General features: G+C 37.8%; 30 protein-coding genes, 1 non-coding gene and 2 pseudogenes across 43 annotated transcripts; 23 read left to right on the forward strand and 10 right to left on the reverse strand.

Annotated features, from left to right (window-relative positions):
• The first annotated feature begins 1,729 nt into the window (after nt 1-1,729).
• Nucleotides 1,730-3,617, forward strand: LOC148931695 (uncharacterized). Its single transcript, XM_089063669.1, has 2 exons — nt 1,730-3,044; nt 3,580-3,617. The coding sequence occupies exons 1-2, from the start codon at nt 1,865-1,867 to the stop codon at nt 3,615-3,617; spliced, it is 1,218 nt and encodes a 405-aa protein (XP_088919795.1). The 5' UTR covers nt 1,730-1,864.
• A 6,252-nt stretch (nt 3,618-9,869) lies between these two features.
• LOC125188010 (peroxidase 42 pseudogene) lies at nt 9,870-10,347 on the forward strand (annotated as a pseudogene).
• Nucleotides 10,348-13,883: 3,536 nt separating this feature from the next.
• LOC148931696 (peroxidase 42-like) lies at nt 13,884-14,647 on the forward strand. Its single transcript, XM_089064625.1, has 2 exons — nt 13,884-14,141; nt 14,226-14,647. Exons 1-2 carry the CDS (start codon nt 13,917-13,919, stop codon nt 14,460-14,462), a joined length of 462 nt encoding a protein of 153 aa, XP_088920751.1. The 5' UTR covers nt 13,884-13,916; the 3' UTR covers nt 14,463-14,647.
• Nucleotides 14,648-19,329: 4,682 nt separating this feature from the next.
• On the forward strand, nt 19,330-20,965 carry PRXR1 (Peroxidase superfamily protein). Its single transcript, XM_048099675.2, has 3 exons — nt 19,330-19,707; nt 19,799-19,987; nt 20,147-20,965. The coding sequence occupies exons 1-3, from the start codon at nt 19,345-19,347 to the stop codon at nt 20,720-20,722; spliced, it is 1,128 nt and encodes a 375-aa protein (XP_047955632.2). The 5' UTR covers nt 19,330-19,344; the 3' UTR covers nt 20,723-20,965.
• Nucleotides 20,966-21,200: 235 nt separating this feature from the next.
• Nucleotides 21,201-25,108, reverse strand: LOC125201521 (calcium-dependent protein kinase 2-like). Of its 2 annotated transcripts, XM_048099673.2 has the most exons (8): nt 24,204-25,105; nt 23,182-23,325; nt 22,948-23,100; nt 22,371-22,480; nt 22,049-22,216; nt 21,836-21,963; nt 21,614-21,713; nt 21,201-21,529 (listed from the first exon to the last, which is right to left on the reverse strand). In XM_048099673.2, exons 1-8 carry the CDS (start codon nt 24,943-24,945, stop codon nt 21,455-21,457), a joined length of 1,620 nt encoding a protein of 539 aa, XP_047955630.2. In that variant the 5' UTR covers nt 24,946-25,105; the 3' UTR covers nt 21,201-21,454. The 2 variants fall into 2 exon arrangements, with proteins under 2 accessions (XP_047955630.2, XP_047955629.2); XM_048099672.2 differs by having other exon boundaries at nt 22,948-23,325; nt 24,204-25,108.
• A 1,168-nt stretch (nt 25,109-26,276) lies between these two features.
• Nucleotides 26,277-28,929, forward strand: LOC125206594 (uncharacterized). Its single transcript, XM_048105840.2, has 12 exons — nt 26,277-26,446; nt 26,523-26,573; nt 26,656-26,829; nt 26,945-27,076; nt 27,147-27,286; nt 27,510-27,596; nt 27,714-27,839; nt 27,937-28,089; nt 28,155-28,256; nt 28,341-28,511; nt 28,596-28,663; nt 28,751-28,929. The coding sequence occupies exons 1-12, from the start codon at nt 26,425-26,427 to the stop codon at nt 28,821-28,823; spliced, it is 1,299 nt and encodes a 432-aa protein (XP_047961797.2). The 5' UTR covers nt 26,277-26,424; the 3' UTR covers nt 28,824-28,929.
• A 989-nt stretch (nt 28,930-29,918) lies between these two features.
• Nucleotides 29,919-32,596, forward strand: LOC148931697 (uncharacterized). Its single transcript, XM_089064293.1, has 12 exons — nt 29,919-30,065; nt 30,196-30,246; nt 30,308-30,481; nt 30,579-30,716; nt 30,784-30,923; nt 31,102-31,188; nt 31,334-31,459; nt 31,590-31,742; nt 31,816-31,917; nt 32,000-32,176; nt 32,262-32,329; nt 32,422-32,596. The coding sequence occupies exons 1-12, from the start codon at nt 30,044-30,046 to the stop codon at nt 32,492-32,494; spliced, it is 1,311 nt and encodes a 436-aa protein (XP_088920419.1). The 5' UTR covers nt 29,919-30,043; the 3' UTR covers nt 32,495-32,596.
• Nucleotides 32,597-37,091: 4,495 nt separating this feature from the next.
• Nucleotides 37,092-39,905, forward strand: LOC148931698 (uncharacterized). Of its 6 annotated transcripts, none has more exons than XM_089064061.1 (12): nt 37,092-37,208; nt 37,305-37,355; nt 37,417-37,617; nt 37,688-37,819; nt 37,942-38,033; nt 38,289-38,375; nt 38,522-38,647; nt 38,797-38,949; nt 39,043-39,144; nt 39,227-39,403; nt 39,492-39,559; nt 39,644-39,905. In XM_089064061.1, exons 1-12 carry the CDS (start codon nt 37,187-37,189, stop codon nt 39,714-39,716), a joined length of 1,284 nt encoding a protein of 427 aa, XP_088920187.1. In that variant the 5' UTR covers nt 37,092-37,186; the 3' UTR covers nt 39,717-39,905. The 6 variants fall into 6 exon arrangements, with proteins under 6 accessions (XP_088920187.1, XP_088920186.1, XP_088920183.1 ...); XM_089064060.1 differs by having other exon boundaries at nt 37,093-37,208; nt 37,894-38,033; nt 38,552-38,647; XM_089064057.1 differs by having other exon boundaries at nt 37,094-37,208; nt 37,894-38,033.
• Nucleotides 39,906-63,858: 23,953 nt separating this feature from the next.
• On the forward strand, nt 63,859-63,965 carry LOC148931699 (small nucleolar RNA R71). Its single transcript, XR_016136077.1, has one exon. It is a non-coding gene; the product is annotated as a small nucleolar RNA R71 (small nucleolar RNA).
• A 32,168-nt stretch (nt 63,966-96,133) lies between these two features.
• LOC148931700 (uncharacterized) lies at nt 96,134-98,551 on the forward strand. Of its 4 annotated transcripts, none has more exons than XM_089063980.1 (10): nt 96,134-96,431; nt 96,533-96,664; nt 96,739-96,843; nt 97,073-97,159; nt 97,305-97,429; nt 97,546-97,698; nt 97,772-97,873; nt 97,956-98,132; nt 98,221-98,288; nt 98,380-98,551. In XM_089063980.1, exons 6-10 carry the CDS (start codon nt 97,576-97,578, stop codon nt 98,453-98,455), a joined length of 546 nt encoding a protein of 181 aa, XP_088920106.1. In that variant the 5' UTR covers nt 96,134-96,431; nt 96,533-96,664; nt 96,739-96,843; nt 97,073-97,159; nt 97,305-97,429; nt 97,546-97,575; the 3' UTR covers nt 98,456-98,551. The 4 variants fall into 4 exon arrangements, with proteins under 4 accessions (XP_088920106.1, XP_088920107.1, XP_088920105.1 ...); XM_089063981.1 differs by having other exon boundaries at nt 97,305-97,387; XM_089063979.1 differs by having other exon boundaries at nt 97,305-97,698.
• Nucleotides 98,552-98,989: 438 nt separating this feature from the next.
• On the forward strand, nt 98,990-101,878 carry LOC125202712 (uncharacterized). Its single transcript, XM_089063978.1, has 12 exons — nt 98,990-99,105; nt 99,180-99,230; nt 99,301-99,474; nt 99,576-99,707; nt 99,778-99,917; nt 100,119-100,205; nt 100,428-100,553; nt 100,657-100,809; nt 100,895-100,996; nt 101,079-101,255; nt 101,341-101,408; nt 101,501-101,878. Exons 1-12 carry the CDS (start codon nt 99,084-99,086, stop codon nt 101,583-101,585), a joined length of 1,317 nt encoding a protein of 438 aa, XP_088920104.1. The 5' UTR covers nt 98,990-99,083; the 3' UTR covers nt 101,586-101,878.
• Nucleotides 101,879-108,788: 6,910 nt separating this feature from the next.
• LOC125202154 (uncharacterized) lies at nt 108,789-111,611 on the forward strand. The gene is made up of 12 exons (XM_089064299.1): nt 108,789-108,998; nt 109,077-109,127; nt 109,198-109,371; nt 109,473-109,604; nt 109,679-109,818; nt 110,020-110,106; nt 110,330-110,455; nt 110,559-110,711; nt 110,797-110,898; nt 110,981-111,157; nt 111,243-111,310; nt 111,401-111,611. Exons 1-12 carry the CDS (start codon nt 108,977-108,979, stop codon nt 111,486-111,488), a joined length of 1,320 nt encoding a protein of 439 aa, XP_088920425.1. The 5' UTR covers nt 108,789-108,976; the 3' UTR covers nt 111,489-111,611.
• Nucleotides 111,612-114,764: 3,153 nt separating this feature from the next.
• LOC125207174 (uncharacterized) lies at nt 114,765-116,350 on the forward strand. The gene is made up of 2 exons (XM_048106405.2): nt 114,765-115,080; nt 115,361-116,350. The coding sequence occupies exons 1-2, from the start codon at nt 114,934-114,936 to the stop codon at nt 116,204-116,206; spliced, it is 993 nt and encodes a 330-aa protein (XP_047962362.1). The 5' UTR covers nt 114,765-114,933; the 3' UTR covers nt 116,207-116,350.
• A 6,154-nt stretch (nt 116,351-122,504) lies between these two features.
• On the forward strand, nt 122,505-123,648 carry LOC125201800 (protein S40-6 pseudogene; annotated as a pseudogene).
• A 3,785-nt stretch (nt 123,649-127,433) lies between these two features.
• On the forward strand, nt 127,434-131,566 carry LOC125202861 (putative GPI-anchored protein At1g61900). Of its 2 annotated transcripts, none has more exons than XM_048101338.2 (8): nt 127,434-127,694; nt 128,981-129,163; nt 129,256-129,858; nt 129,942-130,187; nt 130,307-130,318; nt 130,689-130,832; nt 130,916-130,960; nt 131,195-131,566. In XM_048101338.2, exons 1-8 carry the CDS (start codon nt 127,652-127,654, stop codon nt 131,263-131,265), a joined length of 1,347 nt encoding a protein of 448 aa, XP_047957295.2. In that variant the 5' UTR covers nt 127,434-127,651; the 3' UTR covers nt 131,266-131,566. The 2 variants fall into 2 exon arrangements, with proteins under 2 accessions (XP_047957295.2, XP_047957294.2); XM_048101337.2 differs by lacking the exon at nt 127,434-127,694 and adding an exon at nt 127,701-128,032.
• Nucleotides 131,567-134,885: 3,319 nt separating this feature from the next.
• LOC125201448 (protein DETOXIFICATION 40-like) lies at nt 134,886-139,013 on the forward strand. Of its 2 annotated transcripts, XM_048099572.2 has the most exons (10): nt 134,886-135,007; nt 135,090-135,397; nt 135,471-135,695; nt 135,899-136,240; nt 136,315-136,379; nt 137,639-137,695; nt 138,046-138,284; nt 138,419-138,537; nt 138,613-138,699; nt 138,770-139,013. In XM_048099572.2, exons 2-10 carry the CDS (start codon nt 135,128-135,130, stop codon nt 138,839-138,841), a joined length of 1,476 nt encoding a protein of 491 aa, XP_047955529.1. In that variant the 5' UTR covers nt 134,886-135,007; nt 135,090-135,127; the 3' UTR covers nt 138,842-139,013. The 2 variants fall into 2 exon arrangements, with proteins under 2 accessions (XP_047955529.1, XP_047955520.1); XM_048099563.2 differs by lacking the exon at nt 134,886-135,007 and having other exon boundaries at nt 135,040-135,397.
• Nucleotides 139,014-146,223: 7,210 nt separating this feature from the next.
• Nucleotides 146,224-148,635, reverse strand: ABCI8 (ATP binding cassette protein 1). The gene is made up of 2 exons (XM_048097358.2): nt 147,122-148,635; nt 146,224-146,619 (listed from the first exon to the last, which is right to left on the reverse strand). The coding sequence occupies exons 1-2, from the start codon at nt 148,541-148,543 to the stop codon at nt 146,401-146,403; spliced, it is 1,641 nt and encodes a 546-aa protein (XP_047953315.1). The 5' UTR covers nt 148,544-148,635; the 3' UTR covers nt 146,224-146,400.
• Nucleotides 148,636-153,175: 4,540 nt separating this feature from the next.
• LOC125187946 (uncharacterized) lies at nt 153,176-155,294 on the forward strand. The gene is made up of 3 exons (XM_048084667.2): nt 153,176-153,435; nt 153,663-153,740; nt 154,076-155,294. Exon 3 carries the CDS (start codon nt 154,114-154,116, stop codon nt 155,167-155,169), a length of 1,056 nt encoding a protein of 351 aa, XP_047940624.2. The 5' UTR covers nt 153,176-153,435; nt 153,663-153,740; nt 154,076-154,113; the 3' UTR covers nt 155,170-155,294.
• A 2,819-nt stretch (nt 155,295-158,113) lies between these two features.
• Nucleotides 158,114-159,579, forward strand: MED21 (mediator 21). Its single transcript, XM_048114146.2, has 4 exons — nt 158,114-158,469; nt 158,724-158,801; nt 158,889-158,940; nt 159,205-159,579. The coding sequence occupies exons 1-4, from the start codon at nt 158,260-158,262 to the stop codon at nt 159,279-159,281; spliced, it is 417 nt and encodes a 138-aa protein (XP_047970103.1). The 5' UTR covers nt 158,114-158,259; the 3' UTR covers nt 159,282-159,579.
• A 276-nt stretch (nt 159,580-159,855) lies between these two features.
• Nucleotides 159,856-164,075, reverse strand: LOC125219943 (polyadenylate-binding protein RBP45-like). Of its 2 annotated transcripts, none has more exons than XM_048122041.2 (7): nt 163,634-164,075; nt 162,850-163,318; nt 161,080-161,135; nt 160,863-160,993; nt 160,672-160,768; nt 160,398-160,589; nt 159,856-160,112 (listed from the first exon to the last, which is right to left on the reverse strand). In XM_048122041.2, exons 1-7 carry the CDS (start codon nt 163,973-163,975, stop codon nt 160,110-160,112), a joined length of 1,290 nt encoding a protein of 429 aa, XP_047977998.1. In that variant the 5' UTR covers nt 163,976-164,075; the 3' UTR covers nt 159,856-160,109. The 2 variants fall into 2 exon arrangements, with proteins under 2 accessions (XP_047977998.1, XP_047978008.1); XM_048122051.2 differs by having other exon boundaries at nt 160,398-160,583; nt 163,634-164,074.
• An 862-nt stretch (nt 164,076-164,937) lies between these two features.
• LOC125210494 (binding / calmodulin binding protein) lies at nt 164,938-173,155 on the reverse strand. The gene is made up of 20 exons (XM_048110046.2): nt 172,413-173,155; nt 171,508-171,976; nt 171,309-171,394; nt 171,074-171,187; nt 170,795-170,983; nt 170,546-170,608; nt 170,305-170,355; nt 169,763-169,885; nt 169,578-169,694; nt 169,293-169,400; nt 169,125-169,212; nt 168,583-168,687; nt 168,007-168,189; nt 167,027-167,922; nt 166,538-166,715; nt 166,263-166,453; nt 165,842-166,031; nt 165,524-165,749; nt 165,264-165,419; nt 164,938-165,191 (listed from the first exon to the last, which is right to left on the reverse strand). The coding sequence occupies exons 1-20, from the start codon at nt 173,088-173,090 to the stop codon at nt 165,095-165,097; spliced, it is 4,308 nt and encodes a 1,435-aa protein (XP_047966003.2). The 5' UTR covers nt 173,091-173,155; the 3' UTR covers nt 164,938-165,094.
• An 813-nt stretch (nt 173,156-173,968) lies between these two features.
• On the reverse strand, nt 173,969-176,544 carry LOC125202297 (uncharacterized). The gene is made up of 3 exons (XM_048100675.2): nt 176,268-176,544; nt 175,169-175,986; nt 173,969-175,091 (listed from the first exon to the last, which is right to left on the reverse strand). Exon 3 carries the CDS (start codon nt 174,887-174,889, stop codon nt 173,969-173,971), a length of 921 nt encoding a protein of 306 aa, XP_047956632.2. The 5' UTR covers nt 174,890-175,091; nt 175,169-175,986; nt 176,268-176,544.
• Nucleotides 176,545-177,538: 994 nt separating this feature from the next.
• LOC125201682 (uncharacterized) lies at nt 177,539-182,028 on the reverse strand. Its single transcript, XM_048099897.2, has 3 exons — nt 181,786-182,028; nt 178,358-180,763; nt 177,539-178,287 (listed from the first exon to the last, which is right to left on the reverse strand). Exon 2 carries the CDS (start codon nt 180,584-180,586, stop codon nt 178,379-178,381), a length of 2,208 nt encoding a protein of 735 aa, XP_047955854.1. The 5' UTR covers nt 180,587-180,763; nt 181,786-182,028; the 3' UTR covers nt 177,539-178,287; nt 178,358-178,378.
• Nucleotides 182,029-184,860: 2,832 nt separating this feature from the next.
• On the forward strand, nt 184,861-185,565 carry LOC148931701 (uncharacterized). The gene is made up of 2 exons (XM_089064861.1): nt 184,861-185,098; nt 185,189-185,565. Exons 1-2 carry the CDS (start codon nt 184,861-184,863, stop codon nt 185,563-185,565), a joined length of 615 nt encoding a protein of 204 aa, XP_088920987.1.
• A 414-nt stretch (nt 185,566-185,979) lies between these two features.
• On the reverse strand, nt 185,980-187,098 carry LOC125187257 (uncharacterized). Its single transcript, XM_048083845.2, has 2 exons — nt 186,685-187,098; nt 185,980-186,598 (listed from the first exon to the last, which is right to left on the reverse strand). The coding sequence occupies exons 1-2, from the start codon at nt 187,018-187,020 to the stop codon at nt 186,221-186,223; spliced, it is 714 nt and encodes a 237-aa protein (XP_047939802.2). The 5' UTR covers nt 187,021-187,098; the 3' UTR covers nt 185,980-186,220.
• A 1,105-nt stretch (nt 187,099-188,203) lies between these two features.
• On the forward strand, nt 188,204-188,907 carry LOC125188021 (B3 domain-containing protein REM20-like). Its single transcript, XM_048084754.2, has 3 exons — nt 188,204-188,287; nt 188,383-188,647; nt 188,750-188,907. Exons 1-3 carry the CDS (start codon nt 188,204-188,206, stop codon nt 188,905-188,907), a joined length of 507 nt encoding a protein of 168 aa, XP_047940711.2.
• Nucleotides 188,908-192,301: 3,394 nt separating this feature from the next.
• On the forward strand, nt 192,302-195,259 carry LOC125200847 (derlin-2.2-like). The gene is made up of 6 exons (XM_089064285.1): nt 192,302-192,661; nt 192,882-192,981; nt 193,575-193,788; nt 193,877-193,961; nt 194,410-194,463; nt 194,838-195,259. The coding sequence occupies exons 1-6, from the start codon at nt 192,563-192,565 to the stop codon at nt 195,018-195,020; spliced, it is 735 nt and encodes a 244-aa protein (XP_088920411.1). The 5' UTR covers nt 192,302-192,562; the 3' UTR covers nt 195,021-195,259.
• Nucleotides 195,260-195,435: 176 nt separating this feature from the next.
• LOC125200848 (tobamovirus multiplication protein 1-like) lies at nt 195,436-200,268 on the reverse strand. Its single transcript, XM_089064284.1, has 11 exons — nt 200,045-200,268; nt 198,577-198,667; nt 198,449-198,501; nt 197,781-197,873; nt 197,529-197,600; nt 197,241-197,313; nt 197,064-197,109; nt 196,871-196,934; nt 196,347-196,400; nt 195,812-195,889; nt 195,436-195,726 (listed from the first exon to the last, which is right to left on the reverse strand). The coding sequence occupies exons 1-11, from the start codon at nt 200,198-200,200 to the stop codon at nt 195,631-195,633; spliced, it is 876 nt and encodes a 291-aa protein (XP_088920410.1). The 5' UTR covers nt 200,201-200,268; the 3' UTR covers nt 195,436-195,630.
• Nucleotides 200,269-202,196: 1,928 nt separating this feature from the next.
• LOC125201019 (uncharacterized) lies at nt 202,197-203,671 on the forward strand. Its single transcript, XM_048098889.2, has one exon. It carries the CDS (start codon nt 202,372-202,374, stop codon nt 203,578-203,580), a length of 1,209 nt encoding a protein of 402 aa, XP_047954846.2. The 5' UTR covers nt 202,197-202,371; the 3' UTR covers nt 203,581-203,671.
• On the reverse strand, nt 203,534-206,311 carry LOC125201020 (cardiolipin synthase (CMP-forming)). The gene is made up of 8 exons (XM_048098891.2): nt 205,736-206,311; nt 205,355-205,421; nt 205,169-205,243; nt 204,971-205,022; nt 204,251-204,336; nt 204,093-204,167; nt 203,910-204,004; nt 203,534-203,826 (listed from the first exon to the last, which is right to left on the reverse strand). The coding sequence occupies exons 1-8, from the start codon at nt 206,218-206,220 to the stop codon at nt 203,739-203,741; spliced, it is 1,023 nt and encodes a 340-aa protein (XP_047954848.1). The 5' UTR covers nt 206,221-206,311; the 3' UTR covers nt 203,534-203,738.
• Nucleotides 206,312-207,369: 1,058 nt separating this feature from the next.
• Nucleotides 207,370-209,279, forward strand: LOC125223041 (putative serine/threonine-protein kinase PBL23). Its single transcript, XM_048126001.2, has 4 exons — nt 207,370-207,862; nt 208,044-208,233; nt 208,313-208,704; nt 208,888-209,279. Exons 1-4 carry the CDS (start codon nt 207,542-207,544, stop codon nt 209,113-209,115), a joined length of 1,131 nt encoding a protein of 376 aa, XP_047981958.1. The 5' UTR covers nt 207,370-207,541; the 3' UTR covers nt 209,116-209,279.
• A 3,329-nt stretch (nt 209,280-212,608) lies between these two features.
• Nucleotides 212,609-214,148, forward strand: LOC125223049 (vacuolar protein sorting-associated protein 28 homolog 2). Its single transcript, XM_048126011.2, has 2 exons — nt 212,609-212,747; nt 213,186-214,148. The coding sequence occupies exon 2, from the start codon at nt 213,273-213,275 to the stop codon at nt 213,900-213,902; it is 630 nt and encodes a 209-aa protein (XP_047981968.2). The 5' UTR covers nt 212,609-212,747; nt 213,186-213,272; the 3' UTR covers nt 213,903-214,148.
• LOC148931702 (tryptophan synthase beta chain 1-like) lies at nt 213,860-216,384 on the reverse strand. Its single transcript, XM_089066198.1, has 5 exons — nt 216,007-216,384; nt 215,529-215,885; nt 215,017-215,450; nt 214,834-214,928; nt 213,860-214,743 (listed from the first exon to the last, which is right to left on the reverse strand). The coding sequence occupies exons 1-5, from the start codon at nt 216,352-216,354 to the stop codon at nt 214,514-214,516; spliced, it is 1,464 nt and encodes a 487-aa protein (XP_088922324.1). The 5' UTR covers nt 216,355-216,384; the 3' UTR covers nt 213,860-214,513.
• Between the last annotated feature and the right edge of the window lie 15,102 nt (nt 216,385-231,486).

Below are 231,486 nucleotides of genomic sequence, written 5' to 3' on the forward strand. Positions count from 1 at the left end.
AAGAAAAAACAAATTGTACGTGAAGTGGCGCTAGCCTGTGATCCAGTTATCCTCATCTAAATTAATACGATATTTTATGAATAATGTAGAGTATAATTTATTAAGAAAACTATACCTTGATCTTCCGGTCCGTTCAAATCATAAACGTCCTTCTAAAATATTTTAATTTTATTAATTTTTTTACTTTACCAAAATGACATACTAAATCATTTGAATTTCATCTTAAAATTTGATTGCCATATCACAGTTAATTTGGAGAAACTTCCAATTTCAATAAAAATCGAACAAATCGAAAGTCTTCGTAGTTATATATATATAAATGATCATGTGCAAAACGTTCTTAAAAATGATCATAAAAAAACGTTATTGAAAATTATCAATGGTGTAAATTAGTTTTCAGCTATTGAGGAAAAATATTTCTACATGATCTGATACATATGTAAAACATATAAATATAGATTAGTAGTAGTAATATTTAGAGAATCATGCATTCACTCTTCGAGTTGCTTATGTAAAATAATACTATATGCTTTATTAATATAGCAATTTTTGTCACTCTCCATTTTGAAAATGCATGTCTCATGTACAAAAAAATAGTTAGATATGTGGTAATATTTTTTACCATTGTTCATAGCATTAAAATTGAGGAATCAAAGGTTTACATTGTACTACTAGATAAAGATAATTAAATTCTTAAAAAGTATAAGAAACATATAGAAAATTGTTATAAGATGGAGAAATAAATACTAGTAGTATTATTTAAAAAAAAACAGATTTAGACTTAGGGTTCTCTCGGTATTTAAAGAAGCAGTGCAGAGAGCATAATGCCTTGAGTTTGTAGGGTGAATTAAACACAATAATGTCTTCCATTAATAGAGCTCTCTTCTTCTTTACAGTGCTCTACTTTATCTCACTATTCGCTTTCGCAGAAAGCGAAGCAGCTGAGTTTTCTTACGGCTACCAAACAAGCACTTGCTCTTACGCTGAAGACATCATCAGAGAGCAACTCCAGCTTCTCCACATGCGACACAATACCACTTCCTTCTCCTGGCTCAGACACATCATCAATGAGTGCTTTGTTGAGGTATATACATGTAATTAATCCTCAACCCTAGAAATTATATATCTATTGATTTGATTTGATGATGGATTGTTTGTTATTGTTGTGTTTGATCCTAGTCGTCATGTGATGCATCGTTGTTGCTGGACTCAACGAGGAGGGTGATGGCCGAGAAGGAAGCAGACGGGAGCTCTGAGATGAGGAGTTTTAGGTACGTTGAGAACGTTATCAGGGAAGCTCTAGGGGGAGCTTGTCCCGAGCTACGCCCGTGAGGAACGACCGAGAGCTTGTTTGGATGGTTTGGCAAGAGTGAATTATGGGTACAATAAGGATGTTGGCATGTTTGATTTTGTGTGATGTGTGTAGTACAAGTCCATGTGGTTTCATTGTGAGACGACCGATGTGGGATATTTGTTTGTTTTATTTGCCAATTGTGTATGTACGGAATTGGTGGAGATGGTGTGTGATGAATGATTGTTTGTTGCTAGTCATATTGTTGGAAAGAAATCATAGCATTAATGTGATTTATTCTAATTGATCATTCTCCGTAAATAGAATAGGATCTCCTTGATTGTATTACCATATGTAAATTGGTTTTTTGCCTATAAAAGGCTGTAGACTCTGTAATTACAAAGTAAGCAATAATATTACAACAATTGATTCCCCAAATTCAATTCTTCATGGTGTCAGAGCAAGAGAAATTCTGGCTCAGAAATCTTTCATCATAGCCCCTGTTTTCATACCCAATTCTCGGCCAGCAAACTAAACCAAACAAAGTATCAATCCCAACCCTTATACTCAAAGATGTCAGACTCAGAGGAGGAGAAGGCAACAACCGAACCAACATCCAGACTAAGAACAACCAGGAACGTTACTGTGGCGTTCAAATTGAACGGGAAGAACTACCCGTTGTGGTCGCGACTGATGAAGGTCGCGATAGGGAGTAGAAGGGGATACTCCCATATCACCGACGAACCACCCGAACCAGATAGCAAGGGATACCGCGAGTGGGAGGAGACCGATCTCGTGGTATTCTCATGGATCGTCGACAATATCGAAACCGATATTCTCGCTGATTTTGCCCATCACCAGACGTCCAAAGCGTTGTGGGACAACTTACAGATCACCTTCGAGAGCAAGGCTGATTCGTACCTCATATATGACCTGGAAGACAAGGTAATCTCAATTAGACAAGGGGATATGGATCTCGAAACGTACTACCGTCGAATCCACGGTTTGTGGGTAAGTGTCGACAGAACCCAACAATCGCCGGTGACGTGCTGTGATAAAGGAGTTAGGCAGTTCCGGCAATTTTCGAGTGAAAAGCGATTGATAAAATTTCTCACTAGACTGAATGAGGAATTCGACGGGATCCGGCGGGACATACTCAAACTAGAACCATACCCCTTAGTCGAAGAAGCCTACGGGTATGTGAAGAGGGAGGCGGCTCGACGGAAGATCATGCCACCGACATCCTCTTCACTCACCGGAGACCCCTCTAGCGCGGGAAGCGCCGATGCATCATCGGGGGAGATAGGCTACGGATTTGGAGCACAAAAAGACCGGCTGAATAACCGGAATGGACCGCGACCGCCACCTGCCGGAGGAGCCAGCCACCACACCGGAGCAAAACCAGACAAGAGTAAACTATGGTGCTCCCACTGTGGGAAGAACAAACACACAAGGGAGAATTGCTTCCTACGGGTGGGATACCCGGAATGGTGGGACGAGAGGCAGAGGGCGCGGGCTCAGGCGAAGTTCGCCGCCGCCAACATCGCAGAAACGGGACAGCGGCAGAACGCCCAAATCGCACAGCGAGAAGGGTCAATTGGCGACGGGAACAACACTCATCCCGAAATTAACGCCGGTGGTGGCGGCGGTAACAGCGGCGGCGGCGGAGGCGGTGGAATCCGGGTCGGAAATTTTGTGGAGAGAGCCGGAGCAGAGGAGGCGAAGAAATGGGGAGGCGGCGGTTTCTCAGGAGGTAACGGGTTTGGCTACCCACCAAGCCCTATTAATCCCTTCAAATTGCAATTTAGTCCTCCAAGTTTGCATAAATTCCATCAGAAACCCCATGTTAGATTTAAGCCCCCAGATTTATTGAAATATGATAAAACACCCACAAAAGTTGATAACTCTAGTCTGGCCCCAAAAAATGAGATTATTGTTACCCAAAATCGTTTTGCACCCTTGATAAATTTTCCGCTGCATTTAATGTGCAAAATGGTGATAGAATAAATAGGAAGGGTTGGATCTTTGATTGTGGGGCTACAGATACTATGACTCCGGAGAGAGCTGATTTTATTGACTTTGGTGAAATTACTAAAACTTTTATTCGGACTGCGAATGGGGAACTAATTACAGTGGCTGGGACTGGAACTATAGAGATTTCTCCAAATCTTCGATTGTCAAATTGCTTATTTGTTCCGAGTTTATCTCAGAGATTGATGTCTGTGAGTCATGTGACTAGAGAGTTGAATTGTACACTCCTAATGCATCCAAGTTTTTGTATTTTACAGGATATTCGGACGAGGAAGATCGTTGGGCGTGGCACTGAGAACCAAGGACTCTACTACGTGGATGGGGTAGCTCAACATGGTAGTGCGATGCTGGCTCACGGATCCACGAAAGAAGAGGCTTGGCTGTGGCACAGAAGACTAGGACATCCTTCCCCTGGTTATTTTAAGCTTTTGTTTCCTGATTTTACACTTCCTAAAAATTTTTGTTGTGAGACATGTGTTTTGGCCAAGAGCCACAGACAATCTTTTAAACCTTCAGATACTCGTGTGAAATTTATGTTTGATCTAGTGCATGCTGATGTTTGGGGTCCTGCACCTGTTATTGGGGGGAATAGTTACAAATATTTTGTTACCTTTATCGATGATTGCACTAGGATGACTTGGATTTATTTTTTAAAACACAAATCAGAGGTGACCGATAAATTTATCTTTTTCTTCAATATGATTCAAACCCAGTTCCAAACCACCATAAAAATCCTTCGGTCTGATAACGGGAGGGAATTTGTCAACAACACCATGTCTGCATTTTTTAGAGAAAACGGTCTTATTCATCAAACCTCATGTGCTTATACACACAAACAAAATGGAGTGGCTGAGAGGAAAAACCGAACCATCTTAGAAGTTTCCCGTGCCCTTATGATTGAATCCAAAGTCCCATCCTTTCTTTGGCCTGAAGCTATAGCAACCTCGGTCTACCTTATCAACAGATTGCCCACAAAAATCCTGAACAAGAAAACTCCTCTCGATATTCTCTCCACACAAGCCAAAATACCTGAATCCCTTAGCATGACACCAAAAGTTTTTGGGTGTACAGTCTACGTCCACATTCCTAAACACGAGAGAACCAAATTCTCCCCTTGTGCAACCAAATGTGTTTTTGTTGGGTATGGAATAAACCAGAAAGGGTACCGATGCTTTGATCCATCCACTAAGAAAATTGTCACCACCATAAACTGCAATTTTTTGGAAACCGAGTTCTTTTACCCACACCACCTTAGCAGTCAGGGGGAGCAAAATCCTAAAATTAATCACGGGGACTGTCTAAGTTGGTTTGTGCTAACTCCAAGTCCTTTGATTGGGAATCAAACAGAGGCAGTTGTCACTACCGCCGAGCAAGCCTCCCCGCAAGAGTCTCCTCAACCATTGCCTCCCGATCCTTCTCCAAGAATATCCGAGGTAAATCTTAAACCTGAGACTGAGAAGATTACTACAGTTGTTACTAACAGTGCAGAGAATGAGGATAACACTGTGGATAGTGACACTGGGAGATACATCCTTCCATATAGAAGCACTCGAGGCATTCCCCCGAAGAGATACTCTCCCGAGAAAATTGGTGCAAAGAGCCGATATGGAGTAGCAAACTTTGTGCAAGGAAATCTGACCAAGATGGCTCGAGCCTTTGAAGCAGCACTATATGAGGAAGAGGAAATCCCACAAACCGCAGAAGAGGCAATGGAGCATAGGCAATGGAGGGAAGCCATGTTCACTGAAATGAAAGCATTAATGAAGAATAATACCTGGGTAAAGGGAGAGCTACCAAAAGGAGTCAAAGCCGTTGGATGTAGATGGGTGTTCACAATCAAACGGAGACCGGATGGCTCGATCGAAAGGTACAAGGCACGACTTGTGGCAAAAGGGTATACTCAGACATATGGAGTTGACTATGCAGAGACTTTTTCGCTAGTGGCAAAGATCAATACAGTGAGAGTTCTCTTCTCAATTGCGGCGAACAGGGATTGGCCCCTCCACCAATTTGATGTGACAAATGTGTTTCTGCATGGTGAGTTACCAAAGCCGGTATTCATGGTTCCCCCCCCCCGGGATTCACTGAGGAGTTCCAGCCCGGGGAAGTATGTCAACTCAAAAAGACATTGTATGGATTGAAGCAGTCTCCGAGAGCGTGGTTTGGTAGGTTCACCGAAGTGATGAAGAAATATGACTACAAACAGAGCAACTCAGACCATACATTGTTCATCAAGAAGAAGAATGGGAAGATCACATGTCTTATCATCTACGTTGACGACATGATCATCACAGGGGATGATGAAGAAGAAATCGGCGAACTAAGGAAGAACTTATTCAAGAAGTTCGAAATGAAGGACCTTGGCCTCCTGAAATATTTTTTGGGAATTGAAGTTTTAAGATCAGATCGGGGAATCTTCATCAACCAAAGGAAGTACATTCTTGATCTTCTAGCTGAAGTTGGGATGATAGATTGCAAGCCAGCCGACACTCCAATGATACAGAATCATGGATTACAGATTCTCGAAGGAGCAAGACTCACCGACAGGGGGAGATACCAGAGACTAGTTGGGAAGCTTATCTATCTCTCCCATACTAGGCCAGATATAGCATATGCCGTGGGAGTAGTAAGTCAGTTTATGCACTCACCACAGGAAGATCATTGGGAAGCTGCACTGCTGATCGTTCGATACTTAAAGGGCACTGCCAAACATGGGGTATTGTTTGAGAAACATGGGCATTTGGAGATTAATGGCTTTACTGATGCAGACTGGGTAGGAAACCCGAATGACAGAAAATCCACTGCCGGATACTTCACTTTTGTTGGAGGCAACCTTGTCACTTGGAGAAGCAAGAAGCAGAAGGTAGTTGCCCTCTCAAGTGCCGAAGCAGAATTCCGAGGAATCAGGAGTGGTCTCACTGAAATACTTTGGCTAAAGAGACTCATGACAGAACTTGATCTTGACATACCCAAGCCTTGCAAGCTTTTTTGTGATAATAAGGCTGCTATCAGCATCTCAGAGAACCCCGTCCAGCATGACAGAACAAAGCATGTGGAGGTGGATAGGCATTTCATCAAGGAGAAAATTGAAGCTAAGATTGTTGAGTTGCCGTTTGTTAAGTCAGAAGATCAGCTGGCGGATATTCTGACTAAAGCAGTGAACTCCAAATCATTTAGAGAAGTATTGGGCAAGTTAAGTATTGGGAATCCCATCGCTTAACTTGAGGGGGAGTGTTGGAAAGAAATCATAGCATTAATGTGATTTATTCTAATTGATCATTCTCCGTAAATAGAATAGGATCTCCTTGATTGTATTACCATATGTAAATTGGTTTTTTGCCTATAAAAGACTGTAGACTCTGTAATACAAAGTAAGCAACAACATATCTAATTAATTAAACACATAGTGAGATACTATTACATCAAGCTAGAAAAAAAAGAGAAGTACTATTGACAATATTCTATAAAATAAATTCTAGGAGGGGGTGATGTGGACAACGATGAAACCGACTCGACCCCGTGGCTCTCGATGGGTCCGCCGTGGCACAACCATCCATCATGTGCCGGGGCACAATATCGCAATACCAAAGAGATAATGTCATTAAATTAATGTAATTAATGAGTCAAATATCATCATAAGTTTTTTTTAGGGTTTTCTTCGTCAAATTTTTCTATAATGTCTCGAATTTTTTAAAATTAGAAATATTTTTTATTTGAATTATCAAAATTAGAGAATATGATAAAGAACATCACGTTTACATTGGCTGGGCCATTTTTAATTTATATATGTAGTAGCTTCTATTTGGCTAAGTTGTGAAAGAAATGAAGAATGAATGTGGAATAATGGAGAGAAAATGGGATTAGAAGAAAAGAGAACAACAAAGGTTCTTTTAGAAAACACCAGTCTCGGGATCGAAGGTGCTCATATTATTCGACCGTCCTAAAATTTTAACTGAAGGTAAAAGACCCGTCAAGCTTCGTTCAAATAAAAAAGATCAAATTTGGAGAGTTAGATTTTCAGTTATTAATATTTTTATATGTTACTATGTGTTGAGGTTTTACTATCCTTTGAAACTCTATTGATTTTCTGGTGTCTTTATTATTGTGTTGCTAAGGACCACATATTATTTGTAAATTCGTATGTTGTATTCTTTCTCTTTGACATGGTTTGCTTTATATATACAAATTTGGAAAATATCGAATTTTATAATTTTCCATTTCATTCTTACAACCACAGCCACAACTACAACTACTAACTCCAATATTATGATATTAGATTTAATGTCTCAATTTTTTTTACCGAGTATGTTTTGCCCCAAAATTAATTATAAGTAATATACGGTTATTATAAAAATAAACATTGTTTTATTATAATATTACATTGTAATTAATACTAGTATTTATTTGAAAAAAAAAAAAGAATTTGGAAATACTATAAACCTCCGACCACAAAAAACAGTCACATACTTAAAGAATAAATTACATTTTTTTTCATTTTCGATATCTTATATTTTACCAAATTCGCATTAAAACTCATATTCTTGTTTTTTTGGTGATGGAGTGAATATATACTTTAGAATTCTCGACTTTTATCTAATAAAAGTGACAATAATTTCGGAAGAAAAATTAATTATATGTCATAATTCAATGCAATGATCTATTGATGTACAAAATTCGACTAAATCATACAAATTTTAAATTAAAAATATCCAAAAAATAACCACTAAATCTCATTTGCAATTTTCACATTATCTTAATTTTGAAATGCACAAAAAATATGCTCATATGACATGGTATTCCAATAAAATATTTAAAAAAAGTGAATTTGGAATTTGAATATTTACCGTCTCCAGAAAATATATCATATTTTTGGCCATTTTACAATTTTTTTACGATTTTCGGATCAAATTGTCTCCCAACTACTTAAGGGAATTTTGAACTTTAAAAATATCTCTTCCTCCATGGCATTGCATTTATCCAATCTCAATTATTCATGACCATTTCAAAAAAATGGTATAATTTTTAAAATTCAAATTGTACTTTTTACAAGTAACGACCTACAATAATACAATGACACAGTTGCTCATCATCTAGCGCATTGTTCCATTGTTCCATTGTTGAACGAGTGACTAAAATTCTTTAATATTAATGTAACAAAGCAAACCAATTGAATTCTTAAACTAATTATTAGTTAATCATATTCGGGATCCATGGGAAACAGGGAAATAAAAAATATAATGTGTATATTTTCAAAAAGTAAATAAATAGATAAACATAACCACATGGCTTCTTCTCTACAAAATAAATTAATAAAATAAAGTTTCAAGTTGACATTTAATTTGTTCGTGTGAGCAAGTAATTAGGAAAAAATAAATAAAATCACACGTTTATATAAAATTGGAATTTTGATTCTTCCGTGGATTATGTTTTTTCTCACATTATATAGAGTTTGTTAGAAAAATTGGGTTAAGATTTAGCAAACTATCTGATAAAGGACTAATCAGCAAGGAAGGAAAGTCTAATTAGGAGTCCATAATTAGACAGACAATCTCCAATTGGCAAATTTTTATATTTTCCTATTTTATAATTTTTCTTTTCTACTTTTTGTATTTTTTTTGCATTTAGGGTTTAATTTTCTTAGGAGTATAAATAGGCAGCAGACATAGACACTTTTAACGGATTTTGAACTTTATTTTCTTGGAATTTTTATCATACTTTTCTGTTGGATTCCGATTGTGTGTTTCCGATTGTGTGTTTGGAGGTTTAATTCGTAGAAATTATTCCTCGTTATGTTTCTGTTCTGCGTTACTACCATTGTTATAATCGAATGGAAAATTAAATTAAGAATTAAATAAAATAACCAAATGAAATTAAAACTAATTAACTATTCTAATTTTAAATTTTTTATAAATACTCTTCAATAATTGAGACTAGCAAGGGGCAATTAAAATGCAACCTCATTCTTGCCCTTCCAAATTCCGATATTAAGATAGCCATTTAAAACTAGCTAGCTAAACTCACATTGATTTTGTATAAAATAAAATGATAGTCTTCAACAATAAAATGATTATTTTATATAATACATGAAAAAATAAACAAATTGTGAAGTGGCTCTAGCCTGTCCAGTTATCCTTATCTCTTAATACAATATTTATAAATAATTTAGACTATATTAATTTTATCAAGAAACTCTATCTGGATATTTCGTTCAAATCATAATTCATAAACGTCTTACTAAACTGTTACTTACAACTTAATTTTTAAAAAGTTTGCAATATATAAATGACGTACATCATTTAAATTTTACCTAAAATTCAATTGCCACACCACAGTTAATTTGGAGAAAATTCCATATTATTTTTTTTTTTTACCTTTATTCATTGCATTAAAATGGAGCAACTTAAAGTCTACAAAAATAAATTTGACATAATTTCTTAATTAAATTCTAAAACAATAAAAGAAACAAATAATTAGGGTAGTCTCTCTCTTTCTCTATTTAAGAGGACCAAGGAAGAGAGCATAATGCAGGCAATCCCTTAACACAATAATGGCTTCCATTTGCAGAGCCCTCTTCTTCCTCACAATGCTCTTCTTTTCCTCACTATCCGCTTTCGCAGAAACTGAAGAAGCTTCTTCTTCCGCCCTTTCTTTCGATTACTACAAAGGCTTTTGCCGTCTAGCTGAAGACATCATGAAAGAGCAAGTCCAGCTTCTCCACAAGCGCCACAACAACACTCAATTCTCCTGGCTCATAAACATCTTCCACGACTGCTTTGTCGAGGTAACGTAACTTTCTACACCTTCAACGCTACAATCAATTGTGTATCTTTGATGATCTGTGTTGGTGGCAGTCATGTGATGCATCTCTCCTGCTTGAATCGACGAGGAGGGTGATGTCCGAGAAGGGAGCCGACATGAACTCTGAGATGAGGAAGTTTAGGTACATCGAGAACATATTCAGAGAAGCTCTGGAGAAAAAATGTCCTGGCGACCCGGACCTAAGAAGGCCGGGAACGCTGGCATAGATTAGGGTTATTTTAATGTAATGAGTCGAGCAATATAATAAGTTCCGGGTTTTCTTTGTCGGTTCTTTCCTGGATCACTAAAGAGAGTCGAACCGCATAGGGTCCTTAGAATCAATAAATATGTAATCATCTTTAGATTTTAATAAAAATGAATTGTTTGTCAAATCCTCTCTTCCTTTGTATTCTCTCGAAACCCTAACCCCTTCACCGTCGAACAAGAGGATCGTCAAACCCTATTTCAAGAAGTTAGCATGTTTTGGCAAGAGTGGGTAACAAAATTAATAAGAAATCAAGTAATTAAGATAACTAAGATATCAAGTACTTAAGATAACTAGCGCTAGTTATCTTAATCACTTGATTTCTTATTTATCTTTTATTATTTGAGTCATTTAATTAATGTGATGAGTCGAGCGTTATCATAAGCTTCCTTTTGGATTTTTTTTTGTTGAATATTTTGTAAACACCCTGAATTTTAAAAAATTAGATATATTATGAATTCGAATACAAAAGTTGTAAATAAATTAGATTAATTGAAGTAATATGAGTTAACTATATAAGAAGTTATATGTTAGAAAAAAAAAATAACACTGTTATGTTCTTGTCAGATTAGAGAAATTTAAAACTTTACGAATAAAACATGGAATGCTGATTATATCAGTTGTGATGTTTTTAAGTGTCATAATGCGTGTTACCAAGAATAAAATTCTCAACGAAGAGATTCAAAGAAAAACTCATAACACATCGTCGCAAATCGAGGTCTTGGTTACAAAGTAGAGAGTGAGAAATCAACAGATCAATAGAGGAAATAGCATTAGCAAGTCTAGATCGTCCACATACAAAAATTTTGGGTGTCAATATCGTCACAAGTCAGGTCACACTAAGAAGAATTGTTGATCGTTGAAGAATAAAAACAATGGAAATAGTAAAAATTGGAGATATTTGAAGAAAGTATATCGATTATGTTATTACTACTACAAATATTGATCTTGTCAATATTTCTAATGATCATAATATTAATTTGATCTCTTCTCATAAAGTTGGGTTGGTGACTTTGGCGCCTGCAACCCATCCATGCTACTTCCATAAAAATTAAAAAGAGTTTTTCAACACTTACCAACCTATCCATGCTAATTGAGGGAGACTTTAGTTTGAATTCAATTTCTTCCCGATTTTGCAAAAGATATTTGGTCCTTTTGCAAGTCTACCAAAACTAGGCAGCTCTTTAAAAGGATTTCATCTATAGGGTATGGGATTGTGTTTTCCTAGAAGCTAGAGGGGTTTGGCTTAGATTTTCTAGTGTTTCGGGGCTCAACTGTATTATACTAGAAACTGACATACTTAAAAATAATTAAGTAGAATCTCGAGGATTTTTTTAAAGTGATGGAAATATAGATGGACTAAATAACAAAAGAAATGCGCCGCTCGATTTTTATTTTTCACCCTTCTTGGCCGGTTTCTTCCTTCCTCCGGCGATGCAACCACCGTGTCTCCGCCCTCTCTTCTTTAGACTCACACTTCTCCTTGTCATTGTATCCTTTAATGAGAAGCTTTTTCATTCCTAATTGTTCAGAATTCACCTAAAGCATAGTAGTAATAATTTTTAAATTACAAAATTTTTTATTGTAATAATTTACATTTTTTTACGATTTTCGGATCAAATTGCATTAATTAATCCAATCTCAATTATTTGTGACCAATTTAAAAAAAGAAATATGTATTAATTTGAAAAATTGAATTGTGCTTTTTACAAGACACGAATTGAACAATAAAAAACAGAGTCGATCGCTGTGTGACTTAACTAGTTTAATATTAATACAACAAAGCAAACCAATTGAATTCTTAAACTAATTAATTAATTAGTTATTCATATTCGGGATCAATGGGAAACAGAAATATAAAAAAAATATTATGTCTATATTTTCAAAAGTGATTAAATTAAATAGATAAACAGAAAGATCACATGGCTTCAGGCTTCTTCTCAACTAAATAAATTAATAAAATAAAGTTCCAAGTTGACACTTAATTGTTTCGTGTGTGCAAGTACTTAGGAAAAATAAAATAAAATCACAGACGGAGATTTCATATCTTACACGTTAGTATATAAAATTGGAATTTTGATTCTTTCATGGATTATGCTTTCTCACAATATTTTCTAAATAAAATTACAACTAATTATTAAAATATTTTACTCCTCCGCTCTCATAAAAATATGTGCATTCTCTTTTTAAAATATATCAATTTAATAATGTAGGTTCCACTACCCACTAACACTATTTTAATTATCACTCTCTTCCTCTATATTACTTTATCATACCATTCTTGTATTATTTTTAAATTTATTAATTTTATCTTAATTCTTATGTCATATTCATTGTCTATATTTTTACTGGATGAAGTGAATATTAGTTTAAAAGAACTATTCAATAGTTGAGGGGCAATTTGATCTAAAAAGAAGTGCAAAATGCCAAAAAATTCAAAATCCAATATCCATGGGTGCATTCAAAGAATACTTCACTCAATTAAAAATCAACCTAAGTTCGCGCTTTCGATATTAATAGCATTTAATACTAGCGATACTCACGTAATCACGTTGATTTTGTATAAAATAAAATGATAGTCTTCGTCAATAAAATGATTATTTTATAAAATACCTGAAATAAAAAAAAACAAGTTGTGAAGTGGCGCTAGCCTGTGATCGAGTTGCTTATGTAAAATAATACTACTATATGCTTTATTAATATAGGAGAGTATAATTTTTTTTAAACTCTCCATTTTGAATATGCATGTCTCATGTAAAAAAAATCCTACCTACATCTCACAATAGGAGTCACATTTAGTGTGTGCACGTATTTTAAGAAAGGTAAAGAATAGTGGGTTGGAAAAGTTAGTGGAAGATGATGTCCATTTTTGTATATTAATATTGGTTTTATATTAGAATGTGAGTAAAGTGATTTAGTGAAATATGAGACCTACTTACCATTTATGGTAAAAATGAAAAATGTGACTTTTATTGAAATAGCAAAATGTAACTCTTATCGTGGGACGGAGGTAGTAGTTAGATATTTGGTAATTTTTTTTACCTTTATTCATAGCATTAAAATTGTGGAATCAAAAGTTTACATTGCAGTAGATAATTTGTTACGGACGTTCTCCGTGATGAGGCCGGTTGACTAATTTCTCAGAGTGATAAGGTGATCGAACCTTCGACAAGCTCGAAGGAAAGGTCACGATTTGTTGTTTCACGGACGTTTTCCGATCAGCAACAAAGACAGCGCGCAAATATTCTTATTGCACACGTTAGGTTTCGGGAAAATAATATATTCATTGATTGATTAAAATGATAAAAATCTCTTCTATTTATAATACTCTAATACTACTACCCTATATTATTAAGCAAGAAACAAATATCGAAACAATAATTTGTAGATCCTAAAATATGGGATCGTATCATAATGATACTAATTAAATTGACACAATTTAACTTAGGGTTGACTCTGTATTTAAAGAAGCAGTGCAGAGAGCATAATGCAAGCAAGTCCTTCAAATTGTAGGGTGAATTAAGCACAATAATGGCTTCCATTAGCAGAGCTCTCTTCTTCCTCACAGTGCTCTACTTTTCGTCTCTATCTGCTTTGGCAGAAAGCGAAGCAGCTGAGTTTTCTTTCGGCTACCAAACAAGCACTTGCTCTTACGCTGAAGACATCATCAGAGAGCAACTCCAGCTTCTCCACATGCGACACAATACCACTTCCTTCTCCTGGCTCAGAATCATCTTCGATGAGTGCTTTGTCGAGGTATAGTTAATCCTATCTCAACCCTAGAATTAGATTTAATTAATTTGATGATGGATTGTTTTTAATTTGTTGTGTTGATCCCAGTCGTCGTGTGATGCACCGTTGTTGCTGGACTCAACGAGGAGGGTGATGGCTGAGAAGGAAGCAAACGGGGGCTCTGAGATGAGGAGTTTTAGGTTCATTGAGAGCCTTATCAAGGAAGCTCTAGAGGACGCTTGTCAGTTGTCCCGAGCTAAGCCAGTGAGGAACGAGAGCTTGTTTGGATGGTTTGGCAAGGGTACAATAAGGATGTTATCTGGCATGTTTGATTTTGTGTACTAATACAAGTCTATGTGGTTTCATTGTGAGACGATATATCGATGCTGTCTATTTACATCGATGTGGGATATTTGTTTGTTCTATTTGCCAATAGTGTATGTGCAGAATCGGTGGGGATGGTGTGTGATGAACGGTTGTTTGTTGCTAGTGATATGCTTGTTCAATATTAATCAAGATTCATATATACATATACCTATTAGAATTTTGGTTTTCAGTGGTGACAACAACATATCTAATTGAAAAAAAACCATATCTAATTAATTAAACACATATAGTGAGATACTAGCTATCAAGCTAGTAAAAAGAGAAGTACTATTGACAAATTTTTTTTAAAAATATTCTAGGAGGGGGGTGACGCGGACAACGATGATACGGACTCGACCCCGTGGCTCTCGATGGGTCCGACGTGCCACAACCATCCATCATGCGCTGAGGCGCAATATCGCAATGCCAGGAGTAAGTCATTAAATTAATGTAATGAGTCAAATATTATCATAAGTTCTTTTTGAGTTTTCTTTGTCCAATTTTTCTATAACAATTCGAATTTTGAAAATTAGAAATATTTTGAATAATAATAATAATAATAATAATAATAATAATAATAATAATAATAATAATAATAATAATAGTAGAAATGTAATTGTGGAATTAAATTCAGAATAACTGAAGTAATTTAAGTTTGTATTTTCTTAAAATTAGAAATAATAATTGTTGGGTAAATTATAGTTTTGTAGTGTGTTAAATAATAATAAGAACTTTTGTGTTACTAATTATAAAAAAGAAAGAAATGAAAACTATCATTTTGTTACGAGACTAGAGAATTAAATGTAATCCAAAAGTTATAAGCTATTGAATTTAAAATTATAAGAGTAAAATGTGGAAATTTAAATAATAAATGTTCTCAGTGTTATTATACGTGCGACTATTCTTTTAATTGGGTGAAATCATCAAAATTAGAGAATATGATTGAGAACATCACGTTTACATTGCTGGGCCATTTTTAATTCATGTAGCTTCTATTGGGCTAAGTTGTGAAAGAAATAAAGAATGAGTGGAATATTGGAGAGAAAATGGGATTAGAAGAAAAGAGAACAACAAAGGTTCTTTCATGAAACACCAGTCTCGGTTTTCATCGGGATCGAAGGTGCACATATTATTCGACCGTCCTGAAATTTTTACTAAAGGTAGAAAACTCGTCAAACTTCATTCAAATGACAAGATTAAACCAAATGGAGAATGAACTTTTGAGCATGAACAAGTTCGTGGTTATATTAAAAATGTGGATGGATGACAATATTCGTACTTATAGCATGTGTGTGTAGGCCAAACAGTAGATTAGTTAATACTCGGACCAAAAGTCACAAGTTTGTATCCACCGAGACACGATCTTTAATAAATTATGTTTATTTGCCAATAAAAAAAGAATTTTTCAGCACTTACACTGTAAATGATTTTGATCATTGGAGGATGACAACAACGGCTCTTCTATAATTATCAAGAAGGTAGAGGGGTTTGACCGATATTTTCTAGTGTTTCGGGCTCAACTGAATTATACTAGAATGTGACGTACTTAAAAAATTAAGTAGAACCTCGAGGTTTTTTAAAGTGATGGATATATAGATGGACTAAATAGCAAAAACAAGTTTTGACCTCAAGTCCTAGAATGAGTGACAATGCGCCGCTCCCATTTTTATTTTTCACCCTTCTTGGCCGGTTTCTTCCTTCCTCCGGCGATGCAACCACCGTGTCTCCGCCCTCTCTTCTTTAGACTCACACTTCTCCCTTGTCTTTGTATCCATTAATAGAAGCTTTTTCATTCTATATTAAAGCATGCACTTGAACAAAAATATACTCTCGATATAATGATTCTGTGACATTCATTTATTGCAATGGTTGCGAATGCACAAAATTTGAGGTGTGTTTGTCTAGCGTTGTTGCGATTAATGCTCTAGGTTTTCATCAAATTCAACTCTCTTTTTTTTCCCCCTCTTTCGTTTAGATTACGTTTCACTCTTAAAAAAATTCAAGTATTTTGAGTTGTGGAGAAAGGAACCAAACTGAAAAATGGATTCTTTGTTTTTGCTAAATTTTTTTTATATGGCGTAATTGATAGAGTATATAACTTTATATATTCTCTTTTTGAACACCCGACCTTATTAATCCGTTACTTTAAATATTATGGATGAATAGTCTCTTTCTGTAGTTGGATTCCTTTGTCATTCATTTATTCCCTTGCTTTTACGACTTACCAGATCCATAATAGAGAATCTCTTTAACGGTGAGATTCATTCATACTATTAGTCTCATTAATTTAAGGGCCCATATATTATTTATATTATAGTTAAATTAAAGGAGCGATAAGTGCTTATATGATTGTACGAATTATAATTAAATACTAGTAGTAATAAATTGACTGGTGACAAACAAAATCGTCGGTGGAGTAAAATTAATCAATTTCGGGCCACCACCATTTTTATCTTGTTCCGTTTAAAATTCAAATGTTGTTATTTCAAATTTACACTCCTCTAATTAAAAAATTAAATAATAAAAAAATTTCCTTCTAATATTCAATATAGTAGTATTTAGGAAATTTAATTTCTGCTTGAAGGTTTTGGAAATTTAATTTCCATCTCTTACTACATACACATATACATAATAAATGATGGTGGGGCCCATCACTCATGTATGTGTGTATGTATTAGGAGATGAATTAAGAGTTGCCGTAGGTGATTCTTACCGATCTTATTGATACATCAATTTCATCTGATCGAAGTATTTAAAGAAAATATTATTATTATTATTATTATTATTATTATTTTGTTGCTATTATTATAATTATTATATTTGAATAAGGGGGCAAGTGCAGTAATATGGAGTAGCATATACGCTAGTGCACGAGATGTTTGCAAATGAATAGTGCATATTTTTTGTCAATCAAATAATTCGAATATAATAATTTTGTTTTTAGAATGTGATTATGCCGACATCTTCCCTTTCACTGTGTATAATTATTTTATTTAGTTCACGAAGCTATTGATAGCGCCATTAATATTGGATAAGAAGTAGTACTATAAATTTGCTCTATATACAAATTTGGAAAATATCTATCTTCTTTTAGTTTTCCATTTCATTCTAACGAGTAACGACCACCACCAATATCACTTACAAAAAGATATTCGATGTCTCACCTTTTATGTCTCATCATGCTCCACTCCCAAAATTAATTATTTTAGTGGCATTTATATTAAAAAAAAAAACTCTATTATAGTAATACATGTGTTTAAAGAAATTTGAATTCAAAAATATTACTAACTCCATCCCATAATAATTGTCACACTTCATTTTTACCATATATGGTGAGCAGATCCCACATTCCACTAACTCACTTCACTCACATTTTATTCTAAAATCAATATAAAAAAGTGGGTCTTGCATTCCACTAACTTTTTTAACCAACTTTTCCTTATAATAAGAGTGACAATTATTGTGGGACAGAGGGAGTATATTACTATATCTTACTTTTGAAATACTTAACCCTAGTAGTAATATTTTTTATCTATAAAAATGACAATAAAATCTGAAAAAATATTTATATATCTTAATTTTATGGCATAAAAAAAACATTTAAAGAATTATATTTGGCCAGTGGTTCAGAGGTCTTAGTCGTATATATTATACCGTTGATTGTGATGTGAGGTTAGCCCCTGATGGTGGTGGTATCCCCAATCCGGCAATCCCCATAATACTTGATTAATTTATCTTTTACAGTTATTTATAAACAATCTATACTAAATTTCTTCTTTCTTATAATTCTTAATGACCAAAATGACATTATATCAATTTCGTCTTAATTTGATTGCCGTGTCAGATTTAATTTGGAGAAATTTTCAATTTTCGTAAAATTCGAACACATCAAAGTCCGGAGACCATTTAGTCAATACTCATGCATGGTGTGTAAATTACTTTTAGTTACATTGAGGGCTCGTTCGCTTCAAACTAATTTAAAAATAGTCACATCTTAAATACACTAATTTGAATCAATAATATTTATTGAATTTGTTAATCTAGACTAGCATTTATGTTGCAATTTTGTAATCAGTTAAATAAAAAAGTATAATACTAGTTTATTAAAACTATATAGTTATGGTATATCCAAAAATTACACCATCTTTTCATAATCAAATGCATATCTTTCTCGTGCTATTATGGACATTTGATAAAATGCAAACTTATATATTGTACAAACTCAAAACTCATCAACACAGCTTTAACACAGTTTCAATATAATATCAACACAGTGTAAAATTTCAAGATTTTAATGTCAACACAATACGACTCAATATCAACACAACATCAACACAGTACTACTCAATATCAACACAACATCAATCATTGACTAGCGTTGAAATTCTGTTAACATTTTTCTGTTGATGCTTTTTTTGTGATCTGTTTACATTTTTCAATAGTCCAGATCATAGATTTGAGTTTGTACAATATTTAGAGTTATCATTTGATTACATCATTCTATAATAATACTCATACGTGACATGTACAATATTGTTACCGATATACTGTATTTTTTAGGATAGATAATTCAAAAATTTCTTATAATTATCTTTGTTATTTATCAATATAGATATGTCAAATGATATGTTATACAAGTGTTAGAACATTAATATACCATGTGCAAAGATGAATTGAAGTGTATGAATATTAACACAACGTTCATTGAATATGAGTAAAACACTCCACACGCCAACCTATGAACATGCAAAAGCAAAACCTATAAATATTGTTATACACCCCTCCATCAAAAAGTGCCCATATTCAGGCTATAGTGGCACGTAATAATATCTTCAACAAAATCAGTCACAATTTACTACAAATGTCAAAACAGAGCATAAGCCAACAAAGAAAAGTCCAACTCTATCTATCTTTATCACACCACTTGCTCTCAGTGACTCACACTCTCACTCTCCCTCCCTTTATTAAAGAAGCAACACACAGAAGCATAATGCAAGCAACCATAATGCCTTCCATCACCAGAGCTCTCTTCATCCTCACACTCCTCTCCCTCTCCTCACTCTCCGCCTCCGCCCAAAATGAAGGCCTCTCCATGAACTTCTACAGAGACTCCTGCCCTCAAGCCGAAGAAATCATCAAGGAGCAAGTCCAGCTCCTCTACAAGCGCCACAAAAACACCGCCTTCTCCTGGCTCAGGAACATCTTCCATGACTGCTTCGTCGAGGTAATTAATTTTGCAACTTCAATTTCTACACTAGAATTGTACAAATTGAATCAATTGATGATTTTTTATTTTTTATTTTTGATTTTCACAGTCGTGTGATGCGTCGCTGCTGCTGGACTCAACGAGGAGGGTGATGTCGGAGAAGGAAGCAGACAGGAGCTTCGGGATGAGGAATTTCAGGTACATCGAGAACATCAAAGAAGCTCTCGAGAGAGAGTGCCCTGGCGTCGTCTCCTGCGCTGATATTCTCGTGCTTTCCGCCAGAGATGGCATCGTCTCTGTGAGTTCTCTGTTTTTCCAATCCTGTGCCCTAATTTTGAAAAAAACTTGTCTTTTCCCCCAAATCCAGAATTTGCTTTTTTTTAGTACACAGTAGTTAAATTGTGACATTTTCCCGCAATTGTGTTGTTGGTGATGCTCAAAACGACGTCGTTTTCAGGTGGGAGGGCCCCACATTCCGTTGAAGACAGGAAGAAGAGATGGGAGAAGGAGCAGGGCGGACATACTAGAGCAGCATCTTCCCGACCACAACGAGAGCATGAGCGTCGTCCTCGACCGGTTCGCCAACATCGGGATCGACACGGCCGGGGTGGTGGCGCTGCTCGGGTCCCACAGCGTGGGGCGCACGCACTGCGTGAAGCTCGTGCACCGCCTCTACCCGGAGGTGGACCCGGCGCTCAACCCGGGGCACGTGGAGCACATGCTGTACAAGTGCCCGGACGCGATCCCGGACCCCAAGGCCGTGCAGTATGTGAGGAACGACCGGGGGACGCCCATGAAGCTCGACAACAACTACTACAGGAACATCCTCGACAACAAGGGCCTGCTCATCGTCGACCACCAGCTCGCGACCGACAAGAGGACCAAGCCCTACGTCAAGAAGATGGCGAAGAGCCAGGAATATTTCTTCCGGGAGTTCGCCAGAGCCATCACCATTCTCTCCGAGAACAACCCGCTCACCGGGACCAAGGGCGAGATCCGCAAGCAGTGCAATCTTGCAAACAAGCTTCACTGACTAATCTAAATCTGTGTGTGTGATCAGATGTTTGGCAAGAATAAGGATGGTGGCATGGCATGTTTGATTTTGTGTGTGTATGATGGAAGTAGTCATTGTGAGATGATGTTCGGTTCTCTCTTTGCACCGATGTGGGGACATTTGTATGTTTCGTTTGCCAGCAGTGTATGTAAGGGATCAGAGGCGATGGTGTATGATGGTGTTTATCAAGTTATATGCTAGCTTGTTCAATAGTAGTATTAATCAAGATTCATACATAAACATCTAATTAATTAAATATAGTGAGGCATAAAAAGAAAAGTACTATTGAGAAAAATCCAAAGCCATAAGAAGAAAATTCAAAGAGGGGACCCCTCTAAAAAATGGATTATATAGCTTGTTGCTTTGTGAGGGATTGTGACATAAATTAATGGTGGTAGGGTAATAACATCATCAAAAAAGTTCAAAACTTGTGTAAGAATGTAGAAGGCATGGACCATGATAAAGCCATCACAATGATGTTTTACTTTATTTTTTCCTTTTTTCAGTGTAATTACATAGTAAAACCATAAGCAAATTCCTAACTTTGCTCATGTCCCTTGTTACAAAATTACAACATAAAAAAACTTATGCAACAGGCTAGAGATGAAGAAAACAAGGCTTCACAAATATTCCCAAGTGAATAATAATACCTCGCGGCAGAGCTCAACCGCGAACATCTGGCGAAAAAGCACTGAGTTGTGACTTGATCCTCTAAAAGAGCTTTCCCGGTTGTTGTGTTCCGCTTCTCATCATTACACAGAACTCCTCATAGTTGATCCTCCCATCCTAACAAATGCAGCCTCGTAAGTTCCCGTGTCCATTCACAAACGCAACAAAACACGGTTAATGTCCAAGTTCAGATCAACTTACATTATCTGTATCCACCTCTGAAATTATTTCCTTGATGCTTCCCTCATCCCCCATACCATACTCCTTCATAGCAGTTTCCAGTTCATCTCTTGTGATATAACTGCAATCAATTCAAGTAATGCATTACATGGTCTCCTTTCCCTTTCAGTCACATGCAGAGATGGGCAATCAAGTATTCTCGGTAAAAATGCTCTATCCAGACAATACAGATACGGGGCTTACCCGCTGCCATCCCTATCAAAGTACTGAAATGCGCTGAAAAGATGCTCATCCCTCTCCAGCTTATGTCTGTGCATTGTAGCAGTTATAAATTCTTCATAGTCGATGGTCCCGTTTCCATCTACATCAGCCTGTATTGAGATAAGATTAGTTTCAGGTGGTGGCAAAGCTAATAAAGCTGACTCAGCTTTCCCCACATGAAAGTGTGATACTCACAGCTTCCATGAGTTGTTTTACTTCGAACTCTGACAATTTTGATCCAAGCCGCGCCAATCCAGATTTCAATTCTTCGTAAGTGATTGAGCCGCTATTGTCAGTGTCTATATTCTTGAAAGTAGCTTTAAGACCTTTGATTTCTTCTGTGGATAAACTTTGTGCTATGACCTGCAAAAGTTTAAAATGCATCAATATAGTGATTGGTAATAGAATTTCTCGCGTAAGAAATTTTTATCGTTCCCCTAATTATAATGTGCTCAAAGTTCTTGTCACTCCGTACTGCTATGTTTATATCAAAATGAACATACAATGAAAGGGTGACCTTTAATGCAAGTTTCTTGAGCTTATTCATTGCCCTGAACTGCTTCATTCTGGAGAGAACTGCACTATCGATCCGCTTGTCTGATGCTTGTCCCTTAATCCACGGGTGCTCTTTAAGAAACAAGAATAAAATATTGTCAAGCTTAGTTACAAAATAATAAGAATACACTTGCACAACTAGGAGTTCGTTGCTAAGAATAGAAAAACTGATTGGTCACTACGCGTCTATGCCCTCAATGGCTGAGTATAAAATATTCTGAAATGGAGAATATGAAAACTGATCTACCAAGAACTTATTAAAATATCTAGTGCTCTGTATTTCATATAGTTCTTGATGTCCACCTGCCTATTTCTCGAGTTTCTCACCCAACAACTACAGAAACCATTTTCTTCAACATGTTTTTTCCCTCAAAGGAAATAACAGAAACAGAAATTCCAGTTGCAATATTGCAGATTGTAATCATTGTCTTTATCCAGACAATTGTGAAATAACACAAAATAAAAAGGCAATAAGTAGATAAGATGTAAGTATAGAGACACAAACTGCAGCTATGGAAGGAAACAAGAGAGCATATTACCTAGAACTTCTGATGAAGTGATTCTCTTTTTCGGATCCTTTGTTAGCATTTTATGAACAAGGTCTTTCCCGCTGTTTGATATGGAAGGCCATGGCTGGCTGACAAAATCAACTTCTTCTTTCAATATTGCGTCAAATATGCCCTTTTCAGTTTCTACACAAAATTTCGATAAATCACTTAGGAAATTTGGTATCAGAAACATTGTCACCTTGCAACAAAAGAGGTTGGTCTTACCAGCCCAAAAAGGAGGCACGCCACTGAGGAGGATGTACAAAATAACACCTGCACTCCATACATCCATTTCCTTTCCATAACTTCGCTTCAACACTTCAGGAGCGACGTAGTATGCACTACCAACTATATCCCGATACACCTTTCCTGAAATAAATTGATGGAATGAAGTCAATTACTGATTCACAGTACCAAATAAAGACTTTCAGGATGAAAGTCCAGAAGGACTTCAACAGAGAATTATGCATTCTGATTCCCATGTCTGCAAGACAGTGGCATCACACTAAGCAGAAGAACTGGTAATGAACTTCTAATAATTATAGCTATGATGCTTCCTTCACAACGAAAACTCAAAGCCATTCAAGAGACTGGCATATAGTAATTGGCTAATATGCTAAACAACAACCAGGGCGACATAAATATTGAAAAGAAACAACCACATCCAAGAGGAAGGATTTATTTTCCCACAACAAAAATGTGGAACGAAAGGATAGAGGCCTGAAAGATGGCACCTTACTTCTGTAAAATACCTCCTCTCCCCGTACAACCCTCCCACCACATTTTTAGGAACCCTGATTACAGATACTGTTCAAATTTCTAATGAAACGGTACAAGTGTATCCCATTAACTTAAACTGGGAAATTAAAGAACTGTTTAAGCCTTGCCAAAAGAATGTAAACTAGACCGCTCGTTTCTATAAAAATCTTGAAGAGCATACGCACAGTATGGTGCCCTATAGTGTTCTATCAATCTTGAAATCCTAGAGAGCAAAGGCATGGTAGGACCAAAAAGTCCCAGTCTTCCAGAATGACAGATTATCACTCAATCAAACAAGTCAAATGACAAGCTGCAAGGTAAAATAATTCCTTTCTATACACTTGGAGAGAGCACAGGCAATTAGCATAGCAAGTTTAAATCTCCCCTCAAGGAACGAGCACAGCAATTAATAGAGACAGTTGCCAAACTACCAAAATTGATTCCTAAGCAGAAATAGCAGAAGGAAAAGAGCATGACTAATAACTAACCTTCTTCAATGAAGACAGAGAGGCCAAAATCAGTAGCTTTGAGCATAGCCTTCTCCTCCTTACTCGAAAGCAAGAAATTCTCGGGCTTGAGATCCCTATGCATCACCCCCATAAAATGGCAGTGGTCCACCACATTCACAATCTGGCGGCAGAGATCAGAGGCATCCTTCTCCGAGTAATGCCCCTTGGCAATGATCCTGTCGAAGAGCTCCCCGCCGCCGCAGAGCTCCATGACGAGATGCACCGAGTGGCGATCCTCGTAGGCGCCCCTGAACTCCACAATGTTGGGCTGGCCGCTCAAATGCTGCATGATGTGGACCTCCCTCTTCATATCCTCCCTGTCGCTCCTGCTCACCAGCTTCCTCTTCAGGATCGACTTGCACGCGTACTGCCGCCCCGTCGCCGCGTCCGTGCACGCGTAGGTCACCCCGAATTGGCCCCTCCCCAATTCCTTCCCGATCGAGTACTTCGACTTCACGTCCTCGAACGGCTTCCCAAGTATGTTATTCGGCTCCAATCTCTGATTCGGAGTGTGGGGAGCTGGAATTGGCGGCGGCGGTTGCGGTTGCGGTTGCTGAGCTTGCGGCGGCGGTGGGTGGTGGCGCCGCCTCTCGGGGATGGCACGGTTTTCGAATTGGGCGGGGAAATCGGTTGGTGGTTTTTGGTAATTGGCAGCTTTTTCTGGTGTGTAGCTTTTCAAATCTCGGCTGTGGTGCTCTTTCTTGCTAAAACAGCCGCCCATTTTTGTCAATTTCTCTCCAAATTATGAACACAAAATCATTTAAAAAGATTGAATCTTGGAGGTGAAAAGAGGTTGTTCCGTGAAATCGCGAGTGAGGATGGGTGTGATTTGAAAGAGAAAGGGAGCATGCAATTGAGTGAGAACACTGAGAATGATGTGAAGCAGAAGAAGATCAGTGGCTGCTGATTTATGGTCAGCGAAATAAACGTGTTTACTTTGACTGATTTTCACACGTTTTTACTTTTCTGTTTTAAGAGTTCTATTAGAGGACTGGATTTAGTTTTCAATTGTTATTGGATTTCGTTGCAATAATTGGGGGATGATGCGCTTAGTCTTGATTGGATTTTAATTAGAAACTGAACACATCCTTACTTAGTAGGAGTATAATAGAGCACTAAAGTGATGAAGGTATTTATTTCAAGAAAAGCCTAATAACACTAGAAGGAAAATATGAATACAAATTTAGAATGGGGTTGGGTTTGGAATTCTTGTTTTATATGCGTACACATTTTTCCTGTATATGGATCAGTTAGTCCACTAACCAATCTAATCGAATCTTGATTACTAGTCCTGTCCACCTAGGCATCCTAACCTCAGTGATTAAAGTGTATCCTTTTTTACTCGACAGAGGTCTGTGTATATATCCTATTAAAAATGAAATATTTTTCTTATTAGATTATCTAATTAAAAATAAAATATTTTTTAAAATAAAAATAACTACTCCCTGTGTCTCGGATAATTCAGGTCATTTTAACCGGGCACGGGTTTTAAGAATTGTAATGAAAAGTGGATTGAAAAAGTTAGTGAAATGTAGGTCTTACCTTTATATATTAGTTTTATAATAAAATGTGAGTAGGAATGAGTTAGTGGAATATGAGATCCACTACCAAAAATGGTAAAAGCGAAGTCGAGACAAATTATGTGTGACGGACCGAAATGGAAAACTAGGACGAATTATCCGGAACGGAGGGAGTATATCTCTACTTTTTCTTCTCTCTTACTTTACTCTAGCTCAAAGCTTAATCAAAACTTATAAACAAACATTCTATATTACATCTGCAACACGTTTAATGCATGCCTAAAAATAAAAATGCATAAATTACAAGAACATAAATATTATTATTGGCATCATTAATTTTAAAATTATTTTAAAATCCAAGATCAATTTCTTATAGTATTTTTTAGGAATGCCAAAATCAAAATTTTATAGTTACATCACTTTAATTGGTGGGCAAAAATAATTCAAGAAATAGAGGAAATTAAAATAAAGTGTTGAATAATGTTTGGGATCCTCAATGTTAGTGATCATACGATAACGAAGCCTAAACTATTATTCTAAATTATGTAAATTCTTAAAATCAAAATTCTCGAGAGATAAAATCATGAAACGACAAAAAATAAAATGTTGAGAAGGTGAAGTAACAATGGCGTTCATATTTCTGGCGGCAAAATCGATTCAACCCAAGTGTCTCTAACGCCATGGATTCTACTTCTGAAATTGGTAATTTGATCAGAAAACCTTTTCTTTTCACTTTTTCGGGAATTCAGTTTACAATTGATAAAAATTAAAATTGCAGGTGCATCGATTATCGAGGCTGGTGCCAGTGGAAACCTCAACCAGCTTAAGGGTAAATCCATTTTTCTTGTCATTTCTTCCCCCTTTTCTTGATTTTTTAGAATGTCTGATTTTGATACTTTGTGGGGTCGTAGCAATTAGAAAAAAAGTTCGCTATGACTGGGAATTCAACAAAATATGCTATCAATATACTGACTTCTCCACTGGCTGGAGTGTCTTGCATCACGCAGTTGGAATTGGGCATTTTGAGATGTGCAAATTCTTGATCAAGAACGTCAAAGTTTTTACTGATCCTTTAACTTACAAGAGTATTCTCTCTCTCTCTCTCTCTCTCTCTCTCTCTCTTTTCTTCTTGCAATATTTATGTTATTTTCAACAAATTTGGGAGTGCCTATGTGGTTGTTGATGAATTGTTTGCATCAGTTGATACTCCTATAGCAATAGCTGCCAAAACGGGACATGTCAAAATTGTGGAGTTTCTCATCCGAAATGGTGCTAGTTTTGATCTTCAAAATATCGAGGGATTCACTCCCTTGCACTATGCAATTCTGAATGGTTAGTGGTTATGTAGTTGTAATGAATGCTGTGAATTTAAGACTTTGCTAATTGACTGGTTTTGTTTCAGGTAATATGGAGCTTTTGGATTTGTTGCTGAACAACCATGTTTGGTTACACCCGGATTCTGTAAACGGAACGCCTTTACAAATCGCTGCTTATCTTGGAAATGCTGAGGCTGTCAAGTCTCTCTTGTCTTGTGGCACAGATGTGGGCAAGCTCAACCTTCTGTTGCACTGTTTGTTGATGATAGTCTTGTTTAAGTCATTGCTTGTTTTGCCATGGCGTTATTTGTACAGTTAGTTTTCGTTTCTTGTTGTAACTCTGACTGATTTCATAAGAGTTTGATTTGTTTAGCATGTCAACTTTGGTACTTATTAACTTATGATATAATGTAGTGAGATTAATCCCTTTGCTGCTTTCCATTTTGCAGCCAAATCTTTTTTGTACAGTTGGGAAATCCCCACTTTTACTCGCAGTCAAGTCTCGCTCGTTTGAATGCCTGAAATTGCTGCTTGAAGTAAGTTTGGTGAAATGGAAATACCTGTGTTGTCTAATGGAAATCTCTCATGTTTCTTTAGCTATGTTTCTCACTTGTATGTATCTGATCATGGTTTTAAGTTCTTTCTCCTTGCAGGCTAATGCGAACCCAAATCTGTATTTCAACATGTCAACTCCTTTGTCAGCTGCTGCAGTAGATCGCGACACAAAATTTCTTAAGTCCTTGCTTGCAGCTAAAGCAGATCCGAATTTATTGGAAGAAGTTAATTTATATGTTTCCCTTTCTTTACTGAGCCATTCTTCATCTTGTAGAATATAACTTTGCTGCATTTGTTTCCTTATGTTTCAATCTGTTTCAGGATATCTTTAAACCTATCGAGGAGGCTGCTATGGTGCGTAATCGTGCAGCTGTGGAGATTTTGTTACCAGTGACTAAACGGCTTGCACATTATCCAAATTGGACTGTCGATGGCATAATCGAACACATTAAGTCTGAAGAATTTATAGCAATGGTCTGAAACTTTGATCTTCAATTAAATTTACAACCTTCCTCTCTCTCTCATCACATATCTTGCAGGGCAGGGAGAAAATTCAATGGCTCTTGGCTGCACTTGACCACAGAGGGATGCAACTCGCGAGCAATAAGGATTTTCACTCTGCAATCGCACAATATAGAACGGTAAACTTTTTTCTTCATATCAGTGATCGATAATCTCGTCCTTGGCCATGTGTATTAAGTAGTACTAATATGTGCGATGCGTAGGTTTCTAATCTTTCTCCATCTAACACGACATGGATATCAAAGATAAGTATGTTGGATGCACGGTTGGATGCACGCTTTCATGCTATGCTAGGTGCTCAGAGATGCCTTAGGCTCATGCCAGAACTCCCCGTCCGAAGAGAGATTGATGCTGCAGCTAATGTGATATTCAAGGTAGTGTTAAATTGAAGTGGTGATTATCTAACTCCCATTTGAATTCATCATCTAACAATTGATGATTGTGTTTTTTTTGTGAAGAAATTCCTAATGGCAAGCCTTGCCTTCTCCTTGGATCCTTACAACAACGATAAAGACCATTTATTTAGGTAACTACACATATTCTAATACTTGTTTTACCTTTTTTGTTAGTACTACAATTTTTGTAACTTGGTGTTTTTGGTTTTTGGTGGCAGAGTTGCTTTGTTTAATTACTTTGTTTGGTTGAGTCAGATGAGCAGTTCAGATGAGATTTTGAGTTTGAGCTGATGTTTTAACAGAGAGAGAATATTGAATTGATCAAACCACACTATACCATTTTCATCTCAATTTTCAATGAAATCATATCAATTCATCTGATGATGAAGCTTTCTCCTTTCTCCATTCTCCATTCTTTATATCATTTGTAGGCCAAGTCAGAGACTCAAGATATTGTGGACTTGAAAAATTGCAATATACTAGTACCCTCTTTAATAAATAGGTGATTTTTGAAAAAAATAAAATAGAATGTGAAATGTGAGAATTATGTTTATGAGAGTAATAAATTTTGCCATTAAGCTTAAATATGACCATAGCCGATAAAGTGTGACCCAATGTACAAAACTGAAAACTAATAAGTACTCCCTCCCTTCGTCTTCAATTAATTGATTTGGTTTGATACAACTCGAATTTCAAGAAATATAATGGAAAGTGAGTGAAAAAGATTATATAGTATGAGTTCTATAATAAAATGTGAATGAGATAAAATTAGTGGAATATGGGGTCTATCACAATGTAGTACTTTATCTTATTAAATATGAAACATTTGGTTTACGACACGAGATTTTATGTCGTATTTTTGTAAGGTAAATGGAGAGAGAATAAAGTACTCTATCCGTCCCAGATAATTTGACTCAGTATTCCATTTCGGTCCATCCCAAATAATTTGACCCATTTCACTTTTACTATTTTTGGTTGTGGACCTCATATTCCACTAACTCATTCCTACTCACATTTTATTATAAAACTAATACTTTAAAAGTATGATCCACATGCCACCAACTTTTTCAACTCACTTTCCATTATATTTCTTAAAACCCGTGCCCGGTCAAATTGTCCTAAATTATCTTGAAGACTGGGAGGGAGGGAGTAAGAGACAGAAAATATAGAAGTGTTATTTCTACTTTAATAAATGTAATTATTTTAATTGGGAAAAAAACTCATTACCAGACTTGTGTCCGCTTTGATATGGAGTCTTGATCACTATTTAGTCAATTTGGAAGAAGAAGACATTTCAATAACTATCACTATTTATTCTAAAAAAATTAAAAATTAAAAATTAAAATAAAGTTTTGGAAAAAATGGATTGGATCCTCCGTTATCACATTTATCCTACAATGCAAATAACATTTCCGGAATAACATTTCAATCTTGAGAAGTAACAATGCCGTGTGGCAATCTGAATATAAGGTAAAATCGAATCAAGCGTCTCTAACAACAACTCCAACGCCATGGCTTCTACTTCTGAAATTGGTATGTTGATCACTGATTAGAAAACCTTTTTTGTTTCAAACTCTTGGCCCATATGTCTTAGTTGCATGCTCGGTTGCAGCTATGTGTGTGTGGCTTCAAGATTTCATTTTTAAGTTTGTAATAATGGCAGGTGCATCGATTATCGAGGCTGCTGCTAGTGGAGACCTCAACCAGCTTAAGGGTGAAGTCTTTTTTCTTAACCCTTTTCTTGATTTCTGATTCTGATACTTGTATTTTGCCAGCAATTAAAAAAAAGGTTGGTGATGAGTGGGAATTCCGCAAAATATGCGATCAATATAGTGACTTCTCCACTGGCTGGACTGTCATGCATCACGCGGCTGAAATCGGACATTTTGAGATGTGCAAATTCTTGATCAAGAACGTCCAAGTTTCTGTTGATCCCTTCACTTACAAGAGTTATTTCTCGTTTCTTCTTGCATTATGTATGTTATTTTCAACAAATTTGGGAGTGCCTATGTGATTCTTGATGAATTGTTTGCAAAACTGCATCAGGGGATACTCCAATAGCACAAGCTGCCAAAGGGGAACATGTCCAAATTGTGGAGTTTCTCATCGAACATGATGCTATAATTAGTCTTCCAAATGTCGAGGGATTCACTGCTTGCACTATGCACTTCTTACAGGTTAGTGGTTTTGTAGCTGTGAAAGATTTTGCTAATAGTATGTTGTATGCCCTGATTGACTGGTTTTGTTTCAGGTAATATGGAGATTATGGAATTGTTGCTGAGCAACCGTGCTTTTGTAGATGCACAGTGTGTAGATGGAACGCCATTACAAATTGCTGTTTCTCGTGGAAATGTTGAAGCTGTCAAGTCTCTCTTGTCTCATGGTGCAAATGTGGGCAAGCACAACCTTCTGTTGCACTGTTTGTCAATGATAGTCTTGTTTAAATCATCGTTTGTTTTGGCATTGCGTTGTTAGGACATTTTTGTCAATGATAGTCTTGTGATTTGCTGTATTAACTTTATGATATAATCTTATGAAATTAATCCCTTTGTTTCTTTCCATTTTGCAGCCACATATGTTTTTTGCAGTTGCAGACTCCCCACTTGTAATCGCAATCAAGTCTCGCTCATTTGAATGCCTGAAATTGCTACTTGGGGTATGTTTGGTGAAATAGAAATACCTCCATTCTCTAATTTTCGGTTAGAGATTGAGGAATGTATCTTCAACATCCGTTATCATGATAATGACTGTTTGCAAGTATCTGAATTGCTTTTCATGGTTTAAGTACTCTATCCTTGCAGGCTAATGCACGCCCGGATATGTATTTCCAGGGGTTGAGTCCTTTGTCAGCTGCAGCAAGAGATCGCGACACAAAATTTCTTAAGTCTTTGCTTGCAGCTAAAGCAAATCCAAATTTATACGAAGAAGTTAATTTCTGTGTTTCCCTTTATTTACTATGCTACTTGTAGAATATAGCTTTGGTGCATTTGTTTCCTTACGTTTTGCTTTGTTTGTTATCAACTGGAAACTTAATGTGTTGATAGTGACGACTTTCAGGATATCTTTAAACCTATTGAGGAGGCTGCTATGGTGCGTAACCGTGCAGCTATGGAGATTTTGTTTCCAATGACTAAACGGCTTGCACATTATCCAGATTGGACTATCGATGGCATAATCAAGTGCATTCATTCTGAAGAAATTAAAGCAATGGTCTGAAACTTTACATTAAATTTGTACATCTCAGTATCACTTTGATCTTCAATTCTCATCACATATCTTGCAGGGTGAGGAGAAAATGCGAAACGTCTTGAATAAACTAGACATCAAAGGGATGTATTTCGCCTACAATAACGATTATAAATCTGCAGTCATACAATATAGAAAGGTAAAACTTTTTCTTCTTTCCAGTGAGTCGATCATCTTGTCCTTGGCCATGTGTATTAATTTGTAATATATGGGATGCGTAGGCTACTAATCTTCGTCCAGGTAACACGACATTTATATCAAAGCTAGGCATGTGCGTAGCACGCTTGAGTCTACGGATCTATGCTCTGTTAGCTGCTCGAAAATGCATTGGACTCATGCCAGAACTGCCTGTCCTCTTCCGAGGAGAAATTGATGCTTCGGCTAATGTGATATTCAAGGTAGTGTTAAATTAAAGTGATGATTATCTAACTCCCATTTGAATTCATCATCTAACAATTGATGATTGTTTTTTTTTGTGTGTAGAAATTCCTCATGGCAGCCCTTGCCTTCTCCTTGGATCCTTACAACAAGGATGCTGGTCATTTATTTAGGTAACTATACAAATTCTAATATTTTTCACCTGTTTTTTTGTTATCAAAATATACAATTTATGTAAGTTAAGTGTTTTGGTTTTTGGTGGCAGAGTTGCTTTGTTTGATTACTTTGTTTGGTTGACTCAGATGAGCAGTTCAGATGAGATTTTGAGTTTGAGCTGATGTTTTAACAGAGAGAGAATATTGGACTGAATCAAACCACACTATACCATTTTCATCTCAATTTTCAATGCAATTATATCAATTCATGTGATGTTGAAGTTTTCTCCTTTCTCCTTTCTCCTTTCTTTATATCATTTGTAGGCTAAGTCAGAGACTCGAGATATTGTGGACTTGAGCAATTGCAATATACTATTACCCTTTTTAATAAATAGGTGATTTTAAAAAAAGTAAAATAAAATAAAATATGAAATTGTGAGAATTATGTTTATGAATATGAAAATTGACTATTAATAAATTTTGTCCATTAAACTTAAATATGACCATAGTCGATAAAGTGTGACCCAATTTACAAAACTGAAAACTAATAACGCCATCCGCATCCATGTCTCTTATCCGTCTCTTAACCGTCTCATCTCTTCATTATTTATGGACTTCACTGTACTTTTTACCCTATCTTTTAACTAAGAGACAACACATGCATCCCTCCATCTCTTAACCATCTCATCTTTTAACTATTCATTCAATTTCATTTTTTATTTTTATTTTCAACAAATTCAATTAATAAAAACACACTTGATTAAATAAAATAAAATTACAATTTAAAATCCAAAAAAGATAAAAAAAAAATACATAATTTAAATTCTAAAATAAAAATAAAAATACATAATTTAAAATACTCTAAATTAAATTTTAAAAACTATTACGCCGGCGAATCATCCTCCGAAGTCGGTGGCGGTGCACCCAAGTTAGATCGAGGCCGAATACCAAGTTAACTTCTCAGATGCTCAATGCCGTCAAGATGGGCTTCATATTGGGGAGGCGTCATGCGGGAAATGTCAGCCATCGTGGCGAGCAGGTACATGGACATTAGGGTGTTCGAGCCCGAGCCCGCCTGGCTTGATTCGTCTCGGCTCCTCCCCCTCCCTCTAACCGCCTTCGCCGCCTTGGTCACTTGCGGCCGACGTCGTGAACCGGAGGAACCCCCCTGCATCGGTGGCTGTGCCCTAAACCTCTTGTGAGGTGTTGCCTGACCCGCCCACACTAGAAGAGTATTGGCCAGCCGTCGTGTGCTTCGTGCGTTTGGAGCACGAGCCCGAGCTGGACAGAACACTGCCAGCCCATCTTTCAAGGTCTTTGACCGATGCCCAAACATCGACATGTTTGAAATCTTTTTTGACGTCGTCTTTAAAGACTCGCAAAGCCGCTCTCAGGATGTCGGCACCACTGGCTCCGCTTTGGTAATTCGCCGCTTTAGTCCTGTAGATCGCGCAAAATTTTTTAACATCTTTGTCGCATCTGTCACACTCCAACCCCTCCGACGTATATTCTTTTAAAATAAATAAATCCCAGAAATTTTAAAGCTATTAAACATGTCAAACAAAACACTCATATAAGATATATTCAAACAATCAACATCTATTTATATCAATGATATCTATGAGCCACAATCCAATGTATATAAATTTCACCTATAGTTTCATATTACCATTATCAAACCTATTATCCAACCCATACATATAATCATAAGCATTAATAAGCATAAACAATTTCACATCCATATGCATATGCATCTCTATCCATTTTATTATTCTGTGACAAATCAAGTTCACTATCTATCCTGGATTTTCAATATGCCAATATGATTTGACCTGTAGGTCCCACTATAATTTGACCCGTAGGTCCCAATATGATTGACCCGAAGGTCCCACTATAATTTGACCCGTAGGTCCCAAATATGATTGACCCGAAGGTCCCATTGTGATTGACCCGAAGGTCCCAATTTGTTCCAATAAAATTCATAAAAATAGATGCAACACCATTTCTACTTTTTCCTTTATCTTGCTGCTTTACTCACTTTTCATTTACTCACAAAACAACGTATATTATTATACACAATATAAAACACATATCATAAATATTAAATATCATAAACAACTCCATATACATATGCATATGTCCCTCTATTTCTTTTTATTATTCTATGATGGATCAAGCCTGGTATCTGTCCGGGATTCCTCTATTACCCAAAGGTTCCTCCGTAATTGGACTCATAGGTCCCTCTGTATTTGACCCGAAGGTCCCTCTGTAATTGGACTCATAGGTCCCTCTATGACCCGAAGGTCCCTCTGTAATTGGACTCATAGGTCCCTCTATATTGGACTCATAGGTCCCTCTGTAATTCCAGATCCAGGGCAAGACCGTCACAGATCCTCTTTAATCATATGATTCATGTACTTTCAATACCATATGAAAAACATATCCATTGTACTAATCTCATATTCATATCATATTCCATCAAATAATTCCAATAAAATATATAAATATATCTGTTGCAGCAACCATATACACATATCATATTATACCACCACTATCAATTAATATACTCCCTCCGTCCCATTGAAGATGACCAACTTTCCTTTTTAGTTTGTCCCAATCAAGATGACCCATTACTTAAAATTAAAATGGAAACACTTTTATCTCTACTTTATTCTCTCTCTTACTTTACTTTTTTCTCTCAACACAAAAAATAAAGTTGCATAAAATCCTGTGCCACCCAAGTAAGAGATCATCTTCCTTGGGACGGAGGGAGTATATAACTATATCATATTCGCATCATATTTTCTTAATATTCACTCTAAATCAATACTATAAAATTTAGAATAAGATTTGTACAAACCTTAAGTAGAATAAATAATTGAACCGAACACAAGTTCCTGCTAGACTCTGATTCTGAAAAACACCGACTAGCTAATTTAAATAATTTAATAACATATCCTATGATGAGCTTAGTCATTCGCACGTTAATCAATATTCATCCACATGTTTGCGTTTTGCTTCCTATAAGCTATTGTCGAAAATACAGTCATCATATACGTAAATATTTAACTATTAATATATGTGTATTAAATAATCTTGTATGCTCCAATGCAATAACACGTTACAATTTTATTCCGCATGTACTATTTACTTATTTAACTAAACTTAATAATTATCACAATTGTAATATATACGTATATAATATTATTATGCATAAATATTTAACCATTATTACCATATATTAAAATATTATTCTCTATGATATTCACTTAACGTATTTATTTTACAAAGCTTATACACACCTACATAAAATAAAGTATTATATGATTTAATTGAGTTTGGGATGTTACAACATCAGTCAAAATGACTGCGGAGCATCTTCAACTTGCGGCGGCGGGCCCCCTTCGGCTTTGTCGATTTGTAAGCTTCGGTGACCTTTTACCAAAAACACAAGCAGGTTTGTTGATTCCCGACGATGGGATCGTACGAGACGCTGATCCAAGTGTCGTACAGAGCTTGGTCTCCTTGCGGCTGTATGGATAACGACCTAGATCCTCCTCCTCCTCGGCATCGACGTCGCGACTGGCGGAGCCTCCACCGCCTCCTCCTATCGGAAAGTTTTCCGGAGTGTGTTCGTCTGGAAAATTCTCCCTAATTTGGGATAATCCCTGCATTTGCCCGTACCTCTTGGGGGAGGGACGATAGTGTGCATCCACATCAAAATGTGGTATTTGGTACGCCGCCGGCATCGACGAGCCTTGGATGCCAGCGACAAACCGGAACCGGTAGCACCCAAAATGTTGTACATGCCCCCCCAGTCGCCAAACGCGTTCAAGTCGAACCCGCCGGAGCCGCCGGAGTTTCCGTCACTGGACATTTTTTCAAAAATTGGAGAGGAAAGAGAGATGGTTTGAGAGAATAATAGATGTGTGTTTGTGTATAGAATGAAGAATGAAAGAGGAGTGAATAATGAAAGAGGAGTAGAGAATGAAAGAAGAGTATTTATAGGATAAAAAAGAAAAAAATTGACCGTTGAACGGTAATATTACCGTTTAACATTAAAAATTTTTTTTTTCCGGAAAATCGAATTAAAAAAAATGTAATTATGACGTCTTAAATACGACGCCCACTCGCGGGCCGGCGAGTGGGCGTCACGCCTAGCGCCAGCGAGCGCCACGTGGCGCGCTGGCTCGCCAGTGTGTTCTTCAGCGCGAGACGCGCGACGGGCTGGAGACGATCCCGAGACGAGATGGCTTCCCGCATCGAGACGCGATGCGGATGCCCTACTCCCTCCGTCTTCAATTAATTGGCTTGGTTTGATAAGCTCGAATTTCAAGAAATATAATGGAAAGTGAGTGGAAAAAATTAATAAAATGTAAGTTCTACTATTATATAGTATGGGTTTTGTAATAAAATGTGAGTGAAAGATAAATTAGTGGAATATGTGATCTATTATAATGCAGTACTCCCTTTTATTTCACTAAATATGAAGCATTTGCTTTACGAGACGAAATTTATACCATATTTTTGTGAGTTAAATGAAGAGAGAATAAAGTAATAGAGAAAATAAAGATGTATTATTTCTATTTTAGGAAATATATTATTTTTATTGGGACAAATAATTCATTACCGAGTTGTGTTCACTTTAATACGCAGTCTTGACTCTTGACCACTATTAAGTCAATTTGGAAAAAGAAGATGTTTCAAAAACTATCACCATTTATCATACAATGCAGAATATTTTACTATTTATTTCAAATAAATTAAAATTTAAAATAAAGTTTTGAAAAAAATGGATTGGACACCCAAAATTTTCTCCTTTGTTACGAATATAAGGAAACCTTATAACTTCTACTTCTGAATAACTCAAACGCCATGGCTTCTACTTCTGAAATTGGTATGTTGGTTACTGAATAGAAAACCTTTTCTTTTTCACTTTCTTGGCCATACGTGTGGCTTCAAGAATTCATTTTTCAGTTGCTAAAAATGGCAGGTGCATTAATAATCCAGGCTGGTGCTAGTGGAAACCTCAGCCAGCTTAAAGGTGAAGTCTTTTTTCTTAACCCTTTTCTTGATTTCTGATTCTGATAGTTTGATTTTGGCAGCAATTAGAAAAAAGGTTGGTGATGAGTGGGAATTCCGCAAAATATGCGATCAGTATAGTGACTTCTCCACTGGCTGGAATGTCTTGCATCACGCGGTTGAAATTGGACATTTTGAGATTTGCAAATTCTTGATCAAGAACGTCCAAGTTTCTGTTGATCCCTTCACTTACAAGAGTTATTTCTCGTTTCTTCTTGCATTATGTATGTTATTTTCAACAAATTTGGGAGTGCCTATGTGATTCTTGATGAATTGTTTGCAAAACTGCATCAGGGGATACTCCAATAGCACAAGCTGCCAAAGGGGAACATGTCCAAATTGTGGAGTTTCTCATCGAACATGATGCTACAATTAGTCTTCCAAATATCGAGGGATTCACTGCCTTGCACTATGCACTTCTTAAAGGTTAGTGGTTTTGTAGCTGTGAAAGATTTTGCTAATAGTGTGTTGTATGCCCTGATTGACTGCTTTTGTTCCAGATAATATGAAGATTTTGGAATTGTTGCTGAGCAACTGTGCTTTTGTAGACGCACAGTCGGTAGCTGGAACGCCTTTACAAATTGCTGTTTCTCGTGGAAATGTTGAAGCTGTCAAGTCTCTCTTGTCTCATGGTGCAAAAGTGGGCAAGCACAACCTTCTGTTGCACTGTTTGTCAATGATAGTCTTGTTTAAATCATCGTTTGTTTTGCCATGGCGTTGTTAGGACATTTTTGTTTCTTGTAGTAACTTTGTCTGATTTCATACGCGTTTGGTTTGTTTAGCATGTCAAGTTTGGTACTTTAGCCAATCACACTGCTATGATCTTGTGATTTGCTGTATTAACTAATGATATAATCTTATGAAATTAATCCCTTTGCTTCTTTCCATTTTGCAGCCAGATATGTTTTATGCAGTTGCGGACCCCCCACTTGTAATCGCAGTCAAGTCTCGCTCATTTGAATGCCTGAAATTGCTGCTTGGGGTATGTTTGGGGAAATGGAAATACCTCCATTGTCTAATTTTCGGTTAGAGATTGAGGAATGTATCTTTAACATCCCTTATCGTGATAATGACTGTTTGCAAGTATCTGAATTACTTTTTCATGGTTTAAGTACTCTATCATTACAGGCTAATGCATGCCCAGATACGTATTTCCAGGGGTTAAGTCCTTTGTCAGTTGCAGCAAGAGATCGCGACACAAAATTTCTTAAGTCTTTGCTTGCAGCTAAAGCAGATCCAAATTTATATGCAGAAGTTAATTTCTTTACTATGCTACTCCTTATTCATCCTGCTTTAATTTTTTTGCCACTTGTAGAATATAGCTTTGGTGCATTTGTTTCCTTACGTTTTGCTTTGTTTGTTATCAACTGGAAACTTAATGTGTTGATAACGACGACTTTCAGGATATCGTTAAACCTATTGAGGAGGCTGCTATGGTGCGTAACCGTGCAGCTATGGAGATTTTGTTTCCAGTGACTAAACGGCTAGCACATTATCGAGATTGGACTATCGATGGCATAATCAAGGGCATTCATTCTGAAAAATTTAAAGCAATGGTCTGAAACTTTACATTAAATTTGTACATCTCAGCATCACTTTGATCTTCAATTGAATGTACAACCTCCTCTTTCTCATCATGTATCTTGCAGGTTGCGAAGAAAATGCTAAATGTCTTGACTAAACTAGACATCAAAGCGATGTATTTCGCGTACAATAACGATTTCAAATCTGCAGTCATACGATATAGAAAGGTAAAACTTTTTCTTCTTTCCGGTGAGTCGATCATCTTGTCCTTGGCCATGCGTATTAAGTAGTAATATATGGGACGTGTAGGCTACTAATCTTGGTCCAGATAACACGGCATTGATATCAAAGCTAAGCATGTGCGAAGCACGCTTAGGTCTACGGATCTATGCTCTGTTAGCTGCTCGAAAATGCATTGGACTCATGCCAGAACAGCCTGTCCTCGTCCAAGGAGAAATTGATGCTGCAGCTAATGTGATATTCAAGGTAGTGTTAAATTAAAGTGATGATTTAACTGATGATTCTCTTATGAATTCATCATCTAACAGTTGATGATTGTATTTTTTTTGTGAAGAAATTCCTTATGGCAAGCCTTGCCTTCTCCTTGGATCCTTACAACAACGATAAAGGACATTTATTTAGGTAATTACACAAATCTAATACTTGTTTTACCTTTTTTGTTACTACAATTTTTATAACTTTGTGTTTTTTGGTTTTTGGTGGCAGAGTTGCTTTGTTTGATTACTTTGTTTGGTTGACTCAGATGAGCAGTTCAGATGAGATTTTGAGTTTGAGCTGATGTTTTAACAGAGAGAGAATATTGGACTGAATCAAACCACACTATACCATTTTCATCTCAACTTTCAATGCAATCATATCAATTCATGTGATGTTGAAGTTGTCTCCTTTCTCCTTGTAGGCTAAGTCAGAGACTCAAGATATTGTGGACTTGAACAATTGCAATATACTAGTACCCTTTTTTACTAAATAGGTAATTTTTTGAAAAAATAAAATAAAATGTGAAATGTGAGAATAATGTTTATGAATATGAAAATTGACTATTAATAAATTTTGTCCATTAAACTTAAATATGACCATAGCCGATAAAGTGTGACCCAATTTACAAAACTGAAAACTAATAAGTACTCTCCCGTCTTCAATTAATTGGTTTGGTTTGATACAGCTCGAATTTCAAGAAATACTAATGGAAATGGTTTGGTTTGATACAGCTCGAATTTCAAGAAATATAATGGTAAGTGAGTGGAAAAGATTATATAGTATGAGTTTTATAATAAAATGTGAGTGAGATAAAATTAGTGAAATATGTGGTCTATTACAATGTAGAATATGAAATATTTGCTTTATGAGATGAGATTTATGCCCAATTTTTGTGAGTTAATGAAAAGAGGATAAAGTAAGAGATAAAATAGATATGTATTATTTCTTTTTTAAGAAATATATTATTTTAATTGGGATAAAAAACTCATTACCGACTTGTGTCTGCTTTAATACGGAGTGTTGATCACTCTTTAGTCAATTTGGAACAAGAAGATGTTCAATAACTATCACCATTTATCCTACAATGAAGAATATTTTAACTACTATTTATTCTAAATAAATTAAAAATTAAAATAAAGTTTAGAAAAAAATGGATTGGACACCCAAAATTTTCTCTTTTGTTCCGGACTAACATTACAATATTGAGAAGTAACAATGCCGTGTTCCAATCTGAATATAAGATAGAATCGAATTAAGCGTCTAACAAATGGCTTCTACTTCTGAAATTGGTATGTTGATTAGAAAACCTTTTCTGTTTCACTTTCTTGGCCCATATGTGTGGCTTCAAGAAATCATATCAATTCATGTGATGATGAAGTTGTCTCCTTTCTCCTTTCTTTATATCATTTGTAGGCCAAGTCAGAGTGAGAGTCAAGATATTATGGACTTGAAGAATTGCAATGTAATAGTACCCTTTTTAATATATAGGTGATTTTTGAAAAAAATAAAATAAAATGTGAAATGTGAGAATGATGCTTATGAATGTGAAAATTGAGTAATAATTTTGTGGGACGTGTTAAAATGAGAACACCATTTAATCTAACACCATACCACAATTAAGGGCCCTAGGATCTGGAAATCGGACGGTTGCTAAGCTGACATGTGGCAACTCATTTTATTTTTTTTTAATCAAATTAAAAGGCTGAAGGGCATAATAAGAATTCTCTCTTCTAATTCATCTTCACACCATTCACGTCAATTTCCTTATCATTCTCAACCCAAAATCACGCTAGATGCTGGAAATCACCCAACCAATCTCGATTTTGATTCTTGATTCTGCAATATCCAGCTCCAAATTACACGCGACATGTTCAATCCAGTTTGAATTCATCTCAATTCGAGCTATCAATCACACGATTGGTTCAATTAATTTCAATTTGATTCCTCCAGAATAGCAAGCGATTTCTCTACAATCGCACCACCCGTCCAATTGCTTTTTGTGCTCTCTGCAATTCACTGCACAAATTCGTTCAAATATGGATGAATCGGTTATCAACTTTAATTTGGATGTTTTTCCAGAACGTTAGTGATAAGGCTAATTTCATGCATCGGTTATGTGGTGAAAAATACTATATTTTACTGGGTCTAACACAGTTTTTAAGCCAGATGTGTGGCAGAATCGCTAGATCCAGGAAAAGCCGGAGGAAACGGACAAGCGAAGGAAATGAAGGAAAAATGAGCAGAAGTGAAGGGAAAAATGGCTAGAAGAAGAGAGTCAATAGCTGAGGGCAACAAAGACTATCTATAAATAAAGGAGCATGCACCACACGAAATAAAGGAGCATGCACCACACGAAAAAAAATGGATTTTGCTCTTAGCTCACACACAAAACACACACTTGGGAAATGAGAGTTTTGGGGTAGTTTAGGGTTCTAAGGGTCTCATCTTCCGAGAAAGTTAGTCGTAACACCGTCCTCGCGAAGGGCGAAGAAACAATCTACTTACATTCTGTTTTTGCACTCTATTACGTTGATTCTGTTTGTTTGAAGTTTTATTTCGGCAGTTGCATGTTAATCTCTGTTTTGGTCAATCTTGTGCTTGATCTGGGGAATTCGGCTGTAGATCTGTGGTGTTGTTGTTGATCGGAGGTTGTTTGGTGATTTTGTAGTTATGGTATGTTTTTGGCCGGAGTTTGTGTCGGATGCTTGGATCCGGAGTGGATTTAGCATTCGAGGTTGGATCTGAACAGGGGATTCAAGTTGTGCATGAATTTTGAGTTTTCTATTTCCTTTCTGTTTTACTTCGTCTAGTAGCCGTAGATCTATTTAGTTCCTAATTGTTCTTCGTTAAATTGCTTAAATCCAGTTTGCTTTGTTTTCCGATTACGCTTCATACCTGTTTCTACTGAGTTTTGATGCAATTTGATTTGAAGAAGATGATGTCGCTGTTAGTTAGTACTTTAGTTAGTTGTTTTTCCAGCTTTTCGTCCGTACTCTGCTTATTCAGCCATGGTCCCCACCGTCAGTTTATTTCCCAAGTCTAGGTAATTTAGAATAGTTTCTTAGATCTAGTGATTGTCTCGATTTCCAGTTTACATGCATGATTTCTTTCTTTTTGCCTAGACCTAGCTGTTAGCGTAACAGATTTAAATTCCAAGTTTAGTCTAATTTCCTCAACCCAAAAATGCGTGGCAGCAGCCAACCCAAAAATAATTTCCAAGTCCATGAGCATGTTCATTACGCATCCATCTCTGTGGGATCGATCCCTACTTCCCAATGCTAAATTTTAGTATACGTGGTTGAGGGTTTTTTTGAAGTGGTATTCTGTGTGTCCGACGATCGAGATCTTCCAACAATCCGTGAGTTCCTAGACCTTGTCATCTAGTGGATTCACTGGACCTAGGAGTCTTGTTATTCCCTACTGTGCACGCAGTCTAAACAAAACCTAAAAAGGAAAAAGGTGGCTTCAAATGGCGCCGTTTCCGGGGATGGATGACGTTTATTGTTATTGCGTTTGAGGATTTGGTGTAAATAGTTAATTTTTGTTATTTTGTTTTTCTTGACAGTTTATGAACACGGGCTTCCATTCTGGAAGTTGGGCTAGTTCATCTGGGTCAGGGAGCGGCCGATACAAGTGGCAAGTCAAAGAGTCTACATCCACTATCACCACCAGATCAGGTTTAAGGACGGTGGACCCATTTCCGTTCGAATCAGAAAGTGAGAAGGAGTGGAATTCGTCAGGAGAAGAAGACCCGAAGTCGTCAACAAAAACAGAGCGTTCCGAGACTGAGGAGGAGGAAGACCCAAACATGGATCATTTAGTAGATCCCGATCCGGAGATAGGGTCACTCACCGCACATCTCGACGGTGAACCCGCCCATGCAATCGTCTCAAACCCGCGCCGGTGGTCTATTGATATCAAGACAAATGTGCTCGGAGTTTTACCCACATTCTCTGGACGAAGGAACGAATGTCCTTACGAATTCTTGAACGAGTTTAGTAAGCTGTGTAGTATTCAAAAGCGCCCTAACGAGGCGACTGAGGAGGACTACCGTTTACGTGCGGTTCCGTTTGCCCTCAAGGGGGAGGCTAATACTTGGCTGCTGAGGCTCCCACCAGACTCGATTAACACATGGAAGGATTTCAAGCTGGAGTTTTTGGATTATTTTTTCCCATCCAACAAGACGAATGCCTTGAAGAAGGAAATTCAGAATATGATGAGTCTCTGAGCTCTTATTGGTCCCGGTTTAAGGGACTGTTGGATGCTTGTCCGAATCATAGGATGATTGAAGCGGAGACTTACTATCTGTTTTACGAAGGTGCAAACCCTGAGTCAAAGGACTTGATGAATTCCTCAAGCGGGAGAAATTTTACCAAAAATAAAGCAAGTGAAGCCAGAGAAACTTTGGGAAGATTGATCGAGGCAAAGAAGGCCTATGATAACCCGCAGAGCATATTGAGAAGGGGTCAACCAATGCAGTAACGAAACAAAATGACAAGAAGGTGGAAGATAGGATAGATAAATTGGAGAAAGCACTGTTGAATGCAATTGAGAAGTATAACCCTCATGCCCCAGCGGAAAGTGAGAAATCCCCTGGTCCAGAGGAAAGGCAACTTCAGCCTTATTTCGGTCAGCCTTGTGAAGGGGAATGCCAAGCCCAAGCAAATTCGATGGGGAGCTGGAATCCGGATGGAAGTTGGAACCAAGGAAGACAAAGGGATGCCCCATGGAGGACTCACCCCAATTTTAGATGGACTGACAATGATCAAAGTCAGCCACCCCCACTGCAGATCACGAATTATGCACACCCTCCGGAGAGGCAGTCCAACTGGTCAGAGAAAGATCAAGAAGGGCAATTACAACTGGGGTACAAGAATCAGGAGCATACTAATTGGGGAAATAGTAATCGGAACAATCCAAGGAGCTCCTATGTGCCACCTCACCAGAGGAATAACCAGGGGAATTATCAGAATTCCCAACCAAATCATCAAGGAAATCAAGGGTCTAGCAACCAGTACAATAACCATTAATGAAATCAAGGGAACTATCGGCAGAACCAAGGTCAAGGATCAAATTTTAATCAATTCAACTTCAGGCCACAAAGGAGTTTGGATGACATGGTCCACGACCTAGTGAATTCACAGCAGTTCATGCAGAATAACTTGCATTCCAACAACGACGTGGTGCACAAATTGCAAGACGCTCAGTCGGAACATAAAGCCTCCATGGATATGATGGCGAAGCAACTGTCCCAGATCGCAGTTTCTTTGAATGAGATGCGGGGAAATGAAGGGAAACTTCCTGCCACGGTCAAACCACCGGACCGAGCAAACATTAGTCAAATCACCTTGAGATCCGGGCGGGGCTATGAAGGACCGACCCTGGAGATTGACGAGGAGGTACCCATACATGCTAGTAAAGGGAAGGAAGGTCAAGTGTTTCAAGGGGATAGCCCTAGACCCAGAGAAGTCCTTGTTCAGGATGACCTCCAGAAGGGAGATTTAGGGGGATCTCTGCCTCGACCAAGTGACCCATTTTTCCTAGATCCCGAACCTGAGGTAGTAAGCAAGGAAGGAAGCAGGGAAGTTGGTGAAACCCAGGCTGGGAGTTCTACAAATGCAGTAAAGCGAGCAAAACCATTTCCATACCGGGGGGAAGCAAAGAAAAAGAAGGATGATACAGAGGATCTAATGGAGATTTTTAGCAAGTTGGAAATCAACCTGCCATTCTTGCAAGCCCTGAAAATGCCTGCCTTTAGCAAGTTCATCAAGGAATTCATTGCAGGAAAGACCAAACCAGACGATAAGATTGTGATCGGGGAGAATGTGTCTGCTGTGATACAAAAGAGAAGGATGCCCTCGAAATGCATAGACCCAGGTATGTTCACATTACCCATTTCTCTAGGGGACATCAAGGTCGAGCATGCCATGTGTGATCTAGGGGCGTCTATCAATGTTTTACCGCTTTCGATCTACAAAATATTGACAGGAATTAGGATGGTTGCTACCAAAGTGGTAATTCAGTTAGCAGATAGAACTTGCATTTGTTCCGAAGGTGTGTTGGAAAATGTCATAGTCAAGGTGCATGATTTTCTATATCCTTCTGATTTCTATGTGATCAAGATGAATGATAATGAGTCTGCTGAGTCTAGTGGCGTACTTCTAGGAAGACCATTCTTGCGTACTGCTAAGACCATTATCGATGTTTTCGATGGAACAATTTGTTTAGATTATAATGGGGAAAAATATACATTTAGCATAGATGAGGGAATGAAAAGGCCACTAGATGTTGAGAAAAACACTATATTTTACTGGGTCAACACAGTTTTTAAGCCAGGTGTGTGACAGAATCGCTAGATCCAGGAAAAGCCGGAGGAAACGGACTAGCGAAGGAAATGAAGGAAAAAAGAACGGAAGTGAAGGGAAAAATGGCTAGAAGAAGGGAGTCAATAGCTGAGGGCAACAAAGACTATCTATACCTCGCTGGGCCCCACTTCAACGCCTATAAATAAAGGAGCATGCACCACACGAAAAGAAACGAATTTTTCTCTTAGCTCACACACAAAACACACACTTGGGAAATGGGAGTTCTGGGGTAGTTTAGGGTTCTAAGGGTCTCATGTTCCGAGAAAGTTAGTAGTAACACCGTCCTCGCGAAGGGCGAAGAAACAATATTACATTCTGTTTTTGCACTCTATTTCGTTCGAACTCCGCGTTTGGAAGTCGATTTGGTTGTTGCTTGAAGATACGAATGTTTAGAGTGTGCACAGAAAAGAATAACAAGTTTCCTAGGTCCAACAAATCCACTAGATCACAAGGTCTAGGAACTCACTGGTCGTTGGAAAATCTCGGTCGTCGGACACACAGAGCACTTCTTCAAAAACCCTCAACCACTTATACTAAAACTTAGCACAGGTAAGTAGGGATCGATCCCACAGAGATGGATACGTAATGAACATGCTCAAGGATTTGGAAATTATTTTTGGGTTGGCTGCTGCCACGCATTTTTGGGTTGAGGAAATTAAACTAAGCTTGGAATTGAGATCTGCTACGCTAACAGAAAAGCTGAGAAATCATGCATGTAAATTGAAATCATGCATGTAAATTAAACTAAGCTTGGAATGATCTAGGCAAAACAGAAATCATGCATGTAAATTGAAATCGAGAAAATCACTAGATCTAAGAAACTATTCTAAATTACCTAGACCTGAGAAATAAACTGACGGTGGGGACCATGACTGAAAAAGCAAGTACGGACGAAAAGCTGGGAAAACAACCAACTAAAGTACTAACTAACAGCGACATCATCTTCTCCAATTCAAATTGCACAAAACTCAGAAGAAACAGGTATGAAACGTAATTGGAAAACAAAGCAGACCGGATTTAGCAATTAACGAAGAACAACAATTACGAACTAAGCAGATCTACAGCTACTAGATGAAGTAAAACAGAAAGTAAATAGAAAACTCAAAATCCATGTACAAATCGACTTCCCCTGTTCAGATCCAACCTCGGATGCTAAATCCACTCCGGATCCAAGCATCCGACACAAACTCCGGCCAAAAAACATTCCATAGCTACAAAATCGCCAAACAACCTCCGATCAACAACAACACCATAGATCTACCGCCAAATTCCCCAGATTAAGCTCCAAAGTGACAAAAACAGAGATTAACGTGCAACTTGCCGAAATAAAACTTCAAACAACAGGATCAACGTAGATCAACACGAGATAACACAAATATAACAGAAACTAAAGGAATGCATAGAAAATTCAGTAACAGCAACAACCAAATCGACTTCCAAAAGTGAAGTTCGAACGAAATAAAGTGCAAAACAACCGAAAGTAAATAGATTGTATCTTCGCCCTCACGCGGACGGTGTTACGACGGACTTCCTCTGAAGATGAGACCCCTTAAAACCCTAAACTACCCCATAACTCCCATTTCCCAAGTGTGTGTGTGTTGTGTGTGAGCTAAGAGCGAAAAATTGTATATCTTGTGTGTTGCATGCTCCTCTATTTATAGGCGTTGAAGTGGGGCCCAACGAGGTATAGATAGACTTTGTTGCCCTCAGCTATTGACTCCCTTCTTCTAGCCTCCTTTTCCTTCAATTCTGCTCACTTTTCCTTCATTCCTTCGCTAGTCCGTTTCCTCCAGCATCTCCTGGATCTAGCGATTCTGTCATACACCTGGCTTAAAACTGTGTTAGACCCAGTAAAATATAGTGCTTTTCACATATAACCGATGCATGAAATTAGCCTTATCAAACTGCTCACACTTAAACCATACTTGTCCTCAAGTATAAAGACAAGAAAAAAGAATAAGGCGAATTTCAAAGCAAGGTTATCCCCTGACCGACTCTTTAGACTCTAGACAGACTCCTAGACCTAGACACAACTTGAAACTAAAACACTTAAAGAAAAATGCATAAACACATAAACACATATGCATGAGCTAGCTTCAACTTTTAGGCAACCATCCCCACAAGATTAAGGTCAATCCAACAAGCTGCACTCCTCCAAATAGGCACTTTCCCTTCCTCTACCTAGCCAATCTGTCAGTTCGTCAAGATAGCCTCTAACTTACCCAATTGTTGGATTCACTCGATCACTCACCAGGGATATTAGAATCGATTCTCTCTTAAGTTATTGCCACACCACTGAAGCGTCGGGTTATGAGAGTTTCCTCCTCTTTTCCTGGGTCAGGTTATTATTGTTCTTGCCCTTTAAGCAACTTCCCCCCGGACTTCGTCCAGCTTATACCTCCTTATTTTTATTTTTTTTTCTCCTTTTTTCCCCTTTTTTTTTCTCTTTTTTTCCTCTGGACTTCGTCTAGCTTATTCCTCCATTTTCCTCTTCTCTCCTCTAGACTTCGTCCACCTTATAACTCCTTGCCCTGGACTTCGTCCAACTTATACCTTCATAACCCAATTCCCCTATTTTTTCTCCTTCATGACTCTTCTCCCTAAGCATTCAGTGGCGGCCTCTTTATATGTGTTAGCTCGAAGTTATTTAAGGCTTATAACTCGCTTTTATAGTAGGGCTTCACAACTAAGTAAGTAAAGGCATCCTCTATCGTTCTTGCTTCATTCAGATTGATCTGGCTTATTAAAGGAAAAGGCTTCTAAGTTGAAATACCTCATATTTTCAATTACTTTCACTAAGGAGATCATGCCGTATTATATTCACTGGCTCACGCGACACAAACAAAAAACTAGACCTAAAGACTCTTATCATGCTAACGATTACATGCATTGACTCCTCTCCCCCTCCCACTTCACTCAAGCTTGTCCCCAAGCCATCGTTGTGAAGGGGGGAAACAGGGAGATCAATGCAACACACAACAACAGTTTATGAGAAGAAAAAACTTCTCACACTTAGACCGAACAACGGGCTAAGTGGGATAAGACAAAACAAAACAGAAAATATACACTTCTCACACTTAGACCAAGCAATGAGCTAAGTGGGAGGAAATAGAAACAAAACAGAAAATACAAACTTCTCACACTTAGACCAAGCATTGGGCTAAGTGGGAGAAAACATAAACAAACAACACTTAACAAATAGACAACAAAAACAAAGACAAATAACTGAAAGCAAAAATTAAAAGTTACTTGGTCATGGGGGGTGATTCACTTCTGGGGCTGGCTCCCTCGAGAGCCAGACTGGGGTGGGATTCCGAGTCGTATCATCTTCACTTTCTTTTTCGCCAGCTGCTTCGGCTCTTCTTCCTGTTCTGGCTGGTCGGATACTGGCTTCTTCATCAGAGACTTTGATTTTGTAGGGATTGACACTTGCTTGGGGACGGGTGGGAAGACCATCTGCTGGAGCGGGTGCGGTGGTCGCTGGACGGAGGGGCTGCTCTGGACGGGTTGCTTGACTTCACTGCTGGACCCAGGAGTTACCTTCGACTGGGTCAAGGGGAGCGTCTTCTGCAACCATTTCATCATCTTCATTACAAGGTCCACCGCCTCCGTCATGCGCTCGTTCTGTGTGGCGGACTTCACCGCCAAATCTGCAATATTGCCCCTCAGGGTCTTCACTTCTTCCCGGCTCCCGTTCAATTCTTTCCTAATCCCCCCAAGTTCCTTCACCATTTCCTTCCTCATTACCTGCATCTCCTTTCTCACATCCTGAATATCCTTCCGCAGCTCTTCAACTTCTTCACTCGGCATGGCCTCCGCAACCTCCTCTGTCTCCGCCTTCACCTTTTCTCCTACCGGGTAGAAGAAGGTGTGTTTTCCGTGCGCTTGAAGAAACCCCTTATTGAAAAAGTATTCCACACTGAAAACCTCAGGGGGTTCACACATTACGATAAAGATGCGGCCTTGGCTATCTTCATTTCAACGTTCCGCTGGAGGTAGGCGCCTAGGAGGTGACAGGTATACATATGTCGAGCAGGGTTGCTAGTCATTTGATGACATGTTTGAGCCAGCCAATAACCCAGATGTACCTTGACGCCCTTTGCCATGCACCAAGTGAAGTAAAGGTCGGTAGTTGTAAGAGCTGAATTAGCGGTTCCCATTAAGTTGTAGCTGATAAACATCTGAGCAAAACGGAGGATTCTGTACTCGATGTGAGAAGCCTTGGAGTAGCTTGACTTGAATGTCCCTGCCTTGGAGTAGGTGATCAGTTCCCATGCTGCTTGCACTTTAAAACCCGGCGTGTTCTTCGGCACACCGATCATTCTCTCGTTCCATATTCCTTCGTCAGCCTCAGCCTTGGTGAACAGCCCCATCCTCAAGGACCATTCCCGGATACTCATCTCGTGTTCTTCATTAAAAAGCCTGAAAGTTATGGAGTCTGCGTCAAGATCAGTGGTGTTCTTCAATCGGAACGTGGAGAAAAATTCCCTTGCTAGGTCCACCGGCACTCTCTCCTGGTTGTGCTTTAGCAACCACTCGAACCCTATTGAATAGATACATGCGCAGAAATCTTCATCGCATGCGATCATCCGAAGTTCTTTGGAGCTGTACTGCTTCCCAAACTTAACCACTTTCCCTGCACTGCATCGTTCCTTGTACACTGTGGCCCTTTTCTGGTCGTCGAACTGCTTCATCGACTCTAGCAGTTCCTTAGTCAGCCAAATCTCTGGTCGTCCCTGGACAAACTCCTCTTCAGCTTCCTCAAATTCAGAGTCGGATTCATGGGTAGGCTTGTCTTGTTCCTCGGCAGAGGGATCTTCGGTCACTGGGGAAAGGGTCTCCTTAACCTCCTGGACGGAGGGAGCTTTCCTTGACCGTGTAGACGTGGTCGCCGCCGCCTTTCCTTTTCTCGCTCTCTCCTTGACCAGGCGACGTTCCTCTGTCTCCTCAGCATCTGGAACTAAGTCATCAATTTCGTCGAGCAGGCTCCTCCTTGCTCGTCTCCTCTCTGTTCTCTGGTCCACTTGGGGTTCAGCCTCTTTCTGGTCATCCACCAGGTCCACGATCAAATTCAGCCCCTTCCTCAACGGGCTCTGGTACTCCAGTAACATGTAGATCTGTTTCTTCCACCAATTTTTCCGGGGTTTCCCCCACATCATCCACCATCGGGGTTGACCCCTCAATATAAACGGGGGTTTCCCCCCGACATCAGTTGGGGTTGCCCCCTCTTCCATGGGTTCAGGGGTCGCACCCCTAAAATCCGTAGGGGTTTCATCCCACGTCTCCATAGGTGTTTCCCCCTCAGCCATCGACTTTTGAACAGGGGTTTCCCCCTCAGCCACTTCTACCACAACAGGGGTTTCCCTCTCAACAGTACTTTCCACAACAGGGGTTTCCCCCTTCGCAACGTCTTCTATAACAGGGGTTTCCCCCTCACCATCTTTCTTACCCTCAAAATTAGGGTTTTCGTCACCTTGCCGTTCGGTCTCCACCTCTGCTCCGCTGTTCGTCTGTCCACCATCCTCCGGCCGTTCGTGCACCGCCTCTTCTTTATTCGCCTCCCGTGAAACAGTTTCTGCATGTTGAGATCCAGAGTCTCGAGGCCCTTCTTCATGGAGAACTGCCGGTTGCGCCGCCGAATCCGCCGGAATTGTCAGTGATGGTATGGCCGCCGCGGATGTCATTAGGCTAGCGGAGAACAGAGCGTATACTTCCTTCGCTTTCTCGACGCTCCCCAATTTCTGCGTCAACTCTGCCAACAGGGCTGCGTCATACACCGTTTGCTGCGATCTTCCGGTAGTTTGGGTTGAATCCATCACTGTAGATCTGAAATTAGACAAAAACTTGGTCGAATTTGGTTAGGGTTTGTGTTCTAGAGAGAGAACGAAAGTAGAGAGAAGGGAGAAGAAATTCGGTTTTTTTGTCGATTGGGATTATTGGAGAGAGAAGCGACGGTTGTCTTTTCTGATGAAAAGATGGTGTGGTTGCAGGCGTGATGTAAGCAACCGTACATCTCCCATAAATATTGGCCAAATTTTGAAATTCAAATTATCTCCATCCCTCCTTGACCTCTTCCTCTAGGCTTTCCTTGACTTCTTCCTCCAGGCCTCCCTCCTCTAGCTGATTTCCCTGACCATGACCCTATACTTAAAAAAATATGAAGACGCCAGACTCCTAGGTCAAGGTTAGAATATAAGGCATTGGTTCCCTTCGGAGTCTGGTGCTTCGAAAATATTTTTGGAAGATTTAAATTATATATATTTTTTTGGATTTTCTTTAGTTTGAAAAGCAGTTAAACTATTTACACATTCCTTTTGAATATCCCCGAGATTCCCTGGTTCAGTACATATTTTCAAAAATGTCAACCCATTTACCTGACCCAGGAATTCATCGAGAATACCTCCTAGTCTGTCTAGGCGATAGTAGAGAGTGCGTGTAGTGGAACTTCCTCCACTACACACAGCTCAGAATTATCCCTATAGACTTTCACTCTATGACCATTAACAAGAAAAGGGACCGAGTTAGAGGCACTTCCCTGGATTTCCACTGCTCCGTTTGCGCGGAGGCCGACGATGGTATATGGACCGATCTACTTTGACTTCAACTTCCCTAGCATCAGCTTGAGCCGGAATTGGAAAAGGAGCACCTTTGTCCCACATGGAGTTCCTTGACCCGAAGATTTTTGTCATGCCACAACTTCGTCCTTTCCTTGTACCACATGGCAGACTCATACGACTCCAGCCTCAGCTCATCCAGTTCTTGTAACTGTAATTTCCTTTCTTCTTCACAAGCCGAAGGCTTCATGTTCAACTCTTTCACTGCCCAGTACGCCTTGTGCTCAATACCCACGGGTAAGTGGCACATCTTGCCAAACACAAGCCTGTAAGGCGACATCCCAATAGGCATTTTAAAAGCAGTTCTGTAGGCCTACAATGCGTCACCGAGCCTCTTGCTCCAGTCCTTCCTTGACGGATTAACTGTCTTCTCCAATATCGCCTTGATCTCGCGATTAGAAATCTCCGCTTGGCCATTAGACTGAGGGTGGTACGGGGTCGACACTCTATGGTGAACACCATATTTCTTCATCAGGGCCTCGATGGTGCGATTACAGAAATGTGTTCCTTGATCTGAGACGATGGCTCTATGAACTCCATATCTGTTGAAAATATGGCCTTCAGAAATTTTGTCACCTCCTTCGATTCACATGTTGTGGTGGCCTTAGCTTCTATCCACTTAGCCACATAGTCTATTGCAACCAATATATAAGTGTTCCCACAGGATGATGGAAATGGTCCCATGAAGTCCATTCCCCATACGTCAAAAATTTCGCACACAATCATCGGGACTTGAGGCATCTCGTCCCTCCTTGAAATTCCCCATGTCTGTTGGCATCTCTCGCAACACTGACAAAATTCAAAGGTATCTTTATTGAGTGTCGGCCAGTAAAAACCGCTGTCTAGAACCTTCCTTGCTGTCTTCCTTGGTCCAAAGTGACCTCCACATGCCAAAGTGTGGCAATGAATTAGCACATCTCTTTGTTCCCATTCGGGAATGCAGCGCCTAATCACTTGATCTGAACACATCTTCCACAGGTAAGGATCGTCCCAAAAGTAATATTTGGCTTTGCTTTTAATTTTCATCTTCTGGGCCCGGGAAACTTCGTCTGAACTTGGCACCTCTCCCGTGACCAAGTAGTTGGCTAAGTCAGCAAACCACGGTTCTGCGTTAAGTGTGCGCTTCCCTTTATCGGATTCTCCTAGACCGGTTAAAGCCAAAACTGCTTCCCAGCTAATTGGTCTAGAGAATTTCTCCATAAAATACAAATGCTCTTCAGGGAAAGCATCGGGTATGGCCTCTTCTGTTTCCCCTTGATATATTCTGCTCAAGTGATCGGCTACTCTATTCTCCGTTCCTCTTTTGTCTCTCACTTCCCAATCAAACTCCTGCAAGAGCAACACCCAACGGATCAACCTCGGCTTAGACTCTTTCTTAGCCAGTAAGTACTTTATTGCTGCGTGATCTGTGAAGACTATAACCCTCGACCCAAGAAGGTAGGGTCGAAAATTTTCAAACGAGTATACGACAGCCAACATTTCCTTCTCTGTGGTGTCATAATTCTTCTGAGCCTAATTCATAGTCTTAGAAGCATAGAAGATCACATAACTTTTTCCATCGATGTTCTATCCCAGGACAGCTCCCACAGCGAAATCACTCGCGTCGCACATTATCTCAAAAGGTTGATTCCAGTCTGGCGCCCTGATAATTGGTGCTGACATGAGTCTGTCTTTGAGCAACTGAAATGCCTTCTTGCACCCTTCGTCAAAGACGAATTCCACCTCTTTGTGCAACAAATGAGTGAGCGGTTGCGCGATTTTAGTGAAATCCTTGATAAACCTCCTATAAAAACCTGCGTGACCTAGGAAGCTTCTAACCTCTTTTTGGTTCGTGGGGTATGGTAACTTCGATATCACATCTACCTTTGCTTTGTCTACTTGTATTCCTATCTCAGAAACCACGTGACCCAGGACAATGTCATCTGTCACCATGAAGTGGCATTTTTCAAAATTCAACACTAAATGCTTCTCTTGGCATCTCTTTAGCACTAGATCAAGGCTAACCAAACAAGTATCGAATGAGTTTCCGTATACGGTAAAGTCGTCCATGAATATCTCAATGCATACTTCCAGCAGATCCGAAAAATGCTCATCATACACCGCTGGAACGTTCCTGGTGCATTACATAATCCAAATGGCATTCTTCGGTATGCATATGTACCAAAGGAGCACGTGAATGTGGTTTTCCCTTGGTCCTATGGGTTAACGTAGATCTGGAAATAGCCACTGTATCCATCAAGGAAACAAAAATACTATTTGCCAGCCAATCTTTCTAACATCTGATCAATTAAAGGTAGAGGAAAATGATCCTTTTTTGTGGCCTCGTTCAACTTCCTGTAGTCGATGCACATCCTCCACCCCGTCACCAGCCTAGTGGGCACCAACTCGTTCTTTTCATTCGTGACCACCTGTATTCCAGACTTTTTAGGCACCATATGGACAGGACTGACCCACTCGCTATCCGGAATGGAGTAGATGATCCCTAGAGCAAGCAATTTTAACACCTCCTTCAGAACTTCCTCTCGCATGTTCGGATTCAATTTCCGTTGTGCATCTCGATGAGCCTTTGCACCTTCTTCTAGACGGATGTGGTGCATACAAAGATCAGGGCTGATTCCTACTAAATCTGAGAGAGTCCACCCTATTTCTTTCTTGTTTCGTCTGATGACTTCCAACAATTCCTTCTTCTGCTCCTTGGTCAGGCTGCTGTTGACTATTACTGGGAATTCCTAATTTTCTTCCAAGTAAGCATACTTGAGGCCTGGTGGAAGTGTTTTCAGTTCCTTCTTTGTTTCATTCGCTTCCTGGGGCAAGGGATTTTTTTCTGCAATATCCGGTAATGCCTCTTTCCCAGACCCAGGAGAATTCTCCAGACTAGCCACGTGAGTCGATCCCCTTGATCTAGCTGACTCAGGATTTCTGCAAAACTCCATGATGGCCTCTGTGAGTTCCTCATCTGTTAACTCCGTTGTGTTCATTGCTGCACACCACCCTACAACTTCTCAGTCAATTAAATGGCTCAACTCCGAGTTGTCAATTTGTTCCTGTATCAATTCCGTCTCAAGATATTCTTGGACCAGGGGGTTAATAACATCAATAGCATACAGATTCTCAACATCTAATGGCCTTTTCATCCCCTCATCTATGCTAAATGTGTATTTTTCCACATTATAATCTAAACAAATTGTTCCATCGAAGACATCGATAATGGTCTTAGCCGTACGCAAGAATGGTCTCCCTAAAAGTACGCCACTAGACTCAGCAGACTCATTATCATTCATCTTGATCACATAGAAATCAGCAGGATATAGAAAAACATGCACTTTAACTATGATATTTTCCAACACACCTTCAGGACAAATGCAAGTTCTATCTGCTAACTGGATTACCACTTTGGTAGCGACCATCCTTACCCCTGTCAATTTCTTGTAGATCGAAAGCGGTAAAACATTAATAGATGCCCCTAGATCACACATAGCATGCTCGACCTTCATGTCCCCTAGAGAAATGGGTAATGTGAACATACCTGGGTCTGTGCATTTCGAGGGCATCCTTCTCTTTTGTATCACAGCAGACACATTCTCCCCGATCACAATCTTCCCGTCTGGTTTGGTCTTCCCTGCAATGAACTCCTTGATGAACTTGCTGAAAGCAGGCATTTTTAGGGCTTGCAAGAATGGCAGGTTGATTTCCAGCTTGCTAAAAATCTCCATGAGATCCTCTGTATCATCCTTCTTCTTCTTTGCTTCCCCCCGGTATGGAAATGGTTTTGCTCGCTTCACTGCTGATGCAGTTTTTATTTGCACTATAAATACCTGCAAGTATACAGAGTAGGTATAGTATAGCAAAAGGTTAGTACCGGGTATCGAACACGGGGAAGATGTACACTAAGTGTCTATCTTCTACTAGAACTCAATTACTATCTGGAGAAGCAAGAATTATTGGAAATTTTTTGAAAACAGTAAATATTAAAAACAGTAAACAACTAAAAACAAGCAAATCACGGAGAGAAAAGTATAGAGATAAGGAGAATTCCAGGGATGTGCTTTCGCTTTATGGTTATACAAATTCCAAACTACAATACCCTAGCACAGTTAATACTTTGAAAGGACGAGTCACCTAGCTTATGCTCATGCGATACAAACGTTGATTACTAACATTAGGATTGTCAATCCTAACACGTAACTCCAAAAAGCTCCTAAGACCCTTGAAAAGTCCTCACTCTCAATTAACAGTGCCGTATTAAAGGAAGCTAACTGTAGTGTCTACTAAGTAGATCTAACTCGCTAGAACTCTGTCACAGTTATGAAGCAAGTTGTATTGAATCATACATAATTGTGTCACTCAGTTATGAAGCATCATGATTAACTTAGGGAAGAAACAAAGTAAAAACAAAACGGATATTAAATAGAAAACGGAATTGTAACCAAAGTTGCTACTAACACATCCCTAGAATCCTATGAGTTTAGTTACACATGACTGAATAAACTAAAAACATAGATTGAAGGGAAAGCAATTTGAACATAAAACTAAAGCAAATAAAACCCGTAGGTTGAATCCTTGTCGTTCTTGATGTTCTTGAAATCCTTCTTCAACTCCTTGCACAATTGAAGTACTCTAGCTTTTGATCTTTATGAATGTGTTCTTGTTGTGTGTCGGAAAAAAAACTCTCCTTGATGAAGCTTGAGGTCCTATTTATAGGGGAAGATTATTCCTCATCATAGAAGGAAAAGATCTTCAAAATTTGGTAAATCTTGGAGCAAATCTAGGGCTGGTCGGATTCGCCGCCTTTCTCCGGCGGGCCGCCGCACCTTGGCCGGCGGTCGCCGCGTTGGAGTCCAGAGACTCTGACCCTTCGGTGGCGGACCGCCACATGTCCTCCGGCGGTCGCCGGGCGAGACTCTTCTCCTAGCGTAAATTTCCGAGGCGGGCCGCCACATAGCTCTGACCGCCGGGCGCCGGCGGTCGCCGTACAACTTCGCGGCGGTCGCTGGTCGCCGTGTGACTCCAGATTTCTAGACTATGCGTTTTTACTCTCCTTTTCGGCTCAAATATGCACATTTCTCACAAAACACGTCAAAATACCAAAATGTATAGAATATGCAAATAATGGACATGTAGAGTGATTTTGATAACAAAAACGGACCAAATAATGGCCTTAAAACAGTGCAAAATCCGGGCGTATCAACTCCCCCAAACTTACATTTTTGTTTGTCCTCGAACAAAACACTAAAGACACAAGAATAGACGCACGGAATGCACAAGGACTAGACGTCATAATTGCCTCAAAAGATGAAAGAATAGATTAAGCATGTATTAACACAATCAAATCAAGCAAGGCTTAATAGTGCACTTTCATTACTAACTCGTGGAACACCTTGAATTCAAGCACTCAAATGTGGCAAACTTCCAAAGATGGGAAGTGTTCTTTCTCTCACTCTCAAAGTGTATAAAGGTAAAGTGTAAAATTCAAATCATGCATCATGCAAAGTTTACCATAGGCTTGCTCAAAGTCTAATCCCTCCTCTACTCAATGTGATTAAGCATCAAAAGTCCGAAAGGTCTTTCTTTTCGGTTGTAACGTAGGCTCTTTGGTAGGTGAGGAATATTTGGCTAAAAAGTGACTCAAATATAAAAATATCCCAAGTAGAGTTAAGATGACTCCACTTTTCTAAAACTTAAGGCACTTCTAACACTTTATTTTTCTCCTTCAACTTACTTTCAATCCTTCGTTTTTTTTTTTTCACAACCTTTCACACATATTTTTCTTTTTTTTTTTTTTTTTCTTTCTTTGTCTTTCTCTTTCTTTTTTCTTTCTTACACATCCTTTCTCTTTTTTTCTAAGATCAAGCACATATTTGGAATTTTTCTCAATTTCGCAACTTGTACTTTCTTAATATTAAGCACACTACTTTTTATACTTTCCTCCTTATCTCTCCAATTCCTTTACAAAAGAAGATAACAAAAACTATACTAACCCAAGGAATTGTTCCCCCATTTATTTTGGCTTCCAAAGAAAAGGCTTAAAGGCTCAAAATTGGCTCCAAAGGAAAAATTTGAGAGGGTCGAAAATTTTGGATATAAAAGTAGCTAAGAAAAGACGGCCTAACATCCTCCTAAATCAACTTAAACACTATGTAAACTTAGGCAGACTAGGAGCAAGTTCTAGAAACATATACATGCATACAGATAAATCACACAAGAAAGAATTTAAGGCTCAAATCTCACAAGGTAGAAGCACGATTCAAGGCGAACAAGCAATTCACTAATTATGCACCTTTTCACCCAACCATCATATCAAAACGTTAAGCCACACTTAAACATAGATGGAATATAATATCATTTGCAACTCGGTCTAATGTGTCCCTAAGCATGCGTGTTTCTAAGTTCTTCATGTTATGTTCATGACATGGATTCAAGAAAACATTTTTAGAACACAAAAATCTCCTACGGGTTTTTGGAAAATTAAAGCAAAAACAAACAAAAAGAAAACCCTAAACTCACGGTCCACCACTTCATCCCCCCAAACTTATTTACAACAAAGTGTAAAATAAGTTTGGAGAGTCGGTAAGGACGTGAGTAAACTACTGAAAACAAAAACGTGCCCTGAAAAATTTCGCGTAGAGGTTGAGCAGGGCGAAATTTCGAAGAATTTCGAAAAATCGCGCTGGAAAAATGTGCCCAGGTGGCGGTCCGCCGCAGCTGTTCGGCGGTCGCCGCACGTCAAAGAAGCTTTACAGCGTTCAGGTGGCGGACCGCCGCAGAGCTTGCGGCGGTCGCCACGGAGAGGTCAGAACCTGCGAAAATTTTTGCAAAGCACAAAATTAAACCAAAACCAAAAATACTTAAAAATAAAGCAAAAATTGTTAAATCAAGGAAATAAAACGTCTCAAAAACATCCAAAAACATGGTACAAATGCTCATTTAAAGTCATCGAGCTTGACTTCTTCAATCTTGAGGAGGTGGAGGGAAACGGGCGCTAAGATCCTCGAAAGCTCCAACGAGGTACGTGATATCACTCCTCATTGTCTCTCGTTCCTCTCTAGCTTCGGCGGCCATCATTCGGAGCTCTTCATATTGTTGACGCCGATGAGCGTCTTCCAAACGTTGTTGCTCCCAAAATTCTTGTTCCGCCGTGCGCCAATCGCCTTGAGCCGTCCAACCTTGGCGGTTGTAGGCATTCTCCGCTTGTTGCTCCGCCCATCGATTGTCCCAAGTGTTGGACATGTTTTGCATGTAGGAGAAAATTTCTCCTAATTGGGCGGAGGTGTTGACTTGAAACTCCTCTTCCGGATTTGGCCTCCCGCGGCGGCGGTTCGCTCTTGTCCGGCGGCGATGTCCTTCCACTTCCTCTTCTTCTTCTTCCTCTTCTCGTCATGGTTGGGATTGCGGTGGTGGCGGTGCTTCATTCCCTTGAGCTTGTGAATGCTCCGCGCCCTCTTCATAGTTATCAATGGCATCAAACGCGGAATCCTCATCGGGCTCAAATTGAGGAATGCGAGAGGGAATGTTCCTCTTTCTAAATTCCCCATTGACGGGGTTAGCCTCGATAGCTCTCCGGTGGGCGGGTGTGTCGAGCTTCCAATTTGCTTGGTTTGCCCAAACATCGACCTTGGTCAATTGCGGGAGTGGAACGGGAAAGTGATCCCCCGCTACTTGCATAAAATACCCTTGACCCCACTGATCGGTCTTCAAAAGCCCCACCGAAAATAGCACCTCATAAGTGATAAACTTTTCTCCACCATCCTCCGTCATACCGGCAAAAGATACCCCCAAATGTTCGCCAATTGCCGTAATCAATCCCCCACAACAAATGACGCCCCCGTCTTTCTTCGTGATCCTATCCACATAGTAAGTAAAGAGGGTCCCATAATCGATTCCCTTCTTGTTGAGTAGGCACCACATCACGTTGAGCTCCGTTTGGGAGACACTTCCCCCATCGATACGAGCAAACATAAGCTGAGTCATAGCACGATGGAGGTACCTCAAGACGGGGTTGCGAATTGATGAAGACTTGGCATAGCCCGCTGCATGCTCTTGCTCATTTGTCATCGCCCCCCAAACCTCTGAAAATTCATATTCATTGTCCTCTTCGGGGTTGGGGTCGAAGCAATGGAAGATCCCACTAAGCTCTTCCATGGTGAGCGAGTGCCAACGGTTCCCTAGGCGGAAATCGATGCTAAGTGGAAAATTTTGGCGGCGATCCTTAGTAACCTTTAGCGAGCTTAGGAACTCGAGAGTATACTTTCGAAACGATGGCCACTTCCTTTGGAACATGTAGACGAGGCCATTCCCATCACCCACGTCGCACAACTTCCAAAAATCCTCCATGATCCCCAAAGTTTGGAGAGAGAAATCGTGGGGATATCTAGAAGGTGCCGTCTCTCGGGCCGACACTTTCTTCCACATAGCCTTTTGCTCTTCCGTGGCAAGGCTAATGCCATAGTTCTTCGCATTCTCTGGTTTCCCTTTTGATCCCATTATCCTACAAAAGAAATTACACTCTTAGAAGAGTACCAACAAGTAGGAGATCAAAAGTTCCCCCAAACTTGCATTCAACCAAGTAGAAATCAAGAGATAAGAACTTATATGCACGCTCGGGTAAAATAGCATCCTAATTTTTAGCATAATAACATGTTAAGCAAAATCAACAAAATTAGGACACAAAAAATCATCCCCCAACGTGAATTCATCCCCCATGCAGAGACGTATCAACCAAATATCCATAAGAACCAACAATCTCTACAAAATCACAAATATTGCAATTCATGGACGTAATAATAGCCTCACAATGCTATGAACATGATTGCAACTTTTAAACATTATAAACCAAGAGAGAATCATCATTCACAACTTAATAATCACCAATCAAGCAAAAATTAAACCATAGAATTCAAAAATTCATACACATAGTCATCCCCCATCATGAATTAAGAGATTCTACCGAACAATTCACCCAAAATAAAGCACAATCCATGGAAGAAGTAAAGCAAAACTCAGAAATTGAGTTAGGATTCATACCTTTTTGTGGAGAGAATTTGTAGAAGAAGAGCTCTAGACTTTGAGAGAATCGAGAGAATGATAGTGTGGGTGTGTGAATTTGGTGATTTATATAGGTGGGGGTTGTGTGCAAGGAAGGAATTTGAGAAGGAATGTGAAAAGGAATGGAAAACATACCTTTTATGGCTCACTCCCATCTCTGGACTGCGTGTGGCGACCGCCGCGTCTCTCGTGGCGGGCCGCCACACGGGCCTTCGTAAACAGCAATCCTGGCGGGCCGCCGCGGCCCGTGCAGCGGTTACTCTGGCCCGCCCTAAGCCCGATCCTTCCTGCACATGTTAACACACGTGTGGCGACCGCCGTGCTTTAAGTGCGGCGACCGCCACCCGTAATTTTTTTTTTTTTAACATAACATAAAAAAACGAGAAGATAAAAAAAAATAAAAGAAAATTGGGTTGCCTCCCAATAAGCGCTTTTGTTAATGTCGTTAGCTCGACTTGAAGTGGCCCACTAGTTGGGCGGATCAATAACTCGAGTGTTGAAAATTGGCATAGGGAGCAACTTGGTCCCTAGCTTCTTCCACCACTTGTACTTCCCCTCTTTGGTTTTGATGACGTATATCTCGGGGTCCTCTTTGGGTGTTTTCTTTCTCTTCTGTTTCTTCTTCTGTGGAGCAGATGTAGAAGAATTAGCATCACCCTTTTTAGAAGAGTGTCTTACCTCTTTGACAATGTAGATAGTGGAGGTAGAAGGATCCTCCGCTTCAAAGGGATCTTTGGGCTTGGTCAAGTCGGTAGCCATGACTGCTCTGCACTGTTGTTCCATTTTTGCCCGCTTTGCCTCCTCAAATTTTAGCATCTCGCGCTCGATCTTATAGGTGGATTGACTATGATTATCTCTGATTGTAATCTCGCCACGACCTACATCAATCAAAGCTTTGCAAGTGGCAAGAAAATCTCGCCCTAAGATTAGAGGGACGTTCTTGTCTACTTTCATGTCAAGCACAATAAAGCCGGCGGGAAAAATAAAATCATCAACCTTAACTAGGACATCCTCAATCAGACCTACAGTCTTGATAGACGAGTTATCTGCCAACCTGAGTGTTACGTCTGAAGATTTGAGTGGCCCAATGTTGAGCCTTTCGTAATACTTCAGTGGCATGAGATTGATGGACGATCCTAAGTGGCACAGTGCTTTGTCAACCTTCCCTTCTCCAATTCGGCACCTAATGATGAACTGGCCCGGATCTCTTTGCTTCACTGCCCGTTCCTTTTGGATGATCTCGCTGCAATGATGCGGTAGCTTAAGGTCGGCTTTAGTCGGCTTTTTCTTCCTCATTACCGCCTCCCTTAGTAGCTTTGCATACTTTAGTATTTCCTGCAATGATTCAACAAGAGGAATGTTAGTATGGACCTTGCAAAACATGTTAAGGAAATGCTTGAACTGTTCTTCAAGCTTGAACTTCCTCTTTGGCTGAAAAGGGAGTACAATCCCGTTGTGCCCCACAAGCTCCTGCTTAGTGGACGATTCTGCCTTGTCAGTGGCGGGCCGCTGCGGGGTGTGCGGCGGTCCGCCGGCGACTGGGCAGTCCTGCCTGGTTGGTGTCTCTGCCGTCTCAGTGGCGGGCCGCTGCGTGGTCTGCGGCGGTCCGCCGGCATATGGGCAGTCCCCAGATTTCTGCTTTGCCACCCACTTCTTGTTAATATCATCCACTCTTGCTGCTGCCTTTGCTCTATCCTCATCTAACTTCTTCTGAATTTGCTCCATTTGAGTGGTAATATTGGTTACAGCTGCCGAGATTGTGTTCATTCCTTGCTCGAGGTTGTTTATCCTTGCTTCGACCACTCCGATCTTGGTGTCATTAATCTTCCTATCTTGCGTAATTACTTCCAAGATCTTCGTGATTCCTTGTTCATACTTGTCTTCCTTCTTCATCGGCTCAACCACTCCTCCTTTGCTAACATTAAATCCCGCAGGGGGTTGCAAGTAATTATTGTTAGAATAAGAAAGATTTGGGTGCGGACGGTTCCCATTATAATTATTGAAATTGCCGCCCCCCTGATTAGGGCGATAATTGTTATTGTAGTTTCTGGGACCGCCTCCTTGCACGTAGTTTATTTCTTCCACAGTTGATATGGCAGTTTCGGGTGCATTGACTGCCACTATGGAAGTTGCCGGAATTGGATCTTCCTTCCTCGAGATGTCCATTTGATCAATCTTGACTCTAAGTTCTGCTAACTCCTTAGCAAAAGAACTTTCCTCGGCCTCTTCTATGGCTGCTACTCTTCTCGTGACATGCCTTTCCTTAGACCACCCCCGACTGTTGGTGGCGAACTCCTCGATCACCGCCATGGCATCCTCTCCTGTCTTTCTTAGAAATCCTCCATTTGCCCCTGAATCAAGCATAGCACATATCTTCTCGTTAAATCCATTATAGAGGATTCCTACCTGATGGTCTATGGAAAAACCATGGTTTGGGCACTTTCGAAGAAGAGCTTTGAAACGAGCAAATGCCTCATAGAGGGGCTCGTCATGGCCTTGTGTGAACTGAAAGATCTCACTTTTGAGCTTCAAAATAGTGCCTGGCGGGTAGTATTTGTCGAGGAAGGTAGCTACGATGTCCTTCCATGTGGAGACCTTTTCTGGTGGCATACACTCAAACCACTCTTTAGCAGAATCAATCAATGAGAATGGAAAAAGTCTTACCCGTATGGCATCGTCGTCGACACCATTTAATTTCAGAGTGTTTGCGATTTCCACGAATTTGGAGAGATGGCGGTTAGCATCTTCAGTCGCCCTACCTGCAAAAGGAGTTTGCTCGACCCTTTGGATAAGGGGCATGCGTAACTCAAAATTGTTAGCATCAATACGAGGGCCGTTAGGAAAAGTGATCATATTCCCATGATTGAACATGTTCATCACAGGTAATGTTTCTCTGTTCTTCTTTTCCATGGCTTCTCGGGCTGCTCTCTCCGCATCTCTCTCATCCATCAGCAACTTCACCATCTCCTGCAGCTTCTCAATATCTGTTCGGTCACCCATTGTTCCTGATCCTTTTTTACTTCTTATTATTCTACGAGTTCTTTCAAGTTCTAAATCAAGCGGCTCTAAGGTGTACTTCCCAGAACGCGTTCGCATACAAAACCTGCAAGACTCGAAAACAAAAACAAATTAAACTAAAAAAATTAAAACAGAAAGCAATAAAAATAAAATGAAAGCGATTAAAATCCAAAGTAGTAAAATTATCCGTTTGAAGATATCACTCCAAAGTGAATTGTCTTCCCCGGCAACGGCGCCAAAAACTTGATGCACTTTTTATTTGCACTATAAATACCTGCAAGTATACAGAGTAGGTATAGTATAGCAAAAGGTTAGTACCGGGTATCGAACACGGGGAAGATGTACACTAAGTGTCTATCTTCTACTAGAACTCAATTACTATCTGGAGAAGCAAGAATTATTGGAAACTTTTTGAAAACAGTAAATATTAAAAACAGTAAACAACTAAAAACAAGCAAATCACGGAGAGAAAAGTATAGAGATAAGGAGAATTCCAGGGATGTGCTTTCGCTTTATGGTTATACAAATTCCAAACTACAATACCCTAGCACAGTTAATACTTTGAAAGGACGAGTCACCTAGCTTATGCTCATGCGATACAAACGTTGATTACTAACATTAGGATTGTCAATCCTAACACGTAACTCCAAAAAGCTCCTAAGACCCTTGAAAAGTCCTCACTCTCAATTAACAGTGCCGTATTAAAGGAAGCTAACTGTAGTGTCTACTAAGTGGATCTAACTCGCTAGAACTCTGTCACAGTTATGAAGCAAGTTGTATTGAATCATACATAATTGTGTCACTCAATTATGAAGCATCATGATTAACTTAGGGAAGAAACAAAGTAAAAACAAAACGGATATTAAATAGAAAATGGAATTGTATAACCAAAGTTGCTACTAACACATCCCTAGAATCCTATGAGTTTAGTTACACATGACTGAATAAACTAAAAACATAGATTGAAGGGAAAGCAATTTGAACATAAAACTAAAGCAAATAAAACCCGTAGGTTGAATCCTTTTCTTGATGTTCTTGAAATCCTTCTTCAACTCCTTGCACAATTGAAGTACTCTAGCTTTTGATCTCTATGAATGTGTTCTTGTTGTGTGTCGGAAAAAAAACTCTCCTTGATGAAGCTTGAGGTCCTATTTATAGGGGAAGATTATTCCTCATCATAGAAGGAAAAGATCTTCAAAATTTGGTAAATCTTGGAGCAAATCTAGGGCTGGTCGGATTCGCCGCCTTTCTCCGGCGGGCCGCCGCACCTTGGCCGGCGGTCGCCGCGTTGGAGTCCAGAGACTCTGACCCTTCGGTGGCGGACCGCCACATGTCCTCCGGCGGTCGCCGGGCGAGACTCTTCTCCTAGCGTAAATTTCCGAGGCGGGCCGCCACATAGCTCTGACCGCCGGGCGCCGGCGGTCGCCGTACAACTTCGCGGCGGTCACTGGTCGCCGTGTGACTCCAGATTTCCAGACTATGCGTTTTTACTCCCCTTTTCGGCTCAAATATGCACATTTCTCACAAAACACGTCAAAATACCAAAATGTATAGAATATGCAAATAATGGACATGTAGAGTGATTTTGATAACAAAAACGGACCAAATAATGGCCTTAAAACAGTGCAAAATCCGGGCGTATCAACTGCATTTGTGAAACTCCCAGCCTGGGTTTCACCAACTTCCCTGCTTCCTTACTACCTCAGGTTCTGGATCTAGGAAAAATGGGTCACTTGGTCGAGGCAGAGATCCCCCTAAATCTCCCTTCTGGAGGTCATCCTGAACAAGGACTTCTTTGGGTCTAGGCTATCCCCTTGAAACACTTGGCCTTCTTTCCCTTTACTAGCCTGTTTGGGTACCTCCTCGTCAATCTCCAGGGTCGGTCCTTCATAGCCTCGCCCGGATCTCAAGGTGATTTGACTAATGTTTGCTCGGTCCGATGGTTTGACTGTGGCAGGAAGTTTCCTTTCATTTCCCCTCATCTCATTCAAAGAAACTGCAATCTGGGACAGTTGCTTCGCCATCATATCCATGACGGCTTTATGTTCCGTCTGGGCCTCTTGCAACTTGTGCACCACGTCGTTGTTGGAATGCAAGTTATTCTGCATGAACTGCTGTGTATTCACTAGGTCGTGAACCATGTCATCCAAAATCTTTTGTGGCCTGGAGTTGAATTGATTAAAATTCGATCCTTGACCTTGGTTCTGCCCTTGGTTCTGCCGATAGTTCCCTTGATTTCCTTGATGGTTGTTGTACTGATTGCTAGACCCTTGATTCCCTTGATGATTCGGTTGGGAATTCTGATAGTTCCCCTGGTTATTTCTCTGGTGAGGTGGCACATAAGAGCTCTCTGGGTTGTTCTGATTCCTATTTCTCCAATTAGTATGGTCTTGATTCCTGTACCCCAGTTGCAATTGTCCCTCTTGACTTTTTCCTGACCAGTTGGACTGCCTCTCCGGAGGGTGTGCATAATTCGTGAGCTGCAGTGGGGGTGGCTGACCTTGATCCTGGTCAGTCCATCCAAAATTGGGGTGAGTCCTCCATGGGGCATCCCTCTGTCTTCCTTGGTTCCAACTTCCATCTGGATTCCAGCTCCCCATCGAATTTGCTTGAGCTTGGCATTCCCCTTCACAGGGCTGACTGTAATAAGGCTGAAGTTGCCTTTCCTCTGGACTAGGGGGTTTCTCATTTTCTGCTGGAGCATGAGGGTTGTATTTCTCAATTGCATTCAGCAGTGCTTTCTCCAATTTATCTATCCTGTCTTCCACCTTCTTGTCATATTGTTTCATTACTGCATTAGCTGACCCCCTCCTCAATATGCTTCGCGGGTTATCATAGGCCTTATTCGCCTCAATCAGCCTTCCCAAAGTCTCTCTGGCTTCACTTGCTTTATTCTTGGTAAAATTTCCCCCGCTCGAGGAATTCATCAAGTCCTTTGACTCAGGGTTTGCTCCTTCGTAAAACAGATAGTAAGTCTCCGCTTCAATCATCCTATGGTTCGGGCAAGCATCCAACAGTCCCTTGAACCAGGACCAATAAGAACTCAGAGACTCATCATATTCCTGCTTGCACTCCTGAATCTCCTTCTTCAAGGCATTCGTCTTGTTGGAAGGGAAAAAATAATCCAAGAATTCCAGCTTGAAATCTTTCCATGTGTTAATCGAGTCTGGTGGAAGCCTCAGCAGCCAAGTGTTAGCCTCCCCCTTGAGGGCAAATGAGACTGCACGCAAACGGTAGTCCTCCTCAGTCGCCTCGTTGGGGCGCTTTTGAATGCTACACAGCTTGCTAAACTCGTTCAAGAATTCGTAAGGACATTCGTTCCTTCGTCCAGAGAATGTGGGCAAAACTCCGAGCACATTTGTCTTTATATCAATAGACCTCCGACGCGGGTTTGAGACTATAGCATAGGCGGGTTCACCGTCGAGATGTGCGGTGAGTGACCCTATCTCCGGATCAGGATCTACTAAATGAGCCATATTTGAGTCTTCCTCCTCCTCAGTTTCGGAATGCTCTGTTTCTGTTGATGACTTCGGGTCTACTTCTCCTGACGAATTCCACTCCTTCTCACTTTCTGATACGAACGGAAATGGGTCCACTGTCCTCAAACCTGGTCTGGTGGTGATAGTGGACGTAGACCTTGACTTGCCACTTGTATCGGCCGCTCCCTGACCTAGATGAACTAGCCCAACTTCCAGAATGGAAGCTCGTGTTCATAAACTGTCAAGGAGAACAAAATAACAGAAATTAAATTATTTACACCAAATCTTCAAATGCAATAACAATAAACGTCATCCTTCCCCGTCAACGGCGCCATTTGAAGATACGAATGTTTAGAGTGTGCACAGAAAAGAATAACAAGTTTCCTAGGTCCAGCAAATACACTAGATCACAAGGTCTAGGAACTCACTGGTCGTTGGAAAATCTCGGTCGTCGGACACACAGAGCACTTCTTCAAAAGCCCTCAACCACTTATACTAAAACTTAGCACAGGGAAGTAGGGATCGATCCCACAAAGATGGATGCGCAATGAACATGCTCAAGGATTTGGAAATTATTTTTGGGTTGGCTGCTGCCACGCATTTTTGGGTTGAGGAAATTAAACTAAACTTGGAATTGAGATCTGCTACGCTAATAGCTAGATCTAGGCAAAACAGAAATCATGCATGTAAATTGAAATCGAGAAAATCACTAGATCTAAGAAACTATTCTAAATTACCTAGACCTGGGAAATAAACTAACGGTGGGGACCATGACTTGAAAAGCAAGTACGGACGAAAAGCTGGGAAAACAACCAACTAAAGTACTAACTAACAGCGACATCATCTTCTCCAATTCAAATTGCACAAAACTCAGAAGAAACAGGTATGAAACGTAATTGGAAAACAGAGCAGACCGGATTTAGCAATTAACGAAGAACAACAATTACGAACTAAGCAGATCTACGACTACTAGACGAAGTAAAACAGAAAGTAAACAGAAAACTCAAAATCCATGCACAACTCGACTTCCCTTGTTCAGATCCAACCTCGGATGCTAAATCCACTCCGGATCCAAGCATCCGACACAAACTCCGGCCAAAAAACATTCCATAACTACAAAATCGTTAAACAACCTCCGATCAACAACCACACCACAGATCTACCGCCAAATTCCCCAGATCAAGCTCCAAAGTGACAAAAACAGAGATCAACGTGCAACTTGCCGAAATAAAACTTCAAACAACAGGATCAACGTAGATCAACACGAGATAACACAAATATAACAGAAACTAAAGGAATGCATAGAAAATCAGTAACAGCAACAACCAAATCGACTTCCAAAAGTGAAGTTCGAACGAAATAAAGTGCAAAATAACCGAAAGTAAATAGATTGTATCTTCGCCCTCACGCGGACGGTAATACGACGAACTTCCTCTGAAGATGAGACCCCTTAAAACCCTAAACTACCCCAGAACTCCCATTTCCCAAGTGTGTGTGTGTTGTGTGTGAGCTAAGAGCGAAAAATTGTATATCTTGTGTGTTGCATGCTCCTCTATTTATAGGCGTTGAAGTGGGGCCCAACGAGGTATAGATAGACTTTGTTGCCCTCAGCTATTGACTCCCTTCTTCTAGCCTCCTTTTCCTTCAATTCCGCTCACTTTTCCTTCATTCCTTCGCTAGTCCGTTTCCACCAGCATCTCCTGGATCTAGCGATTCTGTCACACACCTGGCTTAAAACTGTGTTAGACCCAGTAAAATATAGTGCTTTTCACATATAATCGATGCATGAAATTAGCTTTATCATTGCTGTTACCGATTCATCTATGCATTTAGTTCTGTCATGATGGTGTTTATCTCGTGTTGATCTACGTTGATTCTATTTGTTTGAGTTTTATTTCGGCAGTTGCATGTTAATCTCTGTTTTGGTCAATCTTGTGCTTGATCTGGGTAATTCGGCTGTAGATCTGTGGTGTTGTTGTTGATCGGAGGTTGTTTGGTGATTTTGTAGTTATGGTATGTTTTTGGCCGGAGTTTGTGTCGGATGCTTGGATCCGGAGTGGATTTAGCATTCGAGGTTGGATCTGAACAGGGGATTCAAGTTGTGCATGGATTTTGAGTTTTCTATTTCCTTTCTGTTTTACTTCGTCTAGTAGCCGTAGATCTATTTAGTTCCTAATTGTTCTTCGTTAAATTGCTTAAATCCAGTTTGCTTTGTTTTCCGATTACGCTTCATACCTGTTTCTATTGAGTTTTGATGCAATTTGATTTGAAGAAGATGATGTCGCTGTTAGTTAGTACTTTAGTTAGTTGTTTTTCCAGCTTTTCGTCCGTACTCTGCTTATTCAGCCATGGTCCCCACCGTCAGTTTATTTCCCAAGTCTAGGTAATTTAGAATAGTTTCTTAGATCTAGTGATTGTCTTGATTTCCAGTTTACATGCATGATTTCTTTCTTTTTGCCTAGACCTAGCTGTTAGCGTAACAGATTTAAATTCCAAGTTTAGTCTAATTTCCTCAACCTAAAAATGCGTGGCAGCAGCCAACCCAAAAATAATTTCCAAGTCCATGAGCATGTTCATTACGCATCCATCTCTGTGGGATCGATCCCTACTTCCCTGTGCTAAATTTTAGTATACGTGGTTGAGGGTTTTTTTGAAGTGGTATTCTGTGTGTCCGACGATCGAGATCTTCCAACAATCCGTGAGTTCCTAGACCTTGTCATCTAGTGGATTCACTGGACCTAGGAGTCTTGTTATTCCCTACTGTGCACGCAGTCTAAACAAAACCTAAAAAGGAAAAAGGTGGCTTCAGTTAGCTTTGTAGATTATCAATTCTCCGTCGATTTTTTATGTGTTGTTGCGATGTGGATTATTTAGATTCAGTGATGGATTGTTTGCCGATTTTGTCAAATTGAAGAGTAGTTTGTGATTTTGATTGATGAGAAGTTTTTGGTAGAGTATTGTTCTATTTCTGTTTCTGTTTAGCAGTTTGTACGAATTGTTTTTAGTATTACATCTTGTTGTCTATGTAATTATATATTGCAGTTAATACTATCTGAACTAATTCAGCTTATGTTTTGTCATATGGTTGCGTAGTGTTCTATTTCATAAGGTGAATGCAGAATATTGGCATATGATTTTATGGCAATACTCTGTCTCTGTATTTCGTATTTTGTATGCAATAATTGCTGAGTTATGTATTACATGTTGTTGTTCTACTTATTACAATATATTGCAGGTAATTGTATCTGAACTAATTCAGCTCATGTTTTCTCAGTTGATCTATATTGTATTTGTATGTATGCCAGCATGCCTTGGCGAACTCTGTCCATATGTTGGTAAGAAAGTCCTTACATTAGATGAGGGCTTTGGCTTCTATGAAGGTTAGCCAATGTCGTTTGTGGACCAGCTCGAAGTTTGGGAGAAACTGAAATTCCATCAGATCCAAAGCAGCTCTCAAAGAATAAAGTTGCTTACTTTTATTTTTCAGTTACATGAAAAAATTTGATGGTGATAGTGCGATCATTAATTCTTTAGCAGACAAGGGTAATACAGTTAAAAATTTCTATTTTATTGATAAGTTGGCGTGATTGAAGTACAACCACCATCAGTTGTGTCGACCAAATGTTCGGCAAGTGATTCTAAAAGTCGTTTGGTGTCCGCGAAGGAGAAGGCTATAAAGTCGAATAGCAAACCATTGCGTATGTGTAAAAAATGTGGAGAACTAGGTCACCATGACTCTAGGAACTGTGGCCAACAAAAGGGAAAATAAAATTGTTAGTTCATTTTTTCATTACCAGATTGCAGTCTTATACATTGTATATTGCAGTATTAGTATCGCCATATTGTAGTCTTAATGTAACGATTGTAGACCACACTATTTGTTTCAATCTATTATTTCCAGAAGGATTAATTATTAATTTTATACTATTGTTTCCAGTTTTCCTTCCATTTCAGTAATAATGATAACTTCAATCATTTTTAATTATAAATTTTTACATTATCATATTGCTGTGTTGTTCAATGAATGTTATAGTACACGGCTATATGAGTTGCAGTGTACCTAATAACAATATTCTGTATAATGTTGAGACACATTCTTTACCTATATTTAATCTCAAGCATGCAAGCGTTTTACAATTAACTGAAATCAAAACAACTACAGAAAAAAAAAAAGTCAATCAAATTAAGTCACCCACATTGTCTACACCAAAACAAAACTACAAAACTACATGTTTCAGTACTGAGTCCATTCACACAGCCAAGATTTCATTCATGTTCAAAAAAGCCAAGAGTTCATTCATTGTTTATTGTTTCTTGTACTCCGCAACCATCTTCTCCACATCTATCGGTCTTCTCTTTTTTGCCTCCTCGAACTGATGTGAGACAATTCTCAACACACAGCCAAAGGCCCTATTGTCGTTGTTATACAACATTGTTGTACAATATTTGGCACGAAGAAGCTGCAAAGACTTTGATTGTTTGTTTGTAATCATATGTTTTGATGTCGATCGCCCTCCGTCGTGGATTCGAAACTATAGCATGAGCGGGTTCACCGTCAAGATGTGCGGTGAGCGACCCTATTTCCGGATCGGGGTCTAGTAGATGTGCCATATGTGGGTCCTTCTCCTCCTCGGTCTCGGATTGCTCTGGTTCTGTTGATGTCCCTGGATTCTCCTCTATCGATGAATTCCACTCCTTTTCACTTTCTGACTCGAACGGGAATGGATCTTCCGTTCTCAATCCTGATCTAGTAGTGATGGTAAATGTAGATTGCTTGATTCGCCACTCGTACTGGCCACTCCCTGCTCCAGATGAACTTGCCCAACTTCCAGATTGGAAGCCCGCTTTCATATACTGTCAGGGAGAAAGAAAATAACAAAAATTAGAATATTTACAACAAATCCTTAATAACAGCAAACACCATCCATCCCCGGCAACGGCGCCACTTGAAGCTACGTGTGGATGTGACAGTACAAGTGTGGTGTGTGTGCAGTGTTGCGATATTCAAATAAGGCAGGTTCCCAGATCCAGCAAGTCCACTAGATCACTTGGTCTAGGAACTCGTAGGTTGTGCGGAATCCCGGTCGTCGGACACACAAGTACTTCCCCGCTTCAAAAACCCTCAACCACTTTACTAAACCTAGTATAGGAAAGTAGGGATCGATCCCACAGAGAAGGATGCGTAAGAATCGTAATCAAGGATTTGGGAGTATTTTTGGTGTTGGCTGCTGCCACGCATTTTCTTGGGTTGAGGAAAAATTAAAATTAACTTGACTTGGGAATATTAGAAAGAAACTTAACCTAACAGCTAGACCTAGGAAATAATTCTACGATGGGACCACATCTAAGAAAAAGCAGAGTACGACTGGAAAGTGGCAGAATAACTAACTCTAGTACTAACTGACAGTGACATCGTCTTCTACAACCAAATTCGCATAAAACTTCTTGAGAAAACACATAAGCAAATCAAAAACAGAGCTACTAACTTGGAATCAAATCTATGCATAAATAACGAAGAACTTACAGATCTGCATACCTAGACGAAGGGAAATAGAAAACAAAGGAAATAAAACAAGTCTATCCACTACTGTTTCTTTCACACGCCAAAACCAACTTCAGACGCTAAATCCACTCCGGATCCAAGCGTCCGACACGGACTCCAAACAGAAGAAATTCTCCATCACGTCAGATTTACAAATTTAAGCTCCGAACACTCAATCAACCACAGATCTGTCACCCAATTCCACATCAAACACCTCAATAACGAAATAAACAGAGATCGACATAGCAATTTAAGAATTACGCTAACAGTAGAGAGATCTAAGCAAAAGTAACTTGAAATTAAACAGCTAAACTCAGATCCATGAGCGATAAGCAGTTAAACATCATCAACATCAAAGTCGACTCCCAAAAGTGAAGTTCGACGGTGGAAACTAGCAAAAACAGCTGAAATTAAAACAAATGTATCTTCGCCCTCACTGGGACGGTGTTACCAAACTCGAGATCTTTAGAAAGTACCCCCCCTATCACGATTATCCCCCAGAATGTTTCCCAAGTGTGTGTAAAATGTATGAGCTAAGAAGAGTGAAAAACTATCCATTACGCTGCATGCTCCTCTCTATTTATAGGCGCTTTAGTGGGTCCAGCGAGGTATTGATAATGACTTTGTTGCCCTCAGCTGTAGACTCCCCCGTCACGCCAATTTTTCCTTGTAAATCCTGCTCATTTCGTCCTTTTCTCTCGCTAGACCATCTCCTTCATTACTTCCTTGATCTAGCGATTTTCTTCACACACCTGGCTTAGGAAACGTGTTAGACCCAACAATTTATAACATTTTTTGCACATTACCGATGCATGAAATTAGCCTTATCAAACTGCTCACACTTAAACCATACTTGTCCTCAAGTATGAAGACAAGAAAAGAAAAAGAATAAGGCAAATTTCAAGCGAGGTTATCTCTTGGCCGACTCCTAGACCTACACTCAAGAAAAACTAAGAAATATAAGAAAATCACACAAACACGCAAAACACATATATACATGAGCTAGTTTCAATTTTAGGCATTTGTCCCCACAAGATTAAGGTCATTCCAATAGTTTGCACTCCTCCAAATAGGCCCTTTCCCTTCCTTTGCCTAGCCAATCTGTCAGTTTGTCAAGAGCTCTCTACTTACCCAATTGTTAGGTTCACTCGATCACTCATTCCTCACCAGGGATGTTAGGATCGATTCTCTCTTAAGTTAATGCTACACCACTGAAGCGTTGGGTTATGAGAGTTATCTCCTTTCTGGCGCAGGCTATCATTATTCCCGTTTTAGACCATTCCCCCCTCTGGACTTCGTCCAGCTTATTCCTCCTCTTTTTTTTTCTTTTCTTCTCTCTCTCTTTTTTTTTTTTTTCATCTGGACTTTGTCCAGCTTGTTCCTCCATTTTTTTCTCCTGGACTTCGTCCAGCTTATACCGCCTTACCCTGGACTTCGTCCAGCTTATGCCTTCATAACCCAATTCCCCCTTTTTTTCTTTCTCCTTCATAGCTCTTTTTCCCTAAGCATTCAGTGGTGGCCCTTAAACATTTGTTAGCTCAAAGTTATCTGAGGTTTATAACTCACTATATAGTAGGGCTTCACAACTAAGTAAGTAGAGGCATTCTCCGTCATTCTTGCTTCATTCAAATTAACTAGGCTCATTTAAGGAAAAAGCTTCTAAGTTGAAATGCCTCCTATCCTTAATTACTTTCACTAAGGGAATCATGCCGTATTAAATCCACTGGCTCATGTGACAAAACTTAAAACTAACAAACTCTTAACATGTAAAACGGGTAATGCATTGACTCCTCTCCCCCTCCCACTTCACTCAAGCTTGTCCCTAAGCCATCGTCGTGAAGGGGGGAACAGAGAGATCAATGCAAAACTTAAAATCATAAAACTTCTCACACTTAGACCAAGCAATGGGCTAAGTGGGAGAAAGACACAGAAAAATATAAAAAAAACAAATAAAACAATAGAAAACACGAACTTCTCACACTTAGACCACGCAGTGGGCTAAGTGGGAGAAGATATAATAAATGTTAAACACATATATAACAGGTGGACAATAAAAAAAACGAAAAGAACGAAAAAAATAAAAGTTACTTGGTCAAGAGATGTTCGATCATTTCTGGGGCTGGCTCCCTCGGGAGCCAGACTGGGGTGGGACTCCGGGGCGGGTTACTTTCACCTTCTTCCTAGCTGGCTGCTCCAGCTCTTCTTCCTTCTGCTCTGGGATTTCCGGTACTGACTTTCTCACGATCGATTTTAATTTTGGTGGGGCTGGAATTTGCACGGGAATGGTCGGGGAGATCATCTGAAGCGACTGCTGTGGTCGCTTGACGGAGGGACTGCTATGGGTGGTCTGCCTGACTTCACTGCTGGACCCAGGAGTTGTCCTCAACTGGGTCAAGGGGAGCGTCTGCTGCATCCACTTCAACATTTTCATTGAAAGCTCCACCGCTTCCGTCATCCTATCATTCTGTTTGGCGCATTTCACTGCCAAATCAGCAATATTTCCCCTCAGGGTCTGCACTGCCTCCCGATTCCCCATCAATTCGTTCCTTATCCCACCGAGTTCCTTCATCATATCCTTCCGCATTATCTGCATCTCCTTTTTCATGTCCTGGACTTCCTTCCGCAGCTCCTCGATCTCTTCACTTGGTATGGCCTCTTCTGCTTCCTCCGGCTCCGCCTTCACCTTGTCTCCTAAAGAATAGAAGAGAGTTTTGGTTCCTTGAGTCTGCAGCAACCCCTTGTTGAAGAAATAATCAACACTGAACACCTCTGGGGGGTCGCACATGACTACAAGTGGAGCAGCCTTGGCAATTCTCATTTCTATATTCCTCTGGAGGTAAGCGCCGATGAGGTGGCAGGTGTACATATGACGTCCTGGGTTGCTCGTCATCTGGTGGCACGCCTGCGCCATCCAATATCCGAGGTGCACCTTAACACCCTCTGCCATGCACCAAGTGAAGTAGAGATCGGTAGTAGTGAGGGCTGAATTCGCACTGCCCATCAAATTGTAACTGATAAATGTTTGAGCAAAACGGAGGATCCGATCTTCGATGTGGGAGGCCTTGGAGTAGCTGGATTTGAACGCCCCTGATTTAGAGTGCGTGACCAGTTCCCATGTTGTCTGGACTTTGAACCCAGGTGTGTTCTTTGGCATCCCCACCATCCTGTCGTTCCAAGCCCCCTCTTCATCTTCTTCCTTAGTGAATAACCCCATCCGTAGGGACCACTCCCTAATGCTCAACTCGTGTTCCTGATTGAAGAGTCTGAATGTGATGGAACCCGCGTCCAGGTCTGAGGTATTCTTCAAACGAAAAGTGGAGAAAAACTCCCTTGCCAGATCCACTGGTACCCTCTCTTGGCTATGCTGCAACAGCCACTCAAACCCTATTGCCTGGATATAGGCGCGAAATTCTTTGTCACATGCAATCATCTTGAGCTCCCTCTTGCTATACTGTTTTCCTGACTTGGCCATTTTTCCTGCGCTGCATCGTTCCTTGTACACTGCGATTCTTTTCTGGTCGTCAAACTGTCTCATTTCCTCCAGCAAGCTCTTGGTCAGCCAAATCACGGGGCGTCCGGGAATTGGCTCTTCCTCAACCTCCTCAGAGTTATAGCTTGGCTCAGGGATGGGCTCCTCGTGCTCGTCGACAAGGGTTTCATTGGTCTCAGGGGAAAGGGTCTCCTCGACCTCCTGGACGGAGGGAGCTTTCCTTGACCGGGTAGATGCAGTCGCCGGCGCCTTTCCTTTTCTTGCTCTCTCCTTGGCCAAGCGCGCCTCTGTCTCTGTCGCTTCAGGTATGAAGTCATCAACTTCGTCAAGGAGGCTTCTCCTGGTGCGCCTCCTTTCGGCCCTTTCATCAATCTTGGGCTCACTTGTTTCCTGGTCATCAACCAGGTCCACGATCAATTTCAGCCCTTCCTCGGGCTTCGGTACCTCCGTCGAATGTAGATCCGACTCCGCCAACAGGTTTTCTGGGGTTTCCCCCTCTGTAATCAACATTGGGGTTGCCCCCTCGATATAGATGGGGTTCTCCCCCCTGACATCTCTTGGAATAGGGGTTTCCCCCTCAGCGATTCTCTCCAAAGTAGGGGTTTCCCCCTCAGTAATTGTTTCAAACATAGGGGTCTCCCCCTCAGCAGCCTTCTCAAACACAGGGGTCTCCCCCTCAGCAATATCAATAGAAACCGGGGTTTCCCCCTCACGAACTTCAAACACAATAGGGGCTTCTCCCTCATATATTTCAACAGCAATAGGGGTTTCCCCCTCAAGAATTTCATCAGCAACAGGGGTTTCCCCCTCATACATTTCCCTACCCTCAAAATTAGGGTTCTCCGGTACCTTACCTTCTGTCTCCTTCAAGGTCTCGTCATGCGTCTGTTCACCGTCCTCCGATTGCCTGTGTAAAACCTCCTCTTTCTCCGCTACTTGCGAAACGGCCTTTGCATGCGGCGGTTCCGCGACTTGCGATTTTGTTTCAGAGAGACTTGCCGGTGTCGCGGCCGAATCCGCCGGAATTGGCAGTGACGGTACAGTCGGCGCAGACGACATCAGACTGGCGGCGAATAGGGCGTACACCTCCTTCGCTTTCTCTATGCTTCCCACCTTCTGTGTCAATTCGGCCAACAAAGTGGGGTCATACTCAGTTCCCTTGGTAGAATCCATCGGTTTAGATCTGAAGAAGAAAACGAAAAGAACTGGGCAATTTTGTTGTTAGGGTTTCGCCCGTCTTTTAGAGAGAGAAGTGAATGAAGAGAGAAGGAAGAGCAAACTCATTTTTTTTGTCTAATGAGGAATGATGGAGAGAGAAGGACAACGGTTGCCTTTTCTGGTTAAAAGATGGTGCGGTTGCAGGCGTGATGTAAGCAACCGTACATCTCCCATAATTATCGGCCAGAATTTGAAATTCAAAATATCCTTTCCCTCCTTGACTCCTTCCTTCAGGGTCTCTCCTGGCGAATCCCCTCGACCATGCCCTACAAAATAAAATTTGAAGATTTCAGACCCCTGGGTCTAGGTTAGGACATACAATACGAGCTCCCCTAGGAGTCTGGTGCTTCGAAATTATGTACACATAAATACACATTTTTTTTTCACTTTTTTTTTTTTTTAGAGAATGATTAAACTATTTACATGTTGTATTTCTGAGATTCCCTGGGTCAGTTGTGAATTTCCAAAATTATTAACTTACCCCTTGACCCAGGAATATCATCGGAAATTACCCTCGTCCTTTTTAGGCAATAATAGGGAGTGTGTGTAGTGGAGCTCCACAACACACAACTCGGAATTATCCCTATAGACTTTCACTCTATGACCATTTACAAGGAAAGGAACAGAGTTTGGAGCACTTCCCTGGATCTCTACTGCTCCATTTGCTCGGATGCCAACGATGGTGTATGGGCCAATCCATTTAGACTTCAGTTTCCCTGGCATGAGCTTAAGCCGAGACTGAAAAAGGAGCACTTTCTGTCCCACATGAAGTTCCTTGACCCGAAGGTTTTTATCGTGCCATAATTTCATTCTTTCTTTGTACCACATGGCAGATTCAAACGACTCCAGCCGAAGTTCCTCCAACTCTTGCAATTGCAACTTCCTCTCTTCTTCGCATGCTATCGGCTTCATGTTCAATTCCTTCACTGCCCAGTATGCCTTGTGTTCAATTCCTACAGGCAAGTGACACATCTTGCCAAACACAAGTCTGTAGGGTGACATTCCAATAGGTGTTTTAAAGGCAGTTCTGTAGGCCCACAATGCGTCCCCGAGTCTTTTGCTCCAGTCTTTCCTTGACGGATTAACTGTTTTCTCCAATATCGCCTTGATCTCGCGATTAGAAATCTCTGCCTGGCCATTAGACTGAGGATGGTAAGGAGTTGACACTCGATGGTGTACATCATATTTCTTCATCAAAGCCTCGATTGTGCGATTACAGAAATGTGTTCCTTGGTCTGAGATGATTGCTCTAGGAACCCCGTATCTGTTGAAAATGTTATCCTTGAGAAATTTCGCCACCTCCTTTGATTCGCAAGTTGTGGTGGCCTTGGCTTCTATCCACTTAGATACATAATCCACTGCAACCAATATGTAGGTATTCCCACATGATGACGGAAACGGTCCCATAAAGTCCATTCCCCATACATCAAAAATTTCGCACACGATCACTGGGATCAGAGGCATCTCATCTCTCCTTGAAATTCCCCCTGTCTGTTGGCATCTCTCACAACACTGGCAGAATTCGAAAGCATCCTTATTCAATGTTGGCCAATAAAATCCGCTGTCTAGAACCTTCCTCGCTGTTTTCCTTGGCCCAAAGTGGCCTCCACATGCTAACGTGTGGCAATGATTTAATACATCCCTTTGTTCCCATTCGGGAATGCAGCGCCTAATCACTTGATCTGAGCACATCTTCCACAGGTAAGGATCATCCCAAAAATAAAATTTGGATTCGCTTCTAATCTTCATCCTCTGGGCCCGGGAAACTTCTTCTGAAACCGGCATCTCCTGTGACCAAGTAATTGGCTAGATCAGCAAACCATGGTTCTGCATTCAGCGTGCGCTTCCCTTTATCTGATTCCCCTAGACCGGTCAGAGCCAAAACTGCTTCCCAGTTAGGTGGTCTAGGAAATTTCTCCAAAAGGTACAAATGTTCCTCGGGAAAAGCATCGAGTATAGCCTCTTCTGTCTCTCCTTGGAAGATTCTGCTCAAATGATCTGCTACCCTATTCTCCGTTCCTCTTTTATCTCGTACTTCCCAATCGAATTCTTGTAGAAGTAATACCCAACGGATTAACCTTGGCTTCGACTCCTTCTTAGCCAGTAAGTATTTTATTGCTGCGTGATCCGTGAAGACTATAACCCTTGACCCAAGAAGGTAGGGTCGGAATTTTTCAAAGGCATACACGATGGCTAACATTTCCTTCTCCGTGGTGTCATAATTCTTCTGAGCTTGATTTAGTGTTTTGGAAGCATAGAAGATCACATAGCTTTTTCCATCAATTTTTTGTCCTAAGACAGCTCCCACAGCGAAATCGCTCGCATCACACATTATCTCGAAAGGATGATTCCAGTCTGGTGCCCTGATTATTGGTGCTGATACTAACCTGTCCTTAAGCAGCTGGAATGCCCTCTCACATCCTTCGTCAAAGACGAATTCAACATCATTTTGTAACAACCGAGTGAGTGGTTGCGCGATTTTTGCAAAATCCCTTATGAACCTCCTATAGAACCCTGCATGGCCTAGGAAACCTCTCACCTCTTTTTGATTCGTAGGGTATGGTAATTTTGATATCACATCCACCTTCGCCTTGTCTACCTGGATACCCCTCTCAGAAACCACGTGACCTAGGACAATGCCTTCAGTTACCATGAAGTGGCACTTCTCGAAGTTCAACACTAAATGCTTTTCCTGACATCTCTGCAACACTAGATCTAGGCTGGCTAAACAAGCATCAAATGAGTTCCCATAGACGGTGAAATCGTCCATGAATATCTCAATGCATACTTCCAACAGATCCGAAAAAATGCTCATCATACATCGTTGAAAAGTCCCCGGTGCATTACACAATCCAAACGGCATTCTTCGGTATGCATATGTACCAAAAGGGCACGTAAAAGTGGTATTCTCTTGATCCTCCGGATTAACGTAGATTTGGAAATATCCGCTGTATCCGTCAAGGAAACAAAAATACTGTTTGCCTGCCAATCTTTCCAGCATCTGATCAATGAAAGGCAAAGGAAAATGATCCTTCTTTGTGGCTTCATTCAACTTCCTGTAGTCGATGCACATCCTCCACCCTGTCACTAATCTGGTGGGTACCAATTCATTCTTCTCATTTTTGACGACTTGTATCCCAGACTTCTTTGGCACCATATGGACAGGACTGACCCACTCACTATCAGGAATGGAATAAATGATTCCTAGAGCAAGCAACTTCAATACCCCCTTCAAGACTTCCTCTCGCATGTTTGGGTTCAGCTTCCGTTGTGCATCTCGATGAGCCTTTGCACTTTCTTCCAGACGGATGTGGTGCATGCAAAGATCTGGACTTATTCCCACCAAATCTAAGAGAGTCCATCCTATTGCCTTCTTGTTCCTTTTAATGACCTCTAGCAACTCCTTCTCCTGTTCCTTGGTCAAGTTGCTGTTGACTATTACTGGAAATGTCTCGTCCTTCTCCAAGTAAGCGTACTTAAGGCCAGGTGGGAGTGTTTTCAGCTCTTTTTTCGTTCCATTTGTCTCCTGGGGCAAGGGATTTTTTTCGGAATTTTCTGGTGAAGTCTCTTTCCCTAACCCAGGGGATTTTTCCAAACTGGCCACATAAGCTGATCCCTTGGACCTAGCTGATTCCGGGTTCCTGCAGAATTCCATTATGGCCTCCATGAGCTCTTCATCTGTCAATTCCTCTGTGTTCACTGCTGCACACCATCCCACAACTTCTTTGTCAATCGAATGGCTCAACTCCGAGTTATCAATCTGTTCTTGTATCAATTCTGTCTCAAGATATTCTTGGACTAAAGGGTTAATAACATCAATAGCATAGATATTCTCAACATCCAAAGGTCTTTTCATCCCCTCATCTATGCTAAAGGTGTATTTTTCCCCATTATAGTCCAAGCAAATTGTTCCATCAAACACATCGATAATGGTCTTAGCCGTACGCAAAAATGGCCCCCCCAAAAGTACCCCACTGGACTCAGCAGAATCATTACCATTCATCTTGATCACGTAAAAATCAGCCGGATATAGAAACTCATGCACCCTGACTATAATATTTTCCAACACTCCTTCAGGGCAAATGCAAGTTCTATCTGCTAGCTGGATTACTACTTTGGTATCAACCATTCTTACCCCAGTTAACCTTTTATAGATTGAAAGAGGCAAAACATTTATTGACGCCCCTAGATCACACATGGCATGCTCAACCTTGATATCCCCTAAAGAAATGGGTAATGTAAACATACTTGGGTCCGTGCATTTTGAGGGCATCCTTTTTTTTTGTATCACAGCAGACACAGTTTCTCCAATCACAATCTTCCCATCTAGTTTGGTTTTCCCTGCAATAAACTCCTTGATGAACTTACTGAAGGTGGGCATTTTCAAGGCTTGCAAGAATGGCAAGTTGATTTCCAACTTGCTGAAAATCTCCATGAGATCCTCTGTATCATCCTTTTTCTTCTTCGCCTCCCCACGATATGGAAATGATTTTGCTCGCTTTACTGCATTTGTGGACGTCCCAGCCTGGGTTTCATCAACTCCCTTGTTTCCTTCCTTACTTACTTCCTCAGGTTCGGGGTCTAGGAAGAATGAGTCCCTTGGTCGAGGTAGAGATCCCCCTAAATCTTCCTTCTGGGGGTCTCTCTGAATAATGATCTCCCTTGGTTCAGCGCCTCCTTCATGCTGTTTCTGACTTTGTTTCCCTTCTTTGGCTTGCATAGGCGCTTCCTCATCGGCTCCCAACGTTGGCCCTTCATAACCCCGCCCAGATCTCAAAGTAATTTGACTAATATTTGCCCGATCTGGCGGTTTGACGGTAGCAGGAAGTTTACCTTCATTCCCTCGCATCTCATTCAAAGATACTGCGATCTGGGAAAGTTGTTTTGCCATCATGTCCATGGCGGCTTTTTGCTCTGACTGAGCATCTTGTAACTTGTGCACCATGTCATTATTGGAATGTAGGTTACCTTGCATGAACTGCTGTGAATTTACCAAATCATGGACCATGTCATCCAAACTCCGTTGTGGTCTGAAGTTGGATTGACCAAAATTTTGTCCTTGAACTTGGTTCTGTCGAAAATTTCCTTGATGATTGTTGTATTGGTTACTCGACCCTTGATTCCCTTGATAGTTCTGTTGGGAATTCTGAAAATTGCCTTGGTTATTCCTTTGGTGAGGTGGCACATAGGAGTTTCCTGGATTGTTTTGATTTTTGTTTCCCCAATTAGCTTGATCCTGATTCCTGTATCCCAGCTGCAATTGTCCTTCTTGTCCCTTCCCTGGCCAATTGGACTGCCTCTCCGGAGGGTGTGCAAAATTCGTGAGCTGCAAGGGAGGTGGCTGGCTTTGATCATGGTCAGTCCATCTGAAGTTTGGGTGAGTCCTCCATGGAGCGTCCCTCTGTCTCCCTTGATTCCAACTTCCATCGGGATTCCAACTTCCCATCGAACTTGCTTGAGCGTGGCACTCTCCTTCGTAGGGTTGGTTGTAGTATGGTTGCAGTTGCCTTTCCTCTTGACCAAGGGATTTCTCATTTTCCACTGGGGCATGCTACTTAGCAAGGCCTTTTCCAGTTTATCGATCCTATCTTCCACCTTCTTGTCTTCTTCATCCATCACTGCATTAGCTGATCCTCTCCTCAATATGCTTCGCGGGTTATCATAGGCCTTCTTTGCCTCAATCAATCTCCCCAGCGTTTCCCTGGCTTCACTTGCTTTGTTCTTAGTAAAATTTCCCCCGCTCGAGGAGTTCATCAAGTCCTTTGATTCAGGGTTTGCACCTTCATAGAACAAATAGTAAGTCTCCGCTTCTATCATCCTGTGGTTTGGACAAGCATCCAGCAGCCCCTTGAAGCGGGACCAATAAGAACTTAGGGACTCATCGTATTCTTGTTTGCACTCCTGAATCTCCTTCTTCAAGGCATTCATCTTATTAGATGGAAAAAAGTAATCCAAAAATTCCAGTTTAAAATCCTTCCACGTGTTGATCGAGTCCGGTGGAAGTCTCAGCAGCCAAGTGTTTGCCTCCCCTTTGAGAGCAAACGGAATTGCTCGAAGACGGTAGTCCTCTTCTGTTGCCTCGTTGGGTCGCTTCTGAATGCTGCATAGTTTACTGAACTCATTCAGAAATTCATAAGGGCATTCATTCCTACGCCCAGAGAAAGTAGGTAGAACTCCAAGCACATTTGTTTTGATGTCGATCGCCCTCCGTCGTGGATTCGAAACTATAGCATGAGCGGGTTCACCGTCAAGATGTGCAGTGAGCGACCCTATTTCCGGATCGGGGTCTAGTAGATGAGCCATATGTGGGTCCTTCTCCTCCTCGGTCTCGGATTGCTCTGGTTCTGTTGATGTCCCTGGATTCTCCTCTGTCGATGAATTCCACTCCTTTTCACTTTCTGACTCGAACGGGAATGGATCTTCCGTTCTCAATCCTGATCTAGTAGTGATGGTAAATGTAGATTGCTTGATTCGCCACTCGTACTGGCCACTCCCTGCTCCAGATGAACTTGCCCAACTTCCAGATTGGAAGCCCGCTTTCATAAACTGTCAGGGAGAAAGAAAATAACAAAAATTAGAATATTTACAACAAATCCTTAATAACAGCAAACGCCATCCATCCCCGGCAACGGCGCCACTTGAAGCTACGTGTGGATGTGACAGTACAAGTGTGGTGTGTGTGTAGTGTTGCGATATTCAAATAAGGCAGGTTCCCCAGATCCAGCAAGTCCACTAGATCACTTGGTCTAGGAACTCGTAGGTTGTGCGGAATCCCGGTCGTCGGACACACAAGTACTTCCCCACTTCAAAAACCCTCAACCACTTTACTAAACCTAGTATAGGAAAGTAGGGATCGATCCCACAGAGAAGGATGCGTAAGAATCGTAATCAAGGATTTGGGAGTATTTTTGGTGTTGGCTGCTGCCACGCATTTTCTTGGGTTGAGGAAAAATTAAAATTAACTTGACTTGGGAATATTAGAAAGAAACTTAACCTAACAGCTAGACCTAGGAAATAATTCTACGATGGGACCACATCTAAGAAAAAGCAGAGTACGACTGGAAAGTGGCAGAATAACTAACTCTAGTACTAACTGACAGTGACATCGTCTTCTACAACCAAATTCGCATAAAACTTCTTGAGAAAACACATAAGCAAATCAAAAACAGAGCTACTAACTTGGAATCAAATCTATGCATAAATAACGAAGAACTTACAGATCTGCATACCTAGACGAAGGGAAATAGAAAACAAAGGAAATAAAACAAGTCTATCCACTACTGTTTCTTTCACACGCCAAAACCAACTTCAGACGCTAAATCCACTCCGGATCCAAGCGTCCGACACGGACTCCAAACAGAAGAAATTCTCCATCACGTCAGATTTACAAATTTAAGCTCCGAACACTCAATCAACCACAGATCTATCACCCAATTCCACATCAAACACCTCAATAACGAAATAAACAGAGATCGACATAGCAATTTAAGAATTACGCTAACAGTAGAGAGATCTAAGCAAAAGTAACTTGAAATTAAACAGCTAAACTCAGATCCATGAGCGATAAGCAGTTAAACATCATCAACATCAAAGTCGACTCCCAAAAGTGAAGTTCGACGGTGGAAACTAGCAAAAACAGCTGAAATTAAAATAATTGTATCTTCGCCCTCACTGGGACGGTGTTACCAAACTCGAGATCTTTAGAAAGTACCCCCCCTATCACGATTATCCCCCAGAATGTTTCCCAAGTGTGTGTAAAATGTATGAGCTAAGAAGAGTGAAAAACTATCCATTACGCTGCATGCTCCTCTCTATTTATAGGCGCTTTAGTGGGTCCAGCGAGGTATTGATAATGACTTTGTTGCCCTCAGCTGTAGACTCCCCCGTCACGCCAATTTTTCCTTGTAAATCCTGCTCATTTCGTCCTTTTCTCTCGCTAGACCATCTCCTTCATTACTTCCTTGATCTAGCGATTTTCTTCACACACCTGGCTTAGGAAACGTGTTAGACCCAGCAATTTATAACATTTTTTGCACATTACCGATGCATGAAATTAGCCTTATCATAGGTCTACAATTGTGAAAATAACTAATTTGTTGAGTCAACTATATATCTCAATATCATGGCACTTTCAAACAAAATCTAGAGAGGGAATATCAGATAGCTAGCAATTGAGAAGGAGAGATACTTTTCCTACATAATTTGTGTATAAGTTAGAGTAAAAAAAGAGCTGCGCCGAAAATATTCATATATTCATGTCCAACCATATATATATCTCTCTCTTGGATCTAAAATATTCTTCAAGAGGGCTACAATCTCATAAGTAAAGACAACATATGTGAGTAAATTGCTCCAAAGTCTTCTCTAGAAAAGACAACCTGTGTACATCTAGCTATTACAAGAGATGTTTACATCTCATCTCCAAACATTCCTGAACACACGACGAGAGCAGAAACAGGGGAACAGGGAATGGGTATGCTCTACGCAACAAATAAGGTAATTACACAACTACACAAATTCGTAAAAGATGAAATATATGAAACTGGAATTCCAAAATGCACATCACAACAACCAAAGCTCACTTCCTCTAGGTTTTCCAAAACATCAACCAAAATCTCACAAAAACTTCAGATCTAAACAATAAATTTAGCAAACAAACACCAATCAACATTAAACATGGCAGAAATTGAATGAATAATACTTAAATCTCACTGCAACATCAAGCAAATATGAACGAAAATCAATAAACACATACATTAATATGCATACACAAACACAGTAACATTCTCGAAACCTATTCAAATCAACATGAAACGGAAATCTAAAACCTATTCCGATCAACATACCTTGTCGACGAAAAATCCCTAAACTCTTGTAGTTGTGGATTGATTTTCCGTTTAGTGGTTGCAGGTTTGATGATTTTTTAATACGCGGTTCGCAATTCCCGCAATTTGCAGGAAATCGCTGATTCACGGTGTAGTGGTGACCGGAAATCGCCGAATCGCCGATTCACAGTGTAGTGGTGGCCGAAATCGCTGATTCTCGAAGTAGTGGTCGCCGAAAATCGCCAATTTACGGTTTAGAGGCAGAGGCAGCGGGATTTTGTGAATTTTGGGGTTCTCTCATGTGAGGATCGGTGGACGGAGAGAGAGAGAGAGTACCGCTATTTTTGGGGGATATCCTCAATTTTGATTTCAAAATATTATGAAATGATATACCCACGACGACAATATCCAATACATAAGACTGCAATCCGGACTCTATTTCATACTCCCTCCGTCCCACATAATTTTACCCAGTATTCCATTTTGGACCGTCCCACATAATTTTACCCATTTCACTTTTACCATTTTTGGTAGTGGACCCCATATTCCACTAACTCATTCCTACTCACATTTTATTATAAAACTAATACTTTAAAAGTAGGATCCACATCCCACCAACTATTTCAACTCACTTTCCACTATATTTCTTAAAACCTTTGTCGGGTCAAAGTGTGTAAAATTATGTGGAACGGATGGAGTATATTCAATCCTAGGCGTCCATCTTATTGATCTAAGGGCTAAGATTAGTGGTATGTTGTCACTCTAAACATGGTGGCACCCTAATGCTCCACATAATTTTGTTCTTTAAACTTAAGTATAGGTGACCGTAGCCTATAAAGTGTGACCCAATTTACAAAACTGAGTGAAGACTAATACTACCTTCGTAGCCAATTAATTGGCTCGGTTTGACACGACTCGAATTTCAAGAAATATAACGAAAAGTGAGTATAAAAAATTAATGAAATGCGTACTCCCTCTGTCCCTGAAAATTTGTTATTTATTTCAATTTTCGTCTGTTCCTAAAAAATTGTAACCTTTCATTTTTACCATTTTTTGTAGTGGACCTTATATTCCACTAACTCATTCTCATTCACAATTTATTATAAAACTAATATATAAAAGTACTACCTTTTTCAACCCACTTTTTATTACATTTTTTAAAATCCATGTCGGATCAAATGGTGACAAATTATAAGGGACGAAGAGAGTATGAGTTTTATGGAGTAATAAAAAGTTAGTGAGGTAAAATTAGTGGAATATGTGGTCTATTACAATGTAGTACTCATTTTATCTCACTAAATATGAAACATTTGCTTTACGACACGAGATTTTATGCTGTATTTTTGTGAGTTAAATGGAGAGTGAATAAAAGTAATAGAGAGAAAATAGAGATGTGTTATTTCTATTTTAGGAAATGTATTATTTTTAGTAGGACAATCCAAAAGAAAAAAAATGATTTATTTTCAATGGAACAAACTAAATAATATAATAAACAACAAATTCGGACGATTAGAGCATCCGCAATGGCGCCCTTCCCGTCGGACATCGGAGAGGCTTTCGGGAATGGCGTGCGGGACGTCCGCCATTGGGGCGGCGAGGAGCGGACGCGGACGGGACTTAAGGACACCGAAGGGGTGCAATCGTCGGCGGAAGGGCGACGGGACATCCGCCATTGCAAAGACTCACGGACGTCCCAATGTTTTAATTTTTTAAAAAAAATCTATACATAATTTTAATTTTAATTTCCCGTCCGTATCCGTGTCGAAGTTTTAATTCCGTAACGTAAATTGAATATTTGTGAATTTGTGATTTTTTTTTATTGGGGGGAGTCGGCACAGGAAGGGCGATGGGAAGCCCGGATTATGTGTGGGAAATCCTCATGACGTGACAGAAGGGTGAGAAGGTGTTTTTAGGAAGTCCGACGGGAAAGACCGAGGGACATCCGCAGCATTGCGGATGCTCTTATTAGCGAAGAAGTAATAGCTATTTTGAATAAAAGCAACAAAAGCAAATCACATAGTTTGAAGAGCACCCAATTTGTTCTCTTTTGTTCTGGAGTAACATTACAATATCGAGAAGTAACAATGCCGTGTGGCAATCTGAATACTTATAAGGTAAAATCGAATCAAGCGTCTCTAACAGCTCGAACGCCATGGCTTCTACTTCTGAAATTGGTATGTTGATAAGAAAACCTTTTCTGTTTCACTTTCTTGGCTTCAAGAATTCATTTTTCAGTTGCTAAAAATGGCAGGTGCATTAATTATCGAGGCTGCTGCTAGTGGAAACCTCAACCAGCTTAAGGGTGAAGTCATTTTCTTTTAACTCTTAACCCTTTTCTTGATTTCTGATTCTGATAGTTTGATTTTGGCAGCAATTAGAAAAAAGGTTGGTGATGTTGAGAAAAGGAATATTTGGGTTCCAAGAGAAATTAGAGTTTCAAGAACTCAACATTAATAATGTCTTGTTCCAATATGAGTTGTTCCAAGAAACACATTTATTGTAGTATTTCAAAAGTCTCTAACATCCCTATAAATACATGGGTGTTGGGTATCTTTCATTCATTCGAATCAATACAATCTTTTGCTATCTATCACTTTCTTATCTAAATATGATGCCTATACCATTTAACATGGTATCAGAGTAGGTTAGGACTCAGATTAGGTATCATCATCGTCCATGATACCTTTCTCGGCCCTCCTGTTCTTTTCCTTTTTTTATCTTCCCCGCATCTTAAACCTGTGCAAGTAGCACACAATATCAGAAGAGAATCAGTTAACCGAAACCACAAACACAGCCATGGCCGACGAATTTGCCCGGCAATTCGCAAATTTCATGCGCAATAGTTTTGCGATGAACAAATCCAACACAGATCCACCAGAAAAGCCTGCTCAGCCATATAAAATAGACACACAGCCCCTCGACATCGGTGGGAACAAATTGAATGGAGAAAATTACTCCCTTTGGTCTGTGCTCATGAAGACGGCGATAAGCGGTCGGGGAATGGTATCTCACGTTACCGGAGTGCCTCCTTCCCCACCATGAACCGATCCAGCCTTCGCACAATGGCAACAGGCTGACCACTGCGTGTTCACATGGCTGATTCAAAACATCGAGCCTCGACTAGTTAGTCGAATTTCACAGCATCCGACGGCCAAGCACATCTGGGATGCTTTGGCTGTCACTTATGGGAGCGGAGAAGACAGAATCCAAGTGTATGATCTCCAGTTCAAAGCAAGCACACTGAGGCAAGGAAACAGTTCATTAGACGAGATATGGAGCAGATTACAAGAAATCTGGATCTCGATCGACCAAAAGCAGAAGAACCCAATGAAATACCAAGAGGATATAGAGATTCACGATAAATTCATACAAGATCAGAGATTGTGTCAGTTTGTATATGCAATTGATAGCAAGTATGAATCAACCAAAAGGGAGATACTGAAATTAAATCCACTTCCCTCAGTTGATTTTGCATACAATCTGGTCCAACAAGAAGAGACACGCCTCCAAGTGCTGCAGCCGGCGAACACCAGTGGTGCGGTCACCACCGAAGGAATCGGCGCGGGTCTCGCCGTCCGTGGCTGGTAGAACCACGCCGGCGGCTCTCGGGGTGGCGGGCGCGCCGGAAATTACAGGAATCGACGGAGTGATGAGGAAGACAAATCAAAGTTAGTTTGCTCCTACTGCAAGCGGAAAAAACACACAAAAGACTCGTGCTTTGAGCTCATCGGCTATCCAGAGTGGTGGGAAGAGAAGCCCGGAAAGCCGCCGCCGCCACCGTCGCGAGCAGCCTGGAACCGCGGCGGGCACGCCGCCGCAGCGGTCGGAGGAGATAGAGGAACCGCTGTCCACGGCGGTCAGGAGACCGCACAAATCGGCGCCGCTGCCCAGCCGACAAAAAGGGCCTACGCCGCTGCTGTCCAGCCGGCGAGCACGATTGGGGCAGCGAACTTCGTCGCCGGAGGGAGTGGGAGCATCGTCAATGACTGGAGTGGTGAATTATTGGGAGAAGAAGGGGCGGCGCATCTATCAGGTAAACTAGGGTTTGGGGGCTCTTTTATTAGAGACCCCCAAAGTTTGCGAAAATGGAAGAATATACCCCACTAAAATATTCAGCCACAATTAGCCCCTAAATCTCTTAAAAATTCTATAAATGCCCAGATTTTGTTGCAAAATAAGTTTCAGCCCCTCGAGAAGCTTGGTTTTGCGTGTTCAGTATCCAATAGTCAAGAAAAAAATGACAAATGGATATTTGATTGTGGAGCAACCGACACAATAACATATGATGCCTCTGATGGTGCTAGCAGCGGAAGCGGGCGCATAAATATCAATCACGTAATAATCAGATCTATTTATCAGATTATTTAGACAAAACCTATTCGCGTAATTATCACATGTATCATGCTCATAACTTGAATTAATCATGCTTTAAGAATATTGAAACCTAAAACATGCTTTTCTACGGAGCAGAAAAATACCTAATTAATTCTCCAAAGAATTGAAGATGGCTAGCTTCTTCTCCACGTGATGCTTTGAGTACTAGACCACAAATCTTCTCTCTGGTTCCTGAACTGTATCCCAATATCAGTGTGGGCTGATCTTACTAGAATACTAGGACTTAAATAAAGAAGACATAATAAATCCTTTTGGGAATAGGAGAACAATTCGAAAATTCCTACAACTAATGGGGCTGATATTTTCGAAAATTTCAGTAATGAAAATTGTGTTATTTCTGTCTCCTTTATTCTCCTATTTATATTAAGTTCCTTTTGGGCCCAGACAGGGATCTATGAAAGGTTTTGGATATGGGCTCATCCAATTTACTTTTTACTAATTAAATTGAACCCACAATTTAATATAAGTTATAATTGGAATATTACGAGCAGCCACTACAGAAGTAATATTGAACTCTCCCCATCCAAATCCGAAATTACAAGTAATCCTGGTTTCCGTTTAACTTTCATTTTCCATGCTTAAGATTAAAATGTCCATTAATTAATTAATGTCTGCTACTGACGTAATTAATTAACTTCTTATTAATTCCAAGAGTGGACTTAGCATGAAACACTTATTTATTATTCATAGAGTAATCAAACTCCAACTAGCTAGGTTCCGAATAATAAAACCTTGTTTCGCGCTCCTCTTGAGGACATTATCAAACGAGACTCTCCTCGCGCACGATTCAATATAATAGCAATCCTAGCACCGCTAGATATTGATCACCACTACCCAATATATCAGGATAATTGGGTTGCAAAAAACCCGCACCATTTGATAAGTCAAAGTAGTGCATAATCAATACCGTATGCTCAATGCTAACCTACATTGTTTAAGAAACAAATATTATCAAGACCTCGCCTTTCAGTAGATAGCCCAAGGCAAGTCTTGCTGTTAGATCCGTTCAGTGCTATACCACACCAATGTCATCTTATTTCAGTAAGGCTTAGAAATATGCGGACTGACATTGCAACCTTTCTCGATGGATAGTCAAATTCCATCTAGGTTGTGAAATTCATCTTTTTCTTTGTTTAGAACTGACCGTGTTACCTTAAAGTGGACGACGCCCACAACCGGTCTACTAAAACAAAGACTTAGACTTTGTTAGGTTAACTTATACATTTAAACATGCATTAACATCCATTAAATGTAAATCAGAACAACATTATGACAAAAAAAATCTGTTTTATTCCTTGGAAAATAAAATAAGAGTTTTACAGTATTCCATCACTCGAAACGTGATTTCTAGTATACAAACTCTAACAGCCTCAGACCTCACCGCTCTTCAGAAACCTCAAAAATCTCATATCCAGACCGCCAATGGACAATTTACGGTAGTTGAGGGGGCCGGGATTGTCAACATCTCACCCACTTTGCAATTATCAAATTGTCTCTATATCCCTTCGATGTCTTATAAACTTCTGTCCATCAGTCATGTCACTAAGGAGTTGTATTGTACATTATTAATGCAGCCACAATTTTGTCTATTACAGGATATCCGAACAGGGGAGATAATTGGGCATGGCACTGAACGCGATGGACTCTACTACGTGGATGAGATAGCTCAAAAAGGGACTGCCATGCTAACTCACGGGTCAGCCGACCGGAAAGCTTGGCTTTGGCATCGGCGTTTGGGACATCCCTCTATCGGTTACTTAAAATTGTTATTTCTGAATATTATTCCTAAACATGACATGTACTGCGAAACTTGTTTTCTATCCAAAAGTCATCGAAATTCTTATCCTTTAAGTCAAACGCGGGCTGAATCCTTATTTTCTTTGGTACACTCTGATGTTTGGGGGCCCGCACCAATTATTGGAGGGCAAAGTCTTAGATACTATTTAGTGTTTGTAGATGATTGCACTCGCATGACTTGGGTATATTTCATGAAACAGAAATCAGAAGTTTTTTCTCACTTTATCCATTTTTATAATCTCATCCAAACTCAGTTTCAAAAAACCATTCAAATTCTTCGGTCAGATAATGGAGGGGAGTTTGTAAATTCGAGTATGAAGCAATTCTTCCAAGAAAAAGGTCTTATACACCAAACCTGCTTATACTCCCGAGCAAAACAGTGTAGCCGAAAGGAAAAACCGATCTCTCCTTGAAATGACCCGCTCAATGCTTATAGAGTCAAAAGCCCCAGAGCATTTTTGGCCCGAAGCCATTGCCACCTCAGCATACCTCTTAAACCGACTGACCACAAGTATCCTTAAACACCGAACTCCACTACAAGTCTTATCCACCCTCGCTAAAATTCCTCTACCCTTGACCCTTGAACCACGTGTCTCTGGATGCTCTGTGTTTGTCCACATTCCTAAACACGAAAGAACCAAATTATCTCCATGTGCTATTAAATGTGTTTTTGTGGGGTATGGGGTAAATCAAAAGGGGTATAGGTGCTTTGATCCAAAATCCAATCGCATGTTCACTACTATGAACTGTAATTTCCTTGAGACCGAGTATTTCTTTACCCACCTTAGCGGTCAGGGGGAGAATAATATTGAAAGTAACAGTAGTACGGACCCGCTAAGTTGGATCTCAGTGCCAATGCCAATGTCAAGTAATCATGAGGCAGACCTAACAGAGAAGGCAGTAAGCAGTACCGCTGAGCAAGTCTCTGATGTGGTGGAGTCTACCGTGGAAGGTGCCATCGTTCCGACTGTCTCTCCATTAAGTTTATCCAATGTAAGTTCTCTTGTGGATACAGATAATTGTTTAACTAATACTGTAAGCCTAGAAGAACTAGAAAGCCCAACCAAGGATGTAGAAGGGGAAGATAAAGAAGTCGAAGTTGAAGGAGTTGATCCTGACACTGGGAGATACATACTTCCACCAAGACCAAACAGAGGAGTTCCACCAAAGAGGTACACACCTGAAAAGATTAACAAGAAAACGAGCTACTCTGTTGTGAATCTAGCTAAAGGCCATTTATCATAGATGGCTCTAGCTTTTGAGAATGCACTGTATGAGGAAGAAGAGATTCCACAAACATGGGAGAAAGCTATGCGTTGCAAACATTGGAGGGAAGCAATGAAGAAAGAGATAGATGCGTTGATCCGAAATTTGACATGGGAAAAATGCAAATTGCCAGCAGGGAAACGACATGTAGGGTGTCGTTGGGTCTTCACCATCAAAAGACGACCCGATGGCTCGATTGAAAGATATAAAGCACGTCTCGTGGCGAAAGGTTATACCCAGACATATGGAGTGGACTATTCGGAGACCTTCTCTCCAGTAGCCAAGATGAACACTGTCCGAGTACTGTTATCTGTTGCTGCTAATAAGGATTGGCCATTACACCAGTTCGATGTGACGAATGTCTTCCTACATGGTGAGTTGAAGAAGGAAGAAGAAGTTTATATGGAGGCACCTCCGGGTTTTGCATCAGATTTCGAAGCAGGTGAAGGGTGCCGACTAAGAAAGACATTGTATGGATTAAAGCAATCCCCAAGAGTGTGGTTCGGAAAGTTTGCCGGGGCAATGAGTAGTTATGGATATACACAGAGTAATTCTCAGACCATACTCTATTTCTGAAGAGGCGAGTTGATAAGATCACATGTTTAATCATATACGTTGATGATATGATTATTACAGGTGATGACCTAGAAGAGATTGAGCACTTAAAGAAGAATCTATTTCAAGAATTTGAGATGAAGGACTTGGGGAATCTCAAGTATTTTCTTGGGATTGAAGTACTAAGGTCAACCAAAGGAATTTTTCTGCAACAAAGGAAGTATATCTTGGACATCCTAGCAGAAACGGGTCTCTTGGAATGTAAACCAGCAGACACTCCTATAGCAGTTAATTATGGATTGCAAATCAGAGAAGGAGTCAAGTTGACTGATCGTAGTCGATATCAGCGACTAGTTGGAAAGCTCATATATCTCTTGCACACTAGGCCGGATATTGCCTATGCAGTGGGGATCGTTACTCAGTTCATGCATAAACCACATACGGATCACATGGAGGCAGCACTAAGGATTTGTCGGTATTTGAAAGGAACTCCAGGACATGGAGTGTTGTTCACTAAGAACGGACATCTTGAGATTCATGGTTATACGGATGCTGACTGGGCAGGAAACCCGAATGATAGGAAGTCGATAGCAGGCTATTTTACCTTTGTTGGAGGTAACTTAGTAACATGGAGGAGCAAGAAGCAGAAGGTAGTGGCTCTTTCAAGTGCTGAAGCAGAATTTCGTGGGATTAAAAGTGGGTTGACCGAGATTTTGTGGCTAAGGAGATTGATGAAAGAAATTAATCTCTCTCCTAGCAAATGCCAGTTGTACTGTGATAATAAAGCCGCTATAAGCATTTCACAAAATCCAGTGCAACATGATCGAACAAAGCATGTGGAGGTTGACAAACACTTCATCAAAGAAAACATTGAAAATGGGATTGTTGAGCTCCCTTTTGTTCGCTCAGAGGATCAGCTTGCCGACATCCTAACTAAAGCAGTTAACTCAAAGAGCTTTGAAGATGTGCTTTCCAAATTGAGTATTAGAGACCCCACCACTCAATTTGAGGGGGAGTGTTGAGAAAAGGAATATTTGGGTTCTAAGAGAAATTAGAGTTTCAAGAACTCAACATTAATAATGTCTTGTTCCAATATGAGTTGTTCCAAGAAACACATTTATTGTAGTATTTCAAAAGTCCCTAACATCCCTATAAATACATGGGTGTTGGATATCTTTCATTCATTCGAATCAATACAATCTTTTGCTATCTATTACTTTCTTATCTAAATATGATGGCTATACCATTTGACAGGTGATGAGTGGGAATTCCGCAAAATATGCGATCAATATAGTGACTTCTCCACTGGCTGGAATGTCTTGCATCACGCGGTTGAAATTGGACATTTTGAGATTTGCAAATTCTTGATCAAGAACGTCCAAGTTTCTGTTGATCCCTTCACTTACAAGAGTATTTTCTCTCTCTTTTCTTCTTGCAATATTTATGCTATTTTGAATAAATTAGGGAGTGCCTATGTGATTCTTGATGAATTGTTTGCAAAACTGCATCAGGGGATACTCCAATAGCACAAGCTGCCAAAGGGGAACATGTCCAAATTGTGGAGTTTCTCATCGAACATGATGCTACAATTAGTCTTCCAAATATCGAGGGATTCACTGCCTTGCACTATGCACTTCTTAAAGGTTAGTGGTTTTGTAGCTGTGAAAGATTTTGCTAATAGTGTGTTGTATGCCCTGATTGACTGGTTTTCTTTCAGGTAATATGGAGCTTGTGGAATTGTGTAGATGGAACGCCTTTACGAATTGCTGATTCTCGTGGAAATGTTGAAGCTGTCAAATCTCTCTTGTCTCATGGTGCAAATGTGGGCAAGCACAACCTTCTTGTTTAAATCATTGTTTGTTTTGCCATGGCGTTGTTAGGAAATTATTGTTTCTTGTAGTAACTTTGTCTGATTTCATACGCGTTTGGTTTGTTTAGCATGTCAAGTTTGGTACTTTAGCCAATCACACTGCTATGATCTTGTGATTTGCTGTATTAACTTATGATATAATCTTATGAAATTAATCCCTTTGTTTCTTTCCATTTTGCAGCCAGATATGTTTTATACAGTTGCGGACTCCCCACTTGTAATCGCAGTCAAGTCTCGCTCATTTGAATGCCTGAAATTGCTGCTTGAGGTATGTTTGGTGAAATGGAAATACCTCCATTATCTAATTTTCGATTAGAGATTTAGGAATGTATCTTCAACATCTGTTATCGTGATAATGACTGTTTGCAAGTATCTGAATTGCTTTTCACGGTTTAAGTACTCTATCCTTGCAGGGTAATGCACACACGAATGTGTATTTCCAGGGGTTGAGTCCTTTGTCAGCTGCAGCAAGAGATCGCGACACAAAATTTCTTAAGTATTTGCTTGCAGCTAAACAGATCCAAACTTATTTGAAAACGTTAATTTCTTTACTATGCCACTCGTACAATATAGCTTTGGTGCATTTGTTTCCTTACGTTTTGCTTTGTTTGTTATCAACTGGAAACTTAATGTGTTGATAACGACGACTTTCAGGATATCGTTAAACCTATTGAGGAGGCTGCTATGGTGCGTAACCGTGCAGCTATGGAGATTTTGTTTCCAGTGACTAAACGGCTTGCACATTATCCAGATTGGACTATCGATGGCATAATCAAGAGCATTCATTCTGAAGAATTTAAAGCAATGGTCTGAAACTTTACATTAAATTTGTACATCTCAGCATCTCTTTGATCTTCAATTCTCATCACATATCTTGCAGGGTGCTGAGAACATGCGAAACGTCGTGACTAAACTAGACATCCAAGGGATGAATTTCGCGTACAAAAACGATTTTAAATATGCAATCATGCGATATAGAAAGGTAAAACTTTTTCTTCTTTCCAGTGAGTCGATCATCTTGTCCTTGGCCATGTGTATTAAGTAGTAATATATGGGATGTGTAGGCTGTTATTCTTAGTCCAGGTAACACAACATTGATATCAAAGCTAAGCATGTGCGAAGCACGCTTGGGTATACGGAAATATGCTCTGTTAGCTGCTCGAAAATGCATTGGACTCATGCCAGAACAGCCTGTCCTCGTCCGAGGAGAAATCGATGCTGCAGCTAATGTGATATTCAAGGTAGTGTTAAATTAAAGTGATGATCATCTAACTTCCATATGAATTCATCATCTAACAATTGATGATTGTGTTTTTTTTTTGTGTGTAGAAATTCCTCATGGCAGCCCTTGCCTTCTCCTTGGATCCTTACAACAAGGATGCTGGTCATTCATTTAGGTAACTACACAAATTCTAATATTTTTCACCTCTTTTTTGTTATCAAAATATACAATTTTTGTAACTTTGAGTTTTTGGTTTTTGGTGGCAGAGTTGCTTTGTTTAATTACTTTGTTTGGTTGACTCAGATGAGCAGTGCAGATGAGATTTTGAGTTTGAGGCTTTGAGCTGATGTTTTAATAGAGAGAGAATATTAGATTGAATCAAACCACACTATACCATTTTCATCTCAATTTTCAATGAAATCATATCAATTCATGTGATGATGAAGTTGTTTTCTCCCTTCTTTCTCATATTTATCGATATCATTTATAATTCAATGAACAATCTTTCCACTTATCGAAAGACTATAATGTCCTACACATCTAAACCACATGTAATAGCATAAATAAAAATAAATTTATGCATAAATCTCTAAATATCAGACAATGACTAGCGCTTCTCTCTATACAAAAATCTTAACAAAAACTCTCATTTTCTAACTTAATCCCACAAATGTTATTGAATATAGAATGAGAATACTTATACTAATATCGAATATTGTTATATCGAATATTATTGGTGTTATTAAATTTATAAATTATTTCAAAATACAAGATCAGTTTGTTATATTAAGGAGAGCCAAAACAATGTGATGAATTAGAGGAAATTGATCATGCATATCTTATAATTTTCGCATACGTTCCTGAACAAAATCAAATTTCATTAACGAAAAAAGTTAAAATTTTGATAAGTAGCAATTCCAATCTGTATATAGGTAAACAGGAATCAAGTATATCTCACAACTCGAGCGTCATGGGTTCTACTTCTGAAATTGGTATGTTGATTACAAAACCTTTTCTTGTGAATTTCACATTCAAGATTTCATTTTTAAGTTTGTAAAAATGGCAGGTGCATCGGTTATCGAGGCTGGTGCTAGTGGAGACCTCAGCAAGCTTAAGGGTGAAGTCATTTTCTTGTTATTACTCAACCCTTTTCTTGATTTCTGATTCTGATACTTTTATTTTGCCAGCAATTAGAAAAAAAGTTGGTGATGAGTGGGAATTCCGCAAAATATGCGATCAATGTAGTGACTTCTCCACTGGCTGGACTGTCTTGCATCACGCGGTTGAAATCGGACATTTTGAGATTTGCAAATTCTTGATCAAGAGCATCCAAGTTTCTGTTGATCCCTTCACTTACAAGAGTATTTTCTCTCTCTTTTCTTCTTATAATATTTATGCTATTTTGAATAAATTAGGGAGTGCCTATGTGATTCTTGATGAATTGTTTGTAAAACTGCACCAGTGGATACTCCAATAGCACAAGCTGCCAAAGGGGGACATGTCAAAATTGTGGAGTTTCTCATTGAACATGGTGCTGACACTAAACTTGCAAATGTTGAGGGATTCACTCCCTTGCACTACGCAATTCTTAAAGGTTTGGTAGTTGCAATGTTGTGAAAGACTTTGCTTTGTTGTTGCGCTCTAATTGACTGATTTTGTTTCAGGTAATATGGAGCTTATGGAATTGTTGCTGAGAAACCGTGCTTACGTAGAAGCACAGTGTGTAGATGGAACGCCTTTACAAATGGCTGTTTCTCGTGGAAATGTTGAGGCTGTCAAGTCTCTCTTGTCTAGTGGCGCAAACGTGGGCAAGCATAACCTTCTGTTGCACTGTTTGTCGATGATAATCTTGTTTAAATCATCGTTTGTTTTTCCATGGCATTATTAGGACAGTTTTTGTTTATTACTACTTTGCCAATCACACTGCTATGATCTTGTGTTTTGCTGTATTAACTTATGATATAATCTTATGAAATTAATCCCTTTGCTTCTTTCCATTTTGCAGCCACATATGTTTTTTGCAGTTGCGGACTCCGCTCTTGGAATCGCAGTCAAGTCTCGCTCATTTGAATGCCTGAAATTGCTGCTCAAGGTATGTTTGGTGAATTGGAAATACCTGTGTTGTCTAATTTTCTGTTAGGGATTGATGTCTGTTGTTTTGAGATTGAGGGATGTACTTCAACGTCCGTTATCGTGGTAATGACTGTTTGCTAGCTAAACTATGATGCTTTACTCAAATGGAAATCTCTAGGTGTCTGATGCCTTTTTCAGTATCTGAGTTGCTTTTCATGGTTTAAGCACTCTCTCCTTGCAGGCTAATGCGGACCCGAATGTCTATTTCAACGGGTTTAGTCCTTTGTCAGCTGCTGCGAGAGATGATGACACAAAATTTCTTACATCATTGCTTGCAGCTAAAGCAGATCCAAATTTAAAAGAAGAAGTTAGTTTCTTTGTTTCCCTTTCTTTACTATGCTATTATTCATCCTTCTTTAAACCAATTACTTCTCCTTTAACTTTATTGTGTTGATTACGACAACTTTCAGGATATCTTTAAACCTATCGAGGAGGCTGCTATGTTGCGTAACCGTGCAGCTATGGAGATTTTGCTTCCAGTGACTAAACGGCTTGAATATCATCCAAATTGGACTGTCGATGGCATAATCGAACACATTCAGACTGATGAATTTATGGCAATGGTCTGAAACTTTACATTAATCGAAGTACATCTCAGCATCACTTTGATCTTCAATTGAACGTACAACCTCATCACGTTTCTTGCAGGGCTCGTTGAAAGTGCAAATACTCTTGACTAAACTGGACAACAGAGCGATGGAATGCGCGATGAATAAGGAGTTATACTCTGCAATGTTGCAATATAAAACGGTAAAACCTTTTCTTCTTCCAAGTGAGTGAATCATCCCGTCCTTGCCTATGTGAATGGAGTAGTAATACATGCGATGCGTAGGCTAGTAATTTTCGTCCATGTAACACGACATGGCTGTCAAAGCTAAGCATGTGGGAAGCGCGCTTGGATTTGAAGATTCCTGCTTTGTTAGGTGCTCAGAAATGCATTAGACTCATGCCAGACCTCCCCGTCCCCGTTCGAGGAGAAACTGATTTGGCAGCTAACGTGATATTCATGGTATAAAAATATAAAATACTACTGTACTTAAAAAATTATAAATTCATCATCTAACAATTGATGATTTTATTTTAATTTTGTGAAGAGATTCCTCATGCATGCCCTTGCCTTCTCCTTGGATCCTTACAACAAGGCTGCTGGTAAATCATTTAGGTAACTGCACAAAAATTCTAATATTTTTCACCTTTTTTTTGTTATCAAAATATACAATTTATGTAACTTAGTGTTTTGGTTTTTGGTGGCAGAGTTTGTTTGTTTGATTACTTTGTTTGGATGACTCAGACGAGCAGCTCGGACGAGATCTACAGTATCATCACATGTTTAACATAGATAATGTTGGATCAATTCCTGGGTCACACTCATATACATTGATTCGTAGTGTTGTATTACATGCTTAATTGCATTGTTTCTTGGCTATATGTAGCACGTATATAGTATCGTTAGTCACTGCTTAGTGTTTTGGTTTTTGGTGGCAGAGTTGCTTTGTTTGATTACTTTGTTTGGTTGAGTCAGATGAGCAGTTCAGATGAGATTTTGAGTTTGAGCTGATGTTTTAACAGAGAGAGAATATTGGATTGGATCAAACCACACTATACCATTTTCATCTCAATTTGCAATGCAATCATATCAATTCATGTGATGATGAAGTTGTCTTCTCCCTTCTTTCTCTTTTTTCTCATATTTATTGATATCATTTGTTGGCTAAGTCAGAGGCCCAAGATGGAGTATGATGATGTATGGAGTTGATTGCGGGTTTAAACAAATTGCAGTGTAAGTGTGTAACATTTTTAATAAATAGGTGACTTTTTAAGAAAAATAATACTCCTTTCATCTCTTAAATTTTGTCATATTTTGATCGGGTAGAGTTTTAAGAAAAGTGAGTTGAAAAAGTTAGTGGAATATGAGTCTTAATTTTAAATATTAGTATTAGTTTTATAAGAAAAATGAGTGAGATTGAGTTAGTGAATACATGGTCTACTACCAAAAATAATACTACTAAAAAATAAATGTGATAAATTTTTAGGTACATGCGAGTAATGAAATGTGAGAAGTATGCTTATGAATATGAAAATTGATTATGAATAAGTTTTCTCCAAATTTTAAATATGTGAGCATAGTCGATAAAGTTTGATCCAATTTTCAAAACTGAAAACTAATACTCCTTCTGTTCCTATTAATTGACTCAATTTAATATGGCTTGAATTTCAAGTATAAAGGACAACAGATGGAAAAAGTTAATGAAATGTGAGTCTTACTATTATATGTTCCTACTATATGAGCTTATAATAAAGAATGAACAACATAAATGGTACCTGATCTTTCACTTTCGCACATAAATGGTACCTGAACTTTGCTATCGGTCCCATTGCGAATGCCCTAATGTGTGGGTTTAAATGATCATCGCCATTTTGTTGATATGGAATAAGGAGTTTCAATAGCAATCACAGTTTATTCTACAATGCAGAATATTTTATTCTAACTAAATTAAAAATAAAATAAAATATTATAAATATTTATTCTCATGTAACTTATGAAATAAGATTACGTATAAGCAATTCGAAGCAAACTTTTATCTACCTAACAATCTAACTTTATAATTCAATGAACTATCTTTCAACTTACGTGGAACGAGTCCCATTATTCATAAATTCACTTTTAAAGATCGAACTAGAGATCAAATTTGGGTCTTTAGATCTTAAATTTGACGGATGAGATTAGATCATTAAGGGTTATTTTTCGTAGTTCATTATATAAATAATTTACTTCAATGTGGGGGTATTTAAGTCCTTTCGCATTGGAGATAAAAAATTTTAGGGTTAAACCCATCCTAAAATTTTACTCATTTCACATTCCCGCCTCTGCTCCTGCGCTACTTCTTCTTCTCAAAATCTCCAAATCGATTAATCTCATTCCAGCCAATTCATCTTACTCCAATCGATTCATCATCAACTAAAATCAATTAAGCATCTTCATCTCAGTAATCGATTCAACATCTTCATGACAGTTAAAATCGATTCAACATCTTCATCTCAGTAATCTCCAAATCTCGCGCCAATTAATCTCACTCCAATCGATTTCATCAGTTGAAATCGATTTCACCAACGATTCAGCATCTCGAGTCACCGAGTTCAACATCTACAGCCGATGAGTTCAAATCCGATGACGATTCAAAAATGACTCAAACACTCAACTCGTCTACATCAGGTAATACATTGTTTTGAAGCTTTGCATCATTCAAAAATTTAATTTACTTCATCTATTTGTAAATTGGTTTATGATTTTTGTCTTTTAAGTTTATTAAGCAGGGCCGAGGAAGGTCAGCATTATACTCATAGGCCGATGGCCAAATCACAACTGATCGAGAAAGCAAATCTTGATGAAAGTTTCTCTACTGGTCGGTCGGAAGCAAATATTGCAAGTCAAATCCCTCCACCAGAAGGTAAAAATGAAGTGATACTCTAGTTGGTATGAAGTAGTAAATTCACTGAATGAAGTTAACTGTGTTTTTATGAATTTTATTAACTGTACTGTATGAACAACTTCACTGTATTATACTTATATTTTGTAAAGAATTAACATGAATGAACAAAATAACCTATTTGATGAAGTTATAACCTCACGTAATGAAGTAATATAAATCGATTACTTCACAATACTTTTGATATTTGAAAGTAAATGTATAAAAAAATGTGGCTGCGTAAATCAATTTAGTTCATTTCATGAGGATATTATTTCATTTCACGAGCCTACTTCATTTGATGAGACTATTAGTTTGGTGCTTGATTTTTGTGTTTTCGATTGTATGTTGTTAATGTGTGCTTCTAGTCCTTTCTGGACTCATTTGAATTATGTGGCAAAAATTAATATGCATCTTCTTAATTTGATTTATTATTTCGTAACTTGGAGACATTTCTTCATGCAAATCAAATCGCAAGGAAAGTTCGTCTAATGTTCGTATAAATTTTATTAAATGTGTTGTATGCATATTTTGGTAAGAAATAACATTGAATGAACTAACTAACCTATTTGGTGAAGTAGTATTCATAGGATGAAGTAACTGTGTTATATGCATATTTTGTGAAGAAATAACAGTTGAATGAACCAATTCAGCTATTTGATGAAGTAATAACCTCATGGAATGAAGTAATATAAACTGACCTGTTTTGTATGTATATTTAGCTGTGAATTATACTTTTAATGAACTAAAGAACCTAAATCATGAAGTTCTGAACTATTTTAATGATGTAACATAAACTATGTTTCAAATATTGAATTGTTGTTATGTGTTTATTGTATATAGGTGAAGAAAACGTTGGGGTCCTCCAACTCACAGCTGGGTGAGAAATCAAATTTGAGGAGTGAGATGAAGAGTTTCGGGAGATGTAGTTGATGCATGGTGACATGCTGATGAGGACATTTGTGCAGCCTGTCCCAGCGCCTAACAAATGGGTAGTGCCCAGAATCACGGCTCAGCCCATTGAGATGTGCTTATGTGTCAATTTTGGATGATTTCTTGTATTGGACAAGTTTGTGTTTTTTCCTTTTTTGTGATGGAGAGTTTGTATTGGTTATGGGGTTTATATAGTGAGGATGGTTTGTCGCCGTTTAAATTTTTGGACGTAAAACAAAATCTCATTTCAAAAGCACATTATGAAGTAATACCTACTAGAAATAAATTACTTCATATCGATCTGTTTATTACTACAAGCGTGAAAAAATTGAACGAAACCTACCTAGTAATGCTAATATTACTTCATTCAATCTGGTGATTCCTTCATTCAGCTAAACTATTACTTCATACTGATATGTTTATTACAACAAGCGTGAAAAAATCGAACGAAATCTACTAGGGGGAGTTTAACAATTGAGATTGATGCAGAAAAGGTGATACAGTTTGTTTGATTACTCAATCCATTTGCTTAACAATTGGGGGGAGTTTTAATTTTTTGAAGATAAAGCTCTTCCGTGGACACTGCAGAAATGAAATATGCGTAAAAGCATTTGAAGTCCTACTGGACTGGAATGGAATGAATTAAAAACCTAGTTCAATGAAGTAATTATGTTTTTGAATGAAGTAATAAATCTATTGGAATAAATTATACTATTGTTTACACTGAATAAAGTAAAAAACCTAGCTCAATATATTACGTGCTGGCATGAAGTAATAATCTTACTTGAATGAAGTAAAAATCAACTGAAATGAAGTAAAAACCAACTGGAATGAAGTAAAAACCTAGTTCAATGAATTCGAATGAAACATGTGTTAAATCATTTGAAAACCGACTGCATGCAATGAACTAAAAATATGTTTGAATGAAGTAACGACTCATTTAAATGAAGTAATATGGAATGAAGTAAAAATCTGTTCATTTTCAATATATTACGTACTGGAATGAAGTAATAAACTTACTTGAATGAAGTAAAAATCAACTGAAATGAAGTAAAAACCAATTGGAATGAAGTAAAAACCTAGTTCAATGAATTCGAATGAAACATGTGTTAAATCATTTGAAAACCTACTGCATGCAATGAACTAAAAACCTGTTTGAATGAAGTGGCGACTCATTTAAATGAAGTAATATGGAATGAAGTAAAAATCTGTTCATTTTCAATATATTACATACTGGAATGAACTAATGAACTTACTTGAATGAAGTAAAAACCAACTGGAATGAAGTAAAAATATTTTCATTTTAAATTTATTAGATAATAAACTGAAGTAATAAACTTACTATAATGAAATAAAAAACTACAAAAATGAATTAATACCTACTGGAAATAAATTACTTCATATTGATCTGTTTATTACTACAAGCGTGAAAAAATCGAATGAAACCTACTGGTGAAATAATTTACTAATGTTCTTCTTCTTCTTCGTCTTCTTCTTCTTATTATTATTATTATACGTACAACCCAGTACTGCTAATATTACTTCATTCAATCTGGTGATTACTTCATTCAGATAAACTATTACTTCATACTAATCTATTTATTACTACAAACGTAAAAAATAAAAATATACAAATTGTTAATCTCTTGTTAAATATAATTCATTCATAAACAAGGTTCAACTGTAGATTTTTCATCGGATGTGTTAAAAAAACTTTAGCAAAATTAAAAACACATCAGCTATCCAAAAAAATTGAATCGAAAAAACCGTGAACCTTCAAATGAGTTGTTGTCTTCTTCTACCTCTAAATCTGAATTCGTATGAAGAAGAGTGCCAATTGGTGTTTTTAGATCATCCATAAGCAGAATTCTTCTATGAGATTCTGAAGGTAAGCTTGAGAAGTAATCGGAATTCTGATCTCACGAAGTAATCGGAATTCTTCACGTCCGGCTTTGTTGTGTAGATATCTCCAGCTTTATACTCAGAGATGAATCACGATTTGATGCAGATCGCTATTGTTGAATTGATGAAATTGCAAAACAATCGATGAAATTGATGAATTGATGCAGATAGTGAATTGATTTAGGCGATGAAGGCGATGGAGACGATGGAAATTTAAGGAGATTACAGAAAGAAAATCGATGGACAATCTGTCCAATATAGGGCTTCAACTGGGATGGACAATCAGGTAAGTATGACACTGATATAAAACATACTCCCTCCGTTCCTTCATAGTTGAGTCATTTTTCCATTTCGGGAAGTTCCCTCATAGTTGATTCATTTCCGTATATAGTAACTTTTTCCTCTTTTTTACTTTATTCTCTCTTACTTTATTCTCTCTACCTTTTTCTCTTTCTTACTTTTTTATCTATTTATTTAACACACTCAACATTCATTTTTTAAACTCCGTGCCGAAAAGTTCCGCCTCAACTATGAGGGAACGGAGGGAGTACAAACTACTGTTAGTGGAAAATCAAAACAAAACAAAACAAAACATATTCATTCAACAAGCATATAAGTTCATTCAGTTGTATTACAACTTCATTATAACAAAAAATTAGTTCATTACGTGTTGTATTGATTGCATACAAACTATTGTTAGTGGAAAATGAAACCAAAACAAAACATATTCATTCAACAAGCATATAAGTTCATTCGATTATATTACAACTTCATTATAACGAGAAATTAGTTCATCATGTATCGTATTGATCGCATACAAACTACTATTAATGGAAAATGAAAACAAAACAAAACAAAACATATTCATTCAACAAGCATATATAAGTTCATTCAGCTGTGTTACTACTTCATTATAATCACATATTAGTTCATTATGATTCGTATTGATTGCATACAAACTACTGTCGCATACAAACATAGTAGAAAATCAAAACAAAACAAAACATATTCATTCAACAAGAATATTAGTTCATTCGGATGTATTACTACTTCATTATAATCAAAAATTAGTTCATTATGAGTCATATTTATCGCATACAATACAGAGCATGTCAGCATATCATATTATGATAAAAAATACTTCATTAGTGTATTTGTTACGCATTAATTCGACCTTTTACTTCATTATGAATATGTTTACAAACCTTCAACTGCGAATCTGAATCTGAATCTGTATCGAATAGAGTGTCTCCTTGATATTGTAGATCATCCAGAATTGATCAAATACTAGCTTCTTCATTATTGGTCGATGAAGATCCATCTTCAACCGCAGAATTTGTCGGTGTCGTTCCTACACCATCGAGCTGCCGATGAATTTCACGTGTAGAATTCTCCATGGATGACAATTGAAGTAGATCATGAATTGAAGGAATTGCGAAAACTGAGGCAGACCGATCAAGAATTTGATGCAGCATTTGCAAAACACACGATTGTTCGAAGATGCAGCAATTGAAGGAATTTGATCGCGATTGTTCGACGATGCAGCAATTGCAAAACAATCGTGAATTGAGGAAGCAAAACACGATGGAGGTAGAACGTGAATTGAAGGAAATGCAGATTGGGGCAGATCGCGATTGAGGTAGATCGTGGAGATCGATGCAGATTGAAGAAGATGTTGGTGCAGATTGAAGAATATGTTGATGCAGATTATACAGCTCACATAAATTGCGAGAAAATTGAGTAAAAATTGATGAAGATTGAGTGAAGATTGTATGAAGATCGAAGAGTTGAGAAGGAAAGAGATTCACGTATTGTTGAAGCTTAATAAACTGATTTCCAAAAATACCCCTCGGCATGTTTTTATTGAATAAAAAATTAAATTAATTCAATTAATCCTAACCACAAGATTAAGAAAATGGAGGGCCCTAATTTGATCTCTAGTTCGGCTCTTAAGATTGGTTCGACATTGATCACAACTCTATGTGGATCTATCTAGAGTTAATAAATCAAGACTTATCGAAAGACTATAATTTCCTACATTTAATAGCTTAAATTAAAATAAATCTATGCATAAATCTCTAAATATCAGACAATGACTAGCGCTTCTCTCTATACAAAAATCTTAACAAAAACTCTCATTTTCTAACTTAATCCCACAAATGTTATTGAAACTTATATGCATATCGTATAGTGTTACTTGAATATCGAATATTATTGGTGTTGTTAAATTCATAAATTATTTCAAAATCCAAGATTTTCAAAATCAAAATTTCTTGTCCAAGACATGGTGTGCTAGAAATAGAGGAAATTAAAATGAAGTGTTGAAAAAAATTGATTGGATAGTACTCCTAGAAATAATAAGTACGTTCCTGAACAAAATCAAATTTCTAGTAAACCAGAATCAAGTGTTTCTCACAACTCGAGCGCCATGCGTTCTACTTCTGAAATTGGTAAGTTGTCAGAAAACCTTTTCTGTTTCACATTCTTAGGCATTCAAGAATTCATTTTTAAGTTTGTAAAAATGGCAGGTGCATCGGTTATCGAGGCTGGTGCTAGTGGAGACCTCAACAAGCTTAAGGGTGAAGTCATTTTCTTGTTATTTCTTAACCCTTTTCTTGATTTCTCGTTGTGATAGTTTGATTTTGGCAGCAATTAGAAAAAAGGTTGGTGATAAGTGGGAATTCCGCAAAATATGCGATCAGTATAGTGACTTCTCCACTGGCTGGAATGTCTTGCATCACGCGGTTGAAATTGGACATTTTGAGATTTGCAAATTCTTGATCAAGAGCATCCAAGTTTCTGTTGATCCCTTCACTTACAAGAGTATTTTCTCTCTCTTTTCTTCTTACAATATTTATGCTATTTTGAATAAATTAGGGAGTGCCTATGTGATTCTTGATGAATTGTTTGTAAAACTGCACCAGTGGATACTCCAATAGCACAAGCTGCCAAAGGGGGACATGTCAAAATTGTGGAGTTTCTCATTGAACATGGTTCTGACACTAAACTTGCAAATGTTGAGGGATTCGCTCCCTTGCACTACGCAATTCTTAAAGGTTTGGCAGTTGTAATGTTGTGAAAGGCTTTGCTAATACTGATATTATGCTCTAATTGACTGGTTTTGTTTCAGGTAATATGGAGCTTATGAAATTGTTGCTGAGAAACCGTGCTTACGTAGAAGCACAGTGTGTAGATGGAACGCCTTTACAAATGGCTGTTTCTCGTGGAAATGTTGAGGCTGTCAAGTTTCTCTTGTCTAGTGGCGCAAACGTGGGCAAGCATAACCTTCTGTTGCACTGTTTGTCGATGATAATCTTGTTTAAATCATCGTTTGTTTTTCCATGGCATTATTAGGACAGTTTTTGTTTATTACTACTTTGCCAATCACACTGCTATGATCTTGTGATTTGCTGTGTTGACTAATGATGTAATCTTACGAGATTAATCCATTTGCTACTTTCCAATCTGCAGCCAGATTATTATTATGCAGTTGCGGACACCCCTCTTGGAATCGCAGTCAAGTCTCGCTCATTTGAATGCCTGAAATTGCTGCTCAAGGTATGTTTGGTGAATTGGAAATACTTGTGTTGTCTAATTTTCTGTTAGGGATTGATGTCTGTTGTTTTGAGATTGAGGGATGTACTTCAACGTCCGTTATCGTGGTAATGACTGTTTGCTAGCTAAATTATGATGATTTACTCAAATGGAAATCTCTAGGTGTCTGATGCCTTTTTCAGTATCTGAATTGCTTTTTCATGGTTTAAGTACTCTCTCCTTGCAGGCTAATGCAGACCCGAATGTCTATTTCAACGGGTTTAGTCCTTTGTCAGCTGCTGCGAGAGATGATGACACAAAATTTCTTACATCATTGCTTGCAGCTAAAGCAGATCCAAATTTAAAAGAAGAAGTTAGTTTCTTTGTTTCCCTTTCTTTACTATGCTATTATTCATCCTTCTTTAAACCAATTACTTCTCCTTTAACCTTATTGTATTGATAACGACGACTTTCAGGATGTCTTTAAACCTATCGAGGAGGCTGCTATGTTGCGTAACCGTGCAGCTATGGAGATTTTACTCCCAGTGACTAAACGGCTTGAATATCATCCAAATTGGACTATCGATGGCATAATCGAACACATCCAGTCTGATGAATTTTATGCATTGGTCTGAAACTTTACATTAATCGAAGTACATCTCAGCATCACTTTGATCTTCAATTGAACGCACAACCTCATCACGTTTCTTGCAGGGCGCGTTGAAAATGCAAATACTCTTGACTAAACTGGACAACAGAGGGATGGAATGCGCGATGAATAAGGAATTATACTCTGCAATGTTGCAATATAAAACGGTAAAACCTTTTCTTCTTCCAAGTGAGTGAATCATCCCGTCCTTGTCTACGTGTATGGAGTAGTAATACATGCGATGCGTAGGCTAGTAATTTTCGTCCATGTAACACGACATGGCTGTCAAAGCTAAGCATGTGGGAAACGCGCTTGGATTTGAAGATTCCTGCTTTGTTAGGTGCTCAGAAATGCATTAGACTCATGCCTGACCTCCCCATCCCCATTCGAGGAGAAATTGATTTTGCAGCTAATGTGATAGTTATGGTATGAAAATATGAAATACTACTTAAAAAGTTATAAATTCATCATCTAACAATTGATGATTTTGTTTTTTTTTTTTTTTGTGAAGAGATTCCTCATGACAACCCTTGCCTTCTCCTTGGATCCTTACAACAAGGCTGCTGGTAAATCATTTAGGTAACTGCACAAATTCTAATATTTTTCACCTTTTTTTTGTTATCAAAATATACAATTTATGTAACTTAGTGTTTTGGTTTTTGGTGGCAGAGTTTGTTTGTTTGATTACTTTGTTTGGATGACTCAGGCGAGCAGCTCGGACGAGATCTTGAGTATTATTGGATGTTTAACATCATAGATAATGTTGGATCATACTCTATGGTCACACTCATATACATTGATTCGTAGTGTTATGTTACATGCTTAATTGCATTGTTTCTCGGCTATATGTAGCATGTATATAGTACTATCGTTTTGTCCACATCGCTAAAGTGCATAACATAGAGGCAATTAGGTATAAATTAAAGAATCCACGAAACTGTGAATTAGGGATATAATCAACGAAACGAAGAAATAATTACGTGTGAGGGAAATGAAAAAAAACTGTGAATCACTCAGAAATGGTGTGTAAAGAAGGCACCCAGGGATGGCGACTTTGTTGAACGGTGTTGGTGAAGAGGCGGTCCACGGGAAGGTCGTGGAGACGAGCAGTAGCAAGGAGTTTCTCCAACTCTGTCTTGGTAATCTTGATCTTCACCATTGATGGCAAAGAGGTATCTTCCTCAGGCTTAGCCCATTCATTTTCCCACTCATCCAGAGATGCCCATGATTCACGCTTGCAACAGTTTCCCATCTCTCTTCTCTGCTGCCTCTCTATGCATACATATATATGAGCTATGTATATGTATGCCTGCACTTTTTTCTTTTTATATGGAACAACAAGTGTGAACACTTTGGTAGATGGCATAACTTCATTCCATGAGAATTGGACTAGTATTAAGTAGATTTATAGACCATTTGTTTCAAGTCAACTGCCAATTTTCTCAATAATTATTTGTTTATAACTTATCGTTTCAATAAAAATTCAGTGGTCTAGACATATTGTCATATGGTGCGTCCAGTCAATCACAATTATAGAAATATTATCTCTTCTTCTTTTTTTCATGCAAATGTGATTGATTGAACACACAGCATGATAATATGTATGGACCACTAAATTTTTATTCATTTTGAGATTTTTAGTTTCCTTAATACCATTGCATCATTCAATTGACCATTTGTTTTAGGTGAATTGGGAATCTTCTCATTACTTAGTAGTATTTGTTTATAACTTATTGTTTTAATTAAAATTCAGTGGTCTGAACATATTGTCACATGGTGTATCTAGTCAATCCCAATTATAGAAATATCCTCTCCTTTTTTTCCTATAATTGTGATTGATTGAACACATCACATGACAATATATCTGGACCACTGAATTTTTATTCAGTTTTGAGGGTTTTTTGTGTTTCCTTAATACCATTGCTTCATTCAAGATGATATTTCATGCAAAGCGATTGAATTGGTGGAAATTAGAAGGGAAAAAATTGGAATAAGATTTGAAATGACCAAGTAAACTAGATGGTGATGTGCTTCTAAATTTTGGAATTTTTATTAGAAAATTGAAATGGAAGATATTATTTTTCTGGAGATATTTGTGATACAGCTTAACTCTCCAAGATTAGTGCTGAAAATTCTGTCTTGCGAATGAATTTTAGAAACCGTGTGTAAAAGAAAGATCAACAACTTTGTCTCAGCAAAGGTCTATGTCGTTATCATATATACACTTGCGATAAAGAAATATGTCAACGTTTTGGTCCATTCAATAATTATATTTCATTTTAACACTTTAATTACACAATTGTTAGTCATTTTCATTCATTTATTTGTGAATTAATTTAATTAAATATATAACCGAGATTAAAAAAAATAAGAAATGATAAAATAGGTGGGGCTCATTAGTTGTAGACAATTTCTCTCGGAATTGATTTTCTCCCAAATCATTCATATCTGAAAACATTTTTAATGATGTCAATATTTATTACAGGAACAATCAATTTTAATTTAGTAACTTTTATGTAAAAATTAGTTTTTTAAAGTTGACGATGAAGGAAGAAATCGCACAAATAAAATCATAAAATTTAAATGTTTTGTGTATGGCATTATTGGCATATGCAATGAACGAGTTTGAATCAGCATTCATTAGTTGATTCTTTTGATTCAATGTAAAATTAAATTGATCAAATAATCCAATTGTACTTCTTTATGTATTTCCATTTTTCTGCTTGTAATATCTTTAAGTTAACTTTTAAAGAAACTTTATCATAAAAAATTGATATAAATAGATCTTTCTATTTTTCCATCCAAAGACTCACATTCATTAACCGGCGAAGTGGTTGAATTTAATATCATTTGAATTGAGCCTTCAATTTAATTTAGTCATACTGAATCAAAAAATAATAGTATAAAAATATTTCATATACCATAATTTTAAAAAGGAAAATAAAAACGCAACTGTAAATCATTAAGTGAAATGACCAACTAACAAATTTAACCACTGTGATTTTTAAAATGGCTGATAGTTTTTTTTATTTCATGACCCTATCTTCCACTATATTTAGAAAAAAAATTATCCCCAATTAATAATTATCGTTTTGCTTCGAATGTCCATGACTTTCAACGTTTTCCATAAAAAAAATAAAAATGTCCCGCGATAAAAAATTTGGTGAAGGAAGGGTGATTAATCTGCCACGACGTCGTTTTAACCAAAAATTAAAAATACTTTGATTGGCTCCGACCATTTACACCAAATTCAAATTCATTTTAGTTTAAATATCACATCAAATATGATTCTACTCTAACCGCAATTCATTTTAGTATAAATATCACGTCAAATATGATTCTACTCTAACCAATTATACTGAACTCAAACTTAAGCAAATATTCTCTATATTATGCATTTTTTATTCACAAAATTTGAAAAAGTTTTTAGTTTTGGTTTAGTGTAAACTGAAAGATATAATATTTTTTCACTCAAAAACCAAAATTGAGATTGGTTTTGAAGTAGTGTTGGAGCTAATACCTATCTGGCTATCACATTTTAGGTTTTAGTGTACTTTTAGAGATGATCTTAGGAGTAGTATTTTGTTTCTAACTCTAGAAAGTCTCTTTGTTTTGATTTTTTCTTTAAAATTTTAGATATTTTTTAAACACGACAAAAGTTCAAAACACAAAATAATAGTATCAGTATTTTATTTTATTACTCACTCCTTCCCCTTTTAGAAATTTTGATTTTCTATTTTAGTCCGTCCGCAATAAGAAATCTTGCTTCCTTTTTACTATCAATAGTATAGATAAGCCTCATAATTTACCAATACATTTCACTCATATTTTATAAAAAAATAAAAATATAGAGCAGATCTTATACTTTATTATCTCTTCCTACCCACTTTTCTGGATCAAGATTCAACTGGTAATATAGAAGAAAAAGAGTAATAAATAAACAAAAAATTTATAAATTACGTCACATTGGACTCGAGTGAGACATGATAACAACATCCTTTTTGAAATTGCCGTAAATAGAAGTTGTATAAACATGGTGAAAGAGGGCCTAGATGGCGCATGAAATTGCGTGCACATAGTGGCAATCCACAACCCAACACACATCCCTCTGCTTAGTGTCACCTCCCAAATTCCTCACACTTGTTGGATTTGTACACTCTGTTTCACCAACTCCCGAATCCACATGTACACCACTGATCCTGATGATTCCTCGCCCCAATAGAAGCCCCGCCGCCACTCCTTCTCCGCAGCCTCGAAACCGCCCTCTCTCCGCCAGAAACCTCGCCGCCTCGCTGTGGCGCTCCACTGCTGCCGGCGGCACCGCCTCTTTTGATCGCCTCTGTTTTCAGGTGATCGATCCTCTGTTTTTCACCATAACTTCTAATGATTGCTTTTCCCCTTTTTCTATTCCCTAATTGAGTTTCAAATTTCAAACGAATTGGAAATTTTGACACAATTCTCATTAATTCATGGAATTTGGGAGGAAATAATAGTTGCTCTAGGTTCTGCCTTTAGTAGTAAGCTTTGAATGATTGTTCTTCCATATTAAATCGATCAAATTTTATGTTGTGCTTGTGTTTTTATCTCTCACGTTTGTGATTCAGTTTTTTTTTTACTGTGCAATTTCAGTTTCCGACTCACAATTTGGAAGGAGCTACGAAATGGGATTGCTCTGACTATTTTAAATCTCGAAAACATGTAAATGAAGTCGAAACGGGGCGAATGAGGATGATGGAAGTGATCGAGAACATGGCCGATGGTGTTAGAGCCGAGAGGAGGATTTGTAAAGATATAAAGAAGATGAATGCATCTCTTCTCCGCGACATTGGTGATGTTAAGTCATCAGCAGTGAAGCTCCTCCACAATCTCCAGAGGGAGAGGAAGGCGCGAGTGGAGTTAGAGGGCGCGTGCTATGGTCTAGCAAGAGAGATCGAAGGAAGAAGGGCGGAAACATTGGCCTTGAGGGAACAACAACAAAGGGTTAGATTGGAAGTTGAAAAGGAGAGGAGAATGAGGCAAATGGCTGAGGTTTGGAGGGAGGAGCAAGCGCAGATCAAGTTAGCCGAGGCAAACGTTATACTAGAGGATAAGTATGCCGAGGTAAACGGCCTCATAGCCGAGCTCAAAGCATTCCTGACAAGTTCAGATTCAAACTCAAATGCAGAAATTCTAAGTGAGGTTTTTGGCCTTGTGATGACCAAAGGTGCTAAGGAGTCAAACAACGCGCGAAAAAGTGAAGCTGGAACGAGAAGTGGCGGTCATGGTGAGGGATCGATGAATAAAGGCTCAAGCACTGGTCAAATTTGCTCAGCAAAGGCTAAAGGCTCATCAAGGGTGATCAATGGGTGTTCGGCTAGGAGGAATCCGCACATCGTTCGAGCTATGAAGGGGCATATTGAGTGGCCGAGGCTTGGCTCGGGAAGCCAAGTTGGAGAGCCAGAAAATGGTGCTGAGGCACAAGGCTTAAAAGTTTGATTATATTTACTTAGATCACACTATACATACTTTGTTCATTTCTTGTTAGAGTAATTGAGTCATCTTGTCCTTGACTATTTTGCATGATAAATGGGTCCCTTTTACCTCAAGTTTCCCATAATGAAATTATAGAATGTTGATATATGCATGTGTGTGTATGTGTGTGAGAGAGGGAGAGAACTGTCCTTTACAAGCATCCAATGTAGGATGTTTGATTGAATCATCATCATTCCATGTTGTTTCTTGTGCACCATTTCTTATACTCAACCAACTACTACTATAATTTGTTGACATTTTTTTCTTTTTTCTTTTGGATGATATGACATAGGTCGATTTTTTGGGGATATTTGTTTTGAGACTTGAGATTGAGGGTCTTGACAACAACTGGATTAGAATTTCCATGGGTGTTGAAATGAAAGCCCAATTGTGAATGGGTGAAAGCCCATCTGGTTTAGTAAAGCCTAGTTATATACTAGTAATGAAATGATATTATTATGATTCGATTTTGTCTCATTCTTAGAAGTGTTTTACTTGAAAATATTTCACCATTTAGTACTCATCGTTTGATTTTTTGAAATAAATTGTCCCATAAAAAATCCATGGTGGGCGGAACATCGACGTGCAGTCGAAATTACATGTTAATAGAATAATCGAAGTGTAATTTTGGATAATCAACGCGTAATTTCAATTGTAACGTTAATATTTTGATAGCTAATCAAATTATATTCAACTAAACAATGAGCATTTTCGGATAAACGCCCAAATAATATGACAAAATATTACCAGTATTATAAAGTGGAAAAGTAAGAATTTGGTGGCTATCCCTATATATTGAATGGAACCTTCTAACCCTCACACTTATTATTACATTGACAATTGAGACAGCCATACATACATGAGTCATGCAAAGCTTATTGGCAATATATAATGATCTGGAAAGGCTTATTTTTCAACATGACAACTGATGAGAGGCCAATGCTACTTGCACTTATAAAGTTATTAGATGTATCGAGATAGAGATCTTATAAAGTTGCTTCGAATCGTTACATCAACAGGCTAGTAAAAGGCAACACCCTTTTAATTATATATGAGAATTCAACCATCAATAGTTGGGTTGGATTGGATAGGAACACATTTCTAATCAAGACCAGCCCTAATGGAAGGGCCCTCAAATTTGAAAAGCATCCATTTTTATTTTGTTTAATATAAATAAGTTTATTACCTATAGCCCAATAGTCATTACCTATTTGAGAAAAATTCTCTTCCATTACAGCAATGGCTATCACTGATTTGGTTGAATCTGTGATGGTTTTTCAGTAGGTGATCTTGATTGATTATCATTAATAAGTAATTTGTGAATATAATATGGTGACTAGAAAATATGCATCTTGAAGTATAAACAATTAAAAAAAACATTGCTGAGGTGATGACAATTCACAAATTTCTACTAAGTTTCAAGAAACAAGAAAATTTCGGTGCACGTATTTAACTAGATAGGATCGTCGAGACGTCCAGTTCCTATAGAATCTATCGCTAAAATCCCCTTAGAGGGGGATAAGTCTAAGCGGAGCGAAAATGATTTTTCATGATAAAATGCAAAGTATTAGTATCACATAAAATTTGTGAATGATTGATTTCTGTAATGATGAGTAAGGAAAGTCCATCTTTATATTGAAGAGGATGTATTGAATTCACAATTCAAAGAAAGAGGTGTGCACCTTTATTCACAGCATTGAAAACATTAATTATGGGTTTAAGAATCAATTATGTGCATTAATTGTATAAGAGTAAAGGTCAATTTGGTTCAAAACATTCTCTATTTTAAAAAATAGGTCCATAACAAATAAAAATGTTGACGAAGTAGTCCTTTTTTTTATGGTTCCGTCAAAAAACAACGGTCAACGCTAATTGCACAATGGCATGACTGTTAATTTTTTGACGGAACCATAAAAAAAAGTCATTAAGACAAGAATTTCATTTGTTATAGACCTGTTTTTCAAAAAGTGAATGTTTTGGACCAAACTTTTATTTTGGTTATATGTTGAGGACCAAAATTAATTTTTACTCACTGTATAATGTATGAAAGACCAACCCTTCAAGAAATGATAAATGCCACACTTTGACAAATAGTATTACTTTAATCATTAGCATGTTAATTTTATACTTTGATTGTAGAAAGGATGATATTAATCAATTCTTGATTGTCACTAAAATGACGACAGATTTGATTGGTTATGGTTTAGCCAAGAAAATGACCTAATAAAGCATAGATTATCAAGCATTTAATCATTGAGGTACAAGGGACCTAGCATTAATGAAAACGTAGAAAAACCCCACTTTGTGTTGAAAGAGCCACTACTCTCACTTCATGTGGGGAAGACAAATAGTGAATTTATAATAATGTTTCAAATATTTTTTTGTGAATATGGTCTTCATTAAATAAATTTGCAGAAATTGATGTTGAATGACATGGAGTTTGAAAAAATCTTAATACAAGTACACAAGGTTTTGCACAATTTTTTTTTTACGTCAAGTAAAATAATTTCTCATACTTATACAATGGGTAGGTACAATATATCTTACCAAAACCATATACCGCATACCTTTACCGAAAAGTTGGTATGTGAAAAAATCGTACCTTTACCTTACCAAATTTTCGGTATACCTTATCTTGCGACTCCAGTCACTCCACCCGCACCGAACCGGCGAACCCAACCCGATGCGCCACAGTCTGGTCTACAAGTGGATTACACTTTTCTATGCTGTGAAAAGCCAAGATTCTGGTTTATTTTCTCTAATTAAATCATTATTATACGCTGTTTGTTTAAATTATTCGTTAATTGTGATCCTGTACTTGTGATCACTGATTTTATTACCAACATTATGGTGTCCGTTTTGAACAGAATCTCATTATCAAATAAGTAATGATTATACTATAGTATTTGTTGTACTTAGAAGAATAAGAAGAGGGGAAATTTGATTGGCCGACATCGACTTGACTTTATAACTGCATTTAAACCATCAAAATTGGAATCTTCATCGTCATTACACATCTCAATAATATATTTCCTGTTGATCGATGTTATATCGTGGCCAAATTGCGGCGATTAATTGCATTTATCATTAAGTAAGTATTCCATCAGTCTCTAAGTAAGAGTTCCAATCATTTTTCCGCCCTTTATTTTATAAAAATAATAGTAATAAATAGTTAAAATGGAGAAATGGTAAAGACTCTCACTTTAATAGCTTCTCAGCATTATTCTCTCTTACTTTACCATTTCTCCATTAAAGCAACATAGAGTATCATTTTCACAAAACGAGTGTAAAAAAGTGACCGAGACTTCTAAAGTGGTACGGAGGGAGTAATTAAATATGCAGACACACACATAATAATAATAATAATAATAATAATAATAATAATAATAATAATAATAATAATAATAATAAATAAATAAATAAAAGAAAAAAGAAGAAGTACATTTTGAAATGTGGTACGATAGCAAATGCAAGAAGAGATACGCTTTATTGACAGTATTTTATTTTCCATAATATATTAAGAGGGAGAGAGAAATAAATAAATCAAAATATGATGATCTACAATCATTGAGACCTAGAATCTTGAGCATATCGTTAATTGGTTAGCTCATCATAATCATAGGCCTATAGGAAAGACAAGGTTAATATTTGAGTAAATGGACATTTCGCATTTTTGCACATATTTAAATATACTACGTCATTTCTCTGCTATTAATAATTTGATTTTTCATTTTAATCCGTTCATAAAAATTAAAATCCTTCTATTTTTAATAAATTTTATACCGTTCATTTCTCTAATGGAAGATATGTTTAGAATATAAATTTAATTACCCGTACCAATTTAATTCGTAAATAAATTTCAAAATATAATGAATTGAATTCTTATAAAAATTACTGCGTTTCATTTCACTGTGGTGAAATAAGCAATAAACAAATAAGAGAGATTCCTTACCTAATAAAGAAAAACAAAATGCAACTTCAAGAGCTTGGCAGTCGGGATGATTTTGTGCATAACTCAATTTGTAATTTTTAACTTATTTTTAGATTGTACAAAAAAGGTAACAAAATGTTGCAATTAAAATTCTCACATTTTCAAATTCCCACCATTTGGGAGCTTCATTCAAATTCGAAAAAATCAAAGTTTGGGCTTTGACAAATTTGAAATATTTATATCAATGTCTCTAATGCCATTTGTTGTAATATTTGGAAAATTAAATCTTTTGTAAAATAAAATTGACTTATTTGTATAGAAACTTCTTTATTTTCTCTAATTAATGAATTGTACCAAGAATTATTCATACATCAGATTAACATACACATGGTTACCAAAGATACGAAGTTTTAGCATAATTCGTTCAACAAGTAAAGTTTCTATCTACTCCCTCCATCCCATAGAAACATGTCATATTTCCCTTTTCATCAGTCCCATACAAATAGTCTATATTCATTTATGACAAACTTTTCCTATTTCTCTTTTACTTTATCTTTAATACGTCCCACCATTTAGACACAATTTTAACTATTTTTTCCCCTTCTCTCTTATTTTATCAATTATGCATTAAAATTTGTATCAACCCCTATAGGATGAAGGGAGTATTTTGTAATTAATTGTGCACAACACAATCCAGTTACGAATCTATATCATATGATTCACATTTTTATATGTAACTTGTGTTGCGTATCATTAGATGATGGACAATAATTTTAGACGTATACGAAGTGTGGTCCATGTATTGCATTTGCTCAACATTTCCAAAATTATAGGGAACGAACAATAACAATCACCTCATCATTAACATAATAACATAATTATTAATAACCTCGTCATTAACATATGCAGTAATCGAACAGATATAATGAACCGATGTGAAATCTTGATAATGTTTTCTGTTAATATTGAAGACGACAAGTAATTTTCTGGTCCCACCAACTCTATTCACGGCCGTCCAATAAGCCTATAGAAAGCGACTCCACCTTGCTCTTCTTGTACTGCTCCGCACACGAGCAAAACCACGAGATTCTTTTCTTTTATTGATTTTTTCACATTATTAGAGCAACACCGTAGCTCGCTTCAAAAATAGGGGACAATTTATTTACTTGGATTTTGCATCTCTCTCACTCGACTCTCCAAATAAAAGAAACAAATATTCAAAAAAGAAATGTACAAATTCAAATATTAAATTAAAATGTCATTACCAATTCATTTAGATAATCTCACTAATAGTAATTTTTTAGTCAAACCAGTCTTCTGTTACTCCCTCTTTACATGGAATAATATCCACAATTGTCATTTTAGTACTAGTGTTTTAGATAAATGTACCACTATTTCCACTAATTTATTACTCCCTTCGTTCCATAGTAATTGAGACAAAACTTTTCGGCACGGAGATTAAGAAAAATTGTGTTAGGTGAGTTAAGTAAAGAGAGAATAAAATGGAAAATGAAAAAGGTAGAGAGATGAAGATAGAAAAAAGTAAGAGAGAGTAAGGTAGGTGTGGAAAAATGTGTTGACTTTTACTAAAAAGGGAAATGAGTATATTACTATGGAACGGACGGAAATGGAAAAACGTCTCTATTATTATGGAACGGATGGAGTACGTTATATAAATATGAGACTACATGTCACTAACTTTTTCAACCACTTTGATTCACATTTTCTTAAAATTCGCATTGAGTCAAAATGAAACTTTAAATCGTGGACGGATGAAATACTATTTTTTAAAATATATGTTATGAACCACAAAAAAGGCTTGGTGCAGTTTTTTTTTGCCGTATATACTCAAGAACGACCACCGTCGAATTCCTTCAAAATATTGTAGAAGTATTTATATTTTTTTGTTATGATATTTCAGACAAACATCGACACAATATTTGTATCATTGCATGCATGTTAGTAATTATGTAAATTATGCGTATAGTAATATTGTTTCATACAGTTTCATGGACACTTATATCTATATATAATTGCGTATACAATTAAATAAATAGTAATTTAATTGCTGTTGATATAAGAAAGTTTTTGTTATACGTACTAGTAGTGGAACTGGAATAATTAGAGTTTCAAATTTGAATATAGTGGGCTGATTTATAGGTGAAAGAAACAAAAATTGATTTTGAATGCTACGAAGCGAAAGAAAGATAAAAGTAGTAATGCTTTTGAAAACGATGTGATTAATTAATACTCCTACTATAGATGATTAGTGTCTACATTCAATTAACACGCGCCCTTTTGATTTTACAGTTTCCTTGCCATCTTCATGCTTCCCTTTGTCTGCTTTGCGGCATTCATCAAATTCAGACAAAATGAAACCCAGATTCAAATGAAATGAACGGCTGGGCCCCACCTCCCCCCGTTACGACATGATTTCGTTATATATACAGCCATCGCAGTTGAGTTTCGTGTACATGCTCAATTATTACTTACGTATCCAAAATTTTTTACGTTTAATTAACAATTTTCTTTCTTTTTAATTTTTTTAAATTTTTTTCCGCCCGCCGGTACGCCAAATTGCCGGCAGCCAGAGCTCAATTACATCATAGAAAAACAGAATTACTAGGAAATCAATGGCAAAGGGTGGTCGGAAATTGACCACCAGCCGCAGCGAGCGCTATTTAGGAAGTTTCAGTGGGGAGGCGGCGGCGGCGGCGAGCTCTGCGTCGGAGCTGAGAGAAGAAGACGTCTGGTCAGTAACCGACGGCGCCGCCAATGGAGAGTGGGGCTCACGCGCTTCCGCCGCCGGCAATGGGAGCTTCCGCCACGGGCAAGTCGGCGGCCTGTCGTTGGCGTTCGACGAGCCCGGGGGCGGCGCGGCTTCGCGGAGGGTCATCCGCCAGTTCCGGATGCAGGATGACGTGGCGGGGTTGCCACGTGGCATGGCCACGTCGGCGCCGGTCAACGTGCCAGACTGGTCAAAGATTTACCGGGTCGACTCGGTCGAGTCGTCGCATGACTCGGACGACGGGTTGGACGATCCCGAGATGGTTCCGCCGCACGTGTACCTGGCGCGCGAGCACTCGCGGAGTCGGCACTCAGTGTTTGAGGGGGTCGGCCGGACGCTCAAGGGCCGGGATTTGAGCCGGGTCCGGGATGCGGTGTGGAGCCAGACCGGTTTCGATGGCTAATTATGTGCCATGTATGTAGTAATTATTAGTACTATCTCTTTGTGTATTTTTTTTTCTTCTCTTTAGACAAATTTGGATATTTGTGAATGGGTGATGACTCTTGACTCAGCCAAGGAAGGAAGTTGGCGGCCGTTGGCCTAATTACAACCGAAGATTGGTTTATTTCCATCTTTTGCTCAAGTGTATTTAGTGATGTGGTCATTTTGCCTCAATCATTAAGATGTAAAGAATTAAGTTGGTAATTGTATTTGTATAGATGATTAATGTAGCTTAAGATTCATTAATTTTTAATCCTCCATCCGACAATACGAATCCCTTTTGTCATTTTGGTTCAACTGTTAATAAGAATATAATTTCATTTTTAACTATAAATAGTAGTTAGTCCACGTTCCACTAAAACGTATTTCACTTATTATAAAATAGTAAAGAAATTTATATTCAACTAACCTTTCTTATACTCGTGCTGAAAAAAATGGACTCCTAATTATAAAAGATGGTATTATTATTCAGGATTCCTTCCATATCTAAATTGGGTTGAAAAAAATTAGTGAAATATGAGTCTAACTTTATATATTGATTTTATAATGGAATGTGGGGTTATTGAGTAAGGCATTATTGGAGAAGGAAATGTGGTTAAATTCAGACTTGCTCGAAGCTATATCTGTTGGGAAAGTGACAATTCTATGGTTATTTACTAGTACAAAATTGTGGCCTATTTTGTCTCTTGCAGTTGGGTTTAATGCATTATCTTGTACTCCTATGTTGTGACCAGCCCATTCGGCCATTCCCACACATTTTTATTGTTAACTAATTCAAAAAAATTCAATGCAACTCTTCCCCTACATATACACCATTGATCATACTGTTAGTACATGCAATCATAAATTAATTTGGACTAAAATGATTTCAATTCACACACATATTATGTATGCTGATAGAGATGTGATTACTTTTTTTATATACATTCAACTTTAATAAACATATATATGTAGACCATGAAAATTGTTAGATTTGGAGAAAGTAAAAACCACACAAAAACTGGAAAATAAGTTAAACTAGTGTTTTTAGTAGGAGCAAAGGTGGGGGTGTATATGTATAAATTATTCAAATTTGATTTAAAATTTGGAAGAACCAAAAATTTTCTGGGTCATTTGGATTGTGATTCTTTTTTAAGAACAACTTCTTTGTCATAACTTTATCGAATTGTCTGATTAATTCAAATCAATAAGTAGATTTCGGGTTGGGTTGACTTCCTTTGCGTTGAATGACGTAGGGACACAAGCAAGTGAGTCGAAGATGAGTGAGAATTTATGAACTAGTACTTTAAATTTGATTTCAAGTTTGGAAGAAGCAAAATTAATTTAGGTCACTTGATTTGTGATTTTTTTTCAAATTATTGTCATAACTCTATCACATTACCAAGCTATTCGAACCAATATGTAAATTTCAGGTTGAATTGACATCCCTTGTGACGAATGACGTAGAGACACAAGCAAGTGGACCGAAGGTGGGTGTAAACATATAAATTATTAAATTTAATTTCATGTTTGGAAGAAGCAAAAATGTTGAAGGGGTACATACCTTCTTCCCACCTTTTTGAAGAAAATGGTTACACGCATTTAATGGTTTCACCATCGCTCTGCCTCTCATTTCCTCCCAATTTAGTGAGGTCCACTTCCATAAACATAAACAACAAACATCTTTACAACACATCATTCACTTCAACACAATATCACCAATCAAATATTGAGTGTTTCTCAACTACATACATTTTAATCAATAGGGTTGTCGATTGTAAACCAACTACTCTTAAAATACTTACGTATTTGCAAATGAAAAAACAGCATGTGTAAAATTAATCGCACTATGTTAATAGAGTGCAAAATAGGTACTTAATAAGTAACTAGCTATGCATGCAATCTACAAATTTAATGATTGAACTATTAAAATGACAGCCATATATTCAATTGGTGTTAATAAAATAAATGTTACTACTAATTATAGAATTGTACTAATAAGTTTCTATCAACAATAAAGAATAAATAATTTGTGTAAATAGTTGATTGAAGAATGGTGCATGTGATGTACTACTCTATTCATGAATGTCCCAATAATGGAGACATCGCCATACAATAGTTTAGTAAATGCGTATCTAATCACGAACGTGATTGTGAACAATATATTTCGTTTCTAAAAAATTGGCCGTGAAGCGTATCAACAAAGTTATAGGTTCAAATATCGTGACAAATATTATGTATAATTAAATACACATTATATAAAAAAAATATATAAATTCAGTGTGTGATAAACAATGAAAGACATTGCAAAACATGGAATTTTAATGAATAAGTATTGAATATCAAAAGTCTACATGTTTACCTTGAATCATCAGTATTGTTTGCCGCTAGTTGAATGGGGTATGTCGTCTGTGTGCCTATTTATATAGGACTAGGGCACAAAACTCAGTAATCTGAAAACAATCCGAATAACATCTGTTCTTCGTTTCTATCCGTGGACGTAGCCAACACAACGTTAGTGAACCACGTAAATTTTGTGTCTCTTTACGTTTCTATTTGTCTCGATTACACAATTGCTCTATTATGTCACAACAATTATATATACAAAAGTTTTATCTAAATATCTTAAATATCAGTTTCAGTACTAAATAGTGGTTGATGTATAGTGGAGGTGAAATGATCGCAACTTATGAGAATTGATAGTATATTATAACGAATAAAGTGGCGATAAAAATGTGTACATTTCCTCACGAGCCCAATTGTACAAAAAATGATACTATGATGTTTACATTCCTCACGAGCCCAAATAATTGGGCCACAGTAGATGCCTAGGGAGGGCCCAGCCCACTTCAATTTTAAGATTCACATCAAACTATTTTTTTCCCCCTATTCTATTGCATAATATACTGTTGATATCATTATTGTAAACTCAATATAAAATGAGTGTTTTATAAATTGCATTCAATAGAGTGTTTTTATATGCGACTCTCAACTGTCAGTGTTATTGTATCGTTTGCAGTTTGAAAATTAGTAGTACTATTATAAATAGACGTGTATTGGATTCCAAATGTATTAATTCCACCCATACATATTAATTTGACGACAATATTCAATTATTTCAATAAATAGCTGTATTTGATATAGAATAATATCATAGCCGAGAAAGCATCAGCTCCAATTGCTATAAGTTATGAAAATAATAAGTCAATAAAACAGTAGTACTACAATATAATTATTTAGGCCCACCCATCCATTAATTTTGGGCCAGATATACTATTAATTTGCTACTTGCACAAAAACAGTAATAATTGGTTGGTCAAAGAAATTTCATGTTCAAACCATACAGTCTTTATTAATAAATATTTATTATTGGATTAAATTCAGGAAGATCGACAGGCACAATAGCTGCATTAAACTATATTGAAATATTAATTAGAACTATTAATTCATGGATATATATATTAAAAAAGGAGTAAATACCAAATCTGGTCCTGAATATATGTCTATTTTACAATTTTGATCTTATACTTTATCTTTTGAATTTTTGCATTCTGAACATTTTAACTCGGATCCCAATTGGTCATACACTAACAATTCCGTCAATTTCCAAACGACTTTAACCTAATTTTGACCATTTTTTATGGTTTTAAAAGTCTCATTCGGATTAAAACCGCTTAAGTGCCCCTTGAATTCATGACTTATCGCCCTATTCATTAATGAAAAAAAAAGAAGAAATTGTTTGATTTTTTTATAGGATAAATAATGAATTTCATCATATTTAGTAACAGTTTAATAATTTTAAAAAATCATTCAATAATTATAAAATTTAGATTTACTTATAATCATTTCAAAGGCTAAATCGTTGAAAAATTATGCATGAATATCAATATCGTTTATTGATATAGAAATATAAAATTCATGGTTGAAAACACATCTCGTGATAAAATTTGGGAAATTATAAAAAAATTCAACAAATATTTTAAATAAATAAAATAAACTTAAATTTGATAATTTTTCTGATTAATTTACAGAATTATGGCGGCGCCACGGCCACCACTCCATCTGAAAGAGCCGCCGGAAATTTGGGAGAGGAGCAGATTTAGTTTGTAAATTGAATAGAAAGAGACATATTTTCCAGGCTAGTTTGATAAAAAAAGAAAAAAAGAAAAAAAAAAGGAGTGAGAGTGAGAGAAGAGAGTGAAAAATCTCACGTGCGGCGCATGTGATCCATGGAGGCAGCTGAGTTCCTTCCATGGGAATTTAATGCATCATGGTCTCACCCCCTTTGGGTGGTTGTAGCAGCACAGCATATGGTAATTACCGGAGATTTTTCCCCACCAACAAAATCACGGTTATTTCCAATTCCGCAGTGGGGCCTCGCTTTCTTCTTCACAGTTTATGTACAGCTATTGCTGCCCCCACTCATTCATGGCTGCCCCAACCCTCTTCCCTTCCCCTTAAATATTCTTTCTTTTCTCCTTCTACCTTGACCTCCAAGTCTTCTTCTTCCTCACACATCACTATATTCTCACTTTCTTTTGTTTTGTTAAGCTGCATTATTCCCCAATTTCATTAAATTGAGGTTGGAGCTAGGTCGAAATGAGGGGACGTTTGCACATTTTTGGTTCAATTCTGCTTCTGGTGATTTTGTGTGAGAATTTCTGATTTTACTTTTAAAACTATTTTTTTGGATAATTTGTTTTTGTTTTGCCTCGTTTATTGAATGGTTTGTTAAGTTTGATGCTTTGGTTAATCTTGGCAAGTTTTGGGGTTTTCAACAAATAGTTGGCTTGGTTTGTGATCTGAATGTGGTTTGAGGGGATGAGATGTTTCCAAGATTGAGTCTTTGGGTTGAGTTCATTAGTGTTTTTGTCTCTGTATTTTGGTTTTCTGCATTGGCTATCTTAAATTCTTGAACTCTGGTGATATGAAGTTGATGGGAATGGCGCCCACTTTCTTCAATATAATGTGGTGTCATGTGCTTGATAATGAGACTGGGAATTTTTCAAGGAAAACCATTAGGGTTTAGGATTGGGGATTCTGTGTTCTTAACCTTTTTACGCGTGATGACGAACATTCTCGTGATATGGCCCCTTTTAAGTGTCACGATTAATTATGGCATTGAATATGTTAACCAAGAATTAGATAGGAGTAGTTCAGTGTTTTTTATGGCTTCCCCATTTCTGTATTCGCTATGAGGAAATGATTACCAGTGACCTCCATTAGGGAATTCTGGAGAAATAGAATTTCAATTCATGTTTTTTCTCAATCAAGATAAGCTAATGATGGTTAAGTCTACTGACTCTACTGGTAGTCTAGTAATCTCAGTCTCTCAGCTTCTATATGTACAACCATCAGTTATCAGTGATTGATGATTATTTGATTTAGGATATGTTGGACTCAACTATGTCAAGATTATTGTAATTCATCAGCTATCTACCTTTGTACAGTTTGATGAAGCAGTCAAATATAGCTTATCTGTGACTAATAAATTCTGCAGTTATGATCTTCATTAACATTATATTGCATTTTCGGTATGGTTTGTTTACAGTATTCTAAACTTTCGATTCTTTATACTGTGAACTTGCTGCTTGTTCAGGTATACATGAATCATCTGGCAACTTTTTGGGTGATTCCAAAAGTTCTGCTCTGGCAGAAAGAAGGGCGGATTTACTTTTACCCCAAATTTCCCCAAATGCTGCTCCTCAGCCGCTCCTTCCTCTTCTTGCCCCATCTCCATTAACACCATTCACAAATATTAGTATAATCCCCAAATTATCTGGTTTGTCACTCTCACATTCTATACTCCAAAAAATAGACATCAATCTTCATGTTATTTCACGTTCGTACTAATTCAAATTTCTATCTGTACAGGAACTTGTGTGCTGAACTTTACGGCACTATCAAACATGATGATGGTGACATCAACCGATTGTATGGCTGCATTCGCACCAGTTTTGGCAAACGTAGTGTGCTGTCCTCAAGTGGAGGCTACATTAGTGATTCTCATTGGCCAATCTAGTAAATATACCAATACGCTAGCTTTAAACGGAACACTTGCTGCACATTGCCTTGCAGATTTTCAACAGATTTTGGTGGGTCAGGGAGCCAACGATAGTTTATCCAAGATTTGCTCGATTCATTCATCGCATCTTACTGGAGGTTCTTGCCCAGTTAGCGATGTTTCCGAGTTTGAGAGCACTGTAGAAACATCTAACCTTCTAGCTGCCTGTGGGAAGGTTGATTCTGTGAATGAATGCTGCCAGCAAGTTTGTCAGAATGCTATTCTCGATGCTGCTAGGAAGCTAGCCGAAAAAGCTTACAGCCTTCTAAGCCTAGACGGTTCTCATGTTCTCTCTGATCATACTAGGATTAATGACTGCAAAAGTATTGTACTGCGATGGCTTGGAAGTAAACTCGAGCCTTCTCGTGCAAAAGAAGTTCTTCGAGGAATATCTAATTGCAAAATTAACAAAGGTAAATTTGATCAATACTATATGATATAATGTATAAAAATTGAATTTTAACTTCTCTCTCCTCCCTTTACATTGCTACTGCAGTATGTCCTCTGAAATTCCCAAACATGAGCCGTGTCATAGAAGGGTGTGGTGCTGGAAAGAGTAATCAGACAGCTTGTTGCAGTTCAGTTGAGAGCTATGTCTCTCACCTGCAAAGGCAGAGCTTCGTCACAAACTTGCAAGCCTTAAATTGTGCTGCGGCACTTGGAGTAAGGTTACGGAAAGCAAACATTACCGAGAACGTCTACAGCCAATGTCATATTAGCCTCAAAGACTTCTCCCTCCAAGGTTAGTTAGTTCTCCAGTGTCATTACAAACATAAATGCAGAAGGGCTGCCGCTAATGCTGAAAATTTCGTTGTTTTGTCATGCCGGTCTGCTTGGGCATCGATCACATTAATTATGCAGTTGGCGTTCAAGGTAATTTTCCAACTTTCGCTTTCACTATTTGTGTTCACTACTATAACCAACTCGATAGGTTTGATTGCGTTTTTCAATAGCGTTATAGAAGTGCATATGAAACCCTGACTATTTAGAGACAGATGCTTTATAAGCTTGTTGCTCTCGAAGCTGAGAAGTTTCGAAAAGATTCTTTTGCTTTGGTTTCTAAGAGAATATATTGCTGCTAAAGGATCTCCATTCGTGGATTCTAAGTTCTTAACTTGCAACCTGATTTTAATCACTTTTGAGTAAAACAAATAAGTGTAAATAAACTGAAATCCGATTCAATGAAGTAGTTCTTATGTTTTTTCATATTTTTAACTGATTATGATCATTTTTGTTGGAGTAGAATCCGGATGCCTTCTTCCCAGCTTGCCATCGGATGTAGTATTCGACCAGTCTGCAGGGGTCAGCTTTCTATGTGATTTGAACGATAACATTCCCGCTCCTTGGCCTACAACCACACAGCTGCCAGCTTCGTCGTGCAACAAAAGTATGTTTGATAATCTATGTTGTGATTTGTTTGAAGGATGTTTCTGTTGAGAACTACTCACGGACGTAACTTTTTTCGTGCAGCCATCAAAATTCCTGCCCTTCCTGCAGTGGCTTCTGGGCAAAAAAGTAAGTCCACTCTGTACACTATAATCCTTCTATTTCTCATCTCTAACACTGCCTTTTGCCATTCGTAAAAATGCTTCATGTCGCGTATTATAATATGATCACCATTCTCGTAAAACTTGGTATATTTCAGTAGTTTCATGGAAAGACAAGAGGGTAAAAACTCAGCAATTCATTCCCTTTTGATGCTATTTTTTGTTTGTGCTGTTGCTGAAATGAAACATGTTCTCGTATCAGACTTTCAGCAAACGGGATCAAACTATGCAGCGTCTTTGGTGGCCAACGTTGCCCTCTTGATTCTGATATAGATCCTACTAGAACAAGTTGTGCTTTAGTAGATGAGAAGCTAACTCTCAATCCGAACCAATGAGGCTAAGGCGAAAATGCTGAAACTCGAGCCAAGGAAGTGTACCTCCAGCTAGGTTCAGACCGACCCTCAGTCGAAAATTGACTCAGAGGTTAAAATTTATTACAGTTACCATTTGTATATCTTGTGTGCTAGTCTAATAAATTTTATTTGTAAAGAAGCTCCAAAGGATGACCAAATACTTCTTGATTGCATTGTGGCTGCTGTGTATATCAGTTTGGAATGAATTTTGTTGCCGTTTAGTGTTGCCAATATTATTTATTTTTAGTTACATTGTAGTAATACAGTGTGTAGAATGAATATTCGATGGTAACTTTATATAGCTGAGATTATCAGAGAATGAAGCAACTTTAAATCATTGAGATTAACGGTGAATGCTCTGGTCTTGAGATTGGCGTGAAGGCCCTTGTTTTGACCCAAAACAAGAAATAGTTCGAAGAAGGGGGGGACATTTTTGCAGTACATGGAGAAAAAATTGTCTCATTTTTTAATTTTCAACCGATCCAAAAAAATAGTCTCATATTAAAAATAAAAAATCTATTCCAAAAGTGGTACTTACTCTTTATCTTTTTTTCTCTCACTCTATACCGCTTTTTATTTTTCCCACTTTATCTTTTCTTTCTCTCATATTTTATCAATTTTGCATCCAAACTCGTGTTGTTCGATAAGGCTATTTTTTTATAACTGTAAAAATTTTCAAGTTGCATAAATTGCAAAACCTTTTTTTTCGTTTGCGACGATTATTAATATTAAAAGAACGTAAGATCCGCAAAATCTTGGATTTGGTGGAGCATAGTTCAATTAGAGAATCATCCAACTCAAATCACTTTGAAAGCTTACTTTTGTAGGGATTAGGCAAACTTTAAATTTAAATCACCAGTAATGGCAAAAAGTACAGGATCCCAAAAGAAGAAAATAAAATAAGACAAACTTTTTAAATCAGAATAAAATTGTGGGGATTCTGTACATGATAAAATTATGGTGATTCTATACATAATAAAATAAATTATGGGGTGTTTTAAAGGAAGGATTCGATGCCCTGTATATCAAAAGTCAAGTACTACTACTATAACTGAACCATATACTGCATTATATTGAAAGAACCATCAGACAAAATCCATTTAATTAATAAATCGCACACCAGTTGCTTTCACAATCGATGTGGGACATTGAGCCCTTCTTTGTCAGGCCATCACTTCGAGTTCTCGTAGGTCACGACAAGTTCCTTGCTCGGCCACCACTCCGAGTTGGACGCAAACGTAATTGTTGGTCATGGAGTTCTTTGCCCAGCCACTACTCTAAGACGTTTGGGCTTTCAATGAAAGCAATGAAAACACTAATGTTACGGACTTACGAGAAGAACTCATCCCAAAAACTAGTGTATTCGGAGAGAGTCTATTTATTCTATCAACCTCGTATCAGTTGCTCTCACAATTGATATGAGACGTGCGATGTTTAGTTCGTAACAACCATTTATCTTCATTAAATAAAATTATGCACATTTCATATATTAAATGGGCTGTCAATATATTGCATATCACAAGGTGTCATGGACCACCCTCTTGCTGTCGCTTGCATTTCATTTTAATGCACAATAAGGATTTGATTTGACTTGAGTTGATGGAGAAAATGGAAAATAATAATTATAGAATATGCAATTAATTTTTAAATATTGGATCTTTTTAAAAAAACACATGTTTAATCGGCTGAAATTTGTCAATCGGGAAGTTTCAATAACTAAATAGATTTTAGAAAGTAATTTAACAGCGGATTTTAAGTGTTTTATCGATAGATCAATGGATCTATCCATAAATCAAAGTCAAACGTGTGTTCATATAGTAACATGTCATAAACAGTAATGATTTGGTTCTTGAAAAATAAAATTATTATTCACACACTTTTAAATATTGGTTCTTGAATGACAAAAAGATGACATTCATGTCATATCATAAGAAGTACTATAATAATTTGGTGCTTGAAAAAATAAAATTAGTATGCACACATTTTAGAAAGACACAAGCTATATCGTGCAAAATATGGAGCAAGACATTAGACTAATATTAATAGTAGTGCATATCTATATCGTTCATTAATTACTAAAAAAAACTAAATTTTCAACTTTTGTACCGACAAATACAATTTATTAGCCTCGTCACAAGTTGCGAAAAATCTCAGTATAGTATTTATTGGGGGACATCATATTAATTCATGTATAGTAAGACATTAATAAAAGGGATATATAATGACAAAATTACTAACTAACTGGTGGTCATGACTCTTTATATATTTATTGTTTGTGGTCATGAATTGTTTATCGAATACTTAGTACTTATGAATTCACTGAAGAGAAAAGCCACAATTATTTGTGGTCATTCCTTATCAATTTTAGCTCTTTTCTAAATCATATTTTTTGTAGTATTTGAAATTTTTGCATATTAAATTGCATTTAATTTGGTGCTTCTGTGATTCATTGTAGGAATCACAATATATGGGCATATATACATACATAAATACAATCACATCATTACCATGTTTACAATGGTAATTTAGAGAATTAAAAATCTACTGCATGGAAAAAATCATAAATGTTTACAATGTTCTAAGGGGAACTCTAAAAAATCTCAAATATTCATAAGAAAAATATAAAATCGCAAAAGTTCTTGTATTTATAAATAAACTACTTTATTTATTACAAAACAAGGTCGATTTAGCATTACCATGTTTTGCTATGGTGGCATTTCCAACGAATAGCCAGCTTGAAAATTTGATATAGAAAAAAACTTTTTCATGTATTTTTTAACAATATTAAACCATTTTTATGTAGTGTTTTAATGCTAGATGTGGCCATTTTTTATAATAGTAAATTAAAAAGCGAATTAAGTAATTGTATATGTTCATGCATCAGTCATTCTCTCAATATTACTACTATCTTTTTATTATATTTTGGTCTAAACCATAAAATTAGTTCATTCCATTTTTAAGTAACATTTCTCTACTCCACTAGTAATACCAAAATTGACATAAATAAAAGTAAAAACTACGATACATAACTGCATAAATCTTAGTCTACGTACAAGTTGGTCGACTATATTATTATATCTCTCAATATTTAATTTGTTAGTATGTTTTAAAAATTACAAAATCCAAAATTTAACAACTGAAATCCTAAAAATTATACTTTCTCAATTCCATAGTAACGGAGGCGTTTCTTTTCGACACGAAGATTAAGAAAAATTGTGTTAGGTGAATTAAGTAAAAGGAGAATAAAGTGGAAAATGAAAAAGGTAGAGATGAAGAGAGAAAAAAGTAAGAGAGGGTAAAGTAGGTGTGTAAAAATGTGTTAACTTTTACTGAAAATGGAAATGACTCTATTACTATGGAACGTACCAAAATGATAAAACGACTCTATTACTATGGAACGGAGGGAGTAGAAGTTAAAAAGGTCAAATGGCAAAAAAATAAAATCATGAAGTTTAATCAAATTCTGATTTATCCCATAACTTTATAAAAACTATGAATTTATATCACAACTCCCACAACTTTGATAGTAAAAAATATGATGATGTTACGTTTATGAGTTATGTGTGCGTATATAAAAAGTAAATATACATAATTGTGTACATCCAAGTTGCTTGACTAAGGCTTGGTGTTTCATCATGGACGTCATGCTAGGCTCCAAATATGTACGTATATATTGTGTTATTCGATTTCATGATTTTCATTTCATCTATTATCTATATATGATTCATTAACAACGCCTTGAAGAGCCAAGAGAGAGTATATATCATAATCAAGCAGCTTTAATGCCGCAAAGCGTGGCTCATTCGAGCTCCTCAGAGCTCGAAAATGTCCTGACAAACACGGATTTAGCATGGTCGACCCGATACAAAAAGGCCACGTGGATCGAGCTCAAACTCCTCTCCAAACTCGCCGCCCCCGCCGTCTTCATGTACCTCCTCAACAACTCCATGTCCATGTTCACCCGCATCTTCGCCGGCCACCTCGGCAACCTCCAGTTCGCCGCCGCCTGCCTCGGCAACCAAGGCATCCAGCTCTTCGCCTACGGCCTCCTCGTAATAATTAAATAATTTTTCAAAATTAATGTGCAGTCCACCATCCTTTAACATTTCTAATTATTTTCGACAGCTCGGCATGGGGAGCGCCGTCGAGACCCTCTGCGGCCAGGCCTACGGCGCCGGGCGCTACGAGATGCTCGGAATCTACCTCCAGCGCGCCACCGTGGTGCTCACGCTCTTCAGCCTCCCGCTCGTGGCGATCTACCTTCTGTCGCGCCGGCTCCTGTTGGCGATCGGCGAGGAGAGGGAGGTGGCTGAGCTGGCGTCCGTGTTCGTCTACGGCCTCATCCCCCAGGTAATAAAAATTCATAAGGTTCCATCCCAAGACCAATTGATTAACTGAAGTTGAAGTTGAGGCTAGTAATACTTACTGGTACTTTATTATTAATAATAATTATATGAATAAAATATTTTTTAAAAATTATATAGAGTGATTTCAGTTCTCTTTACTATACTGGTACGAGATATTGTTATAATTATTTTTGTTTCATTTGCAAGGTGCTGGCGTACGCGGTGAATTTCCCGATGCAGAAGTTCCTACAGGCGCAGAGCATCGTGGTGCCGGGGGCGGTAATATCGCTGGCGACGCTGGCGGTGCATCTGGTGGCGAGCTGGGCGGCGGTGTGGCGGATGGGGATGGGGCTGGTGGGGGCGGCGCTGGTGCTGAGTTTGTCGTGGTGGATCATGGTTGTGGCGCAGGTGGTCTACATTTTGAGGAGCCAACGGTGTAAGGACACGTGGAGGGGGTTCAGGTGGGAGGCGCTGACGGGTTTAGGGGAGTTTGTGAAGCTGTCGATTGGATCCGCGGTGATGTTGTGCTTGGAGGCGTGGTACTTTCAGGTAATACTCAAATCTTTACACTATTGATTAGAAAATAAACGTTTTATCAATTGAGCTGCATTTCATAATTTTAGGTATTAGTCTTGGTTGCGGGACTGCTGGAGGATCCAGAGCTCTCCTTGGATGCTCTTTCAGTATGGTTAGTGTATCTAATATCGATCACTTTTATCTTTTCTGCTTAATTAAAAGTTGTAGGGATAATATATTTTCTTCCAGAAAAGAGAAAAGTAAACTATATCATAACTAAAATATTAGGAATCAGTTGTGAAAGTTGTCTTTTATTTGAGATACTATAAACTAAACAACATGATTAAATTCTTTCTACTTTTTACTTAATGTTCGTATTTAAAAAAATCAGTGCTTATTACTCATTCTATGCATTCGAAACGTGTCATTTCTTTCGGGTATTATATATGATACGAAAGGTTAACTTTTTCCTGTTAGTTCCCCTCTTCAATTGTTTCAGAAAACCTACCAAAATAGTACAGTACTTGATATTTCATGAATTTAATAAAATAATTAAGTTTGGTAAATCAATCTAGCAACTTTAAAATATACGGAGCAGTAATTTTTAACATTTTTCTTATTTGTTCCTTTGTTTTAGATTTGGGGAATAATGTATAATTTGGAAGCTAAAACACTTTAGCATAATATTATGTCTATCTCCGTCCCAAAGTAGTTGAGCATTTCTTTTGGGCACGGGATATATGAAATCAATTTTTTAAAGGTTAAAGTGGAGAGAAGAAAATAAAGTAAGAGAGAGTAAAGTAAGAAAAAGAATAAAGTTTTTATTAAAAAAATAAATGTAACTCAACTACTTCGGGACAAACAAAAAAAAGAATACGACTCAACTACCTTGTGACGGAATGAGTACTAAAAATGGTTAGTTGTTATGAGTGATATATTACAAAAAGATCATGAGTAGTTTTCCACGTCATACACAATTTCTCTAAATACACATAAATGAGACAATTGGAAAAAAAAAAGTGAAAGTTTTGTTGTGGCTATTTTCTAAAGTTATGAAACTAGTAGAATTTGATCAAACTTTGTGATTTTTTTACCATTTACAGATTATGATCAACATCAAACTAATTTCTAGTGCTAAACAGTCGAACTCTTCATTTTTAGTTATTTTAGAATATTGATAGATAACACGTCAGTTCTGTATATATCAAGACACCCTAATATTTGTATCCTGAAGAAGGTAGTTGGCTATTTATTGGTTTGGGGACTGAAATTCAGTCATTGATTGCTATAAAGGTGAGAAATATGCTAAGATTAGGTAATTGATCTAACAGTCATATATATATATATATAATAAGAGTACATTTTTCTATAGATAAACTTAATGTTTCATGAATTTATGGGCTACTAAGATTTTGGCTTTCGTTTCTGTAGCATGTCAATAAATGGGCTACTATTCACGGTCGCAATCGGATTCAATGCCGCTGCCAGGTTGTTTCCTTTACCTCTTAATTTCATATACTCCCTCCGTCCCAATAAATATGAAATGTTTGTTTTTCGGCACCCGATTTTATGTAGTGTTAAAGAAGAGATAGAAAAGTAGAAATAAAGTTATTTCTATATTAAGAAACGTTTCATTTTTAATGGGACAACTCAAAAAGGAAAACGTTTCATTTCTAGTGGACAGAGGGAATACTATATTTTATCTTTGTCAAATCTACCCCACAATTACTAGTTAACACTAATTTAATTATATTTTAGGTCACCCCCTAAAAAAGTTATACAGTATTAGGTTAAATTAAACATGCATTAATAATGATTGGAAGAGTTAATTAAAACAGTGTGAGAGTGGGGAATGAGATCGGAGCAGGGCACCGCAAGGCTGCCGCGTTCTCGGTGGTTGTAGTTAATTCAGTGTCGTTGGTGGTGGCGGTGATCGAGGCCATCGTGGTGCTGTCGCAGCGCCACGTCATCAGCTATGTGTTCACTGGCGGCGAAAGAGTGGCCGATGCGGTGTCGGATCTCTGTCCTTTCTTGGCAGTCACCTTAGTACTAAACGGCCTCCAACCGGTCTTGTCAGGTACAATTATAGTATTCGCATTACTCTTTCCATCCCATTCAGATTTATATTTTCTTTTGGGATGTCACACTAACAACTTCTCTATATTACAGTAATTTTACTTTATTCTCGATTTACTGCATAAAATTTTGAAGGAGTGGCGGTGGGGTGTGGATGGCAAGCATATGTGGCATATGTGAATATAGGATGCTATTATGTGGTGGGAATTCCAGTGGGATGCGTTCTTGGGTTCAAATTCAATCTTGGTATTAAGGTAAACATTAGTTAATAACTATAGTTAATTACTCCATATTTGAATTTGTAAAAAGAGTGGTATTAACAAATGCAGGGCATATGGTCGGGCATGATCGGAGGGACGATGATGCAAACTTTGATCTTATTATTTGTCACATTTCGTACGGATTGGAATAAAGAGGTACATTAATTTTCAATTCACATCACATTCATTTCATTGTCTGGAATAATTAAATGAGTTAGGTTTGCAGGTGGAGAAAGCCCAGAAACGATTGGACAGGTGGCAAGATACTATTAAGGAGCCACTGCTGCTTAAGGAATAAACATCATTTTTCATATGCTCATTACAATATGGAGTAGTATTAGTTATAAGCATTGTGTTTAATTTCATAAGCTTACTTGTTCTTGCAAAACGTTTGATTGTAGTAATACATAATTTGTGTGAATTGCACTAATAACTCAACCAGTTGTTCGGTTAGTGAACAAACATGAGAACTCATCCCAAGACGAGAATATAAGGGGAAAAAAAGCCTATTTAGTCTATAAAACTCACACCGGTTGTTTCTACTGCTGATATGGGACATTGAATGTCTATGGACTTTAGAGTGTCCACTATAGGCGAGCCGCGGCCGGGCCACGGGAGAGCCGCGAGCCGCGGCTCCCTATAGTGACGGGGGTGGGCAGCCGCGGCGCGGGGGGGGGGGGGTGCCCACGAGAGCGCCACGATCGTGGCCCGGCCGCGGCTTTTGGGCGGGAGCCGTGGCTCTCCTATTGCAGCGGCCACGGGCCGCGGGCCGCGGCTCTCCATATTTTCTGATTTTTTTTTTTATTAATTCTATAAGTATACACATTTTTTTACCTCATTCCTACACAAATTTTATAAATATACCTATTTTTAATTAAAATATACACAAAATGAAAAAAATAAATTATTTGGTGGCTTTGTGACTTGGGCCGGCCAACTATAGTGGACACCCTTAGAGTGTCCACTATACTAGAGCCGCGGCCGGGCCACGGGAGAGCCGCGGGCCGCGGCTCACTATAGTGCGGGGGGTGGGCAGCCGCGGCGGGGGGGGGGGTGGACGTGGGCGCGCCATGATCGTGGCCTGGCCGCGGCGCTTGGGCGCGAGCCGCGGCCCTCCTATAGTGATGGCCACGAGCCAGCCGCAGCTCCCCTTTTTCAGAATTTTTTTTTAAAAAAAATTTCAAAATTTTTTCTACTTATACCTAAAATTCATATCTTATTTTTACTCTACTCTCACACACAATTTACCCTATATCCTTCAATTTGAATTTTTGTGAAATGCAAGGCGGAGACGATCCCGGTTATGGAGATTCGGGACAGGGGGGCTTTCCACCCCACCAACGCTGGGGATCGAGTCCCACCCCTCCTCCATCCCAGATGTGGAGTCCGCCATCGCCGGCGCCGTGGCTACAAACACCCCAAAACCGGGGGCAGTCCTCGGCCTATCAGCAGAGATATGCGGGTCGTACCCAACCAGGGACGGGCGACTATCGACCCAACATGGACGCAATTAACTTACCGTCTCAATTTCAAGCCTCCCCATTTCAGAGCAGTCATTCTCCGCTTGATGAATCTGATAGATTCACATGGGAACAATTGATGGGGTCGCCTGATACCCCGACGCCGACGCCCGGTCGTGTAGAGACGGGGAGAGGAGGCGGTGGAAGAAGCGGCGGTGGCGGCGGCGGCCGAAGTGGCGGCGGGAATGGTGGGCGAAGGGGCGGCGGCGGCGGCGGGCGTGGCGGAGGTTCCGCGCGAGGTGGCGGCGACGGCGACGGCGGGCAGGGCGGCGGCCGCGGTGGTCGACGAGGGTTTTTGTACACCGACGCCGAGTCCGTTGCTATTGCTAGGGCATGGGACGCGGTGACGACAGATTCCATAGTTGGCACGGATTAGACCGACTTATGCTTCTGGCGGAAAGTCTTGGTGGTGTACAATGAATTCAAACCGTCGGGGAGCGTCGACCGTACACCCGATCAGATTCGGAAGAAGTTCGGCAGGATCACTACAGCTCTTCGGAAGTTCATTGGTATATACGAGAACCAACTGCGCACTGCTGAGAGTGGCCGCAGCGAAGCCGACGTCAAATCCCTGTCGCTGCAGTTGTTCAATGTGCAAGTAGGCAAGAAGTTTACCTACTGGGCAGAATTCCTCATTCTGCGGGACTCCCCAAAATTCCGAGCCATCTGCGAGAACGCGTCTGATTCCGGGCCTAGCCGTACAAGACGGGGCAGGTGCGGCAACTACAGCAGTAGTAGCGGCGGTTCAAGGACCTTCGACCTCAACGACGAGGTCATGGAGGAGCGCCCCTCCCCCTCCCCCCCCCCCCCCCCGTCACTATCCCGGCGTCCATGGCCCCTGGGTCAACAGTCCGCCATCCGAGCCGTTAGATCCGCCTCCGCCGCTGCCTCCCAACACTCTGCTGCGGGCCCGTCTGCACCCCCTCCCGGATCGGCCCGAGCGGCGTTGCAAAACACTCTAGCCGTGCAGATGATAAAGGAACTCAAGGACACTTTGGCCTTGTATGAGAAGTCGACCGACCCGACTACCAAGGTGATGTACTACGACCTCATAGTGAGGCTGAGGTCGTTGTTGGGGTGGGAGGACACGGCGGCGGCGGCGACGGGACCTCAGAGCGGTGGCGGTGGTGGTGACGATGATGACGTTGGCGGTGACGATGCAACGGGTGAAGATGAAGTGGCGGATTCTGATGATGAGACCGAGTAGTCGGCGATGGCGGTGTTTTTTTATGTTTTTGTTTGCGTGTTCCTAAACAATTTTCGTTGTATAATTTTACCCCGTTCTATAATACAACGAAGATTTGGTTTTCGATTTAGTTTTCATTAAATTATGCATTTTATTTAATTATTGTAGTCTAACAATTTTAATTGTAGTAGAATTAAAATATAGACAAAATGGAAAAAATAAAAATTTTGGTGGCTTGGCCATGTCCACTATAGTGGGAAACATGGGCATTGGTGGCCCGACCACGATTTTGTGGCCTGGCCACACTTTGTGGCTTGGCCCGGGCCATGTATAGACGTATAGTGGACACCCTTAGTGCCACCGACTAAACATGTGAATCTGCTGCTGATACTGCATACTCCTAAATGTGACAAAGACACGTCACTGCAAAACCTACTCAAGGTTCTTCATATTAAATGACACCTCAAGAAATTGTCTATTACTGATGCAATCGATTCTTCACTACTCCATAACTTTTAAATTTCATACTTGCCTGATAAAAATATTTCTGACTTATAAAAAAAAAACCAATAAAATGCCGATGGGCTTAATTGTATTTTATTTCCCTGTTTTTTGTAATAGTATATCACTATAACATCGAAATTAATTCTAGTTGGGCCTAACTAATGAGCATTTTATAAAGCTCATTTCATGCATTGGGCTATATAAGATTAGGCAAACCAGCACCCGATGTGTAGTCCAAGAATTATACTACTATGATCATTGTCCTAAATTCATGTATTTTGCGTGATTATAGAAAAAAAAAATTATTTTTTACTGATTTGAAGTCATTGTTAGTACTACGTAGTGACAATAGTGTAAAATATATTATGATTAGTTACCATGAATTATAAAACTAATCAGAAAATCATGTATCATACAGATATAAATATAGTACTGGTAGTAACTATTTAATGGCACATGAGTAGGTGTATAAATAAATATGGTAACATGCCTAAAAACTGATAGCATATCCCAGTGACAAATCAATGAATTATGATTAGGCTAGCTGGTCCAATTGTCTGTACGGCTGCATCTAATAATGAAGAACCTTACCATTATTGATTTCATTAACTCACCGTCACCGTAATTTACTCCCTCAACTTAATTTATAGGGTTAAAATTGATCGGGGGCATTGGCAACACCGTGCTCTAAACACGTTGTCAGTGCTCAATAACCCTTGAGCACTGTGAACATCGATGACTCACATGTCTACCAGTGCGTGAGTTTGTCCAATTAGGCATTGGTAACATCGTGTCTAAACACGTTGGCAGTGCTCAATATCCTTGAGCACTGTGAACATCGGTTGACTCGAATATCTGCCAGTGCGTGAGTTTGCCCAATTTAAGCTCAAGTTTCTAGAATAAGAATATATGACTAAATTAGATTAAACAATTAATACAAATAAAAACCTTTGAGAGCATGGAACATGAAGCTTGACACAAATAGAACTTAATTAGGCAGATTTTTGAACGGCCAAAACAAAATTACAAAGAGGCAGTCTTACATCGTGACATGCCAAGCATATGCAATAAATTTAGGCCTGCTTTGAAAAATTGCAGCTGTCTAACAAAATTCAATTATTTAAAAATATTAATTAAGGTCACCGGAGACGATTCGGCTTCTATTTTAATATTTTATCACACTTATGGTAGTTAGGTGTATGAAATAAAAGACATTGATATATGACATAATGAGGAGCGCAGTGGTGGACTATAGTCTATAGTAGACGGCCCTCATTTTATAGTACATTTATTTTTATTATTTTATAATAGTAAAAGTATAGTACTCTTTCGTAGTGGAAAATATTGACCTCGCAGCCGTCGTGTTCCTTTTGCCGTCAACGCAACATAATGGGCTGTATTTTAAATAGTGGTAAAACGTATAATTCGAAGGTTTGAATTAACATCACTATATAAATAAATGTAGAATGGATCTGTTGGTCAAAATGGATGTAATTTGCTCTTTTTTTTACGTTAATTAAAAATAAAAACTGTTTTCTTTTAATCCGTCCTTTAATAAAATTTGTATTTTAGGAAAAAAATTTATTTGATAAAGTTACTTGATCATTTTTTTTATATATATAAAAGCAGGCAAAGCACGAAAACAAAGTCAAAATCAACGAATATAGGCAGCACATAGTCTGTCATGTAGCATCCAGCTATGGAGCCCCGACGGAGCGGCCTCAAGCACATGAACACCTCTATGATAAGAACAAGCATAATGAGACAAAAAATCAGCAGCAAAGCTCCCTTCTCGATGCACATGTTGCAGAGCCACAAAATCGAAATCCTGGAGTAACCCACGGTCCACGAACCCTCTGCACTATAGAGCGACAATTGATTGAAGTTTTAAAGTGTCCCAAGATCATGGCCACTCCAACAAAATTATTACTTTCCACCTCCAACTTGCAGATATCTAGAGACTTGGCCAAATGTAGGCCGTGATCGTTTTTTCTTTTTATTTTTATTATATTTTTATCAATTATGTATTAAAATTTGCATCATTTCTAATGTTTCAATTTTATAAAGACGGAAATAGTGTCTAGCATCTTTTCTTTTGTGTGTTCCAATTGAGGTGTGTCAATTTAAATGTATGAGAAACAACATTAAAAGGACAAAATAAAGGATCAACCATGTATCCATTGTATATAGACATTATACACATTAATTAAAACAATTTGAGGGGAAAGCCACGTTTTCCGTAAATTATTATTCACTTTCACAATTTAGTACACCAATATTTATAGTGTTAGATGTTTCACTAAGTATCAATATAAATTAATTTATTAAATTCGATACTTTCATTCCTTTGAATATTCCTTAATTTCTTCCACGATTCTCATCGTGATTTCCTCTAAATTGATTGATTCCGATTTTTATCACTTTTATTATGCTCACGTCTCTCTCAAAATGTGTGGAAGATACTTGAAATTTAAGGTAAAATAATATAATTTCTGAACATGTCAACAAATTATCTAACGTGATGTTGTTCCAATTCATTCCACACGCAACACAGCACATTCAAAATGTAATTAACAAAGTAAAAAAAAAAAAAAAAAAACTCAAAATAATGTGACAGGCTCGTTTTTGGCGAGTAACAAATGCTTGCATGATTTAATGAGAGAAGCAATGTGCTTAGAAGAAAACAAGGAGAAGCCCTTCTTGAGCCTCCTCCCAATCTTGATCTTCAACTTGAACATCTTCACCCGAAGCCACGACGGCCGCTTGCGGCCGTCGGCCTTCTGCAGAGACTTGTAGATCAAGAACTGCGCGAGCCGGTGCTTCACTTCCTCCTCGTCTTCGCTCTCCATCTTCGCGTATGCGTATGGCTTGTTCATCACAACCATTTTCATCTTTTCTAGATCAACAAATGAAGAAGCAAGTTTATGAATGAGAGTTTGTTTGCTCTTTAATTGAAGTTTGGTTGTGCATTTTATAGTGAAATGAAGGCTTCCAATGCTCACTCTCTGTCACTAATATTTAATGGGATTAATTTAAGTATGAAAACAAACTGAGCTGGCCTGAAATTTTATTTCAATAATTCAATTATTTGTAAGGGACTTCATTATATGTAGGATTCTAAAAATATGATATCAATAATGTAGTTTAATAAAGGCTTTGAATCATTGACTCAAAGGTCTAAATGATAGTTTATAAATGGTTAACAATTTTTTATGAACTTTTATAAATTAATTGATAGGAGCAGTCAAACATGATTACTAGCTTACTTAGTTATGTAAAATATTGATTGGGATTGGTAAATAATTATTTTCACTATCTCAAAACCAGATGCAGGACCCCTAACAGAATGCTCTATGACTTGATTATGTTCACCGCCGTAATTTTCGGTTAAATTGATTCAAGCGAAAAGAATTTGATTGCTTTTGTTTTACACGACTACTACTATTGTTTCTTTTCATAGGGGCATACTTTAATTATTACTCCATTCATCTCCTGTACATGAGAAGAGGTAAAATTAATAAAGTAAGAAAAACACAGATTTTAATGCAAAATTAATAAAATAAGAAAAAAAAATAGAAAGAAGAGTGTATTAATAGAAAATGAAATCTTACCTCATTAGAAAAAAGATATTTTCTTAAAAAAGTTTACATTTTAAGGAATGGAAAATAAAAAGAAAGAATTTCTATTTAAGAAGATTGGCGGAGAATTAAATTGAATAATTTATGTATTTGGGCTTACCTCTTTTAGGAGATTGGAGGAGAATTAAATTCAATAATTTCTGTATTTGGGCTTACTCCTGAGGTAAGCATTGATAATAATGGTGATAATAATATTGGGGAGGGCGGCGGCATTATTAATTTATTATAAAGGGAGGAAGTTATTGCCAAAATTCGAAAGGGTAGAGTATAAATATGTTATAAATGAAGCAATGCAATATTAATTCATCCAACTAACTACTCCTCTGCATAATTTTGTTAATTAATCCTTTTATCAACTAGACATGTCGGTTTGGCCTCCCACCACTCTCTCTCTCTCTCTCTCTCTCTACACACTCACACATACTGCCATCTTTGTTCTTGTTTTTGAGCTCATTTTTTCAAACCTTTGATTCCTCCATGGCCCCAAAAGGAGGAAAATAGAATTGATCCCATGCCCTTTTTCCATAGTCAACACCAATCATTTTTTGTTATTATTTGGAGTTACATTATCACCAAATAATAATAAGAAGAATAAGGTGTTGCCATTGCCGGCATTTTTAAAGCCCGGACTACCTCATATTCGCTTTGTAGGGTACTGCACTGTCTTATCTTATGTCATTTTGATCAAATAATAATTAGCCATATTATTAATTTTGTTATAAATGTTCATATACATTAGAAAATAAAATACTCAAGATTCTTATAAATCAATTTGGAGGCCCAATAATTATAAAGGCCCAGCCATAGAGAGAGAGAATGATTGTGAGTTCAATTTTGCACAAGTGGTTTAATTTATTTCACATATCATTAAACTGTAACAAGACTATGCCTTGTGTAGTTTTGTACCTTTACATACATCCATTTTTCTAAATATTACAAATCTGAAGGATCAAAACTCACAAAGATAGATGTACAGAATACAACACTACATCAGGGGGAGACAGTTGCTTTAACCGACCGATCCTTCGAGTTTCAAGCTCATGAGCTGGTTCACCTCCGCTCCAAATTCATCCGGCAGCTCATTGAACACATCCCGGCAGAAACCCGAGATCATGGCAGCCATAGCTTTCTCATAGTCAATGCCTCTCTGTTGAAAGTAGAATAACTGGTCCTCGCCAATTTTGGAGGTCGTGGCTTCATGCTCAATGCGAGCACTAGGGTTTTTCGCCTGTTGACAATCGACATCAACAAAAACACCAAGGGAACTTGTATCAAGTTTTTCGTCAAGATGATACTAGCTACTTCTAAACACATTTTCATGAAACAGTATCATATATTTCGAAAATGAAAAACATCTAGCAACATTAGTAGCCTCCAGATTTAGTATCACTTCATTGCGAAAATGATGAACACCAAACACTGGATATCATCAAACAACCTAAATTAGCTATATTATGTTACCCTCTTCACGAAACAGGATCATGTATTTCACAAAGCTTCCAGCTTCAGTTTACGAATAATCAAGAAGACTATAGTCCGGAGAGCGACATATACAAATTAAAAAGAACAATAAGCCTGATAAAGACACCAATACAACAGATAAAGGCAAACCATTTTCACAATAAGCCTTTAACACAGAACAATCAATTTGACTAAGGCAATTGGTGATAAAACAAACGAGTTAAACATAAATGAAGAGATCATATAGCAAAAAAAAAGGGAGAATCTACCTGAATGTAGGGATAAGTGTTGGCAGCAGCCTTATCACCAATGAGCATAGAGTCACACTGCGACGAATTCTTTGCATTATCCGCACCGGACATTACTTGCACAAGGCCTCTGTAGCAATTTCTCGAACGCCCAGCAGAGATTCCTTTCGAAATAATCCTACTCCTAGTATTCTTCCCCTTGTGTATCATCTTAGTTCCCGTATCTGCCTGCTGACAGTTATTCGTCAACGCCACAGAGTAAAACTCCCCAACAGAATCGTCACCCTCCAAGACCACACTGGGATACTTCCAAGTGATAGCAGAACCCGTCTCCACTTGAGTCCACGAAATCTTTGATCTCGAACCAGCACAGAGTCCCCTCTTGGTAACGAAATTAAAAATCCCTCCTTTCCCATCCTCATCTCCCGCATACCAGTTCTGAACCGTGGAGTACTTGATCTCGGCACCAGCATGGCAGTAAAGCTCCACCACAGCTGCGTGCAGCTGATTCGTGTCATAAGAGGGAGCAGTGCATCCCTCCAAATACTCCACAAAGCTCCCTTCCTCTGCAACTATCAAGGTTCTCTCAAACTGCCCCGTCTCCATCGCGTTTATCCTAAAATACGTCGAAATTTGCATCGGACACTTGGTGTTCTTGGGCACATACACAAAGGAGCCATCACTAAACACGGCTGCATTCAAAGCAGCATAGAAGTTATCATCAGCCGGCACCACCCTGCCTAGATAATCCCTAATTAAGTCAGGATACTCCTTAATAGCCTCTGAAATCGAGCAAAAGATGACACCGGACTTCTCTAGAGTCTTCCTATGAGTAGTCGCGATGGAAACGCTATCCAGAACAGCGTCCACTGCGACATTAGCCAGTCTATTCCTCTCATTCAACGGAATCCCAAGCTTCTCAAAATACATAACTAGCTCAGGATCAGCCTCATCAAGGCTATTCAAAGTTGGCTTCTTTTTCGGCTCTGAATAATAACAAATATCTTGAAAATTGATTTTGGGGTACTGATTATCAGACCACGAGGGCTCCTTCATCTTAGCGAATTTCTCATAAGACTTTAACCTGAACTCCAACATCCAATCGGGCTCATTTTTTCTAGAAGAAATTAACCTAACAGTTTCCTCAGAAAGCCCCTTAGGGATTGTGAAGGAATCAATTTCCTGCGTGAAACCCCACTTGTAATCCCTTTTCAAGAATTTCTGAAGCGGGTCATCGTCGTTGGATGATGAGTTCTTACCTGGAGAATCGACGGTGGTCTTGGGCTCATATCCGACATCGGCCCTAATCTTCAAGGAAGCTCTTGAATTAGGGTTTCTGAGAATTGGGGATTTGGGGATTGAGTGCAAGAGAGGGGACTTTGGGAATTCGGAGACGTGCTGAGACGAAAAGGGGGAAATCCCGTTGGTGAGAAGCGACGCCATGGTCTGATTGTGGCGGAGCAGAGTGTGGAGGCGACACGAGTTGAAGATGAAGATGGAATTTATTTTTTTCTGGATTGTTGTTTTGTCGAAATTCAGCAGCTTTAGCCGCCTTTCATAATTTTCTGTATTAAATTTCATTTTTGTTTATTTGGTGGTTGAGAATTTCGTTAATGTCGTATGCAGACCACGTGCCCTCGACCCGATTGGATAACTCCCAATTATTTATCGGATCCTATTTGGGTTGGAGTATATTAGTACTCCTACTAGTCTACGATGATACTCCCTCTATCCGCGAATAAGAGTTTCGTTTTTCTATTTTGGTCCGTTCATGAATGGAAATTTCAGGTCATAATTACCATAAATGGTAAAAAGGCATCACATTTCATCAACTCATTCCACTCACATATCATTTAAAACTAATATATACAAGCGGGACTCATATCCCACTAACTTTCTTCCCTCCACTTTTCTTAACATTTATTAAAATCCGTGCCAAAAATAAATGGGACTCCTATTCACGGACGGAGGGAGTCCCAGAGAATATACTTTTTGGGTTCGGCATGAGTTTTATTAATGCAAACTTGGTAAAGTAAGAGAGAAGTAAAAAGAAAAAGTAATTAAAATATTATCAGTGAAGAATTGGTCCCACCTCATTAGAGTATCTCCAATGGGAGAAGTAAATGGAGAGGTAAACTAATATAACTACCATATTTACCTTTTCTTCATAAAAAATCATTCTCCAAGGGGAGAGGTATTTGGGAAGGTATTATATCTTTTTCCATTTTGAAGAGGTATCTTTACCCCTCCATCATCATCATGAAAAATCATTTTCCAAGGAGAGAGGTATTTGAGAAGGTATTATACCTTTTTTTCATTTTGAAAATGTATCTTTACCTCTCCATTGATGGAGAGGTAAAATCATATAACCATCACATTTACTTTCTTTTCATAAAAAATTATTCCCCAAGGGAGAAGGTATTTGAGAAGGTATTACACTTTGTGTATTTAATGCTTTTGTACTATTATTTTATTTTTTTAAATGATATACCTTTCTATATACCTTTTATCCTTGTAGTTGATTGATTTTAAGAAGAGTGAACTACATAAATGGTACCTTATCTTTCACTTTCGCACATAAATGGTACCTGATCTTTATTTTATATCGTTTTTGGTACCTATAAATCACGTTTTTGGTACCTGATGCAATTTTGACCCCAAAATGCCCTCTAAATAAATACTCCCTTCGTCCCAGATTAAGAGTTACTTTTTGCCATAAAAGTCCGTCCCAGTTTAAGAGTCACATTTAGAATTTTCCTTATTTGGTCATATAATTTTACCCCATTGTTCATCAAAATTACTCCCTCCGTCCCCTCATAGTTGAGGCGAAACTTTTCGGCACGGAGTTTAAGAAAGGAATGTTGAGTATTGTTAAATAAATAGATAAAAAAAGTAAGAAAGAGAAAAAGGTAGAGAGAATAAAGTAAAAAGTGAATAAAGTAGAGAGAATGAAGTAAGAGAGAGTAAAGTAAGAAAGAGAAAAAAGTTACTATATATAGAAATGACTCAACTATGAGGGAACTTCCCGAAATAGAAAAATGACTTAACTATGAGGGAACAGAGGGAGTACATCAAAATGCCATTATCTACATAAAAATAAACTAAAACAAAAATAAAAAACTTAACCTACCCCAAAAGGTCAAAAGGGACCCACTTTCAACCAACTTACTCCCTCCGTCCCATATTTGGAGTCACTTATTGTTATGGTTCGGGTTTTAAGAAAGAGTTGAAATGTGTAATAAATGAGTGAGATAGTGGAGTGTGTAATAAACGAAGTGAGATGGTAGAGTGTGTAATAAATGAAGTGAGATGGTGGAGTTGGTTGAAGGTGGGTCCCTTTTGACTTTTGATTTTTGTTTTGATTTATTTTAATGTAGATAAGGGCATTTTTATGTAATTTTGATGAAGAATGGGGTAAAGTTGCATGACCAAATATGGAAAATTCTAAAAGTGACTTTTAAACTGGGACGGACTTTTATGGCAAAAAGTGACTCTTAATCTGGGACGGAGGGAGTACTTCATTTATTACACACTCTACCATCTCACTTCATTTATTACACACTTCAACTCTTTCTTAAGACCCGAGCCATAACAATAAGTTACTCCTAATCCGGGACGGAGGGAGTACATATTTCCATTTGTATTATTAAGGTTATTTTAGGCATACAAAACGAAATACCAAGAGTGATATTATAATTTCTTCACTCATTCTTCTCACTCTTTATAATATTATTATTAATCAATATTAAAATTATTATTTTAATGTTATAAATTAATAATTAATTTAATTTTTAATATCATTCAAATATACTTAATTATAATTATATTTATATTATATTTAATTATTAAAAATATTATTGTTATAATACTAAAACTAGTTGTAATTAAGAAATAACAATAATATAATTATTTAAATTAGGAATCACACAATATTATATAATAATAATAATAATAATAATAATAATAATTATTATTATTATTATTTTACATTAAATTAATAACTAATCAATATAATCTTAATAAAAATTTAAAATTGTGAATTATATTCATAATGATATTAAGAGTTGAATATTTTTAGTTAGATGTTTCAACCATAAAATGAGTATTAATTTAATTAGGTGTTTTGTTCTTGATTTATATTATGAATGCAATTAGATGTATGTATAAAACACTAAAAAGAAAGAAGAAAAAGAAGAGAAAAGGAAAAAGAGGAAACATAAACTAATGAGAAAAAGAAAGAAGAAAGGAAGATAAAATAATAAAAAGAAAGAAGAAAATGAAGAAAAAAGAAAGAAGGAGAAACTAAAGAAGAAAAAAAGAAATAAGAAATGAAGAAAAAAATAATCACATGTTTGGTACACTTACTATTGAATGGAAATTTCCAAAAATATCTTCCATAACAAAATAATCACAAGTTTGGTACCTAGGGTTATTTTTGTCACTGGGTACCAAAAACGATATAAAATATAGATCATGTACCATTTGCGTGCAAAATTGAAAGATCAGGTACCATTTATGTAATTCACTCTTTTAAGAAATGTATATGGCATTTTTTGAGAAGGTATAAACATAATATACCCTTTCCATTTACCTTCTCCCCTTGGAGTTGCTCTTAGAGCATCTCCAATGAGAAAAGGTATATCATGTATTTATAAAAAGTGAAATATACCCTTCTGAAAATTAACATATTCCAAAGGAAAAAATGTATATTGAAAGGTAATTTATTTTTTTAAAATAAAATAATAGTACAAAATGCATTAAAAAACATAAAGTATAATACCTTCTCAAATACTTTTCCCCCTGGATAATGATTTCGCATGGAAAGAAGGCAAATATGATAGTTATAAGATTTTACCTCTCCATTAATGGAGATGTAAAAGCATCTCCAAGGGAAGAGGTAAATGGAGATGTAAAATTTTATAACTACCACATTTGCTTTCTTTTCATGAAAAATCATTCTCCAATGGAAAAGGTATTTGAGAAGGTATCATATTTTATATTTTTTAATGCATTTTGTACTATAATTTTATGTTTAAAAAATCATTTACCTTTCAATATACTCCCTCCGTCCGCAACTAGAAGTCTCATCCCTTTCCGGCACGAGTTTTAATAAATGTTAAGAAAAGTGGGTGGAAGAAAGTTAGTGAAATATGAGTCCCACTTAGATATATTAGTTTTAAATGATATGTGAGTGGAATGAGTTGGTGGAATGTGAGGTCTCTTTACCATTTATGGTAATTATGAATCGGGGCTCCTATTCGCGGACGGAGGGAGTACCTTTTTCCTTTGAAGTATGTTTCTTTTTGGAAGGGTATATTTCACTTTTTGATGAGGTATATAGATGATATACCTCTTTTATTTACCCTTTCTTGTTGGAGATGCTCTAATGATACCTCTTCAAAATGAGAAAATGTATAATACCTTCTCAAATGTCTCTTCCCTTGGAGAATGATTTTTCATGAAAAAAGGTAAATATAGTAGTTATATTAGTTTATCTCTCCATTTACCTCTCCCCTTGGAGACGCTCTTAAAAATAAAAGAGTTTCTAAAATTGAAAAATGAATATTCTTGTGGGAATTAAAAAGGAAATGATGCATATTCTCGTGGGACGGAGAGAGTGTTAATGATTATATGTAGTAATGCCAATTGAGTCAGTCTAGCGGTTTTGAATCAACTTTATTCGGATTGTGTGTTAATCGAGCGGGTATCGGATTATAAATTCAACTCCAATTCTAAAAGTTCGGGTTTCGGCTTGCCCAACATCATTACTTGAACTATTGACCAATTACATAATTATAAAAATTAGTTAAATTAAAAGTTACGATCATATATTACCAAATATTTTAATCAAACCATATTATCCTACTTGCACAATTGACAAATATAGTACTAATATATAAAATTACGATCGCCATCACCTACATGTCTCTATTTTAGCCCGAAGGCCTAGTGCTAACCATCGAGATTTTGGACCATACAAACACATAGGTCATGTTTGCGCTATTAATTAGTGATTTAGATTGAAGCCCATTCTACTTGGTTGCTAAAAACATGCAACTAAAATGAAATTTGCGGTGTTTTATTCTTCTCCTTCCCTTGTTTACCTTTTCTATTCCATAATTCTTTTATTGGCGTAGATTGATTCACAGATTTGTATAACAGAAACACACATTCTTAGCACATTTAAATATTTTCTATTTTTTTCCTATTTTCTTTATTATTGCCATCTTTTTTATCATTCTTCAATATCGTTTTAGCAACAGAAAGTGATACGCAGAGATATAATTTCAGGCTACCTCATCATTTTTATCCCTTATCTCGAAGCCTTAACAGAGGTAGGTGCTGATTCTTTTATGCTTTTGATTCTTGATTTTATGTATACTATATTACGTTTATTTGATACATTTTGAAATCATTTGATCCAATAAATAAGTCACTTCAATTATTGCACATTGTGGAAACTAGTGATTATGATGTTCAATTTATTATGATTATTGTTGTTGTTGAACTGAATTGTGACGTTATCCAATCACTGAGTATATGAGTTTGATTTTGTATGTAGAGAGGTGAGAAGCACCTTTCTTTTGCCAAGAGGCTTCGATCAGATTCAATCGACCCTGAGTGTTATCTCATATTTGAGGTGATAATTTAATCGCTATTAGAATCATGTTAAAGTATTTTTTTTTATCATGCCAAACATTAACTTGATTTAGAACCCCAAATCACTATAAAATTTATCTATTTGGGAGAGAAATTTAGAATTTTTCTTTCATGAACATATTTTTTTCATGCTTAATCTCATGCATTGTACTTATTATGTTTAAGTTCCTTATTGTTCTCGAATATATATTGTTCATATTTTTCAATGAAACGGTATTGTTGACTTTAAGAGTAGACAGCATTGTTTAATTCATCAGCAATGACGTCCACATATGATTTTTAAAGTTAGAAACATTCTTTGTTTTACAGGTGAAGCGGGAAGTTTGAGTAACAGTTGGTTATACGTATCAACAATGGAGGACGTTCCGATTGCAATGAGGGCCAAGCGCAAGCGCGGCCGACCGCGCAAGGACAGCAACGTCTGCAGCGCATCCACGTTACCCTCACCGGAATACTCAACCCTCGTGAGAAACCACGCCGCCAATCAATCCATCTACCCGACCCCTCCGGCACCAGCACCACAAGCAGATCCCGACAAGAACCCCAGCATCGCCGACGACGCAATGGTGGGGTCCGCGGTCTACGGCGTGGTGGAGGGCTCCTTCGACGCCGGATACCTCATCTCCATCCGAATCGGCAACAACCTCACCCCCTTCCGCGGCCTCGTATTCCAGCCGCGAAACGTCGTCACTTTGACCTCCTCAAACGACGTCGCTCCGCTCGCCAAAATGCACCAAAGAAGAGAAATCCAAATCCCTAACCCCTTGCCCCCCCAAGCCCCCACCAACCCCGACGAAGGCAAAACCGCCTATAACGTCGCCGGAAACCTGAGAATGGTGGAGGAAGACGAAGTGATGCAGGCATTCGAGGTGTCCACGTCACCAGGCGGAGGATCGAAGAGTAATTTACCAAACAACGGCGATTCGGCGGCGAATCACGAAGCTCCGCCGCCGAATCTGCAGATGTGCCACGGCGGCGGCGTGGAATTGCCGCAGGTGAGGCAGACGAATCTGTTCCAGGATGTGAATTTCCAGGAGAATATGTTCAGCAATCACCAGGAGAGTCCGAATCTGAAGCTGGATTTGGGATTCGCGGCGCAGAAGGAGAAGCAGATGGCGGAGGTGTACAATTCGGTGCTGAGCGGGATGAAAAACCCTAGCATCGGATTCCATCAGGCGCTGGTGGCGGGGAATCCGCTGCTGCTGCCGCCGCATCTGATAGGGGAGCCGCTGGAGTTCATGATGGAGAAGCCGAAGTCGCCGCCGAGCCCGCAGACGGAGGCGCAGTCGAGAATGGTGGGGAGTGGGGAGGTGTTTGGCGGTGGGGAGGCGATGAACAGCGCGGCGTCGCCGGCGAGGATTGGGGATATGGATTTCATGATCATGCAGCAAACCCACACCAATAATTAAACTAGTTTTTTTTTCAACTGTTGGATTAGTTGCTTTTTTTTTATTTATTATAATTTAGTGTTAGTATTGTTAATTTTTTTTTTATTAATTTCGACATTCATTCATAAGGGAGTCGATTTGGATCATTGGACTTGGATTCGTGTATAATTAGCTAGGAAATTAAAAAGATAAATAGTGACACAAAGAATATGCTTATGAACATATCAACTGAAGGGCATGCAACATTTGTTAAAATATGGAATCTTTGCATCCATTGAATCAAAGAATATGTATATAGAAGAAGTTTATGCCTATTAATTTTGATTTTGATTTTGATTTTGCTCAATTTTGCTCACTTGGATTATTTTGATTTTGTTCCATCATTTCTACACGGCTAATACTTGTTCAAAAATTTTGAAAAATTATTAAGTTCATAGTTTTATCCTCTTATCAAATCATGTTAGATGACAACTCTACTACTCTAACTTCTAGGAGTATTTACTCATTAATAAAGTTTTATCCACCACAACATATTTGGTTCAATCATCTTGAAGCGAGTCTTCAAATTTAGTAATTACGGGCTTATTATCACAAAATATCGAACACATATATGATGAAGGACAAACAATCTCAATCAACATCATCAGTAGGAACAACACTTCTTTTAACAGTCCTTCAAAATCTACTTATGTACTTGAGAGACATCTAAACACCTTTTGTATTTTTGTTTTTCTAAATAACTAAATTTCCACATACAAATATAAAATATACTGTAGTTGATTATCAATCTTCAATCTATTGGTTGTTATTTTGATATCTCTTTTGATTCGTCAAACTTCATCTTATAAGATTCGTGATCCATAGTTCAATATGATAAATGTATTTACAATTGAGCATTCATATTTCTTCAAATAGATCTAAAATTCAGTTTTCCTTTTGAATCTATAATACTACCACATAAAAATTACACCTATCGCACAAAAAAGAGAAGTTGAAAATAACACGTGTTTTAAAGTAAATTAATAAAATAGAAGAAATATAAAAAGTAAAAATATTAAAACATTATTAATGAAGTTAAAATTTTTTTTATCAAAAATAAAAATAAATTACTCCCTCCGTCCCCGATTAAGAGTCACACTTTTCTATTTCGGTTCGTCCCCAATTATGAGAGTCGAGAGATTTCGGAATATGGGGCTCAATTCGCTGACCTTTCGAGATTAGAGTTTAAATTCGTTGACCTTTCAGAATATAGGCTCGAGGTATGCGAATTTTTCAGAATAAGGGTTTTCACTCTTTTATATTTGTTCTCTTCCTTTTTTCTTATTATTTTCCTCCCAATAATTATAAATTGACCAAACTATCCTTTAATTCAATTTTTAAAAAAATCCATCTTCTGCATTCCAATCAGATTATGTCCTCCAACCTTAAAATTCAGTCGAAATTCTCATATCACATATCATTTCCTCTTTTGAATTTCTGAAAAATCAGCCACTTTGAGAATTCTATAATATATTTTTAAACTGATAATTTAATTATATATCATCCCTCTAAATCCCAACATCCATGTTTGAAATATATGATCAAGCACTACACGTATTTCATTATAATGGACATTGGGAGAATATTGAATCACTCATCCATTGCAGCTTTTAAAATTGTACTCCACAAATATGGATAGAAAGCCAACAGATACGTTCACATACCTTTAAAAAGAACAAAAAAAATGGGAAAATTTAGTGCATTATTCAGCCCTTGTAGCATTTATGTTTCTCCCAATAATCTCCATTTGGAGTTCATCGCCACTATCGACGAACTCGGGATGAATAGTTGAGCGCATAATCTGGTTGGATTTGGAGAAGATGAATTTAATAAAAATTGAATTGAAGGATAGTTTGGTCAATTATAATTATTGGGAGGAAAATAATAAGAAAAAAGGAAGAGAATAAATATAAAAAGTGTGAAAACCCTTATTCTGAAAAATTCGCATGCCTCGAGCCTATATTCTGAAAGGTCAACGAATTTAATCTCTAATCTCGAAAGGTCAGCGAATTGAGCCCCATATTCCGAAATCTCTCGTTAAGAGTCACACTTCATTTTTATCATAAATGGTAGTAGGTCCCACAGTCCACTAACTTAATTCACTCACATTTTATTAGAGCATCCACAGTAATAGGCGAGCGACCAGTTAGCCGATACCCGGCGCTAGCCGGTCCACTCGTCGAACCATTGCAACCGGCGAGCGCGGAATCGCCGAGAATTTCGGCGAGCGCTCGCCGATTCTCGGGCGCTGGCCGATGCGCTCGCCGCCATTGTAGGCTGGTGATCGGCGAGCGATCGACCAGCGCAAATTTTTTTTATTATTAAATTTTCGAAACACTATATATATGCGATTTTTCCCGTATATGTGTCCTAAATAAAATTAATGTACTTTTTTCCTGTACATTAAATTTTAGTTAATGTATTTTTTTTTATTTAAATAAAATTAACGAATTTTTCCAGTATATGTGTCGAAATTTAATTCCGTATTTTGTGTTTAATTTCGTAACTTTAATTGTTTTTTTAATAGTGCTGATGATGTGGCTAGTCTATTGCTTGTCCTGATGATGTGACAGGAAGAATTTTAGTGCTAGATGATGTGGCGGGAGAAGAAACAGGCTATAGCCTATGGCTTGCCTATTTACCATAGTGGATGCTCTTATAAAACCAATATAAACAAGTTGGTCCTACATTCCACTAACTTTTTCAACCCCTTTTTATTTACATTTCTTAAAATTCGTATTCGGTCAAAGTGTGACTTTTAATCGGGAACGGAGGGAGTAATTAACTAGAGGCCGACAAAATGACAAAAGCGTGCTAGTATTTATTTCTTTTTTTTTATAACGAGGATGGAGTATTATTAGAATTATTAGAATTATTTTACTTTCCTAAATTATTTTTTTATTTTTTCAAATATTTAACTATTTTCTCCTCCCTCCGCTGCCCCTCACCGCCATCATTCCGAAACACAACCACAATTGAGTCCGCCGCTTGGACCCAATTCCGAATCTTTTCTCAGCTCGTCCACAAAAATTTATAATCAAGATCGGATTTTGAGTCTAATCGGAGGAAAAGATGGATATAATATCTCAGTTGCAAGAGCAGGTCAACACCGTCGCATCACTCGCCTTCAACACATTTGGCACGCTTCAAAGGGACGCGCCGCCGGTTCAGCTTTCGCCTAATTACCCGGAGCCTCCCGCTAATCCCCCTGTCGACGACTCCGTTAATCTCGCCGAACAGCCAAAGCTTCTTAGCGCTGAATTGGTCAAAGCAGCCAAACAGGTTTCTTTTGCCTCTATTCACATTGCTCAATTGGCTAAATCGTCTGCTTCAATTAGGGTTTGAAGTAATGTGCTCAGATAGGAATTCAATAATTAGTGATCAAGTAAGAAGAGAGAGGATCTAGGGTTAGGGATTTAGAGAATTTCACTGCCATTAGAAAGGGGCATAAGCTTCTTAAGTGATGAATCTTTTGGTTTAACTCTCTTAGTCTCATCATTAAATCCCTTTTATCTCAAGTCTGCTTACTTTCACAGTTTGATGCTTTGGTTGCTGCACTTCCATTAGCTGAGGGTGGTGAAGAAGCTCAGCTACAAAGAATAGCAGAACTCCAGGTACGAATAATTTTAAGGGTCGAATGTGCAAATCACCACACCATCCCACTAGACTTAAGCCATACTAATTGGAAGAATCGCTTACAGGCTGAAAATGATGACATTGGGCAGGAGCTTCAAAAGCAACTGGAAGCTGCAGGTAAGATCCTTACTAGTTGATGTCAAGATTTAAGGTTTAGCGTTAACCTGCTGTTTCTCAAGACATAAAATATGTCTCCATTATTCGCTTCCATCGCATCAATTACAGTTAGTCTAGTTCAGGGTGTTCATGAACTTGGTTGTCCTGTATGGGGTACAAAGTTGTGCTTTGCCTGCATATGCATATGTTCTATTAATGGATTGGTTTTACTTCTTCAAATACTGGATGCTGAATCTGAAATCAAGAATATAAATAATGTTGCAGAAAAGGAGCTTAGGCAAGTCCAGGAGTTGTATGGCCAAGCAGTGGATAACTGCTTGAACTTAAAGAAGCCAGACTGAAGTAAAAGGGTAGTGGTATTTTATTGAGGATAATTGGTTTGACGGCCAAGCCCATGGAGTCTTTACTTCTCTGAAATTGGCTGACATGGCATGAAATTTTATCTCAGGATTATCTTTAACAGCTTAGTGCTTGATACTTTAGGAATAGGGTGTTATCATCCATGAACATGTGCCCCAATGGGACACAATTGAGGCCTTGTTATTAATTACTCCACTTTGTCCATGTTTCTAATATATGGATATGTCATGTAGAGATTTGGGTTGCTTTTATTGCAAGTGTAAGGATTTTATGCTCTCACTTGTAGAATTGTCTCACTTATTGAGCAAGTACAAACTATTGACAATCAAAATCAATGTAAATTAAATGATTCACTAAAACAAGGACGACTTGGATTGACCATTTTGTGTTTGTTTGCTATGAAGGGTAGAAAATAATTACTTGATCAACCTCTATCGTGCAGGTAACTTCATTAAAGTTTTAATTTTTCTTAATCTGAGATGAAAATATCACAGTTATCCCGTAGCATAGTCATAAACAGAATGCAGGACTGATCAAATCAAATAACAGACTTAATGCAGGCACAAAATAGACATGAAATTAAGAAAGAGATAAATCCGATCAGATTACAAAAGAGGGAAACAAGTTTGAAGAAAAACAGAGCCAAATTAAGATCAACTACTCATCCAGTTGAAAACACTATCTAGCCGAAAGGAGTCTTGAACATATTCGGTAACTGCTATAATCACACTTAACCAACAGCCATCTTTGATAATCTCCACTGCTGCTGCTGCATCCAGAAGCTGCGTGCATCCTTTGATTAACACAGATCACTGCAGAGAGGAAAATCTCAATCAATTCAAAATGGAAAAAAATAACAAGTAGGAATTTACAAGAAAATGACAAGATCACATGATGCTTTGAGCCCAGACTTCCTTAATACAATTTCTCAGAAAAGCGAGCATAGGTTTTTGACTCAGCACCAAAAAGTGACAAAATTGGAAATAAATTAAACAATAATTATGATAGACCCTCCAAAAAGTAGAAGCTGAGAAGGGCAACTAAAATGATGGAAAAAACCTCATCTAGGTTAGTACTTAAATTTTTAACATATGCACCTGTGGTTGTTGCATCATCTGCTGTTGCTGTTGTGGTGGGTAGTTCGCATATCCAGGATATCCTGCATAGTACATATTTGGATCCTGTGCTGCTGGAGCATATCCGTAGGTTTCATATCCAGGAGCATATCCATAATACCCGCTACCACTACCACTACCACTACCACTCCACTGGTTCGGGTCAACCTGAGGCTGGAAGTTTAGATTGATGAGAGTTCTGTCAGTAGAAAGATGAACCTAGGATATTTAAATGAGAAAACCAGGTGGAATTAACCTGTTTGTTTGAAGGGCTACGTCCCCATGAAAGACGAATACTCTGTCCTCCCAACGGTGTCCCATTTAGCACACGAAGTGCCTCTTCAGCACAGCTTCTGTTATTATGTATATAATATATGAGAAGGCTGGAACCCCTGAATCTGTGACAATTAACCGATAGAAGAAACAGCCAGGAAGTTCTCAATTTACCTCTCAGCATATTGGACAAAACCACATCGTTTGCCTACAGGTATCTTTACATGGAGCAACTGCCCATGTTGTCCAAACACCTGCCTTAGAAGCTCGTCGTTAACATTGGGGTCCAAATTCCCAATAAAGATCTGTGCGGAAAGAATAAAAAAACTTAAGAACTTTTTTTTGCAGAGGAAGAATATAATATAAATCAATCTTGTCCAAATATACTAACAGTGGTGTTAGTTGGATCATCCTCACTTGGAGTTCCTTGTGAAGTCTGGTATGCAGCTGCATTTTCAAAACGAGTAATAGGGGAAAATTGCGTCAGAGAAGGGAGCAGAGCAACAGTGATGTCTTCCCTTAATGCATTATATCAACTAGTAGTCTAGTAGATATGTAAAATCAAATAGCAAAACAAAGTGAACAGTCACTACACCCATTCCAGATATAACAAACACACGTTAATTCTACTTTTAAGGTGCATTCAATGTCAACTCTGAGTGGAAATCAGGATTGAATGACGCATTTGGTTATACTTATCCTGTGAATACCCTTATTTGCTCTTTTTGATGAAATTGCAGAAAATGGATTAACGTGATTGAATATGGACAGAATAGAAGGGCAAAAAAGTCGAGAACAGTAAATCTCTTAGAGATGGTGATAGTTACACTGATAATGAAGATTGTGAAAAGAATCAAGCAATATGTATTATTACACTACACAGTTTAAAGGAAAACAAGACATGGAGAGAAAAAACAATTAGGGAGATAGCTTATGCAGAAAACATGGACACATTGCAACAGATGGAGAAGGTGAGAAAGAATACGCAATAAAGATGAATTTGGAGTCCATACAAATTCCACATAACCATAAGCACCATGATGAAATAATGAATCATCAACATAGATTGTATTGTTAGAGCACCAACGCAAGCAATACTACACCCCGCCCCGAAGTTGGAAAACTATCTTCATAGCCCCAACAATTAATATGCTTATGTTTATTATATATTTCATGAGAAATAAAACATCTTTAGCTATATCTGGGATTTGTGCAACAATATAGCAACATATTTTGCTGACAATGGAACTGTTAAAGAAAGAACTTTGTAACCTTTCCTCCTAATGGTGTCAGATTTGGACCACAAAAAGACTAAAAATTGTAAAATAAAAGCAACTGAACCAAGCGAGAAGATAACTAAGCCAATTGTATAAAGTATTAAAGTATTTGTTGCTGCACAAACCACTGAAATCTGCGTACTGTAAGCAGTTTCTCTGACCTTAGATCATCGCCCACTCCCCATGGCGAGCCTTTTTTAACAGGAGTAGCCACAGCTATAAGTGCTTGGAAAATAGCAGGACCAGAAGAAAAAAAAAGATCTAATAATCATCTAATGGCACAAAGGAAAGTGGTGCATGGAGATTAAGAGTAATTAGTGCGGCTGTAACTAAAATTGTAAATCAAAAGAAGGCTTTGATAAAAAAGTAATTTGACTGGGAGCTTGGAAGTAAAATGACTGCTGGAGGAATGAAATTGAAATTTGTAGCAAAATTAATGCCTGAAGGAACCAAAAAGTAAAAACATAAAATAAAACTGACCTACACAAAACCAGGCACTAAAAGGGTTATCATTTCAGCTGATATTGGCTCCAGGCCCTTATATGATAGAGCCTCCTGAAACCCTGCTTTGAGACAACCGGAGTTTTTTATGAGATTATGCATGTTTTAATACTTCATAACCTAAAACTTTTAAATACTGGAAGGAAATGACGTCTGTGAGCCCTGCTTATCTTCAAGAAATCAAACAAAGCAACTTAATAGCATTGCTCAACAAAGAGACATCTATACTCCAAATAATCCGAAACAAAATAGCCACCAATGCATGGGAACTGCCAACTTGAAAACAAAGAATCATAGCATGAGAGTGAAAAGGTAACAGCAAGAGTGGGTGCAATTTGGCTTGATGATCTAGAGCCATACAAAAGCTTCAGAATTATGGATACCTTTGGTCTGACCGCCGCCAACTTTTTGTTTGTTAGCAGCTGGGCCAATTCGCATGGGCCTATTGGAACAGAACCTTCCATTCATCTCAGTCATGGCACGCATCTGTTCACTTTCATCACCAAACCTCACAAATCCATAGCCCTTTGTGCGCCCTGTGACTCTATCTGTTACAACCTTCGCCCCTTTTACTGAAGGATAATTTGCTCTAAATGTTTCTTGAAGCATATAATCAGTGACATCAGATGCCAAATCTCCAACAAAAACTGTGTACTCAGGACCATCATCACGTTTTTCACCAGCACCCATGGATGCCCAATTCAATCTGAAGGTTTGCTCAACATTTGGCATTAGGGCGCCATTATATGTCTGCAGGTTCCTTTCCGCAGCAGCATGACTAGAAAATTCAATGAAGCCATAACCTTCTGACTGACCAGATTGCTTGTTGCGGATAACTTTAGCAGAGACCACCTAGAAAAATAAAGAGATTCAATGATATCTAATGAATGTTGAAACATACAACTCTAAAAAAATGTATCCAGCTAGAAAGCTACAGTACAAGGCAATACTTCCTATGCTGAGTAGGATTTTGCACAATAACATAAGTAAAACCTAACATTGAATTAACCTACAATTGAATAAATTAAATGTTTTGCCATTTCACACAATGTAAAATTACGAGTAAATGACACCACCACCAATCCAGCCTAGAAACGTGAAAAAAAGGGAATAATTTGAAAGGATATAAACAGAGCTACCGTTTACATCCTAGTTACGCATCTTTACCTCGCCAGCGGTGCCAAAGCAGCTATACAAATACTGCTCGTCCATCCAGTATTGCAGATCTCCGATCCACAGACTCCGAATTCCATCCTCCGCAATCGCCTGGGGCTGAGCCGCCGGCGCCGCAGCGTACTGCTGCGGATGCTGCGGCGGAACAGCGGGGGCCTGACCTTGCGCTTGCTGATAGTAGTACCCGGCGGCCGGAGGTTGCTGCGGCGGAGGAACCTGGTACTGCGGCTGCTGCGGCATCCACTGCTGAGACGGATGCTGCGGCGGTGGTTGCTGCTGGTATTGCGGCGGAGGAGCCATGGGAGGAGGAACCATGGAGCTAGCCGGCTGCATCATCGTCGGAGGCTTGGATTAGATCGTGGGGAGGAACCCTAATTAGGGTAATTTGGGAGGAGGATGGAAGAGAAGGAAGTAAGCGGCGAGGCGATATACAGATTTTAAAGATGCGGTCTGGGAAAAATAAGCATTATAATATTAATTACTTCATTTTACCACGTAAAATATCAATCTTGCCCCTTCACATTCCTTAATTTAGCAAAAATTAAAATTAAAATTAAAATTAAAATTAAAAAATGAAAATACACTCGATTTATTTTAACTATCGTAGTTGAATCGTTGTAATCACTAAAATTCCATTGTTGATATGTGCATTATTTGAGAGGTAGATTAAATTATAGGAGTATCACAAATAGTGAATATATCATGTCAGTTTTTCCCTTTTCCTTTCTTTATTTTCTTTTACTGGTTGTCTAAACCTTAATTAATTATAACGAGACCGCAACAGTCACGAGATTAGCTTACATTTCATTTTGAAATTAGGATAATCAAAATTGTTAATTCATGCAAGAAATATTGCTGCCATGAACTCATTAATATTTATTTTTCTCTTTAATTACTATATAATAATCTTGCTTCAACTGCTGCTTGATTTTAAAAATATGCATATTAATCTCAATGGTGTTTTTGTTAAAACAGCTACTAACTCAGATATTTAATGGGTTCAAAAATATGTTTGTTGCACTTTTTTGTTGCATATAAATACTTGCACAATTTTTGTTAAAACAACTGCTAAGTCGGATATATAGTGACAAATGACAATGCCATCTTTAATCTTTATTATCAATAAATAAATTAAATAAGAGCCTATTTCAGAGCACGTCTGTGAGTTCTTTTAGATCAAAATTTTCAATTTTACTTCCTTTTTTAGTTTTTCCTTGTTTATATTAAAATATCAAACTATATCCACATTTTATATAAGCTTGCAAACATTACCTAAAATGTGTCGAAGATCCGTGCTCTAAAAAGGGAAAGCTTCCATGATAGAAACATGACAATTTGGGCAAAAATCCAAATCAAGTACACAATGATAACATTGGCAAGTATGCCAACACTCAAAGAACTAAAATCACAAGATATATATATACACCTAAAAAAAGCAAAGAAATAGTGTAACAGTCACCTTCTTGCCCCAACCTTGATGAGTTTCAGTAGCTCAACAACCTCTTTCAATCTTCTCTCTTCATTTTCTCTAGATGGCAAATTCTTCCATTTCCTGCATTTATTGCATAAACATCATTAAAAAAGAAAATTTTCAGTTTAAACTTGCTGCTGATCTTTTTCTTACCTCTTGTCATTTCCTGCCTTCCTTGTCAGTTCTTCAGCAAGGTTGTTCAACCTCTTCAAAATAGCCGATGACTTCCGAATAGCTTGGGCGCCATTTTCAGTTTTGCATATCCGCTTTAACAACTCAGAAGCAATGAAATACCCCTCTTCTTTGTTTCTGAAGAGGAAAATGATTGCAGGAGAAAAAAAGACCAATATTAATACTGTGACAAAATGAGCATTACCAGTCTGTACTAATAGGTTCAGAGAATGACAACGCACTTTAGAAACTCCAGAAAAACAGTTTCCACACATCCATGGCTCTCGACCAGTACGTGGGCAAGGGATGGATAGCGCGCAAGATTTCTGAGAGTAGAGAGGGCATGCTTGAGAACTTGCTGATCTGGTATGCTCCGGCTGACAGAGCGAATTAGCTTAAGCAAAGTGGCGATGGCACCAGCAGCGACTAGCTCTTCACAGCATTTCTCTGATAATTCTGTGGCCATGTCTGTTAAAAGCACACCAGGATTAGTGGAATTTATATCATCTATGTGCTATGGACAGCTTATTATGCATAAATGAGACGTTCAAAACTCATACCCAGAATTTCACATGTGTGCAAAATGCCACTGACACTTCTCATATTAAGAAGTTCTGATATTGCTGAAACAAGCCTGTTTATTAAGCGCCTGCTATCATCTACATTTGCAGCAGATTTTTGCATTCTCAATCGCAAGTCCAGCAGCTGGCCTTTTGCCTCTTTCCGGGCAAGATATCCCTTCCAGTATGACTGCCAACGATGAGAATTCAAGGTTAGTTGAAGCGAATGAGATGGCACAAACGGATCATGTTTTTTTACATGGACACAAAAAAAAATGAGAGCATAACTTTCAATTCATTTAAAAAGAGGAACCAAAGCTGTGTTAACTGTTAACAAAGCATAAACTCTGCAACGTCCATTCATCTGCACTCAACAAAGCATAATGAAGCATGCCAAAATGAAAGTCCAGTGTAGACTCACTTGAATCATAACCGCTTGCTGCTTTTCTTTTTTAGCCATTTTCCTTGCCATCCATCTACGGACATACTTTTGGACTACAATTGCGGGCTTTGTTTTGACTCTAACCAGCAGGATATGTCGCCACCATCTCTGCAACTTCAATGCTGATTGAAGGAGTATGTCCTCCTTGGACCTTGTAGAACAGGAAGCTCCTGCATTGAAGCATATTCAAGATGGTTGGGGTTAAAACCAAGAAAATTCAGATAGCAAACGGCTCCAACAGAACTTTTTATTACCTAGAAGTCTTCTCCTGGTGACATGTCCTCTGATATAACGCTGAATATCAATCGCAGCAAGCCTCTGTGAGATGAATGACCGACGGAAATTCATGCGATTGAAAGCACTTTGAATCCTTATAGCAGCATCCTTCTGAAGCTGTAAATTTTTTCTTTGTATCCAACCTCGGCAGAAGCTCTGGCCAGCATAAATAAATGACAACTCTTACAGATACAACTCATATGAATGGAAAACAATGTTTTTTTCATACTAGCATGTTAATCATTATAAATCAAACAAATTACTATGATATTTTACTTTTAGAGTCATCTTCTTAAATCTGAAACACAAGCATTTTAACCATAATAAATCAAACAAACTACGATATTTCATTTTAAAAGTAATTTTCGTAAATGTGAAACACTAGCATTTAGATTTAGGCACCGGATGTGAAAATGATAAGCAACAAGAGACCAAGGTGTTTGTAGAGATTAGCAAAAGAAGCTTACTTGCATCCTAACAAAAAAATATTTTTGTCTCCGAACTTCTCTACGAGCCATCCATCCACGAAAATGAGATTGAATGATGATAGCTGACACATTTTCCTTCCTGTGCATCAGAAACTCCCTTCTACTCTTCAAACATTGGAACGTTCTTTGAATAGTTCTTATGGCTCGTTTTTTGCATGCAAAACTTTTTCTTTCCAACCAACTACGGTACTGACTCTGGATTTTTGTTGCTGCAATGTGCTGAGTTCGGATTGATTTGTTGACAATATAGTCTTTCCAAAAATTCTGAATTGTTGTTACTGCTTGAATCTTGCATGTGTAACTCCTTCTCATCAACCAACTACGATAATGACTCTGGATTTTAGTTGCAGCAACACACTGATGTTGGATAGATTTGTTGACGATATAGTTTTTCCAATAATTCTGAATCACCCTTATTGCTTGCTTCTTGCATGCAAAATTCTTTCTCATCAACCAACCACGATAATGAATCTGAATGTTGGTTGCAGCGAGGTGCTGCCTTCGGATAGAATTTTTGATGATGTAGCCTTTCCAAGAACTCTGGATTGCTACTATTGCTTGCTTCTTGTGCGCAAAACACTCTCTCATCAACCAACCACGATAATGACTCTGGATTTTGGTCGCAGCAATGTGTTGACCATGCACGGATCTTCTAATCATGTAATATTTCCAGAAATTCTGAATTGTGAGTGCGGCTGTTGTCCGGAGATTGTCTGCTTCATTACAAATGGTCCTTGCTCTATAGTGACTCTGACCAAGCCACACCCTTACGGCCTGCTGAATGACTATAGCAGACCTTCTCAAGTTTACAAAGTGGTGTCTGTCCGCCATAAGTGTAGCATAAATGCCAAACTTTTCCAAGTGCCTCCTCCTAGCTGTATTATTAGTACAGATCAGATAACGTATAAATAAGGAAAAATCAAAAACATATGGAGTATTTGCTCAGAAGAAATACTGACAAGATGATGATCCTAGCTTACTCCTTGCAACAAGCTCCAATCCAGATTTGTTCTTCTTCACTGATAGCCAGGCCAAAATGAAACTGTGCAAGACTAGAGCTGCATTTGTAATCCTCATATAATTTCGATGTTCCACCAATCGTCTATAGTGAGATTGTATGATTGTTGCAGCATTCGCTTTCTCTGAAAGAAAAAAAAAAAAAAAAAACTGGCGGTCGGGATAATATGATGGATTACTTTGCAAAAATCAGATCTAAGAGGGAGAGATCATGAACTTCATTCTTCTTATTTCAATTAAGTTGGAATGGTTTTGGTAGAGATGGAGTATGCATTATGCAACTTGATAAATGTTTGAGAAACCAAATAAATCAAAACCATTACAAATAAACTGAAAGGGATATTGTGCTTCTTGCAATCATATTAAAGCTAATTGGATTTCTTAGAATTGACAACGATAATAATTGTTTAATTGAGAATTTTCCAGGAAAAAATAATACTGGATTCTCATATAAATAACACACTATAAACAACACATCAATAGACATAAAAATTAAAAATGTTGGTGGAAAATGTCACCTCTTTGAACAGCATTGTCCCTTTTGACGGTTAAGCTGCATTTGCCGTTCTGTTGAGCCATATCTTGCCACCAAGTTATGATAGCTTTGAAATCTCTTTTAGAATCTGCACCAACAAGTGCATTGGACATGAGAAACTGGTGAAGTTATAAAGTTCTGTTCATAGGCCATATATTCTCATAATTGCACAAGTTTGTAGTTGGACAACTGATGACGAAGCAAGAAGATTTCATTCTGGATGGCCATCACTTTATAATCAAATTGAACAAGAAAAAGTAGCTAGCGAAATTTTAGAATGACTCCATGAAACATCAAACTCATGACTTATGAGAGGAAGTGTTTAAAAGATACTTAGTGTTGACTGAACTAAGAAAGAAACTATTTGTAATTAATTCCCTTTTATACTGAGAATATCATATTCTTAGTCAAGTTATTTCTCTGAATCTATGTCTCTAAAAAGATTTAAGAATTCTTTATCATATTGATCATGCTGCTATCAACTTTGATTAATATTCCAAAAATATGAGGCAAGTCAAACAAAACCTTTTTCATCACTCCACTCTGAAATTAATTGACTGCTGACAGAATTCTGGCAACCAAAGCCCAGCAGTTTATGAAAATTTAACTTGTCCTGAAAGAAGAGCAAATGTCAAATGAGCTACAGATGCCAACTAGTAAGGTTATAAAGAGCAATGTGATTCAAAATGTTACCATGTTTCTCTTCACGAGTAACTGAATTGAGAGAAACACCAGAAGGATGATTACACTCTTCCCGCTGGATGCCCCATTATGTTCTAATATGTCACTCACTTGTAAAACCTGGGTGGTAGTCTCATCAACATTAGTCAACAAGATGATGCATAAGCAATATCAACTTTACCATACATTAGAGATATTTAGAGACACTTTCAACCTATAATCATGCTAAAAGATCACTTGGTAGATTGCCATATCCAATAGTGCATGGTACTAAAAATTGAAAGTTAGCAGCATTACCTCTGGAAAGTTCCCTAACAAAGATGTTAATTTTTGAGACAATATGAAGTTGTGAACTGCATCTGTGTATTCAATTGCTGACATGATAGAAACTTCATTCTTCGTTCCACATGGATCCTGGAAACCATAGTGGATTAAGTTTGATCTGACCAAATCACAGGAACAAGGAAATGTAGGCAACTTACCTTAAAGGAACATGAACAGTCATGCTCTTTGCGAAAGTAGAAATCAAGCAAACACCACATGGCTTTTCCATCCAGTAAGGAAGAGTGACTTTCAACTTTGAGTTCATAAGTTGCACAAACTGCCTGAAGAAATAAGTACATTCTCTTGTAGGTTAGAAACCTGTCAAATTACTAAGGAAAACATGCAAGGAAAATGGTGCATATGAGCTTATGTGCTTACTCTCCCTCCCATAATTCTCTAACCCATTAGCCTATACACAACAAAAAATTCAAGCCAAGCTGCCAAGCTAATAATCTTAGCCAAATTATTCAGCCTACATTGTCCATTTTATTCCCTTCGAATTCGATAACCTTAAATTTTACATGCAAAACTAAAGGATCTCTCAGCCCAGTCCAAACACTTGCTTTAAGTCCTGATATGTTCTCAACTTTTTCACTTGGCTTGCTCCTTTCCAGAAAGAACAAACTAATAAACATTATTTTGTAAAGCACTCAAGTGAGTGAACCATCAGAAAAAGCTTAAGAAAGGTATATCAAAACACCTGAATCCAGTTAAGTAGCAAATCCAAGGGTGTCTGGGCGATCGAATGATCCTGCAGATAGCATTGCAAACATTAATTAGACATTGAACTCTAAAAATGTAATGGTTATTAAGCTCTTCTATAAAACTCCGACATAGGACAAATATACACAAGTTTAATACTACTAATATGAAAGGTTTATGTACTTTATAGAGATATTCCTTACAAGCATTAAAAACAGTCATAGCATAATTGAACGTACCACAACTCCTCTAATATTTGAAATTTCTTCTGATATAAGTGATTTGTTGATCAACAGAGGCAACTGCAAAATATATAAGAGGTTGAATCAGCAAATCTCTTCATCGAGTTGAGTATCAAACATCACAGCAGCATATCTTCCCATTAAATTATTCAAACTATACAATAATGACAAGTTGAAATATTTGAACCAATGTAAAAAGACCAAACAGGAGACTGAAGATGTACATAAGAAAAAATCACCACCCACCTGTAGGTTGACAAACATGTTCCACAGCAAGGAAAGTGTAAGCTCCTTGTCACCACTAACTACATCCTCTTCCATAACTTCTGTTCCATCTTCATCAAGTAAGGATACACCAGCTTCCCTCAGATATTTCAGTGCAATACCACAGTTAAACAGGTTCTTTTTTTGTGTGTCAGATGGAACCACCACTTTCTGTCAACGCATGAATTTACTGTTAAGCACATGATTATATCAAGCAGAAAACAACTTGAACAAACTAAACAGTCTCTACATCCAGCAGACCGTGAGAATGGAGGAATCACGTCTTAGGAGACTCGTGGCTCTGCAAAGCCTGATGCCATCACAGAGATCTTCAAATAAATTAGATATTCTGAAGTCATACTCGACCAAAGGATTCTGTAGTATGGAAGGAAAGTTTGAAACAAAATTAAAAACAATTACATAAAATATCAAAGAAGATAGTTGTAGATAACTTCCTTGTATAAATTGTCAGAAGAAAATTGTCCAAGTTTCTTACTTGCTGGTATGTGACATTATATCCAACAATCGCAAGATGTGCTACAACACTTCCTTCCCCATGCATCACATCAGACGAGAGAAAGTCTAGTTTGAGGAGAGAGAACATAAGTCAAGTTGTGCATAACTAGTAAGAACAATAATAACTTAATAAGCAACACAAATCCAAACATATGCACAATATGAACAAGAGAAATTACCAACAACCAGTTGACGGCTTGATTTGATAGCAGATTTTAAAGTAAACATTGGAGGCGACCCACCATCCAATCCATCAATTCCATATTTAAGAGGAAGACTTGTTTGGCACTTGGCTCTGTCAATTATAATAACAAGGAGCAAGAATCTCTTCAAAATTACATTCCCCAGTTTTTCATAGTAACCCGGCCTGTATAAACCCTCAACCTGCTTGTTGTAAGCATGAGCTTTAGCCAGTCCAGCATGCGAGAAAAATTGCTTTTCGAGAACCATCCTTAGGAATGCATTTTCTGGCTCAGAATTGACATTATCATTTGGCAACAAGGAGTCACCACCCAAGATTATGTATAGACCAATTCGAAGCCAGATAGGGTTATAAGACATGAGATATCTCATGGCTTTCTCCTTCATTCCGACATCACTCATTATGGGGCAACTTGCCCTCATTTTCAGTCGCCCATCGTCTATGTTCTGAAAATTAAGCCAAAAAGGTTTTCAAGTGATCATGCAAGAATACCATAATCAGTGTGAAAGACGTCAGTTGAAATGAGGCACAAAACCATAACAAGAACTGGTCAATTCTTGATTGTAAAACCAAAAACTCCAAATACCAGCAAATGGCCAAGTTCCCAGCATGAATTATTATCCTATAGGAGGCATTGTAACATTTAAATTTGATAAACATTGGGATGATCACAATCCTCCTAGTTAACAAAATATTATTTAGCACATATATATTATGTCATTTAGGCAAGAGTTAAACTATGAAACCGAAACATTTTTCAAAAATGGAGTGATGTGAACAGTTGAACTTAAAAAAATAAACTTTTATTTTGTCAGATATGGCAAAAAGTTGAGTGCAACTCAAATTTCCAAAATCTCATCGAGAGGAAAATGAGAATCACACCTTTGTTACTTGAGTCATGGCTTCGAAAATCTCTTTGCAACCACCCAAACTCAAATACATCCTCATTCTCTCCTTCAAGTCGTCAAAGCTACATATCTCCTGCAACGAAGCCCTCAATCCAGAAAACATAGAATTCGGGAAACCATTTTTCGCAGACTCGCCATTCCCCTCCCCTCTCCAGAGCGAATCCCTCTGCCTCTTCGGGCCCCTCCACGGCCCATCAACTCCCACCGCACGGCCCTGCAAACTCTCTCTCTTCCCATTATTCACAACTGCTTCCTTTTCCTCACCGCCTAAAAGAGACGGATCACACCCACACGAGCTAGGGTTTTCGAACAGAAAATTGAGCCATACAGTGAGCGACCTCGCAAGTGATCTCAGCGATTTTTCCTTCTCACTCTGAGCAATCCGCGCAGACTTGCATTGCTCGGATTCAAACGCCTTCAATCTGCGCGCCGCCTTCGATTTCAACGCCGACGTTCTGGGGCAGCGGCGCAGAGAGGATGAGGGGGTATTTTTCAAAGCGGAGAAGAAATGCGGGGAATTAGGGAAATTGGGGCGTTTCGAGGGCTGTAGAGGGGTTTTGAGGTTTGAAATGTCTCTGAAAATTGAAGAAGATGGGGGATTCGGCAGCGGAGAAGAATGTTTGAGATTGGGTTTCCGTTTTCTAGAATCCATTGTTGGTTGCTTTGGTGAGCGAGTGTGTCTGAAAGAGTGAAGTTTTTGAAATTGAATTGCTTTTTCACCGTTTCTGATTTGAATTCAAATGTTTATACCGCTGGCGGTTTTCTTCCTCCATGGACCATGGAGCTGCTGATATGACGGAATTGCCCTCTGTATATTGTCTCTTTGTCTTGCATCATTTCTTGTTCGTTTTTAGGGCATCCACAACTGCGAGGCTCGGTGTTGGCCTTGTCCTCGCTAAACGGATTCATCGCTCATGTAGGTGGGGTGACGGGAAAAGTCTCACGACATCAAGCCAAGGAGGGCTTGTCACGCCACTCGCCACCAATCGGCTCGTGAAGTAACGTGAACAAGGAATTACATTTATGTCTAATTTCTAATTTTAAATTATAAAAAAATGAATTTTATTTATACAAATCTATTTTTTTTAATTAATTAATACCAAAAATAGAATTTTTGAATTTGTAGGAGATTATATTTTATGATATTACCTCTCGGTTCCATAAAAATAAGGACATTTTCATTTGGGGTCATCACATAAAAATATTTATAATCTATTTTTGGTAACTTATAAAATGGACTCCGTTATCTACTAGCAGTTATAATTATATTTTTTTTCTATCTTTCTTACTTAATCAATTATGTATTAATTCTTATAATTATATGTATTTTTATATAATGGAGGAAGTATACTGTATAAGTAGTATTCAAAAGTAAATTTTCAATGCATTGCTTTCTACTCAACAGTGTTTATGACTTCCATATCGAATAGGATACGTAAATTTGTTCAAAATGTTTTTATTTGAATTATGCAATTTTTTTCGAGAGCATTAACTTGTAGTAACTTGTAAGAATCTAATTAATCACGGTCTTCATAAAACCCAAATAGGAGTAATATTTATATAATTCGGCTTTTGTTCTTCTGATCCAAACATCCAAAATAAATACTTAACCGTACCGAAAAAAACTGAAAAACCAAGCCAAATTTTCTTTATCGCGCTAGGAATGAGCCTCCACTTTAATCTTCTCTCTTTCTCATTTTTCTTCTTCATCTTCTTCATCTGAAAGAATACCACAGGTTCTACTTTCATGCTTGAGCAAGCTGCACACCTATTTTCATCACTAGCGAAGTGGACTGCTGCTGATTTCTTGACAAAGAATGATGCTTCACTCTCATCATCAGTAGAGTTAACATCAAACTCACTTTCATCACTCGAGATGTCAACCACATCACACCCAGATGATGCTAATGCCCCCCTCCGATCAGTCGACTCAACCTCCAGCTTAGTTTCAATAGGGATGTCACGCCCCCTCTGATCAGTTGAGTCAGCATCCAGCCTAGTTTCAGCAGGGATGTGGACTTCGTCACGCCCCCTCCGATCAGTCGAGTCAGCATCCAGCTTAGTGTCAGTAGGGATGTGGACTTCGTCATGCACCCTCCGATCAGTCGAGTCAGCATCCAACTTAGTTTCAGTAGGGATGCGGAGTTCATCGCGTGCAGAGTGGTGGGAAGCGGACTGCTCATGCTGCCTACGTTGAAACCACTGGTTGATCCGATCATCGATCTTCTTATCAAGCAGAGCGGACTGCTCATGCTGCATATGTTCGAACCGGTCACCAATCTTCTGAACGAGTAGAGCAAGAAAGCCAGTAGGAGAATCATCAAACAAAACTGTCCTGATTCGGCTCTCTATATCTTCACCCTGAGTGTTTGGCTGCCCTGAGTGTCCCGCATGATCATTTGCTTCACTTCTCTCTTGCTCCGTGCTCAGAGTCAGAGTGCCCTGTCTCATCCGTATCACTGGATACAGTTCTCTCCCATCGACGACGCTTCAACGACTCTGCCCCTGCAATTGTCTTCCTCTTCCTATACCTCGAACCTCGTGGAGGAGGCTTGTATCTCACATTAAACATCTCGTCAAGATCGTTGCCAATGAATTTCATATAAGGCATTACCAGCTCTTCATCCGTCGGTGCCAAGGGAGATATTTTCAACTGCAGAAATATAATAAAAGTGCAATCATATAATCTGTTTCAAATAATATGAAGTAATAAAATAAAATAGAAAGTACCCTCGGATCGTCGAAGAAGTACTTATAATCGATTCTTTTGCCTAGCTTTGAGCTCCACCTTAAACACCGAGGCAATATATCTTTTCTGTCTTGGACTCCACAGTTCTTGCCTAGTGCGGGAATGGCCTCATACGACCAAATCTGGAAAGCCCAGACCGGGCCGTAAAAATGGTACCTTGAAGTTACCCTCTACAAATATGGTCTCTCTATGTTGTGACACAATACACCATAAGTATACGCGCCCCATGGGAACCGGTTCCATGCCTCAGTGTCCTCGACTAGCGCCCACGCCCAGTCATCTACGTAAACATCGTCAGAACGACAAAGGAGGCAGTCATAGTACACTAGCAAGTTTGCAGCCCTGAAATAGTTTTGAACGTCGCTGCCAAGCTCTTTGTTAAGGAATTTCTTCTTCAACTGTTCTAATTTTGCAGCCTTACCATCGAAACATGTATAGTAAATACTGCTTCTAGGTATTTGAAGGGTGGATGCATACGGATCAAAATCAGAGGGCCCAAAGTTGAGCCCGGTGATCATGGCATATTCCTTTGGTGTGAACCGAATTGTTCGTCTTTAGGTATATCGCCCTCTAACTGTCGGGCGACAAGGTAATACAACGGCATTGTTGAATTACAGCCCCGTCTAATGTCAAGCAAGCGGCCAAGAACCCCTGATTTAAACCGCTCCACTTGATCATCACCGCCAAATTTTTTCAAAATTTTTGGAATCTTTTCAGCTAACTTTTGTAGCCCTTGCGTATAAAGCTTGACGCCACAACCTTTACGCAGCAATGAAGGTCCCTTCCAACTATAATTAGCCTACAAAATCAAGGGATAGTAACATATTACTCCCTACTACTAACTTAGATTAAAATAGCAGCAACACTGTCAGATAATGCAAAAGTAGTTCAATGCAATTAGGTCTCAGTTTTAGTTTAAATAAGTAACAAACTGAACTGAAAGCATTTAGTCATTTAGTAGAGCATGTTGAGTGCAACAAAGATTCTCCTCAACAAACACAATAGTTGTGTATCGCTATTTCACATTTGATGATTAAATTAGTGCAAAGAGAAGAAATGATTTGAATGTAAGGTGCTAACCGGCGGTTGAGGGATTGGAAATTTCTGCGACTCATTGTCAGACTCCGACGTTCCCTCGTTGCTGCTACTCATAGCTTTAGCTGCGTTTCCACTTGGGCCTCCTTTTCAATTTGGTGTTTACTATCATAGAGAAGGATGATTGGTGTTGAGTATATAAAGAAGAGGCATGAAGAGTGAAAGGTCCATTTTTGAATCATTGAATATAGGAGGGTAGTTCGGCGGTGTGACTTGATGATTATTTCTATCGAAACTCGGCGGCGGCGTGAAGTGATGCAGTGTGCACTAGAGTGTCAAGTCCCAAGTTCTTAATTACTTTGTGTCCATCGAAAATTGATTTATTAAAAAGTTAAATAGATAGAGTAAAGTAAGAAATAAAATAAAATAAGAGAACCCAAAAAAGAGTATAGTAAGAAAAGATTTTAAATTTACATTTTTTTATATACGACTCAGCTATTTTGAGATAAAAGAAAATATGACTCAACTATCTTGGACCAAAGGGAGTAGTCTTATAAGACCGAATGGGTTTTAATAATACTTCATCCTTTCCATTAGATGTGAGATATTTCTTTTGAGCACAAATTTTTAAAGAATGAAAAAAAAAATAGAGTGAAAAAGTAAGAGAAATACATATTTCTTGTTTTTTGCTATAAAAGAAAATATCACGCCTTATAGTAGGACGACCTAAAAAAAAATAGGTCTCACTTATTATGGGAGTAGGGAAAATAAGAAAGGAAAATACATACAAATGCCTCTTCACTAGTCTCAAGTATACTTATTTTCATTTCCGTCGGTGATTAGAAGAAGTAACCGGATACGGTGAATAATGTTTCACTTGCAAGTTGCCGCATCTTATACACAAATGCCTCTTCACTAGCCCCAGATATAGTCATATAGGCCACGGCAAGATTCACTCCGAGGCATTCTTCACATTTGCATAGGATGCCATTCCTATTATGATTGGGCAGTAGTGAAGAATGACTTCTTTTTTAATAAAAAATTAAATACACATTGTAAATTGCAAAAGTAAAATTATTTATTTCCTATGCTAGCTAAAAATTACTATTATGAAAAGATAATTAAGTGCCAATTGCAATATTTTATGAAAAGAAATACATACAAAAAAAGGCTAGTTAAAGTGATTTTTTTTATAAAACAATTATAAAAAAAAAGAAATCAGAATTCAGGTATTCAAGATGCAAAGACTTAAGCCCCTTTTGAGAATTTTGCGCGGTTCCAAGAAAGTGAGTCTTCCTAAAGAAAATGAGTATTCCTAAAAGAAAATACGTAGTTCATTTATTATGATTACAAAATGTTGAATTCTTAATTGGGACAAAAAATGGATTTATGTTGGTGCTTGAACCTAGCTTCGAAAAAATGAAACTATAAAATAATGTATATCAAGAGCTATACAATTAAACTAGCAAGCTGCAAACCACAGAGAAATGTAATGTTGTGTTATACTAACAAAACCAGTTCAGTTTCGGCGACGACAACTTGGCCTTGGCAAAATCAACGGGGTCTATGAAGAGGAGCTGGTGTTTGATCGAGAGATGCAGGGTTTGCCCAGCTAGACTAGCATACGAACAGCATGATCCGCCACCAGGAGTCCGGCCTTGCTCAAAAAACTGTTGTCCCTGGCTGTACCTGGAAGGTGAAGGCAGAAGGTTGCCTGGTGGAACATCCCAAGGAACAGCAGACAAATTTTCAGCTAATTTGCTTGCAGGGGCAGGTTCGTTAAATGAAATCATCAGGGGGAGAGGAAGACACTGTTGGATTTGGGGGAGGAGTCGACTTCTGGTTGCTTGAATGAGCTGGCACCGGAGTACTTGCAAATCCCGATGCTTTAGGAGATCATTCTGCCTCATACGTGTCGCTGCGGAGATAATCGACCCTGGAAGATTTTTAACTTAACGGATTCTTGGATGACGGTGGAGGAGGAAGAAAAGGGCTCACTAGCAACGTCTCGTTCTTGACAACTGCCGGGTTCTTGCCCAGTCCTTGTTAAGTATCCCTCGATGATCTAGAAAGGTCGTTTTTAATTTAGACATTCAATATGCAGATTACAAATAGTAGTAATAAACGGAGTGTACCTGAGTCCGGAAGCATCAGATTCAAGAGGGTATTGAAGTTTGAAGCATGGGAAAGACATTTTGGAGACTCCTTAACAACTCGTCGGACGGGATGCTACCACCATCTATATTCTTTCTAGTAAAACTTGGTAGAAGCTGTGATATATTATGGCCTTCAGGTAAATCGCATATGCACGTCAATATAGTAGAAGTCAGTTCATCATCAAGAGCAACACCTGCTTCGGCCATTTCCTGGATCAAATTGATTATTTCTTCTGCATTGCCCACTGCCTTCAAGCCTTTGAGCAAAGAATCATAAACAACGGAATGTGGCAGGAAGCCAGCTGCTTTCATCTTTTCAAACAATGTTTTGGCTTCTGCCATCATCCTTAGTTTCGAAAAGCTGTTAATCAAAACAGAAAACGTCAATGCATCAGGACGCAGACCCTTACGCTGCATATCACCCACTAGCTCATTGGCAAACTCAATATTCCCTGCTTTTATGGAGGACTCGATCATTATGTTGAATGAGACAACATCTGGTTCACAACTACCACCAACCATATCTCTAAACAAAGCTCCAGCTTGGTCCAAACTACCCTCCCTACATAAGGCGGCCATCAACAAGTTGTAGTCAAACGAGGTAGGACTGGGACCCGAGGTTCTCATTTTGTTAAAAATACCTTTTGCAATGTTCATCCGGCTACATTTGCATAAACCATTTATAAGAGCACTATAAGACCTTGAATCGGGAATGGACCCCGACTGTAAAATTCTCTTCCAGGTGATTAATGCTTTCTGAACCTTTCCTTCCTTCAGATAAGCTCCAATTAGCACAGTGTAGGGTGCAACATCAGTTAGCTTATTCTGTTTAACCATGTCACGAATAATTTGTTCTGCCTCTCCAAGATGGCCTTCCGTGCACAGCCCTTTAACTAGGGTACAGATAGTCCAAGAATCAGACTCAACATGATTTGTGTTTGATGCCATAGATTTATAAAGTTTCATGGCGGCATCAATCTTCCCAACTTCACATAGGCCTCTTAATACTGTATTGTAAGTTACAATATCAGGATTCTTTTGCTTCTCTACCATCACTTCCAGAATCTTAAAAGCATCACTGAAATGTCCTGCCTTGCATAATCCATCAATTAGAATGTTAAATATTGTATTACTTGGCTCTTCTCCCTTGTCCAACATAAAGTTAAACATCTCCACGGCTTTCTCCACATTCCCAACTTGGCAAAGCCCGCCAATTATACTTCCAAACGTAACAGCATCAGGGCGGATGCCATTTTTTAACATTTCATTGAACAAGCGCTTCACTTCCTTTAGATTCCCCTTCTGGCAGAAACCACGCATCAAGCAAGTGTAAGAAACTCTATCCGGAGAAAGTCCTTTATCTAACATAAGATTCAAAATCTCACTCGCTCTACCAACATCACCTTTATGGCAAAAACCATTTATAAGTGTGTCATAGAAGAAAACATCAGGTTCCAACCCTTTCATCCTCATTTCTTCCAACAACATCATTGCTCCATCCACACGATCCGCCACAAAATGAGCATCCATCAGAATGTTATATGTGATCAAATTGGGAGCAATATTTGCAGACTCCATTCTTCTCTTTACACTCATAGCTTCATCTAATCTCTTCTCCCGGTGCAACCCTTTTATCAAGGTGTTAAAGCTAACTATATCTGGAGACAAGTGATTCCTTTCCATCTCACCTAAAAACTCCTCAGCATCAACCACAAATCCATTACAGCAAAGGCCATTCAACACGACATTGGCGATATATAGATTAATGGTGTAGCCTTGCTTCAACATCAACCCAATTGCCCCCAGAGCCAACTGGGGCGCGGAGAGATGTACCAAGCACTCAACCAAAGCCGATAATGACAAATATCTTGGTAAAGCCCCAGAACACACCATCTTTTTATAAATACTAAGAGCCAGATTGTGCTTCTTGTTCTTGACAAGGGTTTGCAAAAGAAGATCGCTGGAGGAGCCCGATGGAACGACACCCATTTCCACAGATTGCTCAAATAGAGAACATGCATTCTGCAAATTTACCAATGAGTGGGGTTTTTGACATAGAGATGTGATTTGGGTTTCCACCTGGTCTACCTCTTGGAGTTTAGTGCAATTAGGATTTAAGAGTAGGTTTGTGGTGAAAAACTTGTTTTGTATGGGATTTTTTCGCTTCAGAAATAGAGACAGGTTCTTTCGCATCAATGGAAACACCATACCTAATTCCTCACGCGATTTACTATCTCCCAGATATGGAAGAAGATACTTTAACGATAATGGAGGGGGCAAGCCCAAAAAGGAACCTCTATTAAAATCCCAACCGCCAAAAACTCAGTACATGTGCGGACACCATTCGAGGTATTCTAGCGACCTCAACGGTCTTCAAGGCATACTCTGCATTGAGCAATGAGAACTCATAAACAATAACTAACAAACATCCAGTAACTTTCTTCTGAATTTAGTCGAACATGTCATAGGCAAACCGATAAGACGAGAAAACCAAAAAATATGATTATATTCACCCTAAGACAATTCACATCAAAAACAATTTTCCAGATTTTTAATTCGACAAACATGAAAATGGTCTTGGCGAAATTTAGTCTCGAATGAAAAACATTCAAGAGACAATCTATATCTATATCTATATCGATCCATATTTTAAAGCAAGATAGTTTATCAACCTACTAACCATTTCAAACTGCACTTTAATTCCATGCCTAATCATACTCACTACCATTAACAAATAATAAGGTGAGCTCCATTCAACCCATAATTCCAAGTATCAAAGGCTTAATTTTCGGCCAACACACTACAAACATCCCATTCGAATCCTATCACCACATCAACATAAAAACTGACTCCCTAACAGATTCTAACTCAAGCTTCAGATTGTATAAGTATTTAAAATCATTTCCAAGATCATAAATTTTTCAATTTTTTTGTTTAAGGAAAAACATAAGAGGTGTATTTAACACACTACTAAGATTATACTTAAAGCATGTTTGGTAGGGTAGATAACTCATCTAGGGATTGTTCATAGATTTCCATCCCTAGATGAATTATCTATCCTACCAAACATGCGCTTATTGTACTATCTTCAGTTAACACTGAACGAATTTAGATGAATACACATGAGCATAGAGATGCAGAACTTCAACTTATTCTTTTTAGAACTTACACTCCTTACACCTTACACCCATAACTCCACAGTCTACAATGAACTCATTGTTCACACATAATAACAACATAACATAATCCTAATTGCAAACGTTCAAGCTCAATTTCAGAGTTATGAACCCTAAAATTCCGGTTTTAACATAATCCATATCAAGATTGAAGATTCAATTTTTAGTACATGTAATCTATCCTAGTATTAAATTACATCACCAATTGGAGATATTTGAACGAAATGATACCTTAATTTCACAAGGTTTGGAGCTGGGGTTCAAGCTCAAAGGCTGAAGTAGGAGGATAAGAAGAACGGATGAAGTCGCACCGGGAAGAGGAGGACCACGCCGGCGTCGAATAGGGCGGTGGTGTGCGTGTGTATATGTGTAGAGAAATGGTAGTACGGCTGGGAATGGCCTGACGCGGCGGCGGAGACAGTGAGTGTGTGAGAAATTGAGAATTTGATCAAATAATTTCTTTAACTATATTTCAATTTCTACACAAATAACAAAATAATAGTGTGAATCGTGTGAAAGATTCCTAACTTTTGCAACTGTAATACCAGTGACTCCTAACAAAAGAAAAAATAGCACCAGAGTAATCTAACGTTAAATATAATTACGAATTATATTTTTTCGGACAAAAATACGCTCAGACCCTAAAAGGGCATTTTTGTCACTATATTATATTGCTGACACGTGATTTCTGCCACATTTCAGTCAGCATCTTCTTAGTAATTTTCTAATAAATTTTTGTACTTCATACGTAATTAAAATTTTGTCATTATTTACACTTTCTAATTTTTTATAATATACATATTTATCATTATCTGCATTAATATGAACATTAATTAATATAAATATGAACATATTTATAAAACTCATTGATTTACTTTATTTACTTCATACTTGTTTATAAATTTACTTCATACGTGTTTTTATTTCCCGTAATTTACTTTATTTACATTGATTTATGGATCAATTTTATTTATTATGAAAATATCCTAATTCTGCGGTATTAATTTATAAATTTACATTATCTTATTTCAAATACTATTGTTAATAAAAAAAATCTTGAAGGATTAAATAGCTAATATCACATGCTTGAATTTTTTCAAAATATTATTCATGTTTCAATTTTATCATGAATGACAAGAAACTATGCAAATTTATATCTAAAGATTGAATGTTCATATGATGTTAAAAATTTCAATTTGAGCTAAATTTAAATTACTTCAATAAAATATCAATCATAAAAATCATCTTAAAGTTAGCTTAGAGTAACAAATTAGTTCGATGATATATATTGAAATAATATTTTAAATGTAAATATTTTTAATAAAATAATTATTGTATCATTAATTAAAGGTGAAATATTTTTTATTCTATGTATTATTGATTCGGATTTTATTGCATATATTTTTGTTTCTCAATAAATTTCCTACATGATATAAGTACTATATTGTTACCACTAACTAGAAATAGAGGGACATAAGAATTTTTTTTGGTACAAATATTGACAAAACTTTAATCACATATGAAGTATCAGAATTTATTAGGAAATCACTTAAGAATCTACAAATAGAAATGTGACATAATTCATATGTCAGCAAATTTAGGAATTGTCAAAAATGCCCTTTAAGCTATTTGGGCATTTTAGTCCGAAAAGTGACTAAAAAAATATGATTCGTGATTATATCTTTAAAATTAGGCTCCTTAGTGTTATTTTTTTTTGTTAGGGTTCGTTTGGTTGTACTGATAGCAAACTGGTTTTGTTGGGTTGTTCAAACCAATACTACATGATTCTTGTTTAAAAAAACTAGATAGACTTCTTTTTGGTTGTACTGTTGTATTTCTCAGCTACCATATCTAGGTTTTGATTTGGCCAACACAAACTACCGATACAATATGGTAATATACAAAAATGTCCTCATAATTTTGACGTATTGGCCAAAAAGTCCTTGAAACCCTATGTCAAACATAAAACTAGCGGGAGAATGAAAAATCTCGCGCCTCGCCTAAACCTCTACAATCATCCGTCTCACATTCGACGGAAGGGTCTCCATTACTCCGAATCAAAAAGCGACTTGGTTCTTGTGTATGCTCTACAACGGTTAGTTAACTCGTTGAATTCGTTCAATTCATTGAATTCATATTCATTACATCTGTTTTCTACCTCTCATTCTTTAATACTCCCTCCGTCCGCGAATAGGAGTCCCGTTTTTCCATTTTAGTCCGTCCGCGAATAAGAGTCCCGGTTCACTTTTACCATAAATGGTACTAGGGTCCCACCTCCACCTAACTCCTTTCACTCACATATCATTTAAAACTAATATATACAAGTGGGACCCATATTCCACTAACTTTCTTCCACCCACTTTTCTTAACATTTCTTAAAACCCGTGCCGTAAACAAATGGGACTCTTATTCGTGGACGGAGGGAGTACAATTTAGGCAAATTAGATCTAATACCAATATTGAAATAGTTGTTACAAACATTATTGTTATTGCGTTTGTTTTTTGTGATTTTTCCTGTGTTCAATTGGGAATGTTTATTATGCAAGTGAAGGAAAATGAGTATGTGTAATTGATAATCTTTTTTTATCAGTATCTTTTTCAAACCCTTCGTTAATCTTGGACGACATGTCATCCCAACCCGTAGGAGGTAGTGAGGAAGGTGGTAGCCCTATACCGGAGGGTAATGGTGCATTGAGCAATTCCTTGTTTATATTTCATATCAGACTATTCCATGTGAGTTATTGGTTTATTGTCCTTGTATCCCCTTGTAGATAGCAACGATTCGGGCACGAAAAAAAAGGTAAGGTTGACCGTTCGAGGCGCGTTTGGTCAGTTCGCGAGGAAGAGATCCTAATGGCAACGATGAAGGAGTTGATTGCCAAAGGATGGAGGGCCGATAATGGCTTACGTGCAGGTTATCTTACGCGGGCTAGGCAGGCCATCATGCTTGAATTTCCAAAGACGGACATCTTGCCTCACCCCCACATCTATTCAAAGTTAACAACTTGGAGGAAGAACTATGGTTCTCTGAGAAACATGCTTCAGCTGAGCGGTATTGCGTGCTGATTACAAAATAGAATGTGATGATGAGCAATGAGCACAAATTGTTAAGGTTTGTGATAAATCCATAGTGGTTTTTTACATCATTGAACTTCATCAAATATTGGTATAATATTCCACCTATTGATGAACACCTGCAATGCTCTTCATTGTTACATTCAGAGCTTGATTAATGTCACTGCATTTACTAATGTTAAATTTGTCTTGGTGTATCGATTCGGGCAGAAAGACAGAAATGCAAAATACATGAGGAACAAATCTTGGCCTCAATATGAAGAGTGGAAAGAAGTGTTTGGAAAGGATCATGCTGATGGGGCATGGAAAGTAGACGTTGGGGAGGCAGTTGGAAGAATCTACGGAGATAAAGAGCCCTCCAATGACGCCTCCATCGACGAAGCTGATACATCCCACCCGATGACACTTGAAGAGCTATTCCCAGACGAACTATTCCCCAATGGAGTTCTCCCTGAGATGGTAGATGAGAGCCAACCTGTTATGGAGGGCGGTGCGCCTGGAGCTAGTGCAACGGCTGGAGGAGGAGCAGGTCCAGTGGCGGGTACGGGGGCTGTAGCAGGGGCTGCTTCCGGTTCTGGGTCTGGGGCAAGGGCCAAGAAGTCGAAGAAGGTTATGAAGAAAATGAAAATAGAGGATAAGATCGAAGGCGTCCTTACTCTCATGGGACAGATACACACTGACACAAACGAGCGATTGAAAGATATTTCAGCCAGGATTGGGTACGAGTTCGATCTAAGTACCAAAAGGTCGGAGGTGTTTGATCAACTAAAAGGTATTCCTAACCTAACTCTGAAACAACAGTTCTATATTTCAAAGAAGCTAGTGAAGGAGCCCGAGCTAATGGACCTCTTTCGGGGATTGTCCGAAGCTGCTCGTGCGGCCTTTGTGATTGATCTTTTGGAGATTGATGGGATGCTTTACACACAAGATGCATAGCACATATGTTTCTTGAGTGATGTTTTTTGTCGAACTGAAGTGTTGTGTCATGTCTTAAGACCTTATGTTATTCTTTATTCTAGTTGTAATGAGGACATCAATTGATGTGTCATGTTTTAAGACCTTATGTTATTCCTCATTCTAGTTACAATGAGGACATCAGTAGTGATATTTCTCAATGAGATATGGATGCATTTACACCCAGTGATAGTAAATGTGTAGCCACAACTATAATATTTTGTATGTATTTATCATATTTGCCGAACCATATGCGGTTTATGTATGATGGGATTGTCATTTTCATGTTGATATGGCCAGTGAGTTGATTGCTTTGTGTTTGTAGGTATTTAATATTCAAGGGCATATTTCTAAACATAACACAAACTAAATAATATTAATTAATCCTACATCCCAAGCAAAATAGTACATACTTCCGAACAGCAAACATAAATCAACGACACCAAATACTACTTCGATGGCCCCTACCCGTAACAATAGAAATAAAAGAGTTACAATAACTTCCTTGCAAAATAGAGTTAAAGCAATGATAACACAAAGACCATTGACATGCCCCTACTGATAACGTAGCTTCTCTCGGAATGCAACATTATCCGTCGATCGACGGGTCTCTCTTACGGGCTTTCGGGCATGGACTTCATGATGCACACGATGACCCTTTAGGGGAAGAGAACATACCCATCTGCACTGGTTTAAAATGGGTAGGAGACCTGGTAGAGGAGCCCACATCGAAGCATGGAAGACCACCATCAAAAAGCTTACGCCGCACATGACCAGATGCGGCCGGCATCGGTGAGGTTACTTCATCAGAATCGGGTGGTGAATCATATTGGTTCCCCCGTCTTGGTGCGTCGGGTACCACTGAATCACTGAGCACGATAACCTCAGTGGTGTCTGATAGGGTTATCACCTTATTAGGGAACTCTATTTTGACGTCAGATAACCCAAATAATGAGGCAAGAAGAGGGAACTCCGGCTCGTCACGATAATAATATGCGCCGGCGGTAGAATTCAACTAACAAAAAAATATATCTGCCATTATTGCGTACATATAATACAAAGGCTAACAACATTTATTCAAAAATATAACTGTGGATATACCTTGAAAATATCCTTCCAAACGGAGTCGTCGGCAGTCACCACCTTGTCCTCCATATGCCACACAACTCCGGTCGTGGCGATCACTTTTTTAAACGTGGTGTACCGAGCCTTCAGCACTTTCACTCGAACCGATATTTCTTCGGACAATAGATCAGATCCAAAGGGAGAATTTATAACTCCCCGGACATTGCAGATCACTTCATTTGGCACGTTACCATCCTCCCAATCTCGACCGTTCCTCAAATTGATCAACGTCGAGAAGAGAAGGGTATCCATTTCACGACACCATTTCCCTCGGTAGAAGAAGGTTGATTGCTGAGGAACTTGGAGGGACATTTTGCATAGAATATGAAGGACGTAGACAATATTTGTGCTTATGGTTCGACCAGCTTATATACAAGAGCCACACTAATATCTCAAGTGTCATTAATGGAAGATGGTTGAGCACTTACAACGGGTAGATAAATGTCTAGTCTACATTGTGAGAGTAGTCGATCTCAAATCGTACTGTGTTATAGGATTATGGTGGGGAAGAGGTTTCCTGATCAGTACTATACATGCACTTGATATAAATCTAATTAGTCTTAATAAATTTCATATACATTTAACAATTATATATAAATACTCATGTTTACTCAAGCAAATACTTTTGTGTATATTAGGATTACTAATGATAATGCATCGCACGTGTAGTCTTAATAGCTATGCTTGATTGCATGTAGTCCAAACTAGCATACTCATCAATTATTTTGTATAAAACGTGGAAGATAATTAGATCACTGCCATGACATATTTTATACCAATGAATGATTACTAATAGAATATTAATTACACAGTATCATTGTGTGAACTCAAACTAAACAGAGTTTGTTGATTTAACTGCTATGAATAATCTACAAAACCTCATCTGAACCCAAATATTATAAATACATATAAAGCAGTCGACTTTGTATCCCTGTTGCCTAATTTCCTTTTGTAAATTATTTTGGTTAAGTTTTCAAATTTTGTTATATAAAAGAGTTCATATATAAAATTTTATAAATGAGGAAAATATTTTGTAACGGTTATTCTAAATGATATTGTAAAATGGTGGAGCATAAAGGGTGATTTATAACTGGTATGATCTGCCTATACTCAAGGCAAAAAATTGAATATAAACCGCATATATTCAAAGCAGAAAATGCATATAAACCGCATAAAATTGAAATAGATTTTATTTTTTATTGGTTGAGTATTGCCAAATATAAGAACATCCTCATCAGATTCCTCTTTTATGCTTTAAATTCTCAACTGTTTCCGGATTAGACTCAACACAAGGTTGCGTATAGGGAAGAATATGGGTGGATGCATTTATAAGTCATATATTACTCTTCTGTTCTGGTTCTTGATGCAATGTGTAGGCAAAACATCAAATCCTTTCAATTGCACAGTTAAAGCTGATTCTTTTTAATCTTAAATACCCCATTGAAGTTCACTACAACCCACACACTTCCAACTTAACAAAATAGCAAGTTCTAGCATGGCTAATAATGGTGATTTGGATTACTTCAGGCTTCCAACCTTCTTCAAAACGTTCTCCGAGGACAATAGCATGGATGAGTTGGTAAGTTTTTGCATATTTCATTTTATGCGATAACTGCTAGAACGATTGCCGAAGCTAACTTCTAACTTCTCTGTGTATCCCCAATTTTGGTGCAGCGGATTCCTCTTGAATTTGTGGCGAACCATGGAGTAGAACTCCCATTCGACTGTCGACTAGTGATGCCTAAGGGCCGGCAGTGGAGAGTGCGCCTACTTCGGATCGCAAGTGGGTGCCACTTCCACGCCGAATGGGCGGATTTTCGCATCGTTAACAACATTGTGCACAACGACTTTCTGACCTTCACAATGGTGGACGTGGGTGTGTTCCATGTGAAGAGGTACAAGCCGAATACCGGTTGCCCCCCTCTGAGTGATTTACAAAGTAAGTATGTCACCAATGCACCACTGTCTGTATTAACTTGTTTATCATGTAGTTTGAGTCTCACTGATCCTTATCTTCGCACCCCATTTTAACAAAATCAAGCGGTTGCTGAAGATGACTCTGATCATAGCGTCGAGCCCGATGGTGATACAGAGGATGACTACGAACCATCCGAACAGGAGATTGAAACATCGGACGACGATGACTATGCTTATGATCGAGGTGTGGTAGATGTCGACGGTTTTCGACATTCGTTGTGATGCTGACAACGGCTAACATCCGAAGCACGCTGGAGATTCCATTTCCTTTTTGGCGCCGCTACTTTCGTATGAATGCTCTTCAAGATCCTGTATATTTCAATGTGGATGGAGATTCTTGGTTAGTGAATATGGCTCATAGCCAAACCAAAATTTGGGTGAGCCGTGGATGGCGTCCTTTCAAACAACACTACAATTTGGTGGCGGGTACTCGCTGCCACTTTAAGCTCATCGACGCTAATGAAGTCCAGTTTTATGTATGGTTCGATCGCCCATAAGAGCCCAGCTGGTAGCCGTCTGCATGATGACATATCTAGTTTGAAATTATGCTTTGTTGTTATGTTCCTTGTAGTTTGTGTGTTATGTAGGGTCTCCAGATGCATTCACCAAATTTTCAAATTTATTTCTAACTTGTATCCTTCCTCGTTGAGTTATTGCAGCGAGGGTAGTAGATTATGTAGTTGGTTTAGGTGCTATGCCATATAAAGGACCCATGGTCTATGTTAATTTGTCTTTCCCTATTTTGGCACTACATTATTCCTTTAAATTGTGTTGATTGAGTGAGGATAATATATAACTGCTACACTATTTGATGAGGGTTGTCGATTCATTCTAATTTTTGTGATCTATTAATTAATCCATCTCAATTTATAAGGTATGATTTCGTATGGAAGCCGGTTGAAAATGCAGGGATCACTTTAGATCCGATAAATTGATCGATTATGTTGTGTCAATCTTCTTTAATAAACCCAATAAACCTTATTAAAGAAAATATATTGTAAAACACCTAATAATCAAATAAAAATGAGGTTCAAATAAAGCATTCAACACAACATACCAAAACTAAAACAAACTACCAAGAAGCTCCATACCGAATGTAGTGTAGAAGAAAGGAAATAACAAAATTGTCTTAGTGCATCAAGCAGGACTCATACAAATACATCCCGATCGCCCACGGTTACCTATTGTTTCTCTCGGCCCACATTTCTCTTGCAAGATCATCTCTTTTGTTGTTCCATGATGCTGAAGGTTCAACGCTACTAATATGATCACCATCCACATATTCGTTCTCATTTTCATCCTCATTTTCGGCTTCATTATCCAATTCCGCCTCAACTGGATTAACCGCCATTTGACTTCGTATGAAATTGTGTAACAAGAAACACGCGATAATAAGCCCAGACTGCACATCGATCGGGTAGAAACTTGCAGATCTTAGAATACCCCAACGCATCTTCAGAACAGCAATCGATCGTTCAATGACGTCCCTGGCCTTTGTGTGTCTTAAATTGAACAGCTCTTCCGGTGTCTGGGGTGTTTGTCTACCTGGGCCCCATTCCTTCAGATGATAACGAACTCCTTTATATGGTGTCACAAAGCCTTCAGCATTTGCATATGCATTGTCACAAAGGTAGTAGCAACCTGAAAATGATAAAAACGTTTGGACAATTTCATCATTTCTCATTCTTAAGTAATAAATTAAAATAGTATGACAATGTAGAACAAAATAACCTTTAGGCACTTTGAGACCGAGTGGGCTACTTATTGCATCTCGTAAAATCCTTGAATCGCCCGCAGATCCTTCCCAACCAGGTAGGACGTAAATGAACTGAAGCTGTAGATCACACACGGCTAGTGTGTTTGTTGTGATTTGACCCTTCCGATTCCGATAACGGGGGGCATCGGCAATAGGCACTCGTACATTAATATACGTTCCATCTAATGCTCCTAGACACCCCTGCATTGGTATAAAAGGTTTTATTAAAAACTGTTGTATATTACATAAACAAACATTAGGCAGATTCAACAACCTTAAACCAATTCCATCGCCGATCCAAACGTTGATCGTCTATAGGTTTGGGCTTCACCAAAAACAGACTGTGAAGCGTAAGCACACCACGAAGCATAGTATGTATGTATGTATGTATCTAGACACAGTTTGGGAGGACCGCATGAAATCATAACCAACTATACGAGATTTCTTATGGTGTAATAAAACACATAAGAACATGGCAACTTGTTCTTCTACAGTCACGAATTTCTTGTCAATTAAACCAACACGATCACGGAGAATACGACATAGACGGCCAAATGTGTTTCTATTCATCCTTAAATTATCTACACATGAACGATCTGTGACCCGCACAAGCCTATCCAGCTGTTTCACATGATTTGGAATTGAATCGAGCATCCGCGTGGGGCCAAGTTTGTCCCATCGTTTGCGCTTTCGGGTTTCATGGCTAATGAGCGTTAGTATGAAAGATATAAGCAGCAAGTTTATTTGAAAATTGCTTATTATTTCCTCCAGCAAAATCAACAAGGCTGTCATATCATCACCCCGACGGTCCCCCTGTGATGAACGAAGACATACATTTGCATTCATTGAACTATAGATTTATCAACAATGTATTGTTGATAATTTAATCACACATTTTGAAAGAAATAAATTGATTCTTTGCAGGTTAAAAAAACCAAACTGGATAACCTTCTAAACTCAACAAAAAAACAGCAACCACATCCACCAAACAACAAGGTAATCAATGATCTAGAAACACAAGTATTGGTACATCCAAATTAGGAACGAGATCAAAACAACAGTTGCAGCATTCACTTGGATCTCAACACTAATATACATGTTTTTTTTTAATCCTAGTTACTTAGTAAATACCCAATTTAGATGAAGCGCATCTTCACTTGTAGTCACAGGAATCTAGTTCAATTCTCCAAAATTTGTACACAATCACAACAATTTTCTAATCTGAACGATGCTGAATAATGCAAATACGTGTAACTGACTCGTAGGGCCGCCCTCTTCCCTTGCCATGAATAACCGTGTGAGGAACCGAGTTGTCCCAATTCAAACGACACAGACAGTAGAACGAAAATCAATTATTATGCAACGGGTCTAATGATAATGGGTCACACTGATATTTCAAGGTGTGTTACCTATGGTTGTCGGCGTCGATGTCAGCCGTAGAATCGTATGGGCCGATGGGTAATTGAGGGATGCCGATCTGAGATAAAGAGGATTCAAACCGAAGAAGAATGATGAATGCCAACCGAATTGGGGTGAATCGATGAACTGAGGAGGAAGGTGGGGGGTGTTATGGTAATTGCGGTAAGAAGTTCGTTTTCTGATACGGTGAGGTAGTGGGCTATCAGGGATGATGGCCTGGTTAGACATATATCCAATTGGCCGGTTGCTATCTTAAATGCTAGCAGGTCGGTGTTCATATCCCGGGTCGTCGAGGATGTGTATCGTACCAACCAAAAACTAGATAGGATCCGGATAAGAAGCAATATCTTGGACTATCTGACCAATCAAACGCCTCCTTAGTGGTCAATGTTACAAGTGTAAAAATTAGGGACTTTTATGCAGTTGATTCAAAATAATATACCAAGCTTTAATGGCGAACAAGTGCTAGTGACATCACTGCGACCAATTACATGAATCCTATTGGTCCGTGTGTCACACTCGCGCACCATGTGGGTGCTAACAACATCACAATCTATACATATACAAGTACAAGGCCCTTCATTGTTTCTGCACTGCTAATCTGGTTTTTAACCCTTTCCCGGCGTTTCTCACCTCTCCAATTTCGCGGGAGAAAGAAATCGGGCTAGGTTTCCTCGTTTTGTTGATTGATAAATTTAAACAATGGCACAAGCAGTTGAGGAGTGGTACAAGCAGATGCCCATCATTACGCGTTCGTACCTCACAGCTGCCATTCTCACCACCATCGGCTGCTCTCTCAATGTAATACTCTATTCCTTCTCCTCTATTGAATTATTGTGTGTGATGGATTAAATAGCTGAGTTTCTTGAAGTATAGAAAGTTATAATTTTTATCGTGTTTGCTGAAATTATTTTCTCGAGCTACATGTTAATTGTGTTAAGAAGTTTAAATAATGAAAGAACTGTGCTTTCTTTGTTATTGCTTGGCTGAGTGGAGTTTCTTTTTATCTTGCGAGTTGCAGATAATATCTCCATATGATCTTTATCTGAACCCGAAGCTTGTATTGAAGCAATATCAAATCTGGCGCATCATGACCAATTTTCTGTATTTCCGCAAGTTGGGTAATACTATCTCTGTACTCTTAAAATTTTTAACTGATTGATGAGTGGATTAGGTGTTGCTCTCTTGATGAATGGATATGAGATTATGATTCAATATCTTAGATAAAAAAACTGGTGCAACTATGGCATTTCATTGTGAAATTTCCACAGTATACCGAATTTAGAACTATAATTGCTTTTACCTTACTTTTAAAGTAAACTTGCGTAAGTCCATATATAGATATAATAAAGCCTTGATGGTACCATGTATATTTTCTGGCTAGGATTCTGAACTGCCAATTTTTGATGCAATATTTACTTCTATGTAGCTTGATTGCATTGCACTCATGCATGGAAGTATGCGCATGCACCATGTGTTCTTGACTTGATTATATAACCGAGTTAACTGGTACACCATCATCATTTTAATTTAACTGATCACGAGTCACGAGTTCTCTATGTACGGCTGATGTGATTGAAAATTCAGGTTTTATATATGATAATTGATAATTGATTGGTAGCTTTAGAGGGAAAATTTTCAAGCTGGAGATGATGGTTTTCTTCTTTGTAGATCATTTACACTAAGTAACACAATTCAATCTCTTTCTCGACAGATTTGGACTTCTTGTTTCACATGTTCTTTCTAGCTCGATACTGCAAGCTTCTCGAAGAGAATACATTTAGGAGGAAGTCTGCAGATTTCTTCTACATGTTGTTGTTTGGCGCAACTGTTTTAACTGGGATAGTACTTCTTGGAGGAATGATCCCTTATTTCTCAGCGTCATTTGCTAAGTTTATATTCCTTAGCAATTCCCTAACTTTTATGATGATTAGTTGCATATTATGTTATTAGGAGTGATAGTTTAACAATTTTGTCATAGCTTTCCTGTGATCTTTTATTATTCCTGTTACTATAGGTATACGTGTGGAGCAAGCAGAACCCGTTCATTCATATGAGCTTTCTGGGCCTTTTTAATTTCACATCTGCATATCTGCCATGGGTAAGCATATTACCCTTCACTGGTTACAGTTTGTGATACTGCCTTATAGTAATGTCCAATATCATGTTCCTGTGGAGACATTTTAGTATCTTCTGGTCCACTTTATGAAATATGTGGACAAAATTCTCCAGTTTTCTTGCTTTGTATATGGTTGTTATTTTGTTCTATATGTAGGTATTTTAGTGGGTCCAGATATGTGTTTACTGTTGTGATGCTTCATTTCCTGCTCGCTACTTTTTTATGATCACGGCCAACTGTGTTAAGACTTTAGCTGTAATTTTGTCATTTCTGCTGTATAAGCCATATGTACTCTTGATGAAACACATGATATGCACTAGGACTTGTAATCCGGTGCCATTACACGCTTTAACATCTTTTTGCTGTTGATTATGTATTTACATGTATTTTATAGTGATGTTTTTGTGACTTCTGACGTGCATCACAACAGGTACTTATTGGATTTTCTGTCCTCCTTGGTTCTAGTGCTTGGGTGGATCTTCTGGTACGTCTTAATATTGTAATTAGGTTAATGTTTCTGGTTCATGGCAATATTAACCTGGACTACATACCATCAGCTGAGCGTTTACAGTGATCTGTGTGACATACTCGGCTCTGTATATTTTATCTCGAGCTAAAAGCTGCATTTCTTTGTGTTGTCAGAAATTTCCTTGGACTTTATATATATATCGACCACAATGTATGTCTCAACTAGGTTTTCAGTACATATTTCCTTACTATGCATGCTGAAATGTGCTGGTGTACATACAAGTTTTTATGTGTGTATTCACATTGAAAATTATACTGCCTTTCGTGTTCTCGTATCTATGGATTGCAAGGCATACATGTGTCATTTACAGAGACATTTCTTTGGCTCAGGGAGTGGTAGCAGGCCATGCTTACTACTTTCTTGAAGACGTATATCCCAAAATGACAGGCCGACGACCCCTGAGAACGCCAGCAATAATACAATCATTATTTGCTGACGAACCTGTAGTGGCGGCCAGGCCTGCAGCTGTGAGATTTGCTGCTCCAGCAATGGACGGCGCTCCACCTCGGTGAGATTCTGAGGCGATGGTGTGTGTTGAGCGAATGTATCAACTCGGTTTCAGATCCCTTGTCAATATAGTGTTAGACATTGTTTGTCTCACAATTAGCAAATTACTAGAGTAGCAATATGTTGAGTTTTTAAGGATGCTCTGCTATAAAAAAAATCAAGTTTTAGGAGTATTTTTTTGTCATTTATCTGTATATCTCCATTTTGTGCAAATGTAATATTAATACTTTTCTTCCTGGGACCATGATTTATGCTCAAATAGCTCCCTTCCTCTTTTGACAAAGAATATTTCATTACTTTATAAAATTAAACCAACACATTTTTCTTATTGGGATATGCATTAAAACACTGGGAGTTCTAAATTATATTAAAACTTAAAATGATAAAAGCAACTACAAAACTATGCTAACAAAGGCTAAGTTTCAATTAAAATGGCAAGTTCTCAATAAATCGCCATCGTTAACATCAAATCAGACTCCCACAAAATACAGGCAAAATGAAATCTCATGACCAGAGCCATTCCAGAGTGATAATAAATCTGGTTACTTCCAGGCTTCAATTCGGTCTTGCGAAGAATGCCAAGAAATTGATGTGTATGAGCTTTTCATGCATCAACTACCGGATAGGGTGATACTGTGCTGATGGTACTCTTTTCGGAGGCAGCTTGCGCAAGATGTACAGAACCAGAGCTGAAGGAAGAATCTCAACCAGCTGTTTTTGCAGAACGGTAATGTATATCAGAAGTAATGTAATTTTACAGAAATTTAGCTCAATCGTCAAGAGAGGATATCCATACCGTGTAGTAGATTACATTCAAAACTGGATGGTCCAATACATCTAGTGATGCATCTAAATCAAAGGCTGAGAGCATAACCTGCAGTAGAAAGCGAATGATAGATATCATTAGAGAAAGATAAGCAACTCAACAAAAAAAATGAAGCGTCCCAACGTTAAGGTATGTTGAGCAACGTGGGGAGTAATATCCATATCAACTAAGGCAAGATCAAATTTCTCCAACTTGTACTAAGGCTGGGTATTCGTTCACTAAGGGTAAAAAACTATAAAGGAAACTAGTCAAACTAACTGTATCAAAATGGCAGCTGCTCCAGATTCAACACTGGGTGTCACGAGAGTCACTTGGTCAAATGAATATCCGGAATATTCAAAAACTTCGGTTCAAAGATCTTTTTTTGGGTGTGGATAACGGTTCACTTGTCACATCATATTGCCAAATGCTTCCTCCCTTTGTGGGATGGTGGGGTTTTTCTCATTGACTGAATTTAGTTACTTTTCTTTGTTTAAGCAAAAAGGGTACTAAGACGGAGCCTTACCACGAAGCACCTTATAAGGAAACAAGTGAAGCAAATAGCAGTCACAGATCCAACCTGTAAATGGATACTAATCAGTACGCAGCTCACCAAACAACAATAGTGGATGGAAGAAAGGATAAGTGCTTCAAAATACTTTCCCATGTTTATTAAATCAACAATTCACTGTCACTTCAAAAACCTTTTAATGAATGACTGCCTAGATTGGAGGGAGATTTTCAACAGGATTTAAAGAAGGGTTGTTTAGTATGTCTGAGTCATAACTCATAAGCAATAACTAACAAAAGCTGGTTATGCAGAAGAAACTTTAATTGTTGCACTTAAAACTCATAAACCAATTCGACTAGCCACCATCATGAATATAAAATGATCTCAGGCTCTCATTATTAATGAAATTTTGAGAAAAATCCAGTGTAAGTAGAGATGCCACTGTGAACCCTGAAAGCTTTTCTGGTATAAAAAATACCACTTCAAGTGAATCCATCTAACTGTATGACCTTCCACTCAACAGATAGATAGACACAAACCTCGTAAAGTTTCTTTCTCCTCCCTTTAGATTCAATAGGGAAGCGTCTTAGCATGATAAACAACCTGCACAAGAAAAACGAAAAGTATGACACACACAAAGCAATGTAAGCTTAAGGTCAGTAGAAAGCAAGAGGCGTATATAATTTTTTCTTCTAAAGAAAAGCAGCCAGCATGAAAACTTTTGACATTCACCTTCCTCCATACAGCAGAAATCCTAATGCAGCTGCAAATGAAACCACTGCAGAGACCAAAAGACTTAAGGAAGATCAGAGAAGTGCCATATGGATAACTCAAGCAAACTAAGAAAAGCAAAGCCTCTAACTTTTGCATATCTTGAAATGAGAAATAATAGGACTAGGAATGGTTAACCTGCAACAAATATCTTTCCAACAAATTCTGCAGTGCTGTTATCATCTATCCAGAGGTACACCCAAATACCAGCCTGATGAGAGAAGCCATATTACATATATCACCAAAGTGATGCTCGAAAAAGCTGAGGTATAGTAAATGAGTTGACTAAGTAAAAGCCCATGGATCAGGGGAGCATAGGCCAAGCACAACGTGGATTCAAGAGATCCAAGAAACATCAGAAGGACAAATAGACAGACAACATAATTCAAGAAATAATAGCAGTAAAACTAGAGTGATGGAATGCACCTGCACAAAGTATACTCCACTGTTGATAGCAAAGTACCAGATTCTTAGTTTATCAGTCGGCAGGCTTCTGGCCTGAAATATTACAGGGGTGGAAATGTTGGTGATTCCTTAAGTGACAACAGTATATACAAGTCAAATTAAATACCGTCAGATCACTAATCAGAGTCTAGGTGCTACTATGGAAATTGTTACATTAAGTTATAGTACTAAATTTTAACCTGTCAGAATTTTAACTAGAAAAATAACCCATACCTGATGATATATCTCTGCCCAAAAAAGGACAAGAAGAGTATATGTAGAGAAGAAGAGCAGGCCAGGAGATTCCAGCAAAACCAAAGAGAGGGCCTGAAATGGGGTAAATTAAATTTACAATTGGGTATAATAATGAAGCATGGAAATGTTTAACAAAAGTCACCAAATCACTTTATTGCTAAAGGGCCATGCTTTAAATCCGTAAGATATTATTTCAATTGAGAATCCAGTAAAAAGAGACCCTAAAAGAAATTTTCAGAGAATCCAGTAAAAAGAGACCCTAAAAGAAATTTTCAGGCATCTACAAATAGACACCTTTTACCAAATTAAACACTTTGTCAGAAAATGTTAAAAAAACTGTTCTGACAATGAGTTCCTTTCAACCCCAATTGCACTCCTTGCTGTTGAGAAACTTCGATAAAATTTTGCCCGCTTAATTTATTTTAATGCTAGCATATTAAAATGGACACTGAGTGCTACAGATCCATCATGTACATTATTAGTTATATTATTGGAATTTTGTTAATCTGGGACTGTTCCTTTAATGATCTAGAAAGGCATTGGTGCTACTTCCACATAGCTCAATTTATAGGGCAGTAACTTGAAGCATGGAGCGATAAGGGAGGATCACATCAAACAAATCAACGAACAGTACTTCAGGATCTTACCTTAGGATGTAGAAGAAAGACATTTTTATGGAATCCAAACACGATCGCACGCACTGCAGCGAGCAATTCAATTATTAGTCAAATAGGTAGACATATGTTGAGTATGGCATAAAACTATAATTTCATACCTCCATTTACTATAAAGTTCATAAGGTGGAAAACCTTTTGCGTGGTCCAACCATATTCGGGCACTCTAAGTTCAATTCTTATCAATTGAATCTGCAGAAAGTAAATTCACATGTTTTTAGGAAAAGCATTCTCTTGCAATGAAGTCCTCACAACTCAGATATGCAAAATCATGTTCATATTCCATAATCAACATTAGTTTTAAGCAGAAAAATATGATATTTAGAAACTTGCATGGAGAAACACTAAAGACACGCAATAAATATCATATAAGATTAATAACAGGAGTCGTATGACGAAAATCCCAACTTGAAACTTAATTGGCTGGAAAAAATTACGAAGGAAAGAAAAAGTTACAAAGGAAAAAAGAAATGAAATCTGTTTTTGAATTGTTTTCCTCTTTATTGTTCCCTCAACTATATGTTCCTCCAACATGAGAATCAAACAGGTGGAAGTTATGGAAAATGACTTCTCTTAAATGTTGATAAAAAAACACCTTTTAGAAAAGGCCAAATGAGTGGTTCCAAAGTATATACACAAATGTGTTCCAAAATAAACAAAAAATGTCTGATATGATCACACGATCATAGCATAAGTTGGTAAAACTATAATTTACTTGCACTTCTTTGTGAAACAAATTGATAAAGATAACAAACTCTTATACTTATTTGCCAATCGTGACAGCTGTAATAACTTAGAGGTGCTCATGTAGATAAGAAAAAGCTTGCAATCATGGATGCAGAGTCAATAACATAGATTGCACAACCATGGGGCATGTAACTGGGTAATTTCCCTTTTCACTCTGCAGCATTTGAACTATGTTTCAAAATCCGCCAAATCGCAAAATGATCTCTTGACAGATAATCTACAGCTACCAACTGTCACAAACTTAAAATGCCCCAAAGGCACTAAAAACTTGGATTATTAAGAAAACTTAATTATCCAAATAGGAAGCACTTTACTAATTCCCCTCAAAAGAGTATGATCGAGGAAAAGTTCCATCCAGAGGTGGAGCCTAAGTGTGATGGGAGCTAAACCAATTTAAAGTTGGTATGAAATCGAAAAGGTCAATAAAAGAATAAAGAAAAATGTTGAAATCAACAAGGAATCCTTGTTGGACTTCCCTCTCAATAGTGAGTTATCAATTAATTAGTGATTAAATACATCGAAATTAACGCAGCTCAAATTAGCCCCAAAATTTTGAGTTCACACGCCGCGACATTCGAGAGGAATAATCGCGAATTCAACTGGATATCAAAACTACCTACACACATACGAATTCGCTATAACAACAAAATTGAATCAAAATCCACTTAGCTGAGTATTCTAGGCTCCTATATTTCAGTTCCGTTTTCCGAGAAAGACAAGTTCGGCAAAGCAAAATCAGTAACCAGGATTCAAAAGCAAGCAGAAATTGAAGACAAAACTATACGGTGGAGATGAAATAGTAAGATATAGATGTAGACTAACAAGGGCAACGGCGGAAACGAGGGCATAGGCGGCGCAGAGAGAGTAGAATATCCCGTCTTGCCATGCGACGGACTCGTTGATCTCATCCCACCAGCTGGCCGTCAGCACACCGGCGCCGGCGTCGATGGCCGGAAAGCTCATCAGCATTCTGGTCATCGTGCTCAACCCTCCTCTCTTCTCTCTCTTCTCTCTCTCTCTCTTTACTTGAGAAGATGAGTATGTCAAAATTGATTAGCTGTGTTGCCTATTTCAATAATATTATTTCCAATCACAGTAAAAACTTCAAAAATACACTAATGTGCAGTGATTTTTAGTTGAAATGAAAGTAAAAGTTAAAATAGTGTTTAGAGATTAACTAAATCAACTGTAATCTGTACAAAATCAAATGGTATGAATGGAATATTAAATTGATTAAGAGTAGAAAAGGTCTCTAATAATCTGGAGTTGTTTTCTTTTGACGAGAGTTGTTTTGGACTCAAATTGACTATAATGTTTGAATAAAAATAAGAAGCAAAAAAACAAAAAAAAATACAATTCATGTAAAATTAGGAGAATTGGGTTATTTCAATATATAAAAATAAGATAATATAATAGCAATAAATACCTCTTTCCGGTATAGAATTAGTCCATAGAGTGTGTTATAATGCTAACTTTTCTTAAATTGTTAACTTGCTAACTCATCAACGCACTATATATAAAATGTTGAAAAATGTCAACATGATCACATTAAAATGTCAACATAAATTTGTGTTGACAATTTTATACACTATGTTGACATTAATAACACAATGTATTAAAATATCAACTTAAGTTTATGTTGACATTTCAGTATCATCGTATTGATATTTTTAATACACTACGTTGATGAGTTAACAAGTTAGCAATTTAAGAAAAGTTAGCAACAGATCACACCCCCTATTTACATATTCCCTCTACCTCATAAAAGTTGAGTCACCTCATTTTTTGCACTCGTTTTAAAAAAATCGTAATAAATAGTTAGAATGGATAAATAGTAGAATAAAATCGAAAATAACGTAGATAAAACTCTTCTCTATATTATTTTCAAATTTATTTTACAATTTATCCATTTTAACTATTTATTATGATTTTTTCAAAACGAGTGCATTGAATGAATGAAATGACTCAACTTTTTATGTAACGGAGGGAGTAGTATCAAATATTACACCGTATACTTGTCACTACGAAGTACATTCAAATAATAGTTCTACTTTAGAAAATTGAGATGAATTATATGATAACATACATAGCAGTACAAGTTATAAAAAAAATTAAGTGCCTAAACTAGCTTGTTGGGGCCATAAAACAATAGAAATAAAAGTGTACGGCTTAGGTTTATTCCTCTAAAATTCCTTATCGATCTATTGAAATATACATGGACCTTTGGTAATAACTAAAACAACTTGTCTCTTTCTTTAATTATATAATTGGAGTTATTAAGAGTAATGATTCATGGCTTTGGTTAATACTCATATAATGTTGAAAATTTGAGAATACCTGCATTAAACATAAACTATTATACTTGCGGTAAATATTTTTTAAGAAAGTAAACTATAAAAATAGTCCTTAAAAATGAGATTTGCACATTTTTTATTATCTCCGACCCTCCAAAGTAGGAAAAATCACATTGGAACAAGGAAAATAACAAATCAAGGTCTCAAGCGACCATCTTGCCTCTTAAAAGTTTATAAAAATTTATAAGCTTTTAGTCGCGTATGGTACATATGTTATATGTTGTCATTTTCTTCGCAATCCACTATTTGTAGATTTGTAGGGACTATACAACTTCTTGATTTATGTGCATAGACTTTTGAAGCTGTTTAGTCCTAAAAAATTTGTAAAATATGGATTGTGAAGACAATAACAGTACGCGTCAAGCGAGAAAAAAACCTTACTTAATCTTAATGGCCTAGGGGAAAATGGATAGTCAAGGCACCCAATATTTAATTTTTCATTGTTCATGTACCTGAAACCTAATTTTTCATATTTCAAGGATAAAAAAGTGAATTCCCATTGTTTACAAAAAAAAAATTACTCCCTTTGTCTATGTTTTTTACCTCAATTCAATTAATCATGGTCCGGATCACTTAATTCTTTTCGTACACCATTTCTGGTGGGCTCATTACTTATTTTTGTGAGTAGCGTGGAGCAGAAAATGGGGTAGGAAAAGAATTAGGTGGTCCGGACTGAATCAATCATCATTTCATCAGTTCGGATTAGTCATCGATTCAATTATATGCGTTTGGAAACTTTGGATTAATCATCAGTTGATTCAATTCGCGTAACCTAAATCCCAATCCCCAATCGCAATGGCACTCCGCCGCAGATTCCAATCACTCACGCTCCAACACCGCCGCCCATTCTCAAGCTCCACCACCACCACCCCACGCAGCAGCAGCGGCGGCAAAGAGCAAACCCGCGCTGCCCTCGCCGCCCTCCGCCTCGAGTCCAACCCCGACCGCATCCTCGACATCTGCCGCTCCGCCGCCCTAACCCCCGAATCCCACCTCGACCGCATCGTCTTCTCCAAAGCCATCTCCAAACTCAAAGAGCTCAACCGCCACGACTCCATCCGCGCCTTCATCCACGAGTCCATGGACGCCAACCGCTCCGAGCGATACGCCGCTCACTGCATCATCTCCTACGGCCAGTCCGGCCTCATCAGCGACGCCGTTGACCTGTTCGACAAAATGCCTGAGCTAGGAATCGAGAGAAACATCAAAACCCTCAACTCCCTGCTCTTCTCCTGCCTCCTCGGCCGCGAATACTCCCTCATGAGGCGAATCTTCTTCGAATACCCGAGGAAATACGGGCTCGAGCCGAATCTCGAGACGTACAACGCCGTTCTGAAGGGGATATACAGCTCCGGTGGGGCGAGGGAGTCGCACTCCATTCTCGCGGAGATGGAGCGGAAGGGCGTGAAACCAAGCAAACAGACGTTCGCTTGCGTGATCGAGGGCTTGTACAGCGAGGAGAACTTCGACGACGTCGGGAAGATGCTGCATTTGATGAAGCGATACGACATGTCGCCCGGGATTGGCATTTACAACGTCAGGATTCAGTGCTTGTGCAAGCTCAGGAGGTTGGCCGAGGCCAAGGCGCTGCTGGATGGGATATTATCGAATGGTATGAAACCGAATTGCCGGACGTACGGACATTTGATCTACGGCTTCTGCCGGCAAGGAGAGCTGGACGGGGCCAAGGATTTGTACGATGAGATGGTCGGTAAAGGGTTGAAGGCGGAAGCCGAGTGTTTTTTCACGTTGGTGCATTTTCTCTGTCAGGGAAAGGATTTTGAGGGTGCGTTGAGGATCTGCGGCGACTGTATTTCAAATGGTTGGTTCCCTAATGTTACGACCATGAGCACGCTTGTTCGTGGACTGGCCTCCACGAACAAGCCAGACGAGGCCAGACGAATTATACGACTTCTCAAGAAGAGATTCCGTAGAAATGCAGAAATTTGGAAACAAATTGAAATGGAATTGCCAAATGAAACAGAGATTTCTCCTTCGGCCTAGTTTTGTTTTCTTCGCATGTCACTCAACTTTTGCTGTGTGACTGTGTCATATATTTTGCTCTTGGCAATAATTTAAGTCTACATTTTATTCATTTCTTCTAAAAAAAAAACAAAGAATCTAATCTCTAACAAGAAACTACAATCCTTGAGCTTTCACGATTAAAACTTGATTCTTTTTGCCTGTGATCTCCAATGTTGTATCCCATAAGCCGCACTTGAAGCAACTGTAGTAGAAGCCACCAACCAGCTGACAAGATCCAAAATAAAAAGATCGTAAATTTCATGCACACGAAACCAGGTACAGACAAACACGAGTCAAGAACAAACTACCTCAAGTAGTCGATGTAAAGTCGAGTTTCTTCACTTCCAAATCCTGGTTGAAGTAGAGCTGCAGCAACTAGAGCCAGCTGCAGAACTGTGTTAACCTACACACAAGAAGAAATTTAGAATTCAGTTCCATCACATTGCAGCATGATAATCCCTCATATCTTAAACTCGATCATCTCCATGTACCTTGCTGATGAAAAGAGGCTCCACCTTTTGGGCATGAGCACCATCGAGGTTGATGAAGTCGCGCCAACTATTCCACTAATAAAGGAATTGGACAAAGAACTGTTAGCAATACACAGTTAGGATCCAATAGGATATCATAACTGATAACAACCCTTTACCTTCCAATTCAAACTGCTAGCTCTTATATAGGTTGCACCACCAACAAGAGCAACATCGCGCAACACAACAAGTCCGACCAATCCAGCTACATGTAAAACAGACTTATTTTCAGTAACTAGGCATGTGCGCATATAGTCTATCATGCTACACATCTATTCCAGTTTCCAAGAGGACATATACACACATGCGGGTATAAACCTATTGCACATCATTAAAAATTCAACCTTCATGGGACTATTAGTAGGTTTTCTTAATAAGAAAAGAAATGCATAAGTACTTCGCATAATCTGCTCATAAATCAATCTAACTATGTAATAGAAGAATGATAAAGTAACAATAATCTACAAGTTCATCGTGTCATCATTCAAAGAAAGATTATTGCCAAGTAAAAAAATGAAATAAATCAGTATTTTAAGCAAAAAGATTATGAATCCATCATCATCTGCAGCAACATTAGTCCGTTTCATCACAGTAGAAGTAGAGAAAACAAAGCTGGAGTGGGATGGGGAACCAGATCAGCAGAAAAATGGAGCCTCTCGCACCCAACAGTAGAGGGCAGTATGACCCACGCCAGGGCAACATTTTTTATGAAGTGTGGTTAGAGTTAAATCACGCCACATGTTTCCCACGTTTCACAAGATGGAGTACTAATTTGGCATACCAACAAGCACAGATAACAAGAAGTATCCAAGAATTAAACACTGAAATAATGTACTTACGATGTAAAAGCCCCTTATCCACCATTGCCAGGGCAACAGATACAATTAAAACCTACAGTTTTTTAGAAACATTCATTAACAAATAAATTTAAGTGGCTAATCAGTTCTCTCATCATAACCAACATGAAACAGTTGGTATAGATCTTTAGGATTATTGAAGATTTTTACTTGCCATCAACAAACGGAGTAGAAACATACCTTGTCCGCAAGAGGATCAAGGTAGGACCCAACAACAGAATTGATCCTCATTTTTCTAGCTATGTAGCCATCTAACTGAAAATCAAATAGAGATATTAAGTGAATCATTAGTCATGACCCGCGATGCTAATGAAGAATTCCCTCACTTGCACAATTAAGCATACAGAAAAGAGAATGACATCATACCCAATCAGTTGCCCCGGATACAGCAAGCCCAACAAATGCATAGGAATACATATCTTGAACAATCATCCTGCAATACTTGTACTATATCAGGTTACACTAAAACTCTTTTTCATATTCAGTTACTGTACGAGCATGTCTCAAACGATTGTTTGTCCTTCATTCTAATTTGGGATAACACTATGCCATGTTGAAAGCTTCTATCCAGATTTACATTATGCCACAAACCAATAACATTATCTGATGAACTTAGACTTTATCTAAGCTAACTAAAACAATCGAGAAATCATACAAGATACATCTCATTACATATAAAACAGCAAACTCAAAAAATTTCCAGTAATATAAAACATAACAAATGAAACAATGAAATTGAGACCTCACCATCCAAGCAACGGACCGGAAAGCATCCGACCAAAGGAGATAAAATTGGGGAGATTCAAGTAACTATCTCTGATCGCGTCATCACCACCGCTAGCTTCAACCTCTGCACCCTTTCCAAATCCCTCGCTAACGCTCTCATTCAACAGCCTCGGAGCTGTATTCCCGAGATTGTACCTAAATGCCGGTTGATGAAGCAAATTTATCGCACGCAATTTCAGGAAATTGAGGACGATGTCGGATTGCAGGAGGAGAGGGGTGGAGGACTGGGAGAGCTTCCACGGCGGATTGAAGAGGAACAGAGGCCCGCCGACGGGAGAGAGAAACCTCGATCGGAATAGAAAGTGGCGGCGGATGTAACCGTTACTGGATGAAATTGGGGAAGCGGAGGCGAGAGAGAGGGAGAAAAACGTTCTAGATTGAGAAGAATTGAATAGTTTCCTCGATGATTGGGAGATTAGGGCTTTGATTGATCGGAAGATGGCCATTAACGAATAATTTTTGACATTGGTGGGAGGGTTTGAGACGGGGGTTTGGGGAAGAAGATGCAGCTGATTTGGGTTGACACGTGCGAAGGCCAGGCTGCTGCACGTGTTCGACTTGGCCTTAACGTCGCATTCGCTGCTTGTTCCCTTATCCAGAAGTCGTGGTGCTATCTACAGCGATTCTTTTAGAATTGTAGTTTTAAAATTTGGAAAACTGAATTGGCAATTTCCCATCCTAGCCAAATAAATGTAAGGTCAAATCAATTGGTAAAATATTTTCTTTCCAACCGTAAGATGATATTTAATTATACTTAAATGCATTTAAAAGATTACTTCCTCAAATATGTAAATTTTAGCAAAATAATCGCGAATTATCTCAACAAAAAAGTTGTTTCTAGTTACCGTTTTAAAATTACTTGTCCATATTCGACCCTACTTTTGGATTGAAATTCAAATCAAAGGAGCACCAACCATAAGTTACTTTATTTCAAATTACTAAAGTTAATTATTTGGAATCTTTTCATCATCACCAATCATGATTTACTTATTTAATCTTGTCAATAATTACCTCTATAACATATAGACTGCAGTATTAATTACTTACTATCGAGTTCGAATAGAGCAACTTATGTGGTAATCAAGATCCAAAAGCAAACAGTTGATTGACACAATTTCAACAAAATCAATTACCATTAAAACTAGTACTATTAAATTAGCATTAAAATTTAAATATAAGGAATTATGGTCCACGCTTGAGTTGAGTAGGGGTCGTTCAGTTGAGGATTCAACAAGTCATCATCACATCTATTCAATTACTTCATGTACATATATTTAGCTGTCACCAGTTACAATTAGTTGTGGCATCCAACACCATTAAACTTTCATAAAAACATGACTATGCAACTCCTTTTAACTCCACAAACCCATTCACAATTTCGAATAAAATTCAGTGGATTTATTCGACATACTGATTAATTTGACTATACTGAATTTTTATCTTAATAATTTCCACTTTTAAAAATAGGAGTAGTATTATAATTAATTAAGTTGGTTTAAGTTACTTAACTAAAACAGTTGAAAACAATGTGACCTTCAAATATCCGAACGTGGTATGATGACATTAAGGTGGCCTGAAAAGTAGTTGTTCCCATGATTTATTGCTCCAAATTTTCGTAGATATTCTCATCAATTAATCATCTCTCTAAATTTCCAACTGTATCTTTATTTATAAGGGCCAATCTGTACTGAAATTGTTTAATGTTCAATAAGTCTAGTTTTGATCACCATATAAGAAAAGGGGTGTGGGTGTGTATCTAAGTCTTTGATGATTTTGGAAGAGATGAGCATTCTTTCTTGTTGCAGAATCAGCAAAAGTGAAATCAAGAAAAAATCCCTGAAAAATTCAAAAAGTTGGGTTTATGATGATGGAGACGCATACTCCACCGTGCCTGGAAGCGTCTCCGGTGCAATAAAGCAACGGATTTTAGCGGAAGAAGCGCTGAGAAATGGAAACGCTCGTGTCCCGGCTGAGGTGTTCACGTTCCGGGAGCTGGCGACTGCGACGCAGAATTTCAACTCCGAGCTGCTGGTGGGCGAAGGAGGATTCGGGAGGGTCTACAAGGGCTACCTCAACAAAACAAATCAAGTAACGCAAAACACATTTCACTTTTCGCGCAATTTGTTCAATTTTAAGCAACGACTTAAATTGAACAAATTATGCCAATGCCGTAGATCTGTTGCTAATCTGCTGCTAACAATTTTTACTAGCGGAATTATGATAAATACATTTTTTTTATAACTTGATGAAATCAATGTTGATTTTGCAGGTTGTGGCGGTGAAGCAGCTGGACCGGAACGGCGTCCAAGGCAACCGCGAGTTTCTGGCCGAGGTTCTGACGCTGAGCCTCGTCCACCATGCTAACCTCGTGAATTTGATCGGATATTGTGCTGATGGTCGTCAGAGGATTTTGGTGTACGAATTTATGCACAATGGATCTTTAGAAGACCACCTGCTTGGTACGGACTAGATAAATAGATAGATAAATAAATGACATTTTTCGCGATGAATTAACATTTGATTTTTTTTTTTGGATAGATTTGCCTCCGAATAGGAAGCCTTTGGATTGGTACACAAGGATGCAGATAGCAAAGGGAGCGGCGCAAGGGCTAGAGTACTTGCACGACACTGCGAATCCTCCTATAATATTCCGAGATTTCAAGGCCTCCAACATTCTGTTGGACGAGAATTTCGTACCGAAGCTCTCGGATTTTGGGCTGGCTAAACTAGGCCCAACAGGGGAGCAGGATCACGTCTCGACGAGGGTGATGGGGACGTACGGCTACTGCGCGCCTGAGTACGCCAAGACGGGACAGCTCACCACAAAATCCGACGTGTACAGCTTTGGAGTGGTGTTTTTGGAGATCATCTCAGGGAGAAGGGCTATTGATGGGACAAAGCCACCTGAAGAGGAGAATCTAGTTGATTGGGTGAGTGAAACTATAACATACTCCTATCATTTTTTTTTTCATTCAAGACTTTTCGAATACTAAGGACCCGTTTGGTAGTACATAATAACGTAACTATGCTACCAAATGACGGTTGAGTCAACACAACTCATTTATCTCGAACTCATCTACTTTACCAAACAGACCCTAACTTTGATTTCGCAGGCGAAACCGTTGTTTAAGGATAGGAGGAAGTTCACTTTGATGGCGGATCCGTTGTTGGAAGGGAATTATCCGGTGAAGGGTCTTTATCAGGCTCTCGCCGTTGCAGCTATGTGCATCCAAGACGAGGCCGGGACCCGGCCCCTTATCGCAGATGTCGTCACAGCTCTTGAGTACTTAGCCATCAGGACAGAGGAAGCTGCTGCTGCTGAAATGGCCGACTTTGAATAGAGCAAAAGCAAACAGGTTTTGATAAATCACCAGTTTCTTTTTGTGTGGATTTTGGAGTGTACAAAACTATATATCTTGATTCTTGTAGATAAATTGGACATGGATTGCTTTATGACAAAATCTTGTCTTTGAATGAATCAAATTCAAACATCATTTTGAATCAATCACATTATTACATATGAATCATATGATATAATAAGGCAAACATTAGACATCATCATATCTATGAGAATGAGCTTTAAGGTTTAGATAACCAAAACCAGGAATTTGATTGTGACTGTCTCTATCACTGCTCCTCCTCCTCTTCATCTTCCTCGTCCAATTCGAAATTGAAAATTTAAAACCACGGCCTCCGGAGGCAGAAGGTGTCTCTTCGGAGGCTGTGTGAGCGCGTTCCACCTCGGCTTTTCTGAAGTAGTCGATCTCCCTCTTGAGAAGTGAGCCGATGGTTCCGCGCGTGCCTACCTCCAACGGCACCCTCCCGGCGCTCATGATCAAGATCAAAATCAAATTTATCGATTGAGCCTATTTGTTAACTTCAAATCTTGAATTGTCTTCAAATCTACTACCACTACTACTTATTCACTTAAAACTTTGAAGACAGGGAAGCATTAACATCATCTTCCATTTGTGAATTATGATTACAGTAAGGATGGAATGATTATGCTGAGTGTTAGCATCAATCACTCTTGTTAAGTTTGGAATTAAGCCATAATTACGCATGCATAGGCTCCAGCCAAAGGGATTTATTTTTTTCCATTTTTTAAAATTTTGAATTGATGAGTAGTTGGTAATTTCTTCACGTCTTATATGGCATCTAGAATATGATATACACTTTTGAAAGTATTAATATACATACAACGATATTAATATATACCAGTTTAATAGAAAAGGATATATGGAAAACAAACAATTTACTCTATTATTAAGTCGTGAAGTACATTACTACTAATATTTTTTGTTTTAGGTAAGAAGTCATAAGCTACTATTGTAATAAGACATGTTTTATCTGTTCATAACCATTTCCACCTGTAAAGATTATGATATTAATATCAGTATGTCATACACATGAGAAATAAAATTACTTTATGTCACCATCACCTATATTTCGTTAATATTTTTCAAGAATTTTAAAATTATTACAACATGTTTATACTTACATGACCAATATAATCACTGCTTATTTTTGTACTCATTCAGTATTTAGGTATGTAATAACGATAAAATAAATAAATTTATTTAGCTAGATTGGATAAATTGATCAGAATCGAGAACGAATTCAAAAGGAAATGAATAAACAGAGAAATTAGTTTTTTTTTTAATACTTACTTTTTAGAAGTCCATGATATGACGTCAAAATAATTCCACTGGAAATTGAAATAAAAAAATATGAGAAATATTTTTTGAAAATGCTATATTACAATTTATGCTAAAAAATGCCAAAATTTTAAATGAATTTTTATGCTAATAAATGTGCCGAAAATAAGAAAAATCTCTTATTGGCAACGAATGATAACCAAACAACTATCATCGTCTAAATTGGCGGCTCAGTTAGTTTTGAAAACTGAAAGAGGGAGAAAGAACAAAATTAAATAGATAATTAAAGCATGAAAATTACCTCTCCTCGACAATGTTTCATAGATTGTGACCTAACATTTAAATCAATCTTCAAAATTGCCACCAAATCATATTGTAATTGATTGTAGTAATATTTACCCTCTAAAAAAAATAAAAAAATATTGTACTAGTAATTTTTAATTGCAGATGATGGGGTAGTATTTATATTGAACCCTCGTCAATTTTAATTTTGACTAGACAATTCAATTCGCAGAAAAAAAAATAGTATCTGGCAAATAAACAGTTAATGCATTTGGTAAAAAAGAGGTTAAATTAGAAAATACTAAGTGAAAAAGAGTAATTTTGGCTGTGCTCAAAATGATGATCTCTCAATCGATTGATCTTAGACAATAGTGATGGAAATCATATTAGTAAAGTGGTGGATACTTTAACTAAAATGATTATGGCCACTGGGATAACTTTAAACGGGCCGGGGCGTTTAATTTGTAATCATACTACATAATCTATTCTTTTTGCAGGGAATGTGTAAGACTTCAAACATCAAACCCCATTTCCATTTATGATTGAGTTAGTATACAGGGAGTAGTAACTTATTGAAATAGTAGTACTGTATACATTATCGAAAATGATGATATGAGTGGATACCATACTTTCATCTCACTTATTTTACGGTATGCCAATTTTCAATATCATTATTGTACTGATTTTTTTGATATACCATACCGAAATCTGGTGTACTAGCTTTTGGTATATTACATTAACATTCGATATACCGTAACTTTTCAGTATACTAAATTTTGGCATGGCATACCGAAATAACATTAAGATTTGAATTTTGGTATATGCCATGATATCAATATAGCATATCTTTACTGATGCATCAATTTATCAGTATATCGAGGTAACAGAAATGCATATTGTTACATACTCAACATTACGTTATACCAAAATTGTGTTATTTTTGATTGAATTAATATGGTATTTTGGTACATTTTCTCACCCGTATTAATAACTTTGCTTATTTCGCACAAGATAACTTGCTTTTAGTGTAGTTTGTTGAATTTTTTTATACTACTACTAAAGTTACTGATAAATTAAGAGGATTTTGAATTTTGGGCTTCTCCAATATTGTAGTACTACTATGTATAGCTAATTTGGCCCATCTTTGGATCTAAGTAAAAATATGCCCATTAATCAAAGGCCCAATAGATGAATTATTTTCCTTTATCCTTTTCCTCAATTGTCAACGCGAATGAAATTGGGTTCGAATAGTCAAGCATGATATTTTATGCTAACTATATCAGAGATCTAATTTAAAATATTTTCTTATTAAGAAAATATTTTATTCCCATAGATTACTATAATAAATAATTATAAATTATTTATACACATTGAAATTTATTTTAAAAAATTGATTAAAAATAAAAACTAAACGATTGAAAAATAAAATATAAATGAAAAAGAAAAAAATTAAAATTAACTTACAAAAGTTACTAGAGTATTTTGTTTAAAAAAAAAACATGGAAGACTCTATTATTGCAGAATCATATATCTAGTGCATTAGATTTAAACAAAAAAGTGATATTATAATTTTGAATTAATAATATAAATATAAATTTTGATACATTATTCATATTTTACAAATCCAATTAAATACTATCTGGATCAAATATTTAAATAATAGGAGTACTAACACCATAAAATATTAATGTCATAATAACCTAATTTAGGATTATATTATACTCCACTGTATATAATTAGGAAGGTTTTAATAGTCTCGAGTGTGGCTGTCTTCAAAAGTTAAAAGTACATTTAGAAAAATCAAATCAAGGATAGAATTATATTGTTAGTTTAGAAGTTTAAAATTAAAGGTTATTATTGAATGAATATTTTTCTTTTCTCTGTTCTCATATTGAAATGTGGAACTTTAATTTATAGAAAAAGTATTTATTCTGAAATAAATAATTGTTTTTATTAAACCCCACACGCAATCTCAGACTGGTAGACAACCTCTGCAACTCTTCTCCCATAATTCAAAGCGCATTCCTTTCTGTGTAAGTGCTTCTCTCTCAACTTTGATGTGTATTTTCATTAATTGAAATTCTATTTGTTGAATGATTGGATCCGCTTAATCGTTTTGTGGATGAATATTATGCCGATGATTTGTTCCTTTTTCGAATCTATCAATTTCTGTCAATATTTAGGGCTGTGTAGCTCGATTCATGCGATGAAGATAGGGTTTCCGATTTTTCGACCTTTCAGAATAGGTTTCGAGTGCATAATTATCATTCCGTTGATCTGATATGAATATTATGACGAAATTTTAGTTTAGGAGAAACCTGCGCTTGTTGATTCGCTAATTTTCTCTCTGTCAGTACTGCAAATTGGGGATTTGTTAATTGTGAGATGCCTTCTGTTTCGAGTGTGTAATTCGTTAATTTTGGGAATGTGTTGAGAATTATGAATCTGATGTTAGGCTTTTAAGCTTGCAGTGGTAAGAGTGTGCTTCTTTGCGCGTGTCCCGTTCTCTTCTCCAATCCGATATCTACATATACATACGTACTCTATACTTACACTAGATGGAGGTTAAGCTATGGAACGACAAGCGCGAAAGGGAGATGTATGAGAATTTTGCCGAGCTTTTTGCGATTATAAAGGCAACCGAGAAGCTCGAGAAAGCTTATGTGCGGGACGTAATATCTCCTGCTGAGTATGAGCTTGAATGCCAAAAGTTGATTGCCCATTTCAAAACGCTGTCTTCCACGTTGAAGGACATTGTACCCAGCATTGAGAGGTTCCATGATACATACAAGATGGATTGCCCTGCAGCCATGAACCGCCTCGTTACATCTGGGGTTCCTGCAACCGTCGAGCACAGGGCAGCTGCTGTGATGACGAATACTACATCCGCTGCCATTGTGGCCGAGTGTGTTCAGAACTTTATTACTGCTATGGACTCGTTGAAGCTAAACATGGTTGCAGTTGATCAGGTCCACCCGCTGTTGTCTGATCTCTCCGCTTCTCTCAATAAGCTATCTATATTGCCACCTGATTTTGAGGGGAAGACAAAGATGAGAGACTGGATCGCCAGGTTATCGAAGATGGGTGCTGCAGATGAGCTTACTGAGCAGCAGGCTCGACAGCTGCACTTCGACCTGGAATCATCTTACAACTCATTCATGGCAGCACTTCCAACTGCAGGGACATAGTTGTTTGGCTGAGGCATGGTTGTACATATATCGGTACATTTGTTTTCAAGTCTACTATATTTAATATGTATGTTTGCATTTCTGAGTAGAATCTTGGTCAGAGCAAGTATTGTTCAGCACAGGGTTGCTGATATTTTGATCCTATTCCGTGCTAAAGAGTAGATGTTTTTTATTAATATGAAGTATTTTCTGATGGAATACACTTGTCCTTCATTATGGAATGAAAGCATTAGAAAATTGATTGCAGCTGTATTGAACCTTATTTCTTTTTTGCTCTTAGTATATCCATTCTGTGCAGGGTAATGTAAACTATCCAGACTTAATCATATTTGTGTTAGTTTCTTGGATACACTGCCCTTTGAAGTAGAAAGCATGATTGGTCTTCCCTTGTGAACATTTTGGTTTATAAAGTCATTACTTTCTGAGACCTGAGGAGATTCAATCCCCTGTGATTTGGTTTATGCCATAGAGTTTTCTTCTTGTCAGCGCGTAAATTATTGGTTCTCGGCTTTGCTTGAGCTATGCTACCATTTCAATGTTGTTCTCTGGAGATGTTGGAGTCTCTGTGATCACATGTTCAACTTTAATCTGTCAAACTGGCAGTTATGTATTTACCACATTTGAAGTGGTTTAGGATGGTTGTTCCCATCAGAAACTTGCCTACTTTTAAGATGTTGATACTTAAACACGGTCTCTATATCTTTATCGCCACGACCACTGCAGTTAACTACCACCTTGGCGCCATCAGGCAAGGTCGGGCATAGTTTTCCTAGATGTGCCAGTGCGTGTGCTGCCTCCAGCGCTGGGCATATACCTTCTAACCTGCACAACAGTGCATACGCTGCGATGCACACGAATGAGCACATTAGTTCTTGGTCTAGTTATAAGAGCGTATGTATATATATGTTGCAAAAAAAAAAAAAGGAATCACCATCTAGAGCTTCTTCATCAGTAGCTGTGTGAAACTCTGCACGACCTATCTCTCTCAGGAAGCTTAGCTCTGGGCTGACTCCAGGATATTCTAGCCTGCAATTTTGAAAAAAAATCCAATCTTTGAAACCAGAAATAGCTAACTGTTGAAAAAATTCATGATTGAAATGAAAGATTTGTATACCCAACACCAACAGAATGAGGGCCAAGAATCTGGCCTTCATTATCTTGCAGCAATAAGGTCATGGCCCCATGATACACCCCTATCTCTCCTTTAGCTAGAGTAGCAGAGTGTGTTTCTCCATCTATGCCGGTCCCGGCCGCCTCGACTCCAATCAACCGGATGTCCTCGTCTCTCACGAACTCGTGAAACATTCCGAGAGCGTTGGAACCACTTCCCACACAAGCCACCAAAACATCAGGCTTCCCTCCCCACTTCTCCACCGCTTGTCTCCTTGTCTCTTTTCCGATGATCGACTGGAACTCCCGCACCATGGCAGGGCACGGGTGTGGCCCCACTGCCGTCCCAGCTAAGTAGTACTTCCTCTCCAAATCCCCCACCCACTCGCGTATCGCCTCCGACGCCGCATCCTTGAACGTGCCTTGAACTGATTTCACCTGTAGTTATGGATTTTAGATCACAATCACTCTTTTAATTATGTATGTGTATAAATTGTGTTATCTTCAGATTAGAACCTCTGCGCCAAAATGCTTCATCAAGAGCACGTTGGAGGACTGTCTCTCCATATCCAGGTGGCCCATGATTATGGTACACTCCATGGCGAGCTTGGCGCAGGCTGCGGCCGTGGCGACGCCATGCTGGCCGGCGCCGGTGGCTGCCACCACGCTCCGCTGGCCCATGCTCTTGGCGAGCATGGCCTGAGCGAGGGCGTTGTTGATTTTGTGTGCTCCACCGTGGCTGAGATCTTCTCTCTTGAGGTAAATGTCGGGGCCTTCGCCCCGGTCGTTCTTGTAATGATCGGTGAGTCTTTCAGCGAAGTAGAGTGGAGTTTCACGGCCAACGTAATCTCTCAGTGCAGTCGAAAGCTCGCCCTATGGAATTACCATTAGGGAATAATAACAGAAGTAATCACGAATATAAAAAAAAACAATCACAGACTGTTTGCCAAAACACAAGAATTGTTTACCCAATTCAATAGATTATGATATGAACCTGAAAGTGGGGATCATGCATGCAAAGATTGAACTCAGACAGCAGCATCTTGAGACAAGTGACTAGTGTTTCAGGCACGAAGATGCCTCCAAACCTGCCAAACTTGCCTGTCCTAAACAAGGATTCTTCTGTTTCATCGATTAGTTGGAGAACATCTGTTTTCTGACTTTGAGTTTGAGTTTGAGTTTGAATATGAGTCTGAGTATCGCGGCCCATCACAGAGCATACCTTGAAATGTTTGTGTTGTACGGTTCGTAATGGCCAATCCAATCTGAGTCGATTCGAATGATTTAGGTTCAGAGAGGGAAGATTGATAGAGTGGTGAAGAGAGAGAGTTTGAAGATTCATAATAAAAGGCAAAATTTTGCAAGAACCTATATTTTGAGGTGTGGATTTTTATGGTTTCATGGATGTATTTCTTTTCAATTTATAGAGGTTAGTTAGCTATGGCATTTGGCGGCATATATATGCATATAACTAAATTAATTACGTTCTAGAATTGGATTAATAGAAGTGTATGATATCCAAGTAATAAAACCGTGGAAAAAATAGTGATCAACTTGGCAAACTTGAAATGCATGTATGAATTTGTTATCAAGCCTAGCATATTATCATAGGCTTGGACAATTAATTAATTACTTTTAAAATATGGAGTATGTGCTATTGCTACATGTCTTACTTTGGTAGGCTAAAAAAAATCTTAATAGGTGTAATAAAGTTTAGCTAAAACAGATCGTTTTAATACTGGGACAATATATATAGTAGTTTAATACACTTATTAGGTCTAATAATAAACTTTAGTCAGCCACAATCTAAATAGTACTAGTAGATAATTTTATTCTAGAGTGAATTTGATTATCATGCTTCAATATCTTTTTGAACATATTATAGCAGTACAAAGTTTCAATTTTTTACTATAATTTGATCTCATCGTTAACTTTGTATAAGTTGTTGGACTAAAATAACCTGATAACATGAAAGACAACTTTGTAGGCTAAAATATAGGACCATAAAAATAGCAAAAATCATTTACAAGGACCATATGCACATTTAAGGCTAGATAATTTTGGCTCTTAATTCTAACATAGGTACCAAACATACTTTAATATTCGATAAACTATTGCTTCCATATCGATTTTATTATTAAAAATAAAAGAAAAAAAAAACTATTTTACAAAAACTCTATTTGAATAAAAATCAATAACACAACTTTTTAATTATGGCCGGCGCCGCACCCTGAAATTCAATGCGGATCACGATTGAATCACAATTAAACAGTTTCTAAACTTAAAAAACGTTTAAATTGACATTTAAGGAGGAAACTAGCCAATTCATTTTTGTCAAAATCCACTTCAAGATATGTTCATAGGGGTGCGTTAAGATGACAACACATCTTAAAATAATATCATACCAACATTTTTAACCAATCATTTGTACACGTGGACGAATAATAAGTTGTCATGTGGCACTAAAAAAAATACTCAAGTGTAAAAATCTCGGCCAGCAATATACAACACTGTATACAACAATTTTTTCTCGGCCAACAATATCCAACACGCTATACTACAATCTATAGATTGTTGTGTAGCGTTTATAATATTGCTGGATATGTGGTATCACGGTGTTACTTTAAGATGTGTTGTCGTTTTAACACAAACCTATGGTCATAACACAAATTTTAGGTCATTTTATTCATATAACTTCAAGATAGATGAGTGATCTATTCTACCAAATGTTAATGAAGATAGATAAATTAAAACATGATAAGAACATAGGAGTACAGTTTAAATCATTTAAGATACAATATAACTTCAAGAAAGATCTACCGAAAAAATATATCAACCATATGTAACATCAAAGGGGAAAAACTAACTTACTATAAGTTCAAAGTAGACCAACTGTAGTCCATAGTAAGTAATATTTAAAGCACTCAAACAAGAAGCAAAACAAAAACACATAAGAAATCTCGAACAAACAACATAACATAACCAATCAAACAATTCAAGCAAAGGTAGGACTCCCACGTTCTATACGCTCTCATAAGCTATTAATAATTCATTAAATAAACTTACATTCTCTACGCTCTCATAAGCTATTAATAATTCATTAAATAACTTTGAGTTTGTGTTGATTTCACTATACACTACAACATGTTACATTTCAAGAAATTGGGCGTCACACATTAACAACAGGATCGAACTAAGTACCCTCCAAATTCCCCATTTAATTAATTAATGGCAATATTTTTTTTTCTTTCTGGCGATGCTGTCGCAACAAATTAAGACAATATCATTAATTCATGCCAAATCCCTAAAATATTCTTCACTAACGCCTTTTAAATTTGGTATTGTGAACAAAAAGTTGAGGATGAAACTCAAAGTTCTTTTCCTAACTCCTAATATCATTAACTCATACTCTTCCATTATTTTTAAGTGCCAAATTGTGGTCTTTGTTTTGTCCCCTTTTAAGATCACATTACTATTAGAGTGAAATTGTACACAGCTTTCAATCATGTCCTTGTAAATTTAACAGTTGGTAAGCAATTTCAAGGCACGTTCAATTCGTTCCAAATTCAAAAAAAAGAAAGAAAAAGAAAGAAAAAATCGTTCCAAATTCCATTAATCATTCTCTTTAACAAAATAACTCTTCATTTTCTAGAATACTTAAAATTACAGCATCAGTGATAGAATTTAAATTAATTTCTTGCACAGGTTAGTAATTAATATTGTGACTTTTAATCATCTTGCTCATATCATTCTATATAAGAATATAATTGGATTGATTTATCTCCATCTTTTGCACAATAAACAAAAGTTTTAAAAATTTTAGAATCTTGAACTAGTTTGTGCCATGTCAATAAACATAGGAATTGCTTGGTGGAGAAGAGTCATGGACATGGTTGGCTTTTGGTATTCATTTATTCACAAATAATAAGGCATTTAGGCTGTTTCAAACCCCATAAAATCATCCTTCTTCTTAGGGCATCCCCATGCTCTTTGGCAAGAGAATGGAAGTGGGACCGGGCCCATTTTTATTCATTTTTTACTCCCTGCTCTTCCGCAAGAGCACAAAACCCATATCCATGTTCTTTCGCAAGAGAATGCTCAAGGGTCCCACCATTCCATTATTCAATTTAAATACTTCAATTACTAAAAACATTTCCACAATATTCAAATGCATTAAAAATACCCGATACCATTACAGATTACTAAAAATTAAAAATTACATAATTAAAATCCTAAAAATTAAAAATTACATAATTAAAATCCTAAAAAATTGAGATTGAGAGAGTTGTTTGGTAGTGTCATTTTTTTGTATTTGAAATGAGAGTATTTATAGATGAAAGTATGAATTTTGGGGTAAAAATAATGAAAAAATAAACTAAAAGTGTGAATAAAATGGATATATATTATTAGGAAGTGGAAAAAGATTATTTTTTTATTAAATCTGAAATTTTCAGATTTTTTAAAAATTTTAAAAAATAATAATAATATAAAATGATAAACCAACGGCTAATCAGAGCATGCCACGTCGGCTGCTCGTGCTCTTGCCGTTGGCACGGACGTGCTCTTAGTACTACTCCCTTCGTCCCATAGTAGATGTCTGATAGGGCCCTCGATCTTGTGAATCTCGTCAAGCATATCTCGTGCAAGATCTCCAATATATCTTCTTGATTTTATTTTATTTAGGATATCTTCTATTTTAATTAGTTATTTTTATGCAATCTTTATCTTTATTGAGTCTAGCTAGTATTCTATAAATTAGAGGTATATGTACTCTTTTATTCATTGAGAAATATGAATTAACTTCTATTCTCATTCTTGGTTCTGAAACCCTAGCACTTCAACTAGGGAATTATCTCTTTTGCTCCGTTAAATCTTCGCGTGCTCTGCAAACCTCTCGATAGGGAACTTAAACCCTATCAATTGGTGCATCCATTGATTTACTCTTCTCCCACCATTATCAATTCTCTCAAATTTTCACGATTTTTCTAGAAACCCAAGTTTTTGTTGAAACCTTAATTCACATATATACACCTATCCTCCTACAGAACCATGCCTTTTCTCAAGGAATCCCAAAACCACCACCCAACCATCGATGATATGCTCTTGGAATTAAAACAACTGATCAAAACTCAAAATCAAGCCTTCGCGGAAAATTTTGAGCAGCAAACGCTGATCGAGGAGGCTCCGGGCAGCCTTGCCGAGTGCTCACCTACACATCAGAAACCGAAGGAGCTGCCGGACCAACAGCCGGTCATGGCATCGCAGAGGGGCTGGTCTCTTCCGCCGTCAGTCACAAACCCACCGCTGGGTATCAAACCCCGGGCCGTACCACGCCTCCGCCACGAGCCACCACGTTTCGACGGAGAGAATGCCCAAGATTGGATCCATAAGATCCAGAAGTACTATAATCACCACTACACACCGCTAGATGATCGTCTTTATCTTACTCAATATTTGTTCGATCATCCAGCGTCAGATTGGAGGGAATATTGAGTGGAAACTAACAAAGGTAAGAGTTGGAATGATTTCTTGTTGGCCGTAGATCAGCGGTTCGATCCCGAATTTTACAAACCATATGTGGCGACCACCGCACCTGAGTTGTTTATGTGGAGGGGATGGACTGGCCGGGACCAGAAGAAGCCCAACCGCCCAACGGTGTGCCTAATTGCGAATCAGGAGCCCAATCGTCAACCACCGCAGCGTAAAGAGGAGGTCACACAAGTAAGTGTTGTCAATCAATTTGGTGTTCTTCCCGGGAATGCTTCTAGCAATGATTTTACTAATGAGAGTGATTCCAATTCAATTATTTGCGATTCTGAGGTTACTATGAATGCCAACAATGTTGTCGCGTTAGATTCGGAATTGTATGAGGGGGTTTCAATAGAATTACCGCCGGAATTGGTGGCGGATAAAGTTCCTAGCATTCTCAAAGCTCTCACTGATGGAGCTGGTCTTTCAGTTTCATCACAACTCTCAACTGTTGCCATTCCTTGCGACGGGGTTAATGGTCCGGACGTTTTTCATTCTATAAGATCTCCACAAAAAGATCCACGATATGTAGAAACTACTACACCAGCATATAGTGATTTAAAGAGGCCTCATCTAGAGCAACAATCTCTGCTTACTGTTGGTTATCGTGAATTGTTAAGATTTGAACAGCCACTCGCCTCCGATGGTCGTTCGATCCCTCCACGCAATGTTGTAACATGTTTGGACAGAAGCGGTAGCACAAGGTGGAGATTGCCAGGTTCTGGAAATGCCGACTCAGTTTCATCTTTTGAGTTGCCACCCCAAATTCTTTTGACCGATCCTGAAGGGACAGGAAATTATCCCGTAGAGAGTGTAGTATTGACAACTGATGATAGCAATGCTTTGGCCACCTCTCACGTTGATCCGGAATTATCTCCGAATGCTAATTACTCCAATGTTATTTCTGGTGCACTTATACATGAAGGTACTTGCGTTGTGAACTCCTGTACTATGCTTGAACTGGGGAAAGGAATGTTAGATATTGAGGAATTGAGTGAGCAAATTGACACATTGCTGATTCCACCGTTCCTTCTGCTGACTCTTGAGGTGAAGATTATTCTCTTGGATTTGATGGGTTTCAAGCTAATGGAGGTGTCCTATCATGGGGATAGCGAATGGAGTTGTGCTATTCTTTAATTTGGTGGAGACAATGGAGTTCGCATATTTGATCCGGGACCTTTTGATGTGTCCAAATCGATCCGCTACGGCACGTTGGAAGACTTAACTGCAGCCCTCTCCATAGGCGTCAGCAATGATGGAGAAGACAGAGCTGGAACTACGGGCATTGCCGTTGAAGCTAAGATCTGGTGTCACTTTCACAATGCTTACTTCTTTTTCCCACCTTGAGGACAAGGTGGATTTCGACCGGGGGAGAGTTGATAGGGCCCTCGATCTTGTGAATCTCGTCAAGCATATCTCGTGCAAGATCTCCAATATATCTTCTTGATTTTATTTTATTTAGGATATCTTCTATTTTAATTAGTTATTTTTATGCAATCTTTATCTTTATTGAGTCTAGCTAGTATTCTATAAATTAGAGGTATATGTACTCTTTTATTCATTGAGAAATATGAATTAACTTCTATTCTCATTCTTGGTTCTGAAACCCTAGCACTTCAACTAGGGAATTATCTCTTTTGCTCAGTTAAATCTTCGCGTGCTTTGCAAACCTCTCATAGGGAACTTAAACCCTATCAATGTCACACTTTCTTTTTTAGTTTGTCCTACAAAAGATGTCACATTTTCTTTTATGGAAAAAGTTCTCTCTCGCATTAATATAAATATACTATTTTCTCTCTCCATCTAACACAAAAAACAATATGTCTTGAAATCCCGTTCCATTCCCCAAGTGTGTTATCAACTATGGGACGGAGGGAGTATAATTTTGTAATGAAGTTAATAAAAGACGAAGGGAATATAATCCACTAACCAAAAATTTAAAATTGTTTCATATATATCATTTATTAAATAATTCGATTAGCTTGATTGTCATAATTAATGGGAAGTAAATAGATGTTTTGTTGATAAATACATAATTCCGGAAGTTAAGTCGATTCGAATCAATAATGCACTGTCAAAGTCGAATATTTTCTTGTAAGGAAACATTAGATGTATAGAGTCCTATTTTTGACGATTTAGAATATTATATGCTTAATTTGCCTATATGAATATGCATATACAGTAGAGATACAACATGAGAAACACACTATATAAACAGATAACCTTTAATATTCAATTTCCTTATTGCCAATCCCCCATCTAAATTAATAAATACTCCTAAGAAAATATTCTTTTTGAAATGGTTTTTATTTTAAGATTATAAATTTTCTGTATATTATTTGGATACTTTTCACCTAAATTGGTGAGCCCATCCTTCTTGGACTGAACTCTAGTAGAGTCTAATACGAATATCTATTGGGCTGTATCCAATGGGCTGACGGTTTGGGCTTCACAACAGCTGGCCCATTTATACATAATATTCGACTGAAATCAATAATTAAGAAATTTTAATCTTAAAAGGTTGAGAAATTCTTATTTCTTGTAGTATCTTCTTTTGGGTAAATTAATAATGGCCGATATTAAGATTTAACAAAATCTACAGCTGAAGAGATTGATTTGTTTTAGAGGAATACAGATATTGATATTAATATTGGGCAGTTTTGAATAAAATTACATTAGGAAAAATAAATCTATACTAAAACTATTACCTAAAAACTAGAAAAACGTAACAAAAAAATCCATAATATTTAGTTGACCAGTTGACCTATAAAATATGTTTGTGATAAGAAAACTTTCCAACGACTTGTCTGTTTCCAAGTTAAGAACATTGACAAAGATATATCAATCATATCAAATTTTGAAGAGTAATTTATAAAGTCCAAATTGCAATACGTATCTCAAGTCAGATTCAATTGTATAATGTGGGGCTTGATGTTTCCCCCTCCATCGCAAAATTAATTCACCAATAACAACCAGATTTAATTCATCACCTTTTCTCTAACAGTTACCGTTACTCATCTCTCCCACAACCCTTATTACTAGGGGTGGGAATACGGGTATCCGTGGATACCCGACCCGGAAAAACCGGGTACCCAAACCCGAAAATCAACGAAATGTCTATCCAAAATCCGTCCCAATATATTTTCGGGTACTCCAATACCCGCCCCGGGTATCCATACCCGGCGTATCGGGTACCCAAATACCCGACTCTTTACAAGTGTTATTAACTAATAAAAAAAATTTCAAATTTTATATATTAAAATAAATATAGAAATAATTAAATTGACTAATATCTTTAATGTTTCATTTATTTTAAAGTATACGATTATATTTTTGGGGATTGGTTATACAATATGTAAGTAAAATAATAAAATTTACGCATTTAAGCAACCAATAATATAATTCAAAAGTCAAAATAATTAAATAAAATATAAAAACCACATGAGTTGGTTGTGCAATACGTAAAAGTCATTAAACAACTAAGCAAAATATAGAAGCATTCATTGCAAAACGCCTAAACCTAATTTAAAAAATGCGTTTAAATAATAAATTGGATATTCGGGTGATACCCGATACCCATTCGGGTTATCCAATACCCGATTTATCTCAAATTTCAATACCCAATCCCATAAAATTGTATATTGGGTATCCAAAACCCTGCGGGTATCGGGTCGGTTATGGGTAAATCCAATACCCGATATCCGTATTCCCACCCCTACTTATTACTCATTACTCAAAAGCCTGACAAAGTAGTGAGAAGTGTGTGTACGAGTTGGCCTAGTGTAGAGTGATTGATGCTCGCACGAGGCTAAAGGTTTCGAGTTCGAGATCACTGTAGCGCGACATATCTATTCATTTGCATGTAAAACATAAAGCAAGGACGAGGTAATTTTATCATGGTAAATCTCGGTCTATCCATTAGTCACATTATGTCATTTTCGTCTGGGAGCAATTAGAAGTCTCATTTCACTTTTACTAGTTTTGACAAATGAACTTCACATTCTACTAACTCACTCTACTCACATATTACTATAATCAGTATATAAAGTAGAACGCATATATTCCATAAACTTTTTCTATCACCTTCATTTATAAAGTCAAACAATTCCTTAAAACCCGCGCTGGTAAAAGATGAGATTTTTAATGAGGACAAGATGGAGTATATTTTACTCAATCTCAGTCTATCACTCATTACTCAAAAGGCGAATCTCTCGTTTGTTCTTCAAGGAAGCAGTAACCTGCCTGGTGCGCACAAGGAGCCGCCACAATTGGACGAAACTCTTATACTACTAGATTCCAGGATTCGAACATGAGACCTTATTACTCAATCTCAGACTGTTACTCCCCCACAACCCTACCTCAAAAGCAAGAAGAAGAAGATTAAAGTACTCTTTCCGTCTCATTCAATATGTCCAAATTCTTGAACGACACATGATTTTAGGTGGAGTAGTTGAGTATAATAAAATGAAGTGACAAATGTGATTGAATATTTTAATGTGAAGAGAGGAGAGATTTGCTTCCAAATATGGAATATGGTCATCTTGAATGAGACGAATTAAAAAAGAAAAGTGGACATCTTGAATGAGACGAAGGAGTAGCTAGTATTCATCCTAGCCTGTCATATGCTGGCAAATTATGACCCACGTTTTTAATGATGATTTAAGCTTCCCATTGAGATTTTTTTCGGTCCGTACATTAAATGCAAAAGTTAAGGTTCAATAGCTCCATTTACCCCAACCATGAGAGTGTAAAATATACAGAGACACAACACTATATTTCAGACAGCAGCTGAGAAAATTAAAAGTGGATTGATATACACATTCTTTTTTCTCCAAAGTAAATGAGGTTGCTGCATGATACAACCATCTCTCTTAATGATTTGAGTCCTTGGGTTGATGAATAATATTATTAGGAAGCCAATTTATTAATTGCAACATGGAAACAACGTAATGCAATTCTTCCCTTTATTTAGATAGCCCATTTTCTATCGTTTATTATAAGTGGATGAGGTTTTAGGTTATTAAACGATCGTCTTGTAGGATCGATACTTGACTTTAAGTATTAATCGATCATCTCATAGGATCGATACTTGACTTTGGGTATAAATTTGTATTGGGGCTTTTAGACCATTTGTTCCACCTTCTCACGTACTGACATAAATCAACAAGTGGATTGGTTATTGAGATCGCCCATGGATGCCTAATCCTAGGGCCATGATTTGGGCTGCATTTCAGAATTTAGATGCATTCTTGTTTAGATCGTCTCCCTTTATATAGACATTAATTAGCGATATTGATGATCATGATATATGTAATTGTAATCCAAAGTTTTTGTGTTGGAAATCCGTGGTGACGGTAGCCTCAATCAGACCAAAACTCAATTATGTGTTTCGACACAATTAATTAAGGCAAACATTGCAATTAATCAACTCTTGTACATTTCTGCCTACGATGAGGTTCGAGTTTCTATGATGATTTTGTACAATATGATTTGGTCAATAATTATTTAAGCAGACGCTGGTATAAGTATAACATTTAAGTTTTATATAGTTATTATACAATGATTGAATAAAATAAAAAAATTAGGAATTATTTCGGTCCTTTAGATCGTGAAAATCTGTAAAATTACGTTATTGAATGAGTTCATGATTTGGGTTCAAATCCATTAGAAATGGAAAATTTTATTTTTCATGAACTTTGCATTAATTCATGTTGAATTCCTCATGTTATATAAAAAATAAATCATATGATTCGTAGTTTCTTTGTAAATGAGTACTTTAAACCCATTCTTTAATCCTCATTAAATCGAGTTAACTTAATTATATATCAAGTTATGGCATACTAATAATCTATACATATATAAAAGACGAGTTTTGGGCTGATTTTGAATAATTTATAAGTTTTGGCTGCCATTGCAATTATTCTATATATATAAATTATAAATAAAATTTAGAAATTCTATACGGCAGTTTTCATATGTATACGTGCACTCCACGTAAAATATTAAATATCCCAATAATTATTTGTAACTGCCCACATTCGCAACAATGGAGTGTGTCATTTGTCATGTACAAATTCAAATTTGGCGTTTAAATAGCAGTTAGCGTTTAATTAGCAGTTACAAACCCATAGACCTAAAAATAAAGTCAGTTAATATTTTTTTCCTTTACGATACAACATAAAGATTATATTAATAGCTGTTGACCTTATAAATTCATAAGGAGTAACGATTAATACACGACCCTATAAATACAAGAACCTCAAAATCGCTTGATGCTCAATTCCGTCACCACCGTCTGCTCGATAATGATCACTTCAATTGAGGGGTAGGACATGCAAAATCGAGGTAGAGTCTCAAACATGCAGCAACGAGGAAACGAGAAAAAAAAATCGAGCCAACTACGCATCGGTTAGGATGACACATATAAAGAAAGGACCGACGGTAGTAGCAACCTTTAAAAATCATGTTGCTTGGTCTCCAGTTTCAGTTGGTGAGTTTGCTGAAATGAATAAGGATTTTCTCATATCTTCTCTTCTTTGGCTACCTAAATTTCAAGAAAATAAGCGTTGTCGGGAATATCAAATATGTGACTTTTTCTATCTCAAGGAATTGTTTATGTAATTGCAGGAATTATATACCATGAAATCGTCAATAACAAGGAGTTGTCGTTGCTGGAGTTATAGCAGACGCATCGATGGATCATCGTGTTGCAGAATATCATCACTATTTCTTTAATATTAGAAGTTACGTATGGATAAATATAGTGATCTTAGTGATCTTTTTAAAGTACTATGTTTTAGCTTTATAAATTGTTATTGGTTATGTTTTCCTCTCTTTCCATTCATTTACATTTATTGCTATATTTCCTTTTTTAGATATTAATTTTTCTATTTACTGTGTGTTAATTAAAATTTTGCATGAAGTAGTATTATTTATCTCGCATTTTGAAGCGGATATTCTTTTAAATTTATGATAATTGATATTTATATAAGCGGTAATGCAAACAACTTTAAGACTAAAATTATCAACAGCATGCACCTAATCCATTATCGTTTTTATTAGAACATCAAACTTAAAATGCAGTAGAGAAACACCTCCAACAGTACTGCAAAACCATTCCTATTATAAATTTTTAAAGAAAAAATACATATTTTTAGATTTACATTAAATATATACTAAAAACACTTTTTTATTGCATTCAACTCCAAATTATTTTATATTTATCAAAATAGAATAAGGGAAGAAAGATAAAAATACAAGAAGAAACGATATGGAAAAAACTTACTTAAGCAGAACAGATGCAGACGGCGTTGGAGAAGAAGATAAAACAAATAATAACCTAAATAATCTATTTATACTATGTTAATTACTACTTAATTAGTGGGCTGGCCCATATATACACGTTTTTTCAAAATTAAAAGTACAAAAGCAAAGGCTAAAATATGATTAAGAAAATTAGAAAAAAAAATACGCAACCTAATTAAAACAAAAAATGCATAAAAAGATATGTGACCTAATTAAAAAATGATTAAGAAGATTAATAAGCCAAATACGTAAGAAAACAGAAAGATTAATAACTAAAATTACATATTTTTTAAATTATATAATTTTTATTTAAAAAATAATAATTTTATATATAGTCATGTTCTCTTGCTGTATTATTGAATTGAATTTAATTAAAGTTATTAACAAATTGCTATGGGGTTAGTATGTATAGATAAAATGTGTATATAGTATAATTGAAAAGTATAAAAAGTAAGTGGGTACAGAATATCTATTTGGTTTTAGTTTAGCGTAAATGGTTGGAGTAAAACCATTATTATTTATTGTAACATTTACACTAAAATGAGCTGGAGATGGTCTTACTCACAAATTTAACATTTTGATTATTATAAATTTTGAGATTAATTATTTCATATGTATGGTATTCTATTATTGAACGATATATGTGCTCCTTTTAATAAATCCAATAATAATCTAATTAACATATAGTATGTTTTTATTATATTTGATTTTATGATTTTTAGCTGTTTGATAAAGTGTTATTAAATATTTAATTTTTATTATATTTATAGTTTGTACTATATCATTCTCATATTTATTGATTAATTAATAATATGATATTAACTCAAAAATAAAATAAAATAGATCGTGCAACGCACGAGTATGATACTAGTTATTATAATCTCCGGATGTTGTTTCATGATTTAAAACGATGTCGTTTACTATTTAATCACCATGTCACAATGTTTTGATTAAAATTAATGTAATTTGATTTTTTCACATGAATTCAAAGATGGTGTATGTATCACGTGACGTGAGATTTCAATTTCTAAGTGCACATATATCTCACGTGGCATCATAATTGTAAATAAGTCAATTGAATGTACGAGTATCAATTTATACTCTTATTAAATATTGGGCATCAATAAGAAAACGCCCAAAGTTGTGGTCCGGAACCTATATTTGTCCCTATAAATTTAAGTGTAATTTTATTTATTGAAGTCATGTAATTTTTTTAAACTATCAATTACTCCATGTCCTGTCATAATTTATCTGACCCTCTATTTATTTTGCTCAACCAATATTATGTACCCGCCATTACAGCATGTAATATGAACTACGAAAATTTTTGTGTGTGTTTTTGTTTTACATGAGAATCATATTAGAGGAATAATTCTCTAGAAACATTGAATTTTTTGCAATTATTTAAATTTATTTCTAACACCTTGAAAATTATTCGATTAATTTCATAGAAAAATAACGATATTTATTTTGAATTTGTATAAAAAAAATACACCTGCTGCATGCCATAGTTTAATTTTTATTTTTACCTACAAAAATAACATGGTACAAAATGGATTATTAGCTGATTAATTAATTTGATAAGGTCGTGTGCTACAAAACAGATAAGTCTGGGGGAAACTAGCTGGCCCCTTCAAAGTCACCATTTCATCTTCAACTTTAATTACCGATGAATTAATTAATATTTTTATGTTTGTTCTTGTATACATACACATAATTCCAAACATAGAATTGAATCGAGAATAAACGACATACATATATAAAATTAATTAAATTAATTTTCACGTACTGAGGTGTGAAAAATACTAACATCCTTTGTGAAAACTGAAAAGTGAAAACACAGCGGTTTTATATTTATTTGCAACCACTCTTTGTCGTTGTTTCATTGCAATAACTTTGAGTTTAGCAGTGTGTGGGATCACATAATTTATGAAGGTGGTGGGGTTTGATGCCTTTTGTAACGAATTATTTTCTTCTTTCTTTTTTTGGTGGTTTGTACGTGTGTGTTGCTTTCTCAAGAGGAAACTCTCATACTATGTGAAGAAGATGGATTGTTATAATTATTTTAAGGTACTGAGCTTTGAAGGGATATTTAATTTCGAAAGAATCAAAGCCGGATAATACGCTTGCCTGAGAATTTTCAGCCTCATATTTTGTTTTGGTCAATTCTCGATCCCTCGTTTGAAGCTCAAGTTTCGCCTACTGACCCGTATCGAGATAAAATTCATCCCTATCCGGTAGAAACACCTTAAATCCCTCAGCCTATTTTTCTATAAATATGTTCACATAAAAGCAAATGAACCATGCAAAATGTGCATATTGATCATATGCAATAATTATTCTTATATCTAAATAAGTACTACTAGTATAATACTCCTTTTTTTTAATATAATGAATTATAGAAAAAGATGATCAATTAATGGTTCTGAACCTCAGCCTGCAGGCTATAGTTCCTATACTGAAATACGTTGTTAAATGAACAACAACTATATCTATATTTAACATTAGTATCTTAGTATTTATTTACAGTCAAATTTGTTTTATGAGTGTGTGCAATTAGAGTACTAGTAATGTTAGAAAGGGAAATTGATGTATTTTATATAATGATGAGAGAGTTCTTGGACACTAATAATATAATGTTGTCTCTGCTAATCTCAAAATGGTACAGATTTAAAACCAATTAATTGGTAAAACGAGCTTATTTAGAAAACAAAAAATAATTGGTAGTACAATATATATAACATGATAAATTCGTAGCTACTTTATAGGACTATGTCTCGATACATTAATTCTAGCTTCTATGTAAATTATTTTTCACCTAGGACAATCTGAGGCATTATTATACATCTGCAGCAGAAAGTGACTAGACCTTACATTAATGGTATCGACTTATATAGGAGTATATTTTTCCATCAACAAATTTGGTGAGGGACAAACATAACAATAATTTTCGAAATTGTTACATCTATGTATCGACGACTGCCTACATAATTTTAAATCAAATATATCAAACTAGATAAGGAGTATAATTTTGACATCGGCTATGTACAACCATTTCTTCGATTTTTTTGCATACTGAAAATTATGTTAAATATTTATAGTATAGTAGGAGTATGATATTTATCCATCCTGTTATCTAAAAAGCGTTTACATAATTTTTCTATTACACTAATTCACTAAATGATTTGAAAATGATATACTTATGTAATATGTTGGGAGGAGTTTTCATAATTAAAATGCAATTATATCCATTATATGGGAGGGAAAAAAATAAGTAGCTAATGCAATCATATAAAGACAGTAGCTAGCCAGCTATATACATATAACTAAATAATTTTTCTGTTATGCTACATGATTTGAAAAATACTACTCCTAGTATATATTATGTAATCTAATTGTGCCATAAGTACAGTTTATTCTTTTAATATACTCTGATTCATTTTTAGTATATCATGGGAGGAGTTTTGATAATTTAAATGCAATTTTATCCATTATATGGGAGGGACTAAATAAGTAGCTAATGCTATGAAGGCAATAACCAGCAAGTTTATCCATTATATGGAAATAAATAAATAAGTATACCTAATACTATGAAGGCAATAACCAGCTATATATATATTGATTTTATAAAAGCCTATTT

The sequence above is a fragment of the Salvia hispanica genome, chromosome 2 (assembly GCF_029641045.1).
Source record: "Salvia hispanica isolate PSC_SH4W2 chromosome 2, Shi_PSC_v1, whole genome shotgun sequence".
NCBI classification, from domain to species: domain Eukaryota; kingdom Viridiplantae; phylum Streptophyta; class Magnoliopsida; order Lamiales; family Lamiaceae; genus Salvia; species Salvia hispanica.

Coding starts and splice junctions, on each gene's coding strand:
- LOC125187946 (XM_048084667.2), top strand. CDS start 154,114: ATGGAGGACGTTCCGATTGCAATGAGGGCCAAGCGCAAGCGCGGCCGA.
- LOC125219943 (XM_048122041.2), bottom strand. CDS start 163,975: ATGATGCAGCCGGCTAGCTCCATGGTTCCTCCTCCCATGGCTCCTCCG. Junction 163,319..163,633: donor GCTTTGGCACCGCTGGCGAG/GTAAAGATGCGT, acceptor TTATTTTTCTAG/GTGGTCTCTGCTAAAGTTAT. Junction 160,590..160,671: donor GTAGCCCTTCAAACAAACAG/GTTAATTCCACC, acceptor CTAAACTTCCAG/CCTCAGGTTGACCCGAACCA.
- LOC125187257 (XM_048083845.2), bottom strand. CDS start 187,020: ATGTCCCTCCAAGTTCCTCAGCAATCAACCTTCTTCTACCGAGGGAAA. Junction 186,599..186,684: donor TTTGGAAGGATATTTTCAAG/GTATATCCACAG, acceptor TTTTTTTGTTAG/TTGAATTCTACCGCCGGCGC.
- PRXR1 (XM_048099675.2), top strand. CDS start 19,345: ATGTCAAAACAGAGCATAAGCCAACAAAGAAAAGTCCAACTCTATCTA. Junction 19,708..19,798: donor TCCATGACTGCTTCGTCGAG/GTAATTAATTTT, acceptor TGATTTTCACAG/TCGTGTGATGCGTCGCTGCT. Junction 19,988..20,146: donor CCAGAGATGGCATCGTCTCT/GTGAGTTCTCTG, acceptor CGTCGTTTTCAG/GTGGGAGGGCCCCACATTCC.
- MED21 (XM_048114146.2), top strand. CDS start 158,260: ATGGATATAATATCTCAGTTGCAAGAGCAGGTCAACACCGTCGCATCA. Junction 158,470..158,723: donor TGGTCAAAGCAGCCAAACAG/GTTTCTTTTGCC, acceptor TTACTTTCACAG/TTTGATGCTTTGGTTGCTGC. Junction 158,941..159,204: donor AAAGCAACTGGAAGCTGCAG/GTAAGATCCTTA, acceptor ATAATGTTGCAG/AAAAGGAGCTTAGGCAAGTC.
- LOC125206594 (XM_048105840.2), top strand. CDS start 26,425: ATGGATTCTACTTCTGAAATTG. Junction 27,840..27,936: donor ATCCGAATTTATTGGAAGAA/GTTAATTTATAT, acceptor AATCTGTTTCAG/GATATCTTTAAACCTATCGA. Junction 28,090..28,154: donor CTGAAGAATTTATAGCAATG/GTCTGAAACTTT, acceptor CATATCTTGCAG/GGCAGGGAGAAAATTCAATG.
- LOC125202712 (XM_089063978.1), top strand. CDS start 99,084: ATGGGTTCTACTTCTGAAATTG. Junction 99,231..99,300: donor AGACCTCAGCAAGCTTAAGG/GTGAAGTCATTT, acceptor TTATTTTGCCAG/CAATTAGAAAAAAAGTTGGT. Junction 99,475..99,575: donor TGATCCCTTCACTTACAAGA/GTATTTTCTCTC, acceptor AAACTGCACCAG/TGGATACTCCAATAGCACAA.
- LOC125201448 (XM_048099572.2), top strand. CDS start 135,128: ATGCCGCAAAGCGTGGCTCATTCGAGCTCCTCAGAGCTCGAAAATGTC. Junction 135,398..135,470: donor TCTTCGCCTACGGCCTCCTC/GTAATAATTAAA, acceptor TATTTTCGACAG/CTCGGCATGGGGAGCGCCGT. Junction 138,285..138,418: donor CCTCCAACCGGTCTTGTCAG/GTACAATTATAG, acceptor AAAATTTTGAAG/GAGTGGCGGTGGGGTGTGGA.
- LOC125223049 (XM_048126011.2), top strand. CDS start 213,273: ATGGAGGTTAAGCTATGGAACGACAAGCGCGAAAGGGAGATGTATGAG.
- LOC148931702 (XM_089066198.1), bottom strand. CDS start 216,354: ATGAATCTTCAAACTCTCTCTCTTCACCACTCTATCAATCTTCCCTCT. Junction 215,886..216,006: donor TGCATGATCCCCACTTTCAG/GTTCATATCATA, acceptor GTAATTCCATAG/GGCGAGCTTTCGACTGCACT. Junction 214,744..214,833: donor TGATGAAGAAGCTCTAGATG/GTGATTCCTTTT, acceptor TGTGCATCGCAG/CGTATGCACTGTTGTGCAGG.
- LOC125207174 (XM_048106405.2), top strand. CDS start 114,934: ATGATTCCTCGCCCCAATAGAAGCCCCGCCGCCACTCCTTCTCCGCAG. Junction 115,081..115,360: donor TTGATCGCCTCTGTTTTCAG/GTGATCGATCCT, acceptor GTGCAATTTCAG/TTTCCGACTCACAATTTGGA.
- LOC125200848 (XM_089064284.1), bottom strand. CDS start 200,200: ATGACCAGAATGCTGATGAGCTTTCCGGCCATCGACGCCGGCGCCGGT. Junction 198,668..200,044: donor TCGTTTCCGCCGTTGCCCTT/GTTAGTCTACAT, acceptor TACTTTCTGCAG/ATTCAATTGATAAGAATTGA. Junction 197,314..197,528: donor GTGGAGTATACTTTGTGCAG/GTGCATTCCATC, acceptor TTCTCTCATCAG/GCTGGTATTTGGGTGTACCT.
- LOC148931695 (XM_089063669.1), top strand. CDS start 1,865: ATGTCAGACTCAGAGGAGGAGAAGGCAACAACCGAACCAACATCCAGA. Junction 3,045..3,579: donor AGGCGGCGGTTTCTCAGGAG/GTAACGGGTTTG, acceptor TGTATTTTACAG/GATATTCGGACGAGGAAGAT.
- LOC125201019 (XM_048098889.2), top strand. CDS start 202,372: ATGGCACTCCGCCGCAGATTCCAATCACTCACGCTCCAACACCGCCGC.
- LOC148931696 (XM_089064625.1), top strand. CDS start 13,917: ATGGCTTCCATTAGCAGAGCTCTCTTCTTCCTCACAGTGCTCTACTTT. Junction 14,142..14,225: donor TCGATGAGTGCTTTGTCGAG/GTATAGTTAATC, acceptor TGTTGATCCCAG/TCGTCGTGTGATGCACCGTT.
- LOC125202154 (XM_089064299.1), top strand. CDS start 108,977: ATGCGTTCTACTTCTGAAATTG. Junction 108,999..109,076: donor GCGTTCTACTTCTGAAATTG/GTAAGTTGTCAG, acceptor TAAAAATGGCAG/GTGCATCGGTTATCGAGGCT. Junction 109,372..109,472: donor TGATCCCTTCACTTACAAGA/GTATTTTCTCTC, acceptor AAACTGCACCAG/TGGATACTCCAATAGCACAA.
- ABCI8 (XM_048097358.2), bottom strand. CDS start 148,543: ATGGCGTCGCTTCTCACCAACGGGATTTCCCCCTTTTCGTCTCAGCAC. Junction 146,620..147,121: donor ACACTTATCCCTACATTCAG/GTAGATTCTCCC, acceptor GATTGTCAACAG/GCGAAAAACCCTAGTGCTCG.
- LOC125202297 (XM_048100675.2), bottom strand. CDS start 174,889: ATGAGACAGGGCACTCTGACTCTGAGCACGGAGCAAGAGAGAAGTGAA.
- LOC148931698 (XM_089064057.1), top strand. CDS start 37,187: ATGGCTTCTACTTCTGAAATTG. Junction 37,618..37,687: donor CTCGTTTCTTCTTGCATTAT/GTATGTTATTTT, acceptor AAACTGCATCAG/GGGATACTCCAATAGCACAA. Junction 37,820..37,893: donor GCACTATGCACTTCTTAAAG/GTTAGTGGTTTT, acceptor CTTTTGTTCCAG/ATAATATGAAGATTTTGGAA.
- LOC125200847 (XM_089064285.1), top strand. CDS start 192,563: ATGGCACAAGCAGTTGAGGAGTGGTACAAGCAGATGCCCATCATTACG. Junction 192,662..192,881: donor CCATCGGCTGCTCTCTCAAT/GTAATACTCTAT, acceptor TGCGAGTTGCAG/ATAATATCTCCATATGATCT. Junction 192,982..193,574: donor TCTGTATTTCCGCAAGTTGG/GTAATACTATCT, acceptor CTTTCTCGACAG/ATTTGGACTTCTTGTTTCAC.
- LOC125210494 (XM_048110046.2), bottom strand. CDS start 173,090: ATGGATTCTAGAAAACGGAAACCCAATCTCAAACATTCTTCTCCGCTG. Junction 170,609..170,794: donor ACATGTTTGTCAACCTACAG/GTGGGTGGTGAT, acceptor TATATTTTGCAG/TTGCCTCTGTTGATCAACAA. Junction 165,420..165,523: donor GTTTTTCTGGAGTTTCTAAA/GTGCGTTGTCAT, acceptor TTTCCTCTTCAG/AAACAAAGAAGAGGGGTATT.
- LOC125223041 (XM_048126001.2), top strand. CDS start 207,542: ATGATTTTGGAAGAGATGAGCATTCTTTCTTGTTGCAGAATCAGCAAA. Junction 207,863..208,043: donor ACCTCAACAAAACAAATCAA/GTAACGCAAAAC, acceptor TTGATTTTGCAG/GTTGTGGCGGTGAAGCAGCT. Junction 208,705..208,887: donor AGGAGAATCTAGTTGATTGG/GTGAGTGAAACT, acceptor TTGATTTCGCAG/GCGAAACCGTTGTTTAAGGA.
- LOC148931697 (XM_089064293.1), top strand. CDS start 30,044: ATGGCTTCTACTTCTGAAATTG. Junction 30,247..30,307: donor AGACCTCAACCAGCTTAAGG/GTGAAGTCTTTT, acceptor GTATTTTGCCAG/CAATTAAAAAAAAGGTTGGT. Junction 31,918..31,999: donor CAGTCATACAATATAGAAAG/GTAAAACTTTTT, acceptor TGGGATGCGTAG/GCTACTAATCTTCGTCCAGG.
- LOC125201020 (XM_048098891.2), bottom strand. CDS start 206,220: ATGGCCATCTTCCGATCAATCAAAGCCCTAATCTCCCAATCATCGAGG. Junction 205,422..205,735: donor TCCGGTCCGTTGCTTGGATG/GTGAGGTCTCAA, acceptor CAAGTATTGCAG/GATGATTGTTCAAGATATGT. Junction 205,023..205,168: donor TTGATCCTCTTGCGGACAAG/GTATGTTTCTAC, acceptor AAAAAACTGTAG/GTTTTAATTGTATCTGTTGC.
- LOC125201521 (XM_048099672.2), bottom strand. CDS start 24,945: ATGGGCGGCTGTTTTAGCAAGAAAGAGCACCACAGCCGAGATTTGAAA. Junction 23,326..24,203: donor CTCTGTCTTCATTGAAGAAG/GTTAGTTATTAG, acceptor AATTTATTTCAG/GAAAGGTGTATCGGGATATA. Junction 21,964..22,048: donor TAAAACAACTCATGGAAGCT/GTGAGTATCACA, acceptor ATCTCAATACAG/GCTGATGTAGATGGAAACGG.
- LOC125201682 (XM_048099897.2), bottom strand. CDS start 180,586: ATGGTGTTTCCATTGATGCGAAAGAACCTGTCTCTATTTCTGAAGCGA.
- LOC125202861 (XM_048101337.2), top strand. CDS start 127,981: ATGAGGGGACGTTTGCACATTTTTGGTTCAATTCTGCTTCTGGTGATT. Junction 129,164..129,255: donor TATAATCCCCAAATTATCTG/GTTTGTCACTCT, acceptor CTATCTGTACAG/GAACTTGTGTGCTGAACTTT. Junction 130,833..130,915: donor AGCTTCGTCGTGCAACAAAA/GTATGTTTGATA, acceptor TTTTTCGTGCAG/CCATCAAAATTCCTGCCCTT.
- LOC148931700 (XM_089063979.1), top strand. CDS start 97,576: ATGGTGCGTAACCGTGCAGCTATGGAGATTTTGTTTCCAGTGACTAAA. Junction 97,699..97,771: donor CTGAAGAATTTAAAGCAATG/GTCTGAAACTTT, acceptor CATATCTTGCAG/GGTGCTGAGAACATGCGAAA. Junction 97,874..97,955: donor CAATCATGCGATATAGAAAG/GTAAAACTTTTT, acceptor TGGGATGTGTAG/GCTGTTATTCTTAGTCCAGG.
- LOC125188021 (XM_048084754.2), top strand. CDS start 188,204: ATGGCTAATAATGGTGATTTGGATTACTTCAGGCTTCCAACCTTCTTC. Junction 188,288..188,382: donor ACAATAGCATGGATGAGTTG/GTAAGTTTTTGC, acceptor ATTTTGGTGCAG/CGGATTCCTCTTGAATTTGT. Junction 188,648..188,749: donor CCCTCTGAGTGATTTACAAA/GTAAGTATGTCA, acceptor AACAAAATCAAG/CGGTTGCTGAAGATGACTCT.
- LOC148931701 (XM_089064861.1), top strand. CDS start 184,861: ATGAGGAACAAATCTTGGCCTCAATATGAAGAGTGGAAAGAAGTGTTT. Junction 185,099..185,188: donor CCCTGAGATGGTAGATGAGA/GCCAACCTGTTA, acceptor GGGCTGTAGCAG/GGGCTGCTTCCGGTTCTGGG.